The sequence below is a fragment of the Brachyistius frenatus genome, unplaced genomic scaffold (assembly GCF_029030835.1).
Source record: "Brachyistius frenatus isolate BFR_SWC_R1_liver_20210118 unplaced genomic scaffold, ASM2903083v1 Contig_4, whole genome shotgun sequence".
Classification (NCBI taxonomy): Eukaryota; Metazoa; Chordata; class Actinopteri; family Embiotocidae; genus Brachyistius; species Brachyistius frenatus.
Window position 1 is genome coordinate 7710083 of NW_027210603.1, and position 280259 is coordinate 7990341.

The 280259-nt window shown below is 43.4% G+C and overlaps 15 protein-coding genes across 35 annotated transcripts; 11 read left to right on the forward strand and 4 right to left on the reverse strand.

Moving 5' to 3' along the window:
* Positions 1-2011: 2011 nt before the first annotated feature.
* On the reverse strand, positions 2012-3308 carry id1 (inhibitor of DNA binding 1, HLH protein). The gene is made up of 2 exons (XM_069713485.1): positions 2807-3308; positions 2012-2581 (listed from the first exon to the last, which is right to left on the reverse strand). Exons 1-2 carry the CDS (start codon positions 3167-3169, stop codon positions 2546-2548), a joined length of 399 nt encoding a protein of 132 aa, XP_069569586.1. The 5' UTR covers positions 3170-3308; the 3' UTR covers positions 2012-2545.
* A 30616-nt stretch (positions 3309-33924) lies between these two features.
* On the forward strand, positions 33925-82803 carry sulf2a (sulfatase 2a). 6 transcript variants are annotated; one of them, XM_069713558.1, is made up of 22 exons: positions 47186-47420; positions 54791-54859; positions 69606-69870; positions 70679-70918; positions 71037-71188; positions 71790-71959; positions 73535-73685; positions 73954-74129; positions 74300-74428; positions 74694-74750; positions 74885-75014; positions 75479-75686; positions 76097-76379; positions 76528-76624; positions 76738-76832; positions 76909-76968; positions 79589-79755; positions 79950-80092; positions 80278-80386; positions 80478-80511; positions 81027-81080; positions 81465-82803. In XM_069713558.1, the coding sequence occupies exons 3-22, from the start codon at positions 69675-69677 to the stop codon at positions 81493-81495; spliced, it is 2682 nt and encodes an 893-aa protein (XP_069569659.1). In that variant the 5' UTR covers positions 47186-47420; positions 54791-54859; positions 69606-69674; the 3' UTR covers positions 81496-82803. The 6 variants fall into 6 exon arrangements, with proteins under 6 accessions (XP_069569677.1, XP_069569659.1, XP_069569684.1 ...); XM_069713583.1 differs by having other exon boundaries at positions 76121-76379; XM_069713576.1 differs by lacking the exons at positions 47186-47420; positions 54791-54859 and adding an exon at positions 33925-33989.
* A 1047-nt stretch (positions 82804-83850) lies between these two features.
* On the forward strand, positions 83851-115516 carry arhgap46a (Rho GTPase activating protein 46a). 2 transcript variants are annotated; one of them, XM_069713612.1, is made up of 10 exons: positions 83851-83984; positions 96426-96932; positions 104991-106422; positions 108804-109461; positions 109705-109797; positions 111992-112065; positions 112369-112568; positions 113239-113330; positions 113418-113587; positions 113810-115516. In XM_069713612.1, exons 1-10 carry the CDS (start codon positions 83971-83973, stop codon positions 114002-114004), a joined length of 3435 nt encoding a protein of 1144 aa, XP_069569713.1. In that variant the 5' UTR covers positions 83851-83970; the 3' UTR covers positions 114005-115516. The 2 variants fall into 2 exon arrangements, with proteins under 2 accessions (XP_069569713.1, XP_069569720.1); XM_069713619.1 differs by having other exon boundaries at positions 108804-109437.
* Positions 115517-117520: 2004 nt separating this feature from the next.
* phf20a (PHD finger protein 20, a) lies at positions 117521-129666 on the forward strand. 8 transcript variants are annotated; one of them, XM_069713647.1, is made up of 17 exons: positions 117521-117666; positions 119767-119873; positions 120640-120811; positions 121240-121324; positions 121579-121679; positions 121798-122386; positions 122528-122578; positions 122678-122947; positions 123187-123381; positions 123560-123655; positions 124256-124411; positions 124803-124984; positions 125078-125177; positions 126681-126876; positions 127050-127491; positions 127908-128088; positions 128304-129666. In XM_069713647.1, exons 2-17 carry the CDS (start codon positions 119791-119793, stop codon positions 128444-128446), a joined length of 3042 nt encoding a protein of 1013 aa, XP_069569748.1. In that variant the 5' UTR covers positions 117521-117666; positions 119767-119790; the 3' UTR covers positions 128447-129666. The 8 variants fall into 8 exon arrangements, with proteins under 8 accessions (XP_069569748.1, XP_069569760.1, XP_069569733.1 ...); XM_069713632.1 differs by lacking the exon at positions 117521-117666 and adding an exon at positions 117698-117816; XM_069713639.1 differs by lacking the exon at positions 117521-117666 and adding an exon at positions 117699-117816 and having other exon boundaries at positions 121603-121679.
* Positions 129667-130623: 957 nt separating this feature from the next.
* ndrg3a (ndrg family member 3a) lies at positions 130624-163656 on the forward strand. 5 transcript variants are annotated; one of them, XM_069713707.1, is made up of 17 exons: positions 130624-130750; positions 143459-143542; positions 146133-146165; positions 155956-156061; positions 156164-156284; positions 156541-156603; positions 156703-156763; positions 157789-157875; positions 159243-159299; positions 159711-159814; positions 160113-160178; positions 160269-160320; positions 160442-160489; positions 160590-160625; positions 160713-160764; positions 162087-162125; positions 162633-163656. In XM_069713707.1, the coding sequence occupies exons 2-17, from the start codon at positions 143486-143488 to the stop codon at positions 162803-162805; spliced, it is 1155 nt and encodes a 384-aa protein (XP_069569808.1). In that variant the 5' UTR covers positions 130624-130750; positions 143459-143485; the 3' UTR covers positions 162806-163656. The 5 variants fall into 5 exon arrangements, with proteins under 5 accessions (XP_069569808.1, XP_069569816.1, XP_069569832.1 ...); XM_069713697.1 differs by having other exon boundaries at positions 130625-130770; XM_069713715.1 differs by lacking the exon at positions 162087-162125 and having other exon boundaries at positions 130624-130770.
* Positions 163657-165255: 1599 nt separating this feature from the next.
* Positions 165256-169087, forward strand: sla2a (Src like adaptor 2a). 2 transcript variants are annotated; one of them, XM_069715569.1, is made up of 8 exons: positions 165256-165452; positions 165936-166041; positions 166141-166243; positions 166340-166426; positions 166785-166888; positions 167647-167799; positions 167888-168008; positions 168501-169087. In XM_069715569.1, exons 2-8 carry the CDS (start codon positions 165969-165971, stop codon positions 168622-168624), a joined length of 765 nt encoding a protein of 254 aa, XP_069571670.1. In that variant the 5' UTR covers positions 165256-165452; positions 165936-165968; the 3' UTR covers positions 168625-169087. The 2 variants fall into 2 exon arrangements, with proteins under 2 accessions (XP_069571670.1, XP_069571681.1); XM_069715580.1 differs by having other exon boundaries at positions 166144-166243.
* A 163-nt stretch (positions 169088-169250) lies between these two features.
* On the forward strand, positions 169251-180659 carry trpc4apa (transient receptor potential cation channel, subfamily C, member 4 associated protein a). Its single transcript, XM_069713753.1, has 18 exons — positions 169251-169411; positions 171234-171362; positions 171484-171600; positions 171750-171807; positions 171923-171978; positions 172159-172319; positions 173076-173245; positions 173328-173513; positions 173608-173750; positions 173844-173975; positions 174089-174147; positions 174243-174428; positions 174584-174674; positions 174792-174932; positions 175059-175170; positions 175640-175752; positions 175953-176159; positions 177798-180659. Exons 1-18 carry the CDS (start codon positions 169286-169288, stop codon positions 177933-177935), a joined length of 2325 nt encoding a protein of 774 aa, XP_069569854.1. The 5' UTR covers positions 169251-169285; the 3' UTR covers positions 177936-180659.
* Positions 180660-180741: 82 nt separating this feature from the next.
* myh7ba (myosin, heavy chain 7B, cardiac muscle, beta a) lies at positions 180742-194157 on the reverse strand. Its single transcript, XM_069713743.1, has 38 exons — positions 194136-194157; positions 193121-193144; positions 192944-193036; positions 192782-192845; positions 192606-192704; positions 192417-192520; positions 192191-192329; positions 191997-192115; positions 191551-191700; positions 191100-191270; positions 190834-191013; positions 190598-190730; positions 190429-190505; positions 189953-190040; positions 189749-189866; positions 189536-189659; positions 188745-188881; positions 186487-186742; positions 186143-186385; positions 185784-185960; positions 185522-185667; positions 185333-185423; positions 184866-185255; positions 184640-184766; positions 184428-184546; positions 184132-184328; positions 183858-184041; positions 183483-183648; positions 183267-183391; positions 183065-183180; positions 182776-182968; positions 182477-182680; positions 182158-182283; positions 181814-181984; positions 181584-181688; positions 181399-181494; positions 181077-181211; positions 180742-180824 (listed from the first exon to the last, which is right to left on the reverse strand). The coding sequence occupies exons 3-38, from the start codon at positions 192995-192997 to the stop codon at positions 180813-180815; spliced, it is 5136 nt and encodes a 1711-aa protein (XP_069569844.1). The 5' UTR covers positions 192998-193036; positions 193121-193144; positions 194136-194157; the 3' UTR covers positions 180742-180812.
* A 16676-nt stretch (positions 194158-210833) lies between these two features.
* Positions 210834-213958, reverse strand: snai1a (snail family zinc finger 1a). The gene is made up of 3 exons (XM_069715593.1): positions 213707-213958; positions 212684-213190; positions 210834-212014 (listed from the first exon to the last, which is right to left on the reverse strand). Exons 1-3 carry the CDS (start codon positions 213780-213782, stop codon positions 211830-211832), a joined length of 768 nt encoding a protein of 255 aa, XP_069571694.1. The 5' UTR covers positions 213783-213958; the 3' UTR covers positions 210834-211829.
* Positions 213959-215670: 1712 nt separating this feature from the next.
* On the forward strand, positions 215671-218515 carry LOC138630939 (tumor protein p53 inducible nuclear protein 2). Of its 2 annotated transcripts, none has more exons than XM_069715604.1 (4): positions 215671-215796; positions 216467-216658; positions 217519-217618; positions 217803-218515. In XM_069715604.1, the coding sequence occupies exons 2-4, from the start codon at positions 216550-216552 to the stop codon at positions 218050-218052; spliced, it is 459 nt and encodes a 152-aa protein (XP_069571705.1). In that variant the 5' UTR covers positions 215671-215796; positions 216467-216549; the 3' UTR covers positions 218053-218515. The 2 variants fall into 2 exon arrangements, with proteins under 2 accessions (XP_069571705.1, XP_069571713.1); XM_069715612.1 differs by having other exon boundaries at positions 216470-216658.
* Positions 218516-218922: 407 nt separating this feature from the next.
* LOC138631065 (glutathione hydrolase 7-like) lies at positions 218923-222164 on the forward strand. Its single transcript, XM_069715792.1, is given in 15 exon segments — positions 218923-218968; positions 219095-219291; positions 219366-219517; positions 219604-219721; positions 219790-219857; positions 219943-220016; positions 220137-220318; positions 220412-220499; positions 220587-220717; positions 220816-220904; positions 221409-221475; positions 221478-221536; positions 221651-221768; positions 221853-221990; positions 222094-222164. Coding segments are annotated over 15 exon segments (1551 nt in total). The 3' UTR covers positions 222118-222164.
* Positions 222165-223225: 1061 nt separating this feature from the next.
* cyld2 (cylindromatosis (turban tumor syndrome) 2) lies at positions 223226-231309 on the forward strand. Its single transcript, XM_069713766.1, has 14 exons — positions 223226-223353; positions 223682-224174; positions 224508-224637; positions 225129-225376; positions 225458-225626; positions 226302-226434; positions 226630-226734; positions 226990-227069; positions 227199-227265; positions 227380-227512; positions 227606-227714; positions 227828-227946; positions 228037-228241; positions 228512-231309. The coding sequence occupies exons 2-14, from the start codon at positions 223740-223742 to the stop codon at positions 228715-228717; spliced, it is 2139 nt and encodes a 712-aa protein (XP_069569867.1). The 5' UTR covers positions 223226-223353; positions 223682-223739; the 3' UTR covers positions 228718-231309.
* A 1767-nt stretch (positions 231310-233076) lies between these two features.
* top1a (DNA topoisomerase Ia) lies at positions 233077-243934 on the forward strand. The gene is made up of 21 exons (XM_069713797.1): positions 233077-233195; positions 233644-233668; positions 235769-235865; positions 236024-236144; positions 236742-236794; positions 236894-236986; positions 237083-237155; positions 237355-237446; positions 237577-237692; positions 237823-237944; positions 238057-238179; positions 238559-238746; positions 238845-238989; positions 239295-239438; positions 239653-239838; positions 239918-239986; positions 240161-240275; positions 240515-240642; positions 242044-242138; positions 242224-242373; positions 242532-243934. The coding sequence occupies exons 1-21, from the start codon at positions 233163-233165 to the stop codon at positions 242632-242634; spliced, it is 2271 nt and encodes a 756-aa protein (XP_069569898.1). The 5' UTR covers positions 233077-233162; the 3' UTR covers positions 242635-243934.
* Positions 243935-246126: 2192 nt separating this feature from the next.
* zhx3a (zinc fingers and homeoboxes 3a) lies at positions 246127-260857 on the reverse strand. 2 transcript variants are annotated; one of them, XM_069713786.1, is made up of 3 exons: positions 260765-260857; positions 246791-249686; positions 246127-246262 (listed from the first exon to the last, which is right to left on the reverse strand). In XM_069713786.1, exons 2-3 carry the CDS (start codon positions 249487-249489, stop codon positions 246229-246231), a joined length of 2733 nt encoding a protein of 910 aa, XP_069569887.1. In that variant the 5' UTR covers positions 249490-249686; positions 260765-260857; the 3' UTR covers positions 246127-246228. The 2 variants fall into 2 exon arrangements, with proteins under 2 accessions (XP_069569887.1, XP_069569878.1); XM_069713777.1 differs by lacking the exon at positions 260765-260857 and adding an exon at positions 258035-258350.
* fam83d (family with sequence similarity 83 member D) lies at positions 260595-264669 on the forward strand. Its single transcript, XM_069713809.1, has 4 exons — positions 260595-261222; positions 262788-262955; positions 263040-263164; positions 263348-264669. The coding sequence occupies exons 1-4, from the start codon at positions 260734-260736 to the stop codon at positions 264231-264233; spliced, it is 1668 nt and encodes a 555-aa protein (XP_069569910.1). The 5' UTR covers positions 260595-260733; the 3' UTR covers positions 264234-264669.
* Positions 264670-280259: the final 15590 nt, after the last annotated feature.

Consider the following 280259-nt stretch of genomic DNA (forward strand, 5'->3'; position numbering starts at 1 on the left):
AATTTCAAGTCATCATAAAACCCATAAGTGTGAGTCAAAATATGTTAAACTTGCTGATAGATCCTGAGAATTTATTAAATCCTTTAGAATAGATATAACACACTGAGGCACAGTGGTGGAAGGAGTACTGGTATCTCTGACTGAAAGAGCAATACCATACTACATTCAAAGTACTTCTTGAGCATTATTAGCAAAAACTACTTAAAGTATCAAAAGTAAAAGAATTTTCTTCATCACCTTACTGATCATCCTCAATAGCTTTTTACTGTGGCTGGTTTTAACTGCTTAAATTATAGATGGGTATTTTACTTCTGTGGTTCGATAATTAAAAGTTCTTCTGCCAACACACTCACTTTTTAAGGTTTTTCCTAATCCAGAGTTTCTTTTAAATAAATGATGCATGGTTTATACCATCAGTGTCGGTGTTACCAGAAGAGGGCGTTGTTGTCTTTTAATGTCCTCACTGACACGTCCTCTGCCACACACAGGACGATACAAGCTTTTTACGCAGCACATGACTGCAATTCATTTCATGCTCGCAAGAGGGGGCAAGCTACCAGAGAGAGTGGAAGGAAGGGGCATGAGGTTTGAAGCCCACTCAGGGATTAGAATAATAATAATCATTAGGATTGAAGCGCATATAAAACCCACGATGCAGCTCTAATTGGATTGAATGGGGTAATATAATATGGAGCAAAGACTTATTGTGGAGACCACAACAGCCTGGTGTTCATTTTCTCCACAGCTCAGTCACATTACGTAAGGGGCATTTGTATCTGCCATATAGATAATTATATGTGATTAACAGTGGAGACGGAATAAAATTAATGATTTAACAGTATTAAGAAAATCACTAAGGAATTTTTTTCCTTTTTTTTTAAGTGTTAAATACTCCTGTTGAACTACTTGTGGACACTTATCTGACAGCTCAAGCAGTGCAGGACTCTCTTTTTTTTTTTTTTTAAAGAAGTGTAGCCTATATATTATTAGCAAACTTATGGCATAAGACTGTACTGTGGGAATCTCTACCCGGGAGCTACTCTCCCTCTCTCTCTCTCTCTCTGTGTGTTGGCGTGGTTCCCGGCCCATCTGCGGCCTGGCCCGTGGATTACTGTTTGTTAATGTTTCAATCAGCTGTGTGTTGAGGAATGTGGAGCTATTTAACCTGAACTTCCCCAGGTGTGCCGAGGCGCCGCTCAGTCTGGGCCCCGCCGCCCTCCCCTGCCCTTGGCACAAAGCTATCACACAAACACAATCACACACTGGCCACGCCGGGGCTGCAGCTGTGCGCATCGCACCGCAGGGAAATGGGAAAAACATTGCACCAGGGAGACAGAATAAATCTTATAACGAATCGCCTCGCCAAAGCCATTTTAACCCCTGCAGTGCCGGGGGAGACTCACAAAAACTGCTGATTTACACGATAACATATTGGTACACCATCTTTAAATGGATGTTTTATGAAGTGCATCAAAACCGTTTTCTTTTTTTCTTTCCTAATAAACCATAAATGATTTCGTCTTTGACAGTGAATTTGTTGAAAACACGTGTAAAATATTAAATCATCTGACTGCACTGATTTAATTTAAAAGTTTACTCCCCGAACCTTGACTGTGTGAAGATCTTTAGACTTGACGACTTAAAGTGAGACTTCCTCTTGTAATGTGATACGTTAATGACCCAGAGAGAGGCAAATTACCAATTTAACTGGCTGTGAGCCATTATGTTTACCACCAGCTTTGGTTTTATGTTACCTGAATGACTTGACAGCTTCTTGTTGGTGTAGCACTCCTCTGGTACTCAGCTACACGAGAAGTTGTTCAAAATGTATATGACAAGACCTGCGATTGATCACAGTGATAATAAGGCTGTAACAGCCCATAATAACCAAGTGTTGTTTTTCACAGCTATGGTTCTATCCCGAGAAATCGATACTGAACCCCTCTCAAGAATGTGATGTGATACACCACTTAATCTTTCTCCCCCACACAGACACAGTGACACAGAAGGATTCTTGTTCAAAAATAATTGTCTTGTTTTAATAAAAACACCAATAAGGTACATTGTAAGAAAACAATATCTTCACATACTGTGGCATTGTAATATACAATACAAGTTTGTCGCTCAGGAATCTGAGAAAATGATTTTTTTTTCCTTTTACAAAATGTTGAATTCTCTATATGGTTTACACAAGATACAAAGAGCGTAACAGAAACATAAGCTTTCTTTTAAAACTCTACAAGCAACGAGCGATGCTGGTTGCACTGAACTTGTCTTGGTCTCCCGGATAACCCAGTCTGTATCTGGACACCACCGGTCTTCCTCTTATCTCAGGGCCCTCTGATGAATCGAGAGCCGTGAGTGAGACCACCGCAGTTGGAGGATGTCCACACAACGGTTTTTTTTTTCTAGCATTGGGAGTTTGAAACGTCCCTACACAGTTCAAGGTTTTATTTTTTGATGTTTTCGAGAAGTCACATCAAGTAGCCTTGTTCGTTCTTCGCGGTGCTCGCTGTGGGGTGATGGGGCGATGCTCCACGAGCTCTTAACGGCACATAATCCTGTCATCTGAGCATCCGTTCTGCGGGGAGAGAGAAAAGTAGGTCGATAAGTACATGTATGTCACACAGATGCAAAGCAGTTACAGTGTAACTCGTGCGCAAAAGGGAGATTTTGCGCACGGACTTGACAACTTTACGCACGCGAACTGACATTCAAAATCAGATATTACAGGGGAATCATGCAGCTCTGGAGGACATAGAGCTATTCTTAGATTTATTCTGCAGTGCCGTGGCAATATATTTACCTCCACTGAGATGCTGGCGAGCTCTGCGTTCAGGGTAGTGAGCGGTGTTCGTGGGACACCGCTGACCGAATGCTGACGGCTCTTCTCCGGCTCGTCCAGCTCGACCTGCAGGTCCCATATGTAGTCGATGACATGCTGCAGGATCTCCACTTTGCTGGCTTTCTTGTTGGTGGGCAGAGTGGGCACGAGCTCCTTTAGCTTGCTGTAGCAGCTGTTCATGTCCTGGACGAAGACGCTCATCTGCTCGTCCAACAGCGGGATCTTGCACTTGGCGATGCTCAGGCTCTGATCGGACAGACAGCGCACCACGTCCTCGCCGCCGACTTTGCTCTTCAGGGTGCAGGTAGATCCGACAACCTTCATCTTGATTAGCGTAGGATGTGTAGCTTCCAAAAGATGGTACAGGGGGGGGAAAAAAAAGAGAGCGTAGGAAGGCAATGAGGCTTCTCCTCCTCTTAGTGATCACGGGAATATAATGTTGACAGTTTGCAACATCCACATGGGCGAACCTCCTCGGCTTTATAATGGAGCAGAAGCCGGAGGCGTGTCCGAGTCGTCTGGTTTGAAGGAGGTGGGCCAATGAGACAGCTGCGTTTGTATTGATGAGGCGGTCCACAACCTGAGATTTAGCCAATGACTGCGCTCGGCTGGTTATCGGGATTTACAATCTGTTTGAAGGATGGCGTTACAAATGGAAACAAATGTGTGTCTTTTATGGGTAATATGTGGGAATCCAGCTGTCCATGGCTTGGGGACTCTGCAGGTGTAGATTGCCTGGGGACAGTCAAGGGGTGGTGAATGCTTGGGTATGCACTGTGAGAATGTGTGTGGGATGGGACAGGATGAATAGGATGAATGGCTAATGATAATTAGGCTACCACAGTGCCCTAGATTTTTTTTTTTTTTCCACAATTGTCGATGGCACTGCAGATGTGGATGACAATGGTCAAATAAAGTTGGAGAATTAATTACAGTGACCAAACAATTCTGGGAAAAGATTCCCTTTTTATGCTTTAATTAGTTCAAGATGGTGAAGTGTGTCTACAATAAACATTTAAATGGATTGTAATACAAAAACTAAAGAGTTGATTTAAATAGTTTAAGAACATTAGACGACTATTTGATGTCAGGTTGTTGACTGGTTTAAAAGTCCTGCTACACACTAATTCCCACACCGCTGCTCCCCGGACAAAATCTCCACTCTTTAAACTCAAAGCTTTCTTTATGCGCACAAACTACACTTTTCCCGAAGCACAGAGTCTCTTTTTCCTGGCTCGCTGTGCTGCTGAAGGAAGCCCAGTGTGAGCAGCAGCTTCACGGATTCCTTCACATGTTTCTGCAGTGTGTGCTCAGCCTTGTGTGCACACTCAGATCGCATCGCTCTGTTCTGAATCTTCCCCCCAGATTGTCCAAACAAGCCCGAGCAGACTGGCAGGCGCCAGCGCGGTGACGTCACCCATTCATCCGAGCCTTGACGCCTGTCAGCCTGGCGCCGCTCGGGCGGTCTCCATGGAGACGTCAAACAAGAGAAGCTCGCACTCCGAGCTCCTCCATTCACCTGCGTGGCGCGCGGAACCCTGAGAACAAACCGGCTCTGGAGCTTTGTCGTTCATTTATCACCTCCGAGCAGCGGGATGAGATTACCGCCCTGCGCACCTGCAGAGCAAACGCTCTCAGCCGGTTAACAGCGGAGGGAGGCGCGTCATTCTGCTGTTACTGCATTTAAACACACAATAACTGTTGCATTCCTTCGAACAGCCCACTTTCACTACAACATCTCTGTGGGGCTAAAACTGCTTTAAAACTTTTCCTTTTAAAAAAAAAAAAAAAAAAGTTTTCGTGCATTTATTTTATTTGCAGGAATTCAGTTTATGTCGGTGATGACATTTTAAAGGAATAGAAAAATAATTCGAAAGACTTTTTATATTTCATTTTATGACATCAGGTCCTTCAATTAGCTAATTAAAAAAATGACTAAAGTCCACAACGTTATAGCTACAAATAGTAGAATAACATAAAACAAATTATATGTTTAGATCCTATAAATAAGCAAAACAATGGCCCCTATCAGTTTTACATAAGTTGTGCATGCCTAAATAATCGTTATTGATCACTGATGTGTATTTAGAATTTAATTTAATGTGATTTTGCCTCACTTTTTACACTTTTGAGCAGTTTATCTGCAACATTAAGTTTTAAAGGCAGTTTGTATATTTCATATGGAAAATTAGAATATGTAAAGTATCTAATAATTGTAGTTGTGAAGTAAATGAAGTAATAGTACAGTTAACTAAATATATAAAGTACAAGTAATGTACAAAATTGTACCTTTCATGACATAATTAGTAACATTCCACCACTGTATAGCCTGATACCATATATTCTGTTTTTAATTCATTTCACTGACCATGCAGTTTTGCACCATTTAGTTGTTTATAAATGCATGTTTTTGCAAATTGAAGATTATGTTGATAGTAATAATTTTATTTTGTTAATTGCAGAATGACAGATAGTGGTACATCAAAGTGTTAATTTGATTTAAATATAGTTCTAAAGTGGTTATAAAAAGCTGGTTCCCCTCGTATTTTAATATAAATGCTATTTAAAGAGTCCCTGCTTATATCTGCACAGATGTTGTACCATACTAAAGATAACGTCAGTACTGCTCTACAAAGTTAACTACCACCGGCTGTTTCTTCGAGCTGTTGCAGTAGCCTGTAAAAACTTTTTTTCAAACTTTCTTTTTTTTTGCCCTCTGTCCTAGGTCGCAGCTGACAAGGCGGAGGGAAGGCCGGGTGGGCAGAACAATGGGAGTGCGGTGCAGGGATTGTGGGAGAGAATCTAGGCTGGAGCCACAGTGTCTGGAGCGCCCCTCCACTCCCCTCATCCAGCTTTTGTTCAGCTGCAAAAGCTATCAGCACTTCCTACTGACACCAACAATAACTCCACACAGCTGGGCCCTTTTTAGCCTGTTTACAGCACATCAAGGCAAGGGGAGAGAGAAGACAGAGGGAAGAGGCAGAGGAGGGGAAAGAAAAGTGAAACATATTAGCTCCTGATTTTAACTGACAGAATGGCAGTGCCCTCTCTCAGCTCCCCTTCCCTCCTTCATCACTGACGCTGAATTCATTTCCCAGCGGACTCTTTATATGTGAGCTGATTAGTATTTCTGCAACAGGCTACTGGTCATACATCCATCAAAACAGCAGTAAAGCAACACTTGTATTTTTTTTTGTTTTGTTTTTTTGGTCAGGACATTGTGTATCCTTTGTACCAGTTTCCCAGTATTTTTTTTTTTTTTTTTTTCTTCCGGGATAAATTGTTCCATTTGGTGGTGGAGAAGGAAACATATTAGCTGATACGCCCTCTTTATCGCTACAGTAAATAGATCTAGAGAAGTGCACTACAGGAAGCCACAGAGGAGAAAAGTTGGGGCAGGAATTCATTCAAAGGAAATAGGACATTCCAGCAATGCTTTGACACTTTTGCTGCTGTTATTATTGCTGCGAGTACAATAAGCAGTGCTCATACTACTTCCTGAAACATGAAAGCGACCAAAGCACAACGACGGCGGATGAGAATAAATGGTTTCTTAGACAGAGGATTTTTACTTCAGTATGATTATTGAGATACACTGTTGAAAAGAAGCGAGGGAGGAATTTGATTAAGAGAGGAGAGCAGTACATGGAAGTTTTCAACAATTTTTACTAACACACACACACTCTCACACACACACATACACATAGGCCATCTCCTCGCAGCTGTGGGATTAGTTTCCAGTTCCCAGTCAGGCTCTTCCTGTTTGCTTGATAATGATCACACCTGTGTGCAGGTGTGTGGAGAGGCTCATATGGACTGGGAGGGGTGAGTGTGGTGTCGGATACAAAAACTTTTACCAGACCACAATGTCACATCTATCTCTGGCTGAGCGATGATTGACTAGTGGCCCTTGGACACAGATACAAGTTGAGGAAGTTTGTAACATTGTGTGTCACACCCTCTGTGTGGGTGTGTGTCGTGTGCGTTTCCGCCTGGATTCCTTGTGTGCCCTGGCGTGGCCTGGCACCTCCCTGGGCAGCCCAGCCTCTGTAATGACTGAGGACCAGTGGTTAGGACTCACTTCCTGTGGGGAGTCCTGGTTCAGAGATGTGTCATCAGCAGCGCAGACCGTCTGGAGCCTCGCCGCCTGTTGGGTGTTTTTCCTGTGTGCAGGCAGCAGACTGGGTGGGTGGATGGATGCCCTTCCCTGAGAGCCAGGGGCAGGTTACAGGAACACTATCTCCATTTGATAGTTGGTGTGCGGCGGATCCTCGCAGAGATCCTTGAAGCTCCGCAGGTGTCCTCTGCTCTGCGTCCTTGGCCCGAGAGTAGTCGCAGGGACAGCTTGGTCTCTCTGTATCTCTTTCTCTCACATGTGTTCCTGTGTGTGTGTGTGTGTGTGTGTGTGTGTGTGTGTGTGTGTGTGTGTGTGTGTGTGTGTGTGTGTGTGTGTGTGTGTGTGTGTGTGTGTGTGTGTGTGTTTGTGTTTGTGTGTGTGTGTTTGTGTGTGCATTCACTGGACCCAAAACTCACCCCTCCTTTACGCCCCTGTGGCCATCTCCCTCCGCCTGGTTCCCACACACACTATCAAAGCCTTTTAATGGCTTCTAATTAGCTCCCCATCTGCTGGTGACAGCGCACTGGTGGCATGCTAAAGCACCCATTGAGAGCATAGGCATTGTGCTCTGGAATACTTTCCACTCCAGTGGCAATTGCCTGGAGAGAGAGCTTTAGTTGGGAGTGTGTGTGTGTGTGTGTGTGTGTGTGTGTGTGTGTGTGTGTGTGTGTGTGTGTGTGTGGGTGCGTGCGTGCGTGCGTGTGTGTGTGTGTGTGTGGGGGGGGGGGGTTCTAGGCGGACTTGTTGTCTTCTCTACGGTTAGGGGCTTGGGGGAGGGCAGGGGTGGAGGGATACACAATGAGAGACAGTGTTACGACTTGTTGCAAATCTAATAACGCCAGAGTCCCTTTTCCGTCCGCTGGACATCACCCACCCCCCGCACCAACAGCAACTATTTCACAATCCCACCTCACCCCTCCCCGGACTCCTTTAAGTATAGCAACAGTCTGCAGACATCCCAACGCCCACTCGGTGCTGAGACCAGGGTGAAACTGGCAACACAACCTGATGAGGTGCTCCATTGTCCCGAGGAGCCCCGTGGCTGCAGCTCCCCTCTTGGACCGAACAATAGATGCACCTCTATAGAAACTGTAAATGTAGCCTAATGAGGCCTCTTCATTAGCAGAACCTATATATGTGTTTTTGTGATTGTCAGATCCTATAAGGCCCTCTGCTTTCTAGGACTTCCAGCAGTGCCCAGGTCCACTGGTAGCAGAAGGGGAGACCAGCTGTTCCCAGCTGGTAGCCAGAAGATGCCTATAGGGGACAGGCCTGATTACTGCTGGCCAGCTGCCCCCTGCTGCAGGGGGGAGATGGACAACAATAAATATCTGCTGCTGTCCTCACTCTATGTCCACTGTTCTCTAATTTTACACCTTAGACATCACTGTTGGACTGAATGGGGGGGAAGAATGGTTACATCTGATGTGCATGTATTTTAATCAAGACATTTAGCTGACTCATCAGAGTGGGGAGGTCATCATCAACTCCCGAGAGAAAAAAAAGGTCAAATGTCACCAACAAATTGCCCTGAAAGTATTCTGCTGATGTAAAAAAAAGAACAGAGAGCAGTACAGTAAGAGAGGAGTGTTTATTGTAGATTAATAAATATGTTTTGTTTGACAGAAACTTCCTGGATGATGTTCTGAAAACAAAACCAAAGTAAAGATGGGAACTTTTTCTGCTGTTTTTAAGATTCCATGGCAACTGAACGCACCACTTTGAAATGACAAGTAAGACCCTAAGTCACGTATTTGTGTGTGTCTTCTGTGTGTTGTGAGACAAATGGCCCGTCACCTGACCTCTCTCTCCATCCCACACACACACACTCACACACACACACAAACCCGCACATCCCCACAGCTGCACAGAGGCGTCCAGTCAGCACGGCCAGGGGACATGGGAGCCAAAGCCCAAAGATGGAGCATGGACAGTGGCAGCTGGGGAACTGACAAAGCCCCATTCAGAGGGCCCGGGCCTGGGGACAATGGCTGGGCCAGGCTGAGCCCTCTCCTCCACTCTTCCACCAAAAGATTAATACTTCAGATGGGCTTCCCGGTGGCAGGCAGGGCTAAAAGGAGAGCCCTCCTGTTTGTCACTGGGCATTGTGCAAGTCGCCTGAGAACCAACCTCTTGGATGGGCTTGACAAATGAGAGCCGCCATTGACAGTGAACAGATTGGGCCTGCCACTTTTGTTTTGATTGTGGAGCGGGTATAATCAAGTTATTTGGGCCTCGGGGAGTTTTTGTTTCTTTCTCCTGGTGCTCTTGACACTAAAGTCCCACCTTAACAGTCTCTGTCGGCTCAGCTGTGATCTCAGCCCGCTCAAGTTTCCCCTCTTGTTTGTTGTTTCTATTTATCAAAGCTGTATAGAGGGTGCAACGGCAAGAAGAGGAAGTTAATTTACTTGGGTGTGGGAATCTGGCAATCTTTTCATGTGCCGTACAGAAGGCAGTGCAGGTGCAACAGGTGTACGTGTGTGCGTTTCCTTGTCCCAGTAGAGCAACGGTGCAGGGTTATTGTAATGTTTTCTATGCAGATGTCCTCTATACACCTGACCTGAATAATGTGTGAAAAGAAACAGCTCAGCCAGGGGACTACAGTAACCAGAGATCCTGTTAGGGAAGGGTATGTGAGGGGGTGCAGGCAACCCCCCCCCCCCACACACACACACACACACACACACACACACACACACACTGTTTGCTCTGTAACCCAGTGAGTGCAGCGCAGGTGTTTAGCCCCCAGCAAGGCAGCATTTCAGGTTAAACTGTAGGAACGCTGCCCCGCCTTCACACTGGGAATTTGAAGTGGCCGCAGAGTACACAGCATCACACCTGCACACCTGTGTGTTGTCATCACATCACATGATGTCACAACAGGAAATACTCGTCCACTGAATCTTATCAGAGAAGAAAGCATCACATTCAGTGAGCATTGTGTATGCAAATGTCACTTTTAAGCCAAATGAAACTGACCTACAATTTTTCCCCCTCACCAGTCAGCCTCTGACTGTTTGACAAAGGAACAAGCAGGGACTGAACTGCTGTTTTCATGTGCTGTGGCTTCAGTGCAGAAGGCCTGGGACCATCTGCCCAGTCAGTTATTGCTGTGCATCGAGCAGCCATTCTCACGATAAAGGAATGTGCCCTTCTTGTAAACATGCATGGACCCGACCCCCCTCCCACCCCCACCCCCCACCCGCAAGTGCCACAAGCTTCGTCCCCTTTCCCTCCTTTCTTCCTCTCACGCTCGGGTGTCCCCTCGTGTACCCCAGTGTATCACCCTCTTATCCACCCCGACCACCACCACCCCTGTCTCCGCCGGGTCCGTCCAGTCTCCCTGTCCCCTCGGCTGCCCAATGACGATCCTCCTCTGGTTCCCACGTAGAACTGAGAAACTAAGATGAACGCCCTGCTTTTTACCCAGGGCTCTCTTCCAGGAATCTGTGTGAAACTCTGATGCAGCAGAAGGTGCCCTACTTTTAAACTTCATTCTTCTCCCATGGGATTGTTTCGGAGGGTTCAACAAAAGGGGGAACAAGCCTGTGTGTGGGTCAGCAGGGGTGTGTGCATATGTGCATCTAGGTTATACTCATGTGCATGTGTTCGCGTGCGCGCCGGTGTTTATGCAACAGTGTGTATGTGTGTGTGCACGTGATGGGAGGGCTGTAGGATTATAAAGAGGAAGTGAATGGGAAGTACACACTCAGTGACAAAATAAGAGGGAGACATTCCTTTACTGCCCCTCCCCTCCTCCTCCTGCCTCCCTCTTTCTCTTCTCTCCCTCCGCTGTGGCAGGGCCCTGGGAAAATCAAACAGGTGGTTTGTGCCTGGCAGGAAAGCTGGCTGGGCCTGGGGTGGGCAGGCCTACAGGCTGCTGGGGGCTATCAAAAGCTCTTAGCCCCAGCTTTAGGCCAACACTCTGAATGGCCCCGGGCTTCATTATCATGTGAATTCTGGGAACTGCCCCGGGCCCCCAGTAACACCAGTGAGCTGCCCATATGGTGTTCGCTTGGCAACTAGGGAGACCTAGCACCCCACCCCCCTCCCCACTCCCCTCCCCACTCCCTCACCCCCCTCCCCACCCCCAACCCTCGCTTCCAGTGCTACTTCTCCATTCCAGCACTCCCAATATCAAGGGAAGACAAGGAGAGGAGGGAGGCAGAAGCCCATAGCCCTCACCCTTCTTCTGGGCGGGGTGGGTGGGGGTGGGGGGTGGGGTACTGGACCACACAGAGCAGCACTGGGCAGTCCTTAGGGACACTGGGTGACACTGCTGCCCTACAGGGCGCAACCACTTCCCCGGGTCTGGGTGGATTTAACCATTCAGTGAGCATTAAAGACACATTCCAGAGCTGTCAATTTAGCATCAGAAGCCAAAGCTTTGACAGATAAAGATGTCAGCAGCCTCTCCACTTCCTAAGGATACTCACGATCAGCTACAGCCACCTCCCCTCATCCTATTTCTCACAACTTTAGAGGGAGAACTGTGGTTTTGTAGCTGGTGGGCAGGTCACCGTAGCTCTTTAAGATTCTTTAAATCTAACCATTACAAAACTTTGATATTTTCAGGACACATACCAAATTGCTTCGGTATGATCTACTATGGACAAATGGCCTGTTATTCGGTATCTATGCTACTTCAACTTTTGCTTCATTTACACAGGACTAAATCTCATCAGCATCAGTATTACACAGCATTTACCACAAGTAGCATAAGCATGGGTGGCCCACCCGCATAGATAAAATCACTTGGTTTAAACTGAGGTCAATTTTACATTAGGATGCCTTATTTCACTTTTTAAACTAATTTTTGTCCACAAACCACTCTGAGTAAGGTGTAATGAAGTGACTAAAAGACTAGCGAGAACATGTGCATGTGAGGCGTATAACCTGGGTTATACTCTCCCCATCCAAACTAAGGGTTTGTACTGTAACGTTTTGATGATTATATATAATGCCTTTTATATAATTATCCAAAAAAGTATCAGTATCAAGGTCAAGGGATCATTCGAGATACTGGTGTTGAAATACTTTTGAATGAGACCGAACCCTACACCAAACATTTTGTTCTCATGATTTTATCTAACTTTATGCATAACAAGGATGATCAAAATGTGAATAAAAGCTTTTGTTAGCTTGTTTAGCTAAGTTTACTTATTTTGTATTCATTTTCTATTTACTTATTTGCACTATATTCTTCACATTTCCAATTGATCTAAGATGTTATGATCGTGATTGTCCATCCTGTCACATGACTGCTCTGTACATCTGTCTGTCTGTCCTGGAAGAAAGCTCCTTAATCTGCTCCCGTTTGTGAGGTTTGTTTCTCATTAAAGCTTCTTCGGAGATTTTGTTCTTATATGAACTGAGGGTCTGAGGACAGAGGGTGACGTTTGTTGTAAAGATCGTAAAACCCCTTGAGGCAAACTGCTGATTTTTGATATTCAGTTATATGAATAAAATGTACTTTTTCAAAAGTCTTATTTGTACCACTGTCTCTTGTCTCATAACTGTCAGCAAACAATTTGTTTTTTTTGTGAAGCAGTTTATGCTGGAGATAAATTGGCTAATCTTTTGGATTTTACAAGGGTCAACACAATATCAAGACAGCTTGCTATTGGTTAATAGAATTTAATCAACTTTGGCAGCCAAAATGCTCAAAGTAATACTTCCTTTCATTACTATCTGAGATTTCCATCTGCAGTAATATGCTGTAGGTCTACTGGCCTCATGCAGCTTCCCGTAAGCATTCCAATTATATTATCAGTGACATACAAACCCCAATCAGATCCACGTGAGGTAAATATCCTCGTGAGTCATTTGATTTTCCTGGATGAGGATGAGGACACTTCTACAGAGGAGATGTCACTTAACAGCAGAGTAGGAATGCTGCTCCAGCTGCTGCAGTCGGCCACCTGTGCTGTAGTCCAGCAGGAAGTGTGTGAGCAGTGTGTGTTATATGTGCCACATGATCTCATGCTGATGAAGAGACTGTGGATGGCTACGACATTGTTCATTGTGATCACTGAGGTGTGTGTATTTATATGTGTGTGTGTGTGTGCACATGTGTGAGGTTGTTCTTATGGAGCACATGTGGACAATCTAGTCTGCTTACTTCACCGCCTGCACCTGTGATAAAGAAGGCGAGGTATGGAAAACAGAAGAGCGCAAAGCAGGCAGGGAGGGGGGAGACAGCTGAAAGTGTGATCTGACTTCTGAGGAACTCTACTGGTGATTCATGCTGTTACACATGGAGCGATTCACTCCCTCTGCAGCTGTGTGGGCCACATGTGCAATATGATTTCACAACATCTTCCCTGTCCTTGGAAATTCCTTTTTTTCATTCTCACCCTCTTCTCTCCTTTCAGTGTGCTTGCGGTTGTCCTGACTGAGAGGCAGGTGCACAACTTAGTCATTCTTCTCTTCTCAGAATGCCTCTGTATTTCACTGAAGCTTTAGTCAGCTCGAAGGGCTTGGCCAGTAGGCCCTGTTGGAGTAATGTGTTTATCATACAGTAGGCATCACGGTGCTGCTGTTGACGGTGTTGTTGTTATCCCTCAGTTTACCACTGCTGCCTTAGGTGTCAACAGCCAGCTGGGAGCAGAGCAGTGAACGCTCAACTAGAGTGACTTAGCATTTTTATGTTTCACGTCTTGCTTTTTGCCTACAGTGTGTACTTGCTTATCTTTACAGTATCCATCTCACTCTCTGTCTTTCTAGGATTCGATCCACTCCATGTCCAGTTGTAACCCAGGGGAGCGTCAGTGGGATCCCATCCAGGATGATGTGTGTGTTGTGGGGCCGTGACATGATTGTTCCGCACAGTTTAAGCTGCACTCACATGAGACTTGGCTTGATTTTGTCAGAGCTTTGATTGCAATAAAAAGTAATGCACTTCAGTTCAGGACCGCCTATAGACTCTGCTGAGGCATTAGTTAAATTAGATCTCAAAGAATGTTTCATTCAAGAGGCTCAAAAATAGACATTATTTTTCCAATAGAAAATGGCAATGCCTATTAATCAACTTTAAATGAATACGTTAGCGTACTATAAATACAACAGGGCTGTCCTACTCAGATGACCTTCCACACTGACATTATTAATTAATTAGCTTGATCCAAATTAAAGAGTTTCTTTGTCAATGTCATCATAAAATTCTGCATTTCTGCTCCCAATTACATCCATTGAACCACAGCAGGTCATCAGATAATGGGAGCTGAAGTAAAGGAGAAAAAGTCCCATCTGTGTATCTCAGTTTGCAATGCTGTTCAACAGCAGACACACAACTGGAACATTAGTCAAGTTCCAACATGGCAGATTTCTGAGTTTACTCTGAATAACATCCCTTAAAAAAAACTATCAAATGATACTGTATCCTTTTGAGTGCGAAAAAAGGCAAAATTGTTGCTTGTGGTTTGAAAGATTTAACCAGCATCTCCGATAGAGACTCACCTCTGGTTGGTCAGCCTACCTGACAGATTGACTGTATGGAAACACAGTTTATATTCCAAACCAGTTCCTTTCAAACTTTGGAGTCGCACTAACCTTTTACAGATAAACACAATTGTTCTCACAACTAAGGAGGCAAAATCTAAAGAAACATGAATTGAGGTGGTGGATTAGCACGGATGACCACTGTGACTGACTGTATAGTGCTTGATAAGTAGTAATAGTACTAGTTGTAGTAGTAATACTGAAGCTAAGTTAAGGTTATTAACCATACCTTATTCAATCTCTGTGACCGAAGCATGTAATTCTCCCATCAGTCCACTAGAGGATACCATGTCAGTGTCATGTTTTGCCTCGCGTGTGAAAAGAACATGCGGGTATGACCAGGGTCGAAGAAGGAATTCATTTTCTATTCCCTGAGAAAGCCGTTACTGACATAACATATTTGACACACGTAATATACCAATGTGATGTATGTAACGTTACTTAAATTGAATTACATTTATTATGACCCAAACCATCTTTTCTTTAAACGAACCATGTGGTTTTTTTTTCACCAAACTTAAAGCACCTTACTTTTCATGCTAAATCAAGGCAAAACGTGAAACTGATACAATATCCTCTAGTGGACTGACAGGTGTATTACACCATTTGGCGTAATACTGGGTTAGAAAGACAAACAATAGAAATGGCAGAAAGACAACAAATGACAAAACCTGTGGACGTCCAGATAATAAAATGTTTAAAAATCTTTTTTTAAGGCAAAATATATTCTAATAAACACCAATTACACTTTAAAGTCAAATATTAATTAGTTTATCATATATTCATAGTTCATTTAAACTTGTCTTGGCAGGGCTACAGCTGGGTATCACATACTTTTTTGTTAACGACTGAAGTGCTGACATCTAGCAACAGATATCTGTTCATATTTGTAATCTTTCAGTCATACTCCATTAAGGACAACATTTGGTCAGTTTTAGTCTATTTTATCAAAGTTATTGTACTTTTATAAACTGTGTGTCTTGTTTTGGTATTGGTAAAGCTGAACATTTTCAAATGATATCCATCCCCAGTCTTCAAATTACCTTTGATATTTATCTCAAACTAAATTTGCAGTAAACTTCTTTAGGGTAACCTGCATTACCATGGTCACATCAGTGGTGGATGATATCTCTCTCCCTAATAAAGGATATGGGCCTTTAATGAATAAACCTTGTTTGACATACATATATAGAATCTATTAAGAGCTATATCCATTGTTTGATGAAGCATTTCAACTCTTAATCCCCCTCTCCACCCCCCACCTCCCTCCACACGCACACACACACACACACACACACACACACACACACACACACACACACACACACACACACACACACACACACACACACACACACACACACACACACACACACACACACACACACACACACACACACACACACACACATCTCTTATCCCTCTTCGCGCCAAAAGAGCCAGCAGGAGAAAGTGAAAGGAAAGAGAATGGGCCATCGAAAGGCGAGGAATGAGAGTGGAGTTGACGAACAAGTGAGTGTGTTGGAGAATAAGAAAATGAGAAGGAGAGACAGCATGGATTCTTTTCTTTGGGGCCTTAAAGACATGTTTCCCTCAGATGTTGGCTCTTCTTCAGATGCTAATGGTTCACTCTTATTCCCAAGCTGTGCCTTAGCATAACAATGCAGTGGAAGTGAAAGAGCTAAACCTCTGCTTTCTTTAAGAAGCCAAAGCTGGGCTTTTCTCGTGGACTAATGCCCCTCTCACTCTTTGTGCTCCCAGTGAAAGGCCTGTGGAACGCAAAGGCAAGGTGATCACAGAGTTTACTGAAAATGAGACTGAAACAACACATGTGCCTGCACTAAAACTGCACCGGTGAAGTCACTGGAATCCAGGAGATATGACCAAATATAGAGCAGTGAGCTCGCTGGCCCTGAGCCAGAGTACTCACTCTCTCAAGTATGATGACAGCAGTCATTTTGAATATTATCAGCTTTTGCTTTTAAAGCTGTGCTGAATTATATCTGTTGCACGACTCCAACCCAAATGTTATGACTGTGTGTCCCGTGCTGACTCCAAGACGACAGTCCCATCTGAAATGCAGTTGTGAGCCTGAAGGGTTTTTGGACGAACTGCGGTCTGACCTTGATGAAGCCCAAGTAGATACTGTTGTAAGGCCGAGATAGCCTCCGATAGCAAACACAGAACATATGGTTTTTCAGCTTTATCATTTATCAAGAAAGAATGATCGGAGGTAAAGGACATGAAGGAGGACACAAAGATATAGATAGTATAGGTCGAACTGGCTGCACCAAGGCATGATGACGTCAACTTATCCCTGTTTGTGCAAAAGTGAAACGGTTCCCTCTTATTATATGTCACTCAATTTTCTGCCTTTCTGTGAGAAGTCATGCATTGGAATTTGGCAAGATCTCGAAGGACACATTTTGAGATGTGGTTTCAGGATTGGCTGACATTTTACGATCGCGTGTTTATGACATAGAAGCACATTAAAAATATTTTATGCTGAAAACATATATTAAATGACAGAATTCACAGCTTTAAAGGAGCCATCAGAAGTTAGAAAAACACAATGCTATTATGGAAATTAAATGTTAAAACAATATGGTAACCGCAGTGTAGGAGAAAATAAAGGTCCCATATTGTACAGATTCAGATTTCAATTTATGTTTTGATCATAAAGCAAGTTTAGGTGCTAAATAAATGCTGTGAAAGTGTCAAAACACTCTGTGAAATGCACACAGACTGTGTTCAGCAGCTGTGCCGTTTGGGCTTCGGTACATTTGTGATGTCACAAACTCACATTTATGTCATCATGAAGTTTCACAACAGCAAATGGAAATTCAAAAGAACACGAATGATGCAGCCTAAATGAGAAAAGCAAGCTGAAACTGCAACAACAACAAAAACAGCACACCAGATGAAGCCCAGACGCTAATACATACACCATACGTAAATAGTAACTACAACAAATGTTTGGGTTAAGAGAAATGTTGGAATAAAAGTGTAAAGGACAATGGTAATGGTAGTTTTTGATATCAGTTAAAAGGCACCATCATTTATAGGGATGTGTGAACTCTTCAATCCAACTTAATCTGCTTCATTTGTTGTCATTGTGACTGCACAATAAACCGGTTACATTTGTAAATACATCTTTTTCTCTTTATTTCAGCCCTCTTTCCAGACCAAAATTGTTCTCCCTCCAAAATGTAGCTTATCAAAAGGGCCTTCAGTGTGTAAACCTGAGTATTTTAAGTGCCCCACAATTATCAGGTTTAAGCCATTAACACCTCTGATATTCTCTTTCTTTTTCTTTGTCCTTGCAGCTCTCCTTCACCCCTCCTCTGTCTTTATGCAGATGAGCAGTCAGCCCAGGTGCAACACAGAGGAAGTTAGCGCCTCCTCAGCACAGCGACACACTCTATTTACATGCAAAACACTGGGCTCTGTGAGAAAATGTGTGAACACAGGTGTGTATGTGTGAGCGGGAGATGATGGGAATGTTGTTACTGGAGCCACTAATCTGTTTGTCCTGACGTGCTCTGTGTTTGCTCTGATACTGTTGAATCACTGTATTGCGTAATTAGATGCTTTGTGGCAACACATTTGAGTTCTCTGGGAGAAGAAGCAGCTGAAAACATGCCTCTCACAAGCCTGCATTTACTTGTGCTGAATTGAGCTTTTTGAGCTCTTTGATTTGAGTGCGATTACAGTATGTGTGTGTAGGTTGAGAGGAAGTCAGTGGTGGCACCCAATGTCATTTGAAGCGTAGCGCCTGGCGCCACAGCATCAGGAACATCACTCCCTGGTGCCAGGCTAATTTTTATAAGCACTGAGCAAATGACACACAGCTGGCGGCATAGAGACAGCTGTCACTGCCGTCACTACGCCCTATCTGTTTCTCTCCCGCTCCTTTCCTCCTCTCTCACACTCTGGTGTTCAGCTGGGCTGCCTCCCTTCCTCCTCCCTCCTCCCTCCCTTCAGGGTCCAGACTTCATGGAGCCGAAGCTGCAAAAACTCACTTCCTGGAGCTGGTGCTCACTTCCTTTTCTTTTTGTGGGACTTCCTGTCCTGCCTCTGTGATCGAGCCGGTCAAAGCTAACTCTCTGGGAGAGACTTCCTGATGCACAGACAGCTGGGGAGATAATTCTGTCTTTCTGCCTTCGTCAGGAATTTTTTTTTTTCTATCTCTCTTTCCGTGTCTCCAGAGGTCTTTTTTCTCCTCTGTACTGTTTTTCCATTTACTCTGCTAAGCTGCAGGTTTATTTTGATATGATGCACAGCAAATCTGATTCCCCAAAGATAGATCATCTTCTGAAAGAGGAGACCTATGAAGGACAGAATCACAGGAAAATGAGCCTAACAGATATCATATAGCTAGGGATAAAAAATAAAATAAAAAAAAAATAAAAATTTTTTTTTTTAAAAGGCCAATGCACAATGAGCCCTTCATACCTGCTGATCTGGAGAAATTATGCTATGATATAATACCAGGCTGTCCTGTCCATTAGAACTCCTGTTCACCTCATCTAGCACCTCACCCTCCCCTCTGGCTGTTAAGTGGAGGAATGTAGTGGGTGTGGGTGTGTCGGTCCCGGTAGCGAGCAGAGACTGGCTCTAGTCGGTACACCAAGCCCAAGAACAGACTTCTGTGATGGGGCAGACGGGCCACAGCAGACAGACTGCAAGGAGGAGGCCTCAGTGGGTGAGCAAAGACAGGCCTGAAACAGGGAGTGATAGCAGGGGAAACGAGCACGAGCAGTGTAGGAGGTGTAGGAGAGAGTATAGTTTGAATTCGACGCCTCTCTGTCTGAGCTCTTGGTGTTTCCCATCCTGCAGCACATCACCCATCATCCCATGTTGTTTTATCGCTGCACACACTGCAGCATTTTTGTCTTTGGGGGTCTTCTGTTGCTAAAACAAATAAACTTCCTGCCAAAGCACCCATCTACTTTTCACTTGCATATGTTCACCTTATGCCGCTTCCTCTCTGCGTGTCCATCTGGCCACCTGGGCCACTGGTGACAAGCAGGGTGGCAAGTCCGGGGTCAGGCCAGAGGAGAGCGAACGCAGCAGCCTGGGGATGGAGGGCTGGATCTTGGTGTGCCGGCCAACCTAACCTGAAGAGAGGCTACGCAGGCCACTGAGAGCAAGTACACCAACTCAGCATCCGTCTGCACTGAGGCCAAACTGTGAGGGTCTCCTTGTGTTGTGGCTCATACATGGGATACTTTCAGACCCAGTGTATGTCAGCGGGCCCTGCACTCTGTGCAATGAACAAATGGGTTTAGTGCATTGCTCCTCTGTTTGCACGGATGCTCTCATATGTTTGAGGTTCTCTGAAGGGAACGACCTGGCAGGGGCAATAAATAGCTGGACTGGATAACCAGTGTTGTTTCACCTGAGCACTCAATCTGTGGTCAAACATGCCCAGGGGATACCTATTGAAATGGGCGGCTGCTTTGGGTTTATATTGCCTCGGTTAACATCTCCACAGATAGTATCAAGGTGTCCAGAATCTGAGCTATGCAAACAGAGCTAAAAAAAGGGACAAGTGAGACTGAACAGCAAAGGTGCGTTGGAGAGATATGCAGCAACTCCTGGCAGTTTCACTTTTCACTTTTCTGAAACAACAAAAATAACAAGAGTGGTGATACAATCGTCCTCTCAATCTATCATAATTAAGATGACGTAGTTTTTGAGAGTCACCCTCAGGGAGGGAGGGCTAAGTGGCGTGTCCTGCCCAGGATGAGACCAGCTCTGCCGAGCTCTGGCCCCGGTCTGCTTGGCTCGGACTGGCTGGCTGCTCCCTGGAGTGTTGAGTGATAGGAGAACACTGCTTCTCCACACGTCCTTCACTTCCTGAGCTACTGCTGGGCTCGGTCGCCATCAGGAGCTCCACATGGCAGCGAGCTGAGTACACACACAGGAAGAGGTGACATCTGAAACAGCAAATGCTGCAACAGTTTGTTTGCCATCTCTTCAAACTGGTGAAAGTTTTGAGAACGGGCACTCTTATCACCGGGGCCTTCTCATCACACAAGAGCCAAATAACTACACAAACAATATTTTCATTTCATCAAACTGCAGTAAGACACTTCCAACAATTCCAGTTTGTTCATCATTGAAAGAAAATTATTTATTTTTATGACAAATATGTCATGAACAGAACATAAAGTACTACCAGCTGGCCTAATTATCTGAAAAGGAAAACAGCAAAGAACTCATAAGTTTTCTGGTATCCGTCAACAAATTATTACAACAGAAGAGCTTAAAGTTTCTCGTGAGCAACACTTTTACTTTTTGCTACAAATCACATAAACTTGGCTGATAAAAAAGTAATAATGAATTCAAACAATTCCAAGGTTTAAACCAGCTTAGCAGAGAATGTTTTTTTCATATAAAAGGAGATACTTTAGAAGAGCTCAGGGATGAATGTGTAATGAGCTCGAAATAACCTAAAGCCCTTTTTTCTCTCTTTTTCTCCTCTCTGTGTCCTCCCTCCCTCCTCCCCTCCCTGTCCTTTTTTTTTTCTCCTCTTTTGGGAAACATGCCTTTCCCAGCTGCACAGCCCCCACAGCGCGAGGCCAGGCCAGGAGCACAGCTGGCCAGACTTGGTGGAGCCAGTCGACAGGCGCATGGAGCGCAGCCCGCCCAGGGCCCGCTTCCTCCGCAAACATGCCCAGGTGTGGGGCCTCCGAGCTGGGCTTCTGATCTCCACCAAACAGCACTGTGTGTGTGTGTGTGTGTGTGTGTGTGTGTGTGTGTGTGTGTGTGTGTGTGTGTGTGTGTGTGTGTGTGTGTGTGTGTGTGTGTGTGTGTGTGTAGGGAGGGACGGTGGGATGAGGGATCAAGAAGGCAAAAGGGGGGAGGAGGAGGAGGGGGTTGTCATGGTGTAGTGGGAGGGAGGTAAGGGGGTGGGTGTCCCTGCTGAAGCTGTGTCAACATTGTGTGTTAATGTGTGTGAGTATGTGCATCTGTATCTGCATGTGTTTGTGTTTCGGGAAGTGAGGGGTCACCCCTGGGGGAGACAGTGGGCAACAACAATTACTGCCGCATTGTAGCTAAATTGTGTCTGAATTGTTTGGTCCCTGCCCACAGCCAGCCGATGCCAGCAGAGAAAAGCTTAGAGTGAGTGTGTAATTACTGTGCAGTGGCTCATTTAAAAGATGCAATACTGCTTATTAGCATATAATAGAAAATAAATGATCACCTGCAGGACGATCAGACACTCATGCAGAGCTCAGAGGGCTGTTTGAAGAATGTCATTGTATACAGATTACAGATTACTTTCCACACTAGAAGATAAATAATGAAGACTAATTATTTATCTTTATTGCTCAGTTTTTCCACATTCTGTTCTTTGCTACTTGAGAGCCTCGTTGGCTGGTGAAGTGGCCTCATCACACTCCTTCTCCTTCCGAGTTATCTTCCACATGTCTCTGACTACTTTTGTTAACTTTCTGGTGTTCCTGTTGAGCTGTGGTCCTCACACACTTAAACAAAAACACACTCCTCAACGTATCCAGCTCAGGCCACAGAGCTCGCCAGAGTAACTTTCCCATAAATCACTTCATAAATCACTGCACAAATGTATGCTTAAACGATTTCACATTGCATCGCAACAGTAACATTACCTGTGGTTGATTTGATATGCAATTCCCTCCCCTATAGCCCCCCCCTTTTTTTTTTTTTTTTTGCTGTTACAACTGATGGTGACCTCAAACTGGCCTGTTGACATCCAACCCAGGTATTTAACTTTATAACCATATTCCAACCCACTCACACACATGCCTTGAAATGCACACACACACACACACACACACACACACACACACACACACACACACACACACACACACACACACACACACACACACACACACACACACACACACACACACACACACACACACACACACACACACACACACACACACACACACACACACACACGAACAAAAGAAGCACTTCCACACGCTGCACCAGATGAAACATAGTGTAACAGGAGGCGTATGAGCTGGGGTCAGATCAGATAAGGTGAGGCCAGACAGGCTCAGATAAGCTCTTTGAACGGCTCTATCTGCAGCGTCAGGGAGACGTTCTCCCCTCCAGCCGTTTCACATGATGACTGCTGGCCAGGCGGCTGCTGCTGGCCTGTTTGTGGCCTGGCCCTGCTACTAATTAACTGGGAGAGCCCTGGGCCCTCTGACTGACTGCCTTGTCCAACCCCCCAGCCCTCCAACTCAGGATTGCTCATGCATGCATGCTAACTGACACTCACGTAAATACACACAGACACACAGACTCTTATCTGATGTGGACCCCAAGAGGATGTGAGATGGTATAGGTGGCCCTCTTGTGGTAAGAAATGAAAGCTGTTGAGTATAGTAAGTGGGTGTTCCTAGTTTCTGGGTCTGTCTGTCTCTCAAAAACACGCTAGCGGGTAAGTTCCCCCCAAAAAAAAAAAAAATTCAATTTGGTTGTTATCTGACCTCTGAAAACAACAATTACAGACCATTAATCTGTCCGTTACATTTAGGATTAAGCAATTAATCATTTAAATCAGTCATTTCCAAAATGGAGCACTGTCGCCACCATGAATTCATTACAAAATATAGCCATGTGTCGAAAGCTGTAACATCTAAACAATATTGCAACTGGGAGTGTGTGGAAATCGAAACAGCTACCTAAAAGTAACTTGATAGTTAAAAATAGCATAACATAAAGAAAAGCAGTTCAAATAGTGAGATAAATGTGGCGTCGAGGAGTGCTTCATTCATCAGGGCTGTGGGACCTGGAACCACTGATTCAGTCCATAATAATTTCACAGGTGATTTCTTCAAAGTTTGTCTTTTCTTCAACTAATAGTCCAAAACCCAAATATAAACACTTTACAGTTACAGGACAGTCTCCACTCCTCATATTGGAGAGACTGTAATAAGTGAAGAGTTGAAATCTTCACTCAACAAATGACTAAAAAGGAAATTTTCGGTCCATCAGTTAATCACTTCAGTAGTCTGATTAACTCGTACTTCTCTTGTTGTCTGTCTGTCTCCATGTCAAGGCATCATGTAGGTTTTCACTAAACAACACTGACATTGGCTAATGTAAGCTTCTGATGTCAGTCCAGTTGGAGGTCTGGGCTGTGTTTTAGCAGCACTCCCTTCCCACGGTGCCAAGGTTAAAGCCCAGTTAACCTCGTACGTCCAGAAGAATTCCAGAGACTCTCAGCTGTTTTTCCCTGCAGCGTCTCATTGATGGACCGGCTCTGAAGGCTGGAAAACCTCCCTCTGTATCCCAGAGACAAGGAACGACTCAATCAAGATGTTTGAACAACCCTGAAGTGCAAGCATACACACACACATTCATATAGACGAGGGAAAGAAAGTGTGTGAGCGCTGCTGCTGCTGCTGCTGGACTCTCACCATGAGTAAGTGTTTGACAGGATCAGCTGGGATTTGTGTGGATGAGAGTGTGTGAATCGGAGTAATTGTGTGTTTCAGTCACTATGTTTGTGTCCACTGCTTGGGCTAAAAACGATGGCTTGCTCACCTGTTCACACACAAACACACACAGAGGACAGCAGGGGAAGCAGCCTCTTTTCACAGGGCCACAGTCACGGCTGAGTGCACACACAAACAGACACACGCACACTGACCTCCACATTTTTTCCCCTGAGCTCACCTGTTTGTTCAGAGGATGTCTGCAGCCTGATCAATTTAAACACAGCTCCAATGTTCAAGGCTACCTGTTTGAACAGCTGAGCGTTGACTAGCACTTTGCACAATAGCTCGAGGTTGGTTTGGAGGAGCAGACACACACACACACACACACACACACACACACACACACACACACACACACACACACACACACACACACACACACACACACACACACACACACACACACACACACACACACTGGCCTCCTCCTCCTCTGCTCCCGCTGCTCCCGTGGACTTGGATATGTTAAATGCTGCCTGGTGACCCACTGAAAGACTTCCCCTTTAAAATAGTTCACTCTGGTCTGATGGAGTACAATAAGAAATCTGGTTTTAAGCGCATGTTTGTGGTCTGCATTGCTGACTATATATGGGCCGGGCCTCCCAGTCCAACATCTAATTATGTGTTGAAGGCTGATGGGAAAGGATTACACACACACTCACATCCAGCAGGAATCTGTAATTGTGTGAATACACTCTGTGGATGTTGGAGTGGATGTCGAGTATGGGAAGCAGTGTGCTATTGAAGGAATGCCCTGGTGCCAGTGAGACTAGCGAGCAGAGAGGCAGACGAGCTGTGGCGGAGCTAAATGAGGAGAGACGGCAGCGTTTACGACACAGAGCTGCATTCCTCTCTCATCTATAGGCAGCTGTGCACTGGTGGCCATCATCTGCATTTAGACAAACACCTACACACACACATGCAAACATGCCCGTTAAAAAAAAACATGGAAAACGGTGGTAACTCTTTAAACTTGGAGACCTTTCGATCTCATATGGGCAGTGAGGGAGACCGTTACAGGCGTAACACGGCGCAGCGGGCTCGTCGGCGTCCGTCTGTCGCTGGCCGGCCTGTTTTGGGGGTCCGGGCGGAGGGGTTTTGTGGCTGCGGTGCTGCCTGAGGCCTGGCTGGGCTGATTTACAGGCGGCGTGGGGACATGTGCCGGGGATACTCCCAGAGCAGCCTGGTGGGGGCCAAAACAGCCACACTGCTGCTGCCTGCACATCTGGAGTCTAGACTGAGTGGCTCTGCCGAGCGCCTCCCTCCCTCCCTCCCTTCTTCCCCTCTACACATCCACATCCATCCATCCATCCATCCTTCTGCCTCAGCTGCTTGGGCTCCCCCTCCCTCTCTTTACACTGTTTGTGTAGCTGCCGGGCCTCCATTGAAATTTAAGATCAGCTCTCACATTTTCCTGTCTCCCACTCACTTTTCTTTCACCCTTTCTCTCTGTTTCTCCTCTCTCCTTCTTACCCAACCTCCAACACGTCTGATGAAGGACAAAATAGCCCGCGTCATGGAGAGCATGTGGAAGATATCATAGAGGGGATTGTTATTCCTCTCCCTCTGAAAGCCGGAGCCAAGTGTTCACAGGGGGACCCTCCAGTGATCTTTCAAGGAATTGAGGATCAGGCTCCTGAGCCAAAGAGCGGTCATATAAACATATTGGCTCTGACATACATAATAAATAGCGGTGATAAACATGATACCGCACTCTTTCGCACACAGCCATGTTTTAACAGCGGCTCCTGTTGGTTCCTGTCAGCACAAATGTTCCTTGTTCTGCTGAAGGCCTTGTAAAGATGACAATCGCTGTCCAATCTGACACTCCTGTGCTTTATCCTCCCCTGCTCGACCTCCTTGCTTCAAACATAAACATCTTCTCTTACCATTCGCCATCTATCTCTCCTTGCTCGATCTCACGTGCACACAGAGAGATAAAGCCTCTCAGGGTGATGGTTTTTATTGCTTTCCCACATATACATCCCATAAGGGAGCGCTCATTAGATTTGCATGGGAGAACATAATGTGTAAACAGAGACATATGTGTTATTTCTCATTACACTGACATGATGGATGACGCTCTCAGCCTCACAAGATAGATATGTTTTGGTAATTTGGATGGCCTTAAGAGGAAGTTAGGGAACTAGTGGAGACAGAGATTGTTATGCAAATTATCGATTGTGGCTGACAGTGGCTGTTCTCAATTTTAAAGTGCGTCTCCAGTAAACAGCATGCATCAGGGTTTCCCTTTGGCACAGGAGCGCAATCACAATGGAGTCTCCTTTTTAAACAGTGGAAAAGTTGTGGCAGAAACAACGTGGATCCAGAGAGGCGGGCGTCAGTGTAATTTACTGCAGACAAACAGGGACCTCTCTCTCTCTTTCCATGGAGCTTAATTTCCCTTCATGCATATGAACATGGGCTTTTTTCTTTTACTGCCGTGTTCAGCCCTATATTGCATTCACACCGTGTCATACACTGCAGGATACACGGCTGCGCTCAACTCTCTGGTGTTAAACAGGTCATAAAAGGCGGCTACGTGATACTCTCCAACAAGGCCTGAACCTGTGCGGCTGCTCGACTGACTGTCGCCTGCCCGCCAGTCTGTCTCCCCCTCCCCTGAAATGGAACAAATGATCCAGCTACTCTGGTACAACAAGGTTTTTTATTCATTTTTTAAAGAAGTCAAGAAAGAAACATCTACAGATTACATCTGGATAGCACTAGTTGGTGTTTGCCTTCTCTGGAAGCCATTAGAAAAGTTTTCTTGGTCTATGTGAATGGTCTCCTCTCACTCTCACGTTTCACTCTGGTTGAACCTCGCACATCTTCTCACCACCTGGGACAGCTCCGGTTCCCAGCCTTGTTTTTTTTTTTTTTTTGTCACGGGACAGATACGGCGGGTGAGAGACGGGAGAAGGACACCAGATACAACAGAAGGAGGCAGTCCTGTGTGAAAGACAAAGAGAACAAGCAGTCCCAAATGCTGGAGGTGACCTCGGCTCTTCAGATTACAGGTGCAAACGGTCAGCCTGGCTCTCACCTGCGTCGAGGCCGGGGGGGCTTGAGTGTCACAAATGACAAAAGTGGAGGACGCACGTTTGGTGCTCTGCGAGAGCCACGTGGCTCAAACGTTCCCGTCAAGTGCCTGCTGAGGTGATAACAAAATGTGCTCTCTGCTGAAGTCCTACAAAACCTCCTATTGGCTAAAATACTTTATTCAAAGACATATTTAACTTTTCCAAACACTACAGTGGTCTACGCACTGCTGACGTATCCACTTTTTCCTCACTGACAGCCATAATAGACCTCACTGCCAAGTGTTTTACTGTAAACCAGGCAGCTGAATGTATTTTGCTAGTTCAACACCATGCGCTGAATCATATTGTCCTTCTGAGACCCATATATTGCACAATAAACGTGTGCGCGTCCAAGATAGAGAGCACATTAGATTTAATTATGTGCTCATGAGTCTGCAGAGCTAAAGAAAGTTTTCAGTGTCCTGTCATTGCACAATAAGCCACCGGCCGGATGGCTAGGCGTGTGCGCTGTCGGTGTGTTGAGACCCGCAGATTGGCACAGCACTGTGTGTGAATCATCCCGCTTACTCGGGCAACACCACTGTCAACACAAGTCTGCCCAACGCCCCACTGGGAGAGGCTCAGCAGCAGTGGTGGACTGGTATTAGCTGTGTTTGTTCTCAGAGAGTAAGGCAAACACAGGCTTAATGTTTTATCCAGCGCCTTGGAAGAAATTATGCCCGGTGATAACTTCAGGTATGAAGAAGAGCACTCTGCTACTGCAGTAGGTGAGAGGTGCTGTGTGTCTGATCTGACTGCTGATAAAGTGGTGCTAACGTGGTACCGGGAAGGGTGAAGAAAAGCAATTACACAGCAACAACAAGGGAGAATTGCTGTGTGCTGCTTGGTTTGATAAAATCAACAAATACTGATTGATGTTTATCCCTCTTTTTAAACCCTCATCCATCCCCTAAACTTCTCTTTGAATCAAGCCTCTACAACAATCGTCCTCTTGTGAATGCTAGATTAAATTGATAAGAAATATCACATACTTGTTCATATGCTCTCGGGTTTGGGTGCTACAGCTGCTTAGTGTCGTGTGAGAACTAGCTTACGGTTACCAATGGTTTTTTTTATGTTGCGTAACTGTGAGCTCCCACACTTTAATTCTTCTCATCTCTTACACAACGTTTTAGCATGCCAAAGGGGAACCTTTCATTGGGTTAAGTTCAGTGCTCCTTCAGAAGCTGCGCCTCCCGAACGAATGGACGCCAAGGCCAAAGCAGCAACAATAATAACTGGGCTTACTGTACGTTCCACAAAGCGGGTTATCATTTGTCATTGCTCAAGCAAAACACACTCTATAATAAAAAAAAATGCCATCATATGAAATACATGAAAGCACACACACATTAGCCTGGAGATTATTACATTATTGCTCACAGCTGCAGTTAACTTTGCTGTAATTTTCGTCTGGAAACCCTGTTAATGTTTGCACAGCCACTCTGACCAATCTGAACCTAGTATGGTGACACTGAAGTCAAGGTCTACGCCCAGTATTGTGCAACGACTGGACTAGATTTCATATGGAGGATTTACAGACCCATATATTCACGCAGTGAACTTCTGTCTGGTAACATCAGGCAACACAAACACAGCATCAACAACACAACCGCGTAAAAACTAGCAAGCCTTACTCATTTGGATTGTTTTCTCAAGACTACAATTTTGAGAAAGACTTCTTTGCCTGATCATGGCACATCTTTTTTAATTCGTATTCTTCAGACCTTCTCCTCAACCGACCAAACCCTCAAGCTATTTTTCCTCCTTGACAATAAAAGCTCCTGTGCACAAGTATGCATGCACCCTGTTGGTGGTTGGCTGCAAAATAGTGTTGTTTGGCTTGGTCTCAGGCGTCCTCATCAGATATTTATTTTTTTATTTGACTAAAAGAAAAACAGAACGCGGACTGTGAGAAGATATTTGCAGAATTTGACAAAAAGTTTATTGATACGAATCCTGTGGCTAACTGCACCTTTAGGGTGCCCAGAAACACGCTGAGTTAATAGTAGACAATATTGAGCAAAAGATATTGTCTTAATTGACGAATATACTCTTGCTGTTATGACTTCTAAATGTATTCAGACTGACAAGTATGGCAACATGGTGCATATGAGAAGGTGTACTCAGAACGGTCAAACTTGTGTATGAAGCGCTGGACACTTTTGCCAGGAGGGACCACCGATGTATTTTTCTGACTGAGCTATAATTGATGCAGGAAAGCTGCAGCATTTGTAGCAAACCTACAAGTCCACATGAAACTGTTTATTTTTTTATACCGTTGCTGGATAGAAGCCAACACAATGTTTATTGTATATGTTAAACTAGGGAAACGAAGAGACGCTCTCTCTGGAGGAAAATAACCAAACAAAACTGGCAGGTATGTTTGCAGGTGCTGCATTCAATATTGCTGACGTAATTACCGGTAAGTGCATAACGGCCGTGTGCAATTTGAGCCCAAATTTACGCACTGCGCAAGTATGTGTACCAACGTTTTTCAATCGCCATGATGCTACCTATTTAAAACTGCAGATGTTTTGCTATGATCTCAGCCGGAAATGTGTAGAATGTAAAATTTTGTGTTAGCCTTTACATATTTTTAGGGTTACAAATTAAATTCTTAAATGTGAATATCTAGGTACACTTGACGTTCAATTAATATTTGGTGTCTGAAATGATACAGCCATGTTCATACCTTACCATCATTTGGCTGGTGGCTGATGTTAATTTCCCATCCTGCAGATTTGTAAGAATTTTTCTACCATGTTTGTGGGATTTAAAACTTTAAAACCCAGTATCTGGTCATGATGATGTTCAAAACTACTCAAGATTTCACACTGTTTGATACGTTTTATCAAAGATTATTGTGGAAATGAATGTGGGAGTTAGATGAAAACGAAAGAGTGATGTCAGTGGCCATGCCCTGTCAAGTTGAACCAGACCAGAACGTCTTAGTGACAAGTGAATGAGTTATTATAGCACTAGCTCAACAGGATCATGTCAGAATAGATCATTGTCCCCAGTGTGTAAGTGAATGAGCCTTTTTGTGCATGTGTGGTGGTATCTGCCAAACCAGTCAGTCACAGTAACTGTATAAAGTGCTATACAGTGCATCAGCTCCAGCTGTAAACAGCTCCAGTGTGTTAACTTGGTTTGTAACAAACTGCCTTAACAGGGGGTTTTATGGCAGTGTTATGACATCCTGAATGGTTTGCTGTCCACAAGTGGCATTTAACCTTTCACTCAACTTTTCTCACTCAACATTGTATCACCCTCTTTCTCTTTCACTCTCAGTTGGTCTCTCACAATTCGCGTAGTTCAACAGTGAAGTGAAGTGAAAGGATCTATCTGTCTTACATGTGTTATCTCTCATGCAGCTCATCAGTGATCTCACCAATCCTTTGTCACACTCACTGTAACGCCTGTAACAACAGCTCTGCTGGTAATAACAACAACACGTCTCAGAGACATTTAAAGAGATCACAGGCTCCTCTCTCTTTGGGTGTAGCCTGTTTTTATATCTGCAAACGGCTCTATGTCTACGAGCAACTTACACAAAGAGTAAAGCTGTCATTTGGTCCTCATAGTTACAGTAGTTTTTAAAACTAAAAAGAAAGAGCATGTAGTTTGGATGAAATTCTGTTCGTGTGTATGAGGCCTCTTTTGCAGGAGCTCAGTGCCTTTGGGAAATAATGAAAAATAAACAGAGAGCCTTGATGTTGACTCAGGGAGAAGTGATCCACAGGTTATTATTGCGCTCCTCTTTCTCCCTCTCTCCCATGGCTCTTGGATGAGTTTATGTAATCTAAGCAAAGTCCTCCCTCTCCACACATACACACACATTCTGGCCTCCAGGGCAATGGATGTCAGATGCTGCTGTCATGTCTCATTTACACCTATTGCTTCGCAGCTGTAATGGATGGAAGGAGGTTTCTCACCCAAGGTTCGGGTCAATTCACTTATTTTGAGAAATATCATAAACGCAATTCACGGTCCACTTTATGTAGCATCCATGCATTGTGGTTATCGACCAGCTATTAGGGCCTGTACACATACAACTGTACATTTCAACATGTTGATGCCTGAGGATTTTCCTAATTTTTCTAAATACCTTGTAGGGACTTTTTCTCTGTTTTTTTTTATATGGTGCACCTATTGTCAGTTAATGAAGTTTAAAAAAAAAGAAAAAGACCAGCCCTACTGTTTTCTATATCTTCTCAGTGTGCTCTTCGGTGTTTATCTACTATTGCATCACAAAAACGACATGCAATGAAATGGAAATTAAAACACTTAAAGAACACTGAAACTGGGTGTGTGCACAGATAAAGGGATGATTGAGCCATTTTAAGGCAATTTTGTGATGGATATTTGGCGCCCAAAGTGTCTAAACCTATAATGATTTTCTTTCGAATAAAAGAAGAAAAATATACTTATTGATTCTGTTATGAATCTACAAATATTATGTTTGTAATGTGGGCTTTCGCAGGTTTATAGAGAAAGTAGAAGGAGGTGGGATGATATGGAAAATCACACCAAAAAAAAAAAAAGGGTGATGTTAAGGGATTAAGTTAGCTGGATTATCCCACACACCTCAAATCTGTAACTCACCCATGCAGCCAACTACGGCACAAACAGGCTTTCATGTTTTTTCAGAAAAACACTTGACAGAAAGAGTCATCCTGCCAGCTGGAAACTACACTACAGCCAGACCTGCCTGCTTGCTTGGACTTGCAATGCTTATGAGAATAGTACAAGCTGGTGGCGCCACCTTGTGTGTCAGATAGGTATGTAAAAAAAAATGACGTGTCGGCGTTTCTTTCAAGGTTTATGTCAATTTGCAGCAATTATAGGATGAATTGGTCAGTGGGTAAGCCTTGATAGACACGTTTGATACTGATGCAGCCTACACGTTCAGCGCCATGACAGGAAATGCGCAGGTGTGATGAATACCTGTAATTATGGGTTCCGTCCATGCCGGAGTTGTTGTGATGGTGTCCTCGTGCTTTCGGTAAGTAGACAACGTCCAAATATAATTGATCATTATTGTCATCAAAATTGCTGCTTGTAAATACAACAAGTCCCTTAGAAAAAGTAGTGACACCACTTATTTTATTAAACGACGCTGCGTTGCGTTAACTGAACTGAACAGGTAGTTTGCCCGCATTTCCCTCGACGACTTCGCTTTTCAAATAAACTAAATATGAATATTTGTGTCTAACAACAAAAGCCAAACTGAAGTCTTTAAATATATTCCGTGCGTCACTTGGTGTAGACATTGTTAGAAGTCGGTAGGGGTCGCTGTGAAACAGTGCTGGCTTTAGGATTTAATGACACAGCAGAGAACATGGTGGGTTCAGGTGACTGTCTTCATGACGTGCAGAGCACCAGGTGTGTCCGAGGTTTTCTACAAATGCAGCAGTGAGGGAAAACTTCAGGATTTCTGCCATTTCAAAAGGTAATGTCATAGTCGGAGTAAACTACAGCAGGCCCAGCTGTATGAATTTACTCTTAGAATAACCTCAACCTGTAGTTAGCAAGTAGGTTGAACCAAGGGTACGATTTTTCTGCAATCCTCCATGCATTTGGAGTGGCATATCTGTTTTTGGGGTAAATCAGATTCATAAAACTTGCTGTATTAAACCCTCCCGTTGTCCTCGGGTCAAAATGACCCGCAGCTGTGTTCAACCAAGTCTTATTTTATTTCTATATTTTTTCTATTTTTTTGGGATCATTGGTGATCATTCTTTAAAGAAACCCTCAAAGCCTCCTTGTCACCAATGATCCCCCCCCCCCCCCCACACACACAAAAAAAATCTGAAAATAAAATAGAACTTGGTTGAACACAGCTGTGGGTCGTTTTGACCCGAGGACAACGGGAGGGTTAAGCTGCATATGGGAGCAGAAGTTTTCACATCAGCTATTGCTACTTTCTCATTTGGCAAAATATGACTCATACACGCACTTTGTGTTGCACTACAAAACTTAAAATGTAATAGAGTGTGTTATCCGCACTCAGTAGACCGGGACCTGCATCATTTATGGTGGAATGTTGTTATTGATGCATTCGAACTTTTACTCCATCAGCACTATGTCTATTTTAAGCTGACACCTATTTGTGTCTGAAGTGCAAATTATTGTTTATCTTACCAGGTTGTGTTTATTTTTGATTTACACATGCCTGTTATTTAGATGCTAACAACAGATTTGCGAAAAATCATACGGAGGAAAAACATCAGTTTATGTTGGGGGGCCAGATTCGTCCCGGGTACCGCGTTATTTGCCCAATGGTCTGAACAATGTCTGCGTGGTTGTTTTTTTTTATGCCACTAAACAGTGAACAAGTGTTTGTATTTGCAGTAATGCAGGAGAACACTCTCATCAGCCTGTAAGTCTGTGGATATGATATTAATAGACTGTGAGTGTTGTTTGGAGATTCAATAGACTGGATGAATTATAGATGATATGCCTGGAAAATATAACTCTATAATCTCTGAACAAAACATTAGAGACCTCAAGAACTGTTGCGGCCCTTCTTCCAGACTGCTCCAAGACATCCAGCCAGGGAGAGAGACCGGCTGGTGTCTGTCATCAAATACTCCCACTGTTTGTGATCCATTCTTGTCTGTCGCACACACACACACACACACACACACACACACACACACACACACACACACACACACACACACACACACACACACACACACACACACACACACACACAGAGGTCGGTAATGGCTCGGCCAGTTGTTTGGTGTATTTGGGACATCTGTGTCTCAGTGCGGCTGTCACGGTGAGGTCATTCACTCACTGAATTATACTCTGTTTTTCTTTTTATAGACGCCCTGTGGCAAACACTGCTGTGAAGAAGCTCTGCCTGACAGAGAGAGGTCTTCAGCCAGAAAGTTAGGCGGTTGAAATCATCCACGCACAAGGTAGGGAAGAACAGACTATTTTTTACAATTGCCGGAGGAGGAATCCAGATCCTTTTTTTTTTTTAACGGCAGTAGAAGTACTGCAATGTCAAATATTGCCTTACAAGCTGAGATGTATTCGCCATGAGATGTAAGAGTGTTTGTTATCAGTGATTAACTGTCATGTTTAATCTTAGGCAATGCATCCCCTTTTTTGTGGGTTTAGTATACATTTTATATGTAAGGACTTGCTTGGAAACACCACTGTCTGACAAATTGGAGTAAGTTATATTATTGTACACGCTCAAACACAGGGTTAAAAAAGCAGCGCAACTAACGTGTAACGTGTAAATTAGTACAGGATTCAAGTAACTGCACATCCTCCCTTCTTTTACATGTCTGATATCACAATATTTAACGTTAACCATTTGCAACACAGCTTCACATTCCCCATCGCGTCACCAAGCTTAGTTTAGTTTTGCTGCTCGAATAACAAAACACAAAAACATGTTTTCATTGATTGTGTAAAAGCAATTGTACTGGGAAGATTAAGAAAATCAAAGGGATTTAAGACATTCCTTAAAAAAGAGAAATTAAAATCAAATTCCTGAATTTCATGAAAAAAAGTGCAGCCTTAATCCTGACTTGAAGTTGTATGTACAACTATGGGTAGGAATAACACAGCATGGAATTAATAAGCCTTTTTCACAGACAACATTTTAAAATGACTCCATTTAGCTGCTTTTAAGGGTCCTGCTATTACTGGCTCACTGACTCACCGCCATGCCTCATTGGGAAAATTGATTTGAACAAAGGCATCATTAAAGTTATAAGTAACAGCTGTGATTTTCCCTTTGTGACCAGTCAAAAAAGACTGACTATCAGATGTTATTATTACAAGCTAAATTGTAATATTGTTTTGAGTGTGGACTTTAAATGTTGTCATCATCTACAAATACCTTGCTTTAAAAATGCTTATAAAGACGAAAGTCTAAAACTCTCTTTTCCACACACAAGTATCTTTGAGTAAATTCCAGAAAGTATAAAGTGATCATTCCTTTACATTAAACTCATTATAGGGATACAGTATATTGTATATTGCAGGTAGCAGTAACTATAATCAGATTACTTTAATCTAATTATGTGTAACACCTCCCTCCTGAGTCTGTTCATGTTCAGGAGTCTCATAAATTCACCTCATGTCAGCAGTAGATTTCTCTTGCACACACCAAGTTCACTGTGTGTCGAAGACAAGGTTGCCTCACCTCTGTTGGTTTGTCTTCGTGCCCCCCCCCCCTGTCCCTCCTATCCATCCATCTGTGCTCTTCTCTCGCTGACTTTGTCTCCCTTTGTTTGAGTGCGTTCCAGCCATACTGTGGTTTGAAGCATTTCTGCTTCTAATGAGCGAATTGTTCTTGCGTTTTGTTCCCCTCGGGGAGTGTTGTGAAGCTAACAACATTCTGCTCACAACCATTTTTAAAACATATTCACTGCACCAGGGAGGGATCGGGGCCAACAAAACAATAATGCCTGGGAGCACGTACAAAATGAAAAATGTGTTAATGACAGTTGCACTAGTGAAGTGACAGCATATTCTTTTCCTGTCAATTAGACCTTGGTTATTCAAAAGCAATTTGCAACTCCCTGCAGAGTAAAATGTTTGCCATCTCCCAGGCCTTACTCTGTGATTGTGTAAGTGATGTTTTCATCCCATTTCTCTGGGTGCGTCCTAGTTTGAGACATAGAAATAATATTAAGGTTAGCGACGAGCCACAGTACTCTATCCACATTCTTCCCACGAAAACAGAGAGATGTGTAGGTCTATTCTGAGGTGCGTGTGTGTGTGTGTTTGTCTCTGTGTGCACAAGTGCGGCCATAACCGTGTTACAAGGGGTATTGATACAGCTGGCATTCAAGCCCCTGATTAATTGCCATGGCATTTGGCTGTACTTGGTAAATGCCATATCCCATGCTGAGTGCTCGGTTAATGGATGTCTGCCCATTGCAGGCCCAGCATTGTCCCTCCTTTTCTTTCCTCTCCGTCCATCCTTCTTTCTTCCTCTCATTCCTCTCCTCTCCCTCTTTCCCTCTGCTCTCCTGCCCTCTCCTCCTCCTCTGCTTCATAAAAGGTTAGCTGTGCTTTATCAGCAGGAATTGACACACAAGTGGACTGATCCCATGCAGCTCAGATGTCCATGCCCCTGACAGTTCTGCCCAGAGTGGGCTTGCTGTACAAAGGCCTGCTCTTTATTTCCGCCAGCTCCAGTTCAAAGGTAGCTTAAGGTTACGTCCTCTCCCTTTTCTATTTAATCTACAGTAAATGTGTTATGATAAGAGCTGAGAAAAGAGCTCTACCTTGTGTGTGTACACCCAACTTCAGTTTGTCTCTACATCTCAAAGTAGAAAAAAAAAAGACATGAAGAATTAGCTCTTGTTCTCAAGTGAATTAGTTTGCTCTATCTTAATGAGGTTTGCCATGTCAGAGGGAACAGTTCAGAGGGTGCATACTAAACAGGCTGAAATTGGAATAGAGTATTAGCTCCGAACTGCAAAAATACCTTCTCTCTCCAGCTCTAATTCCACCACTGCCATGCAATTACCCTTATACACAATTTTATCTTGTCACTTCCAAATGGGAATAGAAGACCAAGCAGAGGAAAAATCATTCTGTTTTTTTTCTTTCGTTTTTTTCTTTCTGGAAACTAATTCCAAAATCTAATTAACTGCAGAAAAACATGTCACCAGTTTGGCTGAAAACATCGAATGTAGTTATGCAAATGGGCCTGTGGATTGTAGAATGTGATTTGACAGAATCTCATTCTGCATGATGTGGGTCCAGATAGAAAGATTACTCAGCCATATCTGAGTGGAGGCAAACAGGAAGCGATGAGCCCGGTAATTTATTGTATTGGTATCTCTCCTGTTTGACTTCAGACAGCTCATTAAGGGGCGAGGTGTCACCCAGCTGGACAGAAAGACAGACAGGAGCATCTCTCTAATGGGTCCTCCTCTGCTCTGTCTGCATCAGCTCTTTTCTGCCTTTTGTGTCACTGGCTTAATCTCTGCCTTTTTTAATATGAGGGATCCAAATACAATTTTACACAGTTCATCATTTTGCTCCTCACAGGGGAGAAGGAGGCGCTGCTCCATCCTCCCACTTGTCTTTAGTTTGCTTACAGGGCTGTTTCAGGGCAGAAGTGGACAGAAGGCTGCGATAAGTAAAGACTGTCAGAGGAGAGACGATGAAGACTGCTTTGATGTGACAGTGTGCTGTACAGGTGTCATTCTGCTGTAGCTGGCTGGTGTTGCTGTTGGCAGTAAGCGGTCCATATGCTGCGAGAATGCTGCGACTCACTTAACATTTGTCTGTGCGAGTGGATGCCTGCTAATATAAACACAAACAGTGAGGGGTTCATATTTAGAACATAACCGACTCAGTTGCATAACTGCTGAACAGAAACTACAAAGATTACGTCGCAGTCTAAACTAGCCTCTTACAGAAGTGAGGTGAAGCAACACATTTTCACTTTCATAATATCTCAAACCTGTAGTCACTACGAGTATGAAAATAAACATATTCGCACATTACCAGACACCAACCTCCCCCCTCCAGTCCTGCAGCGTTGACCTTTCCTCGTGATGTCAGTGCTTACAGCAGGCTCTTCAGGAGCCCTCCTCACACTCTGACAGCTCCTGATTGCATGCCAGCGAGTGTTTGTTTGCAGACACAGAGAGTCATACAAAAAAAGATCCAAGGTCCACTCTGGTGCAAAGAAGTAATTAATTATTGAGGACACAAAACATGACTGTTTGCTAATTTACATAGCCGTTTAAAGCCCCTTGATTTATAATTCAGGCCACTCTTACTCCGGTGAGTACTGAGATTGGAAGGCTGCACTTGAGGGCACTTGAGACATCAGTGGGGAAAGGTGCGTCTTTTCATTAGGGTGTATGTATCTGTGCATGGTTAAGTGCTACAATAGGTGTGTGACTACAGAATTGCATGTGCCAATCTGTATCAAAATAAACAGAGAGCTGAGCATGTCACCCAGCAAGTTAACACAAATGCTCATTTAACTACATCATAAAATTCACTCATTTTTGTGTAATTCTACTCCTCTGTGTAGCCGCCCTCACAACGTTTTAAAGTGATTACTAATGTATTTGTGCTAAAAACACTGGGGTGCCTTGTTAGACAAACCCACAAGCACTACTTATTTAATATGTGTGGCAGATATTACTCGTGCTGTACATTAGTAATGCAAATAACATGGCGTCAAAGGGGTTTTGGTTAATTAGCTGGAGATGTGATGCGGGCGCTGGCCCATAGCAGCTTGATTTCCTTGGGAGCGCAGACCTCGACGGGGGGCCACTCTTTGATCTGTGGATCCCACGGTCTGTTAGCAGTTTCCCAACCTCTGCAATGGTGCCGCACATGGACAGATGGTAACAAAGTGTGTGATGGAGTAAGTGTGTACCTTTCTGCCTGTGTGTTTGTTTCTGTACATGTTACTGATCAAATTTGTTTGGATTTTTTTTCCCCCAAAACTTCCTTTACTGTGAAATCCTAAACACTCAAGTTGAATAAAGTTTAGCCACCGATAGTTTATAGTTCTACAGATAGTTTATCTGTAGAAGATGAGTTCAGATTTTTCTTAACTTTCACAACAGCAAAATAATTTATGCCTTCACTGCATTAAAGTGAATGCCGTCTGGTTTCAGTTCTATCATAAAAATGTAATCAATTATGTCCCATTCTGTTTAAAATTGTATTCAACTCTGTTTCTTCAAAAAGGTCTAATGTGAAGTTAATTTAAATTTTTCAGCAGTGACTAAATACTCATAAACATTAAGACAAGGCACTATTCCAAAGGCTGACATTTATTTCCAACGGTAAACTTGGACTTAAAAAAAATCCACATCCGAATGTGCAGGAACACAAAAGAACAGAAACAGAACCATGTTAAAGTGGCGAGACAGTTTTCAGCATTACCATTTCAAAGAAGACAATGAGATATTAATCGATATTAATCATCTTTTCAAATCAGTGCAGTTGTCTTCACCTCAAAGTAATGCTTCATGTTTTTTTATACTGCTGGTGCTCAGTGGAAGATTTATTCCATCCAGGCCTGAGTACGCCTCCCCCTGCTGGCTGAGGATCACACAACATCGGCTGCGTTTGTGAGCCTGGCAGGGAGTCCCAGTTCTAATTACTATGTGCTTGTACACCATGTACTAATGTTGACAGCACACTGTTTTGGCAGATAGACTACGCAATAAATCAATGTACTGTAGTGTTTTGTACTAACAAGAAATGGTAGAAGCATGTTAGTCAAACTACAGCTAGGGGACTGAACTTCAAATTTAACAAAAAAATGTTCAGCTCCAAAAATATTTTTTCCAAAGATGTTTTGACTTTGGTTGCAGCTACAAGCGGCCGAAATGAGTTTCCTCCGTAGGGTGGCAAGGCTCAGCCTTAGAGATAGGGCAAGGAGCTCGGACATCAGGAGGGAACTTGGAGTTGAGGCGCTACTCCTTCGCGTCGAAAGAGTCAGCTGAGGTGGTTCGGGTATCTGATTAGGATGCCCCCTTGGGCGCCTCCCTCTAGAGGTTTTCCGGGCACGCCCAACTGGCAGGAGACCCCGGGGAAGACCCAGAACACACTGGAGGGATTATGTCTCCCAGCTGGCCTGGGAACGCCTCTGGATCCCCCAGGATGAGCTGGAAAATGTTGCGGGGGAGAGGGAAGTCTGGGTCAGCTTGCTTGGCCTGCTGCCACCAGACCCGACCCCGGATAAGCGGAAGATTATGGATGGATGGATGGATGGATGATTTGACTTTCATAACTTTGCTATTGCTGGATTTCTTTTGATCAGTTCCATATCCATAATTTTGGGCTCACTCAGAGAGTTACCCTAAATGGCATGGGGCCATCATTTAATTTTAAGCTGCTTTCACACATGCTGCAACCCTGAATTTAACGCAAATGTTTGAATCGGTAGGATTGAGCACTTTTCAAACATGTTCCCATAGTGCTGTTCGATCCCATCACTGGCAGGTAGATCTCTCTCTTTTTCAGAGTACAGTGAACCCTCGTTTATCGCGGGGGTTACGTTCCAAATAGAGACCGCGATAGGTGAAATCCGTGAAGTAGGAACCTTTATTTTTTTTACAATTATTATACAATGAAATACTCCATAATACATTGAAACCAAAGAACAAAACCTTTTTACAAGCCCAAGCATTTGTTTAACAAATAAAAGTACTGTATAAATGTGTTTTTTTTAACAAATAACTACTGTACTGTAAAATAATAATTTTAATCATCAATACGAACTGAAGGCTTCAAATTGCTGAGATCGGCACCGCCCCACTGCGACCCGAGTCATTGGATTAGAACGGGAGGAAATGAAAAATGATTATGAAAACAAATACAAAGTACAAAGTACAGTCGGACAAATAGTGACTCGTGTATTTCACTGCTCTTCTGACTGAGCCGCTGCATCCTGACTCCGCTCTGCAGCGGTTCTTTCTTCTAAAGCCGGCGGTGCAGGTGTGGTTTTTCGAGAGAAGAACATAGTTATCGGTAGTTGTTGTCGCTCTTTTTTCTTCTGGGCAAAAAGATTCTTATAAACCGACATGCCACCATCGATTATTTTTAATTTGGCAAGCTGTTTTACGTACGTGTACATATTAAACCGCAACGTTATTGACAAACAGGTAGAGAAGAAGCGGAGAGACTGTTTAGCCAATCAGAATGCAGAACACAATGCACGATGCAAATCCGTGAAGTAGCGAGACCGCGAAAAGTGAACCGCGTTATAGCGAGGGTTCACTGTACACCGAATTTTTGGCTGGATGGATAAAACAGGGGCTGGCCCTATAAACATGAGAGTGTGTCACTGAGTGAACGAGTGAATGAAGTTACACCGTTGGTGTTTCCCGTAGGATGGAGTTGTCGCAGCAGAGGTGAAGAGCAAGTGTGCGCATGCATTCATATTGACATTTATTGAACATCAAATATTTGGTCAATAGCTACCCAAGTACAATCTAAAAATTCAGAAGTGTTTTGACTATACTATTAGTTTTTTGTTTGACCCATAATATCCCCAGTGTCACAGTTTACATTTTCTGGGTGTTAGCTAGCTCCTAGATAACTCATTCATCGTCTTTTTTTGCCACAATTACCTTGCATCACTTCACACATCAATGGTCTCTTGTTGATTTTACCACTACTTTTGAAAAAAAAAAAAAAAAAAGTGCTGTTGCATAATTTACGAGTAATTACTATTGGGGAAAAAAGATCATTGATATGTGAAATGATTTTGGTCACAGTACACTGAATGAGCCTGTAGTTATTAAATATTTTTGTAGCATATCTTCTTTTCATTGTTGCACTTTTTAGACAGTCCCTGATCACTCGTTGTCGTCAACAATGGATGTTTGTCCAAGGACGACTCGTTTTGATTAAAAAAGGAGGTTGTTGTTTGTTGCCTACTTTCCTGTGGTAGGAATGAAACGTTGTTTGTGTTTATCAATGTTTAATTATTAAGTTAATGATTCGGGGAAGTTTGATTTAGCCAATTTCATTCCTACTTCATTGAAGATGTGTTTCCTTGTCCTACTATTGAGTGAGTGTGTTTACTGTAATGTTACTGTGGGACACCGAAGTCAAGTTGCAAGACTGATTGTATTTCAGAGAATGATAATAAAAAACAAAATCACTTTTGCTTCTTCTTTGTTGACACCCAGCGCTTGTTACAAATGTGCCCTCATTACCAGCTCAGTGTAATGTTTCTCATTTATATGCTTTACTCACAGGTGTGTAAATTGACCGAGAGATGAAGCATCCGTGGCGTAAAATAATATGATGTTAGCTTCCGATGAGATAAAACAGAGCCATCTCCTCTTCTCTCCTCTCCTCCTCTGCACTCCCCTCGTAAGAAAAAAAAAAATGCCACCGTAGTGGAAACACTGGTGGCTGAGTTCTGTGACTTCCTGTATCCGTTTCAAATTAAAAGCACTTGTTTCAACTTAAATGCCTAGTGTTTCATACTGGGTCCAGACATATAATAAGTTTGACCCAGTCTCGTCAAATCTATCTGGTGAGACGTTCCTGCAAATACTGGGCATGCTCTGTGAGCATCAGGGATTAACTTCCATTTCGCCCTATGCTAACATGGAACGGGATAAAATAATACATTTTCCAGATGCTGTTTGAGCTAATGAATCAGATCCTGTTTAGGGTTATGATTCTTAGACCAGTTTTTCTACCATTGCAGAGCTTTAAAGATTCTGTAAAGCAAATTCCAAGATTTGCTTCTCAATACATTACATACATGTGAAATGAGTTGCTGAAAGCATGTGCAAAGTTTGTAAACTTTGTCGCACAGAAATGTGGAGTTAGAACATTAAACAGTTTCTCATCTGTCTTCAGCTCAGGTTTTTTTTAGACGGGGCTAAAAGCTAGCCTATCTACGTCACAAGGCTAGCGCACAGACGGTTTATATAAAATGATGTGAAAAAGTGTTTGTCCCTTTCCTGATTTCCAATTTTTTTGCATGTCACACTTAAATGTTTCAGATCATCAAACAAATTTAAATATTAGTCAAAGATAACGCAAGTAAACACAAAATGCAGTTTTTAAATGAAGGTTTTTATTATTAAGGGAGAAAAACGATCCAAACCCACATGGCCCTGTGTGAAAAAGTGTTTGCCCCCTCCTGTTAAAACACAACTTAACTGTGGTTTATCACACCGGAGTTCAATTTCTCTAGCCACACCCAGGCCTGATTACTGACACACCTGTTCTCAATCAAGAAATCACTTAAATAGGACCTGCCTGACAAAGTGAAGTAGACCAAAAGATCCTCAAAAGATAGACATCATGCCGAGATCCAAAGAAATTCAGGAACAAATGAGAAAGAGAGTAATTGAGATCTATCAGTGTGGAAAAGGTTCGAAAGCCATTTCTAAATCTTTGGGACTCCAGCGAACCACAATGAGAGCCATTATCCACAAATGGAGAAAACATGGAACAGTGGGGAACCTTCCCATCTTAAATTTGTTTGATAATCTGAAACATTTAAGTGTGACAAACATGCAAAAAAATAAGAAATCAGGAAGGGGCAAACACTTTTTCACACCACTGTAACCTTCTGCATGGTTCCTCCTCTCACACGGTGAAACGGTATAAAAGCCTGTAGCTCATTTGCATAAGAGGTCATCCCACTCGAGGAGAGTCGGAAGAGACTCCAGCAGAGCCGAGTTGAGAAGTGTTTTTTGTGATTACTCTCACTGGCAGAAGATGAAAAAACATTTCAGCACTGCCGGTTTAAGGTTTTAGTAAACTATACTTTAGTTTGACATATTTCATTGTGAATGTAAGACATAGTGAAAGCACAATATAAGATGTGGAATAATCATATAATGTACAATGGACACCATATTGTTTTGTGTCTATCTGCATCTCTGTTGGTTGCTGTATAGGAACTAAAAAAACTAGAACAAAATCTACAATCTGTAGTGCAATTAAGGAGGACAAAGGCTTCCTCACAGTTTCTCTGTTCAAGATTTCACATTGTTTTGCAGAGATTTCTGTCAGAGACTTATTCAGACTCTGCCATCTGAAAAAAATCCAAATGCTTAGCAATTAAATTTGAAGTCTGCATTGATGAAAGTTTTGTGAAGACTCTGTTCTTTTTAATTGTAACATTCAGAATTGTGGGACAGTCGTGAATAAAATATAACCACCTCAGGATATGGAGCTAACTCTTCATAACAGATTGATGAACAATTTATATTTTCAATGGTAGCGTGTGACGAGACGGTGACAGGAGGGATGAAATAAATAAGAGGAAAATATATTGCATATGACAGGACGATGTGTGGTGTAGAACATTGCCAGGATGTAATGATGTCTGGATATTTAGCTGATCCAGCCAGCCGTTCTGTCGACCTTCTGCACGACAGGAATATAAGTGGAGGAAATGTGGTCCAGGAGCAATGAGTACAGCTGCACAATGTGGCTAATTATACTATTTGCACTTGTAATTAGCCAAGAAAACTGTCCTCTGGACATATGTTTAATCCTCTCAAGTTTGTGTGACTATGGTTATTGCAATATAATACACACAGGAGCCATGTTTATGGTATGTCTGAGCCTCTGCAAGCTGAGCAGGAGGCTACGGTAGGTTTAATGTGGCTGTCTTGCCGCTGGAACAATGTGCTCAATGGTTGGATAGCCCTTTTACTATTCTACCTGCAGTAGCCCCTGTGCTATTTTCAGTTGGAGGAGTTGTTTCATAGTACCAGGACTTCTTTTATCCTCAGTTCTGTCAATCCTGTGTCCTTGAGTCCCCACATTGTCAGCCTCTGTGTCCTTTTTTCTCTCTTTCTCCCTCCCCCCCCCCCCCCCTTCTGTCGCTGTTTCCTCATCATAATGTAGCCATAGAGATGTAGAGCTGTCTCAGGGCACAGGACACACACACACACACACACACACGCAACCGCACACGCACACACAAGCAGCCAGGGATTCACAGAGTGGACAGAGGGAAGGTGGTGGGTGGGGAAGAGAAATCAGCCTTCAACCAATTGGCCCACACCAAGAAAGTAATAGGAGTAGAGCTCTCAGAGACCGAGAGCGCTGGTGAAGAAAAGACAGTAAGGGGTCTGCCTCATTTGCACGGAGTCCTCCCCTCTTCATGCAGCCAGCTGACAGTGGATATTTTTATCAGCCTGGCACACAGCACAGAAAAGGAACAAATTCATTTGTAAAAGCACATTCCCCGCCAAGGACAAGATCTCCGCATGAGCTGCCTTTCTGTGCTATCAGAAGGGAAATCATTCATTTTTATTTATGCACCTGCCACAGCATTATCATGCAAAGGTTGCGCACAAGGCCTTTCCCACATTGTATCCAATGAAGCAGAAAAGAGAAAAGCAAATTGTGTTGTCCAAGGTCTGGACCCTTCTAGTAGTTTTAAAGTGTGGACATTTCCCTTTGTCAACATGCAGATATTTGTATTCTTGTTTTTTATGTCTTTGTCTATCTTTTTTTTTTTTTTAACTGTGTCTTCTTCCTCTGCCCTCTGTGGGAATTTCCCAGAATCCAGTGGTGTTGGAATATGTCACCCTGTAGTTCAAGGAAAGTTACCCTGTCAATATACGCTCTTTTAATGAAGGATACATCTGTTGATCTGTGTTAAACCCAATTAGAAGTCAGTGGGATGACATGGCTTAAGTGTGCGTGAGAGCAAGCGAGCGAGAGAGTGCGAGCATGAATAAACCATGTGCTAAAGTGGTGTCACTGGGCTGCTGTGTTGGCATGTCGGCATCGCTCAGGAAAAACATGGCCATCTCTGGGGCATTGTCTGTAATCCAGCATGTAAGAGCAGCTTGATGTCTCCTTTGTGTAAGAAGTCCCAGAGTCTCAGACATAATCTATCATGCATTGATTGGGGAAATACATAATTTCACTTTTCATAATTTCAGTATTTTTTGTGATAATAATGAAAAGTATTAGAACAATGTAATCCATTCTTACAAAGGGCTCATGGTTCCAATTGGCTTGAATGACAATGCTTTTGTTTGTTTTCTGTTCATTTTTTAATTATTATTATTTTTTTATCAGGATTAGTGTTGAATACACCTGATGTTAAAGCAGGAAATATCATTTTCTTTATCCTCAAATGCCATGCAAATCTCCTGCTCTGAATAGACTGTTTTGCATCTGCAAAGGACAGTCACGGCCAGTAAATTGCTGTTTGATTTTCTCAAAAACAGCATGGTTTCATCTCTTTGCAGTGACACAAATAGCATAGTGTGCCAAGCTGACAGATAGATGATCCATTGCAGACGTTGTAATTGAAAACACTGAGAGGGGGTGGACAATTAATCTCTCTTTCTCTCGCTGCTTCAAATTTCCATGGAGAAATACCTCAAAATGCAGATAATAGATAAGAGTGTTATTGATTAGATGGGGTGGGAGGAGAAGCAAAGAGGTGCAGAGGTTCTCCATCACTAATCTTTCTGGCTGTGACTGCATCTAAATAACCTGCAGAGAGGGATAAACAGGCGCATCCATCATGGGACGGCTGGTGCAGACAGTGATGGATGCCTCCACCATTCGCCGCACCTTTCCCTCCTGGTCAGGGATGGGAATTGACACCGGCACTCGGGAGAAATACCTGGTTTAAACTAGGCAGGAAAATGCCTGCTTTAGCTCTTCTGTGATGGAAGGACTCGGGGCAGGCTGTGCACATGTGAGTTTTTAGAATTGTCCCCTGTCCCCCTTGTCTCTTTGAGTTTGTAGGATTATCCATCTTGATAGATCCTGTTTGTTTTGTCAAAAAGGAAATTGGTTTTGTGGATTTGTGTGTGTGTGTGTGTGTGTGTGTGTGTGTGTGTGTGTGTGTGTGTGTGTGTGTGTGTGTGTGTGTGTGTGTGTGTGTGTGTGTGTGTGTGTGTGTGTGTGTGTGTGTGTGTGTGTGTGTGTGTGTGTGTGAACTCTCATATCCTTTTTGTGCGCTTGTGTATAAATTGATTTGGGTGTGCATTTCTTTTTATCTGCATGCCTGTGCACTGTGAGCCAAATCCCCTGTGCTGCCTGGACCCAGTGAGCAGGCATACCCACGCCAGCTCTCCTCAGAGGTGCCAGCCTGATAGATATGGTGTGTGTGTGCCAGGCTGTGCTTTCCCTCCCCAACCCTGCAGCATTAAGATTGATCCTTCGTTCCCTCCCATTCTTTTCTCTCTTACTCCTCTGTGTGCCTCTGCCTTTATGAGACTGTGAATAGGGGAAGTTAACAGGCTCCAACAGATGGCCAGTGCTGCTCTGGTTCACTGTCTTGCTCACACACACACACACACACACACACACACACACACACACACACACACACACACACACACACACACACACACACACACACACACACACACACACACACACACACACACACACACACACACACACACACACTACTGCTCCATGAATGAAAGTCGAGAGAGGAAGAGGTAGAGGAAAATGTGACAAGGAGAATGAGAGAGACAGGAAGTAACACAGGAGAAGAAAGGCTAAAACTAATGGAAACAGAGAAGCAGTGACAAATAACATGCAGGGAGGAAGATGGAAAAAGAGAAGGAGCGCAGGAGTAACAGCAAGAAAACGCTAAAAGAAGAGGAGGACAGAAACACTGCTGAAAAAGAGAGTGAGGGCAAAATTGAATTGTAGATTGAGGGAGCCTCTCTCCTCCCTCTTTCCCTCCCTCTTTTATTTATCTCATGTGAAACCACGCCTCCCTCCTTTCACTTGTCAGTGCATCTATAACAGTGAGCTGTCTGCACCGGGCTGTGTGGGGGGTGAAACGAGCTCCTCACACTGCCAGCACAGCGGACCAGATCTGAACCGAGCAGACGGGACTGGATGGTACTGGACTAACCAACCAGGTGTGTGAATTGGTATTTGTGTGTGTGTTTGTGACAGATGACAGAAAGCGGCATGTTTATCCCTCAGCATGTGATCGCTTGTTCCTCCACAGGACTTCCTTCCAGAGTAGCATATCTAGAAGGTACAGTGCTGGAGCTTTGCCCTAGTTTACACTTGAATGCTCTGATCCATTCTGTTCGCCTCTGAGATTTATGCATGGAGTCGCTAACGGCACTGCTCATCGGGGTAAGAAAGATGAGACCTCTTGTTCATCGGCTGCACTGGAGTATCTGGCTCTGAATCCGAGCAGCGAGGAGACAAGCTGCCGTTTATTCAGTGGAACAAGTTGGTCGATTTTGGGCTGGACGCTGTCGACATGTGCTGTGTCTCCATTAGGTTTTGAAGTGATTGTCTTTTAAGTGGCGTTTGTGTTTTTGTAAAACTTATAATATGCCATTGAAAGATTACTAATGAGGAGAATCTGTAAGAATCCAATTTGTTCAGGGAAATAAGTAGGTACAGCTTTTACAGTTGTTTGGTCTGCCTTGGTTTTGAATCCCATTTTGTGATTAGTTGTCTTTGTCCTCGTGTTTCACAGTCTGCAGTGTTTTGAAAAATGGAACATTCATTGTCTCAGCGTTGCTTTGTATTTACTCAGACAGATATAATCCTGACTGCTGCTGAATAGTGTGTGGGGTTTAAAATTAGAACAAAAACAACAGCAGTGAAAATATAACTTTTTCCAAAGGCAGGACCAGTCCAGTATTAGATGAGCTGTCATGTGCTCCCCCCTTTTTTCTGTTTTTTTAGGGAACTGATTAGGTATCCACCACTCAGCGTTCATTCAAGAGTCGCCATTTCAACAGTTGCAGCCGCTGCCACTCCTACAGAAGCCTGCACAGCTTTAGTCTGCCAGACTGGTCCCAGTGAATACACTCACTATCAGTGTTTTGTCAATATCTTTATGGGTCAAAAGCCTATGTCATCACCAAGTGGTGGTGGTGGTTAAGAGCAGCGGAGTGGAGGAGGGTGCGAGCACTGACCTAAAGGCTGAAATATTCATGACAGAGACAGCTGAACGTCCCGTGCTGTTTGTAGTGATACGGGTGGGTGGGTGGATGAATAAAATGCAAAGATGGAGGGATGGATGGAAAGTAAAGCAGCTTCAGAGATCTGTTCTTTAAGCATTCATTATTTATCACAACGCACTCTGCCATGGAAGCTCTAACCCCCACATCAACTGGCCTCTTTTCTCACTGAGATGCCAGTGGACTGAAGGAAGTTGCTTCTGCTTAGTCTACCTGTCAGCTAGTCCCCGGGCATGTTAAGACTGCAGCTGAATGCTACACACTCTGCTCACACACACACACACACACACACACACACACACACACACACACACACACACACACACACACACACACACACACACACACACACACACACACACACACACACACACACACACACACACACACACACACACACACACACACACACACACACGTAAACACAAACACACACAGACTCAGACATGCACGCACCCATATGAGTACACCCACACATACGATTTGCGATTATGTTATTATGTACTTATCATCTGGCACAGTTATCAGTATTTTCCTGGTTACACTCACTAATGTAATACAAAAAATGCAGTAAAAATCACATATCTGCACTGAATTAGTTGCAGACATGCAGTGGCTTCACTCACTGCATAGATTTGTGCTCATCTACAAGGAGCACACACACATGCACAGCACCTTGTTAACCATCAGACATTTTTCTCATTCTTATTACCCTTTTTCAGTTGTTCAGACACTCTTTCGGAGACACATGAACACCACACACATACACACACACACACACACACACACAGTCAGACTGAGGGACGACCTTGAGACCTGTTGATGTTGTTTGCGTGTTGTGAATACATAAGAGGCCATGTGGGACTCCTGACGAAAATGGGACGCTTGACATGCCGTTTGTAAAAAATGGCTCTAAAATGTGCAGGAGGGCTGGCGATGGAGGCGAGGGGAGACACCAGCATGAATATGGATTGTATGCTAATGTCGCACGTCGTGGCTGTTGATGAAAGCAAAGGACATGTTCCCGCAATCTCCACTCTTGGGAGGAAGTGGTATCGACAAACCTATTGTCAGCGCAGCCTCATCTTTGGCCAGGGGGGCAGTCTGGTGACAGGTGGCAGATATCCGTGACAGCAGCCAAGGTGACACTGCTCCATGGTCTCCGCGGGCCCGCAGGCAGCTGGGGCAGCGCCGTTGCTCATTTTACCGCCGCCTTGACCTTTTGTGGTTAGACACAGAGAGGTTAGATGAGAGGGTCCTGAAGCTAATGTCACCTATTACCGTCATTCAGCCCTGTTAGACCTGCAGCTTCTTCCACCGGCTCCCCTTCCTCTCCTACAGCATGCCCTACACCGTCTATAGATACATCAATTGGTGCATTTCCAATCCATTTCTTTCGACGCACATTTTGAATTTGCAAATAAAGATGTTCTGATTTTGCCTGCTTTTTAATCCGCTGTAGACAAAGCGGCCATGCCATTCTGCATAACTACACAGAGCAAGAATGATGCCATCCAAGGTGAATAGAGGCAAATAAATGGCATGATACAGTATATCTGAGTTACCGAAGCTTGATTAATTGTTAAATTGTGGTGCTTAAATATTATGGCAGTTTAAAACTCTGAAACATAAGTAGGGTTTCACTACTCATTCACTTCCACATTAAGCTTCTTTAAAACACATTGAATGTCGCCACTAAGTAGCACTCACGTGAATCCCTGCTCATCTGTATGTATGAGCTGCTGTTAACAGGTCCTGCAATGAGCCGGCTTCAGGAGATCAGTGTGTAAATCTCAGAGCTCCTGCTCCTCTCAGCTCTAATGATAGAGAGGCTTTTTGACAACGCCTCTCAAACGCTCCTCTCTAAAAGCGTGCAGAGGCTGAAGAGAAGTCTACGGCTGATAAGAGCAAATAAGGCGAAGTGCACTGGTGTGTGTTTGTGCATGTGATTCTGTTTATTTTTTTTCCTGTTGTGCCTCTGTCATATCAGATCAGTGTGCACAGTGTGTGTGCATGTGATTCCCAGTGTTCATGTGTGGACAGCCGTTCGACTGCTGTGTGCGAGTGCAATCAGATTTCAATCTCTTCCCTCTATATGGCTGGGCTGCTGCAGCGGAGGTGCCCCACGGGGAAATGTAATTATACCCTGCTGGCCACAGAGAACGGGCTTCACTGCCCTATCTGTCTCTGGAGAGACAGCGGCTGGAGGCCCCTTCTCACTTGCAATATCAAACAGCAGAGATGTCACTAAAGCCCTGCTATATCTGTGAATTTTGTATTAAATCCTTGCTCCAATCTCCTCCTCTAATCAGCTTTTAGATCCCGGGGTTATCTGTGGTCTTTTGCTACAGTTTTGTTACAGTTTTGAATAATTTATGACAGAATTAACTGCGGTTGCTAAGAGCAGTGATTGGGAGATTTTGGAACGCGGCCCAAATCGTATTTAGGTTCAAAGCCATTTTTCTCAACCTTTTTTTTCTGTCTGATAAGCAAAATTTTATCAGCACGTATGTAATTATTGCCGTAATTACTTTCATCTGCATTTTCTCCACCTGGGTCCCTCACATATGGATCTGAAGTGCTTTTTATTGCTGAATCTATTGTATATTCCTCTCATGTTCCTATCCTTTATGGTTGTGTTTCCTCCACTGCTTGCTTTTGGCTTCGCTCAAACTGAGGTGTGTGCAGAGATGGTGTCCATTAGTAAGGCAAAACAAACAGACACACCCCACTCTCCTGAATTTAGGTAAACAATCAATGAGAGCACTAAGAGAACAGCAGCCTAAGTGGCCCATTGATGTTATGTTTAAATGAATACAGGATGCACGAGTGATGGTAGAACAACCCAAACCAAAAGAATTCTATTATTTCTTATTGTGTAATTCAATTCATGTATACCAGACGTCTCCCAAAACAGTTTACCCTGTTGGGGCTTTTAAAGCAAAGAGGGGATAATTCCAAGAAAAAAGAAAGTGCACAAAAGAAAAGGAGCTATGGCAAAAGACATCAGAAAATTCCGTGAGTCGGGTAAACAGGGACAATGAGTCCAGCAGCTGTATAGACGCCAGATGTAAATACTGACTGGCAAGTTGAAAAATGTTCCCCGCAAATCTCAGTGTGTCACCCGTTTCATCATGTTGTACCTAGTCATGGTAACTTACTAGAAGTGCAGCTGAGCCAGAACACTTCTGTCTTCTTCATTTCCCTGATTTGTTACACTCCAACTCTACCTTAATCTCCATTTCTCCATTCATCACCCGCTCTCCATCCCTGCGTTTAGCCTGGTCACAAGTGCCGCTCCCCACACCCCTCCAATCACACCCTCACCCCTCCCTCGTGCCTCTCCCTCAGGGTGTAGTAGCCATTGTTGTGTCTAATAAGGTTTATGGAATTACAGATCTCTGAAATTGGATTTTCTCACTGCACCAAAGCAGTGGGATTACAGGTTTAAGGCCGGGCGGAACGGGGGAACAGCTGACTTGAGACTGAATTTTTTTTGTTTTTTGACTGCACCCTTGAGGTGGGCAGATCAAGAGATTGACATGCCAACAGCTCTGGAGTGAGTCAGACAGGCAGGCAGATTCCCAGTGTCTGTATGTACCTGGCAATTAAATTGATTCTGAGTCAGACAGCTTTTTGGCTCCAATGTTTGGATTTCTATTTCTCTCATGTCGACCACTCTCACTCTTACACACTCCTCCTCTGTCTGTCCTCACAACTTTGACTGTGTTTGATCTAATTCTCCTCTAATGAATCTTTTGATCTTCTTCGCCTGACACGGAGACACATCCCAGATTTCTACATCCAAAGTAGCTCAATTCGTTCTAATCCTTAAAATCTGGCTGCTGGTAAAGCAACTGATTCCCAGAGATGTATAAAGATTTGCACTGTCTACCCCAGGCTTTTGTTTGAAGAACTGTGGGATTACTTCACTAACCTTGACCTCCCCGCCCCACCATACCCTCAAAAGCTACCTCGTTACAAATCCAGATCAATTCAGTCATTATTGTTCAGTTGTGCTGGAGCATTAACTACAACTGCAGTGGAGGAGTCACAGGCAAAAGTGAGAAATGAAGTTTGAAAGCACCAGAGACAACGGAGTAATTTGCCCCAGTGAGATGTTGGCAGGAAGGTGGTGTTGATTAGGAGTGGTGGCTTAGTGAACTCTTAATTGGGTAAGAGACAGGGCTAGGGATAAGGGATCAATGGAGGCAGGACTTGGGTTCCAGTCCACTGAAATCAATCAGCCTCCTCTCCAATAGGGAAAATGCTCCCAATCAAAGAAAACAGGCAGCCGCTCATTTACCCTCCCAGTCAAACTTAATCAGGAACAACCTAAACAGACAACGCACTCTAGCTCCCTCAGTCAGGGGCGGGTGAAGTCGCCTAAATTGTTTTTATTTGTTGATGTAGGCATTTGATCATATTGCTTAGAGATGTTTTTAACGTTTCGGTGTAAAAACTGTCAAGAATAGGAGATTACTGTTACTGATAAAACACTTTATGGAAAGGAATATTAAGCAAAACGTCAGCCGTGTTTTTACTTCACTGCTAAAAATAGTCCCTTTCCCCTCATCTTCCTGTTCATTTGCTCTTTGCCTGGGTAATAGCCATCTTTCTACCCTGTCACTTTTTGATGTATCATCCTCTTATTCACATCAAGGACAAGGCCAGGTGTCGCATTTTCTCTCTGTTGCCACGCTTGTCACACTGCCTTGTCTCCCAAAGCTTGTTCCAGCCCACTCCCTTCTTCCTCCCCCCCTCCGCTTATTTATATGAAATCTGTCACTCCTTTATTTTAGTGAGAAAAAGAAAGTAAATCACTTTTGCCATTTGCAGCCTGCTGTGTCTGCTGAATGCTGCTAAATTTATGTGGATGTCATCTTTGGCCACATAAATCCAGTCAAAATAAGTGATGTCAATGCTGTTTTGTGTTGTTGTCACACAACTGGAGTTCCTGCTCCTCATTGTGTCCTTGGCTTCAAATGCCTTTATTTCAGTTATTTGTTAAGCTACCTAGGAATATACTACACAGTGTAATGAAAGCCTTGACAGAGGTCTAAGGTTGTTTTTTCATTGCTCCAGTTGGACAGACAGACATACAGACAGGCACAGGTGTCCAGACTCACCTCTCTTTGATGCCCATGAGTGGCTGGCAGTGCTGGCTCGGGCAGACAGCAGCTGGGGTCAGAGACGTGCCTTGGCAGTGAGATGACAGTGGGCTTATAAGGTCCTCCAGCGTATTCTTAGCCCTGCTGCACATACCAAACGGCTGGATGTGTGAGTGTGTGTGTGTGTGTGTGTGTGTGTGTGTGTGTGTGTGTGTGTGTGTGTGTGTGTGTGTGTGTGTGTGTGTGTGTGTGTGTGTGTGTGTGTGCGTGTGTGCGTTTGTGTGTGTGTGCATCCTCACATTAGTGTGTGCAAAACACTTCACCAAAGACTGCTTATCAGGGAGATTAAGGTCTAAATTTCACAGGGTTACAGAGATAGCTCAAATGCTTACATGCTGGACACTGACACCTGTCCAATCAGAACAGACATCAGACAGCTCTACTCCTGTCAACATATCTTCACAGGCAGACATAGAACAAGGCCTCGTAGCTTACAAGATATCAACTAGAGGCACTTGCAAACGTAGAGATAGAGTGTTAGACGGCAGGTTGATGGAAAGAGCTTGGTGAGAACAGCTATTTTTCTGTACCTCAGCTGCTTCTGACATCAAGTTCAAAGCAGTATAAGAATTTACTTGTCTGCCTGACTGAGTGTAAGCAGCACTTACATACTATTATGAACACAAACCGATTATTATCAGTGCTAAAAATGTCCTGAAGGGTGCGAGGTAATTATCTTAAAAATTAGACCATTTCTACTGTGTTTCTGGCACAGGTCTAATTAAACCACCTGCTGAAGGCCTGCTGCCTCTGGCGTCACAGCATCAGTCAGACATGGATTTTTTTTTCATGTGTAAACATGTGAACTGACATAATGTGGGGTTGTTTTTCTCCATATTCTACAGTTCTTCACAGTGTTGTGGACTAAAACAGATGTGTCACCACCCTTGGGGTATGTGAGGGAGGAGTGGTGACTGGGAGTTTATGGCATCTGGTAGGACAGAGACAAAACAGGCCCGGATGAAGCATGGATGAACCAGAATGCATACAAGATGATGAATTAAAAGAGATTAAAGAAAAAAAAAAGATGGATTGGCAGTTATGGGATAGTCTGGCTTTGTTTGAGCTCCTAAGCTGAAATTGCATATGTTCCAAGTATTCATCCACTCTGGACTTTGTGTTTGCTTACAGAACTTGGCAGTCAGAGGCTGATTTCTGTGGGAGAGGCGGGCATCAGACGCTGTTTGTTTAGAGAAGAAGGTAAGGCGGTTCACCTCTTATTCACTGATAAAGGGACATTTCTCTCTGCGCTCTCATGTCTCCCTTTCACACCCTCCTATAGAGAGTTGACATGCATGTGTGGTTGGAACTTTTGTTGTGTTTCTACAGCTACTAGAGGTTTCTGAGGTTTTTTTTGCATGTGTTTACTAATAGATGTGGGTCAGTGTATGCAAGGCTGTGTCTTCATGTTTCATCAGTAGCCTATTTTAAACAAAGATCTCACAACACCGAACCAAACAAAGGCGGCATAATGCCGCCCCAGTGTGTGGTTTTTAGATAGCATGCTGACTTTTGGTAATTAGAGGTGTGACATTTACAACAGCATTGGTATCTAGCTGCTGGTTTAACGGTGGAACAACCCCTATTCTGTGTTTAGATGTTTTATACAGAAGGGTGAGAGCGAATAAGAACTAAACAATCCCAGCTTGAACAGGCTTTGTAAAAGTGACCATTGAAAGCAAATCATGTAATCAGAGTACTAAACTGTGCAAGGATCACTCCCCCAGTACAGTCTGTCTTCGCACCTCCCTTGGGTATCCCTCCTCCGTCTGAACAGAAATAAGTCAGGTTCTGATTATTGTTCCCGTTACCATGGATTCTACAGATCCCACAGGAACCAAACAACACAGCGTTAGTAAGAGCCAACACTTTATTTACTGCGGGGGATAGATTCATCACCTCAAAGCTGACTCCAGCATCACGCTCCTCAATCACTCTCAAAATCACATCACCTCATTTTATTTGCATGCCAGTGTTCTGCACAAATAAGAGGCGGGTTATAGTTGGCCCGGCAGAGATAGAATTCATGATCAAAGAGACCTGTGGGTGTTGTGGCCACTGCAGATGCCCCCTCTATCAGTCCAAATGAAAAGAAAAGATACAGAGAGCAAAAAACTGCTTTCACCCCGTGTGGCTTTAGGCTCTAAACTAGCTTCACGTCTCTAAACAAGCCGTGTTAACATTGGCCATGTTTTATGCTCGGAGTCGGTGCAGCGTGACCACTGTCCTGTTGGGTGTTTACCAGTAACAGACTTGTGATGCAGCTGTGATCAGAGTCATCCTGTGTGAACAGTTGGAGAGCAGCAGAAGAAGCAGCACATGTGGGCATCTTATGTGCGCAGCTGTGCACAGCTGACTCATTACCACTCGCGAATACCTCAGAATGTGTGACTGTAATCATCTCTCCTTTTTATTAATCAACAACTTGCTACAAAGGGCTCCAAATATAGTCGTGATAGTTAAGTGTTTGGTTTGAGAAGAAAATATGCCCAGCAATGAAACTTTTATTGACGGAGCATTTGGGGAAGGTGAACTCTGATTTTCCTTCTTGTCTCTGTGACACTAGCAAGAGCAGACAGGTGAATGATTTGCCTTTGGTAAGATATTCTGTTTAAAGACTGATCTCCACTTCAAAACCCAGTTTGAGGACAGCATTCACCTCTTTCTTTCTTCCTCCTCGGCAGAGGGGCCCTCGGCTGTGTGGGATAAAAACCAAAAGTCTTCAAGAGAAACTCTTCAAAGGCACAGTTCATCCACTGAGTGAAGACCTCATCAATTCAGTTTTCTTCTCTTAAACCACTGTCCCTTCCACAGAGCTCTGGTTGTTTACGAACAGAGCTATGTTATATTTCTCCCCCATTCCTTGCAGCTGGTTGCGTAAGGTGCTTTTGATATCTCGCGAGTGACAAAGGGATATTTTCTTTTTACAGTTGGGCCTGTTGTTGGTGGCAATTTCTCTTCAGGCAGGTTCCTCGCATCCTCCCTGGGGTATATGTGATACACACAGTGGGGCTCTTGGACCATTTTCTTGACCCTCATTTTCCACATCAGCAAGATGGAAACTGCCAGCTTGCTTCCATGCTCCATCCTGCCTTCTGCCCACTGATTAAAAGTCAAATATTAAAGTGCTCTGTTGTGAGCTCGGCCTAATTGATTCTTTCCGCCGGGTGCACACAGAATGGGCTGACAGCAGGCGATACCAGGCTTTGTCAACATCGGGCATGCAGCCTGACGCTCAGGACGGCACCCCAATAAAGCTCCCTGTGAGTGTGCCAACCTGCGGCGCCACACACAGTGAGGGCACTCGGCACGCCGGCCAAGCTTTATAGTAACAACACAGAGGCAACTCATTCTTTTGCTGTGTGTCAGCTCCCATCGGCTGGGAAGTCGGCTCTCTATTTGTAAGGAAGTGGCTGGCTGTGACGAAAGTGTGTGTGTGTATGTGCTACACTTATAAAAAAAAATCTCTTCTGCCCACTTGCATAACCACTCATCTAACTTAAGCAATCTGGGGCGATGGTGCTGAAAGGAGCATTCATGTGAGTTCTACAAAAGGCTCTCTTCTTTTCTTCCGATCCCAGCTTTCCTGCCTTTAAGATAATTGCTTTAATAGCTTTTAATCACAGCTGTGTTTAAAAAGGAGCTGACAAAACACAGGATGACACCAAGTATGGAAATCACTGACCACTGTGAGAAAAACACTGGACAGCTGGTGGAGATTCTGGTTGAAGCCTTGTGTCCTTATCTTAAAGTGTTTTGCTCTCTCTTAATAACAACTTAGAGATAATTAATTGAATCTCTACATCAGTAAAACAGTGTCCCTCTCTCCTCCTTAAACCAAGACAGTGTAGTGTCCCTGTCCCTTTCTTGTCTGCTTTCTCTATGAATTTACTGGCCTTTTTATGTGCATCATGAATCAGCTTTGCTTCCCATTTATTTTTTAATGCTTTTCTGCTACACATGTGGGAGAGTGTAACAGTGATCTTTGTGCCACACAATGTTCATTATATGTAGACATTCATCCGCAGCATTTTCCTCATGAATCTGATTGACCTTTTAGCTCAGCATGATCCACAGTAAAAGGGTATAGGTGCCTATTAATCCCTCCATGGCTGAGAAGCTGGGTATAGCTCCTGTCCTGTCTGGTGCTTTATGTTTCATCTGAGCTGATTGGAAGGTGCGATAGGAAGGTTTGAAGGCGCGTGGGGGTGAAGGTCAAGAGCTGGCTGTAATTACTCGATTAGTGAAACTGGGCCGCGCCCTGTGGTCTGACAAAGCTCTAATTACAACACAAGGTTGATGAACTTGATCAGGGCCCTGTTAATTCATGTTTAATTGAAGACACAGGAAGAAAACAGAGAAACAAGGAGGGAGACAGGGCAAGCAGGTGTCCTTCTGGTCCATTTTTAAGGATATAATCAAAATGTGAACCTTTTCCACCCGTGCAAATCCAGTATTTGAATTTTTTTCTACATCACATTTCAGTGTGAGCGATCAGCAGCACAGTTGAGGAATGGTCTCCTGGCTGCTTCAGTAGTAAAGGCCACTGAAAAGTAATCACAGTGTCCTCTCTTCTGAGCACTGAGCACGGTTTCATTTGTGCCTCCCTTCTGTTACTTCCCTGCTGCATATCCTGGGGGGCGGGCGGGTGGGGGTCCAGAGGCCGAGTGGGGGTCATGATCACAACCACAGGGGGGCCGATAGCTGGCTGCCTTTCTGACAGGAGCCTAATGACGGGCTAACAGGAGAGAGTCCCGGAGACCACTACTGTAACCTTGACACGAGCCTGTGGAGGCAGGTAAAGAGGAAGAGGGGGGAGGGAAAAGTGGCATTAAAGAGGCTGACAGGCAGGTGGTTTAAATATCTCTTTACTCTCTCTGACCATCACTCTCTTTACTTGACCTTTGCTTTCCTCCATTGTCCCGTTAGCAACTCCCCAACAAATGTCAAGATGGAGGAAAGAGATGTTGCTTTCTCTTTCCTGACACAGCATGTGTGTGAGTAGATGAGTCAGTCTGTCAAGTGCGTATATGTGTGGGTGTTGGCATGTGTCAGAATAAATATTCAAATGATGTTTTGATTTGTCTTTAAGATTTACTTTACTGATGTTTTTTGTTTTTATGACTGTTAGTTTGTGTGTTCTCCCTACTGAGAGAAATGTTTAAATTGTTTATGCGGAAATATTTATAAAGTATTCTGTTTGGGGGAATCAATATTGTCATTACAACAGCTTGATCTTTTTTTTATTAGCACATGTAAAATGAATAGTTTTTTATTTTAGAAGCAAATTTCAAGATTACTGCTGGTAGTATTTTCAATTTGGTGACTTTAGCAGTAGATTGAGGCCAATAATAGTTATATTTTCTTTAAGCTGTTGCAGAACATTATTATCAACCACCAATGCCTCTTGTCCTTTTATGATGAAATGGCATGTTTGTAACTAAAAACAACTTTAAGATACTTCTGTGCTGGATTAATTTTTTTGATACAAATACATTGAGATAATACAGCAACAGGTTTAAATCTACATAAATGTTATCCTGGTCCACTCAAGCAGTGTTTCTCATTGCATATTGATTGGATACAAAATGAGCCATATGGATTCAAAGCGCAAGGAGACAGTAATGATTTCAGTTCAAAGGATTGTGAAAGTCCCCTTTAACAAAATTAGAATTATTTCTGCTCAATAGAAATGTGAATATTTAATATAAATTTTCCTTGTGACATCTTTAGCATTCTTATATTTGTGCCAGCATACACTTATGTGTATGTAAGTGTGTATGAGTGTATCTTTTCATTCTCATGCCTGCAGGGACAGCCAATAAGCATTATCCACAGTAAAGAGAGAGCCACTGCTGCCTGATCAATCTGAGCTCTCATTAAAAGGCTGCCAAGCCCTTTGCAACCCGATACAATATCAATACTGTAGCACCACAGAGAGACCTCCAGGGCTGTTAGGCAAGCCGCTGGCAGCTTAACTGTCATTACCGGGAGGGCAACATGCCAGAGACCCCCTTCGTGGGCCACTTAGGCTCCCCCCATGGTCCCAAACACAGGTCAGGACAGACAGATGGGCTGTCTGGGCAGCTGTCCCAGGGACGAGGCAGAGAGAGATGGATACCGACCTGTAGAGGAGGAGACAGCCTGTGCGCCCTCACAATATGGAGGGATGATATGGACTGTTTGTGTTGTGTTGTGTGCGTGTGTGCCGGTACGCACCGGTGCGGTCTCACCCGAGACTTGTTTGTTTGCCTTCGGTGCTTTCTGTGTTGCTCATTCTGTGTTGTCAGCAACTACAGGAAAAATCACATGTGTTTGTGTTTAAACTAGACAAAAGACAAAAAAGACTTTGGTTAAAAACACTCTTGGTGAACGCTGTGGATGATAGAGATTCAAAACTCTAGGTTTTGGCACATAGCCCGATTCCTGCTGGGAAAATCACGAGCACTGAATAGCACGCCGTGGTGATTTCTGAGTCAAGCAAATGGGGGGAATATAAGTGGCCATACATAGAAAGCCTCTGTAATTCAGATCATTGTGCGGAGGTCTCCCCTCTGTACTCCAGTCTTAACCCTCTGTGTGGTTCCGATTGGGGAGGGAGGGATCAGTGTGTGCGTCTCTAAACCCCCAGTAATCCACTGACAAAAGGACTAGGAGAAAGCCAGCTCCAGAAGGCAGGGGGTTAGGACAGAGAATGGGAGGAGTGAAGAAGTAAAGAAGCGGTCGTTGCCTCTCCAAGCCCCAAGGGTGTGCTTAATACCAGATAAGATGGTCCTCATTGCACCCACAGACCCCTGCCACTCCTCGGTGAAACACCCCTCTGCTGCGTGGGGCCTCAACAGCCATTGTCAGCTGAGCAAAATAATTCAGAGTCCGTAGAAGTGATTACTTCTGCAGCAGCTCAACTGTAACTTCCAGCAGGAGTATTGATTTAACTGGGCTGTCTGTAATTTATTCATCGGGCGGGCAGCAGTTGTTTACTGAAAGTTGAAACCGATATTGTCTGTAATCATCATTAAGTCAGAGCCATTAGAGGCAATCCCCACTGCAGGTGCTAATTTAATGATGGGAGAAAAATGGCATGTAATTAAAACACAACAGATGACATCTAAAACGTACGAGTCCTGGGGAAAATGATCTAATTTTACCAACACGTATGCAGCTTACAAACCCGAGGCAGACAGCATCATTTAGAAAGATCCACTGCAATATCGAGAGTAGATAAATATCCCAATAATGTTCCTCTCATCAAACCTTTGAAGTATTATGGATTTCTCAGCAGATCATTTTTGACTGATATTTGATTTCTCATTTGTGCTGCAGTTACACAATGTCATACAGAAGTCAGCAGGCTGCTCTGAGGTCTCAGTGAGGTAGTTAGGTCGGTGGAACAATGGGCCCCAGCTGATTTGTCTGTAATCCATTTAGCTGAGATGTGACACACTGTAGGGGGGCTTTGCCTCTGGTCAATAAGTGCCAATAGGAAACAGTCATCACTCAGCGGGCTGCCCTGTCCACCAGCTTGCTCACTTGTTTCAGCTGTCAACCCCTGTGTCAAAGGAGCTGGCGATTGTGCCGCTCTTTCGGACGCATCACAAATGGCTTTCCCATACAAACCTGAATGGGACAGGAAAGGCAAGGACACTCGCAGACTGCAAAGCAGGCGTATTTCCCTCCGACATCTGAATAAACCCATCTGAAGTGAAAACAGCTACGTATTTACAAAACACCATTGACAGTTGCTCATTCTCTCAATCTTAAACCCCTAGAGGTGGGGCTACGGGGGGTTGAACCCCAGGCTGGGACAATCGGGGCTCTGTTTGTGTTTTCTCTAACACCTCCGTGTTCTCTTTGGGCTCTCATGGAGCGTACCACAGGGGAGGAGGGGTGAATGCTGTGACCCTGCTGTAGACCCTGACTGAAGCCCTCTAAAAAAAACCTCCAGACCACCACGCTAGCCGTACATACCACCCGGTTGCTGCTGGCAACAGAAAGCAAGCGCAAAGTGGACGTGTGAGAATGAAAGGGAAAACCGGCTTCTGAAGAGATCAAGACAGAATTCAGTCACCAAAAAGTCCTCACTGCAGCAGGTTTTCACATTGTTATTTATGATGTGGCTCCAGTCCAATCTCATTATGCAGAATATCTTCATGAGTTAGTTTGTTAAACCTTTAGGAGACAAAAAGGCAGACAGTAGCGGTGTGATGTCCCACTAGTGCCGGCTGGGCCAAACAATTTGTGAACAATACAATATGATGCTGTTCATTTCCTCCAGATTCAAAGATAATTAACCGAACTGTTGTTCTCTTCTTTAATGTCCTCTTGTTGGAGAGAGAAGTTTGAAGTGTGATATGCAGAGTGTGGATGTGCTTGTGTGTCTGTCTGTCTGTCGTTCTGCCTACGTGTGTGTGTGTGTGTGTGTGTGTGTGTGTGTGTGTGTGTGTGTGTGTGTGTGTGTGTGTGTGTGTGTGTGTGTGTGTGTGTGTGTGTGTGTGTGTGTGTGTGTGTGTGTGTGTGTACACATTTATAGTCAACAGAGCAGACACAGGGAGTCTGTCAGAGCTCTTTGTTCTCCAGTGAGAACACATCATGACTGGGCCTTTTGTCTGAACTGACACAATCATACAGTCTCTTTCTTTTCCTACCTCTCTCTCTCGTTCCCTCTCTCTCTGTCTCTCTCTCTTCCTCAGCCTCTTATTTTTTCCCCCAAACTATTCACCTGGCATCCTGTCACTTTCTTCCTTGTGCGTTGAAATCATTTAAAAGATAATGGGCCCAGTGGATTATGGAGTTGCGGAGATGGAGATGATTTGCTCCCTTGTGTCTGGGCGTGGACCGAGCTCTTACTCTGTGAGCAAGTATAGCGTGACTACCAGAACGTAATGACTGAGGACTGTTTCTCAGTGTCTGTTTTTGCATTTATAATTGATCAATTTATTCATTTACTTCCTTGCTTCCATTTTACTTTCACGTCTATACAACCTCATAATTATTATTTATAATATATTATAAATTAATCCTAAAAATCTAAATTTCAAGGAACACCACATGGCCAACATTTGAACACCCCAAAATGACACCCAGATTGAATGTCTCCTTCTAAAAACATTGGCGTGCTGCCTCACCAGCTTCCACTCTTCTGTGAAGACTTTCCATGAGCGTTTGCAGCCTGACTTCACAGCATGAGGTCAGTCACTGATAAGGCGTGGCTTGCGACACCATACTCCAAGTCATCCTGGAGGTGTTTGGGTCATTGGGTTGAGGTCTGAGATCTGTGCAGACCAGTCAAGTTCCAGTTAATGTATTGACCTGCTAAAATATAATTATTGTGTAGCATCCTATGCAAAGGAAAAAAAAACATTGTTTCATTGCTGGAAAAAATTCATAAACATGCTCATGGTGTGTGCATGTGTGTGTGAGAGAGAGAGAGACATTTCCAGCCAGAACACGTCACCCCTTCTCTCAGAGCAACAGACTTACTGCAGGATTAATGATGTGTTAAGCGCTAAAATTACACACATTAATATTTCACTGTCTGGGCAGCACATTTCACATGATATTAAAGGTTAGAGGACAATATTATGTATAAACAAGAAAATAATCACAAATGTCGAGGCAAACAGCTTAACAGCAACGGCAGAAAGAAATATTCCACACCTGAGTCACTTCATCACAGCACAAATCTCATTTTCAAATTTTTAAAGTCTAACCACCTCTTTTGTGTGTGCGTATTCGAACAGAAAATTGCTGTGCAGGTTCTGACTTTCATTTTAAAATGTCTGCAGAGTGCCAAGCTTATCGGAACCTGGGGGAAATCTAAATTAAATCTTCTCGGTGAATGGGATCAGCATAGCATTATCTCTTGTCATTCTCAACTATTAAAGTTAGTTATTAGGAAGTAAAGGCACATTTGTCAAAAGAATGTGCCGGCGCTATTTTCAACCAAAGAGCAGTTGTAGAGTTATTGAATATGATTTCAGGATTATCAGCCAGACACTGAGTTTGGACGGACTACGCCGGCCTATTCAAGCATTGTCATTGTTTTAAGATGTCCTCACACCAACATTAATAACGGAGAAGCCGTTAATTTAGAGGTCACTGGTTCAAAAGATGATCTGGGATGCAGCAGCGCACAGACGCTTAAAGCACTTGTCATAGCAAGATTGTCCTCCAAAGAAACGACAGCATTGAAACTGCTTAAAGCTCCTCATGTTTACATTCAGTACCAAAGCAGGAATGTTCCTACAGCACAGGGAAAAGTAAAGGAGTTGGTTTTGAGATAGAGGATATGCACACAAAAGATTTGATTCCAGAAAGCCTCTTACCAACAGCTCACATTGGTATCGTTTTGCCAGGATGTCAGTCTTTCCCTAAGCTTCACCAAGTGCTTCACCTCAACTGTACCATTGCAGTACTTTATTTTTCATGACCAAAATCTTGCCTTAACCTTACTCGTGTAATTTTGGCTGCCCAAATATAGCGTGTCAATGTGTTTTATAATGATAATGCATCAAATAACAATTTGAGAACAGTGTGATAAAGTGAAAGTGGCCACTTTTGGTGATTACTTTACAGAGAATTATCCCCTTGAATCTGTAGATGCCCTCAGCTATACAGAGTTTAAATGCAATTTCAGGTCAAGTCAAGACTGAAAACAGATATAAAGGACTAAAAACTGAGTTACTGTCAGTGGCTGATCTCTGCTGGCTGCCCAATCCACTCTGCACATGCATGCACCTGCACAAACAAAAACACATATTCCTGCCTGATTTCTAATGTGTAAACAAGTCACAGTGTTGAAACACTTTACAGCTGTCAGCCGAGAGGACGTTTGAGCCGACGCCTGTTAACGCCTGTTTCATTTTTCATGTGGCTTCATAACTGATCTTGCACAACTGTGCTTGTTTTACTAAAATTGATTTAAAATGTAAAAATGAAATGCAAAAATTAAAGGAACACGATGACACAAGGCAAAAGATGGCTCCTTGTCACCTTACACACATCCATTTAGGCTACCTGCGGTGAATAAATATTATCCTGGATAATAGAGACTGAGCCATCCTTTTTAGGACACACTTATTTCTTTTCTTTGACTTTGTTTCACGCAACCTTTTCCAATAATGGTGTTATTTTCTGGCTCTCTAAATTTTGCTAGAAGCGTAGAACCCAGCATGAGACAGCTCAATCTTATGTCCCTTGTGAGAATCAAAGCAACATAAGAAATAAAATAAAACCAGCGTGCGACAGAACGGACCGTGGCATAAAAGATTCTATGCATGTGCCTACTTTTGCACAGGTGCAGAACAGATTGGGCTGCCGGCACGCATCAGTGGGTCTTAAGCATGACTACAAATGAAAAATAATGCTGCTATGTAACTGCCTGACACGTAAATAAGCCCAGGTCACTGACATGTCAGTACTGTGCTCACAATTGCTTCTGCTCCCCCAAGATGCCCAAAAGCCAGATATCTCAGGTTTAATCATACCTCAGCTGTCGGGGAAAATGAGCAAAAATGCTCATATGTCATTTTTGAATGTATGTCATTGTCATTTATCTGAGATTGACAAGCTTGATTGAGAGTAAAGATTTTGCTGCTGATTCAGATTTTCTTGAATCTGGTGGTGATGCAGAGATTTGTGAACAGAGAATGATAGATGAGGGATGGCAACAAACCATGGCTTCTTATTATCATGAAAAAGGCATTCCATACTGTATTGAGAATTGCAAACCCCTCTTTCCACCAACACACACACATGCACACATGCACACAAACTTGTCTGAGAGAAAGTTACTCTCATATAGATGCATGCCATTGCAGAATTTGCATCTGAATACCAACTTTTGTTGGTAAATTCAAGGGTCCTTGGGGATTTTGCACATTCTGTTCAGAGCTAGGCAGGCCAGTGGGAACAAAGTCACACATTAGCAAAGCCCTGCCAGCCTCAATTATGACCAAAGGGATTGGCTTCATAGTGTTGCAGCAGACCACATTCAGCACTGGATGAGTCTATTTAAACCTTCCTGGCCACTTCCTTTATGGGTTTCAGCACTTGAATATGGTGGACGGCGAATTCCTGTGTCAAGAACGATGCAGAGATATAGTGGTTCTCTGCTTCTGTATTCTCTTTTATTCTGTTCTATTTTGTATGGATGCCTTGGTCTGTGAGTCTAGTTTCATGTTTTGTAAAAATCCATCTGCAATGGAGGTACTTGGTCTTTGTTCTCTCCAGACTGTATGCCTAGAGGGTTTTTTTTCCTTCTCACACTTTCTCTGTCTTTTTCTCTCAATCTTTTTCTGTCTCAGAACATTCGTGATAGAGAATCCAGGAGTCTGGCTTTAAGCTTGTGAGTTTTCGCCTCCATATTTCATATGCATTATGAGACACAGCTGATTAAACTGCAAGTGTACGCTATGACTCGTCCTTCTTCAATTTGTAATAAATGTCTGTTTTTTCCCTTGGTTTTCTCATATTTTGTGCCTTCTCAGGGGGCTGCAGATTGGATGAATCAGACTTTATTCCTGTTTTAAAGCCCAAGGTATTTTATTTATAGGGAAAAAGTACATTAACGCCTCTGCAAAGTCTTTGGAAGATTTATCAAGTGCTCTCTCAGATACCTCAGTGCCTACAGTGAGCTGTGGTACTTAAAGCACAGATGTGTGTTGCTGGGCAGTGTAACATATCTGTCTGTCGATCTAGGGTGTGTTTTTATTCCTCCACTCTTGCCACTGTCTTACCATCATGCCCATGCTGTGACATGGCCAGCTCTGTTGTCACTACATTTATAATTCAGTGTTATCAATAAAAGATGCGCAGCATTAAGTTTTTATCTGGTGATGCAGTGCTGCTGTTTCTCAGAGCCTCTTTACAAGCAACTGACTGAAAAGCAAAACTTTCCTTCTCTGTTCTGACTTCCAGGCATCACTTGGCATTAGTATAACCTTAGATGATCCTTGTTCCTTATACATGCTTTTAGAAGCTTATGCTCTATGATCTCATATTCTGCTCACTTGCTCCCACAGCCTGCCTCTCCAAGCCCCCAGACTTTAATGAGTTTTGCTGAGAGTTATATTTACTCATGTTGTCTTGTGCTTCTGTCTAAATGGCAAAATCTTCCCCTTTCATTCTCTCTTATCGGGCTGAATCAGCATTGTCTTTTTGCAATTCACTTAGTGCAAAGAGCTGATGTGGGCAGAGCTCTGTCAGGAAAACGAGCTCTAAATCTTCCCGGTTTACAGAAACAACATGGCTTGCCTTGCATTATGAATCACGTTGTTCATGTTGTTGGAGAGTGAGAACAGCTTGTCTATGTACTGCAGTTTTCTAACCGTTGTCCATCTCGATTTTTCTATATATGTTCAAGGTATAATGGCTTTTGTTCGTTTGGATGTTGTGGTTTCATCTTCTTTTCTCTTTGTGGTTTCATATAGTGTCTGCCACCCAGAGAGATAAACAATACAGGCAGATAAAAGAGAGGGAGAGAGCAATCCGGAAAGAAAGAACTGCATGTGTCAGTTTGAGCTGATAAAAGCCTGAAAATCCAATTAGTCCTCAGCATCAGGGGAAAGAGGAGGCCTCATGGGAGTAATGTCAGGAAATATCCACCATCGTAGCATGACAATAACACAACATTTACATACTTGGCTATTGATAGATCAGCGTGAAAGTCACTCCTATATTTTGTTTTCTTGCCTAATGGGTTTTGCCCACATCAGCTTTTTGAACAGATAAACAACTATCAAAGGCGAGTGCGCTACCTTCCGTACCACAAACCACTCTAAAAGAGGAGCCATTGCGGAGGATGAGCTTAATTTCAGAACACTGAACCTATTCTTTATTCACTGTAGATGTCCTGGAATCCATTTTGGTGATGAGGTACTCACAACTGAAAGCAGCCAGAGCTGATTAAATGTGTGTTCTTTCAGCAGGTTTTTTTTTTGTTCTTGTGGATTTCCTTGTGGCTGGTGCCTTGTTTTCATCCCAAGCCAGAAATGACAGAGGGATGCAGGCAGGGAGAGAACATGAGAAAGGAGCAAGGACAATTTCAAACAGCTCAGCGCCCCAGGTCAGAGCTCATACGTTCCTCCAGGGAAGAAGCACATGCTCTGGGAGTAGGAAACCAGAGCAAACACAGCTGGTCCTATAAATTTTATTTGTGCGTGTATGCACATATTCACATGCTCATGGTGTGTATTTGCATGTGTAGGTGTGCATTTTGTGCAATGCAAAACTAGGTGGGGGAAGGAGGACATGTGTGGGTGTTTGTGTGATGGGAAGACCTTAATGAGCACAATCTGGACAACTAGATCAGCAAAGAGCAGGATATGTTTGTGTTAGACAGGAGCTCTCACACATTCAGCTCACGCTTGCCACCACTGCTGTATAGAAATACAGATTAACAGAACTAAATTCACTCTTCCTTAAATATGTAATACATTTTAGATGTGTGCATTTTAGGGCTTCATTCTGTCTTCGGTAAGTGTATCAGTTGTGTATGTCTGCATCCAGACACAGTTGCAGTTGCGTTTCTGTTCATTTGTTCCTGCTTATCCCCATGTTGAGCTGTATTCCAGTCGGGTTGTTGTTGGAGTAGAGTTGCGGTCCCAAAAGACGGAGCTTGCCGTTGTGTTGTTGTTATTGTGTTCATCTTCAAACGCGGATTGCTCTGGCCACTAACTCCGTGTGGACTCGCAAACACACAAACACCCACCTTTCCATGACAGTGGAGCATCTCAGTGGGCACTCGGATGCTGCTGCCTGTTTATAATTCCGGTCGCTGGGGTGTGTGCCTGCTCTGATTACGTGTCATTATAAATTAGGCACAGTATTTCAGTATTTCCATTTTGACCTTAAATATCAATTGAATAATATGCCGTTAATCCATTTTTACAAAATGTGTTGTTGCATGTTAAATGGACATTCGATGGAAATAATAGTCTCTGCAGTAGGACACATTTATACGACAGGTTTTTGCTTTATCTTGGGAGCTTTAAATGAACATGGGGGAACAACAAATAATTTATCTAAATTCATGATAGTGCTCTTGATTCTACGGTCAGTTCCCGCAGTCATTGTTCCTGGAGTTTTCATAATAATTGTAGATTTTGTTTTCCACTGGAAAATCAGGTAACTACTGCTGTGTATTTTCAGGACAGCATTACCAATGGTTGCCATGGTAAAACTCAGAGGGGATATATTGTTAATGAGGAAGAGTTATGAAAGACCTAATAGGATTGAAATGTAATTTAAGCAAACTGCATGTAGAGATTAATGAAGACAAAGCTCTATTTAACATGTATTTGGCTCTAATTGTTATGTTGAACTTACACAGGGATCAGAATGTGTAATTTTCTGTACTTCTAGAAGCTGTTTGTTTTTAATGATGTTGCCACATGATAATGTTTTTTCCCCTTCCTTTATTTTCACTGTTACACACTGCGTCTGGACTTGGTATCGTTTCAAGTCAGCATTTTCTTTTGAGTTTTTTTCCCCCTTCACATTGTCACCCTGCTCACTGACCCCTGTCTTCATTTTCCTCCTCTCATCCTCTCTCTCCTTCACCTCTGCCCCCCACTACCCCACCTCCCCACATCCCTTATATCCACCCTAACCCTCTCAGGGGGAGGTGAGGCCTGAGCTGGCACGGGCCCAGGCCCATTAGCCCCAGCCTGGCAGCCATGTGCTCATCACCAGAGATCATTACAACCAGCCAATGACACCACTCTAATGCATCATTAATGATTGATTAACGAGCTGAGCTCAGCCCAAACGTGTGCTTTGTACAGAAGAGCACCCTGTAATGGCTGTGTAAGGATCGCATCTACTGTTTTCAATGTGTATTGAGTGTGTCCGTGTGTGTGTGTGTGTGTGTGTGTGTGTGTGTGTTTGTGTGTTTGTGTTTGTATATTTTATTCTTATCAGTCACCACTTGTGTCTTGTTTCTCAGGCCGAGTGAGGGAGCTGAGACGCCTCTGTGTTGAAGGAAGGACTGAGGAGGTGACTGCAGGATAGCGTAATGGCAGGGTGGGGGCTCCCCGCCCCTCTCCCTCTTCTTCTGTTCCTTGTGCTGCTGGGAGTCCTTCCTGAGGCCCAGGGCTCTGGCTACCTGTCGGGGCATCGCCTCAGGTCTCGGTTGCAGAGGGATCGGCACGTCCGCAACATCCGACCCAACGTCATTCTCATTCTCACTGATGATCAGGACATAGAACTTGGTAAGATGGTTTCCTTCATTAATCCTCAGCTGTGTGTGTGTTTACTGTGTGGTTGTGCATCTGTCCCTCTCTGTTTGTGTGTGTGTGTTTACTGTGTGGTTGTGCATCTGTCCCTCTCTATTTGCTTTGTCCCCCTGTCCCATGGGTATGACTATTCTGTCCATGTGTATCCAACAGCATCAGCAAGGGAAATTCAGCCTAATTCTGCCTCCTGGCACCGTAACAACTGGCCCACTCAAAGTCATGTGTTCCCCTTGCCAACTCCTCTGTTGCTGGCATGAAATGAGGGCGGCCTATGGCTTCCATTGTCTGGTTGCCAAACCCTGGCCATCTCCCTACCCGCTTAAGTCCTTTAGCGGCGTATTGGACTGGAGTGGCTGCATAATGGCCTCGGTGACATCCTTTGTCCTCCTGTGATCGCTGGTGAGAAGACTCCCATTGAAAAGCAGGAATTTATGGTCAAGCATCTGTTTCCCCAAACAATCACCATCAGTCTGAAAAGCTTTTAGTACACAGGAATCCAAATGGGTTACACTTTACCAAAAAGATTTATTCCCTCGTTAAATTTACCCCCTTCGTTTTCTCTTACCGTGTCCATAATGGTTTTACCCCCTCATGCCGAATATTTATATTTTTCACTCCTCACCCGATGTTTTCCTTAATCTCTCGCTCTTTTTTTACTCTCCAACTGCTTTATATGCCCCTGGGTCCTTTTCATTTCAATCGTTGGCCTTTGAATCTCCTCTTACCCTCCTATCCCCTCATATAAACTCCCCCCCTCTCTCCCTGTCCCACTGTTTTCTTCCAGGCTCAATGCAGGCCATGAACAAAACTCGGCGCATCATGGAAAAGGGTGGTACACATTTTTCAAACGCTTTCTCCACCACGCCCATGTGCTGCCCGTCCCGCTCCTCCATCCTGACGGGGAAGTATGTGCACAACCACCACACTTACACCAACAACGAGAACTGCTCCTCACCCTCGTGGCAGGCCCACCATGAGCCGCACACCTTTGCGGTGCACCTCAACAGCTCTGGCTACAGGACAGGTGAGCGCTGCCAAGTCCAACCCTGTAGCCTCAAAAATGCACTTTAAGTTGAGAGATTCACTGATAAATTGATGCTAGAGAACAACATTAACACACTGCTCACCTGTTCCACACTCAGCCTTTTTTGGAAAGTATCTGAATGAGTACAACGGCTCCTACGTGCCCCCTGGCTGGAAGGAATGGGTAGCATTAGTGAAAAACTCGCGCTTCTACAACTACACCCTCTGTAGAAACGGAGTGCGAGAGAAACACAGCAGTGACTACTCAAAGGTATTGATGCACTCCTCTCTCTCCCACACATGTCAAGCAGAATAATACTTTGCATGATGCAAGTAAAAGTTAAGCACAATATGAGAGATATAGGTATCTCAAAAAGGAACTATATCTTACCTATAATTAGCTACTAGATTTTTATTATTTATAAACTTAAATGACCTTTTTTTCCTTTTAACGAGCTTTATGTTTCCGTTCTTTTTCTTCTCCTCACCATATTTATAATTCTAAAGCATTTTCAGAAATATACGTATACAGAATACCTCAGTGAAATGTGTATAATGTCATAAAGGCTACAAAACATTTTGAGCGTTTCCATTTTATCAGATGAAAACAGCTATTCTCCTTGGTTTAAGCCACCTAATACGATGTGAAAATTTAACTTAAAAATTTTAGGAAATTAATAAAATGAAGGGTTCAAAGGTTAAATAATTCATCTCAAATCCCTTGACTGTCTTTACCTCAGTCAGTAATGCTTGGCTTCGACTCTCAGTATGCGACACTGACCCACAACAGTATTAGAGGCTTTGACATCTGCTCTTTCACTCTTTCTGTCACTCACTGAGTGCCTGATGGACAACGTCTTCTCCCTCCACAGGACTACCTGACAGACATCATTACCAATGACAGCATCAACTACTTCCGCGTGTCCAAGAAGATGTACCCTCACCGGCCTGTGATGATGGTCCTGAGCCATGTAGCACCTCATGGTCCAGAGGACTCCGCCCCGCAGTACAGCTCTGCCTTCCCCAACGCATCACAGCACATGTAAGGAAAAGAACAAGCAAAATGCAAAACCAAACTTGATGATCTACCAAGCTGTGACCCCTCAGATTATTGCAGGATCTTCTATGATAATTTGTGCACAAATAATTGCAAACTGTTTGAACAGGACTGCTTTTGCCCATTTGATGTAAACTTGTTAGCTTTCATTGGGCCAAAGTTGACAAGCACAAGGTTACATATCTACATTTTCACAACCACATCTATTTGCTCACATATGAGTCATCCACACATTCATTCTTCCTTTCATTTGACCCAGAGTGACACAAATTCCATAATCTCAGCTCGATCTGATCTTCCTCTGCCTGCAGTATGCTGTTGGCAGCTGAGGCCTCTCCTTATACAGTCAGTGTTTTGCTCCAGTTTACTTGGCTCATGTGTTGTGCACATTAGTGTTGCCATGATAATGAGCCCTGCTAATTTGCACCATTTTATTAGCCATGATTAAAGAGTTGCACGAGAGTTGTATGTTTAATGCATAGTTCATGATTTATGAGTTTGCGCGCGCACACACACACACACACACACACACACACGCACGCACGCACGCACACACACACACATACATACATACACATCTACGTAACACTTCAGCCTTTGTCTTTCTGACCCACCATGCCTCTGACTAGCTGTGCAGTGCTGCTGGCTAATGGCAACCCTGCTATTAGCCCCTTGAGATGTATCTAAGGCCAGTAATGAGACTGCAGTCTCTACCCCCTCCCTCCAACCCACTCACACCCTCCTCCTGCTTCATCTAATCCCTCCAGCATCATTAACCTGTGCCACACAGGCTTTACACACAGAATATTCTGAAAATTCAGCCCCAGTGTCTTTGTGCAAACTTTTAATTGCTCTTCCTCCATAAATTTGCTCTCCCTCGGGTGGTGTTTTCTGAGAGCGTCTTCTCTGGTCATTTTTCTCTCTCCATCTGCCTCTGTCCATATCAACCACACGAAGAGAGCAGGGCAATAAAAGTTCTGCACTCCTCTGGTGATAAACCTTCTTCTCACCTTGGCACCTCACAGGCCCATCTTTACACTACATTGAAGTTTCCACTGCAGACTAAACTGTGAGACATTAACATTTCTAGAAAGTCAAATTGATCCACTTGAAACAAAAATATTCTCTTCTTGGATCTCATTAGCTTTTTAACTGGTTTTATTCTCAAATAATTAAAGCTCCATATGGCTTGGAGTTAAATATTGATCAAGCTCTGAGCACTGTGTGCAGGCCTATTGATCGCAACATTTTACCTGGTTTATGTAACTTCCAGTTGAACATTGCATAAACAGTTTTCTGGCTACTTTGGGAAGTATTGGATTGGAGACATCAACCGACACAGGCAGGGAATATTGCTGTGAAGGCACAATGTGACTATAGAGCTATAGACTGTGGAAACATCCCAGGGGAAATGTATGCTGAACTACACTTATATGCACAGCAATGAGTCTTTCTCCACTAAATGTAAAAGAAAGGATGAAAATCCAATGTTTAATAGGCAACATAGGTTCCTGTGATTTGGTTTAATTTAACACTCTTTTCTATCTTCTACCTTTTCAGAACCCCGAGTTACAACTATGCCCCGAACCAAGACAAACACTGGATCCTCCGCTACACTGGACCCATGAAGCCTGTCCACATGCAGTTCACTAACATGCTTCAGCGCAGGAGGATGCAGACTCTGCTGTCTGTGGACGACAGTGTGGAGAAGGTTGGCAGACAGACAGACATATGCTTAAACACAGCAACACACATACACACTTAATCGCAGACACACACGCTCACATTTCATCTGACAGCCTCAAGTCCTGAGAGATCTGTGCTTATTCTGACTGGGACTGTGTAATGTATTCACTGACACACTTGGTAAATTGTTCAATCCCTTTTTCCTTGAAACTGGCACAAGAGACTTAAAATATCAAACAGGAAGTAAAGCTTTTTACACTGTGTGTGTGTTCAATGAGTTATATCCTCTGCAGGTGTACAACATGTTGGTGGAGACAGGTGAACTGGACAACACGTACCTCATTTACACCTCAGACCATGGCTACCATATTGGTCAGTTTGGCCTGGTGAAGGGCAAATCAATGCCTTATGAGTTTGATATCCGTGTACCCTTCTACGTACGGGGACCTAATGTGGAGCAAGGTGCCACGTGAGTGACTCAGACTGCTTTTCTGGCGAACATAGTGGAGCACTTTGCAACAAAAGAGACAGGAATTTTTCTAAGGAGCTGATATATTCTGATAATAAATGTGTAAGATTAGTAATACTGTGATGATTCTATCAAATTTATTAGAAAAATGTGTTCTTGTTCCCCTGCAGGAATCCTCACATAGTGTTGAATGTGGACCTGGCACCGACTCTGCTGGACATGGCTGGTGTTGATATCCCCGCAGAAATGGATGGCAAGTCTATCCTCAAGCTGCTGGACACAGAGCGACCAGTCAATAGGTGAACACACTCTGCTCTTCTTTACGCTATATCTCGGCCTGTAATTGAAGTATGGCACTTCAAAACCCAGGATGAGGTGGTGATTCACGTGTTTGCTTGGGCATAATGAAATCTGCAATCCAAATATCAATGTGTAGCACCATTTTCTTTTCCATACCTTACAAGGATGGCATTTATTTGAAAATAAAGTGCATGTTTGTTTGGTGCAAATATCACCAGTTGGTCTGACAGGATTTTTTGTATTTTATTTGAACTCATTTTCCAGGTTCCAGTTGAACAGGAAGGGTAAAACATGGAGAGACTCTTTCCTGGTGGAGAGAGGGTATGTTTTATTGTTTGACTTTTTGCAGGACATGTTTTCATTCCAGGCATTGTCTTCTGCCAATGTCAGACACCTTGTCTTTGGTTGGTTGAAGAATAAAGAAATGTGTTTTTTTGTTTGTTTGTTTTTTTCAGGAAGCCTCTGCACAAGAGAGCTGATGGGAAGGAAATGGCCCAAGAGGAGAACTTCCTGCCAAAATACCAGAGAGTGAAGGACCTGTGCCAGAAAGCAGAGTACCAGACCTCCTGCCAGCAGCCAGGACAGGTAGTTGACCTGCAGGGGCTAAGGAAAATAAGTTATTAAAGTTTCAGGAGAACAAAATGAAATGTAGCTCATGCAGGGAGATAGTTTGCCATCTGGTTTACAATTTACTGGGTAAAAATGCAGTCATTGTACTTTTGGGGCTCAGTTCAATATCAGTGTGTCTTTTTTAATCCTTCAACATGAAGAGCACCAAGTAAGGCATGTGTGTGTATGTGGTTTTATAAAGAGCATCCTGACTTGTTAAAAATCTGAATATGACTCATCCTCGAAGAATTATTATTGAGGATCTGTCCTTCATTCTAACGGCTCCACAGAGCACCATTAGAGGTCTATCCACAGTAATCCAAGCATTACCCCATAACAAATTGGTAAAAAAAAAAAAAAAAAAAAAAAAAAAAAGTCTATAATGTGGTATAAGCCTGGAGACCTGTTTTACATTCCTTTTTCCCTGTGCTTTCTTTCAGAAGTGGCAGTGCGTGGAGGACCCGACTGGCAAGCTGAGGCTGTATAAGTGCAAGGGCATGGCGAGTCTCTATGCCCCACGTATGCAGGCTCTGATGGCCAGCGGTGCCTCACAGCTGTCTCTAACATCCAACTCCGACAGCTGTAACTGCGATGATGTGGGCTTCAAAACATCCATCGTGAAGAGGAAGCGGCTGCTCACCAAAAAGAGTGAGTTCCTCCTGTCACTAACATGTGCTATTGTTCTGGTGGTTAATAATAGATCTGATTTTGTTTGAAAAGAAACCTGTTCTTTAGTTTCAGATGTCCTTGCGGTAGCCTACAAAGCCTTCCCAAACAGGGCCATTAATCTCAAACTAAAATAGCCAGTTTCTGAAGTATTCATGAGATGAGAAGGATGTGTCAGTGCTGCCATCAAGTGGCAGACTAGAGAAGACAAGTGAGCTTTAGTGACACTGGAAGTAACAAAAGCTTGTAATTTATTCATGAAATATACTAATTGCATCAAACTTTAGTTCATAACAATATTTGTATGTGCTATGTGATCTTTACTTGGGTACATCATTACATGTCCTAACCTACAGTATCAAAAACACATCCTTCTTTTCCATCTTATTCAGATTCCTCTGTCTCGTCTTATGCAGAGATGAAATCCACAAAGGCCGTGTCCAAGAAGCGCTGGGCCCGCTCTGTATCATTCGAGCTGGATGGAGACCTGTATGCTGTAGACCTGGAGGAGGGCTACCAGCCTCTGGAATCCAGGAACAGCAGCTGGACCACAGACACGATAAGAGGAGCAGGGAATGAGGAGGACAGTGATGAGTTCAGTGGCATGGGAGTCACAGCCAAACCCACCACCAGCAACAAACTCACACCACTTGCTGCTCTTAAAGTCACCTATGTGTGTGTGTGTGTGTGTGTGTGTGTGTGTGTGTGTGTGTGTGTGTGTGTGATGTGTAACATTTCTGCAGATTACAGCCAGAAATATTAAATAATTTAGGTTGTGTATGGAGGGTTTTTGGTTATGCTACATTGTTTTTGTGTCCTGCAGGTGCTCCATCCTTATGAATGACACAGTGAAGTGTGATGGAGGCCTCTATAAGTCCCTTCAAGCCTGGAAGGACCACAAACTGCACATTGAGCATGAGGTGCAGTTCTATACTTTTACTTACTTAAATCTAACGCATAAAATACATTTTACAGGTTGTCAGTAGCCTGCGGTTTATATAATGAGCTCTGTGTTTGTTCTTGCTGTATTTAGATTGAAACTTTGCAGACCAAAATCAAGAACCTGCGCGAGGTCAAAGGTCACCTTAAAAAAGTGCGGCCAGAGGAATGTCAGTGTAACACTCCCAGGTGAGAATTCATCAGTACCAGATTGTCACCAACACAGAGGTCGGTCAGATTTGACGACTGTCTCTTGTCTTTTCAGTTATCTCCTCAAGAATAAAGAGACTTTCCAGATCAGTGCAGGACAGATGCACTCGGTCAGGTAAAACTTAACATGAATTACTTCAGCCAAGGATTTTAGTTTTTCAGAGAAGTTTGTGTGTTTGTCAGTCTGTTTTTCTGGCATTATTATGGAAAAACTTCAGGTCTGATTTTTATGAAGGGGAGTGGAAGTGTGTATGTAGAATGAGCCAAAGAATCCAAGTGGATCTGAGTCATAGAGCGGAACCATTAATAATTTATCACTTTCATTAAAATTACGAGAAATGTCATACATCTTAAAATCGAGTAAAATGCAGTAAAGTTCAATAGTGACAAAACATAAGCCATTCAAGAAATATCCATATCCAATCTACATTCACAGTTACCAGAAATCCTCTGGGATATACAGTGGGTACAGAAAGTATTCAGACCCCTTTAAATTTTTCACTCTTTGTTTCATTGCAGCCATTTGCTAAAATCAAAAAGTTCATTTTATTTCTCATTAATGTACACTCAGCACCCCATCTTGACAGAAAAAAACAGAAATGTAGAAATTTGTGCAAATTTATTAAAAAAGAAAAACTGAAATATCACATGGTTATAAGTATTCAGACCCTTTGCTGTGACACTCATATTTAACTCACATGCTGTCCATTTCTTCTGATCCTCCTTGAGATGGTTCTACGCCTTCATTGGAGTCCAGCTGTGTTTAATTAAACTGATTGGACTTGATTAGGAAAGGCACACACCTGTCTATATAAGACCTTACAGCTCACAGTGCATGTCAGAGCAAATGAGAATCATGAGGTCGAAGGAACTGTCCAAGGAGCTCAGAGACAGAATTGTGGCAAGGCACAGATCTGGCCAAGGTTACAAAATAATTTCTGCAGCACTCAAGGTTCCTAAGAGCACAGTGGCCTCCATAATCCTTAAATGGAAGAAGTTGGGGACGACCAGAACTCTTCCTAGACCTGGCCGTCCAGCCAAACTGAGCAATCGTGGGAGAAGAGCCTTGGTGAGAGAGGTAAAGAAGAACCCAAAGATCACTGTGGCTGAGCTCCAGAGATGCAGTAGGGAGATGGGAGAAAGTTCCACAAAGTCAACTATCACTGCAGCCCTCCACCAGTCGGGGCTTTATGGCAGAGTGGCCCGACGGAAGCCTCTCCTCAGTGCAAGACATATGAAAGCCTGCATAGAGTTTGCCAAAAAACACATGAAGGACTTCCAGACTATGAGAAATAAGATTCTCTGGTCTGATGAGACCAAGATTGAACTTTTTGGCGTTAATTCTAAGCGGTATGTGTGGAGAAAACCAGGCACTGCTCATCACCTGCCCAATACAATCCCAACAGTGAAACGTGGTGTTTTTCAGCTGCAGGGACAGGATGACCGGTTGCAATTGAAGGAAAGATGAATGCGGCCAAGTACAGAGATATCCTGGAAGAAAAGGTAGGGTAGGTAGGTATACAGTATACTTTATTAATCCCCGAGGGGAAATTTTTTCGCCACAGCAGCATACATACAGGAGCAATAATAGAAACAATAGAATAAAATAATAATAGAATAGAATAATATAATAGAAAAGCAATAAAAAAATATAAATATAAAATATAAAATGCACAGTACATACAGTATATATACAGTACATTAAATATCTATATATATATATATATATATAAAACCTCTTCCAGAGTGCTCTGGACCTCAGACTGGGCCGAAGGTCCACCTTCCAACAAGACAATGACCCTAAGCACACAGCTAAAATAACAAAGGAGTGGCTTCGGAACAACTCTGTGACCATTCTTGACTGGCCCAGCCAGAGCCCTGACCTAAACCCAATTGAGCATCTCTGGAGAGACCTGAAAATGGCTGTCCACCAACGTTCACCATCCAACCTGACGGAACTGGAGAGGATCTGCAAGGAAGAATGGCAGAGGATCCCCAAATCCAGGTGTGAAAAGCTTGTTGCATCATTCCCAAGAAGACGCATGGCTGTACGAGCTCAAAAGGGTGCTTCTACTCAATACTGAGCAAAGGGTCTGAATACTTATGACCATGTGATATTTCAGTTTTTCTTTTTTAATAAATTTGCACAAATTTCTACATTTGTTTTTTTCTGTCAAGATGGGTTGCTGAGTGTACATTAATGAGAAATAAAATGAACTTTTTTGATTTTAGCAAATGGCTGCAATGAAACAAAGAGTGAAAGGGGTCTGAATACTTTCCGTACCCACTGTACATGTACTAGTTCAAACTTAATACAGCAAGTAGTTATTATGGAACATCAGAGGTGTACTGAGAAAGAAATTGGACTTGTCTGTTGAGACTGGACTGCCTGCAGCAAGTACTCATGTGGACCTTGAATGACAAGCACACAACACACAGAAAACGTTATGGGTTATTTGGTGGTCCACTGACCCAACTGGATTTGTCTGCTGCAGCACCCTGGAACAATAGGGGACAGTGGTTTCATAGGGGAGAACCAGAACCTGTAGGATTGTAATATTGTCAAAATTTGCCAATATATCCAGACATATCTAATGATTTCAGTTGCAGATTTGCATAACATATTAGAGTGGACTATTGGTGCATTCTGTGAGTGCCCTTCTTGTTGACTGTGAATCCATCATTTGCATTCTTCATCCAGTCTCATCCTGTGAAATGTTTTTTGTTCTTATCAGAATGCCCTCCAAGCAGAAGACTCAGTGGCTGCAGAAAGAGCAGAAACGTAGAAAGAAACTACGTAAATTCCTCAAGAGGCTCCAGAACAACGACACATGCAGCATGCCCGGCCTCACCTGCTTCACCCATGACAACCATCACTGGCAGACTGCCCCCTTCTGGACAAGTGAGGAATGACACATGGCTGTTGATAGAAAGTGATAAGAAACATATTCACAGTGTTTTGGAACATCTATTTTTGTTTCTGGCACCATTTTCCAGAGCAGATATGAGAAAAACAATATTTTGAAACTCTCTTGTGAAATCCCCTGTTTTCCACTCTCACCCCTCCCTTCCTCCTCTACTCACCCTCCCCCCCAGTGGGTCCATTCTGTGCATGCACCAGTGCCAACAACAATACATACTGGTGCCTCAGGACCATCAATGACACACACAACTTCCTGTTCTGTGAATTTGCCACTGGCTTCCTGGAGTATTTTGACATCAACACTGACCCATACCAGGTATTTCATTTGTACAGACACACATATAAAAGCATAATATACTGAACGAACCAATAATAACCATAAAATGATCCCACAACATGATTTGTGGTGCATTCCTGTGAGCAGAGGGGGTACAGTTTTCCAGAGACTTTCCAAAGTTTCCGAAAACCCTTGCTGACATTTATTCCTTATTATTCCTGCAGCTGATAAATGCTGTCAGCACCCTTGACCGCAATGCTCTGAACGCAATGCATCAACAGCTCATGGAATTGCGAGGTTGCAAGGGACACAAGCAATGCAACCCGGAGAAGGGTGAGTAAAAAGTCTCGAAGGTAAACATGATGGATTATCGCGTCTCCAGCAATTTCAGCCTGAGATTAATGTTGCCTCCACTTCCTTCCAGGAGGAAAGGAGCGAAACTACTTCAGTGAATACAGGTATTTCTTCCTCTGAACAGCTCACAGCTGATTACTTTTACAAACACTGCAGATGGAATTCAAGTTACAATATGAACTCAGGGAGGTTATAGCCTCCCGAGTGAGGTTTTGGTTATGTTTCTGCTCTTTGCGAGTCATCTGGGGAGTCGAGGATATAAAATACAGTGATGTCGCTCTGAAATTGAACCTCTTCAAACTGCCATGGTTCCTTACTGTTGTGATCAAAGCCTTTTTAGCATGCAGAAGCCAAAGCCGAAGAGAGCTTGAATGCAAGCCTGATTTTCAGCTTCTGCTGTTCCCTTTTTGTAATGAAACCTAATTGCTTGTCTCTGCCGTGCGTGTGGGGGTGTATGTGTGTGTGCTTGTTGTGTGTGCGTGTGGGCCTGTGTGCATGCATGTATGTGTGTGCACCTGTGTGTGTGTGTGTGCGTGTGTTTTGTGTGTATATACCTGTGTGTTTGTCTCCATGCACGTGCATTGGCCCTGCGCGTGTATACGTGCTGTGCATGCTTCAGGCCAGTTCATCGTCGAAAGAGGCCAAAAGTGAAGAAGCCCTCCTCCAAATCGCTGTGAGTTTGTCATAACCCATCTGCTCCTTTGTAGTCAGCCAAGATCTACTCCTGTCTCCATCCAGTTTTTATTAGCTTGGTCAGATGACCCAGCAGCATGCTCTCCTATTTACTGTAGTTCTGTTTTCCTCTACTTACAGTAACTCTCATTTACCTGCATTGCAAAGCTGCACCGTCTTCTTTTTCATTTACCCTCGCAAATCAAATTCAGTAAAGCAATGCAGATGTCACGCTGTCTCACTATGTTGTGTTTTCAGTCCTGTCATTGTCATTTCTTACTTTTCCTCACAGTGTTAGTAGGAACAGACCACAACTGGAGCCAAGGTTTCCAGTGAACGCCTCAAGTGGCACATTTAACTTACAGTGTTTGTTTCCCCTGCACAGAGGGCAGATTTGGGAAGGGTGGGTTGGTTAACCACCTGCATCCCACAACCGACCACATCGGCCTCCTCCAGTGTAGGAAGGAGAATGAGGAGTGCAGGCAAACTCAAGGACCTTGACCACACTTCGATGGACCATAACCTGAGATACTACTCTTCTCTAATCTGGGATTAATTTTTGAGAGAGCTGCTCGTTGTAGCCTTCGCCCAGGTAGAGGAGGTACCAAGGCTGAGAGGAAGCTTAAGGATTCCACAGCTGTCTACTTTTGAACACATGACACCCAGTTACACCTTCTGTTACCCCCAGCTGTCAGGATTGTTAACATCCACAGGATGCTGTAAATCAAGTGAGGCAGTTTGATGTCTGTGAAGCATTCTATCTCGCAGTAATGCTTGTAGATAATATACAGTTTATCAGCTTTAATCAGCTTTCTTTCATGTTGTATGGGACCGGCTGGAAACATGATGAGTTATATGTCAACTCTGCTGCTACACAATGATGTCATGGCCTCATGATGTCCCTGTGGCACATGCTAATTAACTAAATAATTAGCACTCTTAACTGTAAGACATGTATTCTTTCTCTGCACCGACGTGTCTGCACATGGAGGTAATATGAACTTTATAACGACCAACTGCATCTGACTTTTTGCCATAATCGTTTGTATTATAGTTGATCTTAACACTGATGAATGTCCTTTATGAAGCATCATCTTCTACAGCTGTGAGATGGAAGGTGACAGGAGTTTGCCTGCAATGATTCGACCCTATACACAGACCTTAGTGTTGGTCCCTTCATGACCCTGAACAGGCCTAGAGTGTCCACTATGTCACAGTGATACAATCCTCCAGAATATTTGACAGAATGTGTCATTAGTGAACGCCATTTTACTCCTTTGTATTGTCAGTACCACAATGTAGAAGTATCCAAATAGTTTGTTCAGCTTGCTTTACATGGTGCTACAGGATAACAATACAGAAGTAAACTCTTGCTGTACAGTACAGTATGTATTTGAATGTATGTTGTGCAATTAATATAAATGTTTACAATATTTTTTATAATACTGAAGAGGCAGACCTCATTGTATGATATGAGTTGACAAAATGAACTTATAGGAAGAAAAGTAGCTCAAGAAATTTTATTGCCCGCGATTTGTATGCTTGTCCTTACCTTATTTACATCAGAAAAGCACTTAAAGGGTTCACTGTGAAGCGATACGCCATGTACAATAATGGATATAGTTTACTCTGTGCCGGAGGAAAAACACAACCGTGTAATACTTATTGATGTGAAGTTTAGCTACCTGCTTTTGTTAGCTTCTTTGATCTTTTTTTTTTTTTTTTTTTTTTTTTTTTTTTAGCAAATATTTCCATAGACCTGATTGCTGATAGTAATTGTGAATAAAGTGTTGTTTGACCATAAATATGACCCGACTTTTATTCTGAAATCACAGGGTGGTTTACTTGTTTTGCTGTCCAGCAGGTGTCTCTGTCTGCTTTTCTACAGGCTATCAGGTTACATGATCGGCCTACTTAACTTACAGTTCACTACAATTACAAGTGGAAACAGCTACTTATGTCAGATAGTTGAGGTCCTCAACTCTCTGACTGGCTGAGTCCTAATGAGCACATTATATCCATGATATCAGAGGTGAAATGTAATTACATTTACTCAAGCACTGTACTTAAGTACAAATGCGAAGTACTTTACTTTAGTATTTAAATTTGATGCTGTTATACACTTCTACTCCACTACATTTTTCTAACAGCTTTAGTTACTTCTTACTTTTTGATTCAATAACACGTTTTTTTTCCATACTTTTCCTATCCAGTGGAAACAATATACCTCCAAATTACTTAAGTAAAGCACTCGAATACCTCTTACACATGATATTCAACTATTCATTTAAATAATGCACATTATCTGTATTGTGTCGCTCAGCAACAGTGTGCTTCTGCTTTTGCTATTTTAAAAGCCCATTTACCAACAACAACAACAAAAAAACCTAGGTTGCTAAAAGCAGCAATCGGCTTTTTGTAACATCCATAAAAATTAAAAAATTAAAAAAAACTACGTGAAGTTATGTATCTCGTTCTAAGAGAAGTTGTCAGACAGCGATGTCCCCTCTGATGTGATAGCATCAGTTTTACACTTTTTCCCTCCGCTTTGTTTCAGCCAAATGTTTTGTTTCTGGTTTGGCCCCAGACAGCCAGTGCACTGCTTTTGGGATGGGGTGTGTGTGTGTGTGTGTGTGTGTGTGTGTGTGTGTGTGTGTGTGGAGTAGAGGAGTGGGGTGGGGTGGGGGGTAGACCGGGTGACCCCCTCATCCCAGCAACCTATGACTCACGTGCAGAGGCGGAGACTCCATCTCGGATTCACCAGCGGAGGACCGTCCTGTTACGCACTCTCCCCCTCGGACCGCTCACTAAAAACGAACCTCTATAACCGAAAGCAGCTACAGAACAGAGTTTTCCACTTTAAATCGCACCTCGTTTACAATGTGAAGAAAATGGCCGGGACAAGGTAAGCGAACTTTGAATTTTTTTAATTTTAAATTTTTTTTTTTTTTGTAAAGCGGTACAAACTGAAGTAAAGAAAGTTTCGAAGCCGAAGCGGCGTTGCCTCTTTTTTTAATCACCGACAGCTCTCCGGGGACAGAGACGAGACAAGTGGACACGACCACTTCACTCAAGTACCTGTAGATACTTTTAAACCTCGCATGTTTTAAGCGCGTAAATGGAAAAGAAAAGAAAAAAAAAAAAGTTATTTGACGTAAAGCGTCGTTAAAGCGCTCTGAAATTCACGTCTAGTTCTGTTGCTCCTTTATTTACTGCACATTTAACCTACAATTTACAAACAATGCTAATTATTTTTGTAGCTCGTTAGCTCGAAGCTGTTGTTTGACACTTAAAGCTACGTTTTACGATTTGTTTAATCAGCCACAGCCTCAGCAGCTGCACTGGGACTTTAAAGCTTAACTTTCTTCGTTTTTCTGTCACCACCAGCAGCAGCAGCACCCCGTCTTTGGATGTTGCTTTCAACTCGTCCACAAATTGGCTCCGGGGGTAACTTCTCTCTTTGCTGTGGTTAAAAGACCAGTAACCTAAACTGAGGGCAAATGTTCCACAGTCCCATTTGTTTCTCTCATTTTGACTGGTGGCCCTTTGCTTTCTTTAGCCACTGGTTTGATCTCCACATGTCGGGTCTCTTCACCGTCTGCTTTGACTGCAGATGTGCATGAAAACTTTGCTGGGCTGCTTGAGGCAGGCGTGCTTTAATCCCCGCAGTCTATTTTAAAGCTACCGAGATGTGCAGGATAAGCCTCGATATTTTTCCTTCAACAGCACACAGCTCAGATGGAGATTCTTCAGCGCCGTCATGTAGTTCAAACTTGATGGCAGAAATTTTGAGTTATGAGAGCCTTTGATGTCTTGTATTCCTCCTCCCACATGTGTTGTTGAGTGCTGTGCCACATAGGCCGTCTGACAAGCAATCCCTTCAGTCAGATGTAGTTCATATAGCCCGGAGCTGTTAGTTTGGCTTGGCACGCCAACCTGACTTCCTGGGTGCCTCCCTGCCCAGCTGGTGTCCATCTGACGACTGTTGGGAGAATTTACATGGTGTTGCTTTCTGCAGATGTGTAAAGTAAAGCTGCAACGATTAATTGATTAGTCGCACAAAAGATCTTTCGCCATTTTCTGACATTTTAAAGATCGGACATCTAATCAGTCGATCGAGAAAATAATCGACAAATTAATAGCTATTGAAAATAGGCCGTTTTTTTTGCAACCGTACTGTAAACTTCTCTTATCTGTCCAGCGTTGTAGCTTCTGTCTTATCACAACATCGCAGACAGAGGAGGCAAGATGGCAGAAGACAATAGTCCATGTGGTGTTGGTGCCTCCTGAAACTTCTCTTCTGTTCATGAGCTTGTCATTGTGAGGAGCAGGAATCACAATAGGATGTTGTCTCACTCTTTACCCTAGTAAAGAAGACTGTCTGAAGACAAAAGAGGACCACCTCCTACCTTTACCACAACAGAATCAATCAAAATTGGGTCTTTTGACAAAGACAGCACCGGATGTCCATCCTACGGAGGATCTGGCAATAGACAAGTTCATTTTCCTCTTGATTTTGAAGCTTGTGCCTTAATGGTAACAGCTCATTGGGTTGTGACATGGAAATCTTACAATTACTGTGATTGGATGAGTTTTTAGACACGCAGCATCAAGCCAAATGTTCTTGCTTTTACCCCCTTCTTTCCTGTACTGTAATCCTGGTCATGTCCTTTCACTCTTTTGCTCTTAACACTCAAAACACACTTTTCATCTGATTCTGTTTGTCCTGCCACAGTAACACACGGGAGGAAGGTTAAGGTGATCTGCCCAAACGCATTTATCTGTACCTGTACAACCCCCAACATTTTGAGCCTTCCCTCTATGGGGATTAAAGGCTGATTCAACTTCCTGGCCCACACTAGGTTGAGCCTGATGCAAAGAGTGCTGATCACCACTCATTAGCATTTACAGGGTATAATAACCTGTGGCACGTTCAGATAAGCTGTAAGGATGAGTTGAACAGGTTCATGTAGTGTTAGTAAGATGTTTCAATGCAAAACATAAATGAGGTCCACGTGAAAACTACACAATACACACAAAAAAACAGAAGTGTAACATGGATGAAACATGATGACATCCAGAAATGTTCTTCCTCTGAAATACAACATCACTCTACCACAACCTTAATGTCTGTTGTTATTAGGAACATATTAATCTGCCCCTCCGTGTTGATCCGCTGTGATGGCCTCTTAAATTTTAATCCACTTCCCCCTTTAGGCCCGCGTAGACCCAGCGTCAACATCTCCACCAGGCTGCTCTGCATTTCTAATCCGAGAGAGCCTGCCGTCTGCACCTTCACTTCCTCTACAGGACAATCTGGACGTTTCTTTCCTGTGTGTGTCTCCTTGGCCCGCCACTAACCCTCTCACCCTGTAACTCTGCTTCGGGATTAGACTCTGGCCTCGTTTGTCATGTCAGCAGGGGAGGAATCGGTGGGGTGCGGTGGGGGGGGATGGTGTGACTCTACTCAAAATGAAGTTACAAACTGCTACTGGTGGTAGGCAAACAGGTCAGCTACTGATGGAAATGTTGTGTTGGCGGCGCACAGACGTTGAATGCTTGAGTATATATTTAAAAGGCCGTGCAGAACACATTCATTTATAACATACACGACCCTGAGTGGTTTTACAATATTGAGTTCGGATAATTAATATTTAGGGTTATTAAGCACAATTATATCCTAATAGGTTCATTCATTTTTTTTCTCTGGTTTGGACAAGTGACCTCATTGTTCCAGCTCCGACAGCTGGTGTGCTGGCCAGAAAGGCCGTCCTGTATGTGGTAAACACACTGATCCCGTCCTCAGCCTCTCCTGCACATGTTCACTCTCGTCCAAAGTCTTATCTGACCTGAAAAGTTCGCATATGTTCTTCAAATAAGGGAAGGGGTGGATTTTAGGAAGGACAGGGACTTCTGTTTGGTCAGGCTTTCCCCTATAAAAGGGAGTTTACTGACCCTGTTGGTGAGTGGGATCTCAGACACACGGTGACTGTTGAGCAGAGTAGTGAAGGGGCCGGAAGTTCCCAGCGTTTCTGCTGAAAGCTGCGCCATCCGTGGGAGAAGGCAAGATGGCGGGACGAGACAATACTCTCCATACAGAAAGTGCAGAGCGTTGTTTCTCTGCATTTAGTTTGTAGGCGGATTACAGCCAGGGTATCGGAAGGAACATTCAACCGCCAACACAAAAATGTTGTCCTGGAAGCGGCGGTGAGGTAGGCACTTTTATCTCGCGTCTCATGAAGAATCAGTTTGTTGCAGTGGGGGTGAACATTTTGACAGGAACGCATTCACTTAGGCCATGTAAAATTGCTAGTTGGAAAGCAGCATGGGAAAAACTGGCCTTGCATGAAGGTGGCTGAGCGACCTTGTGAGATCCGGTCTAATCCAGTGCCAATGGAGAAGGGAAACCGTCTCTAGTTCTGGATTAGGGCAGCTGTTGAAGGAGGTCACCCCAGACCTCCTCTACATGTCCAAAGCTCCTCCCCAACGTGGCTGATTGGCTGAGCTCCCCTGTGTGGAGGCAACACAGAGAGTTCTCCTTGAATGAAGTCTGCCTGTAGATCTGACAATAGTCTGCATTGTTCTGGTTGATCACAGGCTTCAGAATAGGGGTGCATTTTACAGGCTTTGTGATGCATATGACTGAGTCATCACAGGGAATTCTTGTCACCTGGGTACCCGATTTCTTTCTATTCCCAGAGAGCTGACAGACTTGTTTGATAAGAAACTGTTTGCTACTGCAGCAAAAATTCGTCTTTTTTTTCAGACTTTTCTATCAGATCGATATGTGCATGTGCTCGTATTTCACAAGCAGTCGACGATGTCCGTTGTTTTCCTTTGTGCTGAAAACACAATACAAATTGACAAGGTGCAAACGCCCAAAATAAACGTTACCAGGTTTTAAAACGGACCCGATGTTCAGATTAGTTGGCGCAAGCCGGGCATACGGCACTGACCAAACCGGACCGTCTGGTTCTTGCGGTTTCACGTTTCATTTTAGTGACTCAGAAATGCCAATCAGACTTTTCTCAGGCAATATCAGGCAAAACGTTCACTGGAAGTATATTTACTGCTCTTTACTGGGTGATGATGACATTTCCTTGTGAAAGGGTTGCTGCAGAATTTCTGGGCTTGAGTTTACAGGAATTTGTTTGCATATATGTGCATACCATGGGACTCCGCAGCATCACGCCCAATATCAACAGCTTGTTAGCACCCTATACAGACTGTGCAGGACTGTGTAGAGGTGAATCCGTCGACGGGGAGCTCTGGAGGAGTCCACGCCTCTCTTCATCTTTATCCCTCTATGCGAGCTTAGTTCTCTCTGCCAGGGATGTGGCTGCCCGGCTGTTTGGTCTTAAAGTACTTTACCTCTCTCTCTCTCCCCCCCCCCTCCCCCAACCGCCCTTCTCCCCCCTCCTTGGCAACCGGCCACCTTGGTGCCTGGGTCCTCTCGCATAAGGCCGGCTCTATAGTGCCTCACGTGTCTGGCCCTGAAAGACGACCCCCGAACTTGTTTGCCAATGTCAGCACACGGTGAGTGAGGAATGGACACTGACAACTGCTGTTGACGTTTGGGAGGAAGAGAGGAAAGCGGAGGAGGTTTGAAGTCCAGAGGAAAGATATTGACCCATTTGAAGCTGTTTAAAATTTATCTCAGGTTTTTGTGAACGCTGTCTGAAAAGTAAGCAGGCTTTTGAAAGTCCCCTTGGTAAGACAAATTATACGGTCATCTGTCGAAGGTCTCGTCAAGTCACCGAAAGTTCTTGTCCGTTGATTTTTTTCCACACTTTTGAGTAGCAGTAGCAATAACCTACAGAAGAATACATTGTCGGAATATGTAACACAAGTGTCGAGTTTCTGGAATACAGTGAACCCTCGTTTATCGCGGGGGTTACGTTCCAAATAGAAACCGTGATAGGTGAAATCCGTGAAGTAGTAACCTTTTTTTTTTTTACAATTATTATACAATGAAATACTCCATAATACATTGAAACCAAAGAACAAAACCTTTTTACAAGCCCAAGCATTTGTTTAACAAATAAAAGTACTGTATAAATGTTTTTTTTTTACAAATAACTACTGTACTGTAAAATAATAATTTTAATCATCAATACGAACTGAAGGCTTCAAATTGCTGAGATCGGCACCGCCCCACTGCGACCCGAGTCATTGGATTAGAACGGGAGGAAATGAAAAATGATTATGAAAACAAATACAAAGTACAGTAGGACAAATAGTGACTCGTGTATTTCACTGCTCTTCTGACTGAGCCGCTGCATCCTGACTCCGCTCTGCAGCGGTTCTTTCTTCTAAAGCCGGCGGTGCAGGTGTGGTTTTTCGAGAGAAGAACATAGTTATCGGTAGTTGTTGTCGCTCTTTTTTCTTCTGGGCAAAAAGATTCTTATAAACCGACATGCCACCATCGATTATTTTTAATTTGGCAAGCTGTTTTACGTACGTGTACATATTAAACCGCAACGTTATTGACAAACAGGTAGAGAAGAAGCGGAGAGACTGTTTAGCCAATCAGAATGCAGAACACAATGCACGATGCAAATCCGTGAAGCAGCGAGACCGTGAAAGGTGAACCGCGTTATAGCGAGGGTTCACTGTAATGAATAAATCGGTTGTAATTCAAACAATGGGCCGAAGAGTAAACAAGACGGGCAGCTTGCAGCCCCGTGAGTTTCATTTACAAAACATCACTGTTAAAGTCACAGAACAAGATAAGTAAACAGCATTCAAACCCCGAGCGTTAACGTTTATGAGGGCTACTGAGCTCTCAGACCTACATCGCTCTGCCACAGAGGGAGCGGCCCATGTGCCAGCCTGTTTGGTAAACTCTATGCAGCACACACGCCCGATTGTGCCGTGAGGTTTTTTTTTTTCCCCCTGACCTCTGACTCTGGTGACACAGCGGGAATGGGAGGTGTTAAACAAAAGGGGCCAAAGACTGTTTGAGTGACAGGTGCGGGATTATTTTCTGTCATCTCAAACATGTGCACTCTCCCCGCGATTGTTCTGGGTGCAGCGTGGAAGCACACTCCCACATCCGGCACTGTGACGAGCCGTACACACCTCGTCTGTTTCCAACAGAAACATTTTGTTCACTGGAGGCGTTTAGGAACCAAACCTACACCTCTGTAAGAGCTGAATTCTGCTTTTTATAAGGAGAACGTTGCATGTCATCTGCATTAATGAGCAGTAGGTAGCCGAGTTATCATTGTCACCTAGTTTTTGTGAGATTAATATCTTTTTTTTTTTAACCCTAAAATAAATATTTTTTTAGTAACACAGTGCACTGTGTTACGAAAAAATATTTATTTTGTTGTTACTAGATACAAAGTAGGCAAACTGATATATCTGCTGTATATATTTTAAACGCCCCTCATTTTACTCTTTTGCCGGTGTTTGATTTCATCTTGATATCCATAAGAAGATATTTTGTGTTTTTTAAGAACCAAAAAAACACCACTACATAGTTTTACATCTCTTATCAGTTTCTCTCTGGAGCTCTACCAAAAAACAGGCTATTTTGGATTTGTATTTTTAAGGCGCATTGATATCAGTGACCCTCTGTTCTGTTTAGTAGACGCTTTTCTGAATGACTCATCGCGGGTTTTCGTCGGTTTTGTTGCCGACTTGCTCCTCAATGGAACAACCGCATTGTGTTGTCTTCCACATTAATTGTCTGACAGGAAGCTTCACTGAGGTCGGACATACGAGATAAACGTTAGTTTGTGATTTCACAAAATTGAAGAGGTCCAAACAGCACGGTTGCTATGTAAATTTCTCCACGGATTGAGCGTTTTGACACGTTCACAGTTTTTATATAGAAATTAGACCTCCCTTATGAACCGAAAAAGAAATGGAAATCAGAACTGATGTAATGCGAGACCTTTTAAGTGGTTTTGTTTCAGTGCAGTTTTGTCTTTGGCGTGCTGCTGATAGGGTTACACACGCTAGAGCTGCGGCCCTCTTCACGCCAGAAAACCGGATCGTGGCCACAGCAGCGCTCGGCATGCCAGGTTTACGGTTACGCTCTGCGTTAGTCACAGCTACTGGAACTGCTGCCAAAGCACTCAGTAGTCGATCTATGTCCCCGGTCTTGTTTTACAATATTTAGATAAGCAGGTTGCCTAGCAGCCACGCTGAATAGACTTTGTACATGGTTTATACAAAACCAAACCGAAGTCTGCTTTAGGTGGATTACTCCTTGTATTATATTGAGGTACAGGCCTCTGCTTGTTCTGCGTGAGCAAATTGCCAGTGATTTCTCAACGTTTCTTCATTTTTAATCGTTTTGTGTCTGTACGGTTTGATGATTTCTTTTTTTTTTTTTTTTTTTTCTTACAATTCCTTCCTTTCCTCAGAGTGCTGATTTATTTTTAAGCCAGTATCTGAGGAGAAAGAATGTTTTATGTCTCTAAATAGGAAGTCGAAGGTCTGTAAATACACCAGGGTGGACCTTGGCACTTGTTGCTGCCCGGTGACAGCAGTGCTAAGGTTTCCTGGATGAATGGCAGGCCCTGTGTGAGAAGGCCGCCTGCCTCGGTCCACAAGGGACAGTCACAGGCAGCAGCTTAGAATAGTCTGTTGTTGAAAAAGGTTTAGCGTTTACCTTACAAGAGTACGGAGATATCAATGGGAGCTTAACTGGGTTGCTAGTTTTGTGTTTTATCTCACATAAACAAGTTTATGGATAAATTAATTCAGTAATACTCCCATTTAGCTCAGTTTCTGAAGGTGATCTGTCTTGTTGATCAGGAATGCAACAATGCCACTTTAGCCGTTACTACATTATCTGATAAAACACTGCTGCTATAGTTTAGCCTAAACTCTGCTACCCAGAGAAAACAATCTATTCTTTTCGCTGTATAGTTTATCTTTTTGATGAAATCAACAACCACACTGGTATTTGAGTTGGAGGACAATGATACAAGGTTGCTTGTTGCCCTATTTCTAGTGAATGTATTGTCCAGCCCTCTATGTTTACTGCTGCTGGGAAACGTGCCATTTACACTGTGGCGTTGGCTTTGAACAATGGGTCAGATTCCATGAGCTGTATTCTGTTGTTTCCCCTCTCTGGGAAACTGCTCTCAGCTTTAGTTATTTTTGGAGCTGACTATAAATTGTGGATGATGGACACAGTATTTCTCCTTCAGAAAGCCGTTGGCTCAATATGACTGGGAGTTACATGACGGTCAAGAAGGTGTGTTTGTCAGTTTTGGCCTCTTGGTCTCAGTGGTGAGCTCTGTTTGTACAGATTTTTTTTTTTTTTTTTTTCTTCTCACAATTGAAGGAGCTTCATTTCTAGTGGCTGTGGAGTAACATTGGGCTGCTGCAGTGTTTCCTTGACCCAAATGGGAGACAGAGACCCTGTGTACCATGGGAGAGCACAGAGTGTGTTATTAGACACCAGAGTAAAAAGGACACGGCATTTTCACACTTTAGTTTTCATATCTTTTAGACCTTAGACCAACTCTGTTGGGTGATCAAAAGTTCAGTGAAACAGTATGTTAAATGTAGAAGTAACGCAAATTCTCAGTGAGCGATACTACTTGGAAAAATAGGTCCCGAAAATAATTTTTTTTTAAAAGTTCATATTTATTAAGGCTTGTGTCATCCTAAAGTCTGTAAAATCCAGCTGCTCTCCAATCGTCTATGTTTGCGTGTTTACTGAAGGCAGTGAATTGCTGGTTTAGGACTGCACAAACCCGGAACATGAGTCCTCTGGCATACAGGTCTGGCTCAATTAGATTGAGTTTCCCCCAGAGGTAAATCAGGTACTGTGTGCTTCAGTCACAGGACCATGTGTGTTGCAAGTTAATTTTAGATCAATATAAAACCTGTGTTGAGCTAAACTCCGCTGAGCTGGTGCAGACTGCATTCCAGACCTTTTATGAACATTTGCAGCGTGGAGCAGATTGCCTTTGGAGCGCTGCACTATACTTTTATGTCTGCTTCTCAAGTCAGGGGATCGCCTGAGTTTAATTTACAAGGTATCAGATACAGTACACCCATACAGTACATAGTTTTTACAAAGAACGTGGCTATCCTGCTCATTTATATTTGTGTTAATCCACCTCATGCAAATGAGTCACTGTTATCTCCTTTTGATAGTCATGACGGTTTTAATATGGTGAGGATAAATGAATGATTTTCATTTTAAATGTAAAGAAATCAAAGTGTTTTGACCTTCGTTCTATATCTTAAAGAAGACGAGTCTTATTTGTATGAGAACATTTATTCCTAAACGTTTGGTGTGAGGAACACACAGAAAAAGTCATTTCAGTTCATTTTATTAAAAGCAACAGTGATTATATATATATATATATACCGATCACATTACAATGATGGAAGCATTTGAGGTTAATCGTGAATATTTTATAAATAAAAATTACCTGTGCTTAGGCAGACATAGCATAATGCTAATTTCAGCTCGACCCGGTCAGACTCTTGACTCCTCAGTTGATGACTTTGAAACGAATGGCACTTTAAAATGACTACAAGGTGTGAAAAACAGACAAAAGATAAGAGACCTGACGGGATCAGAGGAACCTCTCAATGCTGCAGAGGAGTCGGCAGTCAAGAGCGAGAGCTGCTGGCCACACATCGCTGTTTCTAGGCGCCTCTTCTGCTGATTTTCACTGATCTTTGTGAGGATTCGCATTAATACATTCTTTGCTCTATTTTGCTGTTAAATCAATGAATTTTATTTCATGATAAAACATTGCTGGTATCTGTGGTGAGAAGTGGTAGTTTGGTGCACAGCGGTTACACGGCCTGAAATGTTTGGGAACCTCTGTGTTAGACAAACCAACGTGTCTCTTGTGTTTTACCAAAAGTGAATTCGGAACCTGCACACCAGCCCGTCTTCCTGCTTATCAGGTCGTGTCAACAGAGCCCAGCAGGCTCGCTCTCAGCTCAAATTGCTGTTTATTTACCCAAAGGGAACAGCCCTCTTGCGAGCGCAACACCCCGTGCTGCTAAACTCGTCAGCTGTGGCCTCAACGGTAGACCCTCAAACATTGGTCTCCTGTTGGGGTGTGTGGGAAATATTTCAGTATGTTGGATTTGGGAGTGGGAGGCAGAGCCTCAGCTTTCTTTTACTTGATGTTCATGACTTAAGTCCATGAAGAGTTGTTTTTGTTTTTAATTCAGATACAAACACTGCATTTAGAATGAGTGATGACAAACACAGGGCTGAATAACAGGGAACGCAGCCTGCGCAGATCGTTTTCTCAGTGTGGGAAGGAACGCCTCTTTTAGAGGCCGGGAGCACTAAAAGGATGAAGGCTCTGGTATGTGTGGGGTGGTATTGACTGTTTGGCCTCCGCTTTGAATGCCCCATTATTTGCTGAACGTCCCGCCCGTTAAGTGTTGCGGATCTAATCAGTCTGAGAGTCATCTTCTAATAGCTGGGCCTCATTGTGGATCCTCTTGTCTTTGTGAGAAGTCAGACTGCAAACACTACCCTGCTGCATTTAAGCCCTGCAACAACAAACCAACATATTTTGGACAGTCAGGTACCCTTTTTCCTTCAAATTTCCTTGTCTTATCATTGCATGTAGAGTATAAAAAAATTATTTTTTTTTAAAAACACCCTGCCATGTTGAGTCCTCTAAGGTCAGGGCTTCTTGCCTGGTGTGAGGGATTGGACCAGATGGCCTCCCAGCATAGAGCAGTGGGTCACATGGGTAAACAGTATGTGAAGGGCTCCTATATTCTTCCCATGCTCTTTCTCTGTTTACCGGGCTGTTAAATCGAGGTGCAGAGAGCCTGTGGCTCCTGCTGGCAGCGCATGAAAGGGATACAGATCGATACGTTATGCTTGATGAACAGGTACAGCAGTGTAACTCAAGGCTTTGCAGTTAAAACAGAAAACAGCTGTTGTTCCCAGTGAGTTGGAGCCAACAGGGTGACATTGTAGATCTGGCAGAGCTCACTGGCACGACACTCCTCTGTGTCTATTTCTGAGGCCGGGGTGCACACACAGGGTTGATTTGGCAGACACACGGAGAACGAATGTGGGTATTTGGTGGACATGGTAGGCTTTCTTATCTACGCTAAGCTTCTTGCCCCTTCTGATCATCCCAGGTAGCCTGCAGGCTCGTACCGCAAACAAACATAACGGGGAAGAAGAAAAGCTTTTCTGTCCTGAGAAAGCTGGGAAAACATCCAAACCTCTAGACGGTTCTGGTGACACTAATTCCTCCCCACTGGTACTTTTTCTCTGGATACTAGGCTAGAGTTGGGTGGGATACTAAAGAATAGACAGGATCTATTGCCAGGACCCTCAAGTGGTCATTACCAGAGAAAAGAAAGGAGCCTTGTAATTTATTGGATATTTTGGCTTTGAGCTAAATGTCTACTGTGTTGCTGAGCCTTGGTAAAGGACTCTTCCTGTCTTTTTACGTTGTTCCTGTTCCCACGTGGATTTGCTGGCACAGTTAAGGCCACCCTTAGAGAACTAGATCAAAGGAGACATAAACTGAGCCCACTAAAAGGTAGTAGCATGACCTGGATAGATAGCAGCAGCAGCAAGCTGCAGTCCTTGCTTATTTGTCACATGTATTTATTGACCCTGATTTTATGTAGGTCGCTATAGCCCATGGCCGTAATATGACGTAATCATATTCTATAGCGTTTCAATGCCACTCACTTTGTTCAGCACACAAAGTGTCCTATAATTTATTTGAAATTTAGTTCATGATCTAATTGTGTATGCGGTTTTCCATCTCTGAGCCTTTTTGCCTCGGTACTTTTCTGCAAACTGGGTTGTCTTTCTCTCTCTCTCTCTCTCGCTCTTTCTCTGTCTCTATTTTTTTTTTGCACCTCCTCTCTCCTCTGTCTCTTTTCTGTTGTCTGTGTGTATTGTGCTGAGCTGGCTGTTGTCACCCTGTGATTGTAGTTAAGCTCTGTGGTTTTTGCGTTAGTAGCACTCGGAGCGTATGGTTCTCTTTGGGCCCTGCTGACTCCATGCCTGGTGTCTCGCTGAGCGTGTCCACCTGTCTCCTCAGTCAGGACACACACACTATCATTTCTGCCGCTCTATTGCCTCGAAATGACATCACTACCCACACACACACACACACACACATACACAGATGGATACATGTAGGGAACACAAACATTAACACTCTCTCCATCTGGCCAAGTGGGCATTTTTGAACCTCTCAGTCTGTCAAACAGTGTGAGTTGTTTACTGCTTGTCGAGTTCATTAGTACTCAGGCGTGACTGTGGCTTCTAATACATCATCGTATCCTGTTGGTGAAAAATCTGTTGCCGTTTTCAGCTGTAAATAACACCTTTCACTTCGCCTTGTTTCTTCTCATTCAGCTCTGATTGGGTGGAGATCCTGGAGCCACGCTCCCGTGAGCGTATGTATGTGAATTTGACCACTGGCGAATGCGGCTGGGATCCCCCATCAGGCGTTCCTGTTCGCCAGGCAGACGGTAACCAGTGGTGGGAGTTGTTTGACCCCCACAGTGGCCGCTTCTACTACTACAACTCCACTGGGCGCCGTACAGTCTGGCATCGACCCCAGGGAGCCGATATAGTGCCTCTCTCCCAGCTCCAGGCCATGAAGCGATGCAGTGAGGCCAAGCGGGCTGGAGGGGGCGTGGAGCGGCACCACCACGGGACCACAGGGAGTATCAGCAGTGTAGGGAGCCAGGGCCGTGGCACCCCTCTGCCTGAGCAGGACGGAGACAGCCTTGTCCCCAGAGCCCCGGATCCCAATGAGGAGACCGCTAACCCTGAGCTGGACCCGGCAGTGGACAGCAGATCACAGGGAGATGGAAGCAGCACCGAATACAGCACAGATGGCAGCAAAGACCCACAGAGGTAAGCCCGACCAAACCTTCAGAAGCCTCCACAGTAAACCTGCAAAGAGAACTGTGCTTAATGTGGATGATATTACCAGGAGAAAAGTGGAGAAATGTGATGGTAATTGCGGCATGTGCCATAGTGAGTTGTAAATACTTTCAAATGCTTCTGCTGTGAGAATTTGCAGGATTATGTTGACTTTTGACCACTTGGGCCGAACTCAAGCTGCTATTTTGTTTTCATTCTCACTTATCTGAACATTCCATATGTCCCGTGTTTCCATACGATTGCCTGTGAACCGTGCTCAGCCATTTCAGCAAATCGCTACCAAATGGGGAAAACGGTCAGTTCTATTACAGAGCACGACATTTCCCCTCACGCTAGGGTTAGTGGTGCAGAACGGGCCCTAACAGTAAGTCATTCAGAGACCCCGTCATGTGCTTGGTGTTGTGGCCTTATCCAAACCACCGTCTCTACCCTCCAAGCCAAATTCCAGACATGCCACTTCTGTTTCCCCTGGCACACGGCCACAGAGGCCGACTTAGTGTCCTTCTGTGTGCTCACTGCCACCCTGCTCCGCTCTGCTCCAAAGCTCATTCCATTTTCCTTAAACAAATCTATGCCCGAGGCCATCAAACACTGCCACGCCTCTTGCCACGCCTCTTATGCACGTGCAGGAGAGGCATGTGAGAGAGTGTTGTCTGTGGTTAATAACAAGCAGAACCGCTACATTCCAGCCGCCTATGAACATGGCGAACTCTGCTGATTTGTCTGAGGCTCTGCCGTCGCGACTGTGGATCTCCAGTTTCTCCTGTCTCTTCTTGTACCTCACCTTGGCTATTGGGAGGTCTCTCCTCTGACCCGCTGATCCTTTGGTATTACATAAAGATGGAGGGGGAACTAATTGGTCAGCCATGGCTGTTGAAAGACACTACAGGAGGCCTTGTTGCATTGTTTCTGGTGTGTGGGGAGAATTAAAACTCCCCACAGGGTCCCACTCGGCCCCAGTGACTCAACCTTTCCCAGAACCTTTTCTGTCTCCCCTTAAAACAATGGCCAGCTGTGTTCTGCAGAGGAAGGTTCAGGAGTCTTGGCTCACAGGGGCTTCATACCCTACTCAGCCATATGGCCCTTCACATTCTCACCAACCTCCATCTCTTAGCAGGTAATTAGAAACCACCACAAAATGCACAGTGAGGGTGGAATGTGACAGCTTAAAATGGATGAAAACAAACTCTTGAGACATGCTTGTCTTCAGTTACCGGCCCACTTTATTGATATTGACAAGGAACAATGGGTGAGAGCAAGGGAGAAAGTTGAAATGAATAGCTGAAAGGTTTTAGGTAAGCTAACTTGTTTTTTTCACCCAAAATAGAAATGGGTTTTTTTTGTTCAGAATAGTCAAATTTTTTTTTTTTTTAAGGATCCTATTTCCTATCACAACTGTTTCACTTCCATTGATTGGGTATGTGATAGTTTAAAGTTCCCCAAAGTTGTTCAATCGTCTCAGCTATTTTAGACATGTCTTTACATGTTCTTTTTTTTTTTTCTTCCTTTTTTTTTTTTCCTCTGTGAAATTTAGCCGGAGATGTATGTGTAAAGAGCATATCTCTTTGTCTTTGTTCATGATTAGGCATATGAGCACACGTATATACCCGAGTGCCAAATCTGTTACACATTGGCCAGGTCTTATCACATGTCCTGGGAATTTCTGGGTACTTGAAGCCTGTGGAGCTCATCAGGGAAGTACCGTCGTCTTCAGGGATAAACATGTCAGTCACACGTGGTTTTGGGCAGGAAACCGTGGCAAAATGATCTCTTTCCATGATGTAGGACAGAAAGGTGCTGCATACCAACTAGCTTATAACATCTATATTAAGTTTCACCCCCCTTTTGAATTCATGTATAATTCTGTGTGCTGTCATAAACCAGGCAACATCTGCATGGGTTTTCACTGTAGAAAGTGTGTGATCTCTGGACAGCCATCTTCACTGTGTGTGGGCGAGTTACAGACCTGCTGAGGTTGAGTACATGTGAAAAGTCTGCTGAAGTCACAGGACCGCAAAGACAACCCGGAAATGACCCAAGGTGCTTCGAATCGGGGTCACAGCACTGTTTTGTCCTGTGGACGAGCCTGGGGTTTATAATGGACCACTAAAAAGAACAAAGGCCCTCACTTAAACCTAGTTGCCCCCCTGGGTCAAACCGAGAGCTTTCTCTATGCAGGAAGTGTAGGTATGCTGAATGGAGAGGAACACTAAATGACTTGTGCGTGCCCTCTCATTTAGGGCCCTGTAATGATATAGCAGTGCACCAGCGTTCAGTCAGAAGCAGTCACACTGACATTACACACTTAAAAGTTGCCTCTCCTGATTGTCTGGCTGGCTTTGGATTCCTCTGAAAAGCTTAGATTTTGCGATATATCAGTACTTAAGTGAACTCCGCTCTGTTTGTGTTTATTTCTGTGTGCTTATACCAAAGCTTCTACACATCAAAGAGGAAACAGTACAGCTGGTTTTATGAGCGTGCAATGACTTCAGTTAAAGGGTGTTGTTTTAGTCTGATGTATTTTAAGGGACGCTAAAGGACAAATATCAAAACCTGCCCTCAAAAGTGACAAGTTTGATGATATGACAAACTAAAAAAAACATTTTATTTTTTGTCATTCGTTTCAGTTTCTATTTTGGGGATTTTTTTTTTTTTAAAGGGAACTTTTGAAAGAATCCATCCTGCTGAAAGCAAAAGTATAAAAAAGCCCAAACAAAAAAAAAAACATATACTTGTGGAACTGGCTGTTTGTCATGTGGGAGATCTCCCCGATGGGTTTATTTAGGAAATGAGGGGGCGTCTTATGGGGTAGATAAAGTTTTAATGAGTCGCACATTGTGAGTATGTTTACAGCAAGAGCAGAAGCTTCTCATGTTTTTCATCTCCCGCCACTCTGAGGACGTAGCCACAACATTTTTACGCACACTGGAAATACTTGTTTTATCTCTCCACTCCTCATGTGGTAAGCTCATTTTCCCGATCTTTACAGATGGTGTTTTAAGTCTGCCTGTAATAAGAAAAGTCTTGTTTTTTTTTCTCGTCTATGAAAAAGTTGAACTTGTGATCCTGTACTTTGGCCTGGGTAGCATCGACAATGTGCTTTTGTTTTTACCTCTCAGCTCTTTCTCTACACGCCCCACGATTCACTCTGTATTTCTCCTAATTGCAAAGTTCGTGGCAGTCTGAAGAACAGGATTATAGAGCTACAGTTTTATGTGTCTCACTGAAGCCGTGTGTCCAAAACCTCTATTGTTTTATTTGAGATATTCTCGAAACCCTCATTTTACAGTTGCCTCCTCTCTCTGGTGCTGTGGTGTGAAAGAATATTTTTAGTGTTTTCATGAAGAACCAATAGACCCACATGTGAACCGGCCTCAGGCAGGCTGCTCTGACTGCCTCAGCTGATTGCAGTGTTCAGGGATGGTGTTTTTCAGCTGAAAGAGTTTTCAGGTGAACCCATTTCAAATTGAACGTTATTGTTTTTTTTATGATGCTATTTTTCGGATCATATTTCTGAGACTAGAGACGGACTGTAACAGGTTTTCTTATTAGATGTTTTTGTGAGAGGAGGCTGCAGTTATAATAAAGTCATATAGAGTGTGCTGTAATTGGACAGAGTTGCAGCTACACTTTCAGATTCCAGAGGCGGGTCTCTCAGGCATCCAGTTGGGTTTGGCTTCATCCTCTACCTTCTGAAGGATCCTAGTGGCTGCCCTGTGACCCAGCACAGCACCCCTCACTGGGTCGGACTGTGGGGCTACTGACAGACACAGCTGGTAGACATCTTGGCTCAGAGAAGGGTGGTGCGTCATTTCAGCTGTTGCAGGACAACAGTCTTATAGGAACTATAAGAAGTATAGTCTTTGCCTCAAGCCTCAAATGGCTCTGCTTCATTTTTTTAATTTTTTTTTACAGGTTGTTCAAAAGTGAGAGGAGAATCAGCTTTGAACACTGGCGATGTGGATGTAGCATTGTCCTTAGCGAATCCTCTTTGTCCTCTCAGTTTCCTTCCTTTAACGCAGATCGCAGTGATCCCATTGGTCTGGGTTCTAAGGTGTTTGTGTAGCAGAAGCTCGGCCTGTGCGACCTCATTTCCTCTTCCTGTCCAGCCAATGTTAATAATAACCCCTGTTTGTCAGACCCCACTATTCCCAGGAGGTATATTTCAGAACGTCCAATTCCATATTCCTATCCGGCACAGTGACTCAGCTGATGGTTTTTCCAACAACCGTTACTCCAGGCAGGAAGGAAAGGAGGCAGAACATCTGCTGACAGCTGTCGCCCATTAGTAGCATTTAGTTGGTCACCGAGACGAACTGACCACAGGAATACTCCGAAAAGTGACAGTGGGATCTTGAACTGCGTATGTAGGCGTGAGGCACCAGAGCTGCCGAGACTAATTGAAAATTGCTGACCGTTAAGTTGATTTGTTGCCCGAGAAGCCAATCAGATTACGTCGTTCAATTCCAAAGGGCCTCTAACTTTATTTTGTGTTACATTTCTCTGTCTTCCTAAAGGTCTCATGGCTCTGAATGAAGGGATTTTGTAAACGCATAAGTTTGCATGCCACAAGTGTGTTCATGTGTCCTGTATGTGTCTAATCACGTGTGCCGAAAGGAAAAGTAGAAATGATCTGCTTGCAAACAGTGGGAGATTTAAGGGATGTGTTTCCACCTGTACTTTTTGCACATGTCCGGATTTAAATAGCCAAAAAAAAATAGGAAACGGGGTCAGAAAACTCTGGAGAGAGTTCGTACACTCCCAGTGGTAATTATCATGTCTGTTTAACCTGTGTGATAAATTGCTGTCCATAATCCCCTCCTTCAGCTAACACCTGTCAGCCAGGCTACGAGCAGGCCAACACGCCCTTTCTAAACAACTCTCCTTGCAGTTAGAATGAAGTCCAGGCCTGCTCACTGTTATGTAAGAGCATGTCTGCTTGCCTGACTGACTGGAGGTTGAAGATGGCTCTTTCTTTTCCCCTTCCTTGATCTCCATTGCTGCCGTTGAGGGAGGCCTCTCCCTGACGATGGCACAGCCATGCATTGTGCGAGGCTCCCCACACTGCTACAAAGGCCCCTGAATGAGCCCTGAGGAATTCCAGCTTTCCGCTCATTCCCTCGCTGCACTCTCCCACGACTAATCCCCACCCCTTCTCATTTACACATGCTCACACCATCCTCTCTTGTCTCTGTAGCTCTGTGCTCCTCAAACCCCCCCTCCTCTCCTCCCCCTTCACAACCACCAACACCAAATGTCTGCCCACATAGGCTTGTTGTAGCTGTTGTAGTTTCTCACCATTGTACTATCTTTGTCTTTCTCTTGGTTCAGGGTTTACGATCACATTTAATTTAGTTGATCTGTGTTTTACTGATATCCGAGTGTTGTCCTAGCTGTGTAATGGGATTAGAGGCTTTGAGTAGAGATTGAAGACGCTGCACAGCCTCGCTGTTGGAGTGTGATGTCGCCCTCCATACGATCGTGATGATCATCGCAACAAACAGACGTCCAGCATATAATGTGCCAGTGCCGCAGTGGGTGAACATGCTAGACCTTTGCTGAGCCTGACTGGAACAATGGCAGACAAAACTTTACAAAATCCCTCTCTTACAACACTGTGAGCAGGACCTATCAAGGTGCTCCTTCGAGACCTAGAATAATGAAGAATAACTTAGTAGGACACTTATTTTTCAACAAAAAGTTTTTAAACTCAAAGTTTCTAAAGGGCTGCTTGGTTCCAAAGATCCACAATTTCCCATTTATAAAGATAAACATTTTGTAAAGCTCTGTATGATCCCTCCTTCCGCCCTGGATGCGGCGTGTGAACATTACATTAGGCATTTCCTGTTTGTATTTCATATGGGGAAGCCCTCTCTCCAACCCTCCAGAGGACCTCACGAGACAGGAAGTTGTGATCACTAGTATGTGAGGATCAGACCTCATAAAGCAGGTCACCCACCCACCAGGAACATAGAGAACAGACTCATTTTTTATACAGTTGGCAAATGAACCCCAGATATTTTTTGATGTGTGATTAACAAGGTTTGACTTGTTTGAGGAAAACGGAAGGGAATTTGATTATTGTGGTTTTATGTGTGAAGTCCAATTATGTTAGAAAAGCCTTGATGTTTCATGTGTTAGCTGTTCTTGCATGGCAAAGTGGTGCTAAACAGTCAGCTGTGTGTCAGCTGCTGAGGTGGAGATGATTTTGTAGCACTGGTACCACCTCCTCCGGCTTCACAAGACCGGAGTGAGAAAACACACTGTTTCAAAGAGGACAAACAGTGGTTTCTCATGTTTACAGCTGTCACCTATCAACCCCCCCCCTGACCACCCTGTATAACCATACACCCTCACGCTTGCGTGCAACAACTAACAGTGGTGGTTTGGGGTGAATCCCATCCATCACGGCTCGTCTTCACAAGTGTATGTCTGCCAGTGCGTTACTCAGCCAGTAAACTGCCCTGATTGGTTGTCAGTGAGGCCAAAGGCCTTGAGGCATTCCCAGCATCGGTGGCTGAGGCAGGCTGTTCTGGTGCTGTGCCAGGTGGCTGAGACCCAGCTGTTTATAGGCCCGGGCCTGGATGGTGAATCTGCAGCGATCGTTTGAAGTAGAGAGCCTGTTTACATTCAAACGGCTGAGGTGGTGTGACTCATTCTGTTGGGGGGGGGGGGCGCAGGGTCAGAGAGAAAGAGACTGAGGAGCTGAGCTGTAGCTAGGAGGACGAGCGGAAGTTTGCCGTTGGCTCGAGGACCTCAGGGGAATGGTTTCAGCATTGTTCCAGAGAGATGTGGAGGGGAGAGGGGGGGTCACTCCGCCTCTTTCTCTCCTCCCTCTGCGTCCTCTTCCTGCCGTTACAGCCCAACTCTCAACTGAGACCCAGTGCTCTTAGTAAAGGGAAGCCTTTCAATGCAGGTTTTGACTCAACAATGATCTGTGTTTATGTTTGGATTTAACAGGACATAAGGCGATCAGCTTTTATGTAATTAATTACCCCACTGAATGTTAAGTAGAAGTTGGAGGCAGGGAAGGTAAGTCTCTCGTCTGTCGCCAGACTTATTTACCTGTTTGGACTTTGAGTGAGCAAGGAAGTCGATTGAGCTTGGATATTCAGAGGGACTTCACACGAGTCTCACTCAGGCTTGGCGCCATATGCGTCCATGCTTGTATGCGGAATGACACCTGCTTTGGACACAGTCGTTGGTTGAAGAAGGCAAGGTTGTTGTTTTTTTTATCAGTTGTGGAATGAAAAGTCCTGATTGCAAAGGAAGATTATGAGGCGACAGCAGAGTGGAGGGCACCAGACCACAGCAGCGTGACTAGATTGATGGCGTATTGTTTTTACACCGCTGGGATTAGTAGTGGGCCGTTGGGTTTTGAAGTCGGTCTGTTCACTCAACCGAAAGGGAAAGAATTAACCTTTTGGACCCAAGTGAAGATCTCAGCTGTGAACCGCTGACTTCTCTCAGATCATCCTCTTTTCAAGGGGTCTGCTGGTTTACAGCCCCAAATGTTCATTCAGTGACTCAACTGGCAAACTTTCAACCTTATATAGATGGCACATGCTAATACCAGAAAATATAGATGTAACATGACCCAATATGTTCTTCAGACATCTGAGTCACACATGTTGGGAGGAACTGTGGATGGGTTAGATGCGTTGTGTTCAGTCAGTCAGTATTTTTGGGCACTTGGTTTGCACAACACACTGGAGTTATTGTCTCATGGCTTTGACAAGGCTATTACGTCTGCCAGACTAAAAATGGAGTGAAGTATTCAGAGGTCAGTGAAATGTTTGGAGAAGAATTTGTGGATTGCAGCTGATTTTCCCAGCGCCGTCAGTCTTGGATATTTTAGAATAGATGAAATATAGCCACAGCCTTCATGCCTGTGTATGATTGTATACGATGATGGTGCTTTTATGGTCCTGTCTGTTGACTTTTGGCTGGTAATTTAGACTTGATATATACACTTTGGTACTTTTATTGGCATCAGATCTCATTCTGCTCTTGTTTTCTCTGTTTCAGGGATGCTTCTCAAAGATGGCAGCCAGTACCTGGTTCAAAGGCAGCCATGTTGGTGAAGGTGAATAGCATGAGCTGTACCCAGCCCAGCCCAGCACTGCAGCAGCACCTCCAACACAGTGCACAAAGCAAAGCAAATACCATCACCCTGCACCCCTCCAGCAGCAAGGCCCAAGGAGGACACTTAAGCTCCACCCAGGGATATAAGACTGCCCCCTCTGGCAAAATGGCAGGTGACACCCGCCAGGCCCATCACCTGAGAAAAGCCAGCAACGGCAGCTTTTGTTTGGTGACATCAGACAGTAGCCAACCCAGTCCACTCCTTCACAGGTCACAGACCAGCACACCACGCCCCGTCTCCCCTCAGTATGGTTGCACTGCCCCAATCTATGATGAGCCCGTTTCAGACTGTCCCATATATGATGAACCCCCTACAGACATGGAGGTAGAGGGGGCCCACCTGTACAACGGACAACCTCTGTCTCGCTTGACACCCACTCATAGTCTTCAGAAGCCCCGACTCCTCCAACAACCTGGTTCATCTCACTCAGGATCCAGACACAGGAGGAATCCTTCTGCCTCTGACTACAGCCCAGCTGGTCTGGAGTGCATCAAGCACATGGTCAATGTAGACCCCAAACAGGGGCTACTGTCTGGCTCTCCTGTGCCCACACGTGCTCCCTCCCCTACCTCCAGGCAGGACCCTGTTTTGACCCAGCCTCAGCCACATCCCCAGCCTCAAGCCCACTCTTTGCAGCATCCTCGAGGCCAGTTGAGGGACAGAGAGCCAGGAACCCCGGGCCCAAGTACACTGGACAAGAAACAGAACTGGCGGGTTCTGGAGGCCACTGTGCAGCGCGCCATGGAGGCACGACACAGCAGACAGAGCAGCCAGGCCTCGCAGGACTTCCCCTCCTCGACCCCGCAGGCCACAGCAAACTATCAAGACTCTGGTTACTCCACCGGCCCCTCTCCAAGTCTGAGAAGAAAGAGCAGGAGGAGGATGGGAGCTGGTGGAGGTGCAGGAGGCAGGCCGGGGTCAGTAGGCAGCAGCGGGGAGCTGTGCGCCCTCAATGAGAGGCTGATGGCCGAGATGAGGGAGGTGGTGAGTCGCTCCAACACCATGAGGGAGGTGAGAGCAGGGCTGGACCCAGAGATGGGGGAGAGGGTCGTTGTACCTCGGACGCGCTCCCCTGCAGACTCACTCAGGTGGTACGGGGCAGGGGGGTCAGCAGGCAGGTGCGCATCACGAGAGGACCTCACTGGGGCCCCTCGGTCATTGAAAGGGGCCGGCAACTATGGCAACCCTGCCCTAACACCTCTGGAAATACCAGGGAGGCAAAAAAGGACCTACGAAAAGGTGGACACCTTGGAGATGAGCGTAAATAGCCAGGCAAGCCTGTCCTCGCCGGAGACCCCAGGACCGCCCTCCCAGGTAACCCCACCCCTAATATGTTTGCGTGTGGGTGTATGAGGCAAACGGCAAAAAGTTAAATTACTGTTTATGACAAAATACAGATTGTAAGATGATACATCCTTACTAATCCAGTGTTATGATACTTTCCTGTCTGATAGATAGATCAACTGTGTCTGTTTTTGTGTGGTCTGTTTATCTGAGCAAGTTTGCTTGGATTCAGCTTTGTTTGGTCTGGTAGAGCTCAGATTACTGATATCTGTGCAGATTCACTATCAGATTAGAGAAGAATTCTGTCTCGCTGTCAAATGAGGCCAAGTCTTGCTTGAATAAAGCGTCTGCGTGTTGTAAGAATTTTTAGCTGCTGCTTTAGAATTGTAGAGCGTGTCTTGTCCTCAGAGAGCTGTGAGCAAAGTGACCAGATTGTTGGTCGGAGCAGAACGTTTCCTCTTGACTATTGGGGGCAAATTATATTTTTAAAAACTCGAGTCAAAAAAAAACTCGAGTTATGCTTTGATTTTTTTTTTTTTAGTATTAAAATAGAAAAAGGAACAGGCAACTGAACGTGGTAAAGGTTAATCTTCATGCCAAGAGTCATTGCGAAACGTGCACATGACCAAAGATGAAAGAACTGTTTGACTTTTCAAAACACTTATATAAGTAGCAGCATGTGGAGCCATTTCTACATATCTGCTTTCTTCTAATCTCCACAGAATCACGCCCCATATCTCCATATTCTAGTGTTGTTTCCAGAAGCTGTCCAGCTCCTTCTCTGTCACTATAAAAATGAATGTTCGTTGAAACGGGGACCTCTGGGATAAAAACAATAAGGCTAATGTGTCTCTTTGAAAACAACACAGAGCATTTTGTGATCAATGCTTCTTGCATTCCAGTCTTGAGTGGCTCAAGATGACATGGACATTTAAGACAGTGGACAGGCTGAGCACCGCTGACTGTAATGGCCACATTCCCAGCAATAGCTGTCATCCTCTTACCACCATCCATCTGCCCTGCACTGCAGGTGCTGTATACTCATATGCCAGCTCTGTGCTTGGGCATCTGGGGCCCATGCCAGGCCAGAGAGATTCAGGACATGGCTTCCCTTGGTCAGGAAGGAGGGCTACTGAGGCCCATATGGCTCCAGGTTTGGCAGGGAAATAAGGGGGGGGGGGGGGCTGGTACCAAGGCTTATTGGTACCACTGTACTGCATGTCAGACAACAGCCAAGGCGCACTGAGCGGGCCCCCTAAGTCTGTCCTGGAATGTTCCTCAGACCTGCTGTTATATCACTCACTCGCTCTCACACACACACACACACACACACACACACACACACACACACACACACACACACACACACACACACACACACACACACACACACACACACACAGATTATAGTTTGCTATGTATGAGTAGCTGTACATTTTCCAGGTTTGTCCTGTTCTCCATGATAGACCTTTGATCTAACTTTTTTTTTTTAAGATTCACAGAAACTAACCATTGTTACAACATGGTTCTCTAACTTTATGAGCTGGGAGCATTTCCCTCTGTTTATTGTTGTGTCCCAGTCACTGTGACTAAATTACCACCATGTGCTAGTGCATGTATAAACTATATATTTAGCAGTTTAACGAACTGAAAGTAGAAGTTGCACAGCATGTGTCTCATTGCACAGTTAAACATGTGCTTTGTTGCATTTCATCTTTTGGACTTGACTTCTGTGTCACTGATTTAAAAAAACAAAACAAAAACATCAGTTCTATACAAACTATATAATCTCTTTTCCAATCCAAACCTCAGATCCACTTCATATGACTCAGAAACCAAAATCTGAAATCCAGTTTGCCTGGCACTCGTCACTTCCATATTAACCTCAGGATCTTATTGAAAAGACATGTCAATGCGTTTTATGTTCCATTAGTAAATTAGAGCTTTGATTTTGGCTCGAGGTCTGTGTTGTTCCTGGCTGTTTGAAGAGCATATCTGGGTTACTGGCCTTCTCTGTTAAGGGAGCTTAGGTACTCCTTACGGCCATAAACTCCACCGCAGGGATCACGGGGAGGTCTTGTGCCGAGCGTAGCCTTGCTTTTTCAGTGGAGGTCAGCCTGATGTGGGGAGGGGCACGAGTAAGGACTGCTGTGCCACTATGCGTGCTGAGGCCAGGGTTCATGAGGATTGAGTGAGATTTTTTTCCCTGTTACAATTCTTTTTGGGCATTAGGAAATTAAGGTGCCGATCTAGCAACAGTTCCCCTGTTGGTCCCAGCACTGCAGAGCAGAGCACAGTAGGCAGAAGGCGGCCCGGCTCTTGGCGTGACACAGTGAAGACTGCAGCTGCACACACACAGTTTGTAACTCTGCTGCACTCCTGCCTCATGCCCCCCTCTTGTACCCCTGCAGGCGGGCACCCTCGAGCTGCAGGCTCAGTTGGAGAGCAGGAAGAAAGGCATGGTGGATGGACGGACCGCTTCGCTGGGTCCCCACCGCCCCCCTGCCAACCATGACAACAGAGAGGGAGGTGATGGGGCAGGAGGATCTGCCTACCAGCTCTCCTACGCCACCCTGCGGCAGCCCCCGCCTCCTGACACGGGCATGGAGGACTGGGCCAGCAAGCACCTCAACATGCACACGCAAGGCCTGTTCCGGCGCCGCGTCTCCATTGCCAACATGCTGTCGTGGAATCGCGGATCCATCAAGAAACCCATGCTCGTCACCAGCAACCGCGCCGTGAGGAAGGAGGCCTGCGAGATGTTCAAGCTGGTGCAGGCCTACATGGGAGACAGGCCCTCGCGTCTCGACCGCCGTCACTGCGCCCTGCTCATTGTCACCAAGTGCTGGGACATGCCGGGTCTGCGCGATGAGCTCTACGTGCAGCTGGTGAGGCAGACCACAGGCAATTCCACCCCCAGGAGCTTGGGGGCAGGCTGGGAGCTCATGGCTGTCAGCTTGGCCTTCTTTGCCCCGTCGCCCAAGTTCCGCTGCTACTTGGAGGGCTACATCCAGAGACACACGGAGCCCACCAGCGACAAGCAATGTGAGTCTCAGACTGAGCAACAGGGTGGGTCACCTTTCTTTCTTCTTTATGCGTTGTAGGCCACATAGATTTATTTTTTTTTTTAAATTTTCATAGAATTCACATTTTCTACTTTCTCGCCCTATTTTCCTGTGGCATTGTGCTTTCATTTTGTCAGAATAATCAAACACTATTGTTTATGCTGAGCCCAGTAATCTGACTGCTGGCCCTGTGCTTATCTAACTGACGGTCAGAAATATGACCTTTGCTTTCATCTGTGTTTCATAGTGACTCAGTTCATACTGGAACAGCAGGAGCTAAAGCTGAAGAAGAATTCAAAGTCCAGAAAGAAGCGAAAACAAAATACAGATGAAGAAGAAGGTAAATCATTTATGTTCCCTTCAGTTCCAAACATTGCTTTAAGACCAGTGGATCCTCTCATGTTTCCCACTTGTACAAGTTTATCTGTTGGACAGAGGCTAAAGTAGGGAGTCCCAAAGATGTTTTTCTGCTCTTTAAAACCTGTCTAGAGTCTCCAAGCAGTGCCAAGCCATTACAAATCAAACACATCGCTCCCTACAGAGTGACCACTGTGAGTGGGCTGGAAAATTCAGCGCTGCGCAGTTTGTCAGATGAGTACATGCTGATGTCCTTGCAGACTCAATGAATGGGTTTCACAGAAAGTTGAGCTGAAAAACAGTAGGATGAGAATCTCCGAAGCCTCTGTACATGCACAAAGGAGCACAGTGTGAGTCACATCAGCGGCCTCTCCTGCCACTCGTATGTCAGACAGACGTCGAAAGAGAATAGCTACTCATCGGCACATGCCCTCATTAGACCAGCCCGCACTGCCAGCTCTGGTGATGATGTCACCAGAGAGGAAGCCAATCGTCTTACAGTAGTAACCATGGCAGTGGCCTCACGCGTTGTACTTCAGTGACTCGGGTGTTTTATGCTGGAAAAGCTCCAGGTGACTAAGAGGTCAAAGTGAAAGCCCGCAGAACATTTCTGACTAACTCTAAAGGTCTTTGGAGAGACGAGTCCAGATGACCGCCAACAACCACAGGACCAGTAAATAAAAGCTGTTGTTTGGTTGATGGATGGAGGAGCAGGAACGTGTACACTGTTGACCGGAGCAACGAGCAGCTGTGAGCAGCAGGAGTGGGACGGGTGGGGGAACAAGAGGCCTCTAGTCGGGGCCAGGCGTGGCGTGGCCTGGGCTTCCAGACCTCTTCAGGCTCGGGACCTGGAGTGGGTTGACTTCAGACAGCACTTGGATGAGCATCTCATAAACAATAACCAAGACGAGACAGAAGGCGTCTCCTCGACATCCTTTAATGGTCATGTGTTTTTGTTGTTAAGTTTAGCTCCAGCCCATGTGTAGACAGGTGTCATGCCGCTCTCTGCCTGGTACACTCAAGCTCCTAATGAGCTTGCATTTCACCCGGGCTTTGGTTGCCTGGATGTTGTTGTTTTCATGCCATATTTAGACCACCAGTAGTGTTCAACCCTTTTTTTTTTTTTTTTTTCAGCTGCAGCACAGGGGGCTCTACACTCTTGCTTTTCTCCCAGTCAGTGTGCAACCTGAATGTTGAGAGCCATGCGGAAAAAAAGTCTGTCTTTGCTCCAAGATTAAGGCCAAAGTATTGGTATGATCTCTCTAATTAGACATAATTATAGTCAGATGCAGTCAGATTAGCAGCAGTTGCAAGCTTGCATAGGAGTCACCTGTTTTCTATAAATCTGAGGCCTTTGGCTGTAGGGAACATGCTGGAAAGGTGTTTACTTTCTAAAAAATGCCATCAGTACGTTTGTCCACCTGGCCCTGGTTCAGGTACCTCATACAGCAATGATTCTGGGAACAGGAATATACCGCATGAGAGCTTAGGGTTTAGTTTCAAGTTACCACGGCCATGAAAGATGGGGATGATTTATTTTTTAAGAGCAAAGACACTGCCTGAACAGTCGAGGTTCTCTTTTAACTTTTTGCTTGAGAACTACAGAATTTCTAGGGACACTTTTTTTTTTCGGGACAGATCAGGTTCTTCTGTGTCTTGTGTCTCTTGAAGTACATCCGGTTTCAGAAAAACTGTGTCGTTCCTCTTCCGAAATAGACCCGAGCCCCTATAGTAGCTGCTCAGAGCAGGTAGCAGACGGGAAGCCTCTGTGCTTCTTCCCTCTCTCCAGAGGCCTTCATGTCTGTGTATGCTGATGAGTCACCTGAACGTTGGATGTGTCGGCTGGATCCCGACTCTAAAGCTTTTGTTCACCAGCAGTAAATCTTCACACGCTGACAGTTTAGACGCACCTGCTCTTATCCCCATATGCCAGAATCACACCGTCAACATGTCTCTCCAATTACCGCTGCCTGCCTCTCCGACTCCGTTTGACGTGTGTGGGAAAAAATACACGGCTCGTCCCGTGTGTGGGAAAGAATTTAAATCATTTATTATTTTGTGTGTTCAATGATGCCTGATGCTTAAGGGTATTACATGGGGTATTTGAGGATATAATAAGGGGGCGTCGAGGTTCTTTGCTCTTCAGTCCTGAATATACTTGTTCTGTCATTCCGCAGGCCTTCCCATCAGCACATATGCCAAGTTCTGCCATCGGAAGCTGCAGAAGGTGGCAATCACCGGCGGCAAAAAGGTAAGATTGAGCAATAAAAAAAATTAAAAAAGAGGAGTCGAGCTTTAGATGTGTTATGAAAATAGTTCACTTCCACCTGATAAAAATAGGGCATATCAGTTTGAAAGTTGTGATTCTCATGAGTCATCCTAGATACCGTCACACAGAGAGAGACATAATTACATGTATGCTGACAAGGTAGAGACATAAACACAGACCCAGTCATAGTATTGCAGCTGCAGCAGACACAGCCATGATTAGTATCATAGTCCCTGACGTACAGAGGCAGTAAATCCTCCCCTCTGCTCCCCTCTCACCCTCCAGGGTCTACGGAAGCCCACCTTGGAGGAGATCGACCACAGCAGACAGGCCATCGTCACCCCCTCCCTCTTTGGCAGTTCTCTGGAGGAGGTGATGGAAAGGCAGAGCGAGCTGTTCCCAGACAGGAAGCTGCCCTGGGTGCAGGTTCAGCTCTCCCAGTATGTCCTGGCTCTGGGCGGGGCTCAGACAGAGGGCATCTTCAGGTAAGACGAACCCAACTCAGCCGATGGCGTGCCTCGGCTTGTGCGAGAGGTGCAGTTTAGGAAATTAGAAGGGGATCTTATGTGTGTGTGTGTGTGTGTGTGCCGCATTGTATGTGCAGTATAGTGCCTATAAACAAGTGTGTGTGGTCTCATGTATCCCTGTATTTCTGAGTTTGCTCTCCTTGTGTACAGTACACAGAACAGGCAGAACAAACACAGCCCTGCTTTGCTCCCAGAGACCAGCGCTGTTTAATTTGATACTTCATGATATGTGTTTACATTACCACTTAAGCTTACAAGCACATGGGAGATTCACAACTGTGTGTTTGTGTTGGTTTTCTCTCCTGCAAATGAAATTCTGTAGCATCTGGTATTGTTTAGAAAATGGTTCCTTTCCATCAAACATACGAAGAGCTCACTGTGAAACTCCGCCTCTTCATGGGGACTTTCCTGTTGTTTGGTTCTATTATGTTTATTCTGTTATTGTTTTGCTCTAAAGAAGTGCTGCAAACAAAGAACAGCACTTTCAGACACCAGGCCACATTTGAAGCCAATTGGGTGTGCATGGGAAACGGATTGTGCCGCAGGGCATGAAGAATGTGTGCGATAGAAGTGGAGGTCCCTCTTGTGGCGGCAGGTTGTAACTGCAGTGTTGTGTTTCATGCCTCAGAGTGCCAGGAGACATCGATGAAGTGAATGCATTGAAGCTCCAAGTAGACCAGTGGAGGATCCCGGAAAACCTCTCTGACCCCAATGTTCCAGGTGAGGAAGGACACATTTTTGCTGTTGGGCTGCAGGTGTATGTGAGTTTTGAATATGCCTATTAAAGCATGCGTCTGCCTCATTCAGCCTCCCTGATGAAGCTTTGGTATCGGGAGCTGGAGGAACCCCTCATCCCCATGAACTTCTACAAGCAGTGCGTCAGTAACTGCGACGACCCGGTGGCGGCCATCGCCGTGGTGCAGTCTCTGCCTGAGCTCAACAGGCTGGTTCTCTGCTACTTCATCCACTTCCTGCAGGTAACCTTCCTGGCAGATTTCTAATCCCCCCCCCACACACAGTCCCTACCCTAATCTAACCTGACCATGGTCCCTGTTCAAGCACTTCTCAGTGACCATTTTAGATAACTGAATGTGACTCATTCATGACTCACCGCAAGTCAAACGTCTGTCTGAACACTCTTTCTGCACTTGATGAGTCGTACTAATTGTTTTCCCTCTCCACATCTGGATTATCTCTAGGTATTTGCTCAGCCTTCTAACGTAGCTATTACCAAGATGGATGTGAACAACCTGGCCATGGTCATGGCTCCCAACTGCCTCCGATGTCAGTCCGACGACCCACGGATCATCTTCGAAAACACACGCAAGGAGATGTCCTTCTTGAGGATGCTCATCGTTCACCTGGACACTAGTTTCATCGAAGGTGTCGTGTAGATGCTGCGAAAACACAGAGCCCCCGAGGTGCTGGATCAGCCCTCCAGCATCTCCAGTTCCACATTTACAGTCATGCATAAACACTGTCTCTGTTCAGAGCACACTGGAAACTGTTGGGGTGAGACATGCCACCTCTTACAACACAAGGAGTGTTAAAACTGCTCTAACTTGGGCTCTCCCGCTTTCTTACTGGGAGACAATACCAACACCTTTAGGTTTCACTGTTTTTAATATTAAAATCCGCGGTGACTGCTTTCAAGTGGTTCACTTTAATGACTGTATTTTCTAACCGACGCATGTGAAAACAGGTTTACCCTCTAGTTCTTATTTAATGGGTGGTATTACAGCTAGATTGGACAACCGGGCTGTGCAGAGTGAGAGAGCCTTGCAGTATTTACTTCAGAAGAATTCACTTGCACAAAAAAATCTTAAGGCAACAGTGTTGACACTCTGCTCTTTTTTGTTTGGCTGTCTGATTTCATTCGGGTGTGTGTGTGTGTGTGTGTGTGTCTGTGTGTGTGTCTGTGTGTGTGGAACAAAAGACAGCCTTCTTTGATCATGTACAGAGATTTTTAAATATGAAAATTAAAAGAACTCTTGTAATTGTGTCTTGTTGATTAGCTTGCCTGTGCTGTTTTGAGTCGTCTTACTGATAGCCAGTCTCCTCCTATTTCATTTTACCAGACATAAAAAGCCGCACCGCCACAGCTATTTGGACTGAGTACAGAGCTTTCATTTCAAAGCACAAACTGGAAGGATGTGCAGAACGCTCTCTCTCTCTCTCTCTCTCTCTCTCTCTCTCTCTCTCTCTCTCTCTCTCTCTCTCTCTCTCTCTAACGGATGGTGGCGAGTTTCTCAGCAAATAAACATGGAGGTGCTTTGATTTTCTAAATTTACACTCACTGAAGCCAGGGGAGTGCATTAATTCTAATTACAGCTTATGTTGTAGTGATGTGGGGAGCTGGTTTTATTCAATTCATAATACTCTTTCTGGATTATCTATAAGAAATATTTCAATTGGAATTGTGTTCTCTTTTGTATGTGATCTGTGTGTTGTGTCTCTTGACTCAGGTCTTATAATAAAACGGGTGTTGGATGTGATAACTGTACACGGCCTCTCTCACGGACTGAAAATTAAATCTAACACACACCCCCTGTACTGAGAATAGAGTATTGTTCAACTGTCAAGCACTAGGACAATGTAAATTCAGCTTTTTGTCTCCTCTCAGTATTTGCCGATGTAAATAAATTCTGCGTGTAAAATAATAACTTTCCTTAAGTATATTCTAATGATCCAGGTTATGGGTGACGTTAACTGTTGCTGTAAAGAGCAATAAAAAAAGATTGGGTTTTTTTTGTAATTACCTGTTCATTTCTCTGCTGTAACCGCTTGCCTTTTGAACATAGGAATGATTCAAACCACTTTCCATGTATGTGCGTGTATGTGTGTTTGCATACCTTCTTGTCATAATGTGGAATGACTGTTCATAAATAAAGGTTTGTTCAATTGTTGATAGATAGTCTTGTGTATATTTTGATAGTGATTGGAGAGACGGGAAATGAGAGAGAAAGGAGGAACAACATGCAGGGAGGCCTGTGATATGAGGCTCTGACCAAAGTCTGAAATATCGTCGCAGAAGAATGTCTCCTGAAGATTTCATCCTGAATTACAATATTTCTTATTAATCAATGATGGCAAAAAGGCCCTTCATACATTGATTGATTAAAAACAATTACAAAACAGCTTAACAAACACAAACAGGGTTGGATATTGCTGAATTTCTAATATCTGAGATATACTCACCACTGAAATCAGTGGCATGATTGTGATTGTTTTGTATTTAGGTTTCGTAGCAATTTCATCTAAAATCTTAGTATTCTACAGTTTAAGATTTTATAGGGGGTCAAATTCTCAAAATAACATTACTTGTGTTTCTTAATTTGAACCTTAACTTTTCATTTCGGGTGCAAATTCAAGGTTTTTCTGCAAACATTGATGAATAATGGTTAAATTAGTGGACTGTACCATACTACCATTTTAAAAGTATTATATTCTGTGTACAGAATTTAGAGCATATCATGGGATCAAATTTCTTAAAGTTAACTAAAAACATAAGCTTTCAATTAAATTCAAAACCTGAAGATAAATATACCTTATCAAATAATAATCCCCTTTAAAAAAAAATATATCTTTCATTATATAATTTCTTATGAGCAATAAATTGGTTCTATTTTTCTAAAATTAAAGGATTTATTTTGAGCAGGTTTTGTCTGGTCTGTATTTTACAAAATGCCTTTTAAATGTGTGCAGTGTTTGCTATCTTCCCCCCGAGATAATAAGCATCCATTTCTGCTGTCTGTTTTGTACAAAAAGGGCATATTGTGTGAGCTTTGGACACACAACTTTCACAAGGCAGTTGAGTCCATTTACCTATGAAAGTATTACTCCTTTGTATCTGTGACTGCACAGGTGAAAGGATTAGCGAACAGGCATAAGACTCTCCCCAGCCTGCCAAACAGCATCATTCTCACTCATCTAATGTGTAAATTTCCAGCTGGTTTTCCTTTTGTCAACTGCCACCTGTCACTGGTGTAATCATGTACCTGCCAGCCCAGGCACCGTAACCATGACAGCACGGTTGAAGGACCTCCGGCTTAAGTTTTGTTGTGTTTTAATATTTTGCACCCATTTTAAATTCAGTTAGTAAATGTTGTGAAATTAAAATTAAAATAGTATAGTAAGTATATTAAATTTAGCTTTGCCACTGAAATAGGCAAATATTTTGTTGAAATGGTAGGTAGATAGATAGATAGATAGATAGATAGATAGATAGATAGATAGATAGATAGATAGATAGATAGGTGGATAGGTGGATGGATGGATGGATGGATGGATGGATGGACGGACGGACAGACGGACAGACGGATACAGATAGATAGACGGATGGATAGATGGATAGGTAGGTAGGTAGGTAGGTAGGTAGGTAGATAGATAGATAGATAGATAGATAGATAGATAGATAGATAGATAGATAGATAGATAGATAGATAGATAGATAGATAGATAGGTGGATAGGTGGATGGATGGATGGATGGATGGATGGATGGACGGACAGATGGACAGATGGACAGACAGATACAGATAGATAGACGGATGGATAGATGGATAGGTAGGTAGGTAGGTAGGTAGGTAGGTAGGTAGGTAGGTAGGTAGGTAGATAGATAGATAGATAGATAGATAGATAGATAGATAGATAGATAGATAGATAGATAGATAGATCGATCGATCGATCGATCGATCGATCGATCGATCGAAGCCTATCTGTCAGCTTAAATTCATCATTTATAATAATGATCGAATTTGTTTCTTAAATTTGAGCTAGTTTAATACTTACCGAAAATATACAAATAGGACATTTAAAAGCAACACACTAGCATTTATAAGGAGATAAAAGGTCTCATTGAGAAACACGAGGGCTTAGGCCCGTTGAGCGCGCATGCGCATTGCGGCGCCACACTGCCCGCGCCGATGGTGACTGCAACGGGGGAGAAATTCAACTGCGTGATCCAGAGCATACAGGCGGAGGCGGCGGTACCTGCGCTTTCAAGGAATTACGCAGCACATTTTGCACCCAACCGGACAAAGAGGGACTGGAGAACAGGTAGGAAGCCCAAATCGCATCCACCCTTGCATTTCGGAGTTCATAATGTCCAGTAACATCGTGACTGAGGCCCGGTTGGTGGATGCATCAACAGCGCAGACGGTGTGATGCCGCATGTCGGCTTCTGGAGTTCAAAACAAACGTGACGAAGTGGGTAACAACATGTTACGTTAGTACATTTCATCGTTGAATATGTTTAATAACCGGCGTGTTTTGGTGCCCGCCTGCTTTTGCTCTTGGTGGGGGTGGGGGGGGCTTAGAAATGTCTTTGTTTGTCTTCTCAGTTGGAGAAGTTTGATGCTCGCCGCTCGTTCACAGCAGGAAAAGTCTGAAAAAGTAGGCCTAGCGCGAGGCCCCGAAGAGCTGTATGAGTGACAGCTGCGCGGCCAATCAGATGTGAGCGTCCCGCCCTCTCGGACTCGTTCAACTAGTCGTGTTTATCTAAATGACTGACGTCGGGGTCTATTTAGCCCCGCCCACTGGTTATAAAACACCGGACAATAAAGTGGCAATAGGGGGTGGAAGTGGTCAACAATGGGACACTTGGATCTGCCAGTGTTCATGCTTTATTGTCTGTATTAAAATGATTGTGAAAGGTATTACATGAGTGGTTGAAAAAAAAAAAATTGTGAGGGTCGCGTTTTCTCCGTTTAAAAATCTCAACCCCGGATCGAATAATCCTAACAAAATATACCTCTTGTAACCTCATTTTAAAACAAGAATAATCTGCGCCTCGACTCGACCTCTCGGTTTGCGCCTGCCATGCGTCGCTGTCGTCTTGTCTGGTTCTCTGTGCAGACCATAAAAAACACAAAAAAACCCACCTCGTTTTATTTTAAATCGCGTATTTTGACCGAATAGGTCCTTGTTCGCTCTGTGAAATCGTGCCAGAAACCCACGTGTAACGTGCGAATAATCATAGTAGTCTTTGCCATTGTCTCCTATTGTGTCTATACGTGAAATCGGCTGACCAGAAAACACGTGGGCCGGGTAGTGAGAAGATATCCGGTTTGTAGGTTTCACTGAAAGCCAGTTATTACTCCAGACAGGCTCCGCTATGATGAACCGAGTCGGCTGTATCCCGGACAAAAGTAAGACCCCTCGATATATCATGTAGATCTTTTAATTCTTTATAATAAAGGTCGCCGATATTAAATCTGTTCTCCGTGCTGAATGCATGACTAAAGGCGCGCTGTTATCAGGAGGATGCTGCTGGGTTTTTTATTTATTTTTTATTAATATGAACGACTCTTACGATGATCCTACTCCACCAAGCTCTTTATTATAGCTGAAAGGACAGAACATCAGCCTGTATTGAATAAGACTTAATAGTCAAGGACTCATTTTAAACAGAATATGCTGTTAAGGCAGTCCAGCTTGGTGCATAATTGTCTCTCTATTGTAGTGGGGGCTTACAGTGAGTGATCTTTGTTTTCTCTTGTGCCTTCTCTGATCTGCCTTGTCGATGCAATAATACTGATGTTGGTAATTTGGATAAAGATCCTCAAGGGAATCTGTGTGAGGTCATTTCTAGTCACCCATGCTCCCTTAACTAGTGACTGCTGAACATCTGGTATTGGCTACATATCCACCACCATTTGAGGGGCATGGCTCACCTTTTATATGTCAGTTTTCACTCTACACTCAGTGCTGCACCATGTTACAACATGTGTAATCTGTAGCTTGAGTATGTTTTTAGTGGTAATAATTTTTCCCAGCCTGGACAGCATTATTGTTCTGCTGGTATAAAGGGGGTGTCTTACTTGCTTTTCAACACTAAAATGGCTGCTCAGATTCAAATCAGTGATTTTTTACCACAGTCTTCTGGTGTAATCATTCCTAGTGGTAAACTGAGACACACAAAGCTGACTGCAGTATTGTCTGTAAAGACCTTGATAGTCACGTGTGTTTTGTTCTTTGTTAGACATAATATATGTCTATTTGAAGCATAACCGAGGTCATATGAGTAGTGTTTATTGGTATATTTGCTGATTTTGTGTGTGTGTGTGTGTGTGTGTGTGTGTGTGTGTGTATGTGTGTGTGTGTGTGTGTGTGTGTGTGTGTGTGTGTGTGTGTGTGTGTGTGTGTGTGTATATACAGGAAGGGAGCCTTGATGTGGGCAGTATGAGTAAGACGCCCCCTAACAGAAGAGGGATAACATTTGAGGTGGGAGCTCAGCTTGAGGCCAGAGACAGCCTCAAAAACTGGTGAGTCATGGCCTCGCTCATTCCTCTCCATCCATTTTAGCGTCCACTTCACTTCCTCCCTTCCAGAGGTTTCTGGGCCCGGTTAGCGCTAGTTAGAAAAGAGTGAAGAAAGCTGCTCGGACCTTTTGATTGCATCACTGCTTCTCAGTCAGTAAACAGCTCGTTAATGGGTGTGTGCTCTCATGTGTCCACCAAGCTCAACTTTGACCTGGATTAATCATGAAGGACTACAAAAATGATCTTTTGACTCTGAAATCATATTATGCATTCATTTAAACTTTCTAGTATACATAAAATAAAATAAAGATTCATTGTTACAAAAAAATCTCTGTAACTAAAACGAAGTTATATTGCCTTTACAATCACAACTGTGGGAGCAGGCTTTTAAATGGGCCAGTAGCACTTTTTACATGTTAATTCTAATGTTCTTCCCGCAGTTATATATAGGAATACAGTTGATATTGGTCCTCCAGTTGCTAAAGGCCAAACAAGGTCAACATACAAGATGGCTGAGTAACACACTGTTTCTGGAGGTTGTAATGTTATTGTAGTGCAGAAGGTGTAGTTGCTATCAATACACCATCCTCCAAGTAAAACAGTGTCTCATGATTCATTGTTCTATATGGGGACATTTTCAGGTTTGGTTCATTTCTATTGACTTGACATCCTCATCGTATGTTTGCGATAAAGGATCAGGAACTTGAACAAGTAATATTGCCGTTCTCTTTCCCTTCCCAGTAATGCATTATTGAATGTCCTCATGCAGGTATGCTGCCAACATCGAGAAGATCGACTACGAAGATGAGAAAGTATTAATCCATTACCGGCAGTGGAGCCACCGTTACGACGAGTGGTTTGATTGGACAAGTCCCTACCTGAGACCCGTAGAGAGAATTCAGCTGAGGCGGCAGGGCCTGCATGACGACGCTACTGAGCCTGTAAGCTAAGAATACTGTTCATGCTTGCTTTGGTCTTTATTGCAGAGAGAAATTGGAAGTTAAGCCACCACCTCTGGGGTATCTTGTCTTCTCCAGCTTTTGCTCCACTGTGCATTTCTGCATGAAGAGGTTGTTGACGTGTGTGTGTGTGTGTGTGTGTGTGTGTGTGTGTGTGTGTGTGTGTGTGTGTGTGTGTGTGTGTGTGTGTGTGTGTGTGTGTGTGTGTGTGTGTGTGAGAGGCGAAACATGATACTTGTGATTTATTTACTTACTTATTTGCATAAGCTAAGCTAAACGCTATCTGCTGCTTTCACTTGCATGTAAACTTCAAGCACTGTCATTTTAAGGATTTTTTTTTTTTTTTTAGCATTCAACAGCTCCACTTCCAATGTACAGTATGTCCTAGATCACATGTCCCTTTTCTCCAGGGCTTTCATGTGAATGATAAGGTCTTGGCCAGCTGGTCTGACTGCCGTTTCTACCCCGCTAAAGTCATTTCCGTCAATAAAGATGGTGGGTATCAATAACTTAAGGCGATAATAATAATAATAGTAGTACCTTTTTGTTATAATTATCTTAAAATGTTTAAATGTATCTATGATACTTTAGATTTAGATGTCATTCAGTGATAGTAAATGACTTAAGATGAACCAATTAGAACTCTAAATAAGGGTATAAGTTACACTACTTGCATGAACTGAAGCATTGTTAGTTCAATTTCATCTGCTATGTGACTAAAATATATGTAAAATGTTGTTTCCCATTAGTGTTTTCTCCTTCATCCCCTCCAGCATCCTACACTGTGAAGTTTTATGATGGTGTCATCCAGACAGTGAAGGGGATACATGTGAAGCCTTTTATTAAAGAGGTAATTTAGTGATCATAAATACCCATAATTATTCTTATTGTCCTTTAAGCGTTGGTCAATCATGTCTGGTGCCATTTTCAGCTCCTGTTTTCTAACTTCCTCTTTATCCTGGTGACAGAGAGGTGGTGTTGGTGGAGGAAAGTCTCGGTCCTCTGAAAGGAACATGGTTAGGAGGGCCCCGAACCGCAGAGACAGAAGGCCTCAGGAGAACGGGGCTCCCAAAAACAAGCGGGCCAGACGCAGCACGTCCGACCAGGAGGAGGACAGCAACACTGAGGACGAGGAGCGGGAAGAAGGGATGGCAAACAAGAAAACAAATGGTGAGCTAGAGGCCGCACCCACTATCAAACAGGAAGAGGACATAACAGAGGAAGTGGACCAGAACAAACCCAGGGATGCAGAAAAGGGGACAGGACTCACAAATGGAGTGAAAGTGGAAGAAGGCGATGAGCAAAATGAGGAAACGTCCTATGTAAACGGAGAGGTGAAGAAGGAAGAGGTGGAAACGGAACAGAGTGGAATAAAGCCATATACAGAGTCACCCAAGCCATACACAGAGTTGCCCACTCAGATGTCAGCACAGACAGAGCAAGTGTCTGTCACTATGACAACCACAGAATCCAATGGAGATGTGGAGCAGAAACCAAACGTCCAATCAGAAAGCTCTGAGCCTGCAGCGGACGTGCCACCTCCCCAACCCGTGAAACGTAAGTGTTAATGAAATAAATTAGCAGAACTGTCAGTGGCTCTGTAGGATGGTGAAAAGTAATAACTGAATGCAGTTAATATCACATAGTGTCTAGATTTATGTTCAAGAGTTAATAGATTGATTCTTTCCTCTTTGATAGCGGTAAGGAAGCAGGGTTTCCACAACCCCAACAGGTTCAGCAGAGAACCTTGTGAGTACATCCCAACACTCTGTAAACAAATACAGTCAACACTTGCGTTCTGCTATGCACTTTCTTCACACCTTTCACTTGAATTGTTTCCCGTTTCAGTGTACCGAGTCATCAAAAACCAACCTCCCCCTGTCCTGTCAATCAACCTTGACCACAACCCGTTCAAGTGCAGCGCTCCTGGTTGCACGAAGTCATTCCGTAAGGCAAAGCTGCTGCATTACCATATGAAATATTACCATGGCGAGGAACAGCCTCCGGAGGGGGAGCGCAGCCCCACCAGGAGTGTCCAGACCAGGGCCTCTGACAAACAGTCAACTGCTGCCGGTTTGGATGGCACGAAGAGAAGGCGCACCATCTCTGCCTCAATGCGTGAGTTTCTCTCCAGTTTCACTTTTTTGTCCCAATGAAAGTGACGGAGGAGGAGTTTTCCAATAAACTGGGTCATCTGCTATTTCTACAGCGCTCACATCAAGTGCATGTCTTGCGACGACAAGATGAGAAATGTTGAATCATAACATGCTATAATTCCTAATCACACGCTTCCAAAAACAGCTGAATTGTAAATATATTGCAGCTCCAGCTTACACTTGCCCTGTGATCTTTCTCAGACTCTGTTGGAGCTGCTGCAGCTCCCCGTGGTGAGGTGAAGACTGCAGGCAGGCGCACATCAGCCCCGCCTGCAGTCAACACCCAGGGCCATCAACAGAGGGCACTGCTGAGGGAGAAGAGCAAGGAAAACCAGCTGGACAGGAACGGATGCCAGATGCAGGACAAGGACTCGGACAGGAGTGGCTTTGACATTGGTCAGTATGATGCAATGAAAAGGTGTTTGAGAGATCGCGTTGTGTTACGTAGAGTCTTTCCATTCACTGTTAGCTTCCCTTCATAAAGTACAGCTTTGCTTCTAGAATAGTGACCTGCAGTGTTTGCTTGTCTTGTGTTCACATGGGGCTTAACTCGTGTCACTGTAATGGTCCCCAGGGTCAGTAAAAGACAAACTGAAAGAGAAACCAAAACAGAAGGACTTCCTGCGCATTAAACTAAAGAAGAAGAAGAAGAAAAAGAAGGCCAAGTCTGGTAAGAAGCAGGTCCCTGGCACAGGGCTGCGTCACATATCTGCTACTCTGCATGTGCACTCACTGTGACATTGTGGGAACGGCTAGCTTGCAATGCATCAAGTCCTCCATTCACTCCTCCTGGTGTGGTGGCTGAGCCTCTGTGTGTGGGAGAAGTGTAACATTTGTTGCCGGCCTCTTTTACTGCATTATGCCAATCAAAAAGCTCAATTTCTTATCTATCAACTAGTCACAGCTCGTTTTTACTCTTCTATATGACAGTGCTGGTCATAAACAGCCCGACTTTATTGTGGCGCTGATATTGAGTGAACCAAACACAAATCCTGCACTGTTCTGTTGTTGCTGGTTGGCGTTCACACGAGTGTGTTTGGCATGGACACAGATTTATGTATCGGCTGCCTTCCTCCGATTGGTTATCTCGCAGTTCAAAGGCCTAAAACGTGGACCACGTGGATTTGTCAAATTTTGTTCTTGAGTATATAATTGGTCCATAATGTTTGTTATGCCACATTCTGTCACTTCCTGATGGGTGTGTGTTTAGCATTTTCAAAGCTGACATTTTTGTTCTACATCTGCTTCCCCCCCTTCCCTGTATTAACAGACTACACAGGTAGTGAGGAGAATATTGACATCTCAGTATTGGGTCTTCAGTCCAAATTGAATTTGCCACTCAAACCCCCCCCCTCACACAATCACAAGCCTGAGTCCTACCCCAGCAGGCCCGGATACAGCTACTCAGAGCAGATACATGTGGATGGTGGGTATCTCTATGACTGTGTGTGCGTGTGTGTGAACGTACTTGGCTTCCTCTCCTTACATTCTTCTATTCCCTTTGGATTCAATCCATCATGCTGCCAACCTTTATCTACTTTGCATCATCTGTCTACAAATGTTGTTTCACACAACACAAGGCCAAATTTTTAACTCATGGTTGATTGAATCCTGAGCTGCTGTTTGCTGTTTGCTGCTGTTTGCTGCTGTTTGCTGCTGTTTGCTGCTTGCTTCATCGTAAAATCCACAAATATTCATTAAGACTCACGTAGTTGACTACATTTTGTTGTTAAAGAATATTAATTGAGCTGAAAGTTTATTCAGATTCAGTTGAATCCTGATTATAACTTGAAAAGCGTCTCTGTTTGTCACTGTAGACGAGGACAGCATCAGCGACTGGTCTACTGACAGCTGCGGGTGGAGTGACGACGACTTTGACGTGGATTTGGACGTCACTACGCCGCCTCTTAGTCTGGACTCTGGCGCTGCAGACACCAATGACCAAGAGATCGTGCGATGTATCTGTGAGGTGGAGGAAGAGAATGACTTCATGATTCAGGTGAGCTGGTCGTGTTTTGTCTCGGGCTGTGACTGTTTCAGCATGAAATCTCTGGGTTGTACAAGTGTAAAACCGGTTTGTTCTTTTTGTTAGTGTGAAGACTGTTTGTGCTGGCAGCATGGCACCTGCATGGGCCTGCTGGAAGACAATGTTCCAGACAGATACACCTGTTACATCTGCAGAGACCCACCAGGTGAGGGAGAAACATCACGCTCTCTACGTAAGACTGTCACCAATCAAATTTGTTAATATCGAAGAACTTGGGAAGAACTGATTTGGTAGGGAAGACTGGGTGATTCCTCTTTCATTAGTAGAAGTATTATCTGCCATCTAGTGGATGGTATAAAAGCAGGATTTAAGTAAATCACGATAAAATTTCTTATTTTGCGTCCCTGTGTTGATTATTCATTTATCTCGTTAAATGATTATATTTCTATCACAATACCTCTCGTTAATTGTCCTGTATAACAGAAGTGTTTTTGATGATTTAATCTGCACTCAGGGCTGAGTCTATAACTTTACCACTCAAATCCAAACTCCACCCAACATATAAACCGCATTCGACAGCTGTCATAGTTGGATTTTATTTAGTAACACTGAAAAGAATATCACTGTCGAGCTATACTTGTTAACAGTTGTTATCCATCTCCCTTTTGTCAACCAAAAACACTGATAACATTGAAACTAGTTACTGATAATAGATGTTTCTGTTTCGCTGTCCTAAAATAACTATTAGCCAGCGCATTGTATAATTGTGCTGTTTTGAATTCTGATTCTAATGTGCACTACACCTCAAAGTAATTTTGACCAAGTATATGACACAACACCAACATTCTTAAAAGAATTAGGCATCATGGTTAACACTGATTTCTACTCAGATTTTATGTTCTTACATTTTACAATGTCCTGTTTCCTGCGAAAAGATGGCAACATTTACTATTGATCACAGTAAGCTGTGCTCCTTTATGGCAAACACGGGCCATTAAATACCTTCAGTTGTACTGATGAGAAAAGAATAAGATGAGACAAGCTGTCGATTGGGCCTCATGTAAAAGTCCCTTAACATCCTAAAACAGCTGCACCACAGGATGTTTGTGCTGCAGACGGCCTTTTGCCTCAACTGAATTAGCAATAATATGCTGTACGTACTGAACCCTGACCTGAACACTGCTGACTGTTTTTTTTGTTTTTTTTAGCATTAATGAGAACTAAATGATCCAGGCATTTAGGGAGAGCACAACTGTGTCCACAGTAAATGTAGAATTAAAGAGCTGCAGGATGAACAATGCTGTTTTTAGCGAAAGCCTTAAAGGGAGAAAAAAAAAAATGACTGAAGATATTGCAGTGGGCCAACATTGCCAAGGTGGAGGAGTGAACTGCTGCAGCAAGTGAAACACATCACCTGTAAAACTAGGAGTTGGAGAACAAGTATGTTATGTTGATTTAGTTTGCTGACATTAGTGTCTTCAGCTGTACAGCCCGCTGTAGGCGTGAACACTGTTTTTATAGATGGACTCTCCACGTCTCAAGGAATACAGTCCATTATTCCCAGAAAGGTGTGACACCCCAACCAACCAGAACAGCAAGGAGGACCCAGCTGAGCACATTTGAGACTCTCGCTCTCCTCACGGCTTCACTTATGGTTTACCATTCAAAACCTCTTTCACTGGATAACATTTATTTTGATCACTTGTAGGTCAGAGGCAGAGTCTGCGCTACTGGTATGACCGTGAGTGGTTGAGCAATGGTCACATGTACGGCCTGTCATTCCTGGAAGAGAACTACTCTCACCAAAACGGCAAGAAGATCACCACCACCCACCAGCTGCTGGGGGATGTGCACCACGTGCTGGAGGTCCTCAACGGACTGCAGCTCAAGATGAGCGTCTTACAGTGAGTACACGAGAGCTGGTCGCGAGGCGTGTGTTCCTGTACAAGTCAAATCCAGATTGAAGAGATTGTTAAACAGAATTTTTCAGATCAAACCAGCTCGGCTGTGTTTTATTTTTAATGTTTAAAAAGTGGTCTGATTTTTTTTTTTTTTTTTTTCTCCTTTGGCTTATCAGGAACAACAGTCACCCTGACCTGCAGCTGTGGCGGCAACCCTGGAAACATCTGGAGAGGTCACGGATCGGCTCCGACTCCTGTCGGAGCAGCAACGCAGCTCCGTCTCCTGTGACTCCTGATGAGGACATGAGCCGAGGGGAGATTTTAATGTCCAACGCTCTGGAGAAACTGAGCCGTGCCGCTACAGCGGCCACATCCTCTTCGTCGTCCTCCTCCTCTCCCTTCCCATCCTTCCAGGACTCGTACATTACTAGCGAACACTGCTACCAGAAACCACGGGCGTATTACCCGGCGGTGGAGCAACGACTGGTGGTGGAGACCCGACAGAGCTCTGAGCTGGGGGACAGCATGAGAAGCACAGAGGAGCTGCTGGAACGGGAGCAGCGCTACGGAAGCCTATTGGAGACAGACAAGCCCAAATCATCAGGCATCAGCAACAAGGTGGGAGTAGATTCTGTTAATAGTCGGTACCGTTTTGGACACCAATCTTCACACAGCCATCCCTACAGGTCAGGGTTCTCGAACCAGTAGCTCGCGAGCTACGTGTGTGTGTTAACTATCAATTTGTTATTGCTCACATAAAAGAAGCTTGTTCAGCTGGTTTGTTGAAGCTCAGTTATGTGAATAAATGTTATAGTGTCATGTAGCTCTCAGACACTTTCATTTTGTCATAGTACCTCTCGGAGCAATAAAGGTGAGAGTCCCCTGCTATAGGTTGATGATATAACTTAGATTAACATGCGTCTTACATCATGTGCAGTAATAATGTGAACTGACTCACCAGACAGCCTTTGTACATTGAAGTCTGGAGTGGTTTGTAAAGTGAGCCTCGTTTCATTTTACCTGAACGTCTCCAGGTGTCGATGGGTGGCTCGTGGTCCCAGGCTGAGCACAGGGAAGAGGGTGGAAGGGACCCTGGAGAGGCTGCAGATACCAGCAGGCAGCAGCAACAGTGGCAGATCAACCTGCTGGATCACATAGATGCCGTCCAGGAAGAAGTCTCGCACAGGATGGACTTCATTGAGAGGGAGTTGGACGGTAAGTCCTGTAAATCAGCAAAGTTTGTCTCGTCAGCGGGGTTGCAAACTTGGAAGATGACACCCTTTTTGTATCAGTGGCCCATCTGTTCAAGTGGCGGCGTGTGCTTTACAAGACTCACTCACTCGACAGAGTCGATGTGGGCTAAAACAAACCCGTCGTGTGTCGACATGTGCTCACCTCTGGTTCTTCTTCTTCTTCTTGTCCCTCCTCAGTGCTGGAGAGCTGGCTGGACTATACTGGAGAGCTGGAGCCTCCTGATCCTCTGGCACGTCTTCCTCAGCTCAAACACCGCATGAAACGACTCCTCACACAGCTTGGCATGGTGCAGCAGATCGCGCTGTACAGCTCCACATGAGGGCGCCAGAGAACAGCAGCAGGTTCAGTCACGCAGAAGCAAGTGGAGGGAGGATACCGGTCTCCAGCTGCAGAGATAACAATATTAATGCAAGTCCATGATGTAGATTGTTCAGCACATTCACTCTGACCTGACCTCTGCTGCTGTTTCCTCTGTGTGGTGGAGTCCACTGCTACAGTGAGGCGAGGTGATGTATGAATATTTATATGAACATGTGTGGAAGTGAGCATCTTAAATCAGGATTAAACACAAGAAGTAACCTCGTAAAATGCAGGAGAAAATCCTTCGGGACCAGATTACACCTCTGTGGTTCCCATGCAACTTTAAACCTTCTGAATGCCTTTTGTCTGAGCTCCTGCTTAAGGTTGCCCTGTCTGTCTCAGTACACAGTGCTTTACATGCGGAAGCTTTATATTCCAATTGCAGTAGAGTTCCTGAACCTACACTCTGCAATATTGTTGTGAAAACATTTTTGAATGGTCTTTTCTTTTTTTCTTTTTTTTTTCATTAACAGTGTCCCAAAGTTCACTGCTGGTCATCTGTCACGTCATTCTGTGTTAAAATTCTTGCTGTAAATGTGGAACGGACGATAAATTGGAGACATCCAGTCTGTAAGTGCTGTACAAGCAGTGTCTACAGATTTGTTGTGTTTCTGATCTTCTACAGGGTTTGTTTTCTACCATACTGTGAAGTTATTTTTGTCTGATTTCAAAGGTATCTTATTTTCAGCTTTCGAGACTATAACAAGTGTGATGTCTGTTCTGTCTTAAGTTGAAATGCTTCTTTCCCAACAGTCAGTTCACCATTGTACTAATCTTCTCAGTTTGTTTATCAATTACCGCATCCCTTACTTCAGTTCAGTCTTTGTTGTTGCGGTAGCATTTGACCTATGATTCACTGAAAACTGTAATGTGGACTTGTCTCTTCTTAACCTAGCATCTTGTGTCAGTGACAAATATTACTTAGAAAACCTGTTTGTTTTTTTTGTTTTTTTTCTTCACCTTGTTACTATTTCATCCGTTTATTTACAGTATTTTGGTTGTTTGTAAATATGTAATTCAAAAAAAGTGTGTTCTTCTTGATTGACAATGTTCTCCAAATACAAATATTGTATGCTACTGTACTGTAAATGTCTGGCTTAGAAGTAGGAAAAATGTCCAAGACAATACAAACAGATTTCCTGGTACAAAAATAAACTATCATTGGTATTAACCACTCTTGACCATGATCTCGGCTATTTTTCTCACCGTGTGTATGATAGGCTGGAAATATCTATTTACACTACTAGTGAAGTCAAAAGTTGCGTCATTCTGGGTTTGATGTAAGCCTGATTTGCACCCTCCCACAGGCCTAGTCTGTAAAGTGAAGGCTTGAGTTTGAGTGTTTCCAGAACTAGAAAAAAAAAAAAAAAAACAAGTGCTTTTCTGCTGTTATTCCCCTGAGCAAGGCATAGAAATTCCAACTCAAACGCTGCACATGCAGAACACTGGTTGTACTTGAAAGCTCCAGTTTAGAAAACTGAATATGGGGCTTTTCTCTGAAAAAAAATTGTAACATAAAAAGGATTGCGTGCATACTTGGACGTAATATGTTTTAATGGCATAGCCGATTTGTGTGGTTACATAATCAGATTGAAAACGCAAACTTGATGGCAATTGTAATCAGTTAATCTCCTAAATTTGAGGCAGCAACAAGCCCGTGAAATAATGTATTGCTCACGCAGTAAAACCAGCGTGTGCGTGTGTTCATTTGGGGGCGATTGACTGAACTATTACAAAAGGTGGTCTGTGGTATAAAGGTAGGTAATACATTTTTGAAATTCATACACTTGATTACCTGACCTCCTTCCCATCAAAAGTAGGCGTTTCCTCTCGGCAGGCATGCGCTGTCCGCCTTTTCAGTCACTGAAGACTGAAGCTCCTCTGGCCGAGAGCTGAAATACGACCTACGGAAACATAATAGTTAGTCACGGTGCGAAGGGTTGTGCGCACACCGTATGCATTTAGTTTCCCAGTGCCAATCGGCGCCGAGTGTTATTCCCAGTATTTCGGAGCAGAGTGAGACCTCCTGTCTCCTCCTCCTGTCTGTGTTTTGTACCGCCTCCTCCCATTGGCTCCTCCGCGGTGGCTGCGCCGCAGCGCGTAGTTCCGCCCAGATTCACAGTGAAATACTAGTTGAGGCAGAGGAAGCGGCGGCAGTGAAGAGGAGCGTGTATTGTACACTTAAATATATATATATATATATAACATTTAACCGTTTATATTCACCAATATACCCAGCGAGGAATTGAGTGGAAGCCACCAGGTACTTATTTCACCGACGAGGTAAGCCATGATGTTCGTGTTTCCGTCGGAGCTTCTCCCCGTGTGTCCCTTACAGATGTGCCCGGTGCCACAAGGAGATTATCTCGGCTCGCTGGATCCCCCCCCCTCCCCAACCTCCCCCCAACCTGTTCGCGTTGCTGTCTCCGTGTCCAGTTATTTGTTCCGTGGATAGCGGCAACTGTCAGAGCAGCGACGGAGCTTTTATGTACTAATTTAAAACCACATGTTAAACAGCAGGAGAGCCGACGGCTCGGTCAGCGCGGGCGAAGCGGTCCAGTTGGGGGGGAAAAAAAAACTGCGGTTGAAGTGAATGGAGTTCATTGATGCGACATAACGCCTGCGTTCACACCGGAGCTGCTTTCCTTCGTTTTGTCAGAGCAGTGCTTCTTGCTTTTGCCCTGTTTTCTGTTACATTTCGTACCTGCGTAATAACAACAGAGGTTTCAGCTCGGTGTAACACGACGAGGCCTGTCACGATGTCGTAAAACAAACTAAAGAAATGTTAGCCGACTTAGCTCACAGCTTTATGCATTTCGCGTATTGACACGATGCACATTAAACCAGCCAACAGGAGGAAGACGCGCTAACAAGTGAGGGCAGGATTTTCGTAAAAACAAGGTGATAAACTTGTTGTGTACAATAAAACACAAGTCGTGCCTCTAGTTTCTTTCTTATAGGAAGATTTATATGGTTTTTCTGCTCATTTTGTTTGGAGTTTGAGCTGCAAAACTTAAGTTAACATAATATAATCAGCTGCGTGCTGAGTATCTGGCTTGCCATCTCTCATGGTGTCAGGGTATTGCTCTTTATTTTGTACCCCCCCCCCCCTCCCCTCTCTCTCCAAACCATGTCCCAGTCTAGACTTGGCAGATCCATCATGATCACCCAGTTCAATCCAAATGCTGCAGATGCAGGTGTTCCACCGTTCAGACATCACATGATGGATGACAATGTCACTTGTGAGCATGCTGAAGGTCACACAGGTGGGGGAGTGTGAAGAGAGTTGGCATCAGGTGTTTCCCCATACTGAAAAAAAAACAAAACAAAACAAACAAACAAAAAACTACCAGCAGCTTTGGGTGTGTTTGAAAACCACGCTGTCCTCTGCAGTTCCTCAGCAAAGCTGTCCGGAACAATGAGGGTATTAGAGTCGTTTTACTTTTAGGAGATTAAATAACACAATGAACCACGAGAAGGTCATTGTGACCTTTGTGTTAAGTACTTCAGATAAACTATCTATATGTTAAAGCCTTATTTCTGGTAGCTAACGGGTATAAATGTAATATGTTTAGTGGTGTTAAACTCAAGTTTTCCAGGCGCGTAAGAAATTATCGATACACTTGAGGGTTGTTTTGTGATACTGTAACGACCCTCAGAAACACGGTATTGATGTTTAGTTAATAGTTTACATTCAAAGATTCATAGAAATTCCTTTTATCAGACTGAACAAAAAAGCAGTACTGGGATTTTGGCTGTTACAGAGACTGTGATGAATGCAAATGCAAATCCTACTGCTTTGTTTGCATAAACTATTTTTACTCAGATTTTATCCATAATGTGGCATGTTCTTGGTATTTTACATTTTTCTACTTAATTTTAACAACAAAAATTGCCTTTCTAGTGTACAGTATCGCAATATATTGATTCTTAACCCCTCTATTATGATGCGAAATATCTTATCACTAGATTCCTGCCAATACAAAACCCTGTTCATCTCCCACAATGCTCTCAACCACGTGGTCAGCCAGGTTTGGATGGAGTTTACACAACAAGCGACATCCAGGGTTTTGTTGTCACGCACAACATTTTTTTTCTTGAGACTTTTGTTCCAACTGGAAACTCCAGTAGATAACAAGCTAGTGACAAGTTACTGCTTTCTGTAAGCTGTTCTGTGGGCCAGTCTTTCAGGAGAGAGGTTTATTGCCATATTGTTGGAGGTGCTTTGCTCCTGGTTGATTATTACAGAGAAAACCTGCTACTTAACCAATGGGAGTGTCAAAAGTTGTTTATTAATCCATGCATTGTCCTGTGCTGTTGAAATCTGTAGAAGATATTACGCTGAATGCGTAAGTATTTAAAATGGGTTTATATGTTTTATTACAACAATTTGTTATGAAGCTGCCACACTTATTTATTCCTTAAAGCTGTGGTGGGATTCACCACTCAAAGGAATTCAAACAAACTCACCAGAGTGAAAACAAAGGCTGCTGAATGCAACAACTCAGGACTTTACATCGCATCAACACTGTACGTGCAAAATAAAAATGAATGTCAGTATTAAGAAATGACACTATTAAGGTGCCTTTTAGCTGGGATTACAATTTACACTTGATGTATTACAGGGATTACAGAATACATAAAAAGTGAGCAATGCTCTTGTGTAGAAGAGGATTTCTCACAGCAATGGCAGGGATGAATGTCAGGGAATAACACTCACTGGAGAGATGGAGACAGTAATTAAGCCACCGTGCTGACAGTCAGTCTGCCTTGTGTTCACTTTCTACCTCAGCATTACCGTGTCTCTTCCTTCGCCAGCCCGGAGGGCAAAACAACCTGCGCCAGACATGGTCATTTACTGTGACTTCTTCTCTTAATTTGAAATGTCAACAGCGCATTCTTGTTTCACGCTACTATCGATTTTTAGTCGTATGATCCCAAACATGCACAGCAGACACATTTGTTTTTGAGAAAATCATGGTCACGAGAATGATGTAAACACTGTATTGTGTCTCTTTTACTCAGACTCACCCTTTTGTTCCGTAGCTCTGCTGCTGTGTTTTTGTAACTCAACTGTATCTGAAATTTAAGCTGCACCGGTCCACGAGTTACAGCACAAGCTCTGCAGGAACAGCTGATTATGTATTGTACTGTATGTATACTTCTGTTCCAGGTAACCTCTTATATTTCCCTCAACCGCGGCCTAAATTCAGACGGCTACCAATCTGTGCCCGTCCCATCTGTTTTTAGCTTCCTTATAGTAAACTAATAGGTGACAGACCATCCGAGACAGTTGTTATCTTGCTGGCTTGTGTGAGGCAGCAGTGTCCACGCATTTCTTTTTAGACGCTCCTATCGGCTGGATCACACCCCTGTTGGAGGGAGGGCTCTGTCCGTCTCCATCGTCTTTATCAACATCATGAGGATGAGGAGAGGCAGAGCACAGGTGGTAAGCTTGTTGATCCGAAGTTTTGGATACAAGCCAAGCTGGACCCCTGAATCCTCCGACCTGTCTGCTGTTCATTTAGGATCGTATATTTCTTAACACCCGCACGTACATTTTCGTAATGGCACAAATTCCCATCGCATCAACCCTTTTCTATTTCCTTTAGAAACTGTATCCAATCTGAATTGATCAACACGTAGCTCCGACCCAGAGATCTGATTGGTCAAGTGAACATTTAGAACGTGCTCAAATCAGCATAACAGCACACCCTGCTCATCACTAGCAATATCCCTCCGCCTCAATGGAAATGTATGATTGGAATTGAATTTCACATGATTAAGCAACATTAAACGAGAGGGTGTGCTTTAACGTCATTATGGGCACGACAGTGGTGCGGTCAGGACCGAGCGCCTCTGTTGATTTAAAGCATGCTGTCGTTACAGTGTCTCTCTATAGGCTGTGCAGCGCATGTGTGATTTCATCCTCGGCTGCCTTTATGATCTCGGGAACACCCAGGAAAGTGAAATGCTTCAGCGGTTGTTATTATGACGGAGCATATGCCCCAGTTGTTCGGTGACCCTCCCCCTCCGGCTGTTAATGCTAAAAGTAGTTAAATTCAGACAGAGCCGATACAAACACCCGCTCTTGAAATGCTGGAATTTTACTTTGAAAGGATTTGGTCTCTGCTGAGTGTGTGTGTGCAGCGCTGTACGAGTCGTGACTGACTTATACACATGCTGTGTGTGTGTGTGTGTGTATATATAATGCTGATACATATTAGGATGAGAATAATTGTCTGCCCTTTTTTTTTATGATGCATTTGATGCTCTATTGCTGGATTGAAAGTTAATGACAGCTGTTTGAGCCCCTGAAAGCTGAGTGGAAGCCAGGCCGACTGGTAAATCCTCCCAAGTTGCGTTGGTTGTTGTGATGAGGGGAGAGTGACTTTATCTAAATGATGGTGAAAAAGGTCATTCGATTTCAGCAGCGCCACCAGCTGAGCTGCTGATGATTTAAGGCCCCCCCCACACACCGACCTGTGGTTGCCAAGGACACCGCCGACCTCCACAGCGAGCTTTTGCAAAGGGAAGGCGCCAGAGGAGCCACCTCTGTGTTTCTCCGGGAGATTGAATTGTCAGTAATCAGTCTTTGTGAAAGCCAAGCTGACCACATGCGTAACTCTATTAACAGAGGCTGTGCTCCTGTGTTCCTGTGTTCCTGTGTTCCTGTGAGGCAACAGGCTCTTAGCGCTGATTCATACACTGAAACGTGCCGAGACATGTCCTGATTCTGTGTATTCAAAAGCACTGGTCTTTACTGCCTCTGGGCACAATGGCTCTCATGTCTCTGCGCTCTGTTAATGTTTTATGGAAGCAGTATCTCATGTTTCTACCCAGCTTGTTGAACTGTTGCGGTTGGTGCGTGTACGCGCGTGTCTGAGCAAGTTAGTGTCCGGGCTACAAATGGTCTCGCTGCCGCCTCCACAGCTGCCCTTCGGTCAGCCTGTCCGCGGTCTGCAGATCCCGCTGAGCCTCCAGCAGGACTCCGCTGTCATGGAGGCTCTTGTTCTCCCGCACACGTCAACCAGCTGGTATCCAGAACACATCCACACACACAGGATCTCTCTCGCACTTTGCCTTTGTCTGTGCTCTCTCTGCGCAACTGAGCACGGCGGAGGAAATCCCCACAGACTGAGTGGCAGCTAGCCTAGCGTAGCAGAGCAGAGCAGGGCAGGGCAGGGGCAGGTACTCTATTAGTACCACTGAGAACAGGGCCGACAGGGCTGGCCATTCAGTCTTATTTATAGCCAGATACCAGCGGGAGCTCAGCCAGAGGGGACTCATTCAGCCGGGTTTACACCTCTCCGATCCATCACAGCACATTTATCAAGACTCATCTGTGTCTTGGCGACCCACCCTTAGTAGTGATAATATGTTTTATTCCTTCCGACCCATCCTCCCGCAATGCTTTCCTTTGTGATAGACCTGTATATTCCAGTGCATATTGATTTATTGGTGCTGTGTGTCATGTAGCTTCGGCTATTGAAATTGCTGTCTGCAATGCCCTTCTCTATTGAGACTGTTTATCATGTTTGAAAGGAGCGGCCGGGTCGGTGCCTTGCAGAGCCAAAGGAAAGATGAAAAACATCATTCATCTGTGTATTTGTGGCAAACATAGAATAAATGCAATGTGTGTTCTATCCGCTCCACTTAAGAACCTGTAATGTAGCGACAGGTGTCTCTTGTCTTTTGTAAAGTGGACATTGTGACCCAAAGTCACAATAAATTGTTTCATCTTTCTCGGGCAATATAAGTGAAAACATCTGTGAGGGTCAACCTGAACACGTTACTGTACTGTTGCTGTTGTGGCCATTTTCACTTTAAAAATAAGTCTTCAACAAGCTTTGTATGTTTTTCCTTTGTCACACTAGGTTTAGTTTGCAGTCTGTGGTCATAGTAATGGAGACGCAGTCACTGGTCTGACTCACTGGATGTAATGTGTTGGTATAAACATGCGAATGCTAGGGCTTAGTGCCGCCCAGGATATTTGTGATGATTCAAAGAAATACAAATAAGAGAATTATATGTGGATGCAGCCAGATCATTCACCAGCCTTGTCTGGTGGAGACAATTCTGGCTATACAAGACGAAAACACACTGACCAATAAGACTTACTTAAAACTGATATGCAACTTAGTGCATGGACTATGTCTTTATTTATGCATGAAGACCAAAATAACTTTGGAGGCTGTATAGTGAAATGTACTGAGGACGGAGGGACATTAGAGGGCCGACTCGCATCCCAGCTGCCCTCACAAACGCTTGAATCCATAACAGTTACACGCACTTCCTTTTCTGTTACAGGCATGATGGAGAAATTGAGTTTCCAGTTTGCTGGTCTGAATCATCACTTCAGCAATGGAAAATATTACTGTTGGTTTCTGGGTCTGTATTAGGGCACTCATTTTTACAAACCATAGCTCTCCATTTAGGAAGCCAGTCAGACATCCTCAAAGGTTTTCTCTGGCTGTGCGCGTCTTCATATAAGAGGTGAAGCATGCTGATGATGCCAATAGAGGTGATGTTATAAATCAATACAGCCAAATGCTGCTCTTTAATCTCATAAGACCATTAGCAGATAGAGCGGCCCCTCAAGGAATAATGTAATTCTTTAAAAGCCCTAGAGTAATGAGAGGGGTCTTGCTCTCAGTGGCCCGGCAGGATCAGGAATGTGCATGAATGTGTACACAGTATGTGTTACTGTGGGTGGGTGTGCATTAATCTGTCTTACACAGTGTGTGTCCATATACGGAGTTTAGGTGCCTGTTTACATGGATGTCTATTTGTGAGTGCATCAGAGGCTGTTCCCAATCTGTGTATGGAGGTCAGGGTTTGGATGAGTGGAGGGAAGGCCCCCTCTTTGGCACACAGATCTGTAGCAGTGGCTGCTGTGTGCCAATGAGCATCTTTGCCAATGAGCCAAGCTTTTGCGCACGCACACACACACACACACACACACACACACACACACACACACACACACACACACACACACACACACACACACACACACACACACACACAGAAACATTCAAGACACGGACGGTCAGTGTGGGATTTCCTTCTCAAATAGATGCAGGCTCAGGATATTAAATGTAGTAATGATTGAGTCAGTCTGCCTTCACATTCCGTTTTTGCAAAAAGGGGCGAGTCAATTATAGTAATGATATATTTAACATTTATTTCACCCTTTTAATCCTGGGAGGATTAAACAAGGAGGTGGTAGATTTCTTTGTCTCTGGTAGATTTAGTGGATCATAGTTTTCTTTTTGTCTTTACTATCCAGTGATCATCTGTACGTATCAATGTGTATACATCCATAATATGTAATCTCATACCTGTGCAGGATTATGTCTCAGTTTAGATTCAAAACCATAAGTGGGTGTTGTTGTTCCACATTTGGATTTAGCATATTGGATAAGAATAGATCTTTTTGACTGAATCCCGAGAAAGATATCAGAGAAAGATATCAGAGAAAGATATCAGAGTAGGTTTTTGTTACATTGTCAAAAGAAGAAGAAAATGTTCTGTCAGCTTGTATCAGGAGAATCATTTAAGCTGTAAGGAGTGTGATGGAGCCTCAGGAGAGCAAGCTGTCATTTAATTAAGTAGACGTGAAGCTGGGGAGGTGTGTGCGCGAATGTGTGTGCATGCTGGTCCCCGTGCACGTTCATCTGTGTGTTTGCATTCGTATCAGCAGGGGATGCTGAGTGCTGTAGGAACAAAACCGCATTCTCCAGATCAGATGTCCTCGCAGGTCTTACCCCTCGCCTCTAGGACTGAACAGAAGAGAATCAGATGAAGCTATTCTTTTTATCACCTGTCTTGTTATTGACCTGACAAGAGGAGGAGGTTGGGGGGCTGAAATGCCAAACAAATGGATTTTCCTCGTCTAATGCTCTTACCAAACGACCCAGGTTAGAGCAGTAATCTGGAACTGAGCCTTGTCACAGTCCATTAGCTTTACTCTGGTGCAGGTTGTTGCCGCTTCAGACTGAGAACTGTAAACACGGGCTTGGCCTGGTTACGAAAAGTTGGAGGATAAAGAAATTTCTAGTGACGTGCCCCTGGAAAAGTTTCCCAGTCTGACGCCGCAGCATCGCTACACTGGTGACCTTTCGGGGGGGAAGTTGTTTACACTTGTTTGCAGCCCTGACAACAAACCACTCCTGCACATAAAGAGGAGCAGTCATAGATGTTCGGCTGTCGTAAGGGTTGGCAGGAGGCTAGCGTCTCTGGAATTTGTGCTGGCCTGTTTGCTGTTGTGGTTTGAAGCTTCATGAAGTGTTGACTGAGTGCTGAGGCTTCAGTTGAGCACAGACATGCTTGTGTTCCTCTCTGATTGAACTGTCATTAGAATAATTTGGCTCCCAGAGAGAGCAGACAGGCAGATGACACTACCCCCCGTCACTGGAAAGGAGTCGGTAATGGTAAATAGCCGTGGCCCAAATCAAGAGCTGGATATTATGATGGACACATGATATTTGGATGGTATTTGTCAACTCGTAATGATATGATTGCTATGCTGTTTTCTGGGGTGTTTCTTTTTTTATTTGGATCTACAGCTCATTATGGCTCTAGTCTGATACAATATCCTTCCATAGCTGCTCCATCTATTGTTGCTCTATCATTTAGAGATACTTGGGGTTTTTTTTGTATAGATTTTGGGGTCTCTGATTTACAATGACTCAAGGCTGATATCTTTCAGAGCCCCATGTCTGTTATGAAAAATGTTATTATTAATATTGTTAATATTATAAGATGCTTCCTGATTGGTATATGTTTTTGGTTACTTTTACCTGCCCGTCCTTGAACCTTGTATGCTCTGATGAAGATCTGACAGACTGAAAGCTTAAATTAAACTAATATCCTGCACTAACTGTGCAGATATCTCTTTTTCTTAGTTTGTGCTCATTGCCTGTTTCAGTACTGACTAAATTCTATCTCTGTCAGTAAGTGATTCCATATTTCTCTTAGGGGAAAGTACAACAATTTTTTTTTTTATAATTCATAGTTGACAGAAACACATTTGTGCGTGTGTGTTAAAAAACATGTCCACCTCAATCATCCATAAGATGTTTTAGCAGGCTGAAAAGGTTTTCTGCGTGAACTTTCAGAGCATTAAAACATTCATCTTCATTCTGCTTTCAAGCAAGAAACCCTTTTGCATATCGCAAAATAACTTCACTTCAAGTAGAGCTTGATCAGCATTAAGGGATCGTCTGAAGTTAAAGTTATCAATAAACCATAAGCATTCAAAATGAAGAAATTTGGGGATCTCTGTGTTGGGGTCAAACAACACACAAGGACAAATATTATAGGATGCTTTTTTTTTTTACTGTTGAACTGAATTTGTTTTTAAAAACCTCTTGTAATGGATCATCAGGCTGAACCTGTCCTGGTTTACAGTTCCAATGAAGTGTAATTGTATCAGGGTTAGATGTGTTAGAGTTGCTGGCCGTCACTCCACCTTCCACCATATCTGCTGTAATCCTGTTCCCACTGCAGTGGGCCACGATGTGTGGACAGGATTTCAGCTCTCCGGTGTATCACCATGGCAGCAAGCCTGACGACTGATTCAGGGTCCTCAGAGACCCACAGGTAGGTTAATATGAGGTTATCATGGTTACGTTCACCTCGGTCAACCTGATGGCACAGAGGTCAGACTCAAAGTGTGGCCGTGACATGAATGGTGATGACGAGGAGTAAATTTGAAGCCGCGGTTGCCATGGTGATAAACAGGAAAGAGGGTTAATTGAAGGGGCTAAAAGGGCGGTCAGCGTCACAGCTGGGCTCTCAGTCGTCCATCATGAAGCCTGCTTAGACATCCTGACCGCCAAAGGTGAGGTGGAGATGAATAGACAAAGACAGTTGGAGAGAGTGCAAATGGAGGAGGAGGAAGAGGAGGAAGAGAGGAAAAGTGGTAGGAGGAGTAAAGGATGTGCTTATCAATCACTCAGGGCCCTGTGCTGACATGGCAGCTACAGCTACAGGGCTGCTTTTTTTTGGCAGAGAAAGGATGTATCTAAAGTAGGTGTTTTGGCAAACGCCTCCATGGCCATGTATGCATGTATTAAGGCGCCTGCACCTCAGTGTTGAGGTAACGGCTCATCTTCTCTCTGCTCGCAGTATTAGGCATGTAGTAAGATGCTGTCTTTGAAATAAGCAGCAGTGCTTGCCAACCGGAGAGGAGAGAGGGAGCAATGCTAAATATGTTATCCATTTATTACAGATTTCAGCACGTCTTTGCAATTCTTTCGGAAAGTCATCGTGCCACAATTGGAAAGCTCCCGGTCTCCCAGAGGCACCGTTGACACTAGTAAAAGCTGACCTTTACTGCATAGAAAAACCCTCGTGTTTTTTTCTTTTGACATAATTTGTTTCCATTTGTTTGTTCATTCAGCACATCCCCCTCACCCCTCGCTGCGTGGCATGATATTTAGCGCTGAGATGAGGCTCCTCCCCTGGCAGCAACACACCATACATGGGAAATGGACCTGAAGAGCACATGAGAGAAATCATGTGTGAGAGCCAGCATGTAATCTTGTGTTACTCATCTTCAGGCTGGACGTGCTGAGTAAAACACAATCCAGTGTCAGGGAGGCTATTTGTGAGAGCAATCCGCCACAACTACTGTCGAGGCCGGAGGGTCTTGTTCTGTGTCATCTGCTCTGTCAATCTTTCCCCCGTCATCTTCCATCCTCTTCCATGTTAATGATATGGTGTGAATGTGGGACAAACCCTGCAAGCTGCACAGATTGCAAATGGAAATGTGTTGTTATCATCTGGGAGTACTTTTCTGTAGCAATTACACTAAGCTTTGCTATCATATCTAGATAGTATATATATTTTATTTGAGTCCTTTCGACTGTCAGGGGTAATGTAAATAGAATTAATAAAGCGGAGCTCAAAACATGTTTTTCAGCCGCAGTCATTTCTACCACTATCTATTCCCCTTGTTTCCGTGCCTCACATCTGTCCCAGGGGTCTATCCCAGCTTAGAATAAACATCAGCAACCAGTTTTGTCTCTATGGCAACAGCTGTGAATGCTGAACGGTAGCGCAGGCATGGAATTGGCAGGTAGCGGTGGTGATGTGGGCTGGATGTTTCTATTGTGATCTGGTGTTCTCTCAGGTGATTTGATGCTGGGTTAAGGGGCTGTGAGCTCAGCGTGGCCCCCGGGGGACACATCTGTCTTTCAGGTGGGAACCAAAGGGACAACGGCACAGTGAGAGGGTATAGGGTTGTTAGTTGCCCGGGTAACCCAGTGTAAGAGGTCAGTTGGGTTGAGCTGTGAAAGCCAGTCAGTCAGTCTGTCAGTTTAAGCTCACCTTGACCCCCCCGGTCCCCGTTAACACCTCAATCACCCGGCTAGTCTGCTACAATTACAGCAGTCTTTACCTCCATCCCACTTTCTGTGACAGCCTGAGGAAGTGTTGGATTGATCCGGCCAATGAGCTCAATCTGCTCAAGCATGCAGAGTATTTGTTTTTCTTTTTGCCTTGCTCAGTTGTCTAAATATTATTTTGTTCCACCCTTGAGCCGGATTTGTCAGCAGGGATTTTGCCGGGCATGTTTTCACTCCCCATTTGTGGTCCCTGAATACTTCCAACACTGGATGTTTCTCTATTTTTTTTTTTCTGGACTGATTTATGTAATTTGAGGATCGTGCATCTGCTTCCCTATTTGTTCCCAAGGAAGCCGCAAACTGTTGCCATAGCAGGATGACCCCTGACCCGAATCCTGCGTCAACAGGCAGATGTCTGTTCAGAGCGTTCGTCAGGTAATCAGTGAATGAAACTGCTGGGAAAAGAGACGTGACGTGACGTCATCGTTGCTGGTGTCTCCCGCTGTACGCTGGCTGTTCGACTCCTCACTAACCAGCCTGAAGGTCATCTGATACCAGCAGCTCAAGGTCGTTCCAGGAGGGTTGGCTCTGACCCAGGAAGTGTTTGTAGGCTTTGCTGCAGTTGGCTAGTCCTCTGCCAATTACATTTACCCAAACTTCTTGCTGGTTTCTGTTCGTGTTCTCTGCATTTGTTCAGATAAATGCTATCTTTCTATATGAATGCTCTTTGTCATACAGTGCAGGCTGATTTGGCTTTGCCTTCTAGTTGAAAGCTTTGACCTAGAAGAGGCAGAGGCTCCATCTGCTGTTATTTGCAACACGAGCCACACTCCTGGGCACAGCCTGGTAATTCAATACAACTTCCTGTACTCACCTTGTGCAAACAGGCAAGGCCAAAGAGGTAACATTTCAGAGAACGTGGGGGAAGGGCACAATTTAGTTTTGTGTCTGTGTCCGTGTTCAGTGATTATGCGCAGGGACAAATGGCTGGCTTCAAGGGGAAAACAAATGAGGTGGGCTTTATAGCTTCTTGTTAAACCTGGTCTGATCCATCTTTGTGTGTGTGTGCATGTTTGCACACCACCTTAAGAAAGGATGAAACACCCTCAATCCTCGATCCCCAGCTCTTGTTTTCTCATGTATCACAGTTTGCATATTTGGAGTCAAAAAGGCAAGGAACCCCAAACATCGAGAGAGACACCTTTAACGCTGTATTAGTAAGACAAAATGAAGACACTGAATATGGCACCTTGGACTTCGGAAAATTGTGATTGACATTTTTCAACTGTTTTCTCATACTTTATTGACAATTAATCAAGCTATGAGTCAATATATAATAATGAAAACAATCATTAGAACAGAGCTGCTATTAAACATTAGTTGTGTATGAATTCAGTCACGTTCTCCCAGCTCTGATGACTTTATTCAATCATTTCAAAAAGTAGAAAGAGAGACATAATGTCAGCTGACGCTTCCTGTGTCTTGATCGGCATGTTTTTTTGCCAGCAGGGCTGTTGGTCGATACAGTGCTCTTTCTACTATGTACAGTTTTGCTTGCCTATCTGCTCTCACTTATTGTTAGTGAGTATAACATTGTTCTCTTTCTTGCCGTACAGAGTGGTTTAGAGTGACCAGACAAGAAGATGGACGAGCTGCAGGATGTACAGTTGACTGAGATCAAGCCACTGCTGACCAATAAGGTGAGTTGTGATGAGAACAAGACAAACAGAATCTGCTGAGGCAACGAGCCTACAGCTGCACACCTGAACGCATCGGTATAACCACACACACACACACACACACACACACACACACACACACACACACACACACACACACACACACACACACACACACACACACACACACACACACACACACACACACACACACAGTGAACCGTGTGCCCTGTGAATGAATGAGCACCCACTATGGTACTTCCAAGCAAATACATACACTAATACTGTAGGCATGCACACTCTGCAGTCCCATTCATCAAAGTGAATTATTCATATCTGCCCAAAAAGAAAAAGAAAAAAAAGGGGGCGGGGGGGCCTGTAGATAGAATGAGGCAAGACAGGAAAAGAGAAGGGGGAGAGCAGAGATCAAAGGAGAAGCTGGAAGAAACTCATCTCTTTTATTTCTGAGAGCTTGAAAGATTGTAGCAAGTGAGCGAAGGCAAAAGCAGAAGACAGTATGGAGGTAAAAAAACACCCAAATGGCAGATCAAAGCTCTTCCTGTCCTCATCTGGTCTCTTCCCCTTTCTCATCTTTATGTTAACAGCTGACTAACTGATTAGAAAGAGAGTGGATCTGAGGACACGCGGGTGTTTTGTTCTTCCCCAAGGCAACTGACAGACAGTCAGGAGGGTGTAGTGCCTTAGAGGAGGAGTGAGGGTTGATGTGTCGGGTAACGAGGGGATTGCGTCACGTCAGTGGTGGCTCTAAAGAATGAGAACTGTTCTCCATGTCAGACGGAAAGGAGGAGACTGGCACTGACCTCTCACTCCACCTAGTGGCCAGCTCATTTAGGAGATCAACCAGGAGTCTCCAAAGCAGATGGAGATGAAGATATGATAACTGTGATGAAAGAGGAACCTCTTTTTTTTTTTAACCAGTGTAGAAGTGATGATAACAAGGTTGACAATACTGACAATACATGATCACACTGATCATGCAGAAAGCTAAGAGGAAACACTGAGCACTGTCAGCAGCAGCAAAGTAACCATAACAACAGTAAGGTTACGAACGTGTGACACTTTTTTAAGCCACCTATAATATAATTGTGGGTGGTTTAAGCAGAGCATACACGTGAGGATAAATTAAGAAAAATTTATAATTAGCTCAGTTTCTAGTGCAACAGTTGTCTCAACAACAAATAATACATATACACTGAGGAGCCAGAAAATGATGACCACTCAGATTACGCTAATAATGTTTATAAACTTGTATGAATGGTGCTCATTAAATTCGGTTATATAAGGAAAGTGAACACTTAGTTCTTGTAGTTAACTCATTAGATGTGGGAGAGATGTTTCGGCCGACTAAAAGAAGCAGCGCATATTTATGGCCAGACGACGGAGTTGTCACCAAAACTCCAGAGCTTGCCGGGTGCTCCCGGTCATGTTCTGAGTGACGAACCATGAACCAGCGGTAGGGTGTCAGGATGTGTTTGATCCTGGACAACTGCAACTCGACACTTACAGGACTTAAAAGGATCTTCAGCAGACATCTTGGTGCCTGATACCACAGGGCAGCTTCACTGACCCCGTGTAGTCCATGCAGCGGGAGTCGGGCTGTTATGGAATAATATTTTGTCTCATCAATGTAAACAGAGCTGCATCTCTCGCATCAGATTATGCGGGAGAAGCTGCTAATTTATTAAAAACAAGTCAACACTCTGTTCAGCTGATTGGGATGAAGATTCATTGTAGATAGACTTTAAACATACTAAACCCAGCGGTAATGACCTCCTAAAACTGTTGCCTTCTCTCATAAATAACCCAGAATAAGCACTTTTCTTCATCCATCATCAACCCTTTACATCTTTACATCAGTATCTGAGAAATGCATTTCATTAATAGAAGAGCATAGACTTTGGTTAGAAACAGGATTTTACCCCGATTCCTGCTGCATTGCTACTGTAAGTCAGTAGAAAGAAATGGAGGACAGTGTTTTAGCCTCCGTCCGCCTCTAAACCTGTACGCACCGTACTGGTTTTGCAGACAACTGAATCCCACAAGAATCGTCTCTGTCGTCTGCTGCCCACTCTCACTTCTCTGCCCACCTACTCTGTGGCTTCCTGCTGCCTCCGGAGTGGACCAATACAGACAAATAACTGAAGCGGTGCACCATCAGTTATGTTGAATGCGGCAAAGATTTTCACTTTCATACAGTTAAACTAAAGTATTATTGATGTTGATTTAAGCATGAGTCTTTTCTGTTTGCTATCCTCAAAATCAGCTGCACCAAAAACAATATCATGTTTAGTCACACTCAGCTGTAACACGCGCACATTAATGCGCGTTTACTTCCAACTGCTATCAGTTCTTCCCTTGTATAGCATAGCATATGCATTATATAACCCATTACTGCCACTGCCACTTTGTTCACCTATTATACTTCAGGAATTATGTACGATGAACAAATCCAAGCCACCATCTGCAATGAATGAATCTCCGTAAGAGTTTTATGCAAATACAATAAGAGCTATTTATGGTTTTAGACAAGAAATATGGCATCTATGATTCGAAGGTACATTTGAACTCTCCTCTTTTCCTTGTCTTGCAGAATGCACGCAACTTTCAGGATTTCGACTGCCAGGTGAGTTTTGCTCTCGGCTGCTTTTGTTGTGCTGTGATTAGAGGAGTTGCTGTTGTGCTCATGAGAGAGGTTTGGGGGGCATTGGGACATGGCCTCATTCTCAGCCCCCTGCTGCTGAACCCCCGTTTGCTCGCTCTGCATCTGAACATTGTTCTTCACCAAATTTGACCTCGCATCACACGCAGATAATGTGATTTTTTTGTTTTTTTTATGGATAAAGCAATGAGGTCATTTCATGTTGTTTTGCCCAGCTCACTCTCCAAGTTTGTCCTTGCTCAAGCTGACCGTAAAAGCAATAGTTCTTCTCCCCCCTGTTGATTGACCATCTGTTACTGTTGCTAATGTGCATCTGTGTGTCTGTGGGGGAAGTGCAGAGGTCCCTTCAAAAATCATCTTGTATATTTTTGAGTGCAGTTTTGGCTCAATCCATTGTACAAGTAAGTGAGAAAGCACAAGAATACTGAGTCTATATTTAGAATAATGCGGAACAAGAATATGTTGTGCACGAGTACTCAACTATTTATATACTCAAGATGGATGTATTAACTGCAAAATGTAATTTCATTATTCCTGGTAGGTTGTTTTTTTGAGGGATGACCCTGAAATCAGTACGAATACATGTTGAATCTGTGTCAGTACTTTTCTGTTTGTGGACTGTGGATGGTTTGCACTGATATGAAAACCCAATACATTCACATTAGCGGCCTATTTAGTGGAGTTAAGGCAATTCAGATTACACTTTATAGGAAGAATATTAAGGAGCTCGTTGGGACCCATTTTTAAAAACAGGCTTTGATGAGGGACAGTAAAATCAGATTATTAAAATCAGAAAACTACTCCTGTGAGGTTGATCCAGCTAGATTCATACGAGGGGCAATCAAAAAGTTCAGAACTTGGTGTTGATAGTGTTGACAATGTGATGGGGACGAATTCACAGTGCTCAACCCAGGAAATGTCAAAGAAAACCCACCTTGTTGCACTCCTGACCTGATGCACCTTCACTCCTGGACAGTAACGTTTTGCCCTTCTTGAAAAGCGTCTGCATCACAAAACACTTCGCCTGGCTCACTGCTGCATCGGCCCTCGTATATCCACACATCCTCAACCTTAATATGGCAGTTCGAGGGACTCTATTTTAATGGGGATCGTGGTTCGATCATTTCCTTTAAATTCCAAGTGCACTTGCACCTTTGGCAAATCGCTTTTATCGCGGCGGATTTTCCAAGTAGCAGGAAAGAACACATCTCTGCAGAGGATACAGTTTTTCTGGTGCACAGATTGAGAAGATTGATGCAGCTTTTCTTTTTGTAACGTTACTGCATGTTCCTGTGTGCATTGCAGGGTCAGTGTACTCACTTTGTGCACCTGCGTTTCTAGGTGAATTTTACTCTTTTATTAATGCACCCTTAAAGTCACAGTAAAATACTGCACCATTGACTGAATACTAGGCTTTTGTTGGCGAGTCGTTTTCAGCTGCTTTAAAATAGCAATGCACCTGAACACATCTCATTTTAAGACCAACATGACCATAGGTACTCAGATGGGTGCAAGAACTAGTGTTCTAACTAGTATAGACACTTGTGTTGTGCTTGGCACTGCTTTTCGCCAGCTGTAGACGGCCTGTAAATGCTTACCTGGTGTCTCCAGCAGCACAGTGGGTCATTTTTGCACAGAGTTCTTCATTTCATGCCACAAAACAACGAAAATAAGTGTTTGTGAGCGGTGTAGAGATGGTTCTCTTGTCTCTGGCTTTGTGATGGATAGAGTTTGACTCTGGCAGCGTCTTCAACAGTATGTTTGTAGCGTTGGTGAGCTTTCCTGTCCACAATAAGTATTTCAGTTATAGCCAAGTCTTTTTATGTGATAATGTAGGAATAATTATCATTCAGGAGAAACAATTGTTGGCCTTGAGTGGGACTGTTCCAGATTTTTTTTTCCTTTGATGGTATATTTGCACGGGGAATGAGAATAATAGCCCTCTGCCTCGTGAGCCGTTTGCCTTTTCTTGCAAGAAGTCTCCTGCATGAGGAGGAGTGACTTCCCACCAGCAAATCTCTGTGCTGTGTTTTAATGGGCATCATGGCTGCGAAGGGTTAAAACTTTCATCCCTCTCTCACTTTCTGCAGTAAGGCCTGCTTCCACCATCCCACCAGAGCTAAATATAGCTGATGCAGGCAGGGGAGGAGAGTAAGCATGTTAGCTGGAGCAGGCATGCTCCATGCTCCCCAACATCCAATCCTGTCTGCACTATTATTAATACATTTGCATTCATATGATGCTGCGCTCAGTCAGCTGCTCACATTCCCCCTGTGATATTTCCTCCCACTCACCTTTTCGTGAGTCAGTTGGCGTCATGCAGTTGTAAGTCACAGAAAGAATTTGTGTCAGTGGTATGAAAGCAGACTTAAGTTAGTTTGACCTTATTTCCACGGCAGCCATTTTGACCTAACCGGTCACATACAGTCTCAAGGAATTTTGTCGAGAGACACACACACACACACACACACACACACACACACACACACACACACACACACACACACACACACACACATATATATATATATATATATATATATATACATTTCAACAGGGTTGTAATAGATAATTTCTCACTGAATGTATACTTCTGAGTCCATGTGCTAGCCTGCCAGCTGTTTAACAGTTAGATACAATTTATAGGCTACTTTCTTGCTGCAGGCTTTTGTTGGTCATGATACTGACAGTATCAATTTCATGCCTGTCACACAGTGTAGTAATACAAGGAGAGAAGCAGCCCACACACAGTACAAGGCTTCAGCATCAGACCTCCATGAATCTGCCGCTGCACCATCTGAGCTGTGACTTTCTTGCAGCTGGAGGACAAATCCAGCTGCTCTGCTCCTGCTGCTAAAGCTCCCACCACAGGCTGTCCACAGGTACTGCAGCAGTCACGTCTTAGCCATGGGCACCTGCACGAGGAGGGCAGTGGTGGTGGTGAGGGTGGTGGTGAGGATGGGGTCAGACACAAGAACCTAAAGGAGTGATGTCCTGCTCATGTCACTGCGTGGAGAGAAGGCAGATGTGAGTCAGCCTCCTGGAACCCACGGGACCTCCACTGTTTCAAAGTGCATACTTAAGAACACTGGGCTCCTTCACGGAAATGGCTGACTGTACACTTTAAAAATAGAGTTGATGGTGCGACGGTGTCCCAGCAGTCTTTGTAGGTGATATTATTATGTATTGTCGCTATATGTGAGGATCAGTTTGTTTTTCAAAGCAGTTTCCACGTTGACTTTTCAGTATTACTCATTAGGTGTGACCTTTCATGGCTATATTCAGTTTTGTTATTATCTTTTCTCCTGACCTTGTATCATTGTGTCACTATTCAGACTGTGAAATCGTGTCTCTGGCTTTTTTAAAATCCTCACTTTCTCATTAAGGTCAGCAGGGGGCGCCATAAGCCTGTTCATTTTGTGGCTAGAGGCGTTTTCTTTTGTGTGATTTCTTTCCTCAGTCTGCTTTGCTTTCCTTGTTGTGTCCTTTAGGGACGCTAAAGCACCACAGAAAAATTAAATAATCCAACTATGTATAGTTATCACCATCTCAGAAAAGGATAAAAATGTCATGTCATGTCATGTCATGTCATGTCATGTCATGTCATGTCACATGATAGACAGTTTAATACAAAATGTCTGCCTGAGCTGTTGATGTTGAAATCAGACCCTTCCTTTGGGAAATGTTGAGGCAGAGTTGAACATCAATGCAGACCAGGGCGTCACCGTGTGCCTGTACGACTCCTCAGACTGCAGAGCCCTGCTGAGACACTTGATGACTCAGTGCAGGACACAAAGAAACACTGGCTTTGTTGAGGGCATATGTGCTCGGTCACACACCTCGCCTCCATGAGCAAAGTGACCAATTGTATGTAAATCATAAATGTGGCATAAATGACTGAACATTAGTGTATATACAATTAATCACCAATCTGGTTAGAAAGGCTGGTGTTCAAACTTCAAATCATAAAAATGTAATATTGGTCTACGCATTGATAGCATCATATTGTTTCTGTATGTTGTACTGGATTGGTTCAGTGTGGATTACAAGCGTTTAGTTGTTAAATGCGCAGACACGACATGTGTGCCACTGGCACCGTCTGTGGGTTAGGACGGGGAAAATGTGGAGAAACAGCAGTTTACAGCCAAACATGCTGCGCCACTGACCAACCAATAAAACACACCTCATCCTTGTAATCCCACCGACACTGTGCTCTCCACATGTTTGCCATTGGCTACACAGAGCAGCCCGTCTCAAACTAAGGTGTGTCACCCTGCAATGCTCGCAGTCGTGCAGATGACAGATGAGAGTAGAAAAGGAGAGATCAATAAACTATGTGGATCAAGTGACTCAGCGGGACGTTTAGAGGACATAGATCCTGATGGTGTACGGTTGTGATTGTGGAGAAAAAGTTTATAAAGTACCTTTTTTTTTTTCTTCTTCTCAGAAGCCTGCAACATGAGGAGGGTTATTTGTTAAAGGTCGATAGTGAAATGAATACTTGAGTATTGCAAGAAGATTTACATCATTAAAAGGTGTTGTAGAAGAGGCTACACTTCCAGCAAAGCTATTGCTGTTGTAAGTCCCAGTGTACGCTCGTCTTGCTGAGTGACTCACTCCAGCATTTGGCAGTTATTAAGTGGGTCTGATTACGTCCGTTCAAACTGAGATATTTCGTATTTTGATGCTGAAGTCATTTCGATTGTTCTCTTTTACAAACGTAATGCAAAAGTGAGACGTTTTTTTAATCGAGTCTTGGTGACGAGCAGCCATTTTGCTGATGCAGAAAACAGCCCAGGGTGAACTGTGAAAGTCAGCTTCCTCTCCTCTCCTCTCCTCTCCTCTCCTCTCCTCTCCTCTCCTCTCCTCTCCTCTCCTCTCCTCTCCTCTCCTCTCCTCTCCTCTCCTCTCCTCTCCTCTCCTCTCCTCTCCTCTCCTCCTTATCAATGTCTGAGCGTGACGTCAACACCCTGCCCATTTTCCTGGACTGCCTCTGCATCCTTTGCACCCCATCACCCCTCTTACACGATACCATCCCATCCCATCCCATCTCCTCCTCCTCCTCCTCCTCTTTATTCCCCTCTAAGCCCCACCCTCTCCCTTTACCCACCTGACCCTCCGCAATCCAATTAGATGCAGCGGTGGCTGCATGTACTGACGCGCTGTGACTACCAAGCACAAACTGCAGTCTCACTCTCCTCCCCCTCTGTCTCTTTTCCTGCTCTCTTTCCCACCTCTTGTTTCTGTCTCTCTCTTGTTCTCTCTGCATCTTATCCACCCCCCCTCTTCTGCTTTCATTCAGGTTATTTACCCATCTCCTGCTCACTCCCTCTGCTGTGTCTTTCTCCTCCCTCTCTTCCTCTCTTTCTTCTTTGGCGCTGCTGCTATAGCTGCCTCACCCTACATCCCTCATTTCCTACCAAAGCTCCCTCCTCCTCCTCTTCCTCCTCCTCTTCCTCCTCCTCTTGGAGATCTTCAAAGCTGCCCAGCACACACTCGCACATAGCATAACACACTCCTCTCCTGTGTGGGAAAAACATGTCAGCTATTCTGGACCTGGACCAGATTGCATACGCTGGAAATGAAGTGGTGAGTGACAAATGTGTCTTGCCTGACTTGACACTCCTGCCTTGGTCCTTGCAGCAGAGAGGTTATGGTTCAAATTAGGGGTGTTGTTGTGCAGTTTCTTCAAAGACAAGGTGACAGCAGCCGACTATGGGATTTGAATGGCTGGTGGGGTCTCTCCTGGCTTGCTTGCTGGGGCTTTTTCTTTCTGAGCAGCTGCTGTTCTGGGGCGGACATTTGTTCAGTGTGTGAGTGTGTGTTCGCGTGCACCCACAGGTCACAGAGTGCCCATGTGTGCAGTCTGCACAGCCTAAACATGCTCGGCAGTGGGGAGGGAGGGCGGGAGGGAGGGGGAGGAGTGGTGCAGTTTAATGTGATGATATTAAAGATGCATGTGTGTAATGCTCAAGTGTCTCCGAATCTGCAGCTGACAGAACGTCTGCCTGTCAATCTATAGCTGTCTATCAGTAGGGCTGTTGGTAGCTGTGTATCTGAAACGTGTTTGTTTGCGTGTATCCATAACTTCAGGGATACATGTGTTGTCCAGTAGTCCATGGATAGATGTGAATGTTGCATGGCGCATGCGTTGTGTTCTTTCGTCTGTTGTCACTGAAAACACACACACACACACACACACACACACACACACACACACACACACACACACACACACACACACACACACACACACACACACACACACACACACACACAAACTCTGTGGGAACAACACACCAAAACCCCTGTAGCGGCTCCTTAGCCTCCCTGCAGAGACCTTGAGTTCGTAGTTTCAACCCACCGCTTCGATGACACACACGTACTGCAGGCAGTGAGGGGCGAGGAGGAATTGATCACCGAGGGGTTGCAGGAAGAGGACAAGCATGACATAGTGCTCTGTTTTTTTGTTTTTTTTTCACCATAGCCTACCTCTCTCACCTTCTTTCTTTGTAACCAAAAATAAATCCTTGCCTCCCTCCACGGCACCCACAAACCTCCTGAACCCCCTCTTCCTCAACGCACAAACCTTTGCTCAATATTCCTGTTTTATCCCCCCAAACACCTACACACACTTTGTGTCCAACTACCAGCCGTCATGACTATATTAAAGGGGGGAAGGGTTGAGGCCATTGCAGTGCTCTTCTTTTTTTTCGCCTCGAGCTGTCCAGACTAGCAGCCCCGCCCCATGCCTGTTTTCCTCTCATGCTGCTGTGTGTACATATAGACCCAAACATGTGTGTGTGTGTGTGTGTTTGTGTGAGAAAAGAAATGACGAGAAGCAGATCAATACAGCTTTAGAAGTATGCCAACAGCTAAATGGGCAGACAGGAGGTCCTCTCCTTCACTCCCTTTGCACAGCCCCTTTCTTCATTATTTTCTATATTTCTTTGTGCTCGGACAAGGCAGGAAAGGCAGGATGAATTAAAGTGATGCACCCCTTCTGTTTTAGGGCACACCCTTCTGTTAGTCATACAGGACAGCCCTGTCTCTCTCTCTCTCTCTCTCTCTCTCTCTCTCTCTGTCACTGTCTGCTTTCACGCTCTATTTCCTCTCATCCACTTTTCAGACTTTCTCTATCTCTTGTTCTATCTTTCTCCTCTTCATTCTCTTTTTCCCACTGATGTTCCATCTACATTTTTATTTCCCGTCACTGGAAGGGTGTACATACCTCCTTTTTCTGGCGCATGTACAGTGCACAGACACATGACAGGAGGCCAGCATTTGAAACAGTATATTTGCCTTGTTTCTTAGAGGAACGCTGCTCTTTTTTCCACCGAGTGTCCTTGACTGTCCTTGTCTAAAAATGAAAAGTGTGCTGCAACACAGCAATGGAAAGAGTTTGCCTTTGCTCTATAGCTGGTTGTCCTGCCACCTCACAACGTCGAGATTAAAGAATAATTTCATTATCTGTGAACAGGCCTCAAATCAGCTCAAGGCTTCCATCAGCACAAGACTTTCCTCAGGATTTGTTCCATCTCAAGAATGGAGGTTATATTCTGAGGCTGTAGATTATAGCACATCATATCTAGAAGGCAACAAGGATGTCTTTATGCCGTTTTTGTGCACATAGTTTTCCTGTTTTTGTGCGACAGGCTAATCTCTGTACCAACTCCCACTCGAATGAAAATATCTCATTCCGTTGCTCACAGCATGAGCGGTTTTGTTCTTGTTTCGATGTGTCCATTATAAATTGCAGATGCAAATTACCGCAGACTTGTCCTTGAAAATTAACCTTGATCTCCTCTGAAGAGATTGTGACACATATCCATCAGCCGAATGCAAGCAGCAGAGATCCGTCTTCCATCAGCCATAACCTGTGTCTCTCGTCCGCTCAGGCTCACTCTCTTTATTATTGATGACCAGTGGGCACGCGGATCCCTCCCACCTGCCGTTCTGTGCACAACACACACATATATGCACGTTGCTACGTCCTGCAGGGTGTTGTTTGCAGCACCAAATCAAGCTGACCTTGGGAAGTATGTGTGTTTGTTTGGGTGATTTTAAAATGATGAATCCGGGGGAAGTCGAGAGTCTGGCTTTGCAATATTATTTATAGTTTCTCTTTGTCGTCCCCTAACCTCTCTGAATCCCATAAGTGAACTATTTCCCCCATTTATCTTCATCACAGCCCTGCATCTTTTAGTCAAAAGAAGTGTCATCTAAAATTACCTTGAAGCCTTTTAATGTTTCCTCCACAGAAGCTCTGTGAAGTACAAATGTGGGGCTTCCCGGTGTCCGATAGAGAAAGAAATTCTCATTCTGAAACGAAGGAGAGAACGAAGCTCCTGTGAGCTCTTTGAATTTCAATGGGTGTATTTTTTTTTTTTTTTTTTTTTACTGCAAAGACATTTGGCAAAACCCAATGATGCTGCCGTTTTTGCAGAGTCATGCTTGCAAAAGCTGCTGTGAGTTTTAAGACCCGTGAATAAAAAGACTTATTCCCCCGCGATGAAGAGAAGGTTTTGCAGACAGCCCATTTAGTGCTTTGTTTGTCCAAGGGCACGGGGAATGTGTGGCAGAGACAAGAGGTGCATGCTTTGCATCCTCAATTCTCAAATGTTGTGCTGGTCAGCGAGTGTTTACTGTTGGGTTTATGTGTCTCCTGGAAGCTTTGATGGAAATACTCAGTACGATAGTAATTACTCAATTTAGCTTGGTGGAGATTATGTTCATTTAATGAGAAAAATCCCACACAGTATTTTACATAACATTCTACTGGTCAACTTACTGCTGTTTCTAGTGACATTCCTTCCTTTACTATGAACTTAGACTGTGTAGTTTGTCCCGTGTTTGCTTTTTCTTTCTCGAGTGATTATTAATGTGTCACGGAGACATTAGTGAGCATGCTCAAAGATATGATTCCCAGTAATGGTGTAGCTATCTGTGCTCAGGCTCAGAGGCTGTCAGGGGCCCATGTAGGAATTTCAGGGTGTGCCCTCTCACTCGGACTGTTTCACACAGTCTTCAACGTAAACATTCAATAACATAATTAGGTCAATTACTGATTGTGACAGCCGTAAATACCACCTTTTCGCCTAGTTTTGAATCGCAGCCTTTTTTTTTTTTATATATATATATATATATATCTTTTCCGTCTTCATTCAAATGTTCCAAAACTGCATCTTGTTTCTACCCATCACTGAGGCCTGTTAAATTTGACTGCCTTATTCTGAAAGGTTACGAGGAAGAAGGCATGCTGGGTAGTCCGACGACCTCGCTCCGCTCCCCGTCATTTGTCATAACTAGCATTGACATTGTGATCATTTTTTCTCAACAGTTCAAAATTCAGCAAAGAGCTCTTTAGCAAATGTACAAAAAGTTATTAGTGTATGCTAAATGTGTGTGTGTGTGTGTGTGTGTGTGTGTGTGTGTGTGTGTGTGTGTGTGTGTGTGTGTGTGTGTGTGTGTGTGTGTGTGTGTGTTGGGGAGGGGGCGGGGGGGATTGTTTTACGCTGCAGCTTCCTTGTTTACGTTGCTTAGTGTGACAAGCTGAGAGAAGTGAACTGCACTGATCAGGTTCATCTTATTGAAGGAAATATGTGATCCAACGGCAGCACCATCCATCACATAAAGCCAGAATTATCTTTTAAATATGGCAACACTGGCAATGCCGGTGTGACTGTCTTATGTCTCTACATTCAACACATTATTTCATTGGTGCCGGACTATTTCTTCCTCATTTTGTCCGCAGGAGCATGACATTGAGACTCCCCATGGCGTTCTCCATGTGACAATGAGAGGCGTTCCCAAGGGCAACAGACCTGTCATCCTCACCTATCACGACATCGGCCTCAACCGTGAGTCAGCCAAAAAGAAGCTCAACAAACACCGAACACTCCTCGACAGAGTTTGAGCTCTGACATTACATGTCCGTCCCGTATGTGTTTGCACCTTTTCAGACAAGTCTTGCTTCAACACCTTGTTCAACTATGAGGACATGCAGGAGATCACCCAGCACTTTGCAGTGGTTCATGTTGATGCACCCGGCCAGCAGGAGAGTGCACCTCCCTTCCCCACCGGGTGAGTCTCAGACTGGATCTGCATGCACTGATGAATTGGAACACATTCATTTCAGTACAGTTCATTTCGATGAAATGGGAAGTGAGCTGGTGGTTCATTTGCTAATGGAAACACATTCACCCTCCAATCCAGTAGTTGATTTCCTCAAGTATTTCAATTTATGATGAACTTAATTTCTCCGATTGATTCGCACACACAGGGATCTGTAGCTTTCCTTTTTGCTTACATGGACTCAACATGCGTCATCTGTCTCCAGGTACCGCTACCCGACAATGGACGAGTTGGCTGAGATGCTGCCCTCGGTGATGACTCAGCTGAAGTGAGTGGCCCCCTGCTGACAGCTCATCAGTGATGTGATGTATGTGCATGAATTGATTATATCTCTCCAGCCCCACGGTAACCGGTGGTTTCTCCACAGGGTCAACAGCGTGATTGGCATCGGTGTTGGAGCAGGAGCGTACATCCTCACCCGCTTTGCAGTGAGTCCACAGCAGGACCACAGAGGCTGCACCCTCCTACTCTTCTTTTTGCCTGACTCTCAGTTGCGTCTGTAATAATTGAAGGTTTTCAGACCACACAGCTTAGTTACATTGAACATATAAAGCCTCCCATCAAGCCCACACAGGGCATCAGGTCACTCTACAGTCTGCTACATATGCTGCCATTCCCTAGATGATGAATCACCTCAGTGATTCTCTCCTTTACAGTTACTTTTGCTTGGTTTCCACACTCAGTGCCGTGGAGCTAAAAACAGCACAATGTAGCAGAAAGCTCCAGAAGTGACAGAGTTCAGCGAGGGAGTACCGAAAGATGAATAATGAAAAGCGAGGATGGTAAAAGGGATAAAAGGGGAAGGTGTGGAGATTAGAAAAGTGTAACACTGGGCTCTCTGTGGAGAATCTGTTCTTATTCAGAATTAATGAGGAAAAATTGATTTTGAAAGTATTTTCTTTCACTGGCTTGGACCAAAATGTGTGTTTTCCCAGATAAATTTAGAGCAGATGCTGCTGCACAGCATTTGCATCATGTTGAAAGTAACATGCGCAGCGTTCCCTCGGCATCGGGCGAGATGGATCTTAGATTTCCCCAGACACTTTCTGTCTTCAGGCAATTCCAAAGTTGCAACCCTTAATTTAGCACCCCAGGATTCAACCTTCTTTGTTTCATGTCTTTATTTAAACAAGCAAACAAGCTTTTCTTTTTATCCTGGTTTGCGAGTGTTTTTATATCCTGTACCTACACTGTTGAGGGAAAAACACTAAATCATTGAGAAAAAGTTACAAGCTTCTTGTTGTGAAGAAACTATTAAGTGAAGAAGCTCTGCCTTGCCACGATTCCTCGCTCACATGCACAGACTAAACCAAATTGCACTTTTACACAAGAGTAAAAACGACTAAACTGAACATGTAGAGCCTCCACATCACACAAATACATAACTACTTATTTGTTAAAAGGTCTATCTGCTTATTGTCGTCGGCACTGACATGCATCTTTTCCTTCACAGCTGAACAACCCCACCCTGGTGGAGGGTCTGGTTCTGATCGATGTCGACCCGTGTGCTGAAGGCTGGATTGACTGGGCTGCTTCAAAGGTCAGTTTTACCACATAAATGATGTCTGGTGTCTGAACATGGCAAAAGTCCCGATGACCAAAACATGTTAAATGATGTAGCAGCCATTTCAGTTGAGTTTTCAGCTTTCTGTCGGGTTGTTACTAATGAATGGAGTCTGACGTCCAACCAGCCTCCTCTCTACCCTGACCATACTATTTTAAGCTGTGTTATTAATGCGTTGCATTTTATTGCATTGTATTTGATTTGACATAAGAAGTACATTAAAGAAATGCACATATGTTAGATTTATGGATGTCAATGAGTATATCATATTCAGGATTTTCCCTAAATGTGTAGAATATGTATAAAAGTATGAAATCTTTATGATTAGAATATTGTTGTAAAGAGACAAAAAAGCCAAACATAGGATTTTCTTTTAAATTATTTGCCAGCATTGAAATCACATGCGGGGGTGGATGGGGGGGTCCTAATCCTGTGTTAATTTGATTATGCTTAATCTCTGTGGGTGGAGTGCACTTCAAAGTTAGTCAAAACTGAGATGAAGAACCAGAACCAACTTGTCAGAACTTCACCGAGACTGGAGGTTTTTGTTCATTTGAAGTAGTTTAATTTTTAGTGGAATTACTGGGTTCAAGTAGAGAACACAGTGGGTCACAATACTGCCGTTTACTACTGCGCTTTAACACTGTGTACTGTACACTGTGAACACCCTACAAGGTTGTTTGGGGAGAACATTCTTTGCCGTGTTAGTGTTACACACGGTCATGGAGCTGAGGGAGCTTGATGTGACCTTTGTCCCATATACATTGGAAACACAACTCCTTTGTGCTCTCTTCTTATTATGTTTGCTCAAGTTACCAGATTTTTATAAAGAAAATAGGACAGAGGAAAAATATTTCACCATGCCTGTTATTTGTGAAGGTTATTGTCATTTAACATCTATCAAATAGTGACTGTAGAGATTGAAAAACGGGGGGATGGAGGTCTATGACACGCAACTTCCCCAGTGAGTCAGACTTAATCCGAGGATTGTGTGCTGTTTAACCAAAAGGTAACCATGATGGCCTATCCTTCACATTTCCAAAACTTAAAGGTCCATTTTTCAGGGTTTTGGGACATCTGTTGGCAGAGTGGCGGTTTTTGTGAGTTTCATGGCCGCTGTAGATTCTCTTACACGCTGGAAAGAGTAGGGTGAGGCGAAGGGTGTTCAGTTGGTTTCAATCTGTAAATCCTACACATTGCGCCTTAAAACATGGCCTTCTCCGTCTACCTGTTTTATTATTTCTCATAATAAAATATCGACATAACTGTAATCCCTGGGTTCCTTATTTGCCATTAATGTTATCTCTTTGTGTCCCTGACCTGTCATTTCCTCTTGTGTGCAGCTGTCTGGATGGACCAGTAACCTGGTGGATATCATCATGGCTCACCACTTCAGCACTGTGAGTTCTTCTTATAGTACATTACTCATCCTCCACTCTTTCATAGTGCTGCTGACCTTTTGTCATTGACGGTGTGAAACAGTAAAAAGTGAACCGCAGGTGGCTTTTCTTGATTTCCCCTGATACCTTTTCCTCATCTCTCAGACATTTGCTCATTGCTTTATTTCTGTTCTACACATTGACTGGTACATTGTGACATGTGGGTCACCGCTTAATAAGCAACAGTGCTAAAGCCAAACATGCTGCACCAACAGATCCTACAGCTTGTCAGGATGATTAATGCACATTCAATACATGCTACATACATGCTCTCTGTGTTTATTGTACTTTTTAGTTCATCCTTATGTTTGGTGCTTTAAGTACAATATCAATTTCCTATGTGGATGACATGAATTTTTCTCTGCTCTTTAGGATGAGCTGACAGAGAACCAGGAGCTGATCCAGACCTACCGCCTCCATATCGCCCAAGACATCAACCAGGACAACCTGGCCCTCTTCTGTGGCTCCTACCAATAGTATGATACAATACAGAATTATTGCACATTATACATTACGTTTTTAACATCAGGATTTTTTTTTAATTTTTATAATTGTTGTTGGCATTTTTCCTCCTTTACTGTGTTTCTGAGCACTCATATGCACATAGGCATGTAAATTATTTTTTTCTGTATCAGAAGTACTTACAGTAAGCCAGGCCTACATACATAAACACAAAGTACAAAGCTTATGATATTAACTCATGAAGTGCACAGGAACTCAGGAATTCCTCCAACCAAGCTCACTAACTGATCATCATTTTTGACCCTGCACCAGCCGTCGAGACCTTGAGATCGAAAGGCCAATCGTAGGTCTGAATGAGGACACAGTCAACACATTAACGTAGGTTTTAAAACCAAGACGATGCAAATATGCAAGTGCCTCATGAGTGCTTTGTGGGATTTAAGGGTATTTCCTCCGTATCTCTTCCAGGTGCCCTGCTTTGCTGGTGGTTGGTGACACATCACCTGCTGTTGAGGCTGTGGTGAGTTACATGCCATCGTCACAGCAAACTAAGAAGCTCCAGAAAAGATTTGTTTCACCAAAGAGCTGCATTTATTTATCTTGTCCTTCCCCACAGTATTTACCTCTCTTTGATGTTTCAGGTGGAGTGCAATTCCAGGTTAAATCCCACCAAGACTACGTTGCTTAAGGTGAAGCTCACGCAGTACATTTTCTAACGTGTAAAATAAATGATTCTTCATGTATTGACTGTGAAAAGATTTGTTCATGAGACTGATATTATCCTCTCAGATGGCTGATTGTGGAGGCTTGCCGCAGGTTGTGCAGGTAGGTTTTCATCTCTTAAAAAAAAAACATGCAATCTCCCAATTTTTGTCAAAATGATCTTTTAAGTTTTATTTCATATCTTCACAGCCAGGGAAGCTTGCTGAGGCATTCAAGTACTTTGTTCAGGGCATGGGCTACAGTAAGTATGCACGTCTTTTATTTTTTTGTGGCTAAAGAGGGAAAAAAACATCTAAATATGTTATGAAACTATTTTAAACTGCTGGATTCCATCATCATGGTCCAAGAATTGTTTACAGACCAACACTTGTCTGGGTTGACGTCTTTGTGGTCCAGCTCTGCCCCTGTTCGTCGCTGAATTTCCTGTTGACGTGAGCGCAATAACAAAAGTTACTTAAATGAGGATTGTTTTCAATGCAGCCTCGTATGAGCTGTTGCTAAACACCCCTGCTGATGGGGTTTGGACTGCTGCCAGCAGTGCATGAAAAGGAGCCGTTTTTTTGTGTGTTTTTTTTGTCAGCCTGGTCACGGAGAGGCAGCCTGCATATGCGCAGCTCAATGGATTCTAATACTATTTCCTCTCTGCTCTTTGCAGTGTGTGGTACCCACAACCCTCAGTAGGTGAGGTGTAAGTGCTTCCAGCATGACTGAAATGACAGCGGCACTCGGTGTGCTGAATAGCAATTCGCTTCCTGTTCATTTCAGAGTGGGCGTCAAAAATTACCCCCTATTTTTTTTAGGTTGTTTTTCCTGCCTGGTGTGCTTTTCTTTTCTCTCCAGAACTGTTTAATGATGCAGTCTCTTTCAAGAGAGACTCGAAATGCATAGTTAAACAGGCCTCCCTGTAAAGAAAGAAACCAAGGTTTCTGTCAGGCCATACTGACTTGCTGTGCACCAAAAAGACTCTGAAGACACGAATGTGGGTTTTCTGTACAGATGACGCCTCTCTCTCTCTCTCTCTCTCTCTCTCTCTCTCTCTCTCTCTCTCTCTCTCTCTCTCTCTGTGTGTGTGTGTGTGTCTCTGTCTCTTTAATGGCAGTTCTCTTTTTGCTCTCTCTCGTTCCCAAACTCTTCTCTGTGGGAGGCACCCTCGGGTGTAGTCAGTGTGCCAGTGCCTCAGTGTTGCTTTAAAGGCCACCGAGTCCCCCTATTGAGCAAATGCCACTGCAGGATTAGAGCAGATTAAAAAGAGTGTTTTCATGCAGAGAAAGTGTGGAAAATAAATCTCAACACCTCAGCATGTTTCTGAAAGCTGCTTTTCTCTCATTAACACGTCGCCACAGTGTGAAACGCAAAGAGGACAGGAAATAAGCACTATAGTGTGTACACATTCCACTATTTCTCTCCTGTCATTGGTAGCAAGCAGCTATTTGTCTTCAGTGACCACCAAGCTGTGACAAAACCTCTGTTTTAATCAGAAAGGTGGGATAAAGCAACACAACATCTACCTGTTCAACACGTCTCCCTTTCTCCTTTCTTTCCTTCTTTAATGATTGCTTGCAGTTCCGTACGTTCTTCTCAGTCACCTGAGCAACGAATCAGGTACCAGATTCATGAGCAGCTGCCAGACTAGGAGGCTTTGAACCCGATGGCCTCGCAACACTCTAGAGTGGATGAATGTCAGTGTATGCAGACGTTTCTCCAGAGAGCACTGTTTGATATTTGGAACAGCAGCTCAGGATGGTGGATACTGTTTGTTTTATACACAGCGAGATCCCCTCTGCATACTCTGAACACATTCGTCTCCCTGCAGCGGTTTTAGTTTCTGCTCTTAGCATGGATTCTGTCTTCAGTGTTGCTGCATGACCTGCTGGTGTTGCTTCCTGTCAGTTCAGTTGAATGCTGCACCCGCTGTTGTGTTATAGTCCTAATTTCCTCCAGCGGACACATTTAGCGATTTTTCTGTCACACATTTCTTTAATTTGACGTGTCTCCGTATGTTTGCATGGTAAGCACTTTTATTTTTCTGTGGTCGGATCTGTATTCCCGCACCGCACCGAGTCTGTGCGCTGTGTGAGCGGAATATTAATGCGTGTTTGTCCATTTCAGTGCCGTCAGCAGGAATGACTCGTCTGGCTCGCTCACGTACCACCTCCTCTTCCAGCATCACCTCCATGGACAGCAGTCGCAGCCGCAACAACCTCAACAGCCTGCTGGAGGGCAGCGCCACCGGGGCCCTGGACAGCCAGGCCAGGCCCCAGACCATGGAGGTCTCCTGCTAAACCCCACCCTGCCCCTGCACTCTCCCATAGTAACTTATGTGCCCCCCCCCCCCCCTCTCTCTTTCTCTCTCTCATCCCTCTTCTAAGCAACTCAATGCTCGGAGGATCTGTAATGACCTATGTGATTAGAAAGGAGGATGTAATAAATATATTAACAGATGCATATTATAAGATATTATATTAAATACACCGTCAAAGTCACATTCCTACCAGAAACCATAACTACATTCAGATGTGTTGTATATTCAAATGGTTCTATGACCAACTGTCCAACCATGTATTTATTTTTTTCACATTGTCTTTATTTTTCATGTGTTCACACAACATAGAAAATCATTCATGTGTTCAAAATAACTGGACTACATTGATTGAGTCATTGTAGCTTTGTTTTTTTATTTTCAAACTTGCTGCCTTGCGAATTAGTCACAAAGTAGACATAGGGATCACTAAATCTACTGGTGCTGCAGAAGTAGGATGGCAGTACATCCAGTATTTACAGTCATGCAAGGTAAAATATTGTGAATGTTACACAGAAGTAGCGTTGCATACCGTAGCACAAGAAAAACAAAGTCAAATCCTTGTAGAGAGCTGCTTGTGAAAGAACATTCAGTGGTGTCTCACTTCACAGTACATTCACTTGGACTCTTTTCATAATCAAACACACTGTCTCCTTCTTCTTCCTGCTTTGTGTTGCTGTTTTTGTTATGTCTGTGATGTTTTATTAACCTTTAACCAAGTGGGATTTGTTGTGAAAAGTATGAGGCCCTTCACTAAGGGGCCAAGCAGAGCTTCTCACTGTCTGCTGATTCAGCTCATTTATATTACTACTGAATAAAGCTACAAGATGAAAACATGGCTGATGTTTTAATTTGTCACCACATTGCCAAAAATGCTAAGTGCAAGTAATCAACAAGTGTTATAAATGTGGTTGAATGAAAGGAAAAGGACATCGAGCACGTTTTTATCTCCTGTTAGTGGAAAAGTGAGGTGACTGGTGAGTTACTTTCCAACCACACTTGTTCTTGTTTCCTTTACAGAGTGACGAGCACTGCTGTTGTCACAGATGAGGCTCTATATTTAGCACACATTAACAACAACTCAAGCTGCTCTGCAAATGAGATATGACTAACTTCCAACTTAAAAGGTGTACAGATTGGAGTGGGAATACAGTGTTCATGTTGCCGTCCTATCGCCCACTGAGGCTTCTCTTACAGTATCAGTCTGGGGTCTCTGTTGTGAAGCACTAAAATGTGTCCTAATTGATGGCAAAGAGAAATGAACCTCTCACCAAGTAGTTAGAGGGGTGGACACAGTACGAGCTGGACAGTAGCCTATAATGTCATGCCATGCAACAACCCTGTAGTCACTGTTATTTGCTCAGTATTCGTTGGTATTTGTGCCTTTACTGAGAACATACTATGTGAAATGATTTAACATGCTGCACCTCTATTTAATTACATTCCAATCAAAAAAAACTCCCCATGACATGTTATTATAACATGTTATAACTCATTACAAATAGGAAATTGGCAGTGTTTGGTGAAGTCATTTAGAAAACGTAAAGATTTGCCACGGTGATATGGTATTACTTAATTTCTGATTAGAAGAAAAAAAGTTCTTTCCATCTTTGCTAACAGATGTGTACTAATCAGATCTGTTCCAGTTTAAATGTTTCCATTCGTACCAGAGTTGCTCTTTTACTTCACAAGACGTTCACAGGACATCTGATTAAAGCCTGGAAACCAGAGAGGTCTAATATTTGTTTATCTCGATCTTAGTTACGGCAGAAACAAAAACACAGTTGTACAGTTTCTTTCTTTCACCTCCCATGTACTTAAATTAATATGTGTGAGGGTTGCACAGTCGTCACTGAATCAATGACCTTTTCACACCCAGATGTTTTACATTAGGAAGTTATAGTGCTGCACTACAGTTCTGGTTCATTGACTCTACAGTGTCAGCAGCTCGATGGAAGAACCTGAATGCTGATAAATCATGACAGGATTGGGCTGGCAGGGGAATCTTTGTAAACACTTTGTATCTGATGTGAATATTTTACCATGAAAGACAATAATGTAGTGCAGCACGGGAATGACAAGGAAAATCGAAAGGCAGAAACATGGAGATTTTCCAGTGTAATAATCAATTTTAAATGAACTGTCACTATAAAATGATGTCACCGCTTCAACCCACAGCATTGCATGTACATTGTGTATGTTAATGCTGCTTACGTACACATAGAGCTCATTCTGTACATAAATGATGCACCATTAATTGCATTTGAAAACTGTCTGCATCACAGAGATCAACACAAGATGTTCTGGGTCAGGATGGCAGTTATGAGTGTCACAGGAAACTGCAGCTGGGTGACAAACATAAAGGCCGGGCTTTCTCTCTTCAGTCAGCTCACACTATAAACAGCTGCGAAAACACAGCAGTCTTCATGGGAACAGATCAGAGGAGGGAACACAGTCATTCTGATTGATCAGCAGGCCTGAATGGGAACTTGAGCATACACATATATACCATGTATGATTGTGTGTGCTGAAGGCAGACGAGCGCTTTTCATTAAGAAGACTTGGAACTGACTTGTTGGTCTGAGAAGAATCTGTCTCACCACTTGTTGTTTTGAATACAATTGGAGGAGGTGAGTAAATTACTTGCTTTTCTGTCTTCCTTTTTTATTGGCTTTAACCTCCAGGATATTACAAACAATATGGCTGAATGCTTTTATCATTTAAAATATCAATTGTTTTCACTCAGCAGTGTTTATAAACTCTGTCAGTGGTTTATATTTTTTTTGGAGATAATTTTGGATATTTTATCACTTTGCTGCTGTCAGCAAAAAAAGTAGACTTCATCATAAGAATAAAATCAGATCTTTCTACTCTCATGAGAAGTTGACCTTATTCCTTTCTTACATGTTGCATGGAAATGTAACACAGGATATCGATGGCTCTTGTGGTTCAGCGCCTTCCTGTATCATCTAGGTTTTTGTTATCTGGTTACAACATAATTAACGGCTAATTTCAATGTTGCCTAATACAATTGAAATGTGAATGCGAGTTATTGAAAGCCTTTGAGTGCAGACCATTTTCTAATTATGCTTTACCCCCACTCTCTCTTAAAGCCACAACAGACATTTCAAATCAGCAAAAAGAACATGGGAACTTGCCCCACCAGATGTGAATCCAACCTGACAGTGCTTGAAAATCCAGCTGAATCTGTGACACCAGGTAGGTTCAACCCTGAGATGTGAATACACAAAATAAAAGTGAAGAAAAGGTGACGTGAAATATCTCCTCTCTCTCTCTCTCTCTCTCTCTCTCTCTCAGTAGACCTCCAGGAAAGCATTATCATATCTCTTCATAACTACCCGTCATTTGGACAGACAGAATTGACCATGTACATTGGGGAGAGACTAACCATCATATCAGAGTATGTGTTACACGTCTTAATGTTTCACCTTCACCCGAGCTGTCTACCAGGCAGATACAATAAGCCATGATTGCTCTCTCCTTTTTAATTAAACAGCGAAGGGGATTTCATGATGGTGAGATCCACTACGACGGGACATGAGACCTACATTCCCACCAACTATACAGCAAGGGTGACAGACAGGTGAGTTTTTTTCTCTAAATTACTCTGTGTGCGTCGAAGAGAAAACACAAGAGTATTTTTTTTTTTTAGACAGAAGTAAGAAAGAAATGAAAGGGAGGAGGGGGGTTCCCTGAGAGGTGTGAGGAGTCTGTGTAGGTGAACTGTCTCTACCTCAGTGGAGAACAACATTTTTATCGTCTCCAGTGACATGATCAGCCTCTGCCTCCTGCATTTTCATCCTCCTCCAGTGGTAAACGTGCTCTGACATTGTTTCAGTGGACTTTCCGAACTTCAAAACAAAAGCAAAATATATTTTTTCATGATGACACTGTCTTATATTCCCAAAGGTCTGAATGTGGAAGTGTTCCTTTTTGTTCAGGTGGCTGTTCGCAGGCATTAGCAGGTACAGAGCAGAGGAGCTGCTCATGCAACCGAATAACCAGACTGGAGCCTTTTTGATCCGAGAGTCAGAGACTAACACAGGTCAGCCGGCTGTTTCCTGTTTTTTTCATTGCAATATACATCATAACCGACTGGTGGTTTAAAGTAACCAATTATGTTCAAGTATTGCAATTTTGATGTATTTCTACTTAAGTAGGCTAAGATACTTTGTATTTATATTCCAATGGATTCCTGATGGGAATTTTAGTACAATACAATTATTTAACATCTGTAGTTAGTTGTAGGTGTTACTTTTGAAATATAATACATTTACAAAATACATTGATTTGGTAAAAAGATTAAACCACAACATAAAAATAACAAAGGAAAACAAAGTCTAGCTGACACTTTCACCACTGATCTCCCAATACAATATTTAACTAAATCTTCTTTGAGCACCTAAATAGTTGAAATGCAACCTGTGCATTGATACAGCTCTATTAATAATCATATCATTTAATGTGTAAAAATGTATGTCACAGGGCCCGTTTTCTGCAGGACCAGTACTTTTACTTTCGAATGTGGGATTTGCATGTTACTGTAATGTACTGTAGTACTGATGTATGACCTGGATACATCTTTCACCACTGAGCACTAAATTGTAGCTTTTGAATACAAAATAACATTTAAAATATCATGTGTGGTGTGTGCTCATGAGACCACATCAATTCAATTTCAACTTTCTAAAGAAAACACGACGTTGTAATAAGGAAGATCAGTGTTAATCAATTTAGGATTCATGGTGTGAATCGGGACCAACATATTATAACTGCAGCATCTGTGTGCCATGCTGTCTTTAGATTGCTACTCGCTGTCTGTCCTGAGGAGAACCAACTCATTGTCCCCGGACAGCGTGAAGCACTACCGCATCTCCCACCTCCAAAATGGCTGGGTCTACATATCTCCAGGCCTCACATTCCACTCCCTGCATCACCTGGTGGAATACTACTCAGGTTTGTTGTGAGGTTGTGACACTCTTTTCTTGCCTGAACACACCAATGCCTAAAAGAGTAATTGTGAAACTGCTGCCTTCTTTTACAGAGTCTGCCCATGGGTTGTGCTGTCAGCTGACAGTGCCGTGCTTCATTCAGGGTTTAAACAGTGCCATGCCCATTCCCACAACCAGCAGGAGGCCCACCATCAACTGGAAGGACATCAGCAGGTGTGGCAGACTCTCTAGCGCTTTGCTTCTACTGATGACTGCCACAAGATGTCACTCTTTTACTTTAGTTTGCAGCTCGAGTTGAGCACCTGGTGGCAGCCCTGTCTAAGTGAAGCTTATCTTTTTCCGTCTTTTTTTACACTTCGGAAGAAAGATTGTGATTCAACTCTGTAGTAATGTAAGAATCAGCGCTGCGTGAACTGCTGAGATGAGTGTGTGAGTAACACCAACAGATTCGCCAGCAGCAGATAAGCCTCTGGTTACACTTAGGTTTGTGAAAGGTGTGATTGTGTAAAACCTGCAAACGCATAGCAGGATATTAAGGTTGAAAAATAAAGCCTGCAACTGATTCAGTTATTGAATACTCTCCAACTTCTGCTCATGTTATACACCAGTACAAATATTTCTCAACATATCATTCATGTTTTGGACAAATTGCAACACTTTCTTATCACTTTACATTGAAATCTTAAATTTTGTTTTCCTCTTTAGATCAATGATCTTCAGGAGGAAGAGGTCAGAGTCAGACAACTCTCTGGTCAGCGAGGGGCTCAGGGACGCCATCAGCTCCTACCTCCAAATGACAGAGGGTGGCGATGACAGCTGGGACACTTGAGGAAAGACAGTGGGTCAGTCAGAGAGAATGAAGTCAGACAGATGGAGAGGAGTCAGATGCTGTCCTGTGTCAGCTGCATTTTAACCGAGCCACTGGAAGAAGTCGTCTGCACGCCCGAATGTAGTTTCTGTGGACTGCCCAGGAAGGGCAGGAGGGCTGGGACACTATGTTCGAGGATGTGACAAAATGTACCAGCTAGAGGACTGTTTGTGTGTGTGGGCGAGTCCAAAGAGGCACACAGAGAGAGCAAATTGAAAGTCAATGAATTATTTGATTTCAAAAGTTGAATGTCTCTTTTAATTTATAACCTAATGTCTACATGCAGTTTGAATGTAATAATATATGTTAATATTATTGTAATATGATTTTCATCATGGTTATGTTATTGGAATCCAATAAAATATGCTGGGCTATGTGATAAATGAGCAACACACAAATTCAAGAGAGTCTGGCCTGTAATTTTTTTTTTGGAATTAAAATGGATGTTATAGTAAAAAAATAAAATAAATAAGAAATTTAAAAAAAATACTAAAACCATATAAGCTACTTGATTATTGCGGAGTCTGCTCCTCTGCCAGCAGATGCCGCCTAATTACCTCCAATAATTCATCAAAGCTTTCCACTTCCTGCCCGAACAGTTTCAGTTCAGGAAGAAGAAATAATGGCGACGCTTCTGGGGTCCGAGTCCCCTTGTACTGGAGGAAAACGAAGAAATTGCAGCAGCAATATCGTCACAAAGTTCACGGCCGGTAAAATTACTGGCCAGGGTTTCAGCCGAGGGACGCAGGTAAGAGAAAAGATGCATGTTTCGACCGTGAACACGTCCGAAAGTTGCTCGATGGAGACCGGGGACTTGCGCTGAGGACGAAGCCGAGAACAAAGACGTTTTCCCGGATACTTAACTGGCAACGGAGTCGGGCCCTTGTCAGCTAGGGCTTACCAACTAGCTGAAACATTACGGGGTGTTTCCGAAACACGAATCTCATGTCCATTGACACAACTGGTCTTTGGAGACAAATAGTTGCCCGCTGACAAACTAAACAACGTTTTCACTCCGTTAAGTGTCTCAACAAAGCTCCGCTGGAAGTCGGTCTTTTGTTGTTAGCTTCCACGTTAGCTTAGCATTACAGGGCAGGTTAACTCTGCGTTATTTTTAAAAAAACAAAAAAACGCTTTGAAGTACAGTTTTTCGCATCAGAGCTTTTTTGTGTGTGTGTTTGTTTCGTTCATCGGAGTGTCGGGGTCACTGGAGAGCTGGTAGTTATGTTTCAGGAGAGTTTCTGTCTCCTGATCAACTGCAGGTAACATTTGCTCATATTAGCAAACGGGTCGCTGAGCTGAGCGACTCAGGTGATGACGTAACGACACACTCACGATAACTGACGTTTCCATAAATGGAGACGTCACAACAGCTGTTTGAGCGAGTTAACGCGAGCTGGTTTATTTTTGTTTCCACTATTCGTGTAACTTTGAGCCACATATTTGTTGGGCTCGTGTGACTCCACAACGACGTCCACGTTGGCTGTTTTGATTCTCGTCATGTGACCGTGAACGTCGCACCTGTCTCGGTATTTGCAAACATTAAGAGTCACCTGACGTCTGTCTCACCTTCTTGCACCTCATCTTTTCATTTGCCGTGCTGATAAAAAAAAAACAAAAAACCATGTGTTCCTTTTGCACGTGTTTTATTTATTTTTTTGTTTCTGTTACCTTCCTACCTGCTAAAACACGTTTTCACAGACTGTTATAAAAACAGTTGTGGTAACACACATTACATCAGGTCAGTGCTGCTGACACGCCACATGTCATTCATGAAAGGTTTATAGACGTTTTAGAAGAGGAGGTAACTCCTCGGTTACTGCTGCAACAGATGTCGATATTATCATTATTAAACTTACAACGATAACGAGCTCACTGAAGCTTTTTTTTTGTTTTGGGTGGGTTACCTCTGATACCTGATTTATAGGAATTTTGTGTTTGAGTCTTCAGCTTCTGCAGTAAGAAGAGACAATATGAAATCTGAGTGTACTAATTAGTTTTTCGAGGTACATATTTTGTTAGAAGGAGGTTATGGTGTTTTGGTTTTTTTTAGATATTGCGTTAAACACCTGTTTAGGAAAATAAAATTAAAATTTTACAAAATGTTTTTCCTGCAGAAAAAATACCCCACCCCATTAGTTTTAGTGTAGTGTAAATGCAGTGTCAGGAGATTCTGTTTTGACGAAAAGTCATGCAAGGTTGAGCAATTGTGGCATAATTTAATCACATGAAGTCGAGACGTGGCTGCCGGGTGTCATTTAAAAGATGGCTCACAGTATATCGTGGTCCTTGGGCCTTCTTTATGTATTGAACTATGTAGACACAATTTAAGAAAAGAACCACGATCTGAGACTGGGGTTTGTCAGACTGTTAAATATTTATACCATATATCTGCATGTGTTTTATAGATACGTTATATGTTCACAGTGACTCACACTGTGCTTTCCTTGAAATGTGCCACTGAGGCCATAATAAAGTCCGAAAACCTTTTTGATGTGCTCAAACAAATAACTGCATTTTTCTATGTGTATGTTGCAGTGTTTTAAGTTGCTTCTGTGTATGTGTGATAGCTGCCAGGAGGTCTGCTACAGGAGAGAGATAAACGTGCCAAGTGGCATGGCATCCCGACTCTGCTGCAGAAGCTCTACGAGAGCAGCCATCCCAACAGTGACCTCTCCCACGCCCACAGCTTTCTTAAGGTAGCCACACGGCACGCGTCCATCGAACGGGGAGACTGTGAGGTTTTAGCCACTCGTTGCTAAACGTCTCTCTGCGGGTCCTGAATGGTGGAAATGACGTGTGATCAATGCTCTTTGTCAGGTATTATCATCCCAGCTGTCCATGGAGGCCATGTCCTTTGTCACAGAGGACAGGAAGACCGCTCAGGAATCCACCTTCCCCAACACGCACACCTTTGACCTCTTTGGTGGAGTCGATGTAAGTTTGACTTTTCCAGAGACTGAAGCTCGGGGACACGGAGGTTTTATTTATTCTGGAGAATCCGTTGTCATGTGTAGCACAGCTTATACCGCCACAACGGAGGAATAAAAACATTACTGACTGCTCGTTTTTCTGTTTCCCTGAAGCTGCTTGTGGAGATCTTGATGAGACCCACACTAACTATGCAGAAGAAAAAACCCAAAAGTAAGTATGATGACATCACATCTGTACACGTGTCATCTTTTTGCAAAGTTAACAAATTTATTCATGATGAGAATTGATTTGAATTAGACTAACATCTGCGCCTCCTTTGCAACAGTGAACGATGACTTGGTCAAAGACTGCCTTAGTGTTCTCTACAACTGTTGTATATGTGTAAGTATCCCATTACATTTTTTTACATACCAGAAAATGTCAGAGTTGCATCGTACCTTCTCTCAAGTGTAGCACACATGTATAATTGGGACCATTTGCCTTTCTGTTTGTCTGTTTGAGTTATTGATGAAAATTGGCAGGACTTAATGAACGTGCACGCTTTCTTCTTTCACGTCACAGACTGAGGGAGTCACAAAGAGCCTGGCAGCGAGGGATGACTTTGTCCTGTTTCTCTTCACCCTGATGACAAACAAGAAGACCTTCCTACAAACTGCTACGCTAATTGAAGATATTCTTGGAGTAAAAAAGGTCAGAGCTAAACTCGGAGTGAATCCTGAGTTTGTAAATACTTTTTATTCAGAAATGAGAAGTCTTTGTACCCATTTCCTAAAAATATGTCAAATTAGGTTTTAATACATCTCTTCTGAAATTAATAACATTTTAATCTTCACGGTGCTGATACCTTCATATTGTACATGTATCTGCTGCTTTTGTTGTCCAAGTACTAACTCCTCAAATAGCTAATGCGTCCCTAATGTTACCGTCATACCTTAATTTTAGTGTCCTACTGCCCTCGGATTTGATCATGATGTTCTTTTATATTTTAAAATGCATCTTACGATCTCTCCCCTAAGTATTGTGAAACAGAATTTATTCACCAGATTGCTCGGCGAACAGCAAAACTCTTGTAGCTTGTTTGCTTTTTCTTTTTGAACATTTTCCTAAACTCAGATTCATAGTTATTTGTGATTTTTAGTTGTATCACTAAGGACATATATAAAGGCCACAATCGATGCGTTCATTATTTTGCCAATTGTTGTGTGCTGCCGGTTTTGTACACAAAAAGACCAATTTGTAACATTTTTTGTTTTTATTCTTAAATCATTCTTTAGTGTTTATCCATAAATCTATTAAAGTAGATTAGTTTCACTTCTGGTTGATTTTAAAACTTGTTTCTTGTGAAAATGCTGCGTGGCTTCGTTATGTCTGCGTCTGTTAACTGTACACCTGTTTTCGTAGATTTTGTCCAGTTCTATCTATTTCAATTGTAAAATGATCCACGGATTTTGGAGGGAATCCCCTGTACACCTGTTTTCATCAGGCCTGGTACAAAGCTTTGACCAGCAACAGCTGGCCAACTTCTGTCGCATCCTGTCTGTCACCATCTCAGAACCTGATGTAGGAAATGATGACAAGCACACCCTGTTGGCCAAAAATGCCCAGCAGAAGCGCAATGCTAGCCCCTCACGGGCAGAGGTCAACCAGGGTAGGTGGTCTACATAACGTATTTAGTGCCATTGGAAAAGAACAGATCAGCAACTGAACTATGAAACGCTGTTTTCCAACAGTGACGCTCCTGAACATCCCTGGCTTCATCGAGCGGCTGTGTAAGCTGGCCACTAGAAAGGTATCTGAAGCCACAGGCGCTAACTTCCTGCAGGAGCTGGAGGACTGGTACACATGGCTGGATAATGCTCTGGTGCTCGACGCCCTCATGCAGATGGCTACTGAGGAAGCTGAACAAAGCAGTACAGGTGAGGCGATGGTCGCATGTGATGCGGCTTCCACGTGTTGCTTAAATCCTGTGAGCTTTGATTGAGATCAAATCATTTTGTTTCTCACCTTCAGAGTCATCAGATGAGAGTTCTCTGGCCACCAGCCCTCTGAGACATCGACTGCCTCAGTCCATGAAGATTGTCCATGAGATCATGTATAAAGTGGAAGTGCTGTATGTGCTGTGTGTACTTCTTATGGGCCGCCAGAGGAACCAGGTACTTCCTTCTCTCCTTTTGAGTACAGCTGACGTGTTGGATCGAAGCAGAGTGAAACTGTGTTTTTCACCCCTGGACTGTGCCTCCTCACAGGTTCACAAGATGCTGGCTGAGTTCCGCCTCATCCCGGGTCTCAATAACCTGTTTGACAAGCTCATCTGGAGGAAATACACCGCTTCAAATCATGTGGTGCACGGCCAGAACGAGAACTGCGACTGTAGTCCAGTATGAACTTTTAACCCAATAGTCTTATCAAGCAGCTGTCTTAGGACAATTGAATGAAATCTTTTAAATTTGAACAATAACCATCTACACACTTTTTTTTCCTCATCCTGCAGGAAATATCCTTTAAAATCCAGTTCCTGCGGCTGCTTCAGAGTTTCAGTGATCACCATGAGTAAGTGACCCTTAAATCAGTGACTTTCGATCGGACTTTTGCTTTAGGGTTTGTCGTTCATATTTTTTTTTTTTTTTCAATATGTTGTCTTTCAGGAACAAGTATCTCCTCCTGAATAGTCAGGAGCTGAATGAACTGAGTGCCATATCCATGAAGGCTAACATCCCAGAAGTGGAAGCTCTGGTCAACACAGACAGAAGTCTGGTGTGTGATGGGAAGAAGGGGCTCCTCACGCGCCTCCTCACCGTCATGAAGAGGGAGCCTCCCGACTCGTCTTTCAGGTCAGCATCATGTTGGTATTATTAAGTGTCGGCCCTCTTTAAGACCCCAAACGTGTTGTTGCTCCATGTTGGAGTCGCTGCTATTTTGTTTTACAAAGGTTGCTCGTGTAGTTTTGTTTCTTTGCCGATTACTTTTGTTATGTGTGTATTTATAGATTCTGGCAAGCGAGGGCAGTGGAAAGTTTTCTGAGAGGAGCCACATCCTATGCAGACCAAATGTTCCTCCTGAAGAGGGGACTACTCGAGGTACAGCTACAGATCGTTTTTCTCATGCCCTATTAAAGGGATCCACGTTGCTCAGAACTTTCCTTGATTTTGACTTGAATGAATGAGTGCTCGCTCTCTGCTTCCATCCCTCGACAGCACATCCTGTTCTGCATCATAGACAGCGGTTGTACATCTCGAGATGTCCTTCAGAGCTACTTTGACCTGCTTGGAGAGCTCATGAAGTTCAACATTGATGCCTTCAAAAGATTCAACAAATATGTCAACACTCCGGAGAAGGTAGAATTGTATTGTATTTTTTCATATAAAAATGTCTTGTATACTATAAAATATGCCTAAAACAAACAAATGTACAGCCATTTCCTAATTGTGGCTAGAGATCTAGTTTGATTTCTCTTTGTTTAGTTTCAGACTTTCCTGACGCAGATCAACAGCTCTCTGGTGGACTCGAACATGCTGGTGCGCTGCATCGTCCTGTCATTGGACCGCTTTGAGAGCCAGACTGAAGACGTCAAAGGTAAACGGGAATGGGAACCTTCCTTTATTAGTTTCTGTTAGATCATGAAAGGGTTAAAATACCGAGATCATTTTTCACCAGTACGATTTGGGTGTTCAGATGTTTGTTTACATGTTTGTGACTTTTATTTAGTTAAAGCACACTTCAAAACAATGGTTGCTGACATCATGAAAAATACTGTGATTTGTGCAAAGCACTGATTAAACACTCCTCCAGAAGTGACCATGTAAATTCACAAACTGCATGCGAGGTGTCATGTAATGTCAGGCCACACCTGCATGAATGTGTGACGCGTAAGGTCCTACTTCCTTCAGTAGTTTCTGTTTGAAGTCCACTCTGAAACAAACCCGAACAGTACAGAAAAACCTGTCCCCTCTTCAAGATCACAGGTAAATGCAAGTGCTATTAGCTGTTTGTTTGTGTTTTCTTTTTTGAATGACCTCTGCGTTGTGTGTTTTTTTCCCCTCAGTGGTGGAGGTACTTTCAGAGTGCTGCTTGCTGTCGTACATGGCCAGAGTTGAGAACAGGCTGTCCTTCCTCTTCCGACTGATCAACATCATCAACGTGCAGACACTCACACAGGTCTGCTTTAATTTTCACTTCATCAAATATTTTCAGAGAAACTCGCACATGTCAAGACTATCTTATTTTATCAAGACTTTATCACGGTAAAGTTGACTTATCGTCAGATACGGTTAGCATTTTAACTGACTTGCAGTTGTGATGCAAACTCTTTTAGCACTGAAATCTTGCTGCATCATTCCCGTCTCTTTTTCCCGCAGGAGAACGTGAGCTGTTTAAACACCAGTTTGGTGATCTTGATGCTGGCCAGAAGAAAGGCTAAACTGCCCTTCTACCTCAACGCGCTGCGGGAGAAGGAGTACGCTGAGAAGTACCCGGGGTGCCTGCTCAACAACTTCCACAACCTGCTGCGCTTCTGGCAGCGCCACTACCTCAACAAGGACAAAGACAGCACCTGTCTGGAGAATGTGAGTAGCGGTCACTCTTTTCTGCACACAGTTGAAGCAGCAGTGAATATTTTCATTTCAAAGTCTTATCCAGCTGTGTCACAGGCAGCAAGTGAGAGTCCTCTCAGCATCTACCGTTTTTTTTTTTTTTTTTTTTTTGTCCAGTGGCTTTTCTGGCACGCTTAGAAAAACAAGACTTTAAAGTGCTGTGTCACAGCAGTCGCACAGTGACGGGGCTGAAACACGACTGGTTTAGACTGCACGGGCTCAAGTGGGGGAAAAAGCCTAAGAGACAGATGATGGTAAAAATGCATGCAAGTTGTGTTCTTAAAGACTTTGTCAGGCATTTTGGGAAAGATGTAGACGGTTGTATGTCACGCACCCTCTTCATGCAGAAGCTCAAATTAATGTACCTCCTTTTCCACCGAAGGAAGCAGATTTTGGTACCTTGGATATATTTATACCTCAGAAATGTCCTTTCTCTCCTCTAACGTTATTGTTGAAGTGCTGCGGTCAGAAGCAACTGTTTAAGGCCAGTGGAGACTCAACAAATGATCCAATCTAATTCACATTTTCCTTATTTCTTCCAATATTCCCAATAATTTTGCCTCTCGAGAGAAAGCAGACGGGAACTCACTTCTTGATGTTTGTAGTTCCCAGACTTTGTCCTGGCAAAACTGTTTCCAGCTGGGATTTCTTTCCCAGGATCTTCATGTGGAAAAGGGCCATTGACTTTTGGTTTATTAATGTTGTATTATGCCATAAATATATACTACTCACACCGACACAGAGGAGAGATACCGAGAGAGAGAGAGAGTGCAGCGAAGAAATCCTCAGCTGGTGGAGTACCGTCGTGATATAATTGGAGCCTGCACTGTGTTTCTGCTCTGATTACACAGTAGAAATGTGATCACGGATCGTTCCCTTGTATATTTTGGCCTCAAAAATAGGCGTCGGGTCGGTTTCATAAATGACGCGAGGCGTCGGACGCAGCTGAGGCGCGTGTCGGCGGGCAGCGTGGATGCTCTTCGTTCATTAACACCAAAATGAACGCCAAAATGAAATCGATATTGTTTTCCAGCTGTGTCGGTGAGGGGTCACCGTTAAACTGCACACTACCTGCTCGGCACCAAACGGATGACGGATGAAGTTTGTGTCCAGCTTATTAACACGGTGCAGCATTTAGCAGCTAAAGAGCTGGATATTTCCCTCGGGGGGATGAACAGGACCCAAACAGAGCCAACAGGAGAGTGAACATATGACCCACATTCACTAAGAGGGAGTTGAGTGTCTGCTGGATGAGTAAACACTGGACTCAATGTCAGCCATAACAACTTTATAAGGTGAGGTCATTATTGTGTTTTTGCTTATTCTGCTGCCCCCAAGTGGCAAAAAGAATATCATCAGAACGACGTATCATAAGATTTACAGGTAACCCAAATCATTACACTGTTGTTTGGCGCACGTAAGCGCAAGGCTGATTCCTGTCATGGACGCTCACTGCTGATCCAGGAGACATCCAGGAGTGCAGCTCAGCCGAGCCGATTTCTCTGTTGAGCATCCAGACCTGTATAATATCTCAGTCTCTCACTCGCATAAAACGGCAATCTGGAAAAGTGTTGTCGCTCTCACTGCTCTCCTGTTTCTCTCTGCTCTCAGAGCTCCTGTATCCCCTTCAGCTACTGGAAGGAGACGGTGTCAGTGCTGCTGGGCTCAGACAGGACTTCTCTGTGTGCCATAGCGAGCTACATCGACGAGCCCTTCATGGATCTGGACAGAGACCTGCTGGAAGATTGACCTCCAGTGTGTGCACTCGGTGCGCCGGGGACGGGACGGGGCAGAAGGTCGCAGGGAGCACGGACACCTAAAGCTGGTGATGACTCCTCTGAGATGAGCCATCCAGGCACTTTGTGACTACGTTCTGGATGTAAACGCTCACCTGTTTGCTGTCTGTACCTTCGCATGGAGGCTGTCGTCACAAACGTGAGCCGATAGGGAATTTGCCTGGCTGTCGTCCCCTCACTAAGTTACCATCCTCTTTTTGCAAGGAAGAGGAGGAAAACCTGTATGCCCTCCCCAGATTGGCCACACGGCATAACAGACAGTTAAGGGACCTTGACAAAATGGCACCTGCATTGGTTGTTTGCTTTAGGTGAAATTCAAATAGAGCCTTTTTATAACCTATACAAAATTCTATGAAAAAAAAAAGAAAAAAAAAAGTATGTATGATTCAACAAATTATATGTTAGAAAAAAAAAAAAGAATCTTTTCACATTGACTTGGTTTGGAAATGACCACAGGTTGAACTTTCACCCAGATGTGCAGGTCCGTGGCGTGTCACAGGGCTGTCAGGAGTCACCAGCCTCACTCTCGCACTACCTTCACGCTCTCCGTCGACTCCAAGCCTCTCCGCTGCCTGATCTGTGGGGAGAAACTCGTCACGTTGGAGGTTGTTTTTTTTTTTTGCAGGGGTCTTCTCTACAGAGCATTTTTTAGTTAACCTGTCTCTGGGTCTGTTTTAATCGGTGGCTATTGTGGATTGGTGCTTTCTGGCTCTCCTCGGCACATTTAGGTAGCTTGAGGGCCTGCTGTTATGTTTCACATATCACAGAGTTCCTGTCACCCAAAACCATCCGTTCTGTTGTGGCGTCACACTCTTCGCCCGGGGACTCGTCTTCTTTCCAGGTCATTTTTGTTCATTTCTTGTTGTCTTGTTAAAAACAATGGCTTTTAGGTTTGGTTAAACTGTAGAATAAAACATTGCACAGACAAAGTGTTTTTATTGTTTATTATATTTTAACACATTTGTTCATTTAAAACCATCTTCATTCTGTACCAGACTTTGTATCCATATTGTGAGAGATGCTTTGGGAAGAGAATAAACTATGCAGGTGTTAGTGTTAAGTTAAGACTTTTTGTTCCAGCCCGCACTAAGTTTGTTTTCTGTGACCTTCAAGCTCAACATCATCAGCAGTGGATTGAACAGTCTTGCCACTTTTCTTTTGATATCTGGCAAAAATCTTTGGCTACGAGCTGAGTATGACAATCTTTGTCGTCGGTGGCTCTTTTTGCATGGCACGACTTGATCTTTAGGTCCGATGGAGAAGCAGTGAGTGCGGCCGTGTCGCTGATGTCCACCGCCTGAACGTGCTGCCGTTTTGTAGAAACGGAAGATGCAGAGCCGAACAGGTTATCAAAATTAAACGGACTGAACTCGAGATTAGTACAAATAAATCAGCTACCTCATCTTTTCTCCTGACACCGGACAGATCAAACCACTTTTAGTGTATAGATTTACTCCTAGCATGTCGTAAATACATGTTCATGTGAATGTATAAGGGCATTTCTACAGTTGGGCCCCTGACGCCGTGCGTTAACTTGTGCTATGCCGCCTTGGGATGCAAACAGATACGTCCTTCTGAAGCCTTTTATTTGCTTTGGAGCTGATTAACTAGAAATGTCTTCTTGTTTTCTGGCTTTCATTCAGCATGTCTTAAATCTCTTGATCGGTGTGCATATACTTTAAATTACATCATCTTTTTTATTTTATTTTTTTGCTTTGTAGTGAAGTTGACACAAGTACACTTAACAAGTGCTTCTCTTTACAAAGTCTCCCGTTTCTTTTGTTGGATGCCCAAGAAAGTTTGCAATGGTGTCTTGAAAACACGTCATCCGCCACGGGATACTTCTGCAGTCGTGTTCTTTAGTACTGATTGTGTCTTTGTCACTCTTCAGTCATCGTGGTGGAAGTCGGAGAGGCTATTGGTGTGATAGCATGAATGTCGTGAGCTCTTCGGAGCGACTGTATAAACAATCTCTTAACCACTTCTGTAGCTTTGTGATCTGAATTTCTGAGAGAGGGACCCCTCTGTATGATGCACAAGAGAACTGCTTCTCGACAGTTTCTGCTGTATGTGGTGTGACGCTCCTAGTAGGCCTTAGATTTCATTCCTTAGTTTGTATAGAAAATGGTGAAACGTTCTCCTACTGGCCAAGAACATGCTGCATAATATAACCCACTTTTTGACTTTTTATTTTAGACCCCTGCTATTTTGACTTCATGTAACATAACAGATTTATGTAACATTTTAGCATGATGAGGACATCATTAAACACATTTGAAAGCCGGTCCTAAACACACGTGTAAGATTCTTGACCGTGTGGTGCTTTCTCTGGTCAAATGTGATTGTATCTCGGCTCACTGGGATCGACAGCATTTGTAGTGTTTGTTGCAAAGAAGATTGAAGAGATGCTGGCAGTGGATCATGTGGTGTAAATTCTCGAATCATTTGAGGAAACGGCCCGTATATCTTTTATCTTTACTCTTCAGTCTTGATCTCTGTCTAACCCTAACTTTCAGAGAAAAGATTTACGTTTCAGTTTCACTCTCTACTATAACCACTCCTGTAACCAACTTTCACCCTCATGCTCCTCCTCTAATGCTGATATTTGACTTCATTTTCCTTATTTAACAGCTGTTTGTCAAAAATAATGATATAATAAATTCTTCTTTAGACTGTCTTTGTTGAATTGGATATCTTTATGGCATCAATCACACTGGAAAAAAAACAAGTCATATGTGAAGGTTTAAAACTCTTTATTTGGTCGTCGTCGCACACAGCTGTTGCAGCTGGCTGACTGATGGGTCTGACTGCAGCTTTCTTCCTCACCACATCACTCAGCAAGCTGAAATGCACGGGACAAGGATGTTTATTAGCAACAACATACACAGTGTCAGAATTACTCATAACCACACTGGAGATCACATGAGACGGCTATGTGGGTCCATCTTTAATGGAGGATTACATCCCGTCTCTTCTAAATTTAGTTCCTCCTGTGACGCCTGCTGGCTAATTTTAATAAACTCTTCCAAAGGTCATGCAGTTCAGTTCTGCAGATTACTCTTAATATGAATTGCATTGTGGACTGTTTACCAACCTTGCTGCTGTGGTCGCGGGTGCGGACCCGGAGCTTGTTGACCTGCGACTCGGCCATGTCCACCCTCTCCTCTGCGTCGTCAAGCTCATGCTGGATCTTCCTGTACTTGGAGAGGTTGGTGTTCGCCTGATCCTCCTGCACAGACAAAACTCTTCAGCGAACTTAAGAATCTGTTTGATGGCGGTTTATGTGGACTGCGAAGGCTCTTTAGATCTGTACACTACAGAACTCCACCTATACATCCTACATCACTTGAATATGAGTAAGATGATCACTTTTCACCGGGAACACACCGAGTCTAAATAAAGTCGAGTGGACTCACCGCCTCGTCAGCCTGCCTCTTGTAACTCTTCACTTTGGCCTGCAGCTTGTCGATGAGGTCCTGCAGGCGGACCAGGTTCTTCTTGTCTTCCTCAGCCTGCGCACACAGCACAGGGAACTCTTATCCAAGTCTCCGGTTGCACACCCCGGTATGCTCTATGTGCAAACACAATGGGGGGTTTTTACCTGGTAGGAGAGCTCTTTGATTCTCCTCTCATACTTGCGTACCACCTTCTGATACTCCTGGCTCTTCTTTTGCTCAGATTCCATTTCATTTTCCAGGTCTTTGACCTGGCAGTGAGAAACGTACATGATCAGTCTGCTCAGTGCAAATAGCAAACGTAGTTCTAAAACGAGGAGCAGCAGGTGGAGAAGGGACGATATAAACAGTTGGTAGAATCAGTCTCGGTTCTTACTCTGGCCTCCAGCTTCTGGACTTGCTTCTTGCCGCCCTTGAGGGCGATCTGCTCGGCCTCGTCCAGACGCATCTGCAGGTCCTTTATGGTCTGCTCCATGTTCTTCTTCATCCTCTCAAGATGTGCGCTGGTGTCCTGCTCCTTCATCAACTCCTCTGCCATCATGGCTGCCTAAAAATACAAAAGAATCTGTTCTGAATCAGCATTAACGAATCTCTAAGTGGACTGGAACCAGGCAGAACTCATTTTGAGGCATCTTGTGGTTTAAACAGGTAGATAAAGTGTCTAGTAACTTGATGTTTCGAACTCTTGCCCTTTTATATTTTGTTTATTGAGGATCTTACATCAGTGATGGCCTTTTTGGCCTTCTCCTCTGCGTTGTGGCACTCCTGCACAGCATCATCCACCTCATTCGACAGCATGGACAGATCACTCTCAAGCTTCTTCTTCTGGTTGATCAGCCCGGTGTTCTGGAGACACAGAGTCACCTTAGAACTCCTTCTGAGATTTGACTGTCAGTTTATCTTGGATTCTTTCATTTCTAAAACTACTAGCATGGAACCACGCACCGATAATCAGAGCGGTTGAAACAAGAGTAAATACAATTTCCATTACATTTTGAATTCCCATCGACTGAAAGTAGGTTAGGTTTCGTCTTCCCACCTGGGAGTGCAACAGGTTGACTCTTTCGGTGGCCTCGAGCAGCTCGTGCTCCGCCAGCTTGCGTGCACGGTCGTTCTGCTCCAGCAGGGCCCTGAGCTCCTCCACCTCAGCTGCGAGCAGGTTGTTCCGGCGCTCCGTCACAGCCACCTGCTCCTTCAGCTCTTCATTCTGGTGGATCGTCCCATCCAGCTCGAGCTGAATGTCCTGGAGTCACAGATCAAGTTCAGGTAGGAGATTCTACTGAGCTGATGCACGTGCGCCTCAGGTGAGCTCACCGGCCGGCTGCGGTCCGGACTCACCTTGATCTGGACCTGAAGGTTTCTCAGGAGTTTCTGGGACTCCGAGGCCTGCCTGTTGGCACGGTTCAGCTGCACCTCCATCTCATTCAGGTCGCCTTCCATCTTCTTCCTCAGGCGCACTGCCTCGTTGCGAGACTTGGCCTCTGCATCCAAAGTGGCCTGCACGGACTCCAGTGTTCTCTGGTGGTTCCGGCTGGAGAAGTTGATGAGGTTTTGAATAGACGTTTTAGCAGGATAGCGATGATGTATGTGATGCAGTTATTGGGACACAATTTTCTATAAAACTCACCGAAGGTTGTCGATCTCCTCATCCTTCTCTGCCAGCTTCCTGTCTACATCGGCTTTGATCTGGTTAAGCTCCATCTGGATTCTGAGACTTCTGCTCTCCTCATATTCCAGAGTGCCCTGAGACAGACAGATTCAACGTGATTGTCCTCAGTCACCACTGACCACACAAAGCAGGGAGTGAGAAAACGCAGCAAACTGCTTACTTCAGCTTCCTCTAGTGCAGCGTGAATCTCACTTTTCTCAATGTCCAGGCCCTTCTTCATCTTCTCCAGCTCGTGAATGGTCTTCGTTCCCTGGCTGATTTGATCCGAGAGGTCAGCAATCTCCTCTGAAGGAGCAGAGATAGAGAAGGGATTCATTTCACAGTTCATCAAGGGAAAAGCAGCGTTCCATTTAATGTAACCATCCAACAGCTGTACCTTGGAGGTTCTTGTTCTCCCTCTTGATGGTCTCCAGATGATCCAGGGCCTCCTCGTAGGAGTTCTTCAGTTTGAAGAGCTCTGTGCTCAGGCCTCGAGACTCTCTTTGAGACGTCTCCAGCTCAGACTGGCACTCTTCGTACTTCTGCCTCCACTCAGCCAGCACCTGGAGGAGACAGCGAAACTTATTTTCAGCTTTTGAATAGCCGAGCCTCTCGAGTAGACTGAAACTGGAAGTCCTGAGTGAATTGCACAGGTGCCCAATCCTACACTTCATTGGTAATCACTTAAATAGCACCTAAAGAAAGCAAAAACAATCCTCTGTAGTAGCTGCCATCAGGAACACATGACTTTTCTACATGTAGGCTCCTTCACCTTGTCAAAGTTTCGTTGCTTTTTGTCCAGGGCAGCAGCTGCAGCATTGGCCCGCTCCACATCAATGACCAGGTCCTCGATCTCCGTCTGGAGCCGATGCTTCGTCTTCTCCAGGGAGGAGCACTTGGCATTGGAAGCTTCGACCGTCTCTTCGGCCTCCTGCAGACGCGTCACCAACTTCTTCCTGATCAGAATCAAACAAATTTGACAAGTCATTCCTCCAAATAATTATTCTGCATCATTTGATTCTGTAAGTTAAACACATCTCACTCACTTGGCTTCCTCCAGCTCCTCGGTTCTCTGGATGGCGTCCGTTTCATACTTGGTCCTCCACTGAGCCACCTCAGCGTTGGCCTTGGACAGAGCTCTCTGCAGCTCCGCTTTGGCTTCCTGCTCTTCATCGTACTGCTCTCTCAGAAGGTCGCAGTCGTGTCGAGACGACTGCAGCGCATGGGCCAGGGCGTTCTTGGCCTGAAGAGATCAGTCATGGTGGTAGAGAGCAGTTCGTTCAGCTGGAGGAGCTCTGATTATCTGCTGACTGAGCATCTGGTGCATTGTTATGTAGCTGACCTTAGTCTCCTCCTCGAGCTGTTTCTTCAGCTCCTCCACATTCTGGCTGAAGGAGTTCTTGGTGCGCTGCAGCTGGGACACCATGGCTTCCCGCTCTTCGAGCTTCCTGGCCAGCTCGGCTACAAGTGGACGAGGAGGCAAAGCAGGTCTATGCGGTTCTTACAATTCTGTGAAATCTGTGCAAGATTTCTGATTCAATTAAAGTCCCTTACCGCTCTCGGCCCGAGCGCGGGCCCCGTGTGTGTTGGTTTCATTGAGCTGCCTCTGGAGCTCCTCCACCTTGGCTTTAGCCTCGCTCATTTGATCTTCGTAGAGACGACACATTTTCTCCAAAGTGGCCTGCAGACAAGATGGAAACTTAAATCTTTTGAGGCACTGATCTAGTTTGGTCCGTTACTACTTTAAGTCTCTCGGCGTGTTTCTTATTGATCTACCTACCTTTCCCTTGGAGAGCAGCTCCACAGTGGAGGCCAGGTCGTCAGCCTCCATCTTGGCCTCGCTCAGCTCCTTCTCCAGCTTCTGCTTGACTCTCTGCAGGCTGTCGATCTGTTCGCTCAGCCCGGCGACGCTGTCGGCGTGCTTCTTCCGTAAAGCTGCCGTCGTGACCTCATGGTGCAGCATGGCTTCCTCCAGGTCTCGCCGGAGCTTCAAAAAATCTGCCTCTCTCTTCTTGTTGATCTCAATCTGGGCTGAAGTGGCCCCGCCGGCCTCCTCCAGGCGCTCGCTCAGTTCCTCCAGCTCACGAGACACATCACCACGCTGCTTCTCCGCTTTAGCTCTGCAGGCCCTGTCGGCCTCCAGCTCCTCCTCCAGCTCCTCTGTACGAGCCTGGAGGACAGCAAGAGTCAGTTATTTTGTCACGATGGTTCATAATTGCTCCATTCGTGGTTTAGAGACTATTTCACCTGCAGCTCCTTTATCTTCTTCTGAAGCTGATTGACCAAGGCTTGCTCGTCTTCGATCCTTGAGCTCATCTCATTCATTTCAAAGTCTTTCCTGGAAGAAAATATTTGGTAATCATTTTTAATGATCACTTTTCAATCATTTTAAAGGAAACATTATGTTTATCTGTAAATATATGACAAAACTCTCACTTTTTCAGCTTTTCTTCAAGTTGGTGCTTGTCGTTCTCCAGGTCCATTACCGACTCCAAGGAGAGTTTCAGATCTCCCTCCAGCTTACGTTTGACCCGTTCCAAGTCCATACGCAGCTTTTTCTCTTGTTCCAAAGAGCCCTCCAGCTGATTCATCGCAGGAACATTGGAGAGTGTTACCAGTTATTTATATAATGTTTCAACAACCATAGACTAAATGACGTTACAGTACATTATTTTCCTCTGATTAATGTCAAACTTACATCATCTACTTGTTGTTCCAGCTTGGCCTTGGCTTTGGTCAGAGTGTTGACTTTGTCTTCCTCTGCCTGTAGGTCATCCAGAGTCTGCTGGTGAGCCTCCTGAAGAGCCTTCTTCTCCTTGGTCAGCTTCAGTATGGTTTCATCCAGAGCAGCCATTTCCTCAATCAGGTTTTTCACCTGCAAACAAGAAGGGTGGAAATCAATTTAACGCTCGGGCAATGACGGAAAAAAAGAACACGTCTATTTCTTTCTTTTTCCCAGCACGTAAAAAAATCCATTGAATTTTGCTGTTGGTCTTTCTGTGACCTCTTAGCACCCTCTGAAGGAAACTTACTGCTCTCCTTTTCCAGTTAGCTCACCTTGTTCTCAGTGGCATGTTTCTCCTTTTCAATCTTGGCCAGGGTGATCTCCAGATCATCGATGTCTTTCTTCAGTTCGGCACACTCGTCTTCCAGCTTGCGCTTCTTAGCGAGCACATTGGCGCTCATCTCCTCCTCGTCCTCCAGCCTCTCCATGATTTCCTTGACTTTGGCCTCCAGCTGGATCTTAGTTTTGATGAGCAGGTCACAGCGGTCCTCAGCATCTGCCAGATTGTCCTGCTCCTACGGGAGATGACGAGTGATGTGTTCAGTGCATCAGAGCTCTGCTACAGTATCTGTAAAGGCTGAATGTGTGAATACTGTACATCCGGAGTAACACGTACTGCTTGCAGCTGGAGAGAGAGGTCATTCTTCTCTTGGATCAGGCTGACCTGACGCTCCTCCAGCTCTTTTCGCTTGACCTCAGATTTTTCCAGAGCCTCCTTCAGCTTTGCCAGCTCCTCCTTTAGAGAAGCCAGCTCTTTCTCGGTAGCAGCGCTCCTCAGTAGAGGCTTTAGTTTGAAGAAGAGCTTCATCCAGGGCCAGTGCTTGACAGCGTTAAAGGCCCTGATGTTCCACTGGATGATCATCAGAGCCTCCCTGAGAACAATGAAATAAAAAGAGAGAATGGAAGATCTAAATATTGTTCTTGTCAGATTAAAAACATATCTAAAATGTTCTAGAGACCAGTCCCAGCCAGTGAGGGATACTTGGACTCCAGTTACCTCTGCAGTTACCAGAAGTCATGTGAAAAGACTGTTGAGTAGCTAAACTAATTTGATTCAATGTATTTGATTTACAAATATATATCCACTTATTGAGTCGGCTGCAGTACATCCACATTTTAGGATTGAGAGTGCTTGAAAAGTAGTTAACAAATGAGACAGAGATTATAAGTGGCACAAAATAGATTGCTGGAAAGAATCTACACTTCTAATGATACATTTGAACTAGCTAAAGGTATTAAATAAATCATTAAGATAGCTAGCGGATCAACAGTTGGAAAAAAAGTAATAGTTCAATAAAATAGTGAGCGACAGTGGTGCTTGAAATTGATAAACCTGTTAAAATATGCTATATTTCTGCATAATTATGACAGAAGTCCTAAAAAAGTAGATAAAAAGGGACTAATTAAACAAATGTGATAAAAATATTATACTTGGCTATTTATTTATTGAGGGAAATGATCCAATGTTACATGTCTGTGTGTGGCAAAAGAATGTGAAGTGTGTGTTTTCAGTAACTGGTGTGACCCTCTTGTACAGCAATAACTGAAACGATGTTTTAGGTCATACTTGTGCACATATATAGAAAAATAGCAAAAGGTTCACAAACTTTCAAGGACCACTGTAAAGGTATTGAAAAAATTTTAAAATAGCTAATAGTGTTACAAATTCAAACTTGACCAAATCCTAGTGAGTAGATATTGTAACGACATCCACTAATCATGTTGAAATTTGCATTCTGTTGAAGATCGTGTCAAAGCTTTAAACTTCAAACCAGTGAAGTTCAGAGCAAGTAGGTCAAGATTTATCCCGGACTTCCCCGTTTATTTATTTGGTGACTTCTCCTTGGAGCTTGATTTTTGGCACTAATCCTGCCACTACCCACTCCCTTGTATCTAATCATACACAGAGGGATGCCACATGAAATCATACACCTAGTGCTGCTTTGATGTTTCATGACGGTTGGCAAACAGGGTTACTAGATTGATTTAGTCTCAGCAGGATGGTGTCTCACAGCCCTAAATATGGACCCAGAGCAGATTGGTCAAGGTCTTCCCGTCAGTGTTTAGAGGCGAGCGTGCACACGCCGGGGTGGGAGGTGACTGAAAGAGGGTGGGTGATGGGGCTGATTGCATTTTTGACATGACTCCATGCCGGCTGCCTCTCAAAGGTGAGCGTTTGTGTTTATTTAGAAACTAAATCCCTCTGTCCTCTGTCACCCGCCACATATCCCATCAATGCACTCACTTAGAAGTACAGGCGCCGTGGACAAAAGGGGCCAGGGGCCATCGGGCATCCAGGGAGGGGGCCGGGGGTTGTATTTTTAGGGAGGGCCCGAGCAGCTGCCACTTGACACATGTTGCCACCTGACTCTGAGGACACCGTCCACATTGTTTAATTCAGAGTGAGTGGAGGGAGAGAATGGCCAGAGAGAGAGAGGGAGAGGGAGAGAAAAAGAGAGAGAGGGAGAGGGAGAGAAAGAGAGAGAGAAAAAGAGAGAAAGAGAGAGATGGGGGCCCTTATTAACAGCAGGGCCACACATGCCTGATAACCATAGATGGACAAGCACACGCCTCACACACGCTGATAACAGTGCCCTTGCATGCCACACATAATTAAGCAAGGGAGTGAACCCTAAGGTATAGTGTGTCACAAGAAGGCTCGCGGCTGAGCGTGTTGTTATTAAACCTGTTCAGAGGAGCAACTGGTGTCGGAGCTCTTTCATTCGATTGTACTGGCGTCTTCACCTTCCTCTGAAGTAGAGCTCAAAGACTTTCCTGTGCCCAAGAATACTTTTGATATCCTTTCGTCGCTATGAAAACACTGACTGTCGACAAACGTTAAAGTCACTTCAGTCTGTTTTTTTTTTTTTTTACCTTTTACTCATCATGTTGTGCAGTTCCATCCTCATGATTTTGCCACGAGACACAGCCTGCAGCAGCGTCAGGGCTTTGGCCAGGCGCTCGTCCCTCAGCTCCTCGAGGTGACCCAGCAGCCCCGCTTTGAAGAACACCTTCGTGAAGCCGAAAAGAAAAGTAACAAACAATAAATCGGCAGTTCATTTTCCTTTTTAAATAAAAACATATCACAAATTAATGAAATCACAGACACAATATGGATCACTGAGATTTTTTTTGTATGGATAATAATGTAATTATTAAAGTAAATACAAAACAATGTGTAAATTATATGGCATGCTGAAATATTATTTTGCCACACACCTGCACAATTTTAAGAGGTAGAAATTCCACAAAAATAAATAAATATAATTCATGACAAACAAAAGGCTTGCATTTAAAATTGTACTTAAACATAACTACAGAAGTGTATCGGCTAAATGTATTTAAACTGTTAAACATAGAAAGTCATTCAATAAAATTGCCCCTGACTGTTCCTCTAGTATTCTATTATTGGATAATTCATTCTGATGCATTACTGTCAAAACGTTTTAATGTAGTATGTCATAGTTAAACAAATTGTTCTAATTTATTAATTTATTTTCTCGGATATTTAATCTCTAAAAATACATTATATATTTTGTATTTATGTACAAAGCAACTAGTAACATGCAGTAGAGGCATGAAAGGTAGTCTAATAGAAGTACCTTTAAATTGGGCAGGTACAGTGTTTGAGTAAATGTACTTAGTTGCATTCCACCACTGCTCACCTTTGTGTGTCCAAATCTGTACTGGTTGTGGTCGACATCCAACGAAGCCAGTAGCTTCTCCGCAGCTTTCCTGCTGTCCACAAACTTATCGTCTGGGATGGCATGTGGATTCAGGATGCGGTAACTGAACGAATTAATAAAATGAGTGTTCGTCAATGTTAAAGCCATAATACTCCAAAAGTGATCAGATGGCAATGTGTGCGTTTGTCTTACCGCTGTTTGAACTCGGCGTAGAGGATGCGGTTGGGGAAGCCCTTCCTGCAGATCCTGATGCCCTCCAGCACACCGTTGCAGCGCAGCTGGTGCAGCACCAGGAATGAATCCATGATTCCTGTGCAGAAAGGGTTTCAAACGTGAGCCTACAGTCCATGTTTTTTTTAGCCCCTGGTGATACGTGATGATTTTGCTGGGTGTTACCTGGAGTCTTGGTCTCGTTGGGAATGATGCAGCGAACAAAGTGAGGCTGGGTGGAGCGCAGGTTTGTCATCAGTTTATTCAGGTTTTCCTGCAGGAAGAAAGAAACACCACAACTCGAGATAAATAAAAAATAGTGAATTAAGAAAAAAAAAAAAAAAAACATCATTCAGTGGACATAACTGTCATATAAACCATTTTGTTGTGCAGGATTTTGTGTTGCTAACATGTGAAATCCTTGATGTAAAGGGGAGAGGAGCCAGCACAGACTTAAAGTGATGTTCATGTGATCATTGCCCTAAACATCACTGCAAGTCTTAACTGCCTCCGTCCCGGCTGTCCACTGATGACCACAAATTCTCACAAAATCCAAAGTGCTGACAATTTTTATTCATCATAAATTCACTTTCATATCTAACATGCTTCTTTCTTTTTTTTTTTTTTTTTTTTTTTTACTAGCCCCCTGGTGTCAGTCTCACCTTGTGAAGCTGAGACACAGTCTGGAATGAGGCGGCCTTCTTCCTCTTTTCCTTGCCACCAGTTTTGGGGTCGGATGCTGTGAGAGAACCAGAGGAGTAATTAATTTGACCCCCTTAAAACATCCATTATTTATTCTATAGTCCTCTTTCTGAATCCCACTTCCTGTACCTGAGCCCGAGCCGATGTAATTCTCATACAAACAAGCAAGCAGCTTGTTTGAGGACTTTCGGAAACATGCCGCCACCGTCTCGTTCAGTGGGTCTTTGTTTTTATCTAACCAGCCAAAAATAGTGTATGGTACCTGTAACAAGAAAAACCCAGCAGTGTCAACGAAATTAATAAACATTCAATGAATTCCATATAAGATTTAATGTAAGATTGCGCTTCGGTGAGATCACACTTACCACTCCTGCGTAGTGCACCAGCTCAAAATGAGCCTCGTACTTGCGTTTCTTGTCCGGACGTGGTTTTTGGAAATTAGCCGACTTGCCAATGTGATTATCATACATCTTGGCTTTAAAGCTGCTGTCGGTGGCTTTTGGGAACATGCACTCCTCTTCGAGGATTGACATGATGCCCAGCGGCTGCAGGAAAAGAAACGACTTAGTCTTTATAAAAACTCCCTAACAATTAGTAATAGGTAATAATAAGACCACAGAACTGCGTTTACCTTTTCTATGAGATCAATGCAAGCTTGAAGGTCGAGCCCAAAGTCGATGAAGGTCCACTCAATGCCCTCTTTCTTGTACTCCTCCTGCTCCAGGATGAACATATGGTGGTTGAAAAACTGTTGCAGTTTCTCGTTTGTGAAGTTGATGCACAGCTGCTCGAAGCTGTTGAGCTGCGATGAAAACAGAGCAGGTGTTCAGAGGGAGCGTTCGAGAAGTAAACAGCATGAAAACTATGAGGATATGTTAAAGAGATTCATCCTGCAGTGTTGCTAATCAGTCACAGTGAGAGAGAGGATGAAATACTAGCAGAGCACCTGTGGAAATTAATCCAATATGTGACCATGGAAACGCAAAACTAGTGATAGATTTCTTTCTAAAAAAAAAAATTAAAAAAAAAGACAAATGTACTGATTATAATTAAAAAGATAATTGCAGCATAGATCAACTTACATCAAAGATCTCAAAGCCAGCGATGTCCAGGACTCCTATGAAGTACTGGCGAGGCAGCGAGGTGTACAGGGTTCGGTTGATGCGTCCCACGAGCCATTTGAACATGCGGTCATATGTGGCTTTGGCCAGTGCGCCGACGGCATAGGTAACCTTCAGCACCACACACACAAATACACCAGCATACACACAAGAAGGGATGCAACTGTCATTCATGTGGATAGCTTCTGTTGCTTAGATACCAGATTCTAGCGCATCAATAGATTGAGGATTAAGGAGCCATCGGCCTTCAGCACACTGGTCGTCCAGCAGAGAGAGGTCAAACTGAACTCAGTAAAATGCCTCTCATAATTTAACAATACACATTGATTGATGTGCGAATGGTGTCGGATTATGTAATCTGAAACAATTAAACGAAGACACAGACAGCAGACGTGGTACCTTCTCACCTGTTCCACATTCTGTCCCTTCACCACATACTCGTTCCCCACCTTCACCCTTGGGTGGAGGAGGCCCTTGATGAGGTCAGCTGAACTGACTCCCATCAGGAATGAGGCCTTGTCTGCACCTGGCCACCAGAGAAAGAAAGAGTGAAAGACAAATTCTCGTCTAAATGTGTCATAACTCTACTGCTGGTTCTTACTTTCGGTGCCGTCAGCCTCTGCCTGCTCTTCACGCTGCTTTTGCTTGAATTTCATGTTGCCAAAGTGCATGATGGCTCCAACTATTTTATAGCAGCCATACTTCTCGTCGGGGAGGAAGCCCAGGATGTCCATGGCATGCTGTGGAGGGGCAAAACAAAATATCCTCAATGTGCCAAATTCTCTCCATGTCTTTATTCTGAGTGCGGAAAAGACAAAAGCTCTTACATCAGTGGCCATCAGCTCCTGTGCATCATCCAGGTTCTCCACAGTGGTAACTCCCTGAGAGCAGAAGTGGTAGTCGTACGGGTTGGAGGACACGAGCAGCATGTCTGGAACAAAAGTTTTACAACATCATGTCGCAGTTCTTCAGCGATAATCAACATCGAGATAAATGTGTAAAGCGGACTGACTGACCTAAGAGCTCAGGTTTCTTCTGCGACATGATCTGGTAGTAGATGTGGTAGCTCCTCTCACCGGGCTGCTGAAATATTACTCTGGATTTTTCAAGAAGATCTGAAGGACAGCGTGTTTGTGTTGGACACAATGAGAAATGCATGGCGTTAAAAGACAGCACGTTTCTGTTTACTCACATATATCAATATCAGCCGATGCCAGTTTGCCAGTGGGTCCGAAGTGGATCCTGATGAACTTGCCCTACAGAAGAAAGATCCGAATAACCAACCAAGAATATCCAACCTGTTTTAATCTCTACATTGTGTTGTGAAGACACAAGCAATTTTCCAGGTACTTACAAATCGGGATGAGTTGTCATTCCTTAGAGTTTTGGCATTACCAAACGCCTCCATGGCAGGGTTTGCCTCAATGATCTGATCCTCCAGAGTCCCCTGGGAGGGGACAAAAATTAAATTAGGCCTTGTCACAATATTCTTTACAATTTGCAATTTATGTTTGATCGCTGTTAAACTCACCCCGGTTTTAGTGGCAGGACCTTGCTGTAAAAGAAGGTGAGAAGCGTATGGGTTTCATATCATATATAAACCAGGACGGAATAATGCTTTGACAATCAAAGGGGAACACCATGACTGGCTGGAAAATTAGAAACTGCTTGTTAAAGCTGTGGTAAAAAAAAAAAAACAAAAACAATGGTCACCTTGTTTTATGTGAAGTGTGGTGAACGCAAGAGGGAAAAGGGGGAGGAAAAATGGGCATCAAACAACAAAGAAAAGTCAAAAGGCTAAAATCAATGCATAGGGAAAAATGATGGAAAATTACAATTTTGAGTCATAAAAAGGACATTGGGAGAGGAAAAGGGAAAAAAACATTAAAAACCAATAAGAAAGCAGAGTGGAGCGGCTGGAAATGGCCACACAACACACGAGGGTAAAGACTCAGACATGAATGTAATCACTTCTCACATTCACCATTTTGACAGTGAGGAAAATGTATGGATATGGTTTAAGGGAATACACTGAAGGATTCCTGGGAGCAAAAAAAAGAAAAAATGAAAAAAGAAAAAGAAAAAACAGCAAAAAAGAAAAAGCTTGAAAACGGGAGGTGGGAAAGAAAAATATGGGTTGCCACATCAGCCTTACTCCTTTTTTGGCAGGTGTTTCCCCAAGAGCTGCTACAATGGCAAAATACTGAATGACACGTTTCGTGTTGACAGTTTTGCCAGCACCGGATTCTCCGCTATAGGAGTGTAAAAAATAACAAAGTGTACATAGAACAGATACAGTAAAAACTGGTCACAAAACATAAAAGTACACTGTATGTTACAATAGAGAAAAAAAGATTTAAAAAAAAATTGAAGAACAAATTCCAGTCAGAGTCAAAAAGTTGGAGCAAAAATATAAAATCTTTAAAGTGGTTGTGTTTGGAGAGCCTACCCTTTTATATATAGTCTATGTATGTTACATGGCTGCTACAAGCTGTGTTTCTGAAACAAGACAAAAAATATGTTAATTTGAAGCCGTTGCTACTTACGTGATGAGCATGGACTGGTTCTCCCGATCTGTAGAAGACAAAATAAATATATGTTCATATTTTGTGTGCTTGTGTCTACTGTACATTGTTATTAATTGTGTGTGTGCACTCACTGCGCAGCATGTCATTGTAGGTATTGTCTGCGATGGAGTAGATGTGTGGCGGGGCCTCAGAGCGCCGCTTGCCTTTGTAAGCAGCGACCACAGGAGCTGTGTAGACAGGCAGCCATTTGTACGGATTCACCGTCACACAGAAGAGGCCGGAGTAGGTCTGAGGAAACAGGAGGGCTGAACTCTGAGTGATGCCCCATACCTAAAACCATCCTGATACTCACAGTTGAACTGTGTAATCTAATGTCAATAATCGTGTCTGTTAAGGAAACATGGGAGAAGGGAATCTCTCCATAATGGGATACTCACATAGATCATCCAGGCAGCGTAGCGTCGGCGCAGGTTGTAAAGCACGGAGGCCTCATTGAGATGTGTCAGCATGGCCATGTCTTCGATCATGTCATACTTAGGAGGATTCATCTGCTGGATGTCACAGTCCTTCACTGTCAGGGTCTACAGTGATGGGCAGGCAGACATGAAGAGGTGATCTTGTACATATGTTGAACTGTTAAGATGAAGTGCCAATAGTTTCTATAGAGGGACGAACACTTACCCTCCCATCTTTAGTCTCAACAATGATTTTGTCACCGCTGAGCTCCTTGATCTCAATCTCAATGTAAGCCTCTTTTTCATCCGAGACCCAAGCTCGCTTCTTACCTAACAGTACAGCAGAGGGGTGAGGATTAAGAGAAAGGGTTTTTGGGAAACTGCAAAACTTCCCAAAATCATTAAAAAAAAAAATGTCAGTGTTTTATATACATTTCTTATATTTGAACATGAATTTTAGATTACAAAATTTCAAAAAACGGTTTACAATAAAATAGAAACAAATTTTAAATTTAATTGAATTTTAAAAAAAAAACATGAATAAACCCAGTCACCAGGTGATGTTGAATTTATTTTCATCAGAATTATCTCCAGTAAAATGATATTATTCATACATATTTTGGCAAATTGAGAGTCATTATTTGTTTCTTTAACACACTGCATCAAATCAAGTTGTAATGACAAAGCATAATCTCACACCATCTGATGGATTTGAAAATACTGATGCAAATTTAAGATTGAATTCAAAACTAACTTAATTTTTCACATGGATATTTTGTAAGGCTATGTGCCCCGTAAGGTTCCGTTAATTTGAAGTCTCCTTATTATGCCTACCGTCAAAAGCAATGGTTTGCGCCGCCAGCAGCTCCAGATCAGTTTTGCGTAAAAACGGTGCAGCCTCTCCAAACTCCGTCAAGTCAAAGCGCGACATGGTTGAAACTCCTCGCCGGCCCCGAAAACTGGAGTCAGCAGTGAGACAGACGAGTTGTGGAATCCCTTTTGGTAAGAAAACAAATCTTTGCGTTAGATTCAGTGGTTCGTTACATGTTAAAGCTGTTTTTCTTACTTCCATTATTGGTGAAAACGAACAGTGGCGATGAAAACACTGCTTGTGCGTAAAGAGCGCAGATCCACTATCGCCTAATGAGAACAAAAACATAGACACCGATAGGGCTTTGCCGACACGTGCCAGTGAAGGTAAACTATCACTTTACTGCTGAGAATGAAATGAAGACTCTATAAAAGTCTTTACAGGGCAGCCAACCCGCGCGCAAAATGCGTAATGATCAACCTACCAAACAAAGGCAAAAAGTTGTCCACTGACCTCAGGACGACCACAACGAAATAACAGCTTTGTGAGATGTGCCCTCCTTTATACTGTGTTCCTCAAGGTCATGGTCAGTGGACATTTGTCCCTCATTAGCATATGCCACCTCCTCCGACGCCTATTGGTGCTGAGCGCCTGTCTCAATTGACACAAAAGGAAAGCTACGTTTTTGTCATTGCGCTAAACTCCAGCCGGCTATTTTTGTATCCCAGTTATTTTATGCACTGTACACACTGAGAGGGAGTGGGAGAGAGTTGCATGAGGAGAATGCCAGCAGGGGGGGAATTTTTTCACTCTGTAGCTTTTGAAGGGCACTGCATCCTTACCTCCTAAAACAGGGATTTGTGTCCACACCAAGCAAAGAAAACTGGAATATTCAAAGGAAAACCACCAAATAATAAGCACAAAATATTTAAAAGGAACTCAAAAGTTACACCAAGTGGTTCAAAATCTAGGTTGTTTTATTGCAATTGACCTTCGACCTCCTGATGAACAGAAATGAGCTTACTTTGGGTGACTTTGATCTCACATCGGCCTCCAAGTTAAAGCCCTGCAGTGTTTGTGTATTAAGTGCTGCCAAGGATGTTTGCTATTGTGTGTGGCCACAGAGGATGCAACCTTAGAAGAGATTATTTCAGGAGCTGTGTGGCATTAAACATGCAACTATAAATACACAAGATTATATTAATAGAGAGAAACATGGCGCATGCATGGCTCCTGTCACAAAATAAAGAGGCTCAGAAAAATGTAAAACCGATAAACATTTGACAAGTCTTTAAAGAAATGTGTGGAAAGATTAGTAATTTAGTTTTTTAAATTTTTTTTAGAGGCTGTAGAGGGAAACATCTCTGGGTTAAGCACATCGGGCCTTGCAGGAAAACATGACATGTTTTGTTAACTCTCTATTAATTGCATGGTGTGTTGTGTTCTTACATGTGGCTGCTGTAATTTTGTGTATCTGGTAATTGTGTCATAAGAACTGCGCCTCTCACACTCTTGCTCCACCAGATCTGACCTTCAGAGCAAGGGGAGAGGTTGGTGCCTGGTATGGGAGCAGGGTGACAGTGCAGCATGGGGGGGGGGAAGGGGACCACAGTTTCTCAGAATAGACAAAGCCAGAGTCCAGCATTCCTGATAGGGAGATTGACTGTTAACTGTTCGCTGTGTCGAATTCTCCAAAAGCCGAAAATGTCCGTCGGCTACTAACAGAGGTTCCGCAATTTTAAGAAAAGCCTGAGAAGTAGTAGGAGTACTTGTGACATGACAGAAAGGGGTTTTCCACCGACACAGAGACCCAAATACAGAGGACCAAGAAAACAAAAGCAGCAGCCATCTTTGTTGATGCCGCTCCGCTATCTGGTGCGGTGGCAGGCTGAGAGGTGTTGCCGTGATGGCTCAAACTTTCTCGGGCATCAGTTAGATAGAGCAGGCCTGAGCTATTCTGGGACAAGGGTCTCTTCAGAGAGGCAGAGGCTGGTTTATGTACTGTGTCACTTGGTGCACCATTTGAAAAGCTGGCATGCTGATAACACGAGGAGAAGATGAATCCCAAAGTCCCCAGAGCTGCTGGCTTTAAATAAGTCCACAAACTCCGGCACATAAACACACACACACACACACAAACACATAGTGGAGTGCATGCAGCGTGAGTGTCGTCCCCCAGCACATCTCTCTGCACAACTATAGTGCAGCCCAATGCAACAGCTGACTTCTCAGAGCAACAGCTCTCCTTACGTCCCCAGTGTTCCTCAAAATCACTTAGACCCTAATGCGGCCAGGTCCATTAATGCTCATGTTTTGATTATTAGACATTTGTGCAGCTTTGGATTACCCTCCCATATAAAATAACTGAACTGATGTCTAACTGTAGGCCTCAGCACCAAAATGTGTAGACAGAGTCGTCGGTTTGTTCTGGGGGGGGGGGATTGGCCCATCGACAGTTTGGTGATGTACAAGTGAGGAGCTGACATTTTGGGCATCAAGACTTGATCTGGGGGTCGGTCACAGTTGTTTTAGATCATCATGCACTGAATGCCAACGGGCTTAGGCAGCGAGATGGAGAGAGATTGGGAATTATGACTGCAGTCATTCTCAGTAGTGTTTAATCACACACAGCGCAGTCACACCTCTCTACATGTTCAGTTTCTGCGCAGGTGGGACTGTTCATCAGAAACAGCGGTGCCAAAATAAGGACACAAAATGTAACTTCACTTACACAAGTCTTTAAGCCCAGATCCAACTGTTTCTTTAAAAATCAAGCATGTGTTATGATCAACATCTCTTTTAAATTGGTTTACTTTTAATCAAAAGCATTTTAAGGTGGATTTTTTTTTTTGTGTGTGAGAAAGCTGATGTTACAGGATGTAGCCACAACTGTCAATCAATCTATTTCATTTTTTTGTTGTCTCGCGCAAACAATAGAAGAAAATACTAATCTGTTCATCTTTTTTCACTTTACATTTGATTTTTGAGCACTCTGTTTACAGGTTTCATTTCTTTCTTCTTTTCCTTTTCCTTCTTCTGCCAAGCAGTTTGAAAGTTGCACCAATAATTAAAGTTTCCTCGCTTGTTTCGGGGAACAAACATGAAGACCCTTGTTGTGTACTATCACTGTGAACTAAACTCGGGCGGTGAAGCAGTGTTTCATTTTGGATCAAAGCATTCATCGCTGGTGGATATTTCTGTAATCGCCTCGCGCCTGCCCACAATACCTTGCAGCAACTGTGCGGGCTCAGGTCTTAGCCATCGGTTCATCAGAGTGGAGACGGGCAGACGCGTGGCACAAACACACTCTAAAGCCCCAATTACCCCTCCACACCCACTCCAACCCCCTGTCATTTACCCACACACAGGCAACAATAACACACAGCAGAGTTAATCAATCTTTTAGCAGTCCGTTTGAGGGGTTGATACCTCAGCTATTAGCCCCTGGCTCCAGACAATACCCCTGTCTCTCATTGTGCTACGCTGTGGTCTGGGTCAGTGGGCCCGGCCTGCCCGGCCAGCCCTGCCCTCAGTATGCATGGCAGCCCTCAGCTGTCTTTCTATTTCAGGAGCATGGAGGCATACCTCAGCCCAGCTGGGGCATCAGAGACAATGGGCGTGCTGCCTTGTCCAAACACAGGCCCGCAGACAATCTGACGCACTCCAGGATCCTGGTGACAGCCCCGCAGCACCCCCCCCCCCCCCCCCCCCCCCGCCTGTCCAATAAAGTTAAAGTAAAGGGTTAACAAGGCTGCGCAAGCACTTACACATATCACTCATGAGCTCAAAGGGCTTCCTTTAAACACACTACGATGAATACACTGCAAGGAGCAATTCATTTGTTGTGTGGTGTAATGATGGACTGGAATGTAGTGTAGAGTGAATAGAGCTAAATCTTTTGATTTGCAGAATACAGTTGAGCAATTTGTTTTAAGTTGACACCTCTTTCTGTAAGCTCTGGGATTTTTAGATCAAGTTACACTTACATGATACAAAATTATTGACTTTCAAGGAAAAACATGAATACATACTTTAAGTATACTGTTGAGTGTTCCCAGGATAATATTTACTGACTTGAGCTTACAGTTCATTGACCTCATTTTTTAACACCACATTATGTCACACAATCACAGTCAAATGGTAAAACTACTTTGTTGTATTTGTTCTAACAGTCACATCTACACATGCAGACACTCCTCCATGTTTTTAATCTCTTGTATTTCGGTTCCAATGAAATCACTGTTTCTAAACTGTGGGCCATGACTTCAGTTGCTCAGCTCGACTTTAAATAGACTTGGAAGGGAAACCTGTCTAGCTGCTTGGAAAGACCTTCAGTCAGTGACCTACAGCATCTCACTGTCAGGGTAGACATAGCTTCACCTAATTTACTGTCAGCCCCATCGAGGGTCTGTTAAAGACATCCAGGGATACAGGTGGCAGTGCTCGGCCTCGGACCATAATTGCTGTTTAGACAGAGCTGCTGTCACAATGAGAGGCATTTCAGCAAGCCGCATGGCGGCTCTTTCACAGTTTACACAGGCTCCACGTTCTCGTATCTTTCCTTTATACACACATGCTCATACACTAAAGTACATAAATACTCACACAAACACCATCACCACCTCAGCCACAGAGGATGTCACCTGTTGCCTGTGGCAACTGCTCAAATACAGAGCGAGAGAAGCAGCACATATGTTGCACCATCAGATTGTGAGTTCAATTAGTTCACTTGGTTGTCAGGCAGAAACAAGCAAACTAACACTGTGGAAACATCTGCTGTGGCAGAGGAGGAGGCCAACATGTATGTATCAAACACAAGTCACAATAGAAAATAGGTAAGTTTGGTGCTACCTTTCTAGCACTAGATCTTTTTGGTAACAACTGCACAAACCTTCTTCTGTTTAATCGTATCAGTTTGTCTCTGTTGCACAACTGTCCAATCCATGGTTCATTTTCTCACAACAGAATTCATATTTCTTTTTGCTTTTGTAGAGAATTCAAAAGTATAAGTACAGTTAACTTGATTTGTCCGAGTGAGACTCAGACTTAGTCTCTCTTATTACTGTTTTTCTATTAAAGTGTATTACTTTGTTCATTGACATGCTCATTGTCGAATATTCCGTCCTTCCTATGATCCTTATAATTACACTGATTTGTCCTGTGACAAATAAAGACATCATACTTCCTCTTTTATCTTCTGCGGTACCATGAATTGGATTATTAAAGTAGCTTTGCATATTTAATACTGAATACCTACCACATTTTTTTTTTTTTTTAAAGGTCACTATGGCTTATGGGAAACTTAAAAGTGTCAGTTTATCATCTACATTATATATGTACATTTATGAACATGGGAAACTGCATACTTACAATAAAAAACACAATGGGAACACATGCTGGACTTTATGGTGTCATTATTGAAACTGATGTTAAGATGTAGTTATGTTTGATTATATTGTAGTGTCCTCTCATAATGTCTAATGAAGTAACCAAATCAAAACTGTGGTCCATATTCTCATGTGAATGTGAGAGGTCAAAATAATAAAAATGTTTGGAAATCCTGCTTTAAAGCGCCAACAGCTGACAAATATCAAAGCAGTTCAAAGTTCAAATCCAGCAAAGAGCTGCTCCATGAGTCATCCCTTTGTCTTCCTCTCTGTGTCTCTGTTTTTCTGGTGGTGTTTTAACACAATAATTCAGATCTGAACTGAGGCCAAAGTCACACAATAACACAAACAAACCAACCAATAAGCAAATCCTGTGTTCTGCGAGGTAAAATTACTGTTTTTCTCAGAAGAGTTGTGGATATTGCGGTCATTTGTTGCAAGTTAAATAAGAGTTAAATGGATATAAAGGCTTCAGTTCCCCTTTGAAAAGGGCTGTTTGACTGCAAGGAGAAGTGTTGAAAATACTCTGAATATACATTACACATACATTAATTGCATTACATACATTACACTTGAAGTGGCTAAAATATGCTTTGTTGATGACTTGGCCCATAGCTATATGTCATTTTACTTTTGTGGCAATACAGCTGCCTTGTTCTCCAAACTAGGGAAGTGCCAACCTATTGCAAGTAAAACACTGACTATGGAGAAGTGCCTCATACAACCCCACTTCAAACAAACTCTTCCTTTAAACTAAAGACGACATATAAAGATGACCATATTTGGACTGTGGGTGTTGGGTGTCCTTTTTCAGGTTAGACCAACAGCCCCTCAAAATGTCTGTTTCCGCCCCTGCCTCGGTCCCACCTAAAGCGTCCTCAGGCCTCCGAGAGATCCTGCCAACATTTTAACAGCTAGTCGGAGGAATGTGGGGCCCCAGCATGCTGAGCTCACAGTAAGAAGTTGGAGCAGAAGCAGGTGAGGAGAGTCCTGAGGGAAAGCTCTGTGCTCCTGGTCCACTCTCCGAGACGTAACAGAAGGATCAGCTTGGCATTCGGAGAAGTGCTACTTCCAGGCAGCAGGCCAGACACTTAGACAGCTGGCACCATCTATGTGTCTCAATCCCAATCCTCTCTCACACTGCATTTAGCGCACAATACACCAGTGTGTTAGCGGTCTGTTGTCATCTCCTAATTGGCAGGACCAGAATAGTGTGAACATCGGAGGCTGGAGTCTCAGGAGGAGTCTTCTTATCTGTGGCTGATGCCAAATCAGATGTGAAAGAAAATCTGAATAATTATGGGCTCTGTGTAATGAGACAAATATTTCCTACAGAGTGAGTGTCATCTTATGTTCCTATGTCGACTATATGACAGAAAATGTGAAGTAAATTCACCCTTTTGGTGGGAGATGTAATTCTGATCAATGCTACCCTCTACTGCCTCAGAGCAATAATCACAAGTTCCAACTTCCTCTAAAATCTGCATACTTTGCTGTCTTTTGGAATTTTGACTGGTCTTTCATGATTTAATTTATGCTATGTTATGTTGTGTTATGTTCCAGTAGTGCTGTAGGTAGCCTCACAGAAAAGTATAAAATTAGCATCAACATCTTTTTAAAGTCCTGTGTATGTTGACCAAAATGCTGCTACAAAGAACTAGACTACCAATTGGGTTTTTCACAGCTTACTTTCAGATATTTTGACTTGTGACTGTAAAATGTTTTTTTTTTTTTTATTAATGTTATTAAGAACACTGAAATGAAAGTAATAAATACATATTTTATTATTAATATGACACACAATGCTCATTTCAAAATTCAATTTTTTTTCTCTTAAACTAATTATTGAATAAGTGAATATTTAAAAATCTTTGAAGAAATAATTGTTTATAGAAACACATTCACATTTTAAGGACCAGTCTATTAGTGCAATGTTACACCTTCACCGGCAGAGGGAGCCCTGTCCCAGTATGTGACAGCAACATCATCGGTTTTGAATCAGTTCACATGTGGTCAGTTCAGCCTGAGAGGAAACACAAAGGGCTGAGTGTGAGTGAACTGCACCTTGCAGGCAGCTGCTTACTGGTGTTCCAATGGAGGAAAACAAAAGTTACATTTAACTAAATAATACTTCTGAGAGGACTCATGTGTTGAATGAAAGTCAATGCTGATATAAACTCTGCTCCACTTGCCTGGTTGAACTCACTGATAGAAGAAAGGTCATTTCACCAGTCATTAACATGGTGTTTCTCAATGTTTCTCAATGACAGGAAGGGGCTATCTCATAGGAAGTGGAAGTAGGAGCGTCCCTCTCTCTCTCTCTCTCTCTCTCACACACACACACACACACACACACACACACACACACACACACACACACACACACACACACACACACACACACACACACACACACACACACACACACCCTCCCTCCATGGTTCGGCCACTCGCCTGCCCATCCTGTAGCTGTGAGCGGTGTGAGCCAGGAACACCCCCTTTTTTTTGCAAGGCTATGGCTGCCTGCTAGTATTTTGGTAATCGTCATCCTCCCTGACCTGCTGGCCCGATCCTGGCGCCAGGAGTCTCCACACCTCCCCTCCACCTCCCCTATCCGACTACCCCCGACCCCACGGATAATTCAGACCAGCTGTTGCAAGGTGCCTTGCCTACTCCCACCCACCATACACTCACACTTCCCTCCTCCATAGCCTTGAGTTTGTCTCAGGGAAGGAAAAAAAGCCTGGCTCTGGGCTTTTTTTGGAGGCCTCTCAGTCTTTGCATGGGGTCTCACTGGTGCATAAAATAAATCCAAGTCAATCACAGGCCTGGTTCCTGCTCTGCAACAAATCAGCACAATGTCTGGATTTGATGTTGCGATGTGGAAACACATATTCATTGCTGATATTTGCTTTCCTGCTTCACCAGTGTCATTGACCTGAATTTCTCCCATTCCTCCAACTGTTCAGTCTTATTGACGAGGAATGTGTGTCTCTGTGAAATGAGATTCCGGGATAGAAAAGAGTTTTGTTGTGATATTCTTCAGCAGAGCTATCTCTTCATTGGAGTCACATGAAGAGCATGCGCATCCTCGATGATCAAGTGATTCTGTGAGGAGATAGCGAGTCACTGCCAAAGAATGTTTGACAAGAAGAACGAGAAAGAAGAAAGCATAAAATTGCCACAGATCGTTTTTTGTCCTTTGTTGAACATTTTCAGGGCGTTTTTGTGCCTCTCCTTTTGTATATTTGAGTGTTTTTGGCATTTGGGGGCTCTGTGTAAAGTAAGGTGCCTCTCTGTCTACGGCCTAACCACAGTGGGACTTTGGACTGAGATGGAGGGGAACCCCAAGCTTTTGATCCCCGCTCCTCAACCCCCAGCACTGCTGAGTAACGGCCCACGACTGAACTGCACATGTGTGTGTGTGACAGAGGTTTGGATTGTTTTTTTCACAGTGGTGGCGCTGGTGGTAGTGGTGCGGTTGCCTTGTTGAACAGCGGTGGATGGTTGTCAGAGACAGAGGCCCAATAGAGGGAGGTGGGGGACGGGTACAAAGAGCTGTTCTAGTGGAACTATGGAGGAAAATAGTTCATGCTGCATTGGGATTTCCTGCCTTTGCCCTGGCTACCCCCCCAACCCCCTCCCCCCTCCCCCCCCAACCCACGCACCCCCTCCCTCGCCTGTCTACCCGCTCTGTCCTCGACGCCCTTCAGCTGTATGGAAACTGCTCGGACAGTATTTCAGCTTGAGATGGGTGAAGCAGTTGGATTAATAAGAAGGACTTCAGGATTCATGGAGCGAGAGATTCAGTGTTGATCCAGACTTTTGCAATCAGGTTTCCAAAATGCCATTTCCTCCCTTAATCTGTCCACCCACATGCTTTGGTGCAGATTAACAGTTTTGGCTGTGGACATGTCTGTCACATTGACCTGTAACATATCTGAGTAGTGTTATCTGATCTTTTATCATCCGCAGCTGGAATACACATTGAATCGCCCTGACACAGGTCCTGTGAATGGAAGACAGCCACACTACTTCTTGTGTTAAATGCAAAAAGGACAGGTGCTTCACCATTTGGCTGCCCTCAGACATATCGCGTGGGTGTCAAAGAGGAGGTGGACGGGGGAACGAGGGGGTCCGGGTTTAAAACTTCTCTTCCAGGGCTTTGATCTGGAAGTGTCAGCAGCAGAGCTAGGGGACATGTGTCACTCATTAGCAGTGTGGTGAGAGTGCGCTAGCTCGCAGGTTTTCCCAGTGTGTGGAGCAGAGTGGAGAGGATGCTGTGAAAATGGCTGCTCATGGGGTGTTCCTGCTAATAAACCCTGAGGGTGGCGTCAGAGCTTGGGGGTGGGGAGCTAAAAATAAACCCTGGAGGAAAGCAGTGCAGTTTAATAACTGTCTATGTGTCAAGCATCGCTTTCATTGCCCTTTGTGGCACACACACTTATACTAAACTGATAGCACAGGAAGTCGAATAGACTATTTCATTGAAAAGCGCCGCTGCCAGGATTCACTGTCTTAGGAGGGAAGGGAAATGGAAACCAGATGTCTGAGATCCACCGTGAATATGTCAGAGCTCTTAGACTATGTCAGTTCCTCCGTATCCCATTGGTGGACTGGAACTTTTCTGCTCTGTCATCAGTAATGTCTATAATACTCGCTCCCTGTGGACATCTCATAGAGCCTTGGCTGCAGCCACGACCCAGAGACTGCGGGAAAGAAGCGTCGCTGTTCCAGTAGATGATCGTTTTCTATGTTCCTTAGGTTTCAGACCTCACCGCATTCCTCAAATTTCAGGGTAACTTCCCATATCCCAGGGCTCAGTCGGGTGGCAAATCTCTCAGCACTCCTTTGTGGATAGATTGCTTTCTCTTGCTTGAGAAAATAACAAGCTATAGAGTAATGACTTAACAAGCAACAGGATAATGGTTTCAGCATGTGCAGGACTGTGTGCATGTGTCTCTGTGCGTGCATAGATTTGGGATTGTGCGAGTGCTTGCTTTCTGGCCTGTGTGTGTCTATTGTTTGGGAACCAACTGTGCAGAATCAACTGCCTCTCTGTTTGGTTGGTGGAGTTGTTTGAAAGCTGGACTGCTGATGAATAGATCGCTCTGGTCCAGGTCTGGAGCCTCAGAGCCTTTTGGGAGTCAGCAGCCCTCGGTGTAGCAGGATGACAGGACAGCCCCGCGGGGTGTCGGTGGGAGTGTCGGGTGTTTTCCATCATAACCAGCTGCTGCCTCGGCCTCCCACACACAAAGACAGCTTGGGGTCACCTACGTCTGTGTGTTTCTATCTGAGGATTGTTGGACGATTGACTGTTGTAATCTGTGTGTGTGTGTGTGTGTGTGTGTGTGTGTGTGTGTGTGTGTGTGTGTGTGTGTGTGTGTGTGTGTGCAGATGAGACGGATTGTTGGTGTTTACTATCTCAAGGAGTGTTGTGATGCTGTGCATCTGTTCCACGGGGCGCTTTAACTTCCTTTGATCTCTGTTGGAACAAATGGGAACCCTTCGACACCTCACCCGTCAACAGTGACAAACCAAACTGCTCTTCCTGCTCCAAACACGCCTGCCTCTCATACTGGTGTGCTTTAAAGACTGTGAACTCATGAGGTTGTTCATGGGAAATGACATGCTACACACACTATCATGACTCAATTAGCAGTCCTCTTCCTGTCAGTGATATTCATGTGCGCAACACATTTAGCCATGGCGTGATCCAGCTTGCCTCAACAAGTGCTTCTCCCTTTCACACAGCTTTCTATGTTTCAGCGAATCAAAAGCCTTGAAAAGTTTAAAACAAGCAGGAAGACAATGTGTTTTCCCAGCGCACTGCCTGATGCTGTGAGCACACGGTTACACAGTGACATGTTCTGACAGGTGGGCACAAATCTGCATCAGCTCTTTCATAATACTCTGTCAAAGCCCCAGGCGACAGCTTAACGTCGTCCTGCACCTTGTCTGGGAAAATATGCTCAGGTGCATTCTGCTGTGGCAAACAGGTGATATTTCCTTCACTGTCAGGTGGAAAGGGGTGTGCTCAAGATGTGTGTGTGTGTGTGTGCGCATGCGGGTGGGGGGGAGGAGGGGAGGGTGGGCATTCTGTGGTTTTCAATAGCAATTTCATGACTTTGGTTTGGACTGAAATGTCTCAACTATTAGCCAACATAAATTTGTGTACATTTATGTTCTCAGAGGATGAACCCTATCGACTTTTGTGATTATCTGACTTTTTCTTCAGCAAGTTGACATTTATGGTTTTGAGAAATGTTTGATATATTGTATAAAAAAAACACAAATTTCATATATTGCAATCATTACATGTAAACTACAAAACTAAAAACATTTCCGTTAGCCTAAAATGTACTATGTTTAGTGCTGATTAGCAAAGTTAACACCAGAACAGTCACTTGTCTTCTACAACATATGTTTGAGAAGAGCCACATCATTTATTACATTGTGATTTTTCATTTCAGGTCAGAACAAAGTGTGTTTTGGTTGCTTTTGTGTCCAGCAAACACGCTGCTCCTCAGCTTGCTGAGATGCCACACAAGAATTTGGGAGTAATGATAGTTTTAAAAAAGCTAGGTCAGGATACTCTCTGAGAATCTCTTGTTTCCTGTCCCAGGCTAGAAGTCAGGTTTATTTTCTCCCTCCATTTCCACTCCAATCCCATCAGCCTCAGTGTGAGGCGATGCCCAGAAGGACACAGAGGAAAAGCAGAGAGCTCAGGCGCCATCCATCCTTCTACCTCTCCCCCTTCTCCCCTTTCTCTCTCTCCCGCTCTGCTTCTCACTGGCATCGAGTCCGCAGCAACACATGTCTCTGATCAAGTCCAGCCTGCGTCATCAGTTAGTAAACTCCAGGCTCCAGGAAAACCAACAGAGAGCACATTCATAGCCGGCGACCCTGTGACTGAGTGTGTGATTCATTACTCTTTAATATGCACCCCTACCCCCATCCCCTAACCCACCCAACCACTTCTCCAATCCAGCCTCGGGGCAACTCCGCAGCCTGATCAAATCCATCATTAGGCATACTTGTGGTGTTACCGCTGTTAGCGTTCTTATTTACCAGATGCAATGGTTGTGTCTCAGGCCTGTTTGCAGCTCAGCAGAGAGGAATTAGCTCTGCATTCTGACATTTACACTTGGGCTCCAAACTTTGCTGTGTTAAGAGTGAGACAACAACACTCAAGCAGATCTTCCAGGGAGGGAAAAAAAAAATCCCACCAAACCTAGACAGGGAAAGTTATTAACATCAAAACATGAGAGAGTAATGAAGTGCTCTTGAGCAAGGTGATGGACATCGAGAGGCGCTAATCTGGTTGGAGGAGGCCAAGGGAGTGATGCATGAGGTGAGAGGTGTTTGGGGAGTACACATCAAAACCAAGCAGTTTATATTGTTGAGGATAAAACATAAGGATGGCTTTGTTTCCATTTCCTCAAATGGCTGCCTTTTCACACATACACCACTGCTGAGGTTATGTTTTACATGACACGGTTCCCAAGTAACATGCTTTATTTGGACTTGTCCACCGGTGATAAACTACTTACTGTTAAGTGACTGTTACATGTCAGTAAAAGGACTACTGACTCTCGGGTGATAGTCACAAGTGTGTTGGGCAGCTTATACATATTCAGTGTCAATGTTATGGTTCCTACTGAGCATCAATCTGAACCACAGTCTGGAGTTGAAGTGAGTGTCTGAAGGCTGTTCCTGGGAGAGTTCTCTCCAGAGCTCGTGTGTCATGAGTGCAGGATGAGTCCTGTTTATGAGATGCTGACAGCTCCTTCCTGTCTCCCAGACCGTGAGCCCTAACTTCTGCCGCACCGAAGGCCACTCTTTAGTTCCTGGCCACCCAACTCCACCCCAAAAACGTGGCTGAAAGCGCAGCCATGGGTGGGACAGCTGATGGGGGGATGGGACACGACGCTGGCAGTGCCAAAGTGCCGCAGCAGAAACAGCGCTTGAGCCCTGCAGCTCCTTTTTTTTTTCTGCTGCTTTTTTTGGGTAAAGTAGGCCAATGTAAACTCCTACTTCCTGTCGGCCTTGTCTCAGAGGGGGAGAGATGATCCTCCTGTGAAGAGGGAAAGGGCTGCTGCTCTGTTGGGACCATTTCCACTTACTACACACACACACACACACACACACACACACACACACATAAATAGAAATACAGCCGTAGAGGCAGGCAAAGAGTGAGTGGGAGAGAGCCAGCGAGTGAGCGAGGAATACACAAACACAGTGGGGTTCAGGAATGTTAAACACATGCTTTATGGCATAAATAGCAGCCACTTTTGGTAAATTACAGTGAGTGCTCTGGCACTGTAAAGCACACAGCAGGAAAACGCTCTCAGATTTCAGATCCAAGCCCTCCACACTCCCCGAGGAACAAGAAGGGGAGCATGTTGTGTTTTCAATTCTCTATAAAAAAAAGCAGAAAGAAGTGCAGTAACTTGTGATGCAGCAAAGATTTGAAATGTATGAGCTTATACCGGCCCAAATAAGGCTGTGTAGCTTCTGGGGAAACACCGATCTGCTAAGAAAGGAAAATAAGATGTACTGAAATGTGATCAATCATATACAGAATAAAAGAATGTAAAGGCCTTCACATATTTTAGAGAGACAAACGTCATCTTTGTAGCCTAAAACAAAAAAGGCAATGGGATTACAGAGATAAAAATCATCATTAAAAGTCCACCAACAAGCAAACTTGAGAGTAAAGTCATAATCAAGGGTTCGTTTCAGTTGTCTTTGCTAGCAAAGCTAACACCCTCACCTCAGGACATAACAGCTGACATCATCAAAATAGTCCTGAGCTAACCTCCTACAGCTGAGCTTTTAACAGTCCTTTTATCCACGAGCATCATGGGTAAAAATACATGAGAACATAACGCCAAAAGGCACCACAATCAAGGACACTCACATTAGTTCCATATTGGACCTGGTTGGTGTTTGTCCACAGATGTTTGAGAGTCTGCATGAGCAAACACACTCAGCTGAAGTACTGAGTGTGTGAGGTGAATCATTGCTGCAGAGGCCGTCCTGACTGGTAGCAGCAAGCATTTCTCTGACTCAAAAGGAAATAAGGAACTGTGCCGTGGAACAGTTTACCTCACTGTGCAGGCCCTGCTGGGCCTCAGCCCACGCACACCAGCTAGCTGACTGACTGTTAGACTGACTGGTAGCCTGACTTACTGACTGAGAGCTGAAGAGCCATGGGAACATAATGCTCCAGGCTGAGCAGACTCTGACTCACCGTCTAGGCAGAGGAAGAGGAGAATGTTAAACTCTCCCTGGGGAGGGAAAAATGTATATACACTGAACAAAGCTGACTATTCCACCTTAAAATAATTTCACAAGGGCAAGGTGAGCAGATACGAATTCATGTTAAATCTTGGGATTGATCGGAAACAGAAGTGGACTTCCACTCATGTTCTTCTTTAACTCTACACGCAAATGCAAACTCGCATATCCAGCAATGTTTGCACAGTGACAGTGAGAAGTAGACGGCAGGTGGAAACTGAAAGCAGGTGCATTCAGTTGGTCCCATCCATCACACAGTGAGTTCACCTGCACATCTGCAATTAACTTTCAACACAGTAGACAGTTCACTCCCCATTTCCCAGTTAATGATCAAACAGACCTTTATGTATCAACATCCTAACTGCACTCATTTCCACATCGTATACGAGCAGACATCGTATACGAGCAGATAAACCTGCTGTGTAGCTTCTCTAATGCTAAAGTAAATTGCTGAGCAAGTTTTAATAAACATAAATTACTTTATTGATTGAAAAGGTAACCGTTACAACATACAGGAAATAGAAGTGAACACACAAGCATGGTACAAAAAAAACAAAATAACATATCGTCTGCACATTGCACGAGAAAACACAGCCATAAAATGTTTAAGAAAGTTAAAAATTCATCTTTGTACTGTCCATTTACAGGGCTCTCATCACATATAAGGCAACCATGTCTCCATGGTGTAAACTGTAAAAATCTTTGGTCCCAGCCTTCTTACATTTCATAATTCTATTTATGCTAATACTGCAATGAGTTGTTTTTTTTAAAGCCATGACTACTTAATGAGGTAAATAAAAAAGGCACATTTTGGTTTAACAAGTAATACAATTTCAAGGCACAATATCATTCATATGGCTTTGGCTGGTATTATTAACACTGTGGTAACCTTGAGTGCATGGCTTACATTGTCGTTCATGTTGCAGCAGAGCCGCACCGTGAAACATCTTTGGAAAATAACAGACAGAGCGGCTTTTCCTATCTCTGAAACTCATCAGATTAAAGAGAAGGTGCGGATGTAGTCAAAATAAAGGATTAAAATGATCCCCAATGGTGAAAAAAAAAACAAAAACCACTAACTGGAGCCATTCTTCTGTTATGACATGCTTCCTCTTTCTTCTTAAGTAAAGCAAGGGCAGTGGAAGTCACCTGCTATCAACCAGCGAAGGTCATGGCTGTAGCACCTGTTAGCACCTCGTCTATCTACACCACAGTACTAGGGACAGCTGTGTGTGCATTTGCTTTTGTGTGTGTGTGAGTGTGTGTGTGTTTTGAGGCACGCTAAGAGATTTATTCCACCCACGCACCCTTACCTCTGAGCAGCTGTGTCTAGGCCATGATCCTGAGCTGACTGGCACCAGGACAGGAAAAAACACCTCTTACCCCAATAAGTTGACTACATATTTGGTGTTTGGAATGGGCACAATAGCAACAAAGGGACTGATATCAAGTGAGTGTTTGCATTGTTGAGTTCAGATTTGGTCCAGCTTCAAGACCTCAGTCTGGATTAGAAGGAAAAAAAAAATCAGCTTCTCAGCTCTAATGGAGCATAGAAGCTAAGAGGCTCATAAAGTCAGGTCCTTAATGAGGTTTGATTCCCTCCAGGTCTCTTAAAGCAGACCTTTTCATGCTCTTTGTGGCCTTATGGGTCCTCAACAGGACAGCCTGACCTGTGCAGACCTCTTCTCCACGGCCACAAGACCTCCACTGCTCTGAGCTCTGAGTGGGTCCCCTCTGTCTCTCTCACGGTGTCTCACACTGAGGCGGAGCAGCACCCTGAGGAGCTGTGTTTCTGTAGCAGTGACATGCGGCTGAAGGTGCGAGAGCAGACGCCACACTGGTACTTCTTCACCTCGGCGTGGGTCTGCAGATGAGCCCGCAGGTTGGAGCGATCAGCGAAGGCTCGGTTGCAGTGGGGACAGGAGAATGGACGCTCACCTGGACAGAAAAGGATGGAAACAATTTTCATTTGACTTCACTAGAAATCCCCTTCACATGTGACTGCAACAGCCACCTCACGCAGTGACAACAGTCAAGTATAGCTGAGATCACAAGGGTTTCCTATTAACACCTCACACACACAAACACACATTCTGGAGATAATGAAGAATCTCATGGTAGGCTGGTGGGGGTCAGAGCCTAACTGAATTAGCATGATTCAATCAGAGCCAAATGAGATTAGCACGCTAACAAGTTGCTGCAGGTACTAAGTGCTCAGTGATAGCAGTGAGCCTTCAGGCATTCTTTAAACCTTTTGTCACCCCAGTGGTCCTATTCTGCTGTCTTCACCGGCAGCAGTGATAAGATAATTAGCTGACGAGTCATTGTTGCTGGGACATTAAACACAATGAGTGATCAATGAGTACAGGGTCTACAGCAGGCTTCCCTGTGTGATAATGTCTGCTGATCAGCTGTTGAGTTCATCAAATTGATTGTCATGGATAATCTGTGACCTCACATCACAACTGCTGACTAACAATGGTAATTCATACAGTGTTGCAGCAACACAAACACTGATTTCTTCCTTCATGAATCAACAATCAAGTAGAAACTTGAAAGGTGAGAGGATTTGTGATCTTTTACAATATCTTGGGTCATGGATCTTACCTGTGTGTGTGCGGATGTGGCCACGCAGCAGCCACGGCCTGGAGAATGCCTTTCCACAGGTGGTACAAACGCAGGGCAGCGTGTGTGAGCGGATGTGCATCTTCAGAGCCCCCAGGCTGGTGTACTCTTTGGGGCAGTGTTTGCAGAGGAAAGCAGGCCTCGCCGCTGTGACGGGGGTCTCTCGCTCTTCCTCCTCCTCTGGGGGACTGATATGAGCCATAACACCGGTGCATTTCATTCGCTGACGTGGGGCATATGCGTGCACAGGTTCAGGGCTAGGGGGATCTGATGTTCGTCCTTCATCCTCCTCTCCACTGCTGCTGGCACTGCTGCTGAGGCTGGATGGGGAGCTGAGGTCCAGAGGACCCGGGGTGGCAGAGGGCTCTGTTTGGGAGGTGGGCAGGTAGAGAGCGGGAAGAACACTCAGGTCCCACACCAGACCTGTGGTGAAGCAGGTGCTGTCTGCTGATGAGAGCTCAGCAAGAGGATACCTCTCCAGTGAAGTGTCTGAGAAGGAAAAGAAGAGGATGGTTCAAACATACAGCCAGTCAGAACATGCAGAAAAGTTTAATGATATTCGATTGAATTATAGAATAGACAACAAATTCACCATACGAAATACATTTTATATACTTTCACCAATTGCACATATTCTGTTTTGCAATCATTTTGGTTGTAAAGTCTTGGTTTTGTCAGTATTTACTGAGCATGAAGTTAGAGCCATGGGAAGGCTCCATGGGCCGTTTCCTCCCACGTATTCACATGGGCTTGTAACATGAATGGAGCTCTGTCTGGGTGCAGAAAGGGGGGAAAGTGCATCTAACGGGCCTCGACTTGATCGGGGAGTTGCCTGATTTGTAGTCGAACCAAACTCAAACACATGACATTAAGAGAATGATGTTGCATTTGACGTAAAATTAACAACTGCACTTAAGAAAACAGGTGGTTTTCTGTCTAGTTGGCGACACTTATGTAAGGATGCTTTCATAATTCATTTAAGGAATAAACAACTTCATTACTCACCTTTCTGACATTCCAGTTCACTGTAGTTTGGCTTTTGTTTAGCGAAGTACTTCTTGACCAAGAAAGACCGAGGCATCGTCCTTTTTGGGAGTGAAATAACTGTGCGTAAAAGTATCCTGTGGTCACGACGCACAGTTTCTACAAGAAGAAAAAGCAGATCTAGTCGTGGTCCACGGCTCCGTTAGAAACAGGAAAATATCCTCCTATTGTCCACAAGTTAGAGAGGACCTCAGCAACGAAGTGATATGTATAGCTTTCATGCAGAGTGACTAAATGCTGGCCTCTGTTCTGAAATACTCTGACACAGGCAGTAGGGGTGTGCTCGCCCCGAGGGCCCTCCCCACCTCACGTATCACTGCTCAAGTGCTCAGGAAGAAGGCTTCATGCTCACACACTTTACAACAACAAAAACATGAGCCTCAGCGTTTACACAGGAATCCAGTGGTGTTGACCCGCAGACAAGACAAGGTGAAGGAGCTGTTGCCAATTATTTTAATGGTCCCATGTAACCAAATGACCGCGCGAGAGACTGGGGTACCATGTGGTCCAATTATGCAGCAACGTGGAAATGAGATGAAAAACAATTTGCCAACCTGTTATAATTCAATTTTATAATATAAATACATTTTAAAACTTCAGCTCCCATTATGAATAAGTCACAAGAGTGTTTCCCTTATTAGGAGAATGAAATAAATTAAACATCATGAATATAAATAATATTTCTACTGAATGTCATTTTCATTTCGTTTAAATTAAGAATTTGGAATGACTATATATTGATTTAAAATAGTATTTTCAGACTGACCCTATTCTTACAGGGTTGCTTCCTTACATGGGTGGAGTCTGTCATCACACCTGCCACATTTCATTTAATAAAGCTACACCAATACACTATACCACTGTATCAGTCGTAGGAACTGAGAATAAATTCAGCAGAGTAACTGCACCATCTCCTGGAAGAAAGGGAGAAATTAAATATGAATAGTTTATGCTGAGAAACACTGGGTGGCGCTATGTTACAGGAGCTCAATCACAGCATCGATACAAATCTTAAATCAGAGATAGTCCTCTCATCTGTAAAATCACATATTTTAACAAATTGTGACTAAAAAGAGCTACAGTGTTAAAGTTCTTTGACAGTAATTTTTTTGCGACAAGCAAAGAAGCAAATACCACTGAAAGTGAATGCTTGCGTGAATATTTCCACACCTGATGTTTTCTGCGGAGTTTGTTTGCTTGTCTTAATTTCTCCAAATATTTTCTCACTGGCCAAAGATATTGTGCTCACACTTCATTTTCCCCTCAAATTTAAATGTTAAAATGCATACATTTCAAAAGTGTTTACCCTTTATTGTGATTTGCAGTCAGCTTGTGTCATCTTGTTGCTCTTTATCCAGAATATTGTAAGACACTTTTATGAAGCAATTATATTTACAGGACACATGTTAATATTTAACCATGACTAAAGCATTCAAGGTTAGATTTTATTCAGATACAAACTAAAGGTGGATGCTCGGTCCCCATTTAATCCTACTAACCACTAGGTGGGAACGAAGATTCCCCGATGTTTTGCCAGTTTATGCAGTAGGCTACCTGTAAATACAGCACACAAGTTTACTGTCAAAAACTGTTGAACTCAGACATACAAACGCTTACATGCACGTGTGCGAATATATCAAGAAACTAATATAATAACTTGGTAAACAACATGAGCATATACTTTTATGCAGTCAGGCAAAACAATGTTAAAATATAGCCTAAATTGTTTTGGTTAGATTTTTTTGTTTTGTTTGCAGCACACACGTTACATGAAATTGGAGGTAAATCATCTCGACCGCGGAGTTTAATCTTTGACGAGAATGAAATCAAACCGCAGGCTCCTCCGCCTCTGATTGGCTGTTTTGCTCTTGGTGGGCGGGGACAGGGGCGGGTCTTCTGTTGTCTGATCGGTTGAGTATTTGAAATACAAAACAACAGACTTGTTTGGGTGCAGCTTTTCGCAGGTTGATTATTATAGGTTGTCTGTGCAGAAAATTTAAACTGAAACTCCACAATGGTCTGCGAGTCCAACTGAGAAACTCTAACCGCAGGTAAGGACACTGCCGAGCTGCAATACATACACGGTTGCATATGTGACACGGGTCTGAGGTAACCTACAATCCAGTTGACATTGGACTCATTGGATGTAATGGATGGTGGTTATAACGTCCTAAAACGAACTCAGGACAAAAACAATATCTAATCAGCATCCAGTCGATATGTCAAAATGTTGATTCAACAAGAGGATCTTTGTTGCTGCAGTAATGTTCTTAATCCCATTTTCACCCACTCATTCTATGACGTGCACTTCATGAAACTATACCACCGTTAAAACAGTGTGCAGTGTAGAAAATACGTCACACACTGATTAAGTGCAATGGCTATTAAAAGGCGCAGACCAGGCTTCCCTCTGATCAGATGTTCGATGAACGGAGCCCTTCCCCCATATGTCCAGAAACAGATGGACTCTAACAATGAAATTCTGGGGGTGTGGGCATCCTTATTCGAATCACTGTAATTCCAGACATTTTATTGGACATCTGAGTCAGCTGACACACGACTGCCTGAATTTTGAAAAATAATATTAAGAAAAGGGTCTCATGGCTTCAACCACTCTTAAACTGTCAAAGAGGGTTTAGTGTTGATTTGAAGGAAGTAAGGCTACTTTATGAATGTGAATAAGGGTGTGATGTGTGAGACCTTCTTTTGTCTTATCCTCAGCAGCTGAAGACTCTTGAAACACCCAACCTACCAGCTGAACAAAGAAAAGACAGAAGACAGGAACAACAGGGAAAAAAACAGTTATGTTCAGAACCATCAGCCGCCTGTTTTTTGGGGGAGAGGAGGAGGCCCCTGAAGATGTCAAGTCTGGAGAGGTGGTGGAAGAGGGCTGGCTTGTTGTCACTCATCCAGGTCAGTCATGTGGCATCTTGTATTCAGAATATCACTAATATAATAATTCAGACAGCAATATACAGTGTGGTAAATTTGCACTGCACTGCACTGCACTGCAAAGTGATGTCATATGTGATGGCCTGATGGACTCGTAATGGAGCGCTTGCTTTTCAGCTAAAAGAGGTGTAGACTAGTAGATAAACAATTTAACAAATTTAAAGAATAACAGTCAATAGCTCTTTCCTTACATGCTGTTTGACTCACACCTTAGGTATGATTCAATAGTTCCCTTGTTATGTATTTAGCAGAAGAACTGTGCACTATGCATGGGCGATAAGGCCCGACAATATTATCACAATATTTCATGGTACGTTTGCAACAGTGATATTTTTGTCAATATCATAAAGTTCTGAAGAAAATATGTATTAATAACAATTTCAAGAACATAATTGCATCAAAATAAGTATTACATTTATATGTCAGAATGAAAGTTTTCATTGTTCAGTAAAAAGTAACATTTGACTATGATTTGTTGTATATCTGATCTTTTGTAACCAAACCACTACTGAAGTCGCTCTTCTTTCTGGAACTAACTCCTCCAGCGTGGAGCAACTTTCAACCATGACTGCTGTTGTTGCGCATACATTTATCACATCATATATGTGACACCATTACATAACAGATCTGAATATTTGTATCATTACAATATCATGTTTTATTATTATTATTATTATTAAGAATTAAGCTGCTATTATCATGAACGATAGGGCACACCCTCTAGTGTGCACTTTGATATTATCAGTTTTTATGTTACCACGGAGGGACAAGATTGAATTATTGTCCAGTTGTGTAACAGAGGTCTACTTGTGTCTTCACAGAGGCAGATTCAGCAGAAACCCAGGACACACTGTTGAATGGCACCAAACCATCCCAATCTACTCTTCTAGCAAATGCAGTGGCAAACATGGAAGCTGACTGGTGAGCCAGCAAAGGGCAACCTTTCTGCCTCTGTGTTGAATTTTGACTTCAAGAAAGAATACAGAACTATTGTACTAATTATAAACAGACTATTTCAAATATTACATTTAACACACAACATTATTTCAGCTCCATCGCCTCCACTTGTTTGATCAGATTCTGTCTCTGTTGTGTCTCTATCCAGTGTGTCAGGTGCAGAGCCCACAGTTCAAAGCACCAGCATCGTTCCAAGTCAAGCCACGTCCGGCTCTTTTTTCCAGCCCAAAGCTCTGGCACAGATGACACAGTTAACCTGCATCCAGAAAGAGAAGGCCTGGGCAGACCGACACCACGTGTCCCGTAATGCCCTTCAGCGCCAGAACCGCTTTCACCAAGGTGTCCAACAGCACCCCTTCAACCTCCAACAGCCGGGCCATCGCAGCCTCAGCCACTGAAGCGCTACTCGTACAACCAGGACATCATCACATCAGATTGCCTCATTCACAATAAACACAACACACACATCAACACACAATCTTAGACTTGACAGTAAAAGTGTTATTAATTTCAGTCATTTCCAGTTTTGTGCGATTCAAGCTGTACATTTAATCTTGATGTAAACCATTACAACACTTGACAACTGTTAGCAGGTAATAGGCAGCTATATTATTTTAACTTGTACTGTATCTGAATTTAGAATGAAGATGTTCACCTCATAAAATGAGATGGTCTTTGTTTTCTCATTTTTATTTATGCTTGTGAATTTCCAAATGTGGATGAGAAAAGTGCCCTATGCAAAATATATCCTCAGATGTTTTGGATAAAGTGATGTGTTTTATGTATTAACATGCATTAACTATATGTACTTGGTTAATACCTCTTTTATACGTCAATAAAAAGTGGGACTTTGCAACTTGGGATTTGTTTGGTGGTGAAACTAAAATGCCCAAATGTCATTGAACTACTCGCAGTCGACAGCAGCCAATGTGTGGTCTCATTAGTCTGAAGGTAATCACACCTGCTGAATGAGTAGTGAACTTTGTGGAGAACAGGTACAACAAGGAGGTTTACTGTGTTCTTGAACTGATTTAGTTATTGTGGGATTACAGTGAGGATGGATGTATGTCCTGAAACAAAACTTAACAAGCAGTCACTGTTTAGTTACAAGAGTTTTAGTTCTTTTCAGTTGGCTAACGGCTCATCACACAATGACTTCAACTGTGACCTGACTGAAAAATTTGGTGAGAGGATACAGGTAGAGTGTAAACAATATCAGTAAACAAGATACTGCTGTAATACTGTCCTACTGATTTACACCTGCTAAGATGCCAACTTTGCAACACTGCAAGTGTAACTCACCTGATGAGATGGGTGGGAGAAAGCAGGCAGGATCTGAGATTCCTCAGGATCTGGGCTTAAAACCATTGAATTAAAATATGGCATGCAAATCCACCTAATTTTAAAGATTTAAATTTGTTTTCCCTACTCCTGCTGCAGATCTCAACACTTTGAACCAGCAGGCCCTGGCCTCTGATAGCCCACATTTGTTTGACCAAAGCCCGTCTAACCTCAAAGAGACAAATGAAGACCGCTCCAGTCAGGACACGCCTTTACCTCTCTGTGCAGTATCTATCATCTTTGCCATTGGATTGACCATTGCTTTGGTCCTTCAAATTTCACTGGGTGAAAGTTTGGTATGTCATGCTTCATAACATATGCAAATCAAACCACAACTGCCTTTTTCATCCTCATCCCAGTTGCTCTGCAGGTCTCCATAAGAGGTGTGTTGGTGTCGGATCATGAGCTCTGCACTGCACTCGGTCAAAGAGTTCTATATGATGGTGGATCCAGTGTGGATGCAGCCATCGCTGGTGCCCTGTGTCTCGGTGTTGTGCATCCACATGTGTCAGGTGTTGGCGGGTATGTGTCCCACTTATTGTTGATCGATTTCTGTTGAATGTGTATGTCTTGACACATATTCCTCCCTGATTATTCCCTTTCTGTAGCGGAGGCGTGATGATTGTTCATGACATCAGTAAGAATGAAACCAAGGTGATAAACTTTCAGGGAGCAACACCTAAAACAATCAGAGAGGAGATGATGCAAAATATTTCAGCGCTTAAGGTATGAAGGCTGAGGGCACCATTAACATGTTCAGTTTTACTATTTCAACATCTATTGTCTATTTTCAGGAGGGTCTACAGGTAGGAGTGCCAGGTATGCTCAAAGGGTTGCACCATGCTCACAGCCTGTATGGGAGGTAAGAGCATAGAAAAGTGAATTTAATTTCTGGTCTTTAGTGTTTCAGTCAAACATGTCATACCATGTTTGTCCTGGGTCTGCAGTCTGTCCTGGGAGGATATTGTCAGCAGAGCTGCAGCTGTAGCCAGAGGGGGGTTCAATGTGTCTCACAGTCTCGGTGAGTCAAACTGCCTCACATTACATTTTTACACTTTTCGTGTCACTCGTTATAAAATGCAATGATTACACCTGAGGGTGGTGATATACTGGGATGGGACTCTTCTCTCGTCTTCCACAGCTGATGCAGTGTCAAAGGTCAAAGGTGAGCAGCTATCACAACGCTTCAGGGACGTGTTCATTCCGGACGGCCAAGCTCTGAGTCCTGGTTCATCTGTGAGGATGCCTGGTCTAGCAAGAGTCCTGGAAGCTGGTTTATTGAATTTCTACCATGGGAACTTATCACAAGAGATACAGGATGAGGTAAATAACCTCCACACAAAAATGGACTGGTTTGATGAGTAAAACTATTGGGTGAAATGTGTGTTTAGTCCGGAGTTCTCTTTCCATACAAAGGTGCGAGAAAATGGAGGAGTCCTGAGCAGAGAAGACATCAGTAGCTACAATGTGGAAGTTGAACAACCACTTGAAGTCCAGTACAGGGGTAAAAATTAAACTTCATTACACAGTAGAAGAAATGTGTATATCTATAAATGATGCCATGATCTACAGTCCGTCACCTTTGTCTTAGATTTTATAATTCAAGTTCCTCCTCCCCCATCTGCTGGTGCAGCGTTGATATCAGCTCTCAGCCTTTTAGAGCGCTTCAATGTCAGTGAGAGCAACATTACAGAAAATCTAACATACCACTGGATGTCTGAGGTACTGGATTACAGTGTAAATACCACAGAATTCTCTGTATATTGTGTGTGAGATATAGCTCTCTTGGATAAATGTGATTTTTGTTTCCCTCCACAAAGGCTCTGAAAGCAGCTTTAGTTATAGCCAGTGGTTTGGGTGACGTCAAATATAACTCATCAGTGACTGAGCTGCTCTCTGACATTCTGAGGTAAAATACACTGCGGCATCAGGATCATTGTTGGGGCTGCAGGTAACAGCTATTTTGAACATTGATCAACCAGACTGCTTTCTCGATTCACTGAACTGTTATTTCTGTGAAATGTCAGACAGAAGGAAAATTGTAATGGATTTTTTTTTTTTTTGAAGTTGTATGACAAAGAAAAGCATTAAATCTTATCACGAATCAGAGAATATTTGGATATTTTTCTCTGAAAAGTGAATGTAATGAGTCATTGATGACTCCAATCAATGGATGTCTACATTCATCTACTGAGCATTTAAGCTCTAATTCAGTTTAAATCACAATATTTTCATATTTTATTTTTATTGGCCTAGTAACACATGGTAAAAATACATATAAAAATACAAAACGGATAAAACAAATATCTGTTTTTGTGTCGTCCTAACCCTTTAGCTACTACTCACCACCAAAACTTATAACCAGTATGTCGTTTAACTCCCAATCCATTTTCACTTTTTGCTCTTGCTGTAGCCAGAGGATGAATTACTCCCATACCTCTCCACTGAGTACTTCTCCAGTACCCACTCCCTACAGACAGAGCTGAGGGCTGGACAAGTTGTTGTCATGGGACCAGACAACCTCATGGTGTCTGTTGCAAGGTGACTGTATTTCTGCTTTCAATCCGAGTTTGATGATCTCACCAGGATGATATGTGTGGTATGTGCTGCCAGGCGACATGACATTCTTTCATCTTATCTGTTGTTTTCTTGCAGTTCTTTGAGCAGGCCATTTGGGAGCAGGATCATAACCCAGTCAGGCATCCTTCTCAACAGCCTCATCCTCGACTTTTCCTGGCCAAATAAAACCCGAGGTCAACTTCAAACTAACCAGGTGCAATACCATTAGAAATCTCAGCCAATAAAGATACAAGGCTTTGTCTTGCATATTTATATCTATCGGTCATTTGTGCCATAGAACAACAGTGTGGAGTCAAGAAAGAGGCCCATGTTGTTTCTCATGCCTACAATAATGCTGCCAGCCTGGCAGCAGTGTGGGATCTACATGGCACTGAGCAGTTCAGGTGGACCAAACAGTTTGAATGCAATCACCCAGGTTCGACCGCTGCACATTATACATAGATTTCGATTCTAAAAGATTAGTGAAAGTGAAAGTTGATTATTTTAGATGCTGAACAGTGTTCTATTCTTCCATACAGACAAAAATGGCAGCCTCTCTCTAAGAAGACGCCATCCCCAACTTGAGCCAAACAGACTTCTTGTTGACCGCAAGTATGAAATCATATTCAGTGGTTGACCTTTTGTTTTTATTGCTGTTACATTCGTCATATGCTATCTTAGTAATCGTCTCTTTTCTCAATTCTCCCCCATCAGCCGAGGAAACGTGGCCTTGATGGATGCTGAAAAATATGAGGGCTGTTATGTAAAGCTGATGTACAACCAAGATACTGTCAGACATGCATGATGGCTGCGTCACAGGAAGGGACATGTCACATGTGTTAGGTCTGGACAAATATGTCACTCAAGGCGTTGCACTCTGGGCATTGGTTACTGTAAACATTTATCTCACTGCTGACATTGTTTTTTGTGGGTACCTGTCGGTAATATTCTAGTGAGCAGATATGGTAACCGGCCATGTTTTTTTTGTTGTTGTTTTTTTAAATGGAAAGTAATCTTCAGTAAGCAACAAAATTGAGATTTTGTCTCCATCACACCTTATTCTTGGAGTTTTAAAGTTGATCTCGATATCAAATTAAAGGACACTGTGCAGTTTTTGTAGGAGAGAAGACAAGATAGAGTCAAATAACATTTTAAAATGTATCACTTAATCTAGCTGAGCAGAGGACAACATCAGTCTCTGTAACAAAAACCTCTCCTCTGTCTCAGAAAATGTAATCAGTAATATATGATGTTGACAGATTTCGACTTTAATATGCATGACAATGTTCACAAAATATTTATGCGGAGAGCTACTTAAACTCCAAATAATTAAAAGTGGCAACATTTGGTGCATGAAATGCTGATCTTTGTTGAGGAAAATAACCTACGTTTGTCTGGACGTTAGGTTGAAAGAACTTTGGGCAAACCCCATGTGTCATAGCCGAGTTTACAAGTACTTTATTTTTATTTTTTTTGCTTTTAATGATCAATTCAAATATGCATAGCAAGTATGTATAATCGACTGTACATTGATCAGGAAGAAACGATTCTTCATGAATCTACTCTCGAGTGATATCCGCAGCAAAACAAAATTCAGATCAAAGTCTGTGAAAGTTGCGCTGAGAGGACAGCTTCAGGGCGGAGACACTGCGCGCTATCAGGTGGGCGTCGTCGGTCACATGCAGGTCAGTATTTAAACACCTGCTGCTCAATCTTCCGCTTCAGAAGTGTGCTATTATTTCATGCAGGAACAGTGGATTAATCGGTCATCTATTAATGCTTTTTGACAAATAAAAACAGTAAGTAAGCCTTTTTTTTTTTTAATTTTCGAAGGCTAAACTATTTATCATGATTAAAATGTTTTAGCAGGTCGATTTGTTTAATTAAAGAGGTGGCGTATTCTACATCCTGTTTCCAAACTAGCTCGTACAAGGAGTGCGTTATAGGCATTTCCTATATTTGCAGTAGGCTACATTACGTTATATGTCATGGGGTCAGGTGTTTTTCTGACACAATCAGTACCTTTGCTTAGTTTTTATTCTAAATTTGAGTAAGATTTCTTTGTTATAATTAACATTTGTTAGAAGCTTGGCCACAGTGTAATGTACTTTTATTGAATTTCTACAGGTTAAGTGCTTCCATAAACACAATACCAACCCTACACTGCTGGCCAACTGGGGTTTCAATGGAGCCCAAAACTGTGGTAAACGAGACATTTTTCATCGTCCTTCGCGGGAAGTCGAGGAAAGGCTTCTGCCGAGGATGCATCGGTCGCATCGAGTCGGAGACGCAGCGTGGAGAGCTGACGGGGCTCCTGTACTGCACCGGCAGCACCGCGGGGATCCCGAAGAGCGGAGGCATCGTCAGGAGGGAGGACACGTACCCACTGACCCGCCACCAGGCCCAGCTCATGCTCTTCGTTCCCGTCGTAAGCAAACGCCTGGAGCTGCTGTGTAACCCCCAGCTGTTCTCAGCCATCTGTGAGTTGTCTCAGGATGACCTGGTGGTGGTGAAGCACAAGAAGGGCCACCTTCCCGGGATGGTGAAGAACCTGATGCTGGTTGGAAGGAAAGAGAACAAAGAGGATCTGCACATGTTGGGCTTTGAAGTGGAATTTGTGGTGGGTTAAGTGTTTTTTTTTTTTTTTTTTTTATTTCTTTGCAGGCTCAATGTGAGGATATCAATAGTGTACAAAGCTATTATCAGGTTTCATTATAACTGCACATGCACACTAATACAACCTCAAATGTACCAAGACAAGGATAACCATGCAATCCTCCGGGATCTGTGTTATTGGGCAAACTTATCAGTCAAGCTTGTCAGCGAGATGCATAACTCACAATGTTATTAGCGCAATTGTATGCACGCATACGAGTGTTTGCTTGTGTTCTGTACATGGAGGCTATGTTTGCTTTGCAGTAACTGTTTTTTTTTTACTTTGTCTCCTTCACAGGACACTGATCACAACTTGTCCTCCAAGAAACCTGGTCCTCTGCCCCTCTTCAGTGCTGCAGACATCATTCAGGTGGTCCCATCATACTCTTCCCCCCGTGGACTGCACTGGAGAGACAGCAAATGTGGAGGCAAGTAAAATGGTGAAGGTTAAAGCTTATCAGTTTTATACATGGTTGACAAGTGACATTTTTCAGCCATGTGATTAGTGGTGTTGGTATCCTTGATTTTATCTAAAGAAATCCTTTTTTCATAATGAAACTAAACATAATGCTGTTTTGGTTCAAAAAACAAAATGTTAGTCACTCTTCAGTCCCAACAGCAAATGCTTTCTGAAAAATGTAAAAGTTTGACCGAACACCTGTCACTCCAGAGGAGTTGCAGGAGAACCAGTCCCAGTACACAGCTGGAAAAGCTGGTCCTGTTGCTGTGGAATGCAGAACAGTGAATTCATCACGTGGGCTAACATTTTTGCACATTGCGCATTCTAAACTGTCTACATACCTCTTGTGTAGACTTGTGCCGTGTTAGCTGGAGGTCAATCCAGTGAGGCAGCATGTGACGAACATGTGTCCTATGACTTTCTAACCACCCCCACACACACTCCCTTATCTGCCTGCAGATCTAAACAGGAAAGCGGTGGCGCGCATCAATTCCATGCCAAATATTGGATCTCGTGTACGACAAGTGGCAAGGAACCACACCGAGCAGAGTGTCATTCAGAACCAAAGTCTGAGCACCTGTCATGTGCCTTTGGAGGTGGGATCCATCGTGGAGGTGGTTTCCAACTCGGGGTTCACAGTATATGGGGTCATCCAGTGGTTGGGGGTCCCTGCAGGAAAGACTGATGAATGGGCTGGGGTCGAATTAGTAAGTGACTATAATTTTGGACGGGTATGCTTTCTATCAGCCATCTATCTATCGTATTTATTTTGTATCTCGTTGTTTCAGGACTATGAGGTGAATGGCTGCTCTGATGGCATTTACGGAAGTCAGAGGTATTTCACCTGCAAAGGGAACAGGGCTTTGTTTGTTCCCATCACAAAGTGCAGCCCTGACAGCAGGTTACTCTGCTCCTCTACAGGACGGGAGACCCTGAAACCCACCGAAATGCCTCCAGGTGAGACACTTCTCCTAGTTTGGTGAAACATGCATACACAAGACATTAAAATGTATACACTGCACACAGTAGTTGCTCTTGTTCAGTGAACTTCTTCTATTATAATAACTAAAATGAATTCAGTGTTGCATTTCACTGTACAAAATATAATGAAGCATTTGGTTTAACGTCCCTCACAATTTACCATATGGAACAATAGTGGACTCCATATTAAACTGCACAAGAATAAAAGTGCCGAACAGGAAGTTTTGCAAACTAAACTTTTGATCAGTGTGCCAGTATTATGTAAAGTTATTACATAAAGCTGTCGGGATGGATATTTCAAATTCCTGTTGCTCCTTGTTGTGTAAAACTGTGTATCACATTACCTGTCAATTGTGTGATACTCAGTGCAAAAATAAATCAGGCTTTCCAAATAGTTGCACTGACTTCAACACCCTTCTGCCATTTGCATGATTATTTCACTCAGTGATATGACGGTGCTATCTGAAACGATGGAAACTTTTTATCAATGGAACATGTTTGACATAACTTTGAGCTTCTGGCTTGGAAAAGCAGATTTATTATTTCGCTTACAGGCCTGCGTTATTGTCCAGTTGGAATGCGTTTAAGCTCGATAAAGAGACCCGTGTCATTTAACCATAACATCCGTGTTGTTTTTTTTTTTTTTTGTAGTGTTTCCATATGAGGAATCAGAAGAGGATGCACCACCTGTCCCTGAATCAGAGGCATTGTCTTTGTTAGTAGGAAGAATGAAGGGGATTCAGGGTCACATTAACTCCTGTTACCTTGATGCCACACTTTTCAGGTAAAACCAGTTTGCCACCCTTCAGGCCATTTAATTCTCCTGTAACACACATTACAAACTCAGCTCAGATTCACTTTAATCTGACATTATCTAAAGTTATTTCATTTCGAGGAGATCATGTACAACTAAGTGAGCAAGGTGAACTGTATTCAGATAATCGCAGAGTTGATAAACAACATGGTTTTCTCTCCTCAGTTTCTTTACTTCATCTGTGACCCTGGATAATATCTGCCAGAAACCTGCTGACACGGCGCAACCCGTAGCCTGCACTCTGAGAACAATCGTCAACCGTTTACGCAGGTATGAACATTTTATGGCTTTTACTATCATGAAGAGTCCAAGACAAAGACGTAATGAAATATTACATAATTTCAACTAGTAAACAAATACTCCCAGTTCCTATGTCCCAATGGTAATATGCTCACTAAGTTACAAAGTGCAGTTGTGAAAAGTTTAGGTGTATCTTTGTTTATTACAGTGTGTTTTGGTGTATGTAGATATTACAGAGTGCGAGTTCTTGCATTTCCTCACTGATAACTAATGTATTAATTGCAGACAAGGGTTTGTCCCTGCAGAGAGTGTGATGAATTTTCGTAAACAACTTGGTTGTGACACCTTTCGGACAGAGGAAAAAGGTACACACCCATATCTTGTAACATACGTTGTTAAATATGTATTTTCATAGATTGTCTTTGCAACTGAGGCCCTCTGTTACAGTTCTCTATGATTTCACTTTTTTTTTTATTTGCCTTGCCTCAACACAGACCCAGAGGAGTTCATCACAGTCCTCTTTCAGAAGGTGCTTTGCATTGAGCCACTGCTCAAGCTCAGGTATGATCCTGAGCCGCCCAGTATTGAATGTCCTGCCCTATTTGGCTTTGTATAGAAGACAAATTTCCCCGCCTGGGTATTAAGTGTTATCTTTTGTTATCTGCATCTCCTTAGATCGAAACGAGAAACGTCTCAGGGTGCGTACACCTTCCAGATCTTTCTGGAAAAAGAGCAGTTGGGATCGATGCCCACCGTCCAACAGTTGCTGGACACATCCTGCCTGTCAGGTGACCTCAAATTTGAAACGGTGAGCCCTCTTCTTACAAGAAAAAGAGTGTGTCTATCAAGTTTTCCTCTGTAGTCTTGTAACCACAGGGTGCCTCTCTCATTTGTCCCTCAGATGCCGTCCTGTCTTATAGTTCAGATGCCGAGATTTGGAAACAAGTACAAGATGTTTTCTCATATCATTCCCTCCAAGGAGCTGGACCTCACAGATCTCCTTTACAACTGTGAGAAACATATAATACGATCTTATTCAAATCATACATTGTATTGAATGAATACTGTGTTTTTTGCAGATCTTAAAGATGCTTATATATATATCACCTTCTTTCTTCAACAGCTCCAAGGGAATGCTTCGTCTGTGGGCGTTTGGCAGAGTACGAGTGTCTTCAGTGTCTACCAGATCGCAAACTTCAGCCAGGAAGAGTCAAACAGTACTGCCCTACCTGCAACACACAGGTAAACTTCATGGCTATTTTAGATTTCAAGTATTGCACTGATCACACTTAAAGTGTAAAATCTCCTACCTACCCTCTGTTTGTCTTTAAGGTGCACACCCATCCCACACGGCACGGTCACTCTCCCTGTGCTCTAGCGGTACCAGCAGATGAAGCCACTGCTGGTCCTGTGCCCAGGCACATGATGCAGCTGTTTGCTGTGCTCTGCATTCAAACCAGCCACTATGTGTCCTTTGTCAAATATGGCTCTGATCCTCACTCCTGGCTCTTCTTTGACAGCATGGCAGACAGATGTGGTAAGATAGACTACCACTTATTTCAGTCATTTAAAGGTATTTTGTAGTTTGACCTTGAAGCGACTGAAATTACCCTAAAGGAAATGTCATTCTGATGTTCGTGCAAACACTGACTTTACTTGGGTCACCCATGACTGCTTATTTTTTTCTGATAACGCAGCCTCGGCAGTGTTAGATAAAGGCACGGTCAAGAGCAACTCTGACGTCTGTGACTGTCCTTTTATCTCCTTCTGAGCTGATGTCTAATCTTCAGGCCACTCTTCATCATAGGTGTCGATCAAAGTGGCTACAACATTCCCGAGATCCGAGCTTGTCCGGAGCTGGGTGACTTCCTGTGCCAGCCAGAGGAGAAGTTGGCAGCGACCCACCCTTCCCAGGCTCCTGAACTAGTGCGCAGGCTGCTGTGCGACTCCTACATGTTTCTATACCAGAATCCAGCCACGCCACTTTCAAAGCCAAACAATCCTGAGCCTTAAACGCATGCGAGGATGAGGATACAGCGTTCCATAACGGTGCCTTTAATAACCTTACATCAGCTTTTCTGCACTTTATTACGTCCAAACAGCAGGAACTGAAATGGATGCTGTTAACATCAAGAAAAACAATGTTGTTGAAGAGGAAAAATATTAACTGATCTTTGTCAAAGCTGATGTTAATCTGTAAGAAATGAAAACAGTGAAAATATAACACTGAACTCATTATGATTGGAATTTTGTCTTGCTGTGATAAGTGATTATTTATGCCAAGATTGTTAAAGGAAATTGTGGCATGTCGATGATTTTTATGACTTTATTCTTAATATTTCTATTGCCCATTATTTGGCAAATTAAAGATAAATTCACCCAAGCTCTGGGTGAAATCTTTGTATGGTGTTGCATAATTTTAACTCTGAATAGTCACTTGGGACCTAAAGAAGTTACTGAAGCCTCAGATCACAAACTGGGCTTTTTTTTAAAAAAAAAAACGTGTTGTTGCTGAACTATCATGCAAACGGAAGATGTAAAATGTAAATTTATATTTGTACATTTTACTATAAACAAATGTGCACATCACTGGATCTGCAATATAGTTAAACAATAGAAAGTGAATCAGTGGACATACTGACACATGATTTTAATACCTAAAAAAATCATGCATGCACAATTACAGTCTTGTTCAGTCTTAATCAGTGTAGAGAATGCATTTGTATCTGTTCAATCTGCTAACTTAGAAGGGGTTAGGTGCTAGAAGTGTGAATGAAAGCGTATGCGTCTTGACAGAATCCTGTTGCTGTGTTAGTTACTTGCATACTAATACTCACTATTTTGAGTGCATAAGTGCGTTCCATGGTTCATACTGACAAGTATGGAAACATGCAGCATACAATGGCTGTGTTCCAAATGACTTACTTCCCTTACTTTCTTCCCTTGGTTCACTCATATAGAACTCTTGCATTTTAGCACTCTTACTAGTGTATTGCTTAAATTTCTTAAATTTCAACAGAGTTGAGTTTTTTTTCGTACACTGTCCTTCCACTCCGTTAAGATCCCAAGTGGTGACCAGGATGACTATGGTCTTCTATACGCGGTATTCATAGCTTTGGTTATTTTTTAATATCAGAACAGGGACCTCACATTCCCGCTTGCTGGGCTTTCCCACGTATGTCAGGACCTCTCATTTCTCTTGAGTGCAACATTGAGTATACAGCTGATCGATTTCTATATAAGGCTGTGTTGGATTTTTATGCATTTTCTTTAGCAACCCTCCAAATGTGAAGTCTGAGCCTGCGGATGATTTTGACCACTCTCCCAAAAACAAGAAGTCTCTGTAAAGAGAACGAGATGATGATAACGAGTAAGTGGTCGCTGCCATTCGACTTTCTCTGTTGGTGCAGTCATCCATATGACCAAAGTTTGATCTGTCAGACTTGTAATGGGGGATTTCTTGATTTAAAATCATACACTGTCCTTATGCACTTGTAGGAAGTTGATTTTGTTAGGTAATAATCAATAATATGTACTCTCACACCCTCCTCTGGACAAAAATTTGTTTGCTTTAACCAATGTTTACTCAGAGCTACCTTCAAGTCTGACTAAAGTATTTGTCTCAAACAGAGAAATACTTACCAGTATTTATGCATGTAAGCACATTATTGTCTTAAAAACTATTATATGTTGACAAGTGTTGATGAAAAGTATTTAGATGTAGTAGACTGCACACACATATTAAAGTTTAAGTGACTAATAGCCAAAGAACTAAAACTAATTTTAATATGCTGGTGTTTTCAGATGCTAGTGTATTCAGATTAGATTTACTGTTCAATGGTCACCCGTCAATGACTTTATGTAGATCTAGTACATATTAAAAAATTTAATATCTGAAGATGATCAGCAAAATCAGATGACATGACATCAAAAGCCACTTTTCAGAATAATAACCGCCTGAAACCATACCTTTGACTTTTAGTTCACCATGACATATTAACTCCATGCTTTGGCTTTAAGTTGTTATGTGATATGCCTGTTGGCTCTCAAGGTTGTGGAGGGCAGGACAGACTCCTGTCTGTTACATGCCACACATTATGGCCTACACCATTTTTTAAATTGCTACTAGCACCAGCACCATGATCCCCAAGCCCTGCAGGCTTTACATTTGGGTCATTCACACTTAATTAACATGCATGGCAATTTCTTTAGATTATATTTGTAAGTGACCTGTGGTGGATGTAACCTTTTGTTAGGGTATGTCACAGAAAAACTAAGGAGAATAACTTGATAAACATGGCATAAGGGTGAATGAAATGAAATGACAAGAAAAAGTAAGTGAAAGGACAGACCTGTTCAGACATGATAGTATGGATGGTTTTTAAATTATTTCATTTGATATGTACAAAGAGTTACTGCTTCCTTTAGTTCTCGTTCACTTGTAAATTCAAGTGAATATAAACAAGTGGAAGCTGAGTCTGCCCCTGGTACATGTGGACCTCTCTCAGTGTTGTGATTTTGTTTTTGTTTTAACAAAATTTATTAACAAACACAAGGATTTACAAAAAAACATGTTAAAATAAAAGGAAAAAAATAATACAGGAGGGTCATAATTAAAAAATAAAATGTAATTATTTTAAAATACTGAAACTCTTTGTGGCTTTATGTTTTTTCTACAAATTCGATTAGGGTGCTATATTGTTTGAGTTCAATAGTAAAACGATTGAAGCGGAGTTTCGATGCAATCCATTTGAATTTGTTGTTGGAAAAATTACTCAGAGGCTTGGTTCAAAATCAAACATATCGGACATTTACTCTTGCAAGAAGGAGAAAATACATGCACCCTCAAAGAGAGGTGTCCAGCGATGCTCCCAGATCTCCTCCGTAGGGCAGCTTTTATACAGTGTGACAAACAGTTGACGGTCACCCCCATTCCCTTTGTATCTGCTTTCGTATGGTAATACTGACTTGGTTGTAGGTCACAAGATAAGGACACACGGGAGTCGTCAATTAGATGCGGAAAGTAAAACAAAAAGAATCACTTGCAAATAAGAGAGAAAACAAAAGAGTTTTCGGAGCCACAATGCAAACGAGAGGAAGAGACAAATCTTTTTTTCCATCATTTGTGTATGTGGAATTTCCCCAGGAAGATTAATAGTTGCACAACTTAGTTCATATTATTATCTAAATCAAGAAATACAAACTACAAAATCACATTAAATACGTTAATCTGTAAAAATTTTTTTTTACAAATTTTGCTGTTTAGAAAATGCATGTGAGTGTTCACAGTGAAGAAAAAGGTGAAATGTTGTTTCTCTGTCCAAGTTGCAAAAATTTGCAGGAATAATCAATGTATAGTTTAAACCTTTCCAATACTCATTTCGCAGGATAAATTCGGTGTAAAATCTTGAAAGACGCTTCTTTTACTTTATTACTAACACAATACTTATTAAGAACACAGCAAACCTTTTTCAACTGTAAATCACTTCTAATAGAAGACCAAAAATAAGTTTGCTGCAGAGGGCGTAGCACAGTCCAAAGCTTTTCTGATATGTCTGTTACATTGTTTATTCCGAACATCAATATATAATATATTATATTGTATATAATATATATAGATATATACTGTATATATATACGGTATATGGTATATACTGTATATGCTGTGCATTTTATATTTTATATTTTTTACTGCTATTTTATTGCTTTCTATTATTCTATTATTATTATCTTATTGCTTCCTGTATGCTGCTGTAGTGAAAAAATTGTAAGATTAATAAAGTAACTACCTAATCTAATCTAATCTAATCTAATCTAATCTAATCTAATCTAATCTAATCTAATCTAATCTAATCTAATCTAATCTAGCCTAACCTAACCTAATCTAAAATTTTATTTTATACACTTTATTAATCCCCGAGGGGAAATTTCTTCACTACAGCAGGGGGGCTCTCAGGGGGGAGATGCTGCAGCAGGCTGCCACTAGCGCGGTGCCAGGTAACCTGACCTGAGGTGCATGTTTTTGGATGATGGGAGGAAGCCGGAGAACCCGGAGAGAACCCACGCAAGCACAGGGAGTGCTAACCTAACCTAACCTAACCTAACCTAACCTAACCTAACCTAATCTAATCTAATCTAACCTAACCTAATCTAACCTAATCTAATCTAACCTAACCTAACCAATACCTCCAAATGAAAAAAAAGAAAAAGAAAAGAAAGGTGCTTGGAGGTGATGTTTGTGCTCCTCTGAGTGTGACCACGGTGTTCCTGAAGAGGAGGAGTTACGCTGCGGCCCGTACCATTTAAATTAAGGCGCATGCGCAGTGGTTCACATTCGGGACTTGACGCTGACACAGCCGGGTCTTCCTCCACTCTGCCTGTCGCTCGTCGCCGGTGTGCGCTAACCCGCACGTTTTACCAACAGTAGATCTGTTTTTTAATCCGACACTTTTAAGGACATGAGCGGGGACCACTCCCACCACGAGGGCCAGGTATCGTTGAACACGTTTTATCCGACGTCATCCCGGCGGTTTACTAAACGTTGCGTTAACTCGGCTAACTGTGGATCGGACCTGCTAGCGCGCGTTAGCCGGCTTGTTGTTCATCGTTTTTAGTTGTCAACAAGCATCGAGACAGAAAAAGTTTCAGTCGCGTTTATTTGTTCGGCGTGTGAAGAAAACGCGCCGTCCCGGTTGTCGTTTGGGTTCGCGGGAGGTTTGGACGTGAAACTCTTCAGCGCTGCACTATTTTGACGTTAGCTTTAGCCGGTGTTAGCCCGCTAGCCGCATCGACCAGACAGCGGAGCGGGCTAGCCTGTAGCTAGCCGTGCAAGCTAACACACACACACACACACACACACACACACAAGTTCAAAGTTAGTTAGCCGGCTAGTTAGCGGCGACATTTACACATTTAACATCTTGTTTCTTGGTTTTTCAGGTCGACTGCGGCTCCCGGATCAACGGTGAGTTCACAACGTGAAGCGAGCGAGTGGAAACGAGGGTTTTGTTTTTTGTTTTCCCCTCAAAGAGTCCCGACTTGTCTTCACGGGTCCAAATGTAACATCACGTTAGTTCCCCAGCAGAGGACAGAAATGGCGTCCAGAGACTAAGTCCTCTGTCTCGCTCACAAGCGCCTATTGTTCAAAAGGGAGGTCTCGTAGAAGCTCGTCCGAACCTGCTTCGGTCGCTCCGGCTCCGTTTTCGCACACAGCCGGATGTGTTTTACCAGTTGACCGTGTCGACACGTCTCGGCGGGCTGGTTTTAGTGGCACATTTCCCTCCTGAAAGTGAGGGTTTGGGGGTTGAGGACTTAGTCTCTGCGCCATTTTCTTTTTTTTTTTTCGGTGAAGCGGCCTGACTGCTGCACGCTGAACCGGGCTGGGGAGCTCAGATGGCCGCGTAGAGGAGGAGGGCGACGGGGTAGAGCTCCGTTAAGATCCCCGAGAGGTGAACCGGGATGACTGCGGTCTTTTTTTTATTTTTTATTATTTTATATACGTGGTTGTTCACAGCCTGGGTTATTTATTTATTTATTTCAGATCAGGGATCTCACATTCCCACATGCTGGGAGAAAGTGGGTCGTTTTTTTTAAGTTGGATCCACATTTAGCTGTCAACACATCAAGGCAGGAAACTTAATTTCCACATTTACACTCTGCAGGTCTTAACAGCGTCTCGGACAATAGGTGTTTATTATAGTGTCTTGAAGTGAAAACGGTGACTGTTTTAATACTATTATCACAGGTCTGTTTAAGATTTAGGAAAAAAAAAATGCAGCATATTAAACGAAACACTGATGACTAGGGAAGTACATTTGGTTTTATTTGAGTCATTTTTAATATGGCTACGTACAACCCAAGACAATCTCAAGTATGTCTAGTTCTGGACAAATTGTTCAGTGTTTTTGAGAAATCATAGAGACCAAACTTAAATGCTAATTTATCTAAACTGAGTAGTTTTTTTTTTTTAATCTTTATTTTTAAAATTCAACAAGACGACTGTGTAAGTCCACTTTTTGTGTATTCATTCATCAGCAGGGAACATTTGTCTGTGGTACTTGAAGGGTACTTGTGGTGGCTGTTTTCTTTTCAGACTGGGACAAATAGTCCTATGATATATTATTTGACTTTACCTTGTTCAAAAAGTTTACACTTTTCTTTTCAGGATTTGCTTACTGGCAAAAACTGTACTTAGGTTTTTAATGTCAAACAACCCTTGCATTGAAATAAATTACACAGTAATCTGAATAACGCACTGAATATATTTTAAATAATGGATAAACAAAGACAACTCGTTTTAAGATAACTACACTGAGCAATCACAGCCAAGAGGGAAGTCAGTTTTGGGTTAAGTGATCTTTTTTTGTGTGCGAGCTGTGTTTAATCAGTTTCCTTTTAGGACCTGTTGGTAGACTAGCTGTCAGCCCTATGGCCTACTTGTGCCTGGGTCTGAAGCTTTGAGTCCCTTAAAGCATTTAGACTTGAGTTGGTGTTTTGTTTATGGCAATGTTAAGGTGTCTGGTATTTCATTTTGATAGTTGACTCTTTTTTATTACATTGTGGTTATTTTTTTTCCCCCTGCCTTGGATTACACATTAAAGATGGTTGAAAGCCTTTTGTTGTTCCCTTGCATGTTTCAGCCTGTCAGTTGTTTCATGTTGTCTCCAAAAATGAGGCTCATACAGGCAGTAGGAGGTGCTGTGCTACTGTGTCATAGACTTTGTTTGCAGCCTGCATGACATTCAGATTGTGGTGCGTGTCCAAACCTCTTCAGTAATTATTTTATTCAGAAGACTTATGTGGGTGGACTTTAAGTGCTTCTGAGCTAATTTGAGTTTTGTCTTTCTTGGGCTGTCCACTCCAGCCCCTGTTTGAAGGGGGCACTTTTTTCTTTGACATTTGTGTATAGAATGATACCAGTCATACTTTCACTCTCAGATGTTGGTTTTAATCCACGTAAAGACAATTATACCCATTTTTATTTTTTATTTTTATTTAGTCAATTGTAGCTTTGCTTCAGTTTCCTGTTTCACCTTTTGAAGACAACACTTTTTTCTTCTCATAGATTCTCACAGGCATAGAGACAAGTATAAGGAGAAGGAACACAAACATAAGGACCACAAGAAAGATAAGGAACGGGAGAAATTTAAGCATGGCAACAGGTATTGTATGTGCTTCCAGACTCTACATAAATGCATGTTTCTGGAGATGCCCATTCAGAGGAGACATAAGACATACTTGGTCACTGCAGTACATTTTGGATTAAATGGTAGAAGCTGAGACACCCTAGATTAATTGTTGTACATTTGTCAAACTTTAGCGATCACAAGGACTTCTCGGATAAGAAATACAGAGATAAGGAGAAGGAAAAGATGAAGCACAAAGATGGCAGCGCAGACAAATACAAGGACAAGCACAAGGAGAAAAGGAAAGAAGAGAAGGTGAATTACCATGCAAATAATTACTGGAAGAGTCCATGTGTGTTTGTGCATGTAACATTTATGAATTCCCCAATATTAAGCTGACGAGATAAGACGACTGTTTGTATTGGATCACTTCTGCTAGATTTGAAAAATCTGTCGTCTAAATCAAGACATGGAAATCACTATTTGTGGAACTGTTTTGGGTCCACGTCATTTGAGATGTGTAAAAACTGCTGTGCGTCTATTTTAACAACATTAAGAGTGTTTAGCTTTAACCTTGACACAAAAGTACGCACAGTTAGTCTAAAAATTCAGCCAATGTTGATGCCAATTTGTTTATAATATTACAGACAAGCTATTTCATATCACTATGATGGTGACCAAAAAGAGATGACAGTATCTTAAAGGTTTATTTTGTACCACTTACAATTTCCATGACATGTTTTATGCAGACAAGTTAATTCATACAACCTGTGTATTCAAATTGCATTAGATTTAAGGACCATATAGTACAATATTTGCTAAATGCCAGTTTGCTAGCTTTTATGTGGACATCGGTCTCGTTTCCTGTCACACTAAAGGCTTTTCCTTCTTAACATTGTGTAAACATTTCAGATGAAGTCCCTTGATGGCAAAGTCAAAAAGGAAAAAGAGAACGGCTTTCCCAGGTATGTCAGGACCTCTCATTTCTCTTGAGTGCAACATTGAGTATACAGCTGATAAATTTCGATGAGGCTGTGTTGGATTTTTTGCATTTTCTTTGGCAGCCCTCCAAATGTGAAGTCTGAGCCTGAGAATGATTTTTACCACTCTCCCAAACATGAGAAGTCTCTGAAAAGAGAACGAGATGATGATAACGAGTAAGTGATCGCTGCCATTCGACTTTCTCTGTTGGTGCAGTCATCCATATGACCAAAGTTTGATCTGTCAGACTTGTAATGGGATTTTTGTTTTAGCTCTGAATTCAAGCCTAAGAAAATAAAGACTGAAAATGACAAGAAGGCCAAGAAAAGGAAACCAGATGAAGAGGTAAGTGAAGGCCTCCAGCAGAATGCAGACTTGGGTTTTCTCTCGAAGCTTTTCTCTGGTGTGTTTTCGGAAAGCTAAAGGTGAGAAATCACCTGAAGAACTGTGGAGACCCGAGTTTCATCCTGATGTTGATACTGAGCAGTTTTCTTCTGTCTGTTTGGCAGTAAGCAAACTTGAATTCTTTCTCTTCTTTTTTTAGGACATGAAGTCCAAAAAGACAAAAAACAAAAAAGGACAAGTTATGGATGGAAAAAAGAAAGCAAAGAAAGAGCCAGAGGAAAAGTGGAAATGGTGAGTTACTCCTCTTTACCACTGGCGTTATCATGCTGACAAGTGTGGATGAGTGTTTGTTGTTACTGGCTTTAATAGAGTCTGATATCCTGGATCTCCTAATTGAGTTACATTATTTGGATCTTTCAAGGTGGGAAGAGGAGAGATACACAGACGGTGTCAAATGGAAGTTCCTGGAACACAAAGGGCCGGTGTTTGCACCGCCCTATGAGCCGGTTCCTAGCCATGTTAAGTTTTATTATGATGGTAAGATTCTAGTTTGCTCAGGAGTGCTCGCGGTTTATATCCGTGGAGGGCCTTGTGATGGCAGGTGTGAATGTCAGTGGCTGATGAGGCTTACAGACGTTTTTGTTTGTTTGTTTGTTTTTTTTTACAGGTAAACCTGTGAGGCTCAGCCCAGAGGCAGAAGAAGTGGCCACATTCTTTGCCAAAATGCTGGACCATGAGTACACCACAAAGGATATCTTCCGTAAAAATTTCTTTAAAGATTGGAAAAAGGTAGCGAAAAAAACATGCTCTGTAATAAATGAAATTGCAGCTGTCCTTTTTTTAAAGTAGATCTTTAAGAGTCTTGTAAGTAACTAAGATTTTATGCATTTGGTTGACACAGGAAATGACTTCAGAAGAAAAGTCCAAAATCACAGACCTGAAGAAGTGCAACTTCACTGAGATGAGTGACTACTTCAAGGCCCAGTCTGAAGCCAGGAAAGCCATGACAAAGGAGGGGAAACAGGTCTGCTACTCTGTCTGTCTGTCTCTGTGTCTTCAGTGAGCCTTACAGTATAATGTCCTTTTAAAAGAGAGCTCTACTGTTCAGACTATTTTCTCTCCTGTGTTGTGATTACATAGAGTTATATACTTGATAACATGAGTGTTTCAGAAAACCCTTTGTCTTAATTTATCACTTTCTAACCCCACACATTTTTGACACTTGATCTGAATGAACTGTTACTCAGGAAGAAATCAACTGAGATTGCCACATAGATCAATGTGCTGCAAGGAAATTGGCAAATTTAGATGGTGCCTGTGGAAAGTATTTTTCATATTTTGAATCACAGTGACTATTCAAATAACCTAACAAGACGGATTAATGTGGTGTTGTTTTTTTGTAGAAAATAAAGGAAGAAAACGAGCGCCTGTTGCAAGAGTACGGCTTCTGTATCATGGACAATCACAGGGAACGTATTGCTAACTTCCGCATTGAGCCCCCGGGCCTGTTCCGTGGTCGTGGCGACCATCCTAAAATGGGCATGCTCAAACGTCGCATCAGGCCTCAAGACATCATCATCAACTGCAGCAAGTGAGTGAAGGGTTGCTTCCCCCCCTCCCTCAGTGTCGATTAGCTGGTGTGTTGATTCAGTATCTTGATCAAATCTTTTATTAATGTGCTCCTCGTAGGGATTCGAAGCACCCCGCGCCGCCACCAGGCACCAAATGGAAAGAAGTTCGTCATGACAACAAGGTGACTTGGCTGGTGTCGTGGACGGAGAACATTCAAGGCTCCATCAAGTACATTATGCTGAACCCCAGCTCTAGAATCAAGGTAGGCTGATGAGGTCTCTCCTGTACGTGAATGTTTTCAGCTGGTTTAAAATGGGTCTTTTGTCTGAGACTAGGCAGCTTCAACTGGTCAGTGTATGTCTGGAGAAATTGATAAATTCAAAATCCACATTTTGTCACATCAGTGCTTGATTTAAAAAAAAAAAAAAAAAAAAAAGTTACATACAGTATGATATTGATGTCACTTCCTGTCTAAATGGGCCATGTTCGTATGTTTGACATGCAAACATGTGCTCGTCTAATTCATTAGTTGCTCCCGTCTCACTCGTCGACGCCGTTTGTCTGCAGGGCGAGAAGGATTGGCAGAAGTACGAAACGGCTCGTCGACTGAAGAAATGTGTGGACCGTATCAGAAATCAGTACCGTGAAGACTGGAAGTCCAAGGAGATGCGGATCAGACAGAGAGCCGTGGCCCTGTATTTCATCGACAAGGTGAGGATCCATGAAGACCACTGAGGCGCGCACGTGTGGAGATTGAGGGAGTTTAATGTATTGTAACTTTTTTTTTTTTTTTTTTTTTTTTTTCTTTTTTTTTAACAATGACTGTAGCTTACAGGTTTGGTTTAGCGGGTGCTTAAAACTGGCCTCAGTGAGGGAAAAGTCTTTTATAAGCCTGATTTAATCCAACTGCCCTGATGTGCACTAGCTGGCTCTGAGAGCGGGTAATGAGAAGGAAGAAGGAGAGACTGCGGACACGGTGGGCTGCTGCTCGCTGAGAGTTGAACACATCAAGCTCTACCCAGAGAATGATGGTCAGGAGTATGTGGTGGAGTTTGACTTCCTGGGTAAAGACTCAATCCGCTACTACAATAAAGTCCCCGTGGAGAAGAGGGTAAGGACCTTTTATCTTTCTGCAGTGTTAAAGTGTGTAAACTCTGCCTCCACACTGATGTTTGATCGACTTTTTGTAGGTATTCAAGAACCTTCAGTTGTTCATGGAGAACAAAGAGCCTGATGATGACCTGTTTGATCGCCTTAATGTAAGTGAAATCTACTTGTGGAAGGAAACTATTAAATCCTTCAAATCGATTTTGTCTGAAAACATTTAGCGATTGTAAAGATCCTTATTTCAATTGATGGTGCCCGGTGTACCTTTTTGGCAGTCGAAACTTCAGTTTCTTTGTAAATTGATGACACTCTTCGTGTTCCTTTAGACTTCTATTCTGAACAAGCACCTTCAGGAGCTGATGGACGGTCTGACAGCCAAAGTTTTCCGTACATACAACGCCTCAATCACCCTGCAGCAGCAGTTAAAGGAGCTCACAAACGGTACGTCTCGAGCAAAGTTTTGATCTTTTGCTGTCAAAAAAAATATGAAACCAGATTTTACACAATCTGACATGAATCCTCAACGACTCTTCCTTTCTTGAATTAACCGAGAGACACAACAGCCTGTGTTGCCTCTGAAATGTTGGTTTTCAAGTATAATTTTTTAATTTTTTTTTTTTTAAATTTTATGTGGGTTGTGTTTGAATACAGAAAACTGATTACACTCACTGTCTTTCTAGTGGATGAAAACATGCCAGCCAAGATCTTGTCCTACAACAGGGCCAACAGGGCCGTGGCAATCCTCTGCAACCATCAGAGAGCTCCACCGAAGACATTTGAGAAGTCTATGCAGAACCTGCAGACGAAGGTAAAGCTCTGTTTTTGGGAAAATAAGCTTTTAACGGTACCAGAGCTTACACATTTTCTTTGCACTGGTATTTTTGTGGTTTCAAGCACCGAACCCTTTGTGCAATTCTCTTTGGACTGAGTGTTTTGAAACATTTACACTGTGTGAACGTCACCCAGACCTGCTTTAGAATCTGAAACAAATGAGATCAGAATTAATATATTGTGGGACTTTTGAAAATCTTGCCCAGTCCCTCTCTGGTCGTCTTGTAACATTGTCAGTAAAATATGTGCCATGCTGATAAGGCTGGATTTTATAACTTGTTGATTGTATGACTGTTTATCAGGTAACTGGGAAATTATTTTTGCTACTGTGGTGAAGAAACACATTTACAAATCCCCTTTGAAGACAAAATACCACAAATATAGAAAGCGCTTTTATTGAAGTGACACTTAAAGTTTAGTGTGTTGTGGGAATGTGTGGAGAGGCACATTTCAAATTCATGTAGCAGCAGTTTGGCATGAATACTTTAATGAGCACTGACTCACTTGTTGAGTCCTGGGTTATCATTTTGTATCCTAAATCCACCAAAATGTTATTGACATGAGGGTGTGGAGAAAAGAGATGTTTTCTAAAGCGTTAGTTAAAAGATTATGTTGATGGGACAAAGAAGGTGGAAGTCGGCTGCGCCCAGTGCTCACATGAGTCATTTTATAGTTCCTCTTCAAAAAAGGCATTCAGTGACTTACGACAGCGTGAAGGATTTTATTTTTTTGAAAAACTGAAACTGACTGACCAACAGATACCGTAGCACACTGTTGCACAACTGCAACACTTCTGATGGGAAGAAAATGACTTTGTCCATGTCTGTGGGTTTCAAAGCCGTATCCCCGTACAGCATTTGGATAGCTGTGCATTTCCCTGCTGGTAGAGTTGGACCTGTGAGGCTGTTCTCCACTGCTGCAGACACACGGTGTCGCACTCTGGTTTCTCCTTCCCCAGATTTGATACCTGGAGAAGCAACACTTGAAGTCCAGTTTTCGTCCTTCTACCTCTTGCATTTCAACAGTGCGTGTTCAGCTTGTGAAGAAAGTTTGTCGAGTCAGAAGTCTGTCAGCAGGTCACTTTGTCACTCGGCAGGTGAAGCCACCGATTTGAGTTACTGCACGATTTGATTCCCCTCCGAGAGGAATGTTTGCAGATTATCTGATGTTGTCCTGTCCCAACACTGTAGAAGACGTGTTACACTGGCACTTTCTTTATTCAAGATTATCTGATGTTGTGCACGTGGAGTTTTCCCAGAAATGTCCGGTCCTCAAATCTAAGACGACCCACACTTTTTAAAATATAATTTCCAGAAGAAAATGAGTCCATTATTGTCTGCTCTGGACAATCCCTGAGACTCCTCACTGTCGTCCTCAGATTGACGCTAAAAGGGACCAGCTTTCTGATGCCAAGAGAGAGCTGAAGAGCGCCAAGGCTGATGCCAAAGTACGGAGAGATGAAAAATCCAAAAAGTAAGTATTTCGAGGTTTGGTATAGATGTAAAGTTTCCCTGCTCACCACAAGCTTAACCGTTTGCGTGGCTCGTTTCCTCCGTAGGGCAGTAGAGACCAAGAAGAAGGCTGTTCAGAGGATAGAGGAGCAGCTGATGAAGCTGGAGGTGCAGGCGACTGATCGTGAGGAGAACAAGCAGATTGCCCTCGGCACGTCCAAACTCAACTACCTGGACCCTCGCATTTCTGTGGCTTGGTAAGATTATCTTGAATGCTGTGGTGTTGCTGAAGCGTCACCGTTGACGGTGCTTTGCCTAATTTGTCTAGTCGGAGAGGGATGCACAAGTAATGCAATTACACAATGAAGATCTTTGCCCTACATCCCTGTTAACTTGGTCTGCTTGTATCTTGTAGGTGCAAGAAGATGGGCATTCCCGTTGAGAAGATCTACAACAAAACCCAGCGTGAGAAGTTTGCCTGGGCCATCGACATGGCAGACGACGACTTTGAATTTTAAATCCCAGTTTGTGGTTTTAACTATGATACACTTATTTTTTTTTTTTTTTATTGGATACTTGTTTTTTTTTTTTTTTTTTTTTTTTTTTTTTAGCTTAAATGAATTTTGCTCGATGGCCCGACTTGACCAGGATTTTCAGAGAGTTTGAGCAGAAAAGCAGCGGCAACATGGTAAGACGAGATGAGGCCGCTATGGAGTGACAGGAGGGTGTTGTGGGTGGTCTAAACATCTGATCTGAGATCAGGCAACAAGGCTGAACTATACCCACAACTGAGAATCAAGGCATAGTCCCTGTAATTGGAAGACCCTTTTACCTTTTGTCTCTGTCCTCTTTGCGGGGACAACCTGACAATGCCTGAACTTTGAACTCTGTGGTCCTATAGCTACTGTATTCAGCGAAAACAAAAACAGCTTTGTATCATTTTATTTTCTTTGTTCACTCACTCTGTATTTTAGCCCTCCCATGTATTATTAATGAATTCTATATTTTGATAGACAAAGTGAGAATCAAAAGAATTCCTTAACTACACCCACGCGCCTTTCAAGGAAATGAAAATGTGAGCGTTTGTGTGTGTGTGTGTGTGTGTGTGTGTGTGCGCGCGCTCGCATGCATGTGTGTATGAGGGGCTCGACCATGGAAGCTGTCTGTTTGGGTGAATATTTTAAACTGGACTTTGTTGAATTGTTGAGCATGAAAGAGGATGTCTGGGCAGGCAAGAGGGAAAAATACTGCAACAATGTCAATATTTACTTAAGCAAGCAGAATGTGAATATTTTGTTTTACCGCCTCTATCAGGGACTTCGTTTTCAGTGTAAATGTGAACCAATCATTTTTCTCCTTTTGAGTTACAAGCATCTTCTGACTCTCTACATAGCCCTACACCTGATTTTAACTTAATTTAACAATTGTTCCAAGGAAGAAAAAAAAAACAAAAAAAAAACCTCCCATATCTGTTACTTGAAGATAATGATATGATGTATTTAAAGTCAATGGAAAGTGTTTTTCCTCCTAGTGAGGTGTGAGGGATATCAACTTTGCCAAAAGAAAATCACCAAACTGTTACAATTGTAGTCAGGTTTTTAATTGTCATCATTGAGGATAAAGTAATGTAACATTTAATGTGAATAATCAGTTCATTTTATTCCACTCTGCTCCGCTCTTATAGGAAAGTTGATGTAAGTAGCTGTAAAGTCAACATCCTATTCCTGTTTTACCTTTTTTGTCATAGCCTTTGATCATGATTTTAAGTTTTAAGCTCATTGTAGGTTGGAAAAATGAATAAAACCCTACAGGTAAATATACCGTCTACCTTTTGATTTATTTTTAATTTTTTACCCCCAACTCATCTCGGTTTCTCACCTTCAGTAAAGGGATTCTAAGGACCGGCGTTCCTTGTACTGAAATTCCAAAGCACAGCAAGAGAAACGGCTGTCGGTTGGGTTTTAATGGAGGATTTTCCAGACTTGCAGCTCCTCATATTTGTGTCCTCAAACGCATTTGATGATGAGCGTAAGAGTTTCTCAAAAAAAAAAAATTGTCGTCCTTTGGCAAAAGATTGAACAAAATGTAAAGGTAGATGAATAGTCCAGGCAAAATAAATCTAATCCCACAAATTAAACCGCTCTCTAAGAATTATTTGTCTTCAGCTTAAAAAAAAAAAAAAAAAGACCCTGACTTCTTATAACCGTGTACCCCTGTGATGTACTGCTCCTTTTACGCTTTCTTTGGGAACATCTGGGAAAACCCCTTCATTCATTAAACCCACTATCTGCAAAATTCACCACACCTTAAATTCATAATGAACTGGCTACTCTCCCTTTGCAAAAATTGCCTGCCATGGAAACACCAGATTTCTCTTGGTACAAACTGCATTGTCAGCTGCTCACCAGCTGGTGGGGCTGCATGCATTTCTCTGATTCCATAGCACATTGCACATTGATCACACTAAAAAAAAAAAAAAACTTCACTGCTATCCACAGTAGGGTTTATATTCAATCTGGGTGCATGGTGGTGAACAAATAAGGAGGCTTCACTGCTTGGTGAGTATTCAGTTTATTCTGTAAAGATTCAGAAGTGTAGAAAGGATGATACAACAGTGCTTTATGATCAGACTATTTCATAAAAGTTTTTATTAAGTGATCATAACACCGTAAGTCCAGATTCCACTTATCTCAAACCAAAATAAATTTGTAACATTCGACACAAGTGCATACACTGCTGGTAGGAGATTCGACCTCCAATTTCACTTTGGATGGTATAGCACCGTTCTTAGCTATTAGCAGCTTGACAAAGATGCAGCTTAGTAGGATTCATGTAGTGACTATGTTTATATAAACACAAGAAAATTCAGAGGAGACCAAAGATCTCCTCATTTGGCTCTCTAGCTAGCACAATATCTCACTCTGTCAGTGTCTAGGGATCAAATTGATAATTTTGATTTAAACAACATTTTGCCAGTAACAATATTTGATACAATTACAGCTTAAAGTTAAACATCTCCAAGTGTACAGAAAGCAGCACAAGATTTTTTTTTTTTTTTTTTTCACAGATATAGACCAACGGTGACCATCAATGCACTGGCATGTTTTGTTTTTTTTTGTCATTTTTTTTCTGGACAGCACAGTAGCTGGAAAGCAAGGTGATGGACAGACAGGTCATATAAACACATGGACAGAGCTGAGTAAGGCAACGTTAGCGTGACAGGCTTCTCTCTGTTCGGTTTGCAGGGCAGTGTAGTGTATTGATCTCGACACAGCTGTCAATACCTTTACTGTGGCGCAGTGTGATTTTTTTTTTTTAGCATTGCTGTCTTCATTAGTGCATTGTATATAGTCTCTTGCGTGTAGCTGAACTGCAAAGTGATCACCAACATTTATACAGATCTAAATAAAACATGTCTGATTGCATCTGGACTTACAGTGACTATAGAAGAGTAAATAGGATTGAAAAACCAAATAACGGAAAAAGTAAAATTCAAGGCAGTGCTGAAGTACTGGTTGCTAAAAAAGTAAAAAATATCACAAAGCCAACAATAACATTTCCTTGACACATCTTTTGTTTGTCCAGTCAGTACAAACCCTCTTTTATAGTGCAGTTTCAATCATATATATATATTTCTCCCTCTGACCCCAAAACAATATCTCTCGGCCCTATCCTACCCTATCTTCGCTCATTCAAGTCAGTTTTCCAGTCAGTGTGCGTCTTTTCTCGTTCTTTTCTTTGATCCTTCGTACTGACCTCATTGTGCACCCTCCCCACACAACCACAAAGAAGCATGAAAGGCTTAAACATCACAGGACTCAAAGGTGAGAAGTTCTTTCTTTTGACGATGGCAGGAAGTGATGGCAGATGGAAGAAGAGGAGGAGGAGGAGGAGGCGGAGGAGGAGGACGAGGAGGAGGAGGAGGAGGAGGCGGGGTGGGGGGTATTCACAGTTACAGTCAGAGTCCAACGGTCCAGCTACAATCACATCTGCTGTCATTATGAACACTCTTTTTTTTTTTATTTTTATTTTTATTTTTTTTTAGACTACGGCCAGAGGAGCAAGCCAGCCTTTAAACATCGTGTTCCTCTGCTGAGGTTGGGCCTGCTCCATCACACCTCCAGCAGCTCCATCCTCAGGCGATCCCTATCAGCAACACACGCACACAAACAGGCAAACACAACATGCACAAATCATGAGGATGCGATTGCAAAGTTCTGTTTGTATTGTACTGTCAGCGAGGATACTTTTTAGGAGGGAGCATTGTACAAAGATGCCTGTGCACTGGTTAACTTGTCTCTCTGAAATCCATCTCACCAAGGACAATTGTCATGGTTTATTCACATATATTAGCATGCGCTCTTAATCTATAATTCAGCGGCCCAGACTCCTACTTATCTAAAAATAGCTTCTTAAACACAGACCTTTGATTGCCTGAAGAAGCTACTCAGCATGAGTACCTGTACACGCTTCTCTCGCTTCCTTTTTACTGTACATCATGCAGCAGCCTCTAAAAACAACAAGCTGTCATGCTTTCATCACTCCACCTGGCTTACATGGTTTTTGCTCTTGATTGATAAATAGCACTACGCTTGTAAAGTATTACAAGGCACTGTGAATGAACAGCGTATCTTACTTCAGTAGTTTGTAAATGGATTGTTAGGGCTCGAGTACCTGGCCTGATTGGCATCAGTCTGTTGTTCAATGAGTGACTGACTAGCCACTGGCTGCTGGTGGTCCTCCGCTCTCTCTGACCAGGGATCCGGTAAGACTCCCGGCTGCGCTGGCTCCTCTGCTCGGCCTCGCTCGCAGCTTCCCTCGGACCCCATCAGACCCAGCAGCGGTGAGTATGAATCCTGCCACGCGACCCGCTGCCCTGAGTTCAGTCTTGCTTCTGCTTCAAGGTGCTTTTTCATGTCTTCCTTGACGAGTTGCTTTTGGGTCACTGGAGGGTCCTTCGGCAACTCGGCTTTGGGGTCTGCGTGGCCCCTCGTGTTCTCTGTCTCTGTGGGCGGTCGTTGATAGGTCTCCAACCACTTCAGCTGCCCGTTCTTGTGGCTGTACCGGCTGTCACTGAACCAGCGCACTACCTCTGACTTGGGAAGGCCTGTCTGGACGCTCAACTCCTCGTACTGCTGACTGCTGGGCCAGCGGGTGTTGGAGTAAACCTGCCGAAGGATGTGCAGCTGCTGCGGGGTCTTGTTGCCCCAGGGGGGTGAGAAAGACGGCTGACAAGCAGACACTTCGGCCGTCTCAGACTTGTGGTCTTGATGTACAATCTCCGACATAGTCTCTGGTTCATTCATCATGAGCCTCTTGAAGTTGATCTTGATGGGGTCAACTTTGAGCTGTGGGCAGCTTCTGTCTCCCGCAAATGGGTCCTCCTCCTTAATGAGCTGCTGTAAGATTGACATGCCTTTTATGGGAAGGTCTTTGTTGCATTTACCCTCATCTAAAATGAATGAGCTGCTTTTTGTAATGACAGTGGTGCTGGTGCTTTCGTTTGGGGATTTGCTGGCATGATTCAGGTTAGGGACACTGTCATTACAAGTAGCACTGGGGTAGTCACTGCTAATACTGCTGTTGTTGGTCTTGTGAATGTAATTGTTGTGTTCATTGTTGGGCTTTGCGGCATCGGCCGGCTCTTGTGCACTAATGATGCTGCTGTTGTGATTGTTACAGGTGGCGTTGGATTTGCTGGTGTTTTCGATGATCACTTGACCCTTGGTACTGTTTGAAACGTCCAATTCGATCGGTAAACTGTCGCTTCTGACATTTGGTTTGCCGTTGGTGTCAGCGACACAGTGCTCATCATTATTGCTAATGTTGGCAGAGCAAATGGCAATGCTGTTGGTTGGGCTGCTGTTATGCACCGGTTTCCTGGTGATGGTCTCAACACCGTTACTAATGCTGGAATAGCTGCTGATGCTGCTGCTACTACTGCAACTGCTGCTGCTGCTGCTGTTTCGACTGCTGCTGGTGCTACTGACACAACCGCTGCTTCCAGCCATGTCCAGGCCATTGCTCTTGTCCGGCTCCACAGTGGTTTCAGGATTCTTGGTCAGTACCTGTGTTGTTCTGACTACAGACGGAAACTTTGGGGGGAGGATTGGAGTAGAATACGACACCCTGGTGACATGGGGGTTGGTTGACATGCTGGCCTGTGTGGCTAAGACTCCGACAGGCCTGGTTTTTATACTGCCATATGGAACTTTGGCCATCGGAAAGTTTGGTCCTTTTGAGCCTGGATGGGCAGTGACAGTGTGGTGGGTTACGACGTGATTGACGTGCCGTTGCGTAGTAGGTTGCTTTTGGGGTGCTCCACCTTGGAACACGGTGTTGAACATCTTCCTTCTGGCCTCTTCAATCTCTTCAGGAGACCAGCTTATGCCCTGCTTGAGCCTTTGGGCAGTAAACCACAGTTTAATCTGCTCTTCTGGGAACTCCGAAACCACCGTTAGGTAGCAGAGCTCGGCTTTGGTCGGGTAAGGGAACTTGCCAAAAGATGTCTTGAGAAAGCTGCTGGTGTCCATGGCGGCATTGTAGGTGGGGATGCTGCTGAGAGGGATCATCACCTTTGGAAGGTCTTTAATGGAATCACAGGAGGGGGGAGAGTAAAGGGAGGGAGTGTGCTGGTGAAAGACTTGGTTGGACACGGTCTTCGTAATCATATGAGCGACAGTGTTCCTCGGCATAGCTGGGGCACCAGAAACGCTGAGAGCCCCGTTTTGGAGTTCAGGCACATTTGTCAGCATGCTGGAGTCTACATCCTTTCCAGTGTCTATCTTCCGTACCTCCACGGTGTGAGAAACCACAATCTTTTTGTGTTCTCCCTTGGCTTTCATCATCTTTGCAATTGGTGTTTTGGTGAGGGAGATCCCAGATTCCCTGTAGTCGTCACCGCTGTCCGTAAAGAGGCTTTGCTCCACAGTTGTTACTCCATCCCTCTTGTTGACAGTTAGAGAGGCGGTCACCAAGCCCTCCATTATCTTAGGGTGGGCGTTGGCATTATGCAGTGCAAGAGCCTCAAAGCGAACGACTGACACCCCACAGTTCAGGCAGTAGAAAGTGGGCTGGGCCCTGAAGTCTAAGTGGCAGTTGTGCATGTGATCCAAAAAGTAGTTAAGGTCTCTGGACTCAAAATGGCAAGTCAGACAGCTGTATGTACCTCCTTTCTGCATCTCGCTGCCACTTTCGGATTTGGAGGAGCTGTGAGAGAAATGGCCAGACTCTTGTCCAGAGATGCTGAGTATGCTGTCTTCTGGGATTGTTGGTAGGAGTTCTGGTAGCGAGCCCAGAATGATTTCCTCACGCACATGTTTGGATTTGGATGGTATCATGCAGGGTACAGTGGATTTCCTCTTGCTGGCCATAGTGCAGCTTTGTGTAAATGGGAGAGTGAGTGATTGGTTGTCCGGTGTGATGACAACAGAGGGCGGGTGGATAGTGGAGAGGGTTGAATGGAGCTTAGTGTCATGGACCAGCCACTATGATGTCACAGTGTTGCTTCATGCCTTCTGCCACTTTAGGAGTCCTGTCACATGGACAAGTTTAGCAGCTCCCGGGGAACCTGTGAGGAATGAGTGCAAAAAAAGAGAGACGTGTGACTCTTTCAGCCCATTTCTAACATGAGAATTACAGGATAAGAAATGGCAGTCAGATGGAAAAAAATGTGAGAAAGAGCGAATTAATTATTCAACATGATCATGCAGATGACATAATGATCATGATGATGATAATAAAAAGCTGGCATATATGAAAGGCAGATTCATAGTCTGTTTTCAAACTAAAAGCATGAAATATTTATACATGACATATTGCAGTGAGCAGGATTCAGAGGAAGCAAGTAGCCCCACACAGGATAATATGTGTAGGTGGAAATACAGTGTGATAAGTGTAGGTAGTATTTATCAGCAATTACAGCACCAAAGTAAAAGAACCTGAGGCTGTTTAAAAAAAAACAAACAAACAAAAAAAAACAAACACATTATGCTCATAATCAAAAAGGAAGGTCACATTAAATTACTGTACAGAAAGACATAACGTGAATCTCGCTCACTTTAGACACTGCTTAAAAGTTTGTGCACAAGATTATTTTTCATATTTTAAAATGACATTATGCTGATTGCCTAAATGCAAAAAAAATATTTTCCATTAAGTAAATCAAAGGAATCTAAGTAGAAAAAAAACATTCCAGTGATTAACACACACACACACACACACACACACACACACACACACACACACACACACACACACACACACACACACACACACACACACACACACTCCTTCAATAAAGGCCGCCTGTCGGTGTGTTCGGGTTGTTTGCTTGGATTTACAGGCTTCTGTCTAGCTGTCACTTTTTATGAATTCCGGGGAAAAAAAAGACTGCAACAACTGACAAAGCCAGAAACGACAGTCTAATCTCTGTGATATTTGTTTTTTTCCACTGCTGCCATAGGATTGGCTCCTCTCATGGTATGTGACCGTAGAATTATTCTCTGTAAAGCTTAATTCATACTAACAAAACATGTCATAAAAATGCTGCTCCACACAAAAGACTTAAAGTTACAGCTAACATCATGTAAATACGATGCGCTGGGTTTGAATCATTCCCGAGATCTTTGCTGCCTCCCTCCAGGAGAGGGTTAATATTGCTAAATTAGTGTTGTCCACAGACCACCCTGGGGATTTTATCACCTATTGAGTGGAATACACTTTGCTACAAATTGATAGTGCTGAATGTATCTAACCTTACAGGTTTGTGTCTGGCATAAATACTATATTTAGTTCTCTTTGTGTTTGAGTATAGGTGAGAATATTTTGAATGATGTGGATTTTTTTTTTAGGTAGAATTATATTTATTTAAAATGTCCTGCCCTACTTGTCTTTGGTTTGATATTGGAAAGCAGACATGGGAAGGTTAAATTATATTTTACTGCCACGCTTGGATGTGAGCCATAAGGTTTACACTGTACGTTACAATATACCCGACATAATGTAGTGTTAGGATGGAAATTAGGCACTAGTGTGTCTGGTGTGTGTGTGTGTGTGTGTGTGTGTGTGTGTGTGTGTGTGTGTGTGTGTGTGTGTGTGTGTGTGTGTGTGTGTGTGTGTGTGTGTGTGTGTGAGAGAGAGAGAGAGAGAGAGAGACAGCAGCCGGCTGACAGCAGCACTGTTAAGGACATAAAATATTCTCATATGGTTATTACAAACACATCTGAAGGCATATACAAGCTGCCAACTCAATCCATCTCATCCTACATTTGTTTCAGCCAGGAGCATGGCGATGCATGCATGCATACAAAGACAATACACAGATCACTGGGTGCACAAATCCATTAGCAAACCACTTCCACGGGCTTTCTATTCCTCAAACGCTCCAGTCACAAGGATGGATCTGGATTCTCACTGCAGTCTTCAACATATCTGCTTTGTCTTCTCCGCATTATTACAAAACATGCCTCTGGTCTCTCAGAGAGCCACAAATATTTGACAAAGTTTGTTGGACAGGACAAAGGAAGCATTACAGGCATTGTTTCATTTGCAATGCTGTTGGTATTGTTAGTTTTTTGCATTTTAACACTGCAAAAGATCAAAACTTTTCAAACGAATGAGAAAAAACATAAAAAAGGAGACGTAGCTCTGCAGCCTCTGCCCTGTGCTTGAACTTTTGCCACACACACACACACACACACACACACACACACACACACACACACACACACACACACACACACACACACACACACACACACACACACACACACAGCCTCTGTATATCACTCTAGTCTTCTTCTCTGAGAGTAGAGAAGCACCGATGTGTGACATGCTGCTGAAAACTATAGTTTCATGCTACTGCCGTCTATCCAAACCACTCAGGCTTCACCTTCTTCTCCCGCAACCCGAGAAAAAACATCAGCTGCAGAAATTCAACTAACACACCGCCCCAAACCTGCTTTCTGTTGAAATCCCGCATACCTCAACACTGTGTACTACAGTCACAAAGAAAACCATTTCACATACTTTCAAAAGATTATTTTTCTTTTCTTTTTTATTGTCAAACTGTGTTTATTCACACTGAAAAGCCCTTTCACAGACTTGCATTTTACTGCATCCACGTGCATGTTCACCATTGCCGGCTGGATGGTAAATAAAAGATGAACCTGTTCCAGAATTAAAACCCTCAAATGACTGCCCAACAGCACACACTGATCCCAGACAGACTGTGACGTCCGCTCTGTAACTACCTCTTTTTCATTTCTACTGACGGAGAGAAAAAAAGCTAAAACAAAACAAAACAAAACAACAAAAAAACTAGGTCACCGGCATCTTATGCAGTAATCCCGGTTCACTGCATCCAGACGCAGGCATGTGCTGTATGTTTTGCCGGCAGAGAGGTCATGATATCCTCTGACGGCGCACTCGATTAACCCCTGGTGAGGACACGGCGTTCATTGAGTTTGTTCCACTGAACAAGGGATTTAGAAGTCTGCTTTCACGCAACAGAGGGATGCGGTCTTGCACATCTGAAACATCTGTGGGAGAGATGTCACGATGCTATAGAACTTTTGTGAAAAATCTGTGTTGGCTCAGTGTGACCGTACTGAAGTAAGGATTTTGTTTGTCCAACAGACAGCACACTACATGTCAGAATGTTTTCAAAAATGAAGTGATGGAGCAGGTGATTTGGTCACGGCTGTGAGCTGTGACTGGTGTCGCAGCCTCCACAGGGGACCCGGGTCTGTGACGAGACAGTCGCTGGCCTAGTACAGAAGCTCCCCCTCCCCTCGAAAAAACACTGCACTTCCTGCATGAGAAAACCCAAGACAAGCCAAAAGTTGGGAAAGGTTACATAAAGAATCAGGTCACCTATCAAAAGAATGGGCTGCTTTATCTGGCGAGGGAGACGTGCGATCAGACACAAGACAAGAGCTTCCCAGACAGGGAGCCATTGAATGGTTCGCCCTGAAAAGCCTGGCCTTGTGTTTCAGCGGCGAGATAGACAACGCTCAGACGATCCCTGTCCCCAGTGTGTCGTATGTCCTCGCACTGGCACTGGCTCCGTGGGCACAGGGGGGAGGAAACTCTTTTCATCTCGGCGGACCAGGGGAGTCGTATCTGAAGCGAAGGGAAAGTGGCAGAGCTCTCAGACGTGCTCTCTGAACACCCACGCTCAGCGTAAGCAGAGAGGCCTTGTTCACTGGACTAAAACCACGTTTGAGCCATTCAACTTTTCAAAAACAAGCGTTTCAAAACAAATGGGATTATGCTAGGTTTAAATTCTGATGGGGTTTATACGTTCCGCCTGATTTAATAGCAGCTTTAAGATTTACAGGAGGGCTTCCCTTATGCGCCCTTACACTGTAATTTCCATAACAATAGTATATTTACATCTCATTAATATTCAATTATACTCCCTATACTTTTAAAAGGCAAACAGATGGGTGTGCTGCTTCCATTTCAGCAAACCAGTTGAAAGAAAGCAGCAGGTATCGCCTTTCATCACCTCATAAACTGCTGCAGTAATTACAATATTACAACACGAAAAACATGCCCAATCTACAGCGAGCTGCTACCAGCGTAAAAGGGAGGCGAGGCTGCAAAGTGGCTGCTAGACATTAAAATTTAATTCAAAACAGTCCACTGATTCAGACACTCCCAGATTGTCGGGTCACCTACAGTTGACATTAACAAACAGAGATTGGTGTTTTTTTTGTTGTGCAGCCTGTCACATGAATGACAATGTGAAGGCTGAAGGAGGAAGAAGGACAAAGGAAGGCAAAACTCAGACATTTGGGAGTGAAGTGAGAGGATGACTGATGATGATGACAGCCTGTGCTGTTTCAATATTCCTCCCCGCTGACACCTCGTAGGCACACATCTCCGCACATACGCACACTTTCCTCACACACTCCCGCCTCACCTCCACAACATTTAGCACCTGCACCGTTCTGAAAATCTTTCTCTTTGAACTGAATAACTGGCAAGGAGTCTCTTGGTGTGACAGCCGCAGAAGAGCTAAAAAAAAAAAAAAAAAAAAAAAGAAGCATAAATTCTCTCACTTATGACAACATTTGTTTTGTGTGTAATTTGCTGTGACAGTGATCTGCCACTGTCTTCTCAGGAGCCTGCTTCAAAAACCTGCCCGGAAGACTGACCCGCCGTCCGCTGGGGGTTGGGGCAGAGAGAGAGAGGGGGAACTCCTGACAGATACATTTGAATGATCAAAAAAACCTGTTTAGTGGGAACATTTTCTGCCAAATGTCCATTAAATAGATTAACGTCATGTGAGTGGATCAGCTGGACACCCAAATATAAGCCAGAGACAGAGAGCAATTACTGTCTTGCACAGAGAAGAGATTGGGAACAATGGCGCCTCATTTATAAGGGAAACGTGATCCAGTGCTGGGAGCCTTTAGACGGCTGACTGTTGAATTGTTCTGCTTCCGTCCGTGTCTCCTGTGTCCATCAGTATGGGCCATTGTGGGGTTTCTTTTGACAGTAAAGGTGGACAGGTTTTAGTTGGGGACATCTTTGAGCGTGAGTGGCACTGTCTGCTTTTCGGCATGAATAAGTGTCGAGCCCCAGCGTTACGTGTGCTGAAAAACAATTCATAGTCATCAGGGTCATTAGCACAATGCTAATACGGAGATCAAGTCCACAGCGTCTTCACCACCTGTCCAGCTGAAGACATGCAGAGGTTTCAGTGTGTAGTCTCTGTCTCCATTGTGGGCTCTTATTATTTCCTTTACATGGGTGTGTTTATGTGCGTATTAGTGTCTGAATGTCTGAGACGCAGGTGTTGCCAACCAGCTCATCTGCGTCCTTCTCATCACACACACACGCGCACACACACACACACACACGCGCGCACGCACGCACACACACACACACACACACACACACACACACACACACACACACACACACACACACACACACACACCCCTTACCTCCACGACTGCAGCCTCGTCCACTGGGAGACCAGTCGGTGGTGCCACTCATGTGTTAACATCGCCATGGCAACCCCTCTCTTCCCCTTGCCCACCACGATACACACACAGCAGAGTCCCTCGCCCACACCCACCAACCTCAAGACACACACACATACACACTGAATTCCTGGGGCTGCATCCGGTGCAGGACAAACTTAATCCACATGCCCTGCCAGCCATCTTTGAAAAGTCCATTCATGGTTCAAGTCTCTTTCAGATAACTTTGGGTGAGGTCTGCAACAATAACTTTGCCTTTCTCTTTCTCAATCATGTAGCTGCGTAAAAATCTCTGCTGCTCTGTTCTTATGAGTATGATGGGCTGATGAAAGAAATAGTGCAGCTGAACAGGCTACAAATGACCTCATGTCAGTGTTATTGTCTTACTAAATCTGTGCACAGGCCTGAGAGACTGAGGCGGTACAGTATACGTTCTGCAATCTGAGCATCTTTGTTGGATGGCCCTGTTTTGTGTTACTACGAGCACTCACTGAGGAAATCTTACATTGTTCCCCCAACTCTTCTATCTGTGGCCCAGATGAATGACAGACAAACAAACCATGGTTCGCAGAGGGAAAAAAAAGTCTGAGTCATGCATCCTTTTACACCACTTTTGATGAATAACTTCTTCAGTTCTGTAGCCAAGACTACAGGCATTCATTTGGCAATTTAAGAAGAGAAAGAAGAAAGATGGCGGCATACCGCACATTGTACTGTCCATCCTAAAATGGCTGACATCACAGCCTCTTCAAACTGCCAAAGCCTAGCAAACGCCAGCTCCTGCTGACCAAACCTCTTTCTTGCATGGGACAGAGAAAGTGGCAGGGGCTCTTTCCCTCACTAGCCCCAAGGTTCCCCCCCCCCCCATCAGTGCGCGGATGTTTCTTTTGGTTGGAACTGTGCAAACATGCTGTTTTAGTGAGGCTTTTGAGCGCTCTGGGCTTCGATACGGCATTGCTCCGGTGACAAAAGCAATACCAAAAAGGATGAAAGACCCAAATAAAAGTGAACCTGTATAGAATGCTTTGTGTTTCGGAGAATTTACTGTGAGGATCACGGGGTATGCCGCGTTCATGAAAGCCTGTTTGTATAAAAACGGCTGGAAAATAGATCTGGTTGGCATTAGATAGTTGATTTTCTTCTCTGAACTCGTGGAATGTTTTACACTCCATGTCAGCTAAATCTGCAAATCATGACCATATGACCTTCCTTGGTATTCTCTGGCACGGGATTCATTTTGAGCTGTGGAAAACACACACAAGCGCAACATCTACAGCGACTGCTGTTAGAATCAGAACACAGAGTCCGGAAAAGTACAGTATTCCAGCTATATGAGTGATGGCAAGGGGCAGAGATGCTGTTTTTCAGAGGGGAGTGGGCACTCTTGGCCCACGACATTGTGTCTGTGTATACAAACACTCTGCTGTGGCCATAACGAAAACTATGAGCTGTGCCTAATTGCAGGGAGTGCGGGATGAAAGGCAATATGCCTGGCCTCATTAGAGCAGTTCCGAGAAGAGAGATGGAAGACCGTTCCCAGGGATCCACAAAAGGGAATTGACATTCCCCCAGTGTAAGCGTCCTGCTGGAGTGAAAACCTCCACACACACTGAACTCACCGGGCCAAGCTAAACCCGGTCTGCCGGAGCTGCACAGCAAGAGCTCATTTACCTTTGTTTTGCCAGTCATCACACACGCCTGCAAATTAACTATGGGAGTGCAGAAATGTTCACTGGAGACTGGACTGTACTCCACACTTGGGAGTCACTCTCCACTGTCCAAAACACTGTCCTGGTTCTCAGGAAAACCTCAATGGCAGAAGAGTTGTGCAGTCATTTCCATGACCTACATTATATGTAACAAGCTTACATGGTTAAATAATTAAAACTCATTCCAAAAATTGCCGGTGAATCATGCTTGTCTAGCTGCCTGCTTGAATAATTTGGGGTTGTCTGTGTGTTATGGACACTGGACCCACACATGATTCACAGAGGCAACATTAGTCAGCATAGACGTCCCTCCCCTGAAGGCAGAGAGAGACACATGGCATTGAAAGCAGGGTCAATATTTATGTACAGATAGAAAATGTGACCAACAGGAACTGATGTTATATTAACACGAATCCTCATCGGTAATTCACAGTTTTCAAAATATCTGCCTGTGCCTGAATTGAGCAGCCCAGCTTGCTGTACTGTATATGCGTGAGTGTGTGTTTGTGTGTGTGTGTGTGTGTGTAGGGCAGCAGCACATGTTGGTAGGAGGAAGAGAAGGAAATGAAAGAAAAGGAGTCCTGTACACTGAGGTACAGGCCTACCTTTCTGCTCTGGCAAGAGAAAGAAATGTGTTGAGAATGAGCGATCAATAAATGAAAATGTATACTTGGCGTACAGTTTGAACATCTATGAACTCGGAGGCTTTTTGTATCAGTCGATATGCCTGCTATAGCACTGTGTTCAGAAGTCTTTCACAACTAAAAGCGCTCACACTCACTGCACAGTGGAGAAATACAGCGCGTTGTGCAATAAAAATAAGCAGATACGCCACATTGTATAGCGCGAGAAGGAGCGCAAATTCAGCCAGACGGAGGATCTGTTCTTGTAACTGTAACAAACTGACGAGTTAACCCGTTTCACTCCATTCACAAGGCTGTGGGGCAACACACTGCCTCGGAGCCGACTTGCCAAAGACGATCTGGCACTCTATATAACCTATGAATATTCCCAAAAATCCTCCACCCCCCTCCTCCACCTACTGTCGCCATTTTATACATAGGCGACTTCATATAAACTGCCTTCACTACAGCACCAGATGAAAATTCAATATTCAATAGCGAGACATAATTTCAGTAAACAACTTTGGAGATCGCACCTCGCCAATAATGTGGCGTATTCGTGTTTTGGCAGAGTATATGTGTCCTTACCTCAGCAGCCGGCGGGAAAAAATGGAATCCGACATTAATATATAAATGAATAATATTGGATTAGCTCCGATCGTTGCGCTTTGAGTAGAAGAGGAGGCGAGCAGGGGGTGGGAGCTCTCCTCAAGTGAACCCGGTGAACTGGCGTGAACCCGTCAGTGACCACGGCAAGGTACATTACATTACCTTTCCACCCCTCCGCTACACTCTATGAAGACGGCAAAACAACTATGGTCGGCGGTGCAGGACGAGGCAGCTCCAAAAAAAAAATTATAGCGAGTGTATTTCCTATGAACACGTGATACGGAGCGTCATCCAAAATCCAAAAGCCCTTTCATCTAAAATTTTGGAGAGGGGCGGGGATGAGATGGGGATGTGTGTGTGCCTGTGTGTGTGCTCGTGGAAGGGGGGGAGGAGGGTACGTATACTGAGCCCAGTGCACATTTGGGTACATCGTTATAGGGGTAGGAAGTACACCAGCAGACTATACATAGTTACAATAGCGCTGCGGTGCAGGCTGCATGATCAGATGGATTGTATTGTGTACATTTGGAATTTGACAGGAGTTCGGTGATCTGCCGTTTCACTGAGCTGCATCACCCGAAAGGTCCCGTTAATTAGGTCACACGCTTTTTCAATAGAAGGCTGTCGTCCTTAGAAAAAAAAAATCTCTTGATGGGCTACTATGAATATTAATCGTTGTGGGAATTGTCATTTAAAGCACAAGCCTATTAGCCTACCGGCTCAAAATAGACATTTACGCACACGCGTAACAATGGTAGACCAATTTACGCAGATAATAATACTAGTACCAGTTGTTCCTATCCGTTTTTATACGTGGACACAATAGGACGTTTTCCTCGAAACAAATTATAAAATATAGTTAATGCGTTTTCGTGTAGAATTGGGTTAGGTATGGCTGTGACCCCCGTGACCTTGTTGGCCTCCTGTGTGTAAAAGCGAACAGAGAAAGACGCAGAGGCCCAAAACAGACAGAAGCAAGTTTAGAATGAAGGTCTATTAGAAAAAGAATACAAAAAGACAATAACTATGGATTAGATAAACAATACAATTTTAAAATAAAAAAAAAACGTTATTCAGAAAACACCCGTCACATCAATAATGTAAGCAGAATCTTACAGTAGGCTATATATATATATACATATATATATATATATAGTAATAGTAGGCAACATAAATTAGGCAACGTTAAGGTCACTCTAAAGCCACTGAGCCATACGTATAAATGAGCCTATATATGTACTTAAAAATATGCGACTCTACTATAGTAATGCAACAGATTTAGACACGTGTACACTGTGTAACAAGTGGGGGAAATATAGCTGGAGGCCCACATGCAACGTAAATGTAAAAGTCAACATCTGTTACATAGGGTCAATAAATGCCTCCAGTATTTGCTGAACATGAATTCGCTGTCCCCTCCCAGTTTGTCCTGCTCCAGGTTCAAACATTGCCTGTAGTTGTGTACAGTCAGGAAGAACAAAGATTATCTTTCAGGAAGATGAGTCACCCAATAGTAAAACAAAAACCCAAGCCAGGTTCCGGTTTGCAGGCATGAGACGTGTAATTGTGCATGATCTGAAAGTATTAAGATTAAAAGGAAGTATGCTGACCTGGAATGACCCTCACTATATGGTATTTGCATTTGTGTGTGTGTGTGTGTGTGTGTGTGTGTGTGTGTGTGTGTGTGTGTGTGTGTTTTTTTAAAGAGTTTAGGGCAAGGCTATTCAAACTCAGGTCTGTGGGCTGGATACGGCCTGTTTAAAATTTGCAATGGCCCACAAGAAGATGCCTGTCTGGAATTTGATAATATAATAAATCATAAACAAACTCAAACTGTTTTATAGTTAATTTTGTATTTTGCGGTCTGACATTGATGCCATAAAAGGAATGCTTGTGATCAGCTTGTTTCATGTAGTAATATATATGTATTTATATTAAAAGATATTTGTGGACATTAATTGACCAAATATTCTGCGCAGCCTTCGAGCCCCCAGTGATCTTCCAATTTGGCCCTCTGTATCAGGCCCCCACTTCACCCTACTAGAGCAGTTCACACTAAAAAAGTAACTATGCTTCATTATTTTTTGTGAACAAACAAAATATCTGATGAGCTATTGGCTTCATGCATGTAAACACTGATGAGCTCAGGCTCAGAGGTCATAAAGAAAAGTGCTGTTCCTCCTCACTGCAAACTTTGTGAGTGCAAGGGAGCAGGTGGAGAAACGTGCTTGTGTTTATCTTCATCTCACGTGAAAATGCCAGAAACAGTTATTAAAAGAGATCGTGTGTTCGTTTGTACAGTACCAGATGGAGAGCACATGGAATGATAATGTCTGCGATAGCACAGTCGGAGTGAGAGCTCCTACTTTTTTCTGCTCTGTGCGGTGGAACCGGATCAGGGCAGGGCAGAGGGATGTACCGTGGGATGCACAGGAGGCTTGTTTTCCTCCAAATGAGCCAATGAGACTGGCTTCTCATGAGACTGACAGCCGAATCGACGAACCCAGAAACGCCATTCTGGTTTAACAACCGCCCGACAGCCAATACAGATCCGCGAAGGACAGGAACGGAGGGAAACAACAAAATACGAATTTTCCCCCCTGTACAGGTCAAAAGTTACCTGCCCGCTGCGGCACAGAGGTGTGTGTTGGCGGTAAAGTGAAGCAAGAGTCACATCAATGGCCCTGTCGCAGTGCCTGGACGACTCACCGCTGAGGTTGGGTCCAAAACGCACCGGGGCTGACGACCTGAACCTGCAGGAGGTGTACGACGAGAGGCACCGGCTAGCCCTGGAGCAACTGCTGTCTGGAGGGCACGATGACTTTCTGGACTTCCTCAGGAGAGAGAGGATTCCTAACTTTCTGTCCGACGATGAGATCCAGCGGATCAGGAGTGCCGCCGTGCCCCCGCGGTGCGTATCGCTCCACGGGGAGGACCTGGCGCTGGAGAAGTCGATCAGCTGCACTTCCCTGGACTGCTCCTCGGTTACGTATTTCCCCGAGGTGTCAGACGTGGAGCCGCCACTGCTGGAGATCGGGTGGCCCGCCTTCACCGCGGGCTCCTACCGGGGAGTCACACGGGCCGTGGCGCACTTCCAACCCAGCTACGGTGAATGCATTTACAGCTGCAAGGAGGCTGCAAGGCGCATGATTAAAAGTTCCAGAGAGGTACACACACACACACACACACACACACACACACACACACACACACACACGCGCGCGCGCGCGCGCCACAAATAACTATCACTTACTTTTTTTTGTGTTGCAAACACTGCTTTGTGTATTTTTAGTAGTTTTTATCTCAATTTGATGTTCCTAAAGGACATATTGTATTGTCTTTTTTTTTAATCAAATTTTTAATCCAGCATTATTTTTACATTGCAGTATTCTTGTGTAACAGTCTCCTATACAATATTTCCTGGGCCTAAAGGTTGTAGTGATAACAGTATGGATTTGTGTATTATCTTAAAACAAAACCTGTATTTTGTATATTAAAGTAATATTTAACATTTTATAACCCAGGCCTTATCTCCCATCACAAGCCGGTGTGTGTATACTTTCACTTTATAAAACTTTTATGGAGGGGTAACCAAATCTTCTTCACACCATCCTTAAAATACATGCTAGATTGTCCCTGTGGAATTTCCTTGATCAGTCTGAATTTTAGAAGTTCAGGTTTTTGAAATCGTGATTAGAAGAAATCACTGACTAAAAGGATAAAAAAAACAAAAACAACAACAAATAAAAGCAGAACATGAATATTCATTGTGATATTCCTGATGGGAGCTGTCAGTCCAGCCTCTGGTTTTGAAAAAGAGACAATCCAGCATTAAGAGCATGAAGGCTGTTTGCGGCTTCAGGCCTCTGTAGAACCTGCGTACCAGATGTGCCTCGACTTGCTTTTCTCCCCTCCATGAAAGTTTGCATTCCCTCTATCATTACAAATTCTTTTAAAACAGCAGATCCTTGCTGGTTTAAACCTAAAAGGCAGAGCTAAAAACATCTATAGTGTGCTGGATACCAGTTGAAACCTCAGAAAAATATATCAATCTAAGTGTAACTGTAAGATCGTTTGTTCTTTTGTAATGTTAAACCACTCCCAGCACACAGTCTTTATTGTACAAAGAAGCCACTGGCTGTAACAACACACCGTGTACATACACAATCGCTGGTCAGCTCAAAGGAACAGCCTGGTTCTGTATTCCTGTGAATTTTAACACCGTTTTTATGCAGTCTCTTAAAAATAAGCATCCACACACTATCATCCAAATAAGGCGGGGTACTCCTGACAAAGCTGCATGTGGATAACACCATTTTGAAGCAATAAATCTAAGATATGTAAACACCCGTGTCTAATCCTCGACACGCAACCTTTACCACAGCATGTGAAATTCCGTTCCTCCTCGCCAAAAAGATAAATCTCAGTGCAAAACAAAGCTCGGGAAAATGGAAGCAAACCCTACAGTGCACCTACTTGTCTCCTGTATAAAAGTCATTTGTTTGCTGACCAAGCGTTACCACCAATTGCCATGGTAACAGACCACAGTCAATAGAAAGCTCATCAGCACATGCATTACAGGGAGTGTGTCTGACAGAGATTCGCAGCTCTGTTTGAATAAGGCCTTGTATTTGATAATAATGAAAACACAATCATGTGCTACATGTGGGAGAGCACGGCTGCAGCCCGAAAAGGAATTCTATTATATTTCCTCTGTAATTTTCCACTGCAGGTGATTGCCATAGTTACAGACTCCCTCACAGACCTGGATATCTTTAAGGATCTTCAGGAGGCATGCACCCAGCGCAAAGTCCCTGTCTACATCCTGCTGGACCAATCATGTGCCCCCGCTTTCCTCAAGATGTGCAGAAATGTCAATGTTCGCCTGGATGACCTTCAGGTATGCGGTTTGCTCAGTTAAGCTGGGTGTGGCTCTGTGTGCACATGAACACATCATGTTAAAATATGTCCTTAATTCTTGCAGCAAATGAGAGTGCGAACCATAACTGGAACAACTTACTACACGAGATCTGGTGCAAGGATCACCGGGGAGGTTCATGAGAGGTTCATGCTGATTGACGGAATCAGAGTGGCTACAGGTTCCTACAGGTACGAGTCTAACCATTTTACATAAAGTTAAATGTCTTAGCTGGCTATTAGGTAGCAAACATGCAAATGCACAACCCCCCAGATGTATCAGCCTGTAAAGTCAGACAATTTTCTTGCTGGGTTTGGATAAATGTAGCTGCTTACTTTCATTCATGCGTGTTTTTAAATCCCATTCCTGTTCAGGTTCAACTGGACTGACGGCAAACTGAACAGCAGCAACCTGATTGAGCTTTCTGGTCAGATAACAGAGAAATTTGATGAGGAGTTCCGTATCCTCTACGCCCAGTCTCTACCTATAAATACTCGTGGACCTCCAAGTGTCCGTAGCAGCGGCATCTATGAGCACCTCCTCGTCAAACACTCCTCCCCTCACATGACTAGAGAGAGGCCTGTGGAGCCAGTGTGTCTGACCAGCACGCCCAGCCGAAAGCCCCAAACATTAGCGGTGCAGCCTCCCTGTGAACCCTCATCTCCAGATCCTGATAAAGCCAGCCCAATGTCTGACTCCTCCACCATAAATGGGGACTGGATGGAGCAGCAGCACATAAAGGAGGAGATCCTAGCTGGTAGCACAACTCAGCGTTTCTCTGCGGCGCAGCAAGCAGAGAAAGAAATATTGACCCGCAGTACCGTCTCCTGTCATGCCTCTACTCAGACCAGCCAGTCAGTAACGGACAGCAGCAGTCAGACCGACCCCCAGCTCGCGCAACATTTCAGCCTCTTTGCACCAGCAGGCTCGGGGCCAAACCAGGACACCTCGTCCTCCTTTGCATCCTCCAGGCAGGTCTTGCCCACCCAGGCAGCTCCAGACACCACTTTAAAGGACTGCTTCCACAAGCTTACCGAAGAGCGCCAGCACCACTACTCCACCATCCGCTCCAAACTGGAGAACATGGTGACCACCCTGTCCAAAAGGCGAGAGCTAGCGGACGTCACCAACATGAGTCAGGAGCTTGGTGCTCGCAGCAGGCAGAGGATACACAAAGACAGTGTGCAGGACTCAAATCCCACACTGCCTGTTGAAAGTGCGGGCATGGGCACACGGCCAAGAGCCAGATGTGTACACTAGTTTGTCTTTAGGGATGGAGGACAGTGGGGGAAGAGCAAAAGTTCCCATGTTCTAAATGAATAATTCTGGTTTATGCAGTAAAATTTCTGTTTTATGCTTTTTGTCTAATTTTCTGCATCCTGTGTCCTGTCTGTATCAAAGCAATTTTTGGTGGAGAGTTAACAGAATTGCAATTGACATTAACATCTTGCAGAAATTTCAACCAAAGACACGGTGCAATAATCATTTTGTGACCATGTCAGTATAATGAATATCATTAGAGTAGGTTGTTAAGACTGGATAATAATCTGCTGAAGTATGAGTGGAAATGCACTGAACTGCTGTTTTGGTTATTTAGATTAGGATTTGACTGCTGTAACCACATTGGAACCTGATACTGGAGAGCAGCTGCCTCTCACTGTGCCTTGCAGATAAATAAAATATAATTTTTGCTGTATTACTGCCTTGCTGTCACATTTCCTAGTTCTGTATCCTCTGTTTTACTTTTAATCCTTGTCATAGTTTTAATTGCAGTCAAATTCCCCTGAAGAAGAGCTCGGAAAATATTTGCTCAGAAATTGCAGGATTCATAAGGAAACACACCACGCAAAAGTGACTTTGTAAAGAGAATGAGCACCTGCGCCTTATGCACTGCAGTGCCTTCATGCAATTAGTTGAGAGACAGCATCTGTGATACTGGCACCTTTGCTGATTACACAGCCAATCACAGTTGCTGTCCAGGGTGAATTTGGAGAAGAAGCTCGGTTGCAGATTAGAAACATAGATTAGGATAAATGCTAAACACACACTTCTTTAGACACACGCAGGTGGGATTTTATAACTGCTCACGCCTTGGTGTTATATTTCATTTTCCACACAAGTTCTTTTCAACAAGTAATAAATTGAAATAAACAAAGAAATAGCTTCTTATTTTTCAGGAACTAGCATTTGTTAGCAACAATCTACATAAAGTTGTTCTGAATTGCCAAATAAATTGAATCATGGGTGCAAAGTGCTGCTGAGCCTGAGTGTTTCAGTTTCCATATGTCACACTTAAGTACAAAAGTACTACTGTAAACATGCCCGTATCTTGGCTGTGGTGTGAAGTGTGCTCACAATGCCCTCGGTTATAAATCTATCACTGAGACCTTTATGTGGCTAAAGTTGAACTACAATGAGGAGATTATGTGTAAGTGTTTCATAGCAAAATGTACAGATAACTTTATTCACAAGGAAAATCAGTAAGTGATAGAGGATTGTGTTTACAGAACCACTTAAGACTCTTGAGTTTAAGTAAATTTCTCTCCTGCTGTCTCGTTTTAAATGTGAACCAGAATTTCTGGCATCATGTTTTAAATCAAACGTCATGCTACTTTTTAAAAGGCAAAGAGTTGTACGGAGACATAGAGAGACAGTTAATTTGAACAAAAGAATTGAATGTGATGTGATTCCATTATATTATTGTCCTTCCTTATTGCCCTTGCCTGTATAGCCCCACAGCCCATATCTTGAAACTAACGTTACTGCATCACGTTTGTATTTCTCTGACCACTGATTTATTAGTCAAATCATTTATGTACTTGTTTGTGTTATTGGCCACAGGGATGGCTCACCTAATATCACTTAATCAACATATGTAATATGTTGAAATTGCAATTGTTTGATACCTTGTAAGGTAAACGTTGGTTTTACCTTTTGGTTTGATTTACAGAGAAATATACCACAATGACACAATAAAGAATTATTATAATTAAATATAACTTCACTAATGAATTTTAAAACAACCAACAATGCTACAAATGTGTTTCCATGTACCACATTATTACCATTCAGACTCAATGCAGCCCACACTTCTAACTATTACATGGCAATAAGGTAAGAACAGCAAGCCCTTCAGCAGCTCCTCCTGGTGCGTGTCTCTCCTTCCAGGCAAACACATCAAAAGCCTTTGCATTCATTATGCAAAATGGCGCAGCTGAAGGGAATTGATCTACATGTAAATACAATGCTGGTAATATGTGAGAGAATGGTATTTGATTTTAATTGGCTGCTGCAAAGCAACCACTGGCTGTAATCAAGGAAGCAGTGGGGGATCCACAACACAACAGTCTGCACCTACAGTTTATGAGGGCTCTGCTCACTGCTACACCGAGACGCTCACATATTCCACCTGGCATGGGACAATTAAAAAAAACTGTAGCTATGATTCACTTTTACATTTTTAATTTTTTTTTATTGAAGTGTCTATTTTAACACATTTACCGGGATCTCATTTGTGAAGAGCATGAGCTGTAACACTAGCCACACTCAGCCACCAGAGAGAGCCCTGTTCTTAGCTAAAACATACCCAATGGCTCATTGTGTGTCCTGCTTTATTGCTCTCACAGAGAAATGTTGGCACTCCGGAAATACCAATGGTTTATTTGTTCGAACAAAATAGTCTCTTTTAGCAAAAACACTTTGATAAATTATCATGATAGATCCAACTGTTTCATTGTCTGCAGATTCATTTTAGCGACCGTCTCACTCAGTCAAATTTTCATTCTCAAATCAAGGTGGACAAAGCATAAACAGACAAACAGACACTGTCTTGATGTCCTCATCAGGTCACTTATGTTCCCTGGAGAACTGTAGTGGCAGAACCTCTCCTGCTGCATGCTGGGTAAAATCCTTGTGGATGTCAGCATGTCTGACAGAAGGTGTAACATTAGATCCTACCAAATATTGTGTTAAGCTCTAATCCAGTTAGTCAGCACGCATATGCTATTGTGAATCATCACAAATCACAGGCATCCAGATGTAAAATAACCTTTAAACTGCAGGTTTGTAGAGCAATAATCGTTTAATTTAGAAGGTTATAGCTCATGCTGCAAGCGCAAAGCATGCAAATGTGAATATCTTTGCAAAAACTGTAATGAGTGTAATATCATGTGTTTCTTTTTTTGTGAAATCCTGGGTTTTTTTGTTTAAGAAAAAAATGCAGGTCTGAAGTTGTGTGTGTGTGTGTGTGTGTGTGTGTGTGTGTGTGTGTGTGTGTGTGTGTGTGTGTGTGTGTGTGTGTGTGTGTGTGTGTGTGTGTGTGTGTGTGTGTGTGTGTGTGTGTGTGTGTGTGTGTGTAGCTTGACAGCAGCCTTCCCTCCTGTCCTCCGCACAGTCCCACAGGACAGAACAGATCAGACTGATGCAGACAGACAGCACTCGTCACACAATTGATTATTGGATTTATATCCATCATTATGAACTTTTACGTAGGCTCCATCACTGCCTTGAGTGAGAATGCACAGTCTGGACTCGTAACTAGCTCAATAATACATTTAGCCTAATACATTTTATTATTATAGAATCTAAATAAGCCATTAGAGCAGTGGAATTTGTGTCAAATGTTCAGATTTTGGCTGTGGTTCCTGGAAGCAACAAACATCAGATTTGGCTTCTGACACGAACTGATGGGAGTGAAACTGCTCTCCTAATGCTGAACATAAACCTTTTAATTACTGCAAACATGGTTGATGAGTTTGACGCTTGATTACTTGGCCTTCATTAGTCAGATTGTGAGCGATAGTGACTCCCGGAGGCACAATTTGGCATCTCTAAAGACTGCCAGCCTCTGCATTAAGCAATTACACTGACCCCACAGTCCACCCAAACAGGTGCGTGAACCCAGATCCGCACAAGCAAACAATCTCACCTACATGCACTCCCGCTTTTTATCAGCATGAACGAACCGAATGTTTTAGTTTCAGTCTGTTCTTTAATTTGGAAAAAGGGCCTGACTAAAAGAAAACATAAAATGTGCTTACTGTGCTGAGTCCTACTCGGTTGAACTCTGCCTGTCATAATGACTTCATGTTTGCTGTGCCATCTTGGCTTTGTTTTCCATCAGGGCGGCCGGTGGTTGTCAGTACACTGAGGAGGGAGCGTTCTGCCTCAGGCCACGACACACTGATAATGAATGTTCAGCTCATTGGAAAATGCAATGCATCTGAATTATGTGGTCAGATTCTGGCCGTTGTTTGGGTATGTGAGTCAGACATAGTGACATGCATGGACATTCGGTTTGCGCAACACTCAGTCACTTCCTGTGTTGTAATGCTGATGCGAGGCCGCACTCGGGCAAATGCAGGTGGAGGGTATTGTTGACAGTCTCTTTGTGCTAAACTGCACGTTGAGCTGTAACGCACTGTCCAGCAGCAGCCCTGCTGCTATTTTTAGACGGGTACAGCTGCTTCTTAGCGGCCAGCCTTAAACCAGCCATTCACCAGAGATTTATGACACGAGCCCAGGAGAAACAGCTGTAGTGTCTTTCCACTTGGTGGTCTAAGAAGTGCAAAAGCTGAGGCCTATGAAGAATTATGTTTTTTTTTGTTCATTATGAGGCCTTTTTTTTTTTTTGCAACAGCTGACATCAATGTTAAATGCAGTTATCAGTAAGTGGAATGTCTCACACCGTTGAGTGTTTAAACAACACGTCTATTGCGTCCGGTGCTGCAGCGGTGAGTCAGAGTCTAGTCACAGCGCCACCTAAATCCAACACAAGTTCAACACTTGTGGCGAGCTGCTACCGCAGGACACCATGTGTCCTGGAATGCTAGCTCAACATACTGTCTTACATCTGAGAAATAACAGTATAGTTTAATCAGATGAAAATACTTCCTGTTTCCACTGAAAGTGGCCTGGTGTTTACTCATATGTCCTGGGACTTTGCGTTTTGTACAAAAAAAAAAAAAAAATCTGATGTGTCCTTTTGTTAGTTTGTCATGTAACCGGTGTTAGCTGCCTGCAAGAGAGCGTGTGTGTGTGTGTGTGTGTGTGTGTGTGTGTGTGTGTGTGCGATGGGGGGTGGGCACTAAATACACAGCTGTCTCAGTCACAGTGAGCAGCTAAGCTTAAGTTTAGCTTATCACTGTCAGTTTGTTGTCTGCATTATTCAAAAGGACACCTTATCAGCTGGTGGCAACTCGTATTAGCCTCCTCCACTTTGTGCTCAACACAATGATGTTCTACGCTGCTCCACATTAACTGTGGTGTCTATTTCAACAGCTCTCTATCCATTTATTGATGTATGTCCTCCATTGATCTCAGCATTGATTTGCCATGCAATCCATTACCCATCTGTCTGTTTCAGCGGACTTTTAAATGATTCATCAGATTGCGAGCTATTCAGGGGTGTAGTGGTGAAGTCCAAAGGTTGGTGGTACATTCAGGGACAGCGGAGTGGTCTATGAAAACGTGCGGGAGAGTTTGGGGGTTGGTTGCAGGTGTTTTAAAAGGATGCTACGTAATGTTAAGAAATGTACACAACTGAGAGCAGACCTTAAAAATGTCTAAATTCAAGGTAGAACACAAAATACAGCTAGAAATTAGTCCTCAATACTTTTAAATCGTTTTTGGCACCACGGTGTAGCAATGTGTCCACAAAACAGCTTTTGTGGTTTCTGGTTCTGTTTTTATCGTGTTTTGTGCACTTAAAAAAAAACTATAATAAAAATTGGCAACAGAAACATATTTGTATTGTTGATAGACATGTATTGTTGAAAAACAATTTGTGCTCTTTCACTGTTCAGATGGCATTTAACATTTGTCAACTTTGTTAAATGACAAAGGATTTTTTTTTCAAAAACATTTTTACATTTCCTAAAGTAAGGTATGAAAAAAGTATGGCCTATTGGAATCGGGACAAAAACTCAGGAATTGTATCAGCACTATATGTTATTTAGTTTGCACCAATTAGAAGATGTTTTTCTTTTCCTGTTAGATAGAAGGTTGGATACCACTCTCATATCTGTCTGTTAACTCGCAAGCTTAGCATAAACACAAGGAGAAGCCTGGCAGCTAGCCTGGCTGTCCAAAGAAACCCCTCAGCACACTAACAGACATTTTATACATTATTTGTTTAACCTGTATGCAAACTAAAACTGACAAACTTTTTAGTTACATTTGAATTTATTTCATGGCCGAGGACAGCAACTTGGCTGAAGCTAAGCTAATATTTTTATTTAATTGAGGCGTGGAATAAGTTTAAAAAAAAAACCTGTGTCGGTTAAATGGTGGAGTATTTCATAATAGATTTTTATGGATTGGAAGTAAAACAAAAAAATTAGAAACACTGTCTCAGAGATGATAAATTACAGGTTCTGTCAGTTAAAGATTATTCCAAGTCTGATATGCTCTCTTTGTAATCAATAGGCTTAATTTGGTTTCCTATTCATTTGTTTTCACTTTTTTTTTTCTGTAATTATGTTTCACTCTATTGTATTAACATGCAAATGTTTCACAAAAAAAAAAAAAAAAAAAAAGAGAAGGAAAGATTTCAGTGGGGTAAACTTGAAAATGCTTGGTCATCAAGCTAAAAACATTTTTTTTTCCTTCTGACATTTTGGAGGCTTTCACCTGACAACAGCAAAATTTTGGAAAAACACATCCTTCACGCTGCACTCTTTAAAAATCATTTCATGATTTTCATGATTTTTACGGGGCTTTTTTTTTTTTTTTGTAATATTTTTGATGTTTCGTACTTTTTAGAATTGTGGTCTGTATTTTTCAGGGTAACACTTTAATCTTCCTGTAAGAAGACACTTTGAAGAAACAAAGAAAATGCCACCAGTCAAACATAGATGTTGGGAGGGAGCTGAGGCGGGAGGGGTGGATTCAGATTGAGATGCAAGATGGATTCATATATATTCATGAATTCAGTCAGAAAAGTCAAACGGAAGCAGTATGATAATCTCGCAGTAATTGCATTTTTCCCTCCAACTGTTTTTGGCAGAGCTGAGCCACATCCTGAGACGTGCGACGGGGAACACAGTGGCGCGAGTAGAGTCACAGCAGTGAACAGTGGATACACTCTGACCCTGTACCGAAGGCCAGTCAATCCACACCGGGGTCAAGTGGTGGTTATGCCAAAATCCATTGGATTCATGGGTAATGGGATGGCTATCATTAGTCCTTGGATGGTCAATTATATGTTTAATTAAGCAAGACAGACAGCAGATAATTGAACTATTGACTGGCCTCTCGGAGTCACATTTGTCTTCGGATCCAGCGAGGGCACAGACGAAGTCATATCCGATTTGTTGAGGGGCATGATATCCTGATGAGAGTGGAGACCGAATCGTCTCCTTTCCTTTACTTGACAGTTTCATTTGATGTCCTGACCTCTGACTTTTTAGTTAAATTTTCTGACTACGCATTTTATTTTCCATCCAGGCCTCAGGAAACTCCGTTATACAAAAAAAGAGAAACATCCAAAGGATCGTGTTTTTAAACGATCAAGCTTTTTTTCATACATGTCAGTCTGCTGGATACATGTCAGCAGCCGTCTGAAAAGTGCTGACATCGCTGCCCTCCTGTCCGGCAGCCCGCTCCCTCTGTGTGAACTTGGATTTAGCTCAAGGGTATAGCCACCCTGCTAATGTGATGTAGCTCCAAGAAGGAAACAAATTGGCCTGACGTCTCATACACTGCCTTGTCTTGATTGTGTGATGGCTTCTACTGCTAATGTGTTACGATGGGTAGACCTGCGTGGGGAGGGAGACAGATGTGTGTGTGTGTGTGTGTGTGTGTGTGTGTGTGTGTGTGTGTGTGTGTGTGTGTGTGTGTGTGTGTGTGTGTGTGTGTGTGTGTGTGTGTGTGTGTGTGTGTGAGAGTAAGAGAGAGCGAGAGAGCGAGAGAGAGAGGGAGAGAGGGAGAATGGGGGAAGGGCCTCAGTCTGCAAGATCAGCACAAGTGGAATTGCATTGATTCAGTTAACTGCAGAGTTGGAGCGTGATGTGGAATTCTGTTTATCAAGGGTGGAGTTTACACGATAGGCTCCATTTTGATCTCATTTTATACATTGTGTTCATCATCAGCCTCAGCTCTCTTATTTTCAGCATTACAATTTGAGATCACCCTCATACACCTGGAGTTAGATATTATTTTCATTAAAATGAGCAGATATTGTACGTGTTCATGATCAATGTCCAGTCTTCATACGGAAAACATAGCCAGAAATGATTGCATTGCTCAGATGTGATAACACTGGCAGATACACACTGTCAACATTGTCATAATCTGTATTAATTTACAAAATCAGATGCAAACAACTGACATCATGTTCTGTAAATCATCAGGAAATGTGCAACACATCCCAAGTAAATACCGGCTCGTTTTATATTCAAACTGGAGCTGCTGGCCCAGAAAAGACATCTGCTGAATCTTAACAAACTGCAAAGTAAATCTCAAACATTTTATTTATTAAAGGGAGCAAAGCTCAAAATTGTAGCTTCGTAATAGGCTTTTCCTGTAAATGAGGAGTGTTTAGTGGTTGAAAATATGCATGTAATTTACCTATTATACTGAAAATGAGTGATGTTCCCATATGAGAAATCTGTTCCAGGTCAGATAATACTCCTGCAGGTTTTTTATGTGTTTAAAAGCCATCTCGTCTGCCCATGTTTTTGGCACTGAGAGGATACATTTTAAATTAATGAGGCTCTCTTTTAAACAGCCATTTAAAATGGGCATGTTGGAGATGTATATTTTCTTTTTCCTCCCTCTGTCTGCGCTACACTTTCCTCTCCCTCATTTCTCCATCTTAGCTGTAGGGAATTTGTCTCTAAGGGTTTATCATGACTGCCTCATATTTCCCCCCCTGGTTTGTCATTTTGCTGATACAGACGCTTTTTCATATTTCAGTATTCTTATCATCCACTGGCAGTAAGATGATCCATTTCACTTATTTCTTAGAAGTGTGACTGTAGCCTAAGTCAATATCTACAGAATGAATTCAGTGAAACGAGGGCTGGCTGAGGAGGGGCAGCTAGTTAGCGGCGGCGGCGGCGGTGGTGGTGGTACTGGTGGCGCAGGACACTTTTTTATCCAGAGTCAGCAAGGGTAAAATGTCAAGCATTTCTTAGGGAAGCGGCTCCATAGGATTCCATTCGAAGCTTTAATCTTAATTGAGAGCATCGCACATTGATATTCCATAGGCCTCTTTGCCCTTCGCCTCTCAGCTACTTTCATTTAGAGGACAGCCGTACTGCACTACAGCATGGGGATTGCTTTGTCAGACAGCCAAGAGGCCAAAGGCAAGGTCAACCTCTCTTTGTAATAGTGGCTCACTATGGAGTGAAGGCATCACCTCTTTGAGGTGTCAGTGCTTTTGTAAATCATTTCAGGGTCTTTCTTAAAGTAAAACTGAATGAAATATATTCCATTATATTTACATTAAATATTATGGAGCACTATGGTTTACTGTACTACAAGAGAAAAGTTATGGTTTTCTGACTTGTGGATCTAACAAGTCACTTCTTTCCCTACACAGCTAGAGGCCAAACAGAAAGATGATTTCATGAAGAGTGGAGTCAAAGAAAATATTTGCATATTTAGCAGTCAAACAGAGTTCATCATAAGCTGTCAAAGGGGGGATTCAATTAGCAGAATTTGCTTTCTATCAACTGCACCTGCTGGAGTTCTGAAATAATAGTTTGACTCAGAGGAAAAGATCTTTGCCACATGTGGGTCTGAAAGCTCCCAGTTTAGTGTTCTGTGGCTCACAATGAGTGCAGTAGCATCCCTTATTTGTTAAACAAAGGGGAAAGACTAACTGGCCCTGCAGATGCAGTGATAAGGCCCATGTCATCAAGTAAGGCGAGGATAGGAGAAGGGTGCGGGATGGCAACGCTCCACTCTTGTCACTCCTGTGGGAAGACTCGTCATGCCACCTTTCCAGAGGTGATGAAAACAGATGGAAATAAAGATTGACTACGCACACACACACACGCACACACACACACACACGCACGCACGCACGCACGCACGCACACACACACACACACACACACACACACACACACACACACACACACACACACACACACACACACACACACACACACACACACACAGAAACCGTTTACAGCTGAGTGCACAGCCCCTATCTGTGGGACTGAGGACCAAGCTCGCCTCCATTTCTCATGCTCCTGCCTCAGCCCATTGCTGACACAGATATACTGTAAAAAGATAGCAGCAAAGATAGCTACGCACGTGCATGTCAAAGTAGCCCCCGGGGGTGAGCTGGTCTGAAAACACAAGGAGTGAAAGAATAACATGCGATCTATCTGCCACACTTTTCTCATCAATCTCAAACACTTATTTGACATTTGAAACAGATTTGGGAAGCTCTCCTTGAGATAACAACTGGAGATCTTTGCAGCAAACACTAATGTTTCTTCTTCTGCCGATGAAACACCAAATCAGGATTAAAGGATTAGATTTGTTTTACTAACACATACTATGACGAAGAGGTTCCTATAGAGGCTTCAGCTTCTGACAGATTTATCAGGTGATCAGGGTTTGACAAAGCTTCAGAGAAGCGACTCCTATTTCAAAGTCTTCTCCCCTGGTTCTGCGGGAAAGCCCAACGCTTATGCTTTCCACTCCTTCTCAACCGCAGCCGTCTTTACCAAACCTCTCAGCTGCCACTGACAAATCAACACAGTCAGCCTTTCAGATCCATCCAGACAACAAAGCCACTGATCTCCTCAGCAGGACATTACAAAAGAATCTTTAAAGAAAGGGGTCACTTTATCACATGGATCAATACAATCTATTCTCAGCAGGCAGTGGTACTTTACTCTTTCCAATAACATGTAACCTACTTTGTAACTTATCAGTCATATCTAAAAATGAATACTTTCTGCTTCTATCTCAAAGTGGTCACATTTAGTTTCCCCTTTAGGACATGCCCTTTATTTCAAAGGTAACTATTGGCTAATTTAACAAATGGTGACACAATCAGCGTCTTAAAATAGTTCATCATTAAGTCAGAAGGATGCTGACTCTTTTATTCAAGGCGACTTAACAGAAAAGAGCAGTTTCAATTTTCATGCGGAAAAAGGATGCGCAGGGTCCTCACGAGTCAAGGCTGTTCCTCTCTTCGGGATTTAAATATAGCCCCACTCACCATTACTGCTGTCACTCACAGTCTTATGGTGACCTTTTGACCTTCCCTGTACAAAAGAGACTTGAAGCTGACACACTCACTCCAAATGCTGTGCACTAGTGCAGCCAAGAGACGCACACACCCATTTTAAGATATCTGTTTTTCTGGGCTTTGGTGTTGTCAGTCTGCAGTCAGATAGTTTGCCACGTTATTGTTTTCTCTCATTTGTCTGATTTTGTCTGAAGTTTCTTCTGTGCGCCAAATGAGAGAGTAAACGCACGGGAGGCAGGGGGTTCCCACAACAATTGGACAGTTAAACGTTTCTCAACATGGAGCACAAGCTGATTTTGTTGGGTTACAAGTCATGGACTACCAGCTCCTGTTGTTAAAAGGTTGGATTCTGTGGTGCTGCATGCCACTCCTCTGCCACGTGTGGGCGATGTGTTCCTTTCCACAATTCACTTTCTCCTCTCTGTCACTTCAACTGTGTTTTTAAAAAAAAAAATCTACAGTTTTTGTGAATTTTGCAGCCACCATAGCTTCTCTGTCATGCTTGGCATGGGCAAGGGTTGTTCAATTGGTTGCAATCTGCTACCTTGTCTCTTGATGCCACTAAATCCTTAACACTGGTCCATTAACAAACATATATATTGCATTATAATGAATAAAAAGAGATATGAGGGTGGATCATGCACTTCACCAGGGACATGAGAGAAGACTGTGCATCAAATTTTGTGTCAAATTTGGGAAATTACATTTAAAGAGGGGCAAAACGTAAATGCCCAAGACTGAGAGAGGCAACCAGATTGATTTTCGTTGGGGTTGTGCATCATGAATTTGCCCCCCAAGGTCGGACTGTCAACATAGAATTTTACTGTGAAGTTGAGGCATCTGATGGAAAACATTCAGTGCAAACAACCTGAACTGTGGCACAAGGGCACTTCTGTTCTCCAACATGTTGTGCCTGCTAACAGCGCATTAAAACACATGCAAAACACACAGCTATAGCGACTTCTTCCTGTTTCACAAAATTGTTTCAAAAAAATCTGATGTGCGCTCTTTGCTTAAGTTTCAGGTTCATGGTAACATCGCAAATGTGCATGTGCAAGTGGTCACAAAAAATATATATAATTCAGGTGCTGAATTGTTAAAGCAACTCAACTTGTAACACTTACTAACTTCATAGCTTTCCTCTGTCACGTTCACGTTACGGTGCTGCACTGGGTTTTCGAACAACAGGAACAGACTCAGAACTTTTTGATTGCCCCACAAACAATATACTGCAATCCAGCAAAGCCTCCAAAAAAATGTGATTAACAGATCCCTTGGACAGCCTTTCTAGCTGGCAAGGTATGGCAAAATGTTAGCATTGTCATTTTTAGCATGTTAGCATGCTGAAGTATCCAGCTTAAAGCCCTTCTGTGCATTAGCCGTGCAGTACAGCCTCACAGAGCCACTAGTCTTACTATGAGCTTTTGGTCTTGTTAAATCAACAAAGGATCAAATGGCCACAAATAAAAGAGTCAGAAGTAGGGATAAACAGAGAAATATCATCCAAGTCTGGAGTTCCCCTTTTTGCATCTGTCAGGTCGTTGTTGTAGTTTTCTTCCTAAAAAGTTACTCTTTTTTGATTTAATCCTGCTGCTCTCATCAGCATCAGGTCCTTACAAAAGCAGCTGTTTTAAAAGAAAAAATAAAACACTTTAATTTGCGACTGCACTCTAGCTGCCCAGACAAGTGCCTAGCTGGCAAATATATGGTGGAGCACTTATGCTGAACCATTTATCTGACTGAAAACAGGCTTGAAACAAAAGTGAATGTTGGCTTACATGCTGGGTGACAAGAGCACTGACGCTAAATAGTGCTCCATATCTGCAGGATCTTTAAATGGGCAACTAACAAGTTTGATATAGTAATAGAAAGTTGGCAATGTGTCAGGGTTGTTTTCTCCCAGAAATCTGGAAATAGAGCTTTAACTTAGCAAATCATAGCAACGTTCATTGCATTTGTCTCAACTCATTACTTGCCAGAAGCCACGAGAATTTTATTTCTGCTGGAAGTCTCAAACGACTGTTTGACTTTGTCTTACAAGCAAACTCCATCTTAAAATTCAGTGGGAATTCTCATCACACCCTCAAAAATCTTTGTTGGTTACTTGTAACCTTTCATTTAATTTTTTTTTGAGAAGTTAAGAGTTTCTTTTTTTCTGCCATTAAAGAACTAAGTACAAAGTACTTCCTGTATCTCGGCCACAAAAAGAGCAAACAAGTACATGGGTTCACTGTAGGATAAAGGCCGGCATCCCCTTAAATAGATCCCTTATAAGCTCTGTGTTGGCCAATCACAAGCTTCTCTCCCTGACAGTCTGACCACAGCACACAGTTGGTTGTTCCTCAGTTATTTTAGCGGAGGCTAAACATCGAACATGATGACAAAGAGAATCAAGAATCAAAGAATGGGTGTGTAAACGGTCTCTTGCCAAATCCTCCAGCTGCATATGGGGCAGAGAAGGTTACAGTGGTGCTAAAATCAGCTGGAGGGTAAAATAATACAGCTTTAAGTTCAGCATAGGGCTTCTGAGAACCATGAAGGAAGAGTTATGACACAAGGGAGATGTTAACATGACACATTAGTGGGAGAGTGACACACCCAATTCCAAGGAGGTCTGTTAGACTTCACTAAAAAGTATGACACCGCTGCCATATTCTCATGTGAGCAACACCCGCAGAAACTTACAAAGAAGGATGTTAAATGGTAAATGTGCAGTGACTGCTGTAGTTTCCATTTTGAAACCCATCACCTGCTCCTGTCTACTTGCCTGTTTTTTGTGTGAATTTATATGTTCTTACATCGTGTTAGGAAAATTAATTCAGCTTAATATAACCAAGATAACAGATTTTCTTGGATGTGTGTTGCTGTGTTCACGTTTTTGGCTACTGTTCATTTAAACACACAGTGGCACAGTAACATTATCTCAAAAACATTAAATGATCTCTGCCCCTGTACATTCAGATTTAAAACCACTAAAAATGTGCTTTCTTGTTTTTCATTTCCTAACAGCACCCAAAACAGTTTATTTTCTCATCTGTAGCGCTGTTCCCAAAACCCAGAGTCCCCCCCCGCTACTTTTCCCGGATGCAAGTATGTTATAGACCAGAGACACATGATTGTCCACAGGGACTCGACCTGATTTCCAGGTTGTGTTAAACTCACTAAGGCACACATGCTGGTGTCTGAGCAGGAGATGACCCTTAATCAGCGAGGCTTTGTCAACACCAACTGAGAGCCACAATTATCTTCCCTATAGATAGGTATGTTGTGTACTGGAGTCCGGGGGCTGTGGAAAGGGAAGAGGCTGTCAGGGGTGTGTATGGGGGGGAAGCCTGACTTAACCTCAGAGGCTCGTGTTTCTACTGTGCACTAATGGACGCCTGTCATCATTATGGACAGAAACAGGAGGGCGCCTGCCAGCTGCATGACCCCCATAAAACAGAACAGGAAATCCTAGCAAGGAATGAAAGGGAAAGACTTCTCTTCTCTTCTCTTCTCTTCTCTTCTCTTCTCTTCTCTTCTCTTCTCTTCTCTTCTCTTCTCTTCTCTTCTCTTCTCTTCTCTTCTCTTCTCTTCTCTTCTCTTCTCTTCTCTTCTCTTCTCTTCTCTTCTCTTCTCTTCTCTTCTCTTCTCTTCTCTTCCGGAAACTTGTCACACTCAAAAAACAGAGAATGTAAATGTGAATCCATGGACAAGAGGAATGTTGAGGTGTTGAGATTATTGGAATACATATAAGATGATAGTCATCATTAGCTGCACAGTTCATGTACCCTTGTTGTGCATTCCAGTGAACTTTCTATGTTTTCCACCTTTGTTAACAGACTGTGGCTGTTTTTAATGGTTCTGTCACGCTGGGAGGAACCTGTATAATTATTACATACACTGGATGACCCTTTGCTCTGTTAACAAAGTCCAGGGTCTGTAATGTTATGGGACTTTGTCACACCTCTCTCAGTGGTGCCTACCGAAACGTGACAAGCACTTTATCAGCCAGCCTTCCTATCAGATCCGCAGGAGTTCATGCACAAACAAGCTGAACACAACGTACTCAGGAAGCAAGAGTCCTTATTATAGCCAATAAGATAGCAAGACAAGCTTTATTGTAGTTCCAGGGCTACACATTAATCCACTCCATTGGATCCTGTAGAGCCGATCATGTGATAACTGAAGTCATTACTACTAGTACAATCATAATTACTGTGGAATCTTTCAGGATGCAGCAACATGGGGAAAAATGCTGTCATAATTCACGCAGAAGCCAAAGCAATCAGTGGAGAAAAGGAATATCTGACCCCACCCCCCCAAAAAAAAATCATTTGTCACAATCACAAGATTTCATACAAATATAAGCATATGTGGGAGAGAGCAAGAAAATGCACATGCACATGAAAGTCTGTATTGGCGTAAGCATCTGTGTATGAGTGCCATGGGCATGGAGAAGTCTGTGTGCGTGTGTGATCGCAGCATGATTCACAGTGTCACAACCGTGTGCACAAACGACTGGACATCCTGAGCGGAAACCACAGCACATCGAAGCTGCGTTTTCCTGCGACACACAACCTAACACTCTCACACAGAGTCACTTGACTGGACCCTCATATAGGAAGTGAAAGAGGAAGCCCCTTGTCCATCCTGTCTTCCATCTCAATCTCTGCTCTGCACTTCACGTGAAGCCACTCTCCTAGACGATCAACCACTATGACGCTTTACTATTGCAAAACAACATTGAAAGAACTGGCTGGGGCTGGAAATGATTTGCTATTGGGGGTTAAATGTCTGGTCAGTTTACATTTATCCACAGAAGATAAGTGACAATCATCATTGGGAATATAGAATTCACCAAACTGATCAACAGAGTTTGTGTGAAACAACAGAATATTTACTCAACTGATCAACAAATTCTTATTTATAAGCCAAAACACCCATTGCATATCTAATCTCTAACAGTTTTTGTGACAGTCAGTCAAGAGCTCTTCAACAAGATACTCAGTGTTTAGACAGTCGAGCTGGACCAAATCAACACTGTGAAGAGGAGATGGGTATGATATCACAAATGGAAGTGGTAAGTGATG

Excerpts from the sequence above, each read along its gene's own strand:
- ndrg3a (XM_069713707.1), top strand. The coding sequence starts at position 143,486 with ATGGACGAGCTGCAGGATGTACAGTTGACTGAGATCAAGCCACTGCTG. Across the intron at positions 156,764-157,788 it reads ACATCCTCACCCGCTTTGCA|CTGAACAACCCCACCCTGGT; the intron begins GTGAGTCCACAG and ends TTTCCTTCACAG. Across the intron at positions 157,876-159,242 it reads TTGACTGGGCTGCTTCAAAG|CTGTCTGGATGGACCAGTAA; the intron begins GTCAGTTTTACC and ends TCTTGTGTGCAG.
- LOC138630939 (XM_069715604.1), top strand. The coding sequence starts at position 216,550 with ATGTTCAGAACCATCAGCCGCCTGTTTTTTGGGGGAGAGGAGGAGGCC. Across the intron at positions 216,659-217,518 it reads GCTTGTTGTCACTCATCCAG|AGGCAGATTCAGCAGAAACC; the intron begins GTCAGTCATGTG and ends GTGTCTTCACAG. Across the intron at positions 217,619-217,802 it reads GCAAACATGGAAGCTGACTG|TGTGTCAGGTGCAGAGCCCA; the intron begins GTGAGCCAGCAA and ends GTCTCTATCCAG.
- sulf2a (XM_069713576.1), top strand. The coding sequence starts at position 69,675 with ATGGCAGGGTGGGGGCTCCCCGCCCCTCTCCCTCTTCTTCTGTTCCTT. Across the intron at positions 70,919-71,036 it reads CAGCTCTGGCTACAGGACAG|CCTTTTTTGGAAAGTATCTG; the intron begins GTGAGCGCTGCC and ends TTCCACACTCAG. Across the intron at positions 75,015-75,478 it reads CCTGCCAGCAGCCAGGACAG|AAGTGGCAGTGCGTGGAGGA; the intron begins GTAGTTGACCTG and ends GCTTTCTTTCAG.
- phf20a (XM_069713632.1), top strand. The coding sequence starts at position 117,781 with ATGTCGGCTTCTGGAGTTCAAAACAAACGTGACGAA. Across the intron at positions 126,877-127,049 it reads CTCAAGATGAGCGTCTTACA|GAACAACAGTCACCCTGACC; the intron begins GTGAGTACACGA and ends TTGGCTTATCAG. Across the intron at positions 128,089-128,303 it reads CATTGAGAGGGAGTTGGACG|TGCTGGAGAGCTGGCTGGAC; the intron begins GTAAGTCCTGTA and ends GTCCCTCCTCAG.
- myh7ba (XM_069713743.1), bottom strand. The coding sequence starts at position 192,997 with ATGGAGGCGTTTGGTAATGCCAAAACTCTAAGGAATGACAACTCATCC. Across the intron at positions 191,014-191,099 it reads GCATTGATCTCATAGAAAAG|CCGCTGGGCATCATGTCAAT; the intron begins GTAAACGCAGTT and ends CTTTTCCTGCAG. Across the intron at positions 184,547-184,639 it reads CCGCGCTCGGGCCGAGAGCG|CCGAGCTGGCCAGGAAGCTC; the intron begins GTAAGGGACTTT and ends GTCCACTTGTAG.
- arhgap46a (XM_069713612.1), top strand. Across the intron at positions 96,933-104,990 it reads GGCAGCAAAGACCCACAGAG|GGATGCTTCTCAAAGATGGC; the intron begins GTAAGCCCGACC and ends TCTCTGTTTCAG. Across the intron at positions 112,066-112,368 it reads CAATCACCGGCGGCAAAAAG|GGTCTACGGAAGCCCACCTT; the intron begins GTAAGATTGAGC and ends CTCACCCTCCAG.
- top1a (XM_069713797.1), top strand. The coding sequence starts at position 233,163 with ATGAGCGGGGACCACTCCCACCACGAGGGCCAG. Across the intron at positions 237,447-237,576 it reads CCAGAGGAAAAGTGGAAATG|GTGGGAAGAGGAGAGATACA; the intron begins GTGAGTTACTCC and ends GGATCTTTCAAG. Across the intron at positions 238,180-238,558 it reads TGACAAAGGAGGGGAAACAG|AAAATAAAGGAAGAAAACGA; the intron begins GTCTGCTACTCT and ends GTTTTTTTGTAG.
- sla2a (XM_069715569.1), top strand. The coding sequence starts at position 165,969 with ATGGGAACTTGCCCCACCAGATGTGAATCCAACCTGACAGTGCTTGAA. Across the intron at positions 166,427-166,784 it reads ACAGCAAGGGTGACAGACAG|GTGGCTGTTCGCAGGCATTA; the intron begins GTGAGTTTTTTT and ends CTTTTTGTTCAG. Across the intron at positions 167,800-167,887 it reads CCTGGTGGAATACTACTCAG|AGTCTGCCCATGGGTTGTGC; the intron begins GTTTGTTGTGAG and ends CTTCTTTTACAG.
- zhx3a (XM_069713786.1), bottom strand. The coding sequence starts at position 249,489 with ATGGCCAGCAAGAGGAAATCCACTGTACCCTGCATGATACCATCCAAA. Across the intron at positions 246,263-246,790 it reads ACTGATGCCAATCAGGCCAG|GGATCGCCTGAGGATGGAGC; the intron begins GTACTCGAGCCC and ends TGTTGCTGATAG.
- snai1a (XM_069715593.1), bottom strand. The coding sequence starts at position 213,782 with ATGCCTCGGTCTTTCTTGGTCAAGAAGTACTTCGCTAAACAAAAGCCA. Across the intron at positions 213,191-213,706 it reads TGAACTGGAATGTCAGAAAG|ACACTTCACTGGAGAGGTAT; the intron begins GTGAGTAATGAA and ends TTTCCTTCTCAG. Across the intron at positions 212,015-212,683 it reads CCACATCCGCACACACACAG|GTGAGCGTCCATTCTCCTGT; the intron begins GTAAGATCCATG and ends TTTTCTGTCCAG.
- cyld2 (XM_069713766.1), top strand. The coding sequence starts at position 223,740 with ATGGAGCCCAAAACTGTGGTAAACGAGACATTTTTCATCGTCCTTCGC. Across the intron at positions 227,947-228,036 it reads GCCCTACCTGCAACACACAG|GTGCACACCCATCCCACACG; the intron begins GTAAACTTCATG and ends TTTGTCTTTAAG. Across the intron at positions 228,242-228,511 it reads CAGCATGGCAGACAGATGTG|GTGTCGATCAAAGTGGCTAC; the intron begins GTAAGATAGACT and ends TCTTCATCATAG.
- id1 (XM_069713485.1), bottom strand. The coding sequence starts at position 3,169 with ATGAAGGTTGTCGGATCTACCTGCACCCTGAAGAGCAAAGTCGGCGGC. Across the intron at positions 2,582-2,806 it reads TCGCCAGCATCTCAGTGGAG|AACGGATGCTCAGATGACAG; the intron begins GTAAATATATTG and ends CTCTCCCCGCAG.
- fam83d (XM_069713809.1), top strand. The coding sequence starts at position 260,734 with ATGGCCCTGTCGCAGTGCCTGGACGACTCACCGCTGAGGTTGGGTCCA. Across the intron at positions 261,223-262,787 it reads TGATTAAAAGTTCCAGAGAG|GTGATTGCCATAGTTACAGA; the intron begins GTACACACACAC and ends TTTCCACTGCAG. Across the intron at positions 262,956-263,039 it reads TTCGCCTGGATGACCTTCAG|CAAATGAGAGTGCGAACCAT; the intron begins GTATGCGGTTTG and ends TAATTCTTGCAG.
- trpc4apa (XM_069713753.1), top strand. The coding sequence starts at position 169,286 with ATGGCGACGCTTCTGGGGTCCGAGTCCCCTTGTACTGGAGGAAAACGA. Across the intron at positions 173,514-173,607 it reads AGCTGAACAAAGCAGTACAG|AGTCATCAGATGAGAGTTCT; the intron begins GTGAGGCGATGG and ends TCTCACCTTCAG. Across the intron at positions 173,976-174,088 it reads AGAACTGCGACTGTAGTCCA|GAAATATCCTTTAAAATCCA; the intron begins GTATGAACTTTT and ends CTCATCCTGCAG.